The sequence below is a fragment of the Accipiter gentilis genome, chromosome Z (assembly GCF_929443795.1).
Source record: "Accipiter gentilis chromosome Z, bAccGen1.1, whole genome shotgun sequence".
Classification (NCBI taxonomy): domain Eukaryota; kingdom Metazoa; phylum Chordata; class Aves; order Accipitriformes; family Accipitridae; genus Astur; species Astur gentilis.
In genome coordinates this window covers 85,639,865-85,892,604 of record NC_064919.1, presented here as the reverse complement: position 1 = coordinate 85,892,604, position 252,740 = coordinate 85,639,865, and the positions used below count along the sequence as shown (strand labels likewise).

The 252,740-nt window shown below is 46.7% G+C and overlaps 2 protein-coding genes across 10 annotated transcripts; both read left to right on the top strand.

The window, feature by feature from the left end:
- The first annotated feature begins 9,444 nt into the window (after positions 1-9,444).
- ZBTB7C (zinc finger and BTB domain containing 7C) lies at positions 9,445-165,078 on the top strand. 3 transcript variants are annotated; one of them, XM_049794684.1, is made up of 5 exons: positions 9,445-9,492; positions 10,676-10,757; positions 77,952-78,050; positions 157,686-158,882; positions 164,240-165,078. In XM_049794684.1, the coding sequence occupies exons 4-5, from the start codon at positions 157,702-157,704 to the stop codon at positions 164,874-164,876; spliced, it is 1,818 nt and encodes a 605-aa protein (XP_049650641.1). In that variant the 5' UTR covers positions 9,445-9,492; positions 10,676-10,757; positions 77,952-78,050; positions 157,686-157,701; the 3' UTR covers positions 164,877-165,078. The 3 variants fall into 3 exon arrangements, with proteins under 3 accessions (XP_049650641.1, XP_049650642.1, XP_049650643.1); XM_049794685.1 differs by lacking the exons at positions 9,445-9,492; positions 10,676-10,757; positions 77,952-78,050 and adding an exon at positions 122,725-122,808; XM_049794686.1 differs by lacking the exons at positions 9,445-9,492; positions 10,676-10,757; positions 77,952-78,050 and adding an exon at positions 122,741-122,844.
- A 29,850-nt stretch (positions 165,079-194,928) lies between these two features.
- On the top strand, positions 194,929-247,561 carry SMAD2 (SMAD family member 2). 7 transcript variants are annotated; one of them, XM_049796087.1, is made up of 12 exons: positions 194,935-194,994; positions 198,639-198,683; positions 206,673-206,965; positions 231,860-231,949; positions 233,105-233,298; positions 233,785-233,919; positions 237,074-237,148; positions 238,454-238,507; positions 239,609-239,821; positions 241,571-241,708; positions 241,870-242,014; positions 245,636-247,561. In XM_049796087.1, exons 3-12 carry the CDS (start codon positions 206,730-206,732, stop codon positions 245,757-245,759), a joined length of 1,404 nt encoding a protein of 467 aa, XP_049652044.1. In that variant the 5' UTR covers positions 194,935-194,994; positions 198,639-198,683; positions 206,673-206,729; the 3' UTR covers positions 245,760-247,561. The 7 variants fall into 7 exon arrangements, with proteins under 7 accessions (XP_049652045.1, XP_049652044.1, XP_049652048.1 ...); XM_049796088.1 differs by lacking the exon at positions 198,639-198,683 and having other exon boundaries at positions 194,929-194,994; XM_049796091.1 differs by lacking the exon at positions 231,860-231,949.
- Positions 247,562-252,740: the final 5,179 nt, after the last annotated feature.

Sequence of the window (252,740 nt, the reverse complement as noted above, 5' to 3'; positions counted from 1 at the left end):
ACACCCAGTGGAAGCTTTAGATGTCAGAGGCAGGGTGCCGGGAGGAGCAGCCCAGAGCTCTAGTCAGCTTGCCCTGCGTCTCTGCAATGCCGTGCTGCCGGCTGGCAAACGCTCCCATGGACACCTCGGATCAGTCAGCGCATCTCCATCGCATGCCAGCTGAAAGTCCCCTAGACATGCTCCTGAGGCATCTCCGCTTTCCCTCAGAAATTGCCTCTGGGATGACGGCACGGCAACCGAACTGTGAATCTCTTACTGGCATCCCTGTAGCAGCTATGAGAAGAAACTCTCCTTGCATGGGAAGGTTGCTTAGCTCAGGAGGTGACCCAATGCTGAGGGCACCTGCCCTCCCTGTCCCCGCCACCAAGGGGAAGCATTTCTGGAGAAGCAGGGAGAGGGTGCCTGATCCTGTACCCCTCACGGGAGCTTCACCATCATAATTCTTTCCAGGCCAGCTTGTGTTTTCCCTCTCATAAAGAGATCTCCAACTGCGCCTACCCATTGCTGACCCCATCCCAACACCTCCCACGCTCACCTCTGAACCTCTCTGCTCTCCCCAGCTTTCCTCACTTCCCCAGCTCTTATTTCCAGTGCTGGAAGAAGCCATCTCACAGTCAAGCTTTTGCAGCCCTGGGCTGGAGCGTGCCTGCTGCAGATAGTCCTCAGAGAACGGAGTTGTTAATGTGTGACCGGATCTGTTGAGCACATGCAAACCATGATTTGCAGAGCTTATAACTAATTCAAAATTAAACAAACTTTCCTGGAAGTGGCAAATGGCACTTTTTGACAGCAGGACAAAATTTCATGGTCTTTCTTCAATACATGGAGGCTTTTCTCTCTTATAACGGTTTCATGGAATTATTTATTTTCAAAATCTGGGCAAAACACTGTGCTTTCCCCTCGTTCTTGGAAATGGTCAAAATAGTTTGGCTGAAACTTCCCAGAGAACTTCAGCCTAAGGCAGACATCTGGCATGGAAAATTTTTTGCCCAAACAATTACAGTTTGACGAAACCATAAGCTGAATTACCAGTGCCTTAAGTGCTGGGCTCTGTCGTGTCGATAACTTTGGATATGCTGGGGACTTGCACTGGCCATGGGCACGCTCTATAAACACGATGAAGCTTTAGGGTCTTCTGCTCCAGGAAAAAGTAGGGGAGAGCATAACCACGAGAGGGAGTGCAATTCCTTATTCTTACCATGCAACACAGCCCTGCTGCTGCTAACCACGCCAGCCCTCTGGCTACAAGTTGTGCTTCAGCTGTGGATGGGTTCTGGTGCAGGCCCTGTGCTGTGGCGAGCCTCACCCTGTGAGAATTATGAAGAAAAACGATGAAGCATCACGGTATGCTTGTGTCATGTCTAACAAACGGCCCACCCGCAATGCCAGGCTATTTCAACATCAGGCATTTTGTTTCTGAGAGCAAAAGCAGTAGGTGAAAAGTTACAAGGAGAGTCAAAGAGGTCTCAGTGCTGGATCTCAGGAGCTTGGATCTGAACACATGGATGGATCCTAAAGAGGACATGGAGCACAGCATACCTGTCCCATCTCCTTACAGCACCAAAGGAAGAGGAAAGAGCAGGCCCTGATCTTAAATGGCCACTTGATGGCTAGCGGTAGAATTCAATCTGCGAAGATCCTGGCCTCCCTGAAGACACTAGAGAGATGATGGGCTAGCTCAGGGGAACCAGATCCCCACGCCATGGTTCCCAACCTGAGTACCTCTACGTGAACACTGGGCTCCGTCTCATTTTCAAAGTGACCAACTTGGTGAGGTCAGAACCGCAATGGACTTTTTTGCTCCACATGGGGTGTAGAGGATATTGTGCAGGGGACCTATTTGCATCCAAGCAACACTGCAATCGCTGTGTGCTCCAGGCATGTGTTATTCACTCAGGGCGCAGGCCAAACCTGAAAGAAACATGCCATCAAATGTGACCAAGTTATTGTAATATAACAGGTTGTAGCCCATGAGCTGGGCTGCTTATCGTTCCTGTGTGTGCTCATGGCCTGTCCATATGGCGAAGGAAAATGTGTCAGGTGAACTTGCCACAAATGTGGTTTAAACCGTGTTTTATTTCACCGCTGGAGCATGTTAAGAGCTTACACAAGGTCGGCAGCTCCAAGACAGGTTGGTAACTTAGACAGCTGGGGTAACAGTCAACAGGAGAGGTTTGAGCCAATGCACTTTATCTCGCAATTTGGGTTATCTTCTAGTACCCACCAGGACAGTCACAGCAGCTCAGCTGAGGGGCAGCTAACCTATTAAGCCACCATATTTCAGTTGCATTGGTTCAGGCACCTAATGCCACTGAGCCTTGACAGGCACAGGCAGGGAAATTTTGCAGGTGCTGGACTAGCCACAAGAGGGGGATCACAGTGAATGCAAGAGATGCTGAAAACTGTCTGGAAAACATACGGGAGCCCCAGACTTCGGGGGCATGGATCTCCCTGCTCTGGCTGCTTTATCTCCCATTCACAGACCAATTTCCCTAACAACACCTGATACTTTGCTTAAAATTATGGGTGAAGGAAAACTGCGCTTTGTCCAAGGGAAAACCAAGAACATCTCTTTTTATTAAGTATTTCAAATACAGCCTCTGAAAAATACGTATGTTTATATTGGCCAAAGCACACATCTCCTTACCCAGGCTAACTCTCGCGTCTTACAGTCGGGCCAGAAAATGCACTTTATTCTCTTATCCTGTGACTTTTATTACTGATCTACAGTCAAACCCATGAATATCACATATGTGACCACACAGGATTACCGGGAACAGCAGGCACAGCCGTTAGGGCGAGGAGAACAGACTCCTAGGACTCAAGCTATCAAATAATCACCATTAGTTGTTGCGGGTATAGGAAGATGCCGCACAGCCAAGCAGGATCTGTTTTTTTCCCTCTCGAAGGGGTGGCACACAGACACACTAGTCATGTCAATTGTCATCTTGGGTGCAATCAGCTAGGTTTTTAATTGGCTTGCAGATGTTGTGCCCTGGCCATATATATTATTTTCACTTAAGTTTATGTCAGCAGGAACAGGACTCTACTAAATTTATCCCCTGTGCTCAAGACTAACTGCACAGGCCTTGAAGGGTATTTTTAATAGGAGGTAAACCTCATCCACAAACAGTCTCTCATTTCAGGCCTACAAATGAGATATTTTCCAGTCCAGTTTAACTCCAACCCTGCCCCTTCCTTCCACAAGCCCCAAATGACTGTTTTCTCCTGATTCTTTGGTCATTGTGTAAGTGTGATATCCCTTGGCAGAGCCTACAAAAGAGCTGGGGAGGAACATGGTTCCTGCCTATTTGGCTCCTTTTAGGGTTAAAGCCAGGATGGGTTTTGTGCCTAAAGCAACATCCTTCACGTAAATGCCAGTATAACATAAATTGTGCCGGGCTCTGAGGAGAAGCAAATGTCAAAAATTAAGTTATTCTTCTGCTTGACTCACAAATCCAAGTAGCATGCAAATAAAGAGGAGCCATCTGTTCAGTCCCTGGGCCATTTCAAGTTAAGCATCCAGCGCCAGCTTCAGCTCCCAGTTACATCAGGTCAGCCCTGCTGGCTGGCCTCCACAGGACGTGCTCAGCCTTGCCCAGGACCGCCTGTCACGGCACAAGTGTCCGTAACCCTTCACGCTCCTCTTGAGCTCAACTGGCATTTTGTCGCTGAAGCTGCTTTCAGCTGCTCACACTGGGATGCAAGGTTTCCCTACTTCCAGGCATCTTCACAACCAGGATTTCAGGGTTTCTTCTGGTTTAGTTCCTTCACTGCACGTAGCAGGCTAGGTCCCTTGCTGCCCCATGATGCTTCGATGATGCATCAGAGCAGTTGGTGCATTGATCTGAAGTCAGATTTGTCACTGGCTTCAGTGGAGCCTGTGCTACACCCACGGCTGCCTTCCTGCATCTCCAAGGACACTTTATTATCATCAACATTAATGTAGCCTTTGAATAGCACACTGAATATGCAGACCCGTTGGGCTAAACATCGGTGGAGGAAGAGAGGATTACCACCTCATTTGAGAGAGAAGGCAAAGTGAAAGGAGACCTGACCTTACTGCAGATGAGTGCAGAGACGTTTAGTAAGCTGGCTGTGATGCAGTCTTTATGCATTAACTTGAGAGAATCATCACACCAGGGACAGGTCGCCCTGGCAAAGCCTGGCTGCGTAGCTTGAGCTTGTATGTCTTGAAGGATGTTAGGTCCACCAGCTTCACTATCCCAGCTCTCCCTTTCGCTGTGTGAGACATACTCCAGTTGCAGAAATGATGGCCAAAGCTATGCCCACACAGCGCACGCAGTCTGGCACTGAGACCATGTTAGTACTCGAGCAGGTTTTACTTCCACACACCAGGCTGAGGTCTACCAGGCGTTCATCATCACGGTGTAGTGAGAGGACCAGAGCTTTAGTTGCGAGCAGTATTTAGGGCTGCATAAACCTAAGGACAAGGAGGGCTCTAGGTGGGAGATATGGTTAGAAGAGGGTTTGGGGTCTATGCTGGGGGCCAGTAATTAACCACTGAGTAGCAGTCCGGGATACGGTCAACATTTGATCGCTTCTGTCTCACCGCAAACTCAGGCGGGGTAGTTTAGGCCATCTCTGTCTGGAAGTCTCACAAGCCCCAAGTCGGTTGCTGCCTTTCCTCTGTACTGCCTTTCTCCCAGCTGAAGCAGTCTGGTTCCAGTGCCTCTCAACTCCCACCTCTTCTCCAAGGACCCCCCCATTCCACCCAAACTGACAGAAACCCCAGGGTAGCTGCAGGGAAGTGAGTAGAATTAGATTGCTGTCAGTGCAAGGGGAGAACAAGAGGTATCAGTGAAGGAACACTCCCTGCATCCCCAATGTATAAATAAAGCAGGAAAGAATCTTATCTAGCTTTGTCACTTGTTGAACAGGCAGCTCCAGACCAAAATCAATGAGCAGGTTCTTGGAGTAAAGCAAATAATGTTGCAATGATAAGAGAAGGACCATTAGATTTCTTGGTTGAATCCCGCACTTGAGTGGGAGCACTCGAATGGGCAGCACACCTCGTTTAGAAAGGCTGACACTTTAGAAGCAGTGATGTGTATCTGTGATGGACGTGGCGATCTTAATTCAGAGAACACGCTTTCGGTATGCCATCTCCTTCAAACAGGAATGGCCAGACCCTTACATAAACATGATGGAAGCTCGGAGCGAGGTTCCTTTCTCCTGCAAGATGGAGCGCGTTGCCACAACTTGTGCTCCCCGAGCCACGGGTTTACTGTCCATGCTGCTGGCTAATATCTGCAGGTGGACTAAGCTGTATCACACCCTGCCTCATCCAGGCTGGACCTAATCCAGACTGCTTGATCCTGGCAAAAGCCCCACGCATGCTTTGGTGCCATCTCTCCAAAATCTGGGCTTAGGGATTTCCCTAACAGGGCCTTGAAGAATTACAGAGCTGGGATGGAGAACAGACACAGACATGCTGAAGCAACCATGACGCACTTGCTGAGAGGTAGCACCAAGGAGCTAACTGGAGAGTTTTTACAATGTGAGTTACTCGCTGAGCTCCATCTCATGGCATATGAAGCGATATGAATCAAAGACTGAAAATGCAGGGCATGTCTTGCCCTACAAAAACACCATCAACCACTTTACTTTTTAAGTAATGATTTGCTATTGATTATGCGCATGAAGATGAGGTAGCTCCCTACCTCTCCTGCCAATTTCCACACTCTCAATCACATTACAAGCAAATGCCAGAGTTGAGCCTTCTCTAACAGAGCCGAGTTACTGCTCTTAGGAGAGGATAAAGTTGACATGTCAGAAATCTCTGGGCAAATGCCTGAGACTACTTGAGTTGTCCAAAGACCTACATAAATACAAGTGGAACAAACGTGGCAGCAAGGCAGGGGTGGCCACGTCTTCCTGACCCTATAAACCACATGCCAAAGTCTTCACAAGTCCAACAGCTGCAAGAGCTGCCAGACATGCCTTGAGGATCTAGGTAGGGAACATGGTCTAGAAGCAGGATGCTCATGAAACGTAGTTCCCAGGCGCTGTGGTGCATTCAGGTTCAGTGATCCTTCCTGCCAGGGGAAAGTGAGACAAGTGCCGAGGATGGCCACAGCACAGGCGATGTCCTTGCTGGCTGGGATGTAGTCCCACCAGATCTGAAGAGGGCTGGCAGGGCCAGATGCTGGTAAAAAAGGAACTACCAAGAGTCCCAGGCAAGGTGAGGGGATGAACTGGGTCCAGGGTCCACTTGGGAACAGCGGGAGCAGGACTGGAAACAAGGCTACAACATAGGTCTGACACTGATCCAAGACACCGGACCCGAGGCAGGACTACGAACAGGCGCTCCTACAACACAGCTCAGGCAAGGTGGCCAGGCCTGAGCTTAAGTGGAGCCTCTGGACTAATGCGTAGCGGGTGCACGGGCAGAGGTGAGGGTGGTCAGGGTAATTAAGGCCAATTAGTGCGCTCAGGACCCTGACACAACTAGATGCAAAGCGGAGCATGAAAAATTATGTTTCTATTTTATCCATTTCTAATCTCAGGCCAATGTTGTCTTTGGTTTGGTCCCATCTCAAGTTTGCCTGTGGCTGGGCAGGAGGAGAAAATAATCACAAGCAGACACAAGCGGCACTTTCCACCTCGTGACATGCCTTGTCCAAAGCTGCCCTCCCTCGCAGCCTCTCGCCTCCCGTGCCGGTGAGTGTTAGCCAGACGAAGGCGTGCGGGAGTCCTTAGCACACGTCTGTCTTGTGTCACGCACTCTCTCCAAGATGCTTTTGCTGCAGTGGGTTTGGATGCTTGGGAAAGCAATATCCTCTCAGTGGATTTTTGAAGGCAGGATGTGTACTGAGATCAGGGCGTAGCATCACATTGTTCCTGTCAGTGTGTTTTACACGAGCTTGTTATTTTAAAAATAATCAGGTGCTAACTCTGGATCTAGAGAACAAGATAAAACTTGGGTTTTTTCCATAAGGGACAAAAAGGATTTTGCCCAGGGAGGCTGGAAGCCTAGGGAAAATCCCCTCTGTCCCCTATGAAGAGGTTCTGTAGCTGGACCGCATCTTTCCTCTGGATGGAAAAGGGCTGCTGCTCCTTCATGGCTGCCCACTCCCTACATCCTTCCTCTCCAAAACCACGCGATACAGAGGACTCATAGTTTTATCATGCAACAGCTCTCTGCAGCTCTCTGCAGGGTATCCCCAAATCCTGCCTCCGCTTTCTGTTGGGAACACACATTCCTCCATCAGCAGAGAAAAGTCACAGCAGCTCTTCCTACCCTAATTTAAACCTTCCCTTTAAAACTAAAAATGCACCAGTAATGAAGGATTTCCATTGAAATAGGAGAGTTTTGACTAAGTAAGGCATTCGGAGTCAGATCCCAGGCTGGATCAGCAGTTAGCAATGGTTATATTTGGTCTTAGAGCAGAGATCCCCGGCTGAATCGGAGCACCGCTGTGCCAGGGTCCTCCACCTGTAACAGATGGCTGCAGAACAACGTACCCTAAAGGAACAGCTTGAAATGGTGTTTCATTGGAAACATTTTAGGAAAGTTTGCTGCATCTATGACAGAAACCCTGGAAAATAGCGTGCAAATATGCTGGAAATGTTCTAAAGACGCACTGGGAGGACAGTCCTCCCTCCCGTCATCTGGGCCCCCCCCCTCCCAAATAACTGATATTGAAGGTGAAGACTCAGTTGCTTAGAGTTTAAGCTGACAGTGTTCTTCCATGACTCAGCATTGTGCCAATTGCATTCAAGGACCTGGTGGGAAAACATGGAAGCCTGATGATGGGGTAGGCTGCCAGATGAAATAAAACCAAATTGTGCTTTTGGCTAGGTCTGACTTAAAAAATAATAATAATAAAAAAAATCCCAAATACCCAAAACAACAGCCTGCCAAACAAAGCAACTGTCAGAAAAATCTGGTGTTAGGACCTCGATATTTCTTCCTTTGGAATACCAGTTTTGGGACCAAGTTGTCTAAGCATATAAAGGAGGCTTCTTGCTATCTTAATTTCATGGAGTGAGCAGGATTTAGATACATTCTTGGCCTACTTTCTCTGCAAGTCAGATTTTATTCCCCCACAGCCCAACAGTTAAGAGGTTGAGGAGTGATACGGGATCATCCCCAAGTTTTGGCAGGTTGGCTTCAAGGACTATGTTGGTTTAACAAAACACGGGGCAGGTGGCACCCTAAGCTTGTGATCCACCTGAACATGGAAACGTATCCTTTCAGGAAGTTTTATTTTTTCTCAGAAGAAAAACTTTTATCTTGAATCCCCTTAATGCTGGTGGACAGGGGTAATTAGGAGGGGGATGCAGAGAGGATCCAGACGTGCTAGATCTCCGGGAGGGCCGGGGCAATGCCGTTGGACTCTACCCAACTCCACCATGCTCTTGCCTGCGAGTGGGACCCGGGACGATGCCGGAGGAGCCCTGCCGCTCCGTATTTTGGGTTTATTTCCCATCGAAGGGTTTATTTGGCTGGAATCGGCTAATAGTCCAGGACAGGACTGCTCGCTTCAGTTTTTCTCCAGAGGGCATGGCCTTTGGAGGGTCAGCCCTGCAAAACCTCCTCAGCGGCCATGAAGGCCGGTGACCGGTGGGCTCAAGGTGGACGCCGGGGAGCTCTCCCCCTTCCTAACAGCACCAGCTTCCCCAAACTCTGCCCGTTTGCTGTGCCAGGGCCTGCTGCCAGCTACAGGGCAATGTCCCGTGTCCCCCCCGCCCCGCCTTCCCCGCTCCCTCAGGCGCAGCTACGGCGAGGGCTGAGGGGATCGCTCCTCCACTCCCCACCCGTGCCCCGCGGCGACAGCCCCCACTCGTGTCGGTGGCCGTTATTCCCCCTCAGAGAGCCCCCCCCCAAGGGCCGTAAGGGGACGGCGGGCGCCGCTTCGCCCCCTCCCCTGCCCTGAGGCGAAGGGCAGCGGGCGGCGCTCAGACCCCGGGGCGCCGCGGCCACCGCGCTCCCCTCAGGCTGCTGCCGCCGGCCCCGCCCCGCTCCCCCCTTCCCCCCTCCCGATTGGCCGAACCACCCGCCCGTCCACCGCGGTTTGTTTGGTCGCGTGGACCTGTCAAGCCCGCCGCGGGGGGGGGGGAGGGAGGGAAGGAGGGAGGGAGGGAGTAGGGAGGGGCAGCCCCCCCCCCCCGCACCCGCCCCCCCCCCCCCCCGCCAAACCCCGCCGGTCCCACGTGGCAGCGCGCGGCGCCCCGACGGGGCGGGCGGGACGGCGGGACCCCCCCCCCTTCACCCCCCCTCACTCCCCCCCGCCGGTGACACCCCCCCCCCCCCCCCCCGGCGGGGGTGGTGCCGCCCCGGGGCTGTGGCGGCAGCGGCAGCGGCGGTGGCGGCGGTTAAGGGGGGGGGGGGGGGCGGCGAGCGAGCGAGCCGCGCTGAGGGGAGGGAGCGGGTTCCCGACATCCGGGCCCTTCGCTCGCCTCAGCCGCCGCCAGAAGCGGGGTCACCGCCGCCGCCGGACGGGGCGGGCGGCTGCCGGCACGCAGGTGGGTCCGAGTCCCGGTCGTGTTCCGCCACCCCCCCCCCCCCGCTTCACCTCAAACCCGTCCCCAGCCGACACCCCCCTCCCCCGGCCCTGAGGTGCGCGCCGTTGCCGCTGCCCCGTCCCGCCCCGTCCCGCCCCGTCCCGTCCCACCGGCGGGGGCGATGCTCCCCCCCCCCCCCCACACACACCCCCGGCTCCGCGCCGCCGGGGCTCCCTCCCTTTTAATTTCGTTTCAGACGGTAAGTTCTTTTTAAAATTTTTTATTCAATATTTAAAAAAAAAAACACCAAACAATCCCCCTTCCTCCCTCCCTCCCGCGGCTGCATTTTTCTCCCGCTTGGCCCCACTGGAATTCCCGTCCCGGGGGTGGGAGAACTGGGGGGGACCCCCGTCTGCTGCCTTCACCCACGGGGGGGACCGGGGCGGTGCACCGGCGGGACGGGTGTATCCCTCTTCCCCATCACCCAGCGCCCTCCTCCGTGGACCCTTCTGCGTGGGGAGGCGGTGGCTTCCCCTCCTTCTTTCCCTCCTTCCCCGGGACCGGGGGGGGGGGACGACGGTGCCCGGTTCTCCCGGCGGGGTCGCAGCACCGGTGGGTCCCCGAGCTGCGGCAGCATCAGGCAGAGGCAGCACCGCTGTCACCGTCACTCCTGGCTTCCAGGTCTGCTATTCCCCCCCCCCCCCCCCCCCTTCTTTTTTGTTGAATGATTATTACCGTTCTTTTTTTTTTTTTTTTTGATTAATTATTATGATTAATTTTTAAAATATTTTTTTTGTCTATCATGGCAAAACTTTTGCTGGAGTTCCCGCTGCCTGCGGTTGCTCGCGCTGCAGCCGACACGATCCTGAGCGCTGCTGCCAAGCGCATGCTGACTTTAGAGGATCAGCTTTTACTTGTAATTAAGGACAAGGTGCAGGGGTGTCTGGGGGGGTGACCGCATCGCAGCCCGTCCCTTCTCCTCTGCACCTTGCACCGGGGCAGGGACCTGGTGGCTCAGGGCACCCCCCCCCCCCCCCGTGCTGGGGAGTCCTCGGTGGGTTTTTATTCCTGTTATTTATCCGGCTGCTGCCTGAGACCGTGTAAACTCAGAGGCGGTTGTGGTTTGTGCTGGGGTGGCACCTCGGGCGAGGCGTTGTCCCCGCTGATGCTGAAGAGCTTCACGCTGTATCCCCGTGTCACTTAGGTTTGCCTGGCGCAGGATCCCACCTCCCCGGATAACCCCACGTCCTGCTTCCCCGGCAGCAGCACCGAGCCTCGGCGATGCGGTACGTCTGCCGGCGTGTGCTCCCGCTGCGGGCAGGAGCGGGGGGCTGGCTGCCCTCCCAGTGGGTTGCGTGGAGGAGCGGGACCTGGGCGGCTGCCTGTGTGTCCCCAGCCACGGTGCCCGGTGGGCCTGGTGGTGAGCATCCCTGGGACAGGCTCAGCGTGGGGCGAGCATCCCTGGGATGTGCTCAGTCTGGGTATGGGGAGTGTGGGGTGAGCAGACCTGGGACGGGCTCAGCGTGGGGCGAGCATCCCTGGGATGTACTCAGCCTCGGTACGGGGAGCGTGGGATGAGCATCCCAGGCGGCATGGGTGCTTTGCCACCTCCCGCGCTGCTGGCAGCGGTCCTAGCATCCCCAAATATTCCCGCTGTCCCCCCGCCGCACATGCCGTGCGGCAGGAGGGGGAGCTCGTACTGCGTCGGCTAAACAGGACGGGGAGCTGTGCAGGACAGGGGACCCCAGCCTATGTGGGGTCCTGGGAGCCCCCCTCTGCCCCGAGCAAGGGGAACCCCTTCCTCTGAACCCCCCTTTCCGCCAGCCCTCGCCGCAGCTCCGGCACTGAATTTCCTCTGAGCCCTCCTGCCCATATTGTGCTATTGATTGCTGAGCTGAACTTCCTCCCGAAATCATTAAAGCTTAAAAAATTGATGGCACAATAGAGCCCTTTATTAGCAACATAACTTTTCTGGCTTTCTTTTTTTCTTCTTCTTCTTTTTTTTTTTTTTTTAATCAACACAAAAGGGCAGAGCCTGAGCTCAGATTTGTGTCCTGTGTCCCTGCGAGAGCTGGGCAGCGTGCCCTCCTCCACCCCAGCTACCCATCAGCACAGCCGTGCTGGGCTATTTATTAGGAAAAATGGCAAAGAAGGAATCGATGTGTGCAGGTTTTATTCTTTTTTCTTTTAATCTCAGCCTCCTCTCTTTGCAGCCTGCAGATAGGTCTATTTATTTCTGCTCTTATAAATAAAAATATTTGAATGGGGGCTGTAATATTTTATTCCCTGTCATGCCCATCCTTTGGTCTAATGGCAGCTGAGTTCTTGCTCAGTATTAACTTACCATTTTAGTAACAGTTGAGTTTTCCTGAAGGAAATCCCTCCGGGCTGGCCATTACCATGTCATTGTATAACACAGCAGAAAGATGGATTACCTGGATGGATATCCTCCAGCGTGACTTCTCCAAGTGACAGGCTTCAGCTAATTCATCCCCGCTCCCGTTGCAATTGTCGGGATGGGTTTTATAGCTTCTAGGAAATATTTGCAGTATCTCCTGGCGTGTGGTTGTAAATACAGGTGCTGATTTGCCAGGTGGGACTGTTGGCAGCATCCTGCTTCATGTGAAGCCCCAGCTCCTGGAGTCAAGTCAACCCCTACGAGTTCTCCTTTACCAGAGAAATATGAAGTTTTTTCTTTTTCTGGTTATTCAGAGAGGTTTTGAGATGTGCTTGAGTGTGTCTGGATAGAGGAGAAAGAAGGAGGAAAAAAAAAAAAAAAGTACATTTATATGTGTGAGTGTGTATGGGTGTAAAATAAATCACACGATTTTGAAGCCAATATAATATTTTGTTGAAGGATCCCTTAGTGATCCTGTGCCAGAACAGGGACTGAAAGTCATGTAGAGGGGACACTGCCTCGCTGTGTGGCCTTGGGCCAGTCATTTATCTTCTCCGCTGCAGTGTTGGTATCTCAGGAGTGTGGCTGCCTGCACTGCCTGCATTTTCTACTAGCCCTGTCTCAATGCTGCACGCTATGCCCCTCCTCCCCACCATAATTTTCATGTGGCTCTTGCACCCTGTTACTTTTAGGGTGGTGCATCAGGGTGGAAACCCTTGGGTGCAAAGCATCCCCCCTAAATGCTTCCTTCCTAGGGCAGGAGCAATAGGTGGATCCCTCTGTGCTCCCCATTTTTCAGGAGAACATCAGCTTGGTTCTGGGTAATGCTGACCAGCTTGCGTGCCCCCCGTTTGTCATCACTGCAGAATATTGCACGATGCTGCCAAAAATGATGAAGCTATAAAACAAGAATAGCTCTGAGGGGTTTATATTTGCAGATCACACCAAGCTGAGTGGTGTGGCTGACCTGCCTGAGGGATGGGATGCCATCCAGAGAGACCTGGACAAGCTCGAGAATTGGGCCCATGTGAACCTTGTGAGGTTCAACAAGGCCAAGTGCAAGGTCCTGCACGTGTTTTGGGGCAACCCCTGGTATCAATACAGGTCGATCTAGTCCAACTCCCTTGGAATAAGCAGGGACATCTTCCACTAGATCAGGTTGCTCAGAGCCCCGTCCAACCTGACCTGGAACGTTCCCAGGGATGAGGCATCTACCACCTCTCTGGGAAACCTCTCCCAGTGCCTCACCACCCTCATCGTAAAACGTTTCTTCCTTCTATCTAGTCTGAATCTCCCCTCTTTTAGTTTAAAACCATTACCCCTTGTCCTATTGCTACAGGCTCTAATAAAACCTCTATTCCCATCTTTCTTCCAAGCCCCCTTTAAGCATTGAAAGGCCACAATAAGGTCTCCCTGGAGCCTTCTCTTCTCCAGGCTGAACAACCCCAACTCTCTCAGCCTGTCCTCACAGGAGAGGTGCTCCAGCCCCCTGATCATCTTCGTGGCTGTTCTCTGGACCCGCTCCATGTCCTTCTCATGTTGAGGACCCCAGAACTGGATGCAGTACTGCAGGTGGGCACTCACCAGAGCGGGGTGCAGGAGCAATTACATCGTATCGAAAGGATCTGAGTTTGCCTAGACCGGGGCTTTGCAATTACCAGAACCAGGTGCCTGAAGACATATTTAGACAGCTAAATCTATGTGAAACCCTTCTCCTTCCTGGCTCGCCCAGAGCATCCCTGCTGACCCAGCCGCCAGCCCACCGCAGCGGCACACTCTCATCAGCAGTGAGGACTCTCCGTTCTCTTCTCCTGCCATGCTCCAGAAGCTTATACAATTTTTTTGGCGCCTTTCCCCGACGTCATTATTCTGGGTAACATGGTTTGTTTGTTTATGCTTTTTGGTTTTAATCATACTTTTTTTTTTTTTTTTTTTATTGTGTCTGAAAAGCTCCAGGGCTTCCTTTCCCCTCCCCACTCCCAGATGGTTGCCCATAAAAAAAAGGAAATATTAGAATAAAAAAGGAAATAGTTTGGTTCTGTAATGAATGAAGTTTGGCTTTTCCAGAGAGGATGTGGGAGAGAAAAAGTTGGGGAAAAAAAAAGTGGCAGGTGTGTTTGGAGGGAAGGGTGTGCCCTGCCATGTATTTTAAGCTCTGCTGGGTCTGTGCCACTCTTTTTACAGCACTCTGGTGAAAAGGGATCCGGGTCTCGCTCTGTGTTTAATCTCACTGTGACCGGCTCAGAGAAACCACCCTCCCCATTCTTATGAATCTGTTTCATTTATTTAATTAGATCTTAGTTCTCCATTATTGTTGCTGGGAGGGGCTGCGTTGGCTTATTTACCTAATCTGGTTGGTCTGAAAACGTTTGCCTTTTTTTTTTTTTTTTTTTTTTTTTTTTTGGAGGAGGAGGAGGAAGAGGCAGGTGGGTGGGGAGTGGTGGGAATTACCAGGCTGCTGGTTTCCTCTCCAGTGGATCTCCAGGAGCAAAGGGAGTTGCTACAAGAGCAGGGCTTAGAAGAAAGATTTCAAAGGGTGAGATGACACTGCCTGTTACTGGTAGCAAGGAGAAGCAGAAGCCAGCTCTGCCTCTGTTGCAGATGGTGGTACAGTTCCCAGGGAGCAGGACTAGGATCTTGGCAGACCTCCGTGGCTTGGAGGTCCAGCCCATCCTGGTGACACTTTGGCTGCTGTGGCTTGAGGTGGCAGCAGCTCGCTGTCACCTGTAGTCATGGTGGTTGTCTGCACGCATGGTCCTTCATGTGGTGGGACGAACATCTGGCACATGTAGAGGAGATGACACAGTGCCTGGCCACAGATGTGGAGTTAGCCCACATCCCCAAAGGTGCTGATGGGCCATGTCAACCTCCTTCTGGACAGCGTGTTGGTTTCATCAAGGGTGGTGCAGGTCTGCACCTTGCCAGACCAGGGCTGGGATATTGCAAATCCACCCACTGCTTCTGCATTGCTCACCAGTAGCAGGGCTTGCACGCCGCTTCGGGGCACGCTGTAGAGAAGAGGAGCGGTACGGGCTGATAGCATCTCATCCTGTCGGTCCATACAAACCAATGCTGGAGCGTGTGTTGGGTGTGCTTATTGTTCCTGCAGGGTGGTAGGTCTCTGGGGTGGATAAGGATGCTGTCCCAGTTAGGACAGCTTTATCTGGGACTGGTTTTTGCGAGGCATGAGCTGATGGCCTTTAGTTGTTCTTGTCATGGTCCAGGTGTTTGGGCGGGACATGCTTCTCCATATGAAAGGTCTGTCTAAGACTCCTTGTTCTGCCTGTGATGGGGCTTCTGTGGTCCTCTTCTGGTTAAACACTTAGATGGGTGCTCTGTTGATCGGGGTTCTCTCTCTGTTTGTTTTGCTGGGGTTTTCCTTGGGATTTGGGGACATCATCTGGTTTTACTTCCATTCCTCACCAACACTAGCCATGATGCTTTCTATTCTCCTGTGTGGTCTGTAGAGCTGGTGCTGTCTCTTGCTGCTGCTGTCAGGCTGTGTATTGATAGCATGGCCTCAGTCTTGGTTGGCACCTGAATGAATTACTGCAATACAAATAAATAAGAAAAAAATAACAGTATTTGCAAGAGCAACGGGTTGGAGTTCTAACATTTATGCAGAGCCATTCATCAGAAATGACACCCAAATGTTCTATAAACTCTCACATGCACATAAAACGCTGCTCCCAGGCTTCAAGGCAGTGTCAACTGTTTAATAACAAAACTACACAGAGGTTCAGGACCTGAAATGTGGAATTACTGCCTCCACTTGGAGCTGCAGGGAAAATCTGAGTCCACCAATAGGATGAACCCTATTGGAAACTGGACAGGACAACCCCTATGAATGTGACATGGACATTTTATTTATGTCTTCCAGTGGGAAAAACCAGCAGCTCTTTGGCTTAACTGAAAGTTGTCGCTTCTGCCACGGGCACGGGTCCTTTTGGGTTGTGGGGTGAACGATGCTCTAGAAAGTCTTAAGTAACCTTAGAAGGTACTGATTTGCTGAGAAAAGTGGTGTCTCCCAACCTATTGTTGCTACTTCTTGCAGATTTTGGGTCTAGTGCATACAAGATCTACCAGTCTGCAAGATGGCCTTTGCCCTGTAGGACCTCTGTGTCTTTGTTCCTGGTGGAAGGAGCCTTTCCAACACTATCTGAACCTTCTCATTGCATCGTGTTTAACAACATGCAGCAGAGGAGGAGGTTGGGAGGGAGGAGAAAGTTTTACTTCCTGCCCTCTTTTTCCGTTTAATCCCAAAATGATATTTTTATTTATTTATTGGCTCAGGCCCTCTCCTTTCTGCAGGCTTTGCCTAGCGTAAGACCTGAAGATTTGCATGCTTGATCAAATCTGATGGGAGTAACCAAATCAGCGTTAGCTTTTGGTTAATTGGCAGGTGATGAACTCCATGACTGCAATGAAGACGAGCCCTTCTGTAGAGCATGTTGTACCTTGGCACAGGGACATGAGTAAGAAGCCGTTGGCAACTTTTAAATATAAATCCCTTTGGGGGATTTATTTTTAGGTTGTCTTGCTCTGTGATGAACACATGATCAAAGTAAAACCAAAAAAGGGTGGGCAGGAGCATGGTGACCTCAGTTAGGTCAGCAATGAACTTGAGGTTAAAGTCCAGAAGACTCACCAAAATTGGTGGCCGTTTGCATCTTGAGAATTAAGTACCAGAAGTTAATCATGGTGATGCGAGAGAAAACATTCAGGGTATTCATTGTCGCTTTTAAGCATCTTGATTGTCAATTAAACTGGGGAGAAGAGAAACATGACTGATGATAGACACTGAAGTTGCTCAGCGGGGATTTGCAGGCAGCGTTGTTATTGCATTGCCGTCTGCCGGCAGCATTCCACTTGTCAGCCTTGCCTTTATAAATAGTCCTTTTTTTGGATGTTTGCAGCTTGGAGTTTCTTTTCGGGGCTGGAATTTGGTACTGGGGGCCTTGGTCTTGCTTCAACCTAAAGGGACCAGGCATTGGTGCAGACCTGGTTTTGGCTGGTGCCCTGGATTGATTAAATTAATCCCTCATACTCTGTTTTAGAGTCTTTTTCCACACCCCCCCCAAGAAGATAAACACTTCTTGGTCAGTCTGTTGAGAAGCATAGAGATGCCATGTAAAATTGTAAGTGGGGAAAAAAGCAGCAGGGTTTCTTTAACAATCACCGTTTCAAATGATAAGGCTATAAATGAGCCCTTTGATAATGTACAATTAATGTGATGATGCATGAATTTACCAGGTTCATGTTGTAAATTTAAAGTGACCCATAATAATGATGGGCTTCACAAAATAAACATCAACTTGTAAATTAATTTAGTGTCAGTTTACAAACAACTCATTTTATGATTCCCCTTCAAAATATGAAAAAGAGGTTGTTAACCTCATTTTTTGTGATGTTGATGCAACTCGAGTATCCCACTTCAGCAGCTTCATTTGTACGTGTATGTATGTTACTCCTGCAGCACCACCTGTGTTATGTTTTGATGCCTTTTTTTATGTCTTCTATTACGGACTGAGCTTGCAACACTTCCAAGTGTGAGTGATTTTATTCGCCTGGCTAGTCCATTGATTTCAGGAGCAGACCTTCTCCGGGACTGTGCGTGAGGGGTTATTCTAAGCCCGTTATCTTTATCAGGCTTTGAATTGTAAAGAAATGGCCAGCCATGCTTGCAAAATACCTGTTTGTTCTTGTTTTAGGCATGCAATCCCAGCTGAAAGCAAGAGGTAGAAAAACTACCGCATTAAAACACAGCGTGTTTTAAATGTGCATCGGTGCAGGGAGAAGCAGGGAGGAGGAGGATGGTGTCTTCACAGCAGTTGCTGATGTAGCTTTGGAGGTCACCTTATTTGCACCAACAGCTAACTGCAGACCTGAGACTTCTTTAGAGAAAGACGTCGGAGCCTTTAGCAAAGCCCCGGAGCAAAGTGCCATCAGCCCTGGCTATGGATGAGTTTAAGGGTGGTGGCATCTCAGGGCTGGTGATGGTGAGCAGCCTTTCACACTGTGATCCCTATTGGACCTGGACCGCTTCTCCAGGATGTGCCTACCGCGGAGCTGGGAAAAAAACCCATGCAATATTGGAGCTATTTGTCCTGTGGCCAAGCTGAACTTCAGGATTGCTTGGTTTTAGGGAGGGCAGAATAGAGGAAAAAGGCACTTTTGATTTTGAAACATGAGTAATTGGGGAAGATGCTGCTGTGCCAAGCGCTGAGCCTCCCTTCTTTGGGTATCTGCAGATGGGCATGCCATTGGGATGCTCCTTTTCTGGGAGGTGTAGCTCAAAGGCAGGTGAAGGCATTAAAAATAAATAAATAAAACACCCCCCTGCTGCCAAAAAAAAAAAAAAAAAGAGGAGGAAATTAAAGTCACTTTCCAGTCTTGAGTGAGTTTCCTCTGTTTTGGCAAAAGTTGGCACAGTATTAGAGGGGAAATCTGCTGTAACTTTCCATTGTTGCTGCCCTGGGGTGCCGGATAAAAGGGATCGAGGTGTGGGGAGTGAGGATCGGGGATCGGGGCACTGGTGGGAGGATTTTCGGGAAGTAGTGCTCCCCCTCACCCCACCCAACATGGGGTAGTGACGCCTTCCTTGATGGAACGAGCATGGGCATCCTCGCCTTCACGGGTGGTCCTGCTGCGTGAGCATCTTTCATAAGATAGACCTCGGGGGCCTGATTTTGGGTGGAGGAGCAGCCGGTGAGTGCGTGGGGGTTAACCACTGTATGGTGCCACTGCAATTTTGGCCCTGGTCCCTATTGTTTCTTGCAGGTGCCTCCTAGTTGCTTGGCAACCCCAGTGCTGTTAATGGGATGCAGTCATTCCCTGGTGCTCCTGTCCTCCTCCTCCTCCTCCTCCCTAGGAATAGGAAAACGCTGCACAGCCAAGGGGGTCCGGCACAGCCACACTCCCCTGCTGGCCTCTGGGGTCCCCAAAATGGGCTCACAGCTCGCCAGGCTCCTCTCTCTGTGAGGAACTCCAGAACTCCACAGTCACTGGGGGCGAAGAAGCTCTGCCTGGAAGAGTGGCTGCTTGTCACTTGGGTCGCCAGCCCCAGGAGAGAACCTGGGGAAGAGTAAGGAGCAGGATAGACCCCCCTCCCACTCTCTGTTACCCAAATTCATGCAGCCCACCTCGTCCCACTGGGATGGCTTCAAACCAGGCTTGTTGGGAAGCTCTTTTCCTTCGTTATTTCTTCCCTGGCTGGACTCTGCCAGCTTGCATCTAGAGGTGAAAAAGGAGTTTGAAGAAACGTACTGCCTCCAAGTCTGTGGGGATGGCTGGTCCTCCCCGATACTCTCTCAGTCCTCAAAGCACTTGCACTGTGGATGAGTAGTAAAAGCATTTCCATTGCGTCTTTTAACTGGATGTGCCAAATGTTGTATAAACTTCCAGGCAGGCTGCTGACATGCTTGCGTAGGGGTGGAATGGGTTCTTCATCATCTTTAGTTCAGGATCGAGTGTCTTTCTGAAAAAGGTGCTTTAGCTCAAATGTCAGATGTGGGCTTTACGAGGCTCTGCTCTTCGAGTTGAGGTGAGGTTAGGTCATCTCAGAGGTCCCTTATAGATAAAATCCTGTGAATTTATTGAAAGCTGTCTGGGATCAGTGAATGTTTTTAGCCTGTACTTGTGATGGAAGCCCACAAAGGAGCTGGAGGATGATCTTGAGGTTGGGAGCAGAACTTGGAGACAGTCCATTGGCTGGACCACTTATCAAACCAGGAGATTGCCCCATGATGAGGCCTGAATTTAGAAATGGCATACATGCAAGAAGGGAATCTAATTGGCCAATTGCATACTAATTCATAGTAATTACACATGCAAATTAGCTGCATAATTTTGCATTCATTTTGTGCAGGCATTTATGGGCAGCGTTTCCTGCAAAATGCTAGGATGGTTTCATGCCAGCCGTGATCCTGAATGAGGACATGCTGGTGATTCTGGTGACAGGAGAGGTTGAAGGTGTGACATGCTCAGGCATGAGAAGGAATCCATTTTTCCATGGGATTTCCAGAGCTGTGTGCTTTCCTGCCCCTGGAAAACTGCTTCACCTTCAGCTCACTTCTTTTGATGGTTGTGGGGGAGAGCAGACATTCAGGAGAGGCATCCCTGAAACTGTTCTAGGAGATGCTGCTTTTTTTTTTTTTTTTTGGTTGTTGTTCTTTTAGAAAGCACTTAGACTTTTTAATCTCTGCTGAGTGTGTCATGGGCTGGAATCTGCATAGACCTGTGCCTGCTTCATTCCTGCCTGCTTTGCCTGTCTGAAGAAGACACATTAGACACAGTTTGCTGCCTGTGCTATCCAGAACCACCGTTATTGCTTCACGCTCCGGAGCCTGATCTGGGATGTAAATCTCAAATCTCTGTTTTGCCTTTCACTTCACTGCATCCTGAAGCTTGTGCCTTTACAAGGCCTGTCCTAATGATCTCCAAAAATGTTTCCTAATCTCTGTCTGCATCTGTCTACTTAATGGCTATGTGTAGTGATGGTGGGCAATGAAGATGTTTTGATATTCATCTAGCATGCCCAGATTGCCACGTAGGTAGGAACATCGGGGTTTTCTTCTGTAGGTAGTCCCAAATAAACACCAAGAACATTTTTAGCCACATCACATCACCATATATTAGGTATGCGTTGCAGTTTGGTTTATATTTTACCTATATTACAGGTATACCTTGGGAATGCAGGTTGTGCGGTCGTATTTAGAGCGTATCTAGGGGGGCTTCAGGAGGAACAAAGAAGCAATTAATTTGCACCTCCTCTAAAATAATCTAAAAAAGGGGTGCTGTATGTAATACAGCTGAGTTGTGATTTTTTTAGGGTCATCTCTATTGGAGCCTGGTATGCCCGGAAACTATAAAATAAAAAGTAGTCCCAGTTTTCCACGGCTGCAAATCCCCCATGTTCTTTTCACACATTGCAACGATTTGTAATTTAAAGGCACCATTTTAGTAAAGCTTAATATTGCCTTTCGTGCCTTTTAGACTTACATAGTTTTGCAAGAGGTAATTGCCTGTTTGGGAGACAAAAAGCTAATTTTGCCTAGGGCTCTATTCTTTTTCTTGACAAAGTTGATCCTTGTTGGGAAGCATCTTGGAAGTAGTGAGTGTTTGGATGAGTCTGGAGGGAAACGAATGGGTGGACGACATGCAGGTGTGGGTTGTAAAAAAAAAAAAACAACCAACCAACCCAACCATAAACCATTTTTTCTGCTGCACTGGATACCACTGCTGAACACCTTTTCCTTGCATGCTATGCCTCATCTCATGCTCCACCATGAGCTCCTGGGGATGGGGGACATCTTTGTGGGTTTTGGCAACCACTGTGGTGGGTTCAGCAGGGTTGCGCACCCCTAAAATATTTGCAGATGCACTTCTCTTTTGCTTTTAAGCTATTTTTGTTAGTAATAGGGGATGGTTTTATGTGGTTCCAAATATGCAAACGTTCAGACAGTGCAATCTGAAGCAGGCGGCTCCGTGTAGCCTTTCAACGCTTCCCCAGGGCTCCCTGCATCATGCTGGCCCCAGGGCTGGTGGTGCCTTGGGTGGCTGAGGTGGCTAATGAGTGTCTGGTGACTCAGGTCCTGGGGGACACCCAGATGAGTGAGATGACCCAGAGGGCTAAGTCTTCCTCCCTTGCTGTACCCCACGCTCAGGGATATCCTCTCCTGCTCCCCCATCTTGGGCACTTCTCCATCCCATTGGCCTAGTGCTGTGGGTCTTCCCCAAAGTCCATTGCCAGGATGATCCCCTCCCCACCTTCGCAAAGGCTCTCCACCCTCCCCACAGCTGAAGCTCATCACCTAGCTACCTCCAGGTCAGATCCTTCAACAGCTGAGCAAGAGGAGGGTCTGCTGCAGGTACGGCAGGTTGGCTGGCCAGCTATGCCTATAGATTATCGATAATAAGTCATTAGGAACATAAGGAGGAGGTGTATCTGCATGGGGCAGCTTTTCTCCATGGATGAGGAGTGGATGCCGGTGGGAGGATTGCGGTAGGTGGCTTTGCTGTGTGGTTGTGTTTGAGAAGGGGGCTCTGGCAGTGCCTCCACTTGCTTCTGGTTTCTGGAGGGACAATGGTCAGGTTTTGCTTTTCTTTGGAGCTGGAGATGCTCGAGATAAGTCTTTAGGGAGGGCAAAAGGAAAATGGAATCCTCTTTAATCCAGGCTGTGCACTGCAGCACCCTGTGGGGGAGGTTTGCAGCCCCTCTCAGTCAAGATCTGATCCATGTGGAAGTGGCAGATCTTCAGTCTTTACTTGGGGTTCACCTTGCTGAGGTGTACTCGGTAAGGTGACCTTGTGCAAGCTGATGCGATGTCACCTGAGACATCTGCATCATTTCTGACCCTCTTTTGCCTCTAGCTTTGGTTTGCAAAGGGCTGTAGCTCACTGAGGCTCAGTCAGACCTGATAAAGGCACCAAAAGCAGTCCCCAAGCCAGGTTCTTGCTCCCAGCCTACCCTCTGCTTTGCTGGTGGAGGTGGGGGCAGTGGTGGGATTGCACATTAACCCTCTGAAAATCATAGAATTGTAGAATCAAAGGGGAAGCTTTGGGTTTTAGGAGGTGCCTGGTGGAGCCCACACAAGGGTGTCTTGCTCTCCTGCAGGCATCCTCCGTGACTGGAGCAGGTCGCTTGGGCATAGCATTGCTGTAGTTATCACGACTCACGTGGATGTAGTCGAATTAGCTGGTGTCCTGTTAACAGGGAGCTGCCGCCGTGCGAGGCAGCCGTGCGTAGCTGTATGCTTCCCTGGGTTGCTGGGTGGCTCCGAGAGCTGGGGCTAGGGGAAGATGGGGGTGGGACATGGGTCAGTGGGATGCGAGAGGTGCTGTGGTCTCCTCGTCTCTCTTTCCTGCAAGATGGAGGGAGAGCCCCATCCTGCTTTGAGGAGCTGAGATAAAAATGCCTTAAAGAGGAGCAAGCTCTGACATGCAAAAGAAGCAAAATATGACTTACACGTGTCTGCTGCAATTGATAATTTTGACTCTTTGTTTGCAGCTTCTAGCGCTGAGGGCCCCGGCCAGTTGTGCGGTGGGCAGCGGGTTTTATGGCTGGTGCAGGCAGAGGAGCATTGGTGCCTGCAGAGGGAGAGCAGACCCTGAGCTGGGCTCAGCACTGCTTTGGGCTGAAGGGATGCTGTGATGTTTGGCACCAGCTGAAGATGGACTCGGTGGCTTCTTTTCTGTGGCCAGAGCTTGGCAGGGTATGCTCATGGTCTGGGGCAAAGCCTGGGAAGCAGTGATTGGTGCCGTCCTCTAGGTCTGGGCAGCTCTGCTCTGTCCCAGGAGGTTCCATGCATGGGGAAGTTGCTCTGGATGAGGGTGTCCTGTGTCTCCAGGCAAAACCAGGTGGCTGCGGGCAGCTTTTCCTGCACCCTGGTGTCTTTTCTCCACCATAAGGTTTGAGTACTTGGACTGAGACTGGACCAAGCCTTGGATGTACTGGCAACTAAAGCAAGAGACTTTTGAGTCCCTGTGTGATGAGTAGAGATCCAGGGAGTCCTCCTTTGCTCAGCCAAAACCTTTTCACCCTGTTCAGGCTAATCCTCGCTGTCCCTCCAACTCCTCCACTAGTACTGAGGAACATCAGTTGGGGCTGCCTTCCTGACTGACATGGGTGCGTCTCCTGGTAAGTTGGCTTTAGGTTATTGGCTTTTTTTGAAGTCCCACAAGAGTGGATGTGTCCCACAATATGCACTCTTCCCTGACTCCCGCACTCTCCAATTCATCTTTTTATTTAATCTTGCCTGAACCTTTTTGAAGTGCCGGTGTGATGTAGCAGGAGAACTTGTGTCTATGGACAGTTGTTTAGTTGGGGTTCCTCTGGGGTTTTGTTTTAATAAGATATACCATTGATATGTATACATCTGATAGAGATTTTGGGTTCCTTTCAAGGTGGGCTTCTTGCCTTAATTTGTAAGAAGATGGCATTTGTGCCTTGCTTGCTTTCATCATGCCTGAAGAGAGGAGTGAAGGGTGGCTCAGATACGGAGATAGTTTTGGCTGAGGAATAGAGTGTGAGTTCTGGTCCTTTTACAGGGGAGGATGTGATGGGTGAGGTACTGAAACAACAGGAAAAAGAGATATGGAAAAACTGTGTGATACTGTAGGGTGGGGCTTGAAAGGGTGGTTGGGCATTTGGGAGAGGGTTCATGAGCTGCAGGTGAAGGATCTGACCCGGAGGTGGCTGGAGGATGAGCCTCAGCTGTGGGGAGGGAGGAGACAAGCCTGTGGGGAGGGGATCGTCCCAGTGATGGACTCTGGGGAAGCCCCACGGTGTGAGGCTGTTGTGATGATGGAGGGGTGCAGGAGAGGACATGCCTGAGTGTGGGGGGCGCAGCAGAGATAAGAGTGGACCTCGTGGGTGGCAGTGGGGCATTGGAAAACATCATGTTTTTGAGCTTTTCTTTGGCATGATGAGTGCGAAAAGTTTTTAAGATTTTGGTTTTTGGCTGAATGCAGCTGGGACTCTGCTGTAATCATGGCCCTTTGGGAGATGGGGCTTGGGGAGAACCACCAGCGTGGGCACCATGGCTGGTGTGCTTGGTGGCACCTCTTGTGAAGGCAATGTGGGCAGGGCTGGAGGACGCTGCCTGCTCCTCCCTGCCTGCAGTGTTTTGCTGGCAGCTCACCATGAGGAGCAGTGGAGCAGGGCGTTCCTGTGCCCCAGCTTTGCTGGCCAGCCAAACCCAGCGCTGGGTGGCTTTATGGCCATGATTCCTCATTAAAAAGCAAGGAGCAGGGAGAAACCTGGGGAGCATAGGGCTGGTGCTAAACCGAACCAGGTGCTGCTCAGGCCACAGTGCCCTGTGGTCTGCAGGAGCAAGGATGCGGAGGTGGTCGCCAGTAGCTTGCAACGGGGGTAGCGGGGAGAGGAGGGAGTGGTGCAAGCCAGAATAATCCCTTTTTGTTTTGTTTTGGCGCTTTTTTTTTTTCCTGGAGCGTTTTGGTCTCGCCCCTGGACAAAAGCAGGATAGTGCGGTGTGTCATTTCCTCCCCGGCAGCTATTCAGCATGGCACCGTGTGGGCTCTGCCACCCCCTCCCCTGACCCGGGCACAGATTGCTCCTTGTTCCAGTTGTCTGTACCACCCAGGGTTTCCTTTCCAAGTTTTCTCACACCCTTTTATAGCTGTGCAGAAGAAAGCTTTAAAGTCACACAACTGAGAAACCAAGGAGGCAGGAGGAATATCTTTAAAAACCAGGCATGTTTCTCTGCCAAGCTGCAGTGATGAAGATGGGCTGGGTGAGCTCTGGTGATGCCCTGCACGAAGAAGATCAGGTTCAGCCTTTAAATAAGCTCCCATCTCATAGCCAAGAGGGCAGCTGGTCACACATGCTGTGTATCGATGAGTCTTTAAAAAAGACAGCAACTGCATTTTTAGGTCCCAATCCAGGCACAGAGGCAGACTGGGAGGACCGGGTCCTGAGCAGGATGAATCTGAGCTGGAGAGCACTGGTTGCCCTTGCTGGAGAGCTGGCTTGGTGTGGTGGCCCTGATGGTGAAAGCATCAAGTACAGTGGTGTCTCATACATTTTGGAGACAAGGAAGAAATCCAGATTTCCTGATCTGGGCGCAGAATCAGCATTAGGCTGTCCTGCTTTCTTATTTTCTTGAGCTGATCAGCAGTTCATTTTACCAAGGAACCATCCCATGGGCAGGACCTTTTGACCTCACCAGTTTGCTTAGGTGGCAATCAAACAAATGACCTAGAGGCAAGCAGCAATTCATTACAGCCCTCATTTAGCACGCAATAAAATGCACCGTATACCTTGTCTTTCAGTCAATAAGTTGTATTTTACACAGAAGAAGTGCACAAGTCGATGTCTTTACATCAAATGAAGGCTTCTTGCAGACTCCTTTTTTGCTGGAGTCTCTTGGCCTGGATGACAGATCGCTGCTCAAATGATGGAGAGTGATATTGTTAAACAGTAATTGGTTACTGAATTATTTAGCTGCACAATCTCTGTAACAGCAACAACACGGGTGAACGCTTAACTTGCAATTGTCTCAGCTGGGAAACAAATACAGGGCACTGCAAACTCAATGGAGTCCAGAGGCAGAATAATTCTGTAGAGATTGTGCTTTAAAAAAAGGTATATAGTTATTTTGTTGATGACAGCCTCATGCAGTTGAAAGTGTATGCTAATCCCTTATCAGCTGCTGCCTTTTAATTTGTAAGATGAATTCTGCTGCTTTTCTAAGGAAAAGGTAATGTTAATCCATTGTAGGTTCCCCAAATTAAAGGCCAGCATCTCCCTGCGTCTTCTGAATTTAGCAGTGTTCGCTGCAGATACAGTTGAGTTGTAACTCATGGGCTCCTGAGTTGGGTCCCTGAAGAAGACAAGCTAATTCACAAAGCAGCCTGACTTGGCAGGCAGAAACCCAAACCAAAGCAAGTGTTGGTTCAAGATCAGGTGTTGCAGTAGTGATGCTGCTCTTATTGCACTAACCTAGAGCAGAACCTCCTCACCCATGATTCTCTCCCACATTTTCAGCTTGGCCATTGCTGAAGGTCCTCTGCCTTTGAGGTGCACCTAGAAAACCCACCAGCAGATACTGCACCGGCAGAAAACCCACTCTTGGTTATATTTGCCCGCAAGTTGCAGGCAGCAGAGCCAGGCAGGAGGCTTTGCACACTGGTGCCTGTTAGTACCAACTCCACCATGAGTGCAGCCCTTCATTTAGAGCAGTTCCAGTTCCTCCCCTGCCAGGCAGTTTCTTCTGTCCCTTTGGTGTCTGTGTGTGTAGGAGTATCTAAGAACTACCTGGTGACTCTTCAGGGTTTGCTTTGAATTGGTCTGTGATCTGGCAGCTTAAATGTATTTCTTCCATGTAGGTGCTGCCTGTGTTCTCAATGTGGTGCTCGGGAAGGATGGCATGACCCTGATTCAATGTGTTAGATGCTTTTCTCTTTTAATTAAAAGCCCAAAGTGAAATCATTTTGCTCCTGTGGACGGAGGGCAAGTGGGGGCGAAAAAGGAGGTGCAGGCTGTTTGCAGGGGCTCGTTCGCAAGCTGCTTGTCCCAGCAGTGCCTGGTGTTTGCCGTGGGGTGGGCTGTTCCCTCATTGCATCATTATTTGAGTTCGTTTAGTGCTGAGAAATCGGGAGGTTCCCCTAATTTAGGGATGGAGGCTGCAATACCTGCCATGGCACACCCCAGAGCAGCAGTGGGTCTCCATGAGCATCCCCAGGGACCAGCAGCTGAAGCTTTCCCATCCCACTGTATAGGCATGACCACTGGTAGATGCTCAGTTGACTTTTCCAATCACAGTTTGATTATTGCTATTAATCAGTTAATGACTTGCCCTGGTGCCTGGCAGACCCAGCACAGGAGCAGGGCTCTGCTTTGCTACATGGGGCATAAATATTCTGCTGAAATGTCCCAAAGAGCTGATTTTCTATAGCCTTGCTCCTGTCTGGTCCTGTGGCAGGAGGTTTGATGCTTACCAGCCCAGCTTTGCTTTTCCTCATTTTCATGCAACTCTGTTGATGCTGTGTAACCAGCAGCAGGATCCAACCCTGTGATTCAGACCTTCCCATAGATGCATCTTGGGGAAGATTAATCTTCCTAATGGAAGCTGGGCTTGTGACAGCTGTGACTTTCAAACCTCGGTCTGTCTCGGTACCAAATAAACCAGGGAGATCTGGAAGGCTTGTAACTTCCTGAGCAAGTGATGTATAAAGCAAAATAGTTATAATTAACTTCAAAGCATGAAACTGTCTGTCTTTCAAGCAAAAAAAAAAAAAAAAAAAAAAATCCTCCCTAGGCTTGGGTTGAAAATGAGTGGTTTTTTATGTCACATTAGCTGTGCCTTTAAAAAAAAAAGATATTTTTTTTTTTCAAATTCTGAATTGTAATTGGTAACTGATAATGAAGTTCTCCCTTTCATAGGAACAGTGTGGTTCTGTCACTGGGGCAAGCTGCTTGAAGCCCACTGTGTTTGGAAACAGGGTTATTGTTGTGTAAATCAGCTTGCGGTCACTTAATTAAACACAATCCAGGCTTTGTGGGTCTCTGAAGACAGCAGCATCGAGCAATGGCTGGGGCAGAGGGGGCAGCAGGGCTGCTGCTGGTGCAGGGGATGGAGACGGAGTCTTTTGCACAGTCCCTATATCTATATGTGACCTGTCTTGTAGCTGATAGGGGTGAGCATGGTATGCATGGATGGAGAACATGGGAAGGCCATAAGGAGCTTAGACCTTGCCCATCTCCCCATATGGATTTTTGGGGGCACTGCATGGACCCCATGCACATACCCCAAGCTTGAAGGATTTGGCCGTTGCTTTCCAAGCACCATCCAGCAGCTCTGGCTTTCCTGCCCCACGGTCTCCTTCCTGCATGGAAACGCTGGGTGAGGAGTTTCTTCCGAAACAAACCCCACGCTGGCAAGGTGGCCCCGTCTCCGTTTTGTGCGTCCTTGCCTTCGGCATGGGGCCGGAGCTTGCATCCCAGGAAAATAATACGTATCCAGGAGGCCAAGACAAACAGTGTCTGCCTGCTTTTTTTATGACCTCTTGTCGTTCCTCCCAGCCATCAACACTGTTCCCTTAATAAAGGACGTTTTGATCTCTGTAGGGGACTTCCTTACTTCTCATGGTTAAGGCCAAGGCGGTTGGCAAAGGGAAGACCTGGAGAGTGTAGGGGCTTCTGCTCTCTGCAGCCTTTTTTGTGGCAACATTTTGATTTAGATCCTTGTTCCAGTTCAGAACTGGGAACGGTGAGCAGGTTTTGAACTGAAAGAGGGGAGATTTAGATTAGATATTAGGAAGAAATTCTTTACTGTGAGGGCGGTGAGGCACTGGCACAGGCTGCCCAGAGAAGCTGCGAATGCCCCATCCCTGGCAGTGTTCAAGGCCAGGTTGGATGGGGCTTGGAGCAACGTGGCCTAGCAGAAGGTGTCCCTGCCTATGGCAGGGGGGTTGGAACTAGATGATCTTTAAGGTCCCTTCCAACCCAGACCATTCTGTGATCCTGTGAAAAGGACTGTTAGATTTTAGTGGGAAATGCAGGCAGTGGATTTCAATGAAAGATGAAATGCTGCAGCTGATAGCCATCTCCCCCAGGACTAGCCCAGTGGCTGGTCTTATCCTGGTGAATTCAAGCACAGATGGTGGCCCCACCACCCCAAGGCCCTTTGAAAAACCTACCAGGAACATTGGGGAGGTGCAAATAATTCGGCCCAATGCTTCAGCATCAACACTCTACTCGAAGCCCCAACTCCTAGCATCAGGTGCTGATGTGGGTTGTCAGCTTTGGCCGGTGGAGTGAAGTGGAGAGCAGGATGTGCTTCTGCCTCCATGGTTTGGAGGAGAAGCTCAGAAACTTGTCAGCCATGCAGACGTAGAGGCAAAGAAGTAATTTGTTTAAGCCATGGGAATTTTTTTTTTGGAAACTGCCAGAGGGGTTTTGAACCTCCAGGGCCTGCAGTTCCAAGTGCGACAATTAAAAGTTTGGGGTATTTAGTGAACTCTGCATAGCTGTTTTTCCTCTTTCATACTTCCATCATACCTTCTAATTAATTCCCTTTAATTGCTTTTAATTTCCTTTCCTCCTTATTTCTCCCTCCGTATAACTAGTGCTGTCATCCTTTTAGTTTGCCTTTCATGTTGGAGACTCTCTATTTGATTTCGTTTCACCCACGTTGTGTCTTGCAGCTATTTCATTCCTGGAAAGCTCTGGCTCCAGAGATAAAATCTAAGTGGATTCAGAGAACCTAAAAGGATCGCATGCTTCATGGCTTTCTCTTTAGTAATATAGGAGATAAACAGAACGTAATAAAAGATCCATCCTCCTTGGAAAAGGGCCATTTTCCATCACCTGTATTTTTGTGGTACCGTCATGCCATGGATGCTCTTAGTCACTGGTGACAAGATAAAGAGCCTCCTGGTATCTAATGCTGGCGGGTGTCTGAGGCTGAAATGGGCTCTTAGGATGACACACTGTCTCGCTGTATTTTGACATACTTGCCACCGCTGTCCTAACCTGCAGCCCCCCCCAAATTCCCACTGCTGGGACAGCTGGCACAGGGACTGGCACCTTGCTGGGAGCTGTGATCCCTCCCTGGATGGAGGGCATACAGGGAGGGTGGCAGGGCGCTGTTTTTGACCAGATAAGGATCTAGCCTGATATTAAAATTTTGACATTTGTTTCCAATAGCTCTCAGTTTTAATGTGCACTAAAGGGCACGGTGTATTTTGATTGAGGTACTTTCCGGCGCAGAAAATGAATAATAAAAAATAAAAGCAAGCAAAACTGCTGACAAGCACTCAGAAGAGTCCTAGAGACTTGGATCCATCTAGCTGGGTGGCAATCAGCAGAGCTCCATGGAGCTTCACCGATATACACCATCTGAAGAGCTGGCTGAGGAGTGGGAATCATATATTTAAGTTTTCTACACCATTTCCCTTCTCGAGTGAAATTGCGATTGCTTTACCTGATCTAACTTCTTTTCCTGCTGCTCCTCTATTCATAATGGTATTTAAACAGAGTCTACCCCCATGTTTTCCATGGTCCAAAGCTAGCAGGCCTTCAAAACCTCCTTGGCAGCTTTCCTCCCAGCTGCTGAAGGATTTATGTTTCCAGTGCTATCGCTTAATTGCCTCCAAGGACTGCGGGAGTGAGCAATGCTTCGAGTACAGAGCTGCATTTCTACTAGGCTGTGTTGGTACCCAGCACCGGGCTGTCTCCCAAAGGTGTTGGCTGAACAACATCCACCCAACAGAGCTAGGTGGTGGGGGCTTCCTCTCTCCTTTGGAGGAAAAACTGACCAGCAGCATCTAATTCCATCTGGAACTGGCCCAGTTGCCTACTTTATATTGTAATGCTGGTAAAACCCTGGAGGAGTTAAAGCTGGGATCTTTGGTGGTAAGGAAGGTCTTGGTAGGGAGCAGAAAGTAGCATGTCCTGGCTGCTGCAAGTTGCGGATGTGCACCTATGGTAGGGTTGGGTTGTGGGAAAGTGTTTCAGAGGCTGATGGAGGAACTTGTTTGGGCTAATCCAGTTGCTGGAAGGAAAGAAACACTTGAGTTTGGTTGGAAACCATGATAGTGGAGTGAGCAGCGGGAGGAACGTGGGCCTGGGACTTCAAGGTGCCAAGAAGACCAGTGCTAGAGACAAACATATCTTCTGCCACCGAAAGACTGACTCATGCTACCTTGGAAGTTTAGTATGGATTATTATTATTATTCTACTAGTAGTCTGAATAGTAGTAGTAATTTAATCTTGCAGAGTCCTCAGCCAGCCCTCCCTGAGTCAGTAGCCTGTTCTGGTGGGTGGCCGTGACAGTGAGATAGTGGAGCAGAGCGGGTGGGAGATGTTCAGGGCTGGTCTGTGAGCTGTAGGGTCTGTTTTTGGAGATTTTAGCAGCTTGAAGTCCCCTTCTGTAGGGTAGTGTATGGCTGCTAAGGTGGCCTTAATGAACTGTCCCTCTTTGACAGGGGAGAACTGTTATAGCAAATACTGCTCTGTCCAGGTGGGACCAAGCTATGGCCAGGAGTTGGTGGCAGCCAAGTTAGCCCTGGGGCTGTCCCCGCTGTCTAGGAGCCCAGGACCAAAGTGCTTCTGGGCCAGGCAGTCACCAAGATGTAATATTTTGCAACAAGCTGATCTGAGCACTCTGTGCCTTTGCATTTGTGGGTGAATCATCCTGGCGAGAGCTGAGAGCGAGCGAGCGATCTCCAGGGGCAGTGAGATGGCAGCGGTACAGGTTGCTGGCAGCCCCAGGCTGGGTGGCAGTCGCAGAGGAGCCTCCTTGTCCCTGTCCCGTCTGGGCACGTCCTCATGGCTGAAGATGGGGCTGAGATCAGGGAGGCTGAGGGAGGTGAGCTGGATGCAGACTCAGCCCCTGGTCCCGAGAGCAGTATCTTCTTCTTGGGACTTCGGGGAATCATCAAATAATAGAATGGTTTGGGTTGGAAGAGACCTTTAAGGGTCATCTAGTCCAACTCCCTGCCATAAGCAGGGACATCTTCCACTAGATCAGGTTGCTCAGAGCCCCGTCCAACCTGACCTGGAATGTTCCCAGGGATGGGGCATCCACCACCTCTCTGGGCAACCTCTCCCAGTGCCTCATCACCCTTATCGTAAAACATTTCTTCCTTCTCTCCAGTCTGAACCCTCCCCTCTTTTAGTTTAAAACCATTACCCCTTGTCCTCTCGCTACAGGCCTTACCAAAAAGTCTGTCCCTATCTTTCTTCTAAGCCCCCTTTTGGTACTGGAAGGCTGCTATAAGGTGCTGTCGGAGCCTTCTCTTCTCCAGGGTGAACAACCCCAGCTCCCTCAGCCTGTCCTCATAGGAGAGGTATGCCAGCCCTCTGATCATTTTTGTGGCCCTCCTGGAGCTGCTCCAACACGTCCGAGCAGCAGGACCTGGACATCCTTCTCTTGGGTGTGGTGGGGAGATGCACGCCTCCTCTTCAGCGTATTTCTCTCCCCAAAAAAGGGCCACAGGAAAGTTTTGGGGAGCCAGCCTTGGACTATCACCCATCCAAGAGCTTGGCAGACCCTCCATCGCCCCTGAGCGAGACAGGGTGCTTTATTTCCTCCGTAGGAACCAGGTCAGCTTCTCGGCCGAGCATCCCTCGGCGCTGTGCTCCTGACTCTTCCCGCTTCTGTCTTAATAACTGTAAAGATCGGGGTTGCCAAGGTCTTCCCGTTGCTATAGTGAGATTAGATAGGGCAGAGCGCTGCATTCCCTCTGCTGAGGGGAGAAAACACTCCCATCCCTTCCCTGGGCTTCACCAGCGAGCTTTTTTCCCCTCCACCAGCAGCTACTAATTGCACCTGAAAGATATGCTACATATTTCACCAAAATTAATATTTCATAGCCTTTAAAAAAACCCAACCCAAACCCAAATTTAATTATCGAGGCATTTTCTCCTGGAATCAACTTAAGAGACTCTCTGGCTGGAATGAGTTTACAGCGCTAACTGTGAAGTTAAAATATTTATCTTCATAAACATGTCACTCCAGCCATACTCTTCCTCGCAGGCTAATTAGCAAGAGGCACGTTAGTCCAATCAGCAGGTGCCTGGGAGACACAGATTTGCCTTTTGCTTCTGGGCGTGGTGAGGAGATGATTTATTAAATGAATTTGAGAGCTGCGAGTCTGGCCAGACCTCTGAGTCAAACCGCTGTAGGAAAAAAAAAAAACCACCAGCCGGAGCATTTGCAGGCAGAAGATGGGGTGCAGCCGTTTCGATACAGTCGATTATTTGCTGTTGTGGTGGTGTCCTCCCCAAAAACTCCTGAAGACATACAGCAACTGACCCAGGGACTGTCGGATTGCAGGAGGTAGTTTTTATTTTAATTTTCTTAGTTTTTATTTTAATTTTCTTGGTGCACCTGGGGACTCGGGTTGGTTTATATAAGAATTTGAGTGAGATTTCCCCGAATATAGGAGTGCACGGCTTGGGGGATGGCATGTTGTCCCTCCCCTCCGCCTCCTTTTTTGGGCTTAAAATATTATTTTTTAGGCCATAAGGTTTAACCCTTTATAGCCCAGTACCAGATGTGCCCTGGAGAGGCATCTGTGCGATCCGCTCTGGCAGGGGGGGTGGGGGGGGGTGGACGGTTTAGGTAATGGTATGGTTTTTGGACTCAAGGCTGTGTTTTGTGCATGTTGGGTGCTGGTACCCCAGGGTGTGGAGTGGGGTGAAGGGCATAGGTCTTCTGGATGCACTTCCCAAAACTCGTGTTTTTGCTGGGGAGCCAGAGATGTTTGTATCTGTAAACCTCCCTGGTTTTGAGACTTGTGAGGAACATGCAAGGGAATAGCTAGTGGTGGCCCCGTAGCCTAGGAGAAGGTCCTTGGCTGGTGGTGGTGGCAGCCTCGTGAAGATTGTTCAAACTGAAGGTCTGTCGCTGGGTTTTTTCCTCTCTGAAATCCCCTTTTGCTGTTGGGGCCCCCATTAATCATTTATGCAAAGCATACAAGCAATGGCACATGACCTAACTGAGATCATTCCAGGGTCTTGCACCCCAGTCGATGCGCAGGGCTTGGTGTTTGCTGCAGCTTTGGGAAAGCTGGAGTGGGATTTGCAGAAGAGGTGTCTGATGTCTGCCAAGTTTCACGGGTTCAGAGCAGAGACGTGGAAAATGCAAGCGATGCTGGGTTTGTGGCCTGGGAAGGGTCTGGTTTCTCATCCTCTGAGCAGATAGATGTGTTCTTAGCAAAGGTTGAGATACATTATTTTTCCTCTCCAACAGCAAACCTCAAGTTTTAGTGAAATTCTTGAAAACAGATCTCTTGAGCAGCATTGCAAGCTCTCTATGCAAAGAGGGCTGTTGTCAGAGATCCACTTTTCTGTAGGAGATCCAGTTCTTGGAAATCCAGAGATTTTCTGATGGGCTCCAGTTAGTGCTGCTGTTGATGCTTGCTTGCTGTCTACCCTTGTGTCCTCAACTCGCTGTCCTCTGAACTTCCCCAGATGTGCTGAGGCTTACAGGCAGAGGGGGTTGTCTGAAGACCTTTCCCTTAGTTTATTTGCAGGATTTGCTGTAGCAAATGTTGCTTGGTGTTGATTGCCTGGTCTGCTCCGCTCAAGCAAACTCAAATCTTGATGCTCTTCTTGCTCCTGCCGCTGCTCTTCTCCACTCGTGGTCAGGCTGGCAAGCACCGTCTGGTGCTTTCCACATACTGTGTTCACACATTTTTTGTTAGCTCTGTCATGACTTAATCTGATCATCATTCAGCAGTGATGGCTAAATGGCACGGAGTGTGCTCAGCGCTAATCACTTGAAGAAGATGTATTCAAAGGTTACATCCTGGTGGTAAATGTCATGCCCTGTGCAGTTCAATCAGGGTTGATATTTATGTGATCGTGCTCCACTGTGCTGGGTGGAGAGCCCTCCTCCCAGGGAAACCCAGATATTTTGATGGCAGCTGGATCTAACCCCCATTTCTGGGAAGTTTTATTGGTTTCTTTCCTGCCCCTTTCCAGCAGATGGTTTCTGCTGCTGCTTGGGTTGCAGCTGCCACAACCACCCTTGGTCTACAGCGATGGGGACCTTTTAAAGGAGCAGCAGCTTCTCCTTCACCATGGTGTGGCCAAGAAAGCAAAGCATGACATGGTGACATCCCAGTTGGTGCCCCAGATAGGCAGGAGGAGGCTGGACCTGGCCAGGAGGATGGTTTCTGGTCCAAGCCCTGCACTTTTTCGATATAAAACAGATGGGGGGCCTCTCCCATACATGCTCCCAGTCTGGCTCCCATGCCAGTGGAGGAGCTTGGTGCGTGTGGAGGGACTGGGTAGAACCTTGGCCCTGACATGAAACCCACCCACGGGTATCCAGGGGAGGAAATCTCTTTCCTGAAAGCCATGCGAGCTAAAGGGCATGATTGCCCACAGTGGAGTGGCTTTATTATGGGATTCAGGGACAAGAGCGTTCTGGGATTGTGTAAACCACAGTATGAGATGCTCTCAGGGGTTTGCAGAGATGTGCAAAACTTACTGGGATTTTTAGGGAAGGACCAAGGGCTCAGGGAGGGAGGGATCAAGGTGGGCTGGGGAAGAACACGCAAGGGAAAATAAAGAGAAAAGGGGATAAAAGCAGTTTCCCTGGATGTGGGGATAAGGAGGCAGGGTCACAGCTGGGGTGAGGACTAGATCTGATGTCTGGTGTGGTTGCATTGCAGGCTGGAGATCAGGAAACTAGCTGAGATGGTAAAGAGGAGGTTGATTGTGGACTGGCAGTGGGAATGGGAAGGAAAGTAACAGCAACAGGCTGCAAGGGAGCAATTGCATAGGGTGCTCTCAACTACCATGGAGACCTTTAAGTGTGGGGCATGTCATACCTGGAGTACTTAATCGTCCTTACAGCTGATGAACTACTCGGTAAGTGTTTTTCATACCGTACGACAGAGGAGGGATATGTGTGAACAATGTACTCAGCCTTTGTCCATGCTGAGGAGCAGCAGATACCCACCAGTACATACGTACCAGCCACGGTGAAAGCATCCATGTGTCGCTGCTGCATGGGGAGTGTGGAAAAGAGCTGGGATATGGTAGGGGAGCAGGGAGGGAGGGGAGGATACACTCCCAACTGCCTTTGGGATTGTAGGGGATGCTTGAAGCTCTTCTTGGTTATTTGGGTGTCCAATTCTTTGATGTTGTGGCCAGCCCTGCCAGCTGTGGTGCTCATCTTCTGCTTCTCCAGCAATGCCAGAAGACATGCATTATGTATAGCCACTAAAACTCTCACCCTGTTGCTTCTGATTATGGAGAAATTGTGGGTTACTGGGCCAGACTGTACAGCCAGTGACGTCTGTGGGGCTTTGATGCCCCGAGCAGAATTCGGTCAATGATGCATTACTAAGTGCAGGTGCTCAGCAGCAGCCTGACCTCAGCCCCGGAGCTCTTAGTTAGCTGAAGCCCTGATTTCATAGGGAATTTGCAAGCCCTGAGACTTGCCTCAAATTGTTTGCATAATTTTTTTAATATTTTTTTTTTTTTAGTCCTCCAAAGCTTTGGGCAAGGCATGTGTTTCGGGTGCTGTTTCCCGTGACTCAGAGGATAAGTAGCAGTTGGCTGTGCTCACCTGGTTTGCTTGCTAAAAATGAATGGAGAGCAGTTCAGGGGTTTGTTTCGTGGGAAGATGGCTTCTATTTCAGTCAAGTTCGTCTCTGATTACGGGCTGTCAAACCTCAGAAATTCCTAGCTGCCTGTCCACTCTCTAATTTTTTATTTTTAATGGAAGAGAAGAAAAGGAACATAGCCCTCTTTTAGTGGAAAGCCAGAAATATTCATAAGAGCAGGTGGATTTTTCAGGACTCCTTGTACAGCAGATGAGGATGCATGCCCAGGTAGCAATGCAAGCGTGGTGAGCAGCCCATTTTTTTGGCAGTGGACAGTAAGCACTGTGCCCTATCATGGGCACATTCAAAGATTTACATCCAGCTCTGCAGATCTCCCTTGGGTCATTTGTTGTGTTATGCCGTACTGGGAATGTCATGAAGAGGAGGACTGTCTTTCTCTGCTACGTTTAAGACCTACGAAACTGTAATTATAGTCATTATTTCAAGGCTGTTGCCCATTTTGTGGTGCCCAAGTGGAAAGGCAGAAAGGCAGAATCGAGTGATGAAAATGTTGAAGTTAGTTTGGATTTATATCCAGGCAGGGCTGTGCTCAGTGTTGGAGGAGACAGGATGATGCCAGTACAAGTCTTGGAGGAGATGGTTGCCCAACACGACAACAAAGAGGCAAATGGTGTTAGTTTAGGTCTGCAGAGACAGTGCTGCACTGCAGGGAGGAAATAACATTGATGTCGGCGTTAACCTGACGTGTTGACAAAGCAACATCACTGCGGCTCTTTGGAGGTAGGATCGCGTGCTGACATCTGATGTAGGGCTGCCCCGAAGCAGGGGCCGCGAGGTGGTTGCCCTTCCAGCTCCCTGTGAGTGCACACACGAGCGCACACAAGCACACTTGCATGCATTCTTTATATTTTTTCTCTTATATTGGACCATTACCACAGAGCAAAGACCATTATGCGTCCCTCTGCCACATGCCGGAGCTTGCTGATATCAGCTTGGCTTGCAGGGGACTGTAGATAAGATGTTGGTGTGTTCCCCATCCCTTCTACTCAAGGATGTCTTCCTTGTCTGGAAGGACTCCCGTGGATGGCTAGGGGCTGGTGCTGGGCTCCTCTTCGATGTTCTGCCCTGTCCCTGGCACAGGAAGCCTAGAGGTGCTTGGCAGCAGGATCCCTGTTGCTCCACGCACAATATTTGCATCGATTAGTTTGCACAGGACTTTGGGCAACTCAGTGCTTGTTTGCATTGGTCTCGGCAGTGCCTGGCGATGATTAACCCTTGCACAGGTTTTCTTCTGGCAGAGGAGTGGCCTTTGAGGACACGAGCTAAAGGAGTGTTGAGGAAGGCAGGGGTACAAAGAAGGGTGCAGAAGGGAAGCCTGGATGTGAAATTGTCTTTGAAGAAATGGCTTGAGGCTGGGCTTCCTTCTGGAGGTGATGGCAGGGTGGCCCTGGGGTCAGTGGATACACAAGTGTGAGGAATTTCAGTAGCAAAGAACAGGGAAAGCTGGGGAGGGAGAAGGATGGTGAGTGAAGGGTGTGGGAGGGTGGCTGCCTGCAAGCCAGAGCAGGCAGGGAGGAGCAGAGTGCTTGACATTCGTAAGCAAGAGGGTGTTGGGCTTTGGCCATTGCTTCCCTGGCAGCTCTGCGGGGTTCAGTCAAGCCTCGTCATCAGGGAGGCTGCTGCCCTGGGGACATGACCCATTGCTTCCTCAGACTAGGTAGAAGGAAGAAATGTTTTACGATGAGGGTGGCGAGACAGTGGAAGAGGTTGCCCAGAGAGGTGGTAGGTGCCCCATCCCTGGAACATTCAAGGTCAGGTTGGATGGGGCTCTGAGCAACCTGATCTAGTGGAAGATGTCCCTGATCATGGCAGGGGGGTTGGACGAGGTGACCTTTAATGGTCCCTTCCAACCCAGACCATTCTGTGATTCTATGATTCCTCCTGGGTCCTGGCAGTGGTCGGCTGTTGTCTGTAGCTGGGAACCCCTGCTGATCTCCAGGCTTGCTGCAGAACAGGTATCCACAGACAGGTCAACCTGGGGGAGGAAGTAAGGTGAGGATAGGTAGCAAAAAGCTGATGTTGAGGACTGGAATTCATCCCAGGAGGTGGGGTACCCCTGGGGGGGACACCTGGGTGTTTCCCTGGATTGGCCATTACCTGCCTGGTTGACTACAGCAGGTCACTCCAGGTTTTGTGTTTCCACTGCCTTGCCTGTGGAGCATCCTTTTGCTTTTCCAGGGCAAGGACTGTCTTTGATGTTGCAAGTAAAACATTAGTAGCTTGCTTAGCATGATAATATGCCCTCTTGGCTAGGTCTGTGGACCTCTGTGTAATATGGACAGTGAATTGTAAAGATACAGTATTCAGCCAATGCCCAAAGCCAGTAGTTTTGGTTCTTAAGATCTACCTCCTTAAGGAGGGAGACATCAGAAGGTCTGCAGTGAAATGACCCTGATTGGCACTAACTATCCAGACTTTTAGGTTGCTGCCTTGTGAAACTTGCACAAAATACACACAAAGTTCAAAATTAACAGATGGCTTGGATTTTCTTCTTCTCAAATGCAATGGACCCCAAAGTTTGTTATTCTGACCTTTGCAAACTTTATAGAAGGCAGTAACGAATTTGCATGGGTGGGATAGTCATCTGGAAGGGAAGAGGTCAATGAAGGAGTTTTTTGGTAGTAAAAAAGAGATGGGGAGCCTTAGACTGGTGGTCATCCAGTTAACCCAAACTATAGCCAAGGAGTGTCTGTCCCACCAGGATATGGTAGCATCATTGTGTACGATCCAGCTGGTGGTAGATGGGAATGGCTCCAGAAAGAGGGGATGTGGGGTATGGACTGGGCAGCACAAGGGAGGAGCACATAGCTCAGTCCCATCTGCTCAGGCTTGAGCTGAATTTTGTGGTGGTGCTAATTTCTGCTAATGAGCAAAAGGCAAGGCTTGAGATCCAGCTGCTTGGGTGGGTCAATGTTTTAGAGCAGAACAGGCTTGGATTAATGCAAAGTAGTTCAGATCTGAGAGGGAGTGAGTTTTTATTCTCCCTTTTAAAACCTCTGTGGGCTCTTCACAATTCATTTCTTTGTGACTTCCATGGTTTGAGTTCTGCTCAGACTCTGTGTGTGACCTTGGCTAAGTCACTCTAGACCGAGATACACGAACTTGACTTTGATGGCTACCTAAATAAGGGCTGGAAGCCCTGTGGACCTGGTCCTCAGGTGTGAAGCCCATGAGTTGATCCAATGTGGGACTACCTGCGCATGTAGGCTTAGGCAAGTTTATCTGCTAATTGAATTCCCACGCTCTTTTTCCCAGCTGGAGGAGCTGGGAAAGATGACGCTTTTTGCCCAAGCACTGGGAGGTTTATGAGGCACCTGGAAAGATGGGACTGCAACAGCATGGAGCTTCACAGAAAAATATAGGGGAATTTGTCATCTACCTCTTGTGACAGTGATTTGTAAAGCTGATGGATGTCGATGTACTAGTGATTGCAGATCGCTGAGGGTGTATCTTGCAGGTCCCTCTGACGTTCCGGCTCTTTGCTCATCTGTGGCTGGAGTTGGCTGCTCCACAGCATGGGTGGCCGAGCAGGAGGTGAGCTTGTTTCTGCACTGCTGTTGCACATAGCCACTTAAATGCATTTAAACTCCTATCGGAGCAGGTTTTCTGTTGCAGAGAGCAAAACCAGCATGGCTGGTAAATGGTCTGGCAGTAGGATCCAGAGCAGCCCTGTCTCTCTCCTTGCTCTCTTTGCCCTGCCAGGTGGTGTCAGCAGGCAGGCTGTGCTGCTGGATACCCCTTCCCCTTCAGCTCTTTCCAGGCTTGTGCACAAAGGGCTGCAGCAGCCTCCTTTGGGCTCAGAGTCGTGGCCGGCACTTGCTGGGAGAAGCCAAAGCCCTGGCGTTGACTTCCTCGGTCTTCTGAGGGTCGGCATGCAAAGCTCCTGCCTGGGCTCTGATGCAGCAAAGTGGCTGCCAGCTTTGTGTTGGCATTTCAGGGCCCTGAATCCCCAGGAGAGCATCTGAACAAGTTGGTTTTGCTATCATTTTTGCTTTTAGTCAAAAGCCCTCCTGCCTTCCCCTTCAAATCCTTCCTCTGCTCTCCGTTTCCTCCACTGAAATCCTGTTTCCTTCTTCCCACCAGGATTCCCTCCCTACCAAGGAAATCCAAGCTGCATATTTTAATGCTTGAGATAGATATAAAATATGATCAAAGGTCCAGGCACCTCCATTTCAAAATGCCTGCAGTGCCTGTGAAGGTTTCTTCAAATAGCTACTGCGTGCAAATATTGGCCCGGAGCGGGCTGGCATCTTGGAGAAGGGTTTTTTGCAGGAGGTGATTGCATGCTGGGGTTCAGAACATAATTAAATGCAGGCTGGGTGGTTCCCCTCCCATTGATGGGTTTTCCAAGCCCTTATTCCCATCTCCACACAGCTGGGGTTTATCCCAGGTTAAGAGGAAACAGTCTGGAGGAGTCACAGCTCTTGGTACTGCTGGTGTAAGTTATCCTCACCAGGCAGCATCCCTAATTTTGCTCTCATTTACAAGGGTGCAGCTGTGATCGGCACTGCTGGGAGCGTCACCCGTGCATAGTAATGGAGGAGTAGTCAGGGTTTTTAATCACTTATTCCAAGTGTAATTCCCAGGCTGTTCTGAGTCACGTCAAGAACTGCAAAACAAGGCGTCTAGCCTCTGTCCTTCACATTGGCGGCCGATGACATCGTCGCGGTGAGTGGTGATGTAGAGCATGCCCAGCCCTGTGTGCTATGCCCTGGCTTTGCACACACAGCCTGGGAAAAACGAGATGCGCGTCACCCTGGCCAGTAGAGAAAAGAAATGCAAGGGGAAAAACAGGAGCCAAAGGGCAACTTGCAGCAATGGCAGTAAGTACAGCTCTTAAAAATTGTCTCGGAGTTGTGTTGCAGGTCTGCGGCGTAATGTAAAACACACACAAGCAAGAAAAGCCACCTGGCAGTTGGAGAAGATGTTGCATCTCAGGAGATTGCTGTGAAGGCTGTGGTTTAGGAGGCACTGTCTGCTCCCTGCAAAGACAGGTTGCTGTTAGGGAGCGCAGATATATGGCTGTTGGAGAAGAAAGAAGAGGGATGCAATTATGCTCTCTCCTCTGTGCAGCCGTTCACCCTCACTAGCTGATTGGTACATGGAGGTAGAAAGGCTCATGAGGGTATTATACCCTTTAAGCTGTGGTTGCTTAAAGTTTTAGTTGTGCAAGTGGGAAATGAGATGGTGAAACCAGGAGGAGGAGAAGGGGTATAGACCAGAGAGCAAGACCCCAGTGACTTTGCAGTGAGCTGTTAAAATCAGGGTTTTCCTTGCTTTTGGCTGGAATTGTGTGGTGGGGAGGGTAAAGGGGATTAGATTTAGGTTGCTTAGTAGGTATGAGAGAGGCTCCAAGTTCAGAGCACGTCCCCGTCATTGAGATCCGGCACAGTGGGTGACATGTTCATCTAAAGGCTGATCTGCAGGGAGTAATCACTGAATGAGCTACTGCCCACTGATTTCCCACATGGATACTTTGGGTCTGAAGCAAAAATGAAATAGCTTCCAGGATAACCTGGGACTTCAGATTGGAGTAGACCATGTCATGGGCATCCTGCTCCAGGGCTGTCACATGGACGGGTTAATGTGGAATATGTAGTACGCTCCCAAATGATGGTTTGTTGCCTTCCTCAGCTCACCCCTTTGTAAGACACCATATCCAACCCTGAGTCTGTTCCCAGAGGGAAGCAGAACCATTGCTTGATTTGTGTGTGGAGATGGAGTCAGTCCCCAGGTCTTCACTCTCCCTTCTGCATGTTCACTTGCTTGTCTTTCTTACAGCAAATGTCAATCCTTAGACCTTGCTGGGTCAACCTGTGCACCTTCAACCGGATCATCCATCTAAGAGAGGCCCTTTCACCTGGGGGCTCACCAACCTGTGGAGCTCAGCCATGCTGGCTGTCCCTGGGTCAAGGATGTGTTTCTTCTGGCCCAGGGGCGGTTTCTGAAGGAGCCTCCCATCTGTAGGCCAGGCAGGATGGGCCTCCAGTGGTCCTGAGTGAGCTGTGCACCAGACCCTGGCCTGGAGACTCGGCTGGCTGGGATGAGCTCAGATATCGGAGAAGTCTGGTGAAGTCCTCTCATTAAACTGTACCTTGAGGGGGCCTTACCTCATTGAACTGCACGCTCATTAATCCCATGTGAAATTTGGAGCAATAGGAGCAAAAGTGGGATAGAAAACTGGCATGCAGATGGGGACTTGTGCTTAAAATATGATCGCTTCTTTGCAAGATGTTGTGATGTTTGCTGTGCCTGTGGCTCTTGCATGAGCTCAGAGCCCTCCTGGCTTCCTGGTGATTTGGCCCCTGTATCTGTTCCTCCAAGGTGGAAACGTGACGTTTGGTCTAGCGATGCTCTTCGTCCTTGCCGAGGGCGACCTGCCATCCTCTTCCCGTGGCTGAAGTGGTGTTTCTTATGTTCACTGACAAGTGCATCTAGTAGTTGTCAGGGCTGTCACTGAACCATTACAGGATCCCTGCCAGGATCCTCTCTCTGCAGAAGATCTTGTAGGAGGAGGAAGACTGTAGATGGAGCAACATATCAGTATGACTGCTGTCCTCTAGCTGTTGACTAGAAGAGATTGTTGCTGTGAAGTGCTCAGGAAAAGCTACATCTTCTCATCCAGCAAGTGCAGGTGGCGACCTCTGACATTAGCACCTCCAAAAGGCCCCCAGAAATTATCTCAAATCTGCAAACATCTGCCTGGATATTCAAGTCCTGGACCTGGTGTTCAGCTGGTGAGACCTGAGCTTAGGCAGGTATGGGTCCTGCATGAAATGAGCCTTAATAAGGTGCTGAAGCATTTTTTTGCTGTTTATGAGTAGCAGCAATCAGCTTTAATAAAGAAACTACCAAGAAATTCAGAATGTAAATTCATTCATGAGGTCTTAATGGGTTTAGAAAAGAAGACAATCAAGGAAAAATGCACCTAGCGAAGTGAGGCAAAAATATCCCTTTTCTGCTCCTTGGGATCATTCCTGGTGGCAGGAAACCTCCCGTGTGCTGCCCATAGAGCTGTGTCACATCATCCCTGCTTGGTGAGCTTGGCAGTGGTAACTGGAGCCTCTTGATGCCCCACAGCAGGTCCCTCTGTCCCTCTGGGCTGTGGTCAAGCCAGCTGCTGCAGTGTCAGGCTCAATGGTGATGGGCTGCTGAGCTAAACATCCAGCCAGGACTGTTGGTGCCCAGATATGTCCAATGGGGAGAAGCAGCATCCTGGGAGAAGGATGAGGTTTCTGGGAAGGAAACTTCCCATCTCTCTCAACCCAGCAGGCTGGGGGAGATTGGGTTAACATCTCGTTATTGCTGGCCCACTTGGGGCACAAGGCTGTTTTACTTTATTTTGATTTTAAAGACATCCTTTAAAGAAGTGTCAGCTCATAGGTTGTCACTTTTATGATTAAAAAAACTGTAGCTGGTTGCCTGGGGTGTATTTGAGAACAGCAAGGAAGAGACTGTTTTAGATTAATAAGTGAGGGCTTAATTAATTTTCATTATTCGCGTAATAGTGTCCTCTAATTAATAGGTAATGGGCAGCCTCTGAATTAATGCAGGAGTAGGGTCTCCAGCGATGCCATCAGTGAAGGGTTTTATTGCTGGGAAGCGCAGTTTTGCTTTATCTTTCGAGTAAATTTAGTAACCAGGAGAGCCGAAGGTTGTCCATGACAGTATGTGCTATGCCTGGGGTGGGAGGGTCTTCCAGGGACAACATGTATCTTCCCTAAATGCATCAGACCTCAAATGCAACCAGGGTCTTGTTCAAGTCTATTGCTGGTCTGCTGTAGGCAGAGGCCAGCCAAGAAGCTGCCCTTATGTTTTAATCTGTCTTAAGTAGCTTGCAAAGTAGGTGCTTGTATGGTGGCCATGGTTTTTCCCCTCCTTTTTTTTTCCCTTAAAAACCCATCATGGTGTCATTTTGTATGTCCCTTCTTCAACTGGCGGATACCTTACTGCTGGTTTAGAGGCATATGAATGGTACTTGTCTCGGATATGTGCTGGAGGGGGATCTCTCTCTCTCTCTCTCTTTCTCTCTCCTTTTTAATGCTTTGCTTATGCCAACATTTGTGCTAACAGTGGAATGGGATTGCATTGAATGACTTGAGATACAGAGCTTGGTGTGAAGCAGAGGAAACCAGTGTTAAATTTTGGGGTGGGAAGGAGATAGAAAATGGGAGGCCAACCTCTTTACTGGAGATATGTCCTGGCAGTAGCTAGGACTCCAGGCTCTGTGAACTAGGTGCTGTGCAAGGAGGAAAACGCAATCAGCATCCTGAAGAGCTCACCTTATGAGATGAGACAGGGAAATGGATGCAGACATAAAAGAAAGCTGGGGAAGCAATGGGACATAGATCTTGGATAACTGTTTCTTGGTTTTCCTCTTCACCAAACTGCCCTAGGGCTGTTCTAACTTTAATTTTAGTGACTGTTTTGCCCCTTGTCAGTCTAGTGATTAAAGTACTTTTCCCTACATCCTAACATGTGTTCAGTATTTCCCGCAGTGGTAATCCTGCTGCCTTTGGAGAGACGGTGTGGATGTGGCCTTGCCTCTGTGTTGGGATTTGCACCCACTCATATCAGCAGTGAGCTGGGACCTTAGAGCTTATTTATTTTCCTTTCAGTTAATCCACTCCCCCTCCTCAAAGGAAAGCTTCAGATATCTACCCTGGGAGTTTTTCCTCTCACTTTCCACTGAACCCTTGTGAGATAATGTGGGCTTTGAGTGATGGTTATAGGCTCTGACAGATCAGAAGCATCATTCTGACAGACAGCAGGTATTTTGGAAATAAATGACCAAAAAACCCCCAAAACAACAGGTCTTGGAAGTCCAAAATGTGCATATTTTGCATGTGCAGTTATAAACAATCTCTCTTCGCCAATGGCAGCTCTTCAAAGAGGAAGCACAATTTGGCTAAAATTGCTTGAATGAGGTAATAAAAGTATACTCCCATGCAAGGTCCTGTTATTCACAAAGCACATTTGTTTGGATGCAAATTACTGAAGACCTTTCACTGATACAGTGGGGAAAAGAGAGAGTTTTCATCAGCCTCCCACAATTGAGCCGCTGAGTGGATTAATACTAATGTAACAGCCAAATACCCTATTAGAGCCCATTTGTACTCTATTATACTCCAGGGGCTGTCACTCTTTGGATGTAATCTTGAACAGAGCTCATCAGATACTGCTTACAAGAAAGTACATTTATATAATACCTTAAATCTCAAAATATGTATCCAGGAGCCTCTTTCCCAAAGCCTGGAGCTCTTCCTTGCTGTTACTTCTTTGCGTAAGTCACTGCTCAGGCACGGGATGTTTTTGAACGGGGTATTGGTGGGAGAAAATACCAGGATGCAGAGGTTACTCCACTCACCTGGAATGACAGGGAACTTCTATGTGAGGAAAACAGTTACCAAAATTACTAGCTGTGCCAATCAACAAGGCCAGGACTCGTTCTTGCAGAAAAGAGTCAAGGAACCTTTAATGCATCTTGCCTAGAAGAGTTCATGTGCACCAAGTCTTGGAGATGCTACCTTAGTGCATTGGTCCAGTATTAACACGTGCTGGCACGCTAAAGAGTATTTCCTTCACTGCCTTGGTTTTCAGCTGGAGGATTCTTGTTGAAGAAAAGCCCAGATATGACTTAATACCAAGAGGTTTTCAGTTTAGGAGTCTAGAGAAAAGGACCAGCCTTCTTAGGAGTATTCCCAGGAGCTCTGTATTTCCCATAAGGTTGCTTTTTAATTTTTTTTGTTGTTCATAGTTCAGCAGGTGAAGAGCCAACTTCATTTAATAAGGGATGTTGGCCGAGCTTCAGGAATCAGCAGTTCTACAGAAAGGCATGGATTAAATACAGAAATATGTGGAGAGTGGAGAAAAGGCTGAATGTGCAGAGGCTTGTTCTTCTCCTGTTCCTAACCTCAAAAAGAGAAGAGGCAAAGTGATCCAGAGAAAGGACAACAGGAGAGAAAAGGGAAATACAGATCTACATTTCTTTCTATTGCATTAATTCTTTTTTTGCTGCAGCTGTATCATAAAAGCAGTGTTTTGTCATCTTCTGTATTTCATACCTCCCGTGACCGTGCCAGGATACCTGCTTTTATATGGTGGACAATGGGAGTTCAGTTGGCATTGAGCCGAAGCCTGAGCTGTTCTGCACCTCATGTGGATTTGAGTTCAAATAAATAGTTTGACTCACTCAAGGAGTGAATCAAAAGAAGGAACTTGAGCCTCCAGCCTACAAGCACCATGCTGTGCAAGTAAGGCGTATAAACATTCAAGTTATTCTTTAGTGTGCAGTTCAATGCAAAGCTTGCGCTGGAGGAGAGTCAGTATTTCAGACCTCCTGTAGCCCTGTTCAGGGTCTTGATGGAGGGTGGAGGGATATTTTGGGTTAGACCCTTTAGAAATCCAGGAGAGCGGATGCTTGTTGTCTGTCTTAAGCAGGTTGGTTGTCTGTCCCGTTCTCAGCTTTCTTTGGTGCGAAGTGCTTTCAGTCTGAGCAAATTACAGCATTAAAAAGTAAAAAAAAAAGGAAAAACAATCGCCCTGAGCTATCAGAGCAAAATGGGGATAATATGTTCCTAATGGCAGGGGACCCTATATTCAGATTTCTTGCTGTCAGAAGAAGCTGGTACCTTGCTGACGCTGCTTGGGGATGGGCTCTCCTGGCCTTGGCTGACTCAAAAGCACTTTGGTCCATCAGTCACCTAGGGAGGTCACCCTAGAACGGTGACAGATTAAAGCCTGATGGTGCAAATTTTCCTTTAGCTGCTGTCTATCCAAGCTGGCTTGGAACCATTGAGTGTGATTTCTTCTAGAAACATGGTTGTAGGCAGCTCCGCCGTGATAGACAGCCCAAGTTTCTGGTGAGCGTTGCAGTTGGCTCGGGATCTCTGCTGAGTCCCACCACCAGCCTAATGGAAAGCAAGTATGGATGTGACCACTCTTATGTCCCCAAAACCCTTCACCAAGGCCTTTGGTTGATGGATGTGCTTATCTGCATGAGTATTACTCATCTGAAGAAGGGTTATGAGACAATACCCTTGGTTGTCATTGCCGGCTGGTTTTGTCATGCCTCCAAAGCCTTGCAAATCACTCATGGCTTGACATGGTCATCTGTGTATGTGAGGAGAGATCTACTGAGAAATTGTTTTTATTATATGTTAGTGCTAGCAAATAAATAATGTTCCCTCCGTCTTGTGCGTGGGGAGATGGTTTTCTCCTGCGCCTTCAAATCGGGTGATTAATAACAACCATTAATCCCCATGAATGACAGCAGTATATTAGCAGCGAAGCACATGTTAAAATAATTTGAGAGGCTGTTGTTGGGTCATAGGCTAACCCATTCTCTTCATATATAATATTTTCATAAGGTGTAGATATTTCGAGGCTTGAGACGTTGGCTGGAGATCAAGTTTTGGGAATGTACAGAGGCAGATCATCTATAAGGGCATCACAGGGGCTCAGCATCACAGTCTGGACCAAAACCGAACTGAACTTCCAGTGTAAATTAATTCAAAAGTTGAATTTGGGAAAGCCTGGACTATTCATAAGCTTAAGTTGAATTTGGCAACTAGATAAGCTGAAAATCCCCAGGGGGAGTTAATTTATTTTTAATGTCCAGGCATTTCATTTGAAATGTTGAAATGAAATGTGTCATTTCGGAAATGCCAAAACATTTCCTTTTTGACATCTTCTCAATGAAGCTTTTCAACTTTTTGTTTGGAAATGGCAGTAGTTTGCAGTTAGAAGGAGGAAAGGTTAAACAAGACTTGGTAGTGAACGAAGACATTTTGTTTTGATTCGAACAAAATGTGGAGGGGTGGCAAACTCTTTTTTTTTTTCTTTTTTTTTTATGTTGCTGAACCTCTTTCCCTTCCCCCCAAATCTGTTTCTCATTGACTCAAGCCATTTTCCTCCTCCTTTTAGCACAAATAGGAAATGTCACTGGATTAAAAAAAATTATTTGCCCCCTTCCAAGCTCCTAGAGCACCCTGGTTTTGAAGTTGTAAAACCCACTGATGGAAAACCTATGCAGGAATATGCAGAACAGCCCCTTAACATCTGATGATCCTAAATACAGGATTTCATGGTGGGGCTGTAAAGATGCCCACAGTGCCCAATGTAGTATCCCAGCCCATGCTGGCCATCCTGGGTTTCATGGTAAAGCAGGTGAAGCCCTGAATAACCCAGTGGCGAAAGCTATTGTGGGATTGCTGCAGGGCTGGAGGAGGTGACGAAGCACCTTGGGGAGGTGGCACCGTAGCTCGTGGAGCTTTGTCCTAGCTGAGCCCACCAAGCCCAGAGAGGTGGTAGATGCCCCATCCCTGGGAACGTTCCAGGTCAGGTTGGACGGGGCTCTGAGCAACCTGATCTAGTGGAAGATGTCCCTGCTCATGGCAGGGGGGGTGGACGAGATGACCTTCAGAGGTCCCTTCCAACCCAAACCATTCTACGATTTTAAGCTTTTGCGTTGCCTGCCCTCTCTTACCACCATTTTCCTACCTGCCTAAAACCAAACTCCTGTGATTGATTTTTTTTTTTTTTTTCAGGTTGATGCTCCTTTTTATGGAGAGTAGGCTCAGCGGGTGGCTTGGTGATGTAAGACATGTTTTCCTTTGGCAGGGCTCGCCACCATCCATCTGGTGGTGGAGTGAGACCATGCTCACACTGGGGACTGCAGCAAGCCATTCATCTTGATGTACCCTCTTTGCAGGCAATAACGTGTGCTCTTTCCTTAGTGTTTTGAGCAGGAGATGCATCATGTTGCCTGCTGGAGTCCAGGGAGGAGCATCGTCAAAATGAGGGATGTGAGAGGCTTAATTGATCTTTGAGGATCAGCCCCACCAGCTTGCTCCTGTCTTCGGCTCCTTTCTACCATAGTTGTTCCCATCAGTTAGAAGAATCTGTAAGAAAAAACCCCAAGTTTTGCATCTGAGTGAGCCTCTACTAATTTTATTCTGGGTTCTGGAGGAAACTTTGTGATATTCAATAGGCAGGAAACAGATGAGATGGAAAAAAAAGTCACAGGGTTGTTCAGAAATTACTCTGAAAATACTGCTGAATTTCCAAATCAGAGCATGAAATCCTTTCCACTCTTTCCCCACTCCCCTCTTTAAAACATCCTTTGGCAATCTGGGGAGGATGCAGTTCTCTGCTGTTATCTGTCGCTCCGGTGAGGCAGAGAGCAGCCTGTTCTTAAGTACTGGAGGGCTTTTTGCAAGGGCAGCATTCCCAAAGGGAGGAGCTGAGGATGTTGGAGTCCAGGGTTGGACACATTGACTTCCTTTACCCTAATTAACAGGCAAAGCTTCTAAATGTATCCCAAAAGCAAGTTGGAGGAGGCTGGGATGCAGGGAGGGGTGAGCGATCCCACTGGAATCGCTGGAGAATCCCAATGCCCACTGGCGACTCGGAGCTGTCAACGCTGCGACATGCGAGATGGAGGTTGCAAACCTCCAGAGGAACATTTTGCACAGCGTGGGTCTAGTAGCTGTCATCCAAAGCTGAGGTTTGGGAATAACCATGTGCAGGGTGATGGCAGCATCCCCATGGCTTTTGTTTCTTTAATTGTTAACAGCAAGGCATTGCTGTTTGCTGGAGGAGAGGGGGGGTGCTTGAGTTTATATCTTCTCTTCTGCCATTACTTTTACCTGACTTGCTTCAATCTTTGCTGCTGAGCTCTGGTGGATTTTTTGTGCTTTCAAAATAGACTTAACTAGTACCAAAGCAAGATTTTCAAAAAAAACTTTTTTTTTTAAAGCTCATTTAACAGCGAGATGGCAATAGGGAAATGTGACCAAACATTTACTTGGTTCTGCCTACGTGTTGGTGTAGCAGGGCTTTCAGATGTCTGCCCATATGTGGGGAAACACGTTTTCTGTTACTCATACTGGAAACAACTGTGTCTGGAAAAGGCGATTTGTAGCTCTCTGCTGCAGGGTGCAAGACAAAATTCATTTTAGGCAGTGAAGAGGCTTTCTATGGCAGCAGCAAACTTTGGATGGAGTCTAGAAGTGATTTGGGTACCTGATGGTGTAAAAATATACCTGCTCTACATGGCTGTTCTCCTTTTGCTTTAGCTGGTATGGCTCTAAAACTGCAAACACGCTGAATTTTCACCCTGGGGCTGTTTTGTGCAAGTACCTGCTGGACTGGCGTTTGCAAGTGGTTGCTGGTGGAGATGTCTCCACTTTGCACAGTGGGGACAGATACAGAATCATAGAATGGTTTGGAAGGGACCTTTAAAGGTCACCCAGTCCAACCCCCTTGCCGTGAGCAGGGACATCTTCCACTAGATCAGGTTGCTTAGAGCCCCGTCCAACCTGACCTGGAACGTTCCCGGGGATGGGGCATCCACCACCTCTCTGGGAAACCTCTCCCAGTGCCTCACCACCCTCATTGTAAAACATTTCTTCCTTCTGTCTGGTCTGAATCGCCCCTCTTTTAGTTTTCAGCCATTACCCCTTGTCCTATTGCTTCAGGCCTTACTAAAAACTCTGTCCCCGTCTTTCTTCCAAGCCCCCTTTAAGCATTGAAAGGCCACAATAAGGTCTCCCTGGAGCCTTCTCTTCTCCAGGCTGAACAACCCCAACTGTCTCAGCCTGTCCTCACAGGAGAGGTGCTCCAGCCCCCTGAACACCTTCATGGCCTCCTCCAGACCTGCTCCAACAGCTCCATGTCCTTCTCATGTTGGGGACCCCAGAGCTGGATGCAGTCCTGCAGGTGGGGTCTCACCAGAGCGGAGTAGAGGGGGAGAATCCCCTCCCTTGACTTGCCTACAGTATCCCCCCAAATATCATCTGGGGAGGAGCATCTTCCTCCCGCACACCCACGGACAGGTTTGGAGCACTTGTGGATGCTGGGATCTCCCATCCATCAGCTTGGGGACCGAGTCAGTATTTTTGGGGTGGTCACAGCTCTCTCTTGCAAACTGTGTCTTAGTTATCCTTCTCCAAACCCAGCAATATCTGTGCCAAAGGAGTACTAGCTTGTCTGGCTGAAAAAAGCCTCCACCCTCGAGTCTATTCAGGGTGCCTGTGATTTTTTTTTTCTTTTTTTTTTTTTTTTTTCTTCTCTTTATATAGTGCAAATGGGGAGTGCCTGCTTGGTTGTACAAAGCAGAGAGGAAAACATTGCTAAATGCTGATTATTTCTTCATGTGGGCACGGCAGAGTTTCAGAGGTCTGGGGAGAAGGGTGTTCTCTGATACTGGAAATGGCCATCCTGAAAGGAGGTGATTTGAATTTCTCTGGTCCCTAATATCTGTGTATATATCTATATATATATGTGTATCCATCTGAGCCTGGCTAGAGCCAGTGGTGAGGCTTTGGCTCACCCCCCTCTTATTTGTGGGATGCTTCTGTTATCTTTTGAGATGAAAGGTGCCCCAGAAATGTAAACCGCTGATGAGCTGTACTCCTTTTAATGTAAAATAGTAATAATAAATACTATCCTGCTGTTCCACTCATCCCTTGGGGTCACAAAGCACTCCATAAATTGCACTCCAGCCTTTTACATTCCAGCTGTTGCACGTACTGAGATACAGCTGTGTGTGGGAATAGAAGAAATACTATCTTTGGGGCCATTGCTTATGTTACCCACAGGTTAATGCGAGTGGTTCGTATTTCCCTTCACTCCCCCTTATCCCAGTCTCTGATCTGCATTGATTTGGAGGCTGAGTTCAGCCTGCAGCAGCTTATGCCTTTATTTCTACTGAGTCCTTAATACCCAGCACAGAGACCATCTTGCATCCCTCTGGCCGCACAGTGTTGTTGACCTGGTCTTCGCTTACCAGGCAGTGGACTGAGGATCCATGAAATACTGGGTGTTTACCTATCCTATAAATGGGAGAGGGTCACATTTTTTGCCACCCTGCTTCGCTGCCCTTTCCCATCGGTCTAAAACCGGCGCCTGGCCCGATGCAATGCTCAGATTTCCCTTTGGCAGGCTGTGTTCCCCTCCTTCCTTGGCTTGGGTCTTTGCTCATGGAGGAGAGGTCTCAGCCATCACTAAATCATGTTTCTCTTCTGTCAGCCGCACCTCCTTCCCATCCAGCATCCGCTCAGAAGATGAGTGTTTTGGAAGGCGAGACAAGTGTGCCTGAGCTCTGATATTTCTCCATGGGGACCTCGTGGCTACTCAGCATATCCTCCAGCTCCCTGATCGCCCTTTCTTCCTCATCCTCACGCTTTTGGCCAAGGAGGGAACATGAGCCAGTAGAACAGATGCTGTCCTGGCCCACGCACAGCAGCCCAATTTCCCCAAGAGAAATTTATTTTGTAATTTCATCAGACGCCCAAGACCCTTCCTTAGCACTGAACCATCCATTTTAGAATCAGAATGGTTTGGGTTGGAAGGGACCTTTAAAGGTCATCTAGTCCAACCCCCCTGCCATGAGCAGGGACATCTTCCACTAGATCAGGTTGCTCAGAGCCTCATCCAACCTGACCTTGAATGCTTCCACGGATGGGGCATCTACCACCTCTCCAGGGTTTTTTTTGTCCTCTGAAAGCAAAGGGCTAATGATGTAGTTGAGGTTCAGCTGCAAATTGGCCTCCACACTCTTATTTGCTGGGGCTCAGCCAGGAGCAATATCCAAATTATCCAGATTCAGACCGGGCTCCTGTGGGCTGGCAGCAGCCTGGGGGACCACAACCTCCATGGCAAAGGTGCAATCCAGCAGCCTGGGTTATTTTAAAGCAGGCGAGTGGAAGAGCCCACTGAGTTAAACGCTCAGGTAATCACAAGGGTCCAAACTGTGCAACCACCTTATGTCATCAAAGCAATTTGAAAATCAATTTGATGTCTGGCAGGGAGGCAGACACGTCGGGTCCCTTCAGTGTTCATTAGCATTCAGGTGGCAGTGCTCTGCCGAAGCTGCTTTTTCTGGGAAAGCCATTAAAAAAAATAAATTAAAGGAGGGGGGAAAAAAAAAAATTAAAATTGAGCATTAACCATAATTTCCTCTCGTTAAAGGTAACAACAGCCCCAGCGCCAGTCTTGAATGGGGCTGGTTGATGGGTTTCTGAGACGGGGAAGCAGAGTGCACACCACAGAAGTGAAGTGACGATCAAATAAGAAAGCAAATGAGGCTCCCCCCTCATTTTTAACAAAGGCAGGAACGGGGCCAGTGGCAGAGTGGTTTAGCTGAGCAGTTAGAAAATTGGAGGTCAAAGCCTGACATGGCTATTGATGAATCGAAGGTGATGGAAGAAGAGTAGCAGACGTTATGAGTGGGCTTCAGGGACTGAAACATGAAGCAAGATTAAAAGAAGTTAAGTACCTGGAGGTGGTGTGGCTGTGTGGCAGCGAGGCAAACCGTAATTACAGTCGCCGCACACTGCAGACTGGAGAGGGATGGAGGGAGAGAGGATCAGAGTGGGGTAAAATAGGTGTAAGACAGAGGAAGGGGGTGAAATTCAGGCTGTTCTCTCTAGATGCTGTGTTTGGTCAGGTTGTGTGGTGCATCACCTGCTGGTCATCTCTTTTTGGCAATCTCTTCTTGAGTTATTCAGTCTTATACCCTGATGTTTCCAATATAGCTGCAGGTCGTTAATGAAGGGCTGGATTCTGCTCTGCCAACAGAGGATGATCCTGTTTAAGGCAACCTCCAGCGCCTTCTACTGTAAAGCATCATCATGGACATTGGGTTCAAAGCTTGAAGGAGCAAACCCTTTGAAGAGCTGGTCTGCCCTTGGTAGCTCATATTGTGTCGGGCTTACTGGGCAAGGTGTTGGGATGGAGCTGGCTTTTAGGGCTGGTAGCAGCTCTCAGGAAAGTGTTTCTGCTGGGAATGATCAGGTGTCAAGCTCACATTGCAGCTTTTCTTGCAGTGGTGTCACTTACTGGCTCTTGCTCATTTTCATGAAGACTTTATGAGCTTCCTAACTTCCTATCATCATGCCTTCCTTTGAAACTAGAGTGGAGGTTATGCCCTGGGCAGGTGACTTACTGAAAAACATAGACGCAGAGACTTGCACATATTTTAGTAAGCTTGCTTCTTTACAAAGCCAAGCTCCAAATGAAACCCTAACCAAATGAATCCCTTCTGACTGCAGAATTGTCTCTGTGGATCCTTCCTTAGTCTGCAGGTAGCCTGTGATAGTAAAAGAAAGGGTGAACTCCCCTGCCTCTTACCAAATGCTTCGAGGAGTTCAGCTTGGTGGCTTTGCCTTGGTTGGTCTAGACTAACGTTTTCCTGATGATTATTTCAGTGGCCAGAGTGGCAAAGGGGAAGGATTAAGTCTCCCAAAGCCTGCTAACATCATGCTTTTCCACATCTGCATTGACGGCATGTTCAATTGATTGATTGAATCCATGACTGCATGTACCATTTTCTTTTAGCCCAGCTTCCAAGGAAACAAATCTGAGATCTGGCTCTTTCTCTGCCCACATATTTCCCTCCAGTAATTCATGAATGATGTGGTGGCTGAGGGTCAAATTTGATGAAGGGCTAGGAAGAATTTGAAATGCCTAGGTTTCTTGAGAATAAATACCTTGCTAGAGACCCTACTAATGACCTGAGTGAGGAAACACCTGCAGTGGTATGAGACACCAGTGAATCTGGTGATGGTAGTGCCATGTGATGTGGTTGCCACCCAACTGCAGAGGCTTTCTGGGTGGATGCTTTTAACAAATTAATCCTAAGGGTGCCTGTAGTCTTTATACAGCCAGACACTCCTAGGATAACTCCTGGACCTCATTCTGAGCTGTCTGGCATCTCATGTAGTCATTCAGCTTCTGCAGAACAAGGACAAGAAGCAGCCAGACTAATGTTTGACTGCGAGGCACTGAGGGATTGAACCTTTTGCATGTGTCTGAACTGGCCAGACATAAGTCTTGAATCAAATAAAAGAAAACCCAAACAAAACCCAACTTGTTAGTTCATTAGACATGACTGAGGGCTGCTTGGGTTAATGGTAAAGTTGAGCAAAGCTTAATTGTTCCTGCATAAAGAGTGCATGGAGGAGCTATGGAGGCAATCAGAGGTGATGTGTATAAGGTATTACTTGTGTGCTTGTAGGGTTGAAGGGAGTAGGTATGCCAGCATCACTTTGCAAGAGAAAGAAGAATATAAAAATAAACCTGAAAAGCTTTTATTTTGAGGGCTGTTGGTGCCAGAGCAGCTGCAGCTGGGAGCTGGCTGGGATGTTTTGGGTTCAGCTGTGGTCCAGCATTTTTTATCTTTTTTTTTTTTTTTTACACATTTACTTTATATTGGGGGAATTTTTTGCCAAATGAGATACCATTTGCTTGTGGCAATCTCACTGTGTGCCACTCGGGGCTCGGCTGTCCCTCACAGCTGGCATAGAGCCCATCTATAAATGCTAATGGGTGGAAGGGGCATCCATTTGTCTGTGTGCTTTGAAACCCATTTCAGCTTACTGCTGGTGGAGACGTGGACCAAGCCAGGTCTCCCGTGCTGCAGTGGAAGTTGGGCAGTGATACGGAGTGCGTCAGTGCTGGTGACCTCCCTGCAATGATTTCCCAGTGTCTTCTCTGGCCACATGCAGCGACAGAGCAGTAAGGGGCAGCTGCCTTTTCCTGCTGCCCAAAGGTGGGAGGTGAGGGTGGGCAGCCTGCAAGTCTCACACCAAAGCCTCAGCAAGGGTGTCACCTCCTTTCTGCTTCTTCCTCCTCCCTAACCATTCCTCCTGTTGCACGCTAACACAGGTTTTTGCCTCCCTGCTTTCCTCTCCTTTAACTCCTGGTTGCCACAACCAGCCTCACCTCCTTGTTTGTGGATCAGATCAGCAAGTGGTGTGCAACTGCTTGGCTGCTTTTTCATCTACCCGGGAAAGGTGGGAGAGAGGCAAAGGAAGGAGAAGGGGGTGGGAAAGGCAATCGCGATTGTTGGGGTGACTGCTTGGGTCCCTGCCGCTGCCCTGAGGGCAGTGGGGGACACCAGGGTGAGCATGGGAAACCACAACCAGTATCTGTGCAGCACCTTCCATCGCACCGGCGGGGAGTTAAGTAGAGTTTAATAAGTGTTATATCGACACAGAAAAACATACTTGATGCAGAAGCAAACTGACCGTGAGGTGGAATAAAAATTTTATGCGTCATCTCTTCTTTCTCCCTCTTTTACACCTCAGTAACACACACTGGTGTTGTCTGGGTGGGTTTGATCTTGGCACTCGGGTCATTTTATGACTGTTCTTGCTGTTTTCATGGGAGTCAAGTGATTTATGTGCATCTTTGCAGATCTGGGCCTTTAGATAATATCTAAGTGCACACCCACGCATGCCGCTACGGCAACATCTTATAACCCCTGTGTAGAAAAATATTTCCTTTTCATTGTAGCAGTAAAGCTGGAATTTTTGAGAGGACTAATGGCGTGAAGTGCCTAACTCCCACCCAGGTAAATAAGAGCTAGGCATGTTATTCTTTCCGAGACCCTTTTTGGAAAAATCCTTGGTGCGTGTGTAGATTGCAGGGGGAGAGGAAGCAGTTGAAGCTTGGGTAGCTTCCCAGTGGCCATGCTTGCTGGTGGCTTTGAAACATTTAGACACAGCTCTGGAGCTCCTGTGCTGGGAAAAAACAGCTGGCCAGTGCTGTGCAGACAAGGCTGGCTTGTGGTGCTTGATGAGGGGGGATGCTGAGGTCCATCCCTGGCTTTCCTGGGTAACTGGCTCTCCCCAGGCTGGCTGTGGGGCTTGAAGTCCATTTCAGGTAGCTCGGTGCTGAGATGGTAGCTCTGGTTCCCCACCCTGCTGCCTTCAAGGGCTACATCTCCTCTGGAAGAGGTTTGCACCATGGTGGTGATGGTGAGATCCTTTCTGGTCCTAGGCTGGGCTCCTGATCATCAGCAGTCAGGTCCTTGTGCTCAACGTGCTCTGACGGTGCTGGTTTGGTAGCAGAGCTTAAGATTTAGGAGCAGCGTTTGGCCCCAGTGTTGTCTTACCCGGGGTAACGCCGAGGGATGTTACGTGTAGATACCAGGAGGAGATCCTTGAAAATGTTTTGAAGCCAAGAGGGAAGAGGGAGAGAATAAAATAAAAATAAGCGACTGTTTTGTCCCCCCAACCAGCAAAGCGCCGTTAATGAAATTCTGGAGGGCAGAGGGAGGGCAAGCCAGCGCAGTCAGCAAAAAATGAATCCAGATGGCTGTAACATAAATATCGAGGGGGATAGAGGAAGCTGGAGATAGTGCCCTGCCCTGTGCCACGCCGAGCGTTGCGATTCAAGACTGCAACATCCTAGCTAGGAGAGCAGCCGTCCGCAAGTGTGCATGCACGCATGTGCACGCTTATAGAATCACAGAATGGTTTGGGTTGGAAGGGACCTTTAAAGGTCATCTAGTCCAACCCCCCTGCTGTGAGCAGGGACATCTTCCACTAGATCAGGTTGCTCAGAGCCCTGTCCAACCTGTTCTGGAATGTTCCCAGGGATGGGGCATCTACCACAGGTGAAACCTGTGCCTGGTCTGGCCAATGTCTTGCTCTCTCTGATGTCCCAGGATGCCATTTATCCCTCCGTGTCCTCTTTTCCCGCCCACGTGGCCCACCCTCTATTTTGGGAGCCACTGCAGATGCAGTGATGCTATGGCTTTGCCGTGGCTTGGACTTGGAGAGGGATGACTCTTCTTTTTTCACTGCAGCCATCTGGTGTGTAGGGATCACATGTGCAAGCTGTAAAATTTAGAGCCAGATGTGCAGAGGCCCAAAGCTCAGGGACATCTGGATGGAGGGTTTTGGGTTCCACCTTGAACTTCTGATTGGAGAAAACCTTGAGTCCTGGGAGATCCTCTCCCAGGCAGCTGAGGCTCCCAATTAGAAATACACATGATGTCTGAGGACCCCCCAGACTGCCTGGGGCTCTCTTGTTCTTTGGACCATGGCCGTTGAAGGATGATCTGGATCCAAGTGGTGAGAGATGCCATCCCAGCTTGGACTTGTGCTGGGATTCCCTTGCAAATGTAGAGCTTGGGTAAGTCCTAGGGGAATGAAGCCTTCTGGCTCCAGCTTTGCTTTGAGGTTTTGGGGAAGATCAATGTGAAGGCTTAGAGTTGGGTTTGAGGAGAAGGTGACCTGCACCACTATGTCCAAGGCTGTGTGGGCAGAAGGCAGGAGAGAGAAGACCCTTTTTGAGGTGTATGTAGCTGGTGTTAGGTGAGGAAGTGTGGAGGCCAAAAGGGGCTGGGAGGCCAGAAGGTGAGGGGAGGCCGAGAAAGAGTTGAGGCTAAGCAAGGGTGGAGGCCAAAAGGGGGGTGGGAGGCCAAAGAAGAATCTAGAAAATGGGAAAGAAGGAAATGCTCAATTTTCACCGTGGCTACCAGGGGAATCCTACAGGGATGTGCACTAGTACCTGAGCTATTCAACAGATTCATAAATGATCTGGAAACAGGTGACCAGGGAGATGACAATATTTACCAACTTTAGTGAATTATTTCAGGTAGTTAAAACTACAGAGAGGTAGGGAAATACCTCAGCACCACTGTGGATAGTTTTCTGAAATACTAGCTCAAATCTCGGTTGCTGTCAGAAAGGCAAATTGAACATTAGAAGTTGTTAGGATGAAGGTTGAGAAGAAAAGGAGAATGAGACACGTGGCTGGACTTCATGTTGCAGGAACATCTTGGACAATGCGCAGCCCAGCACATGAGGAGTGATGGAGGTAGGAAGAATGGAGCAGTTTCTGAAGGAAGAGAGGTTCAACAGATGAGGCCCCTTAGGACTATAAAAAACCCTGTCCTTGGAGGTTTCATATAGACAGAAATATCAAACTATGACTGGTGTGGAGAAGGGGAGCAGGAAACGGTTTATTCATTGTCTTTTCTAATCCAGAAATGAATGGCTGTGAAATGAAATTATTTGGCAGCAGGTTTAAAGCAAACAAAAGGAAATAGTTTTTCACACAGTGTGTAATTAAATTGGGGAGCTTGTTGGCACCAAGTATTTTGGAGATCAAAGGTATAAAAGGGTTCAAAAAGCAATTAGATGCATTCAAGGCTCAGCGAGGGCTGCTAACTCTAGGATTCAGATGCAACCTCCAGCCTGAGAACCTCTCACAGGGGGATGGATGGTCAGCAGCTGGCAGTTTGAGTGGGAAGGAGGCATCTCCATATGTTCATACCTTTCTGTATATTTCTCCTGCATATCCTATGTCAGCCACTGTTAAAAACAAGATATGGGGCTAGACATCCTTTTCTGAAGGTGTTTCTTCCCATGGTGCAGACCTGAGTTGACGTGTTGTGGTCCCGTGTAGATTACACATCTGTTACACAGTGTCCTGCAGTGGGACTCAGTCCTTCAGGTGGTCCTTTGTGGTGCCCATATTCCTGTAGCTCTGGCAAATGACTCCTAAGTCTCTGAGGCCCACCCTTACAGCTATTTCCAGTCATCTGGTCAGCTTTTTAAACTCCTGGTTGATCTGAGCTTGCTGCTCAGCTCCTCTTATTTCTGCCGGAGAGCACAGCACGCATGGATGAGGAGAAAGAAAGGCTGGCTGACACACGACTGTCTGAGCCTGAATAAAGCTACCGCTGGACCCACCAAGGTGGTTTGCCCATCTCTGGTATTTAGTGCCACGCTGGTCTTTCTGCAAGCTGGAGGCCAGTAAGGGGTTTGACCTTAACAGAGAAGAGATTTCTGAGGGAATTCACCATTGTTCTAGTGCTTTCGTTTTTGTATTTTAAAAAAAAAAAAGCGAAGAGCATTTTGCCAATGTGCATTTGCTATTCCGTTCACTGGAAGCAGAATTAGCTCAACGTTGGCCGTATTTGAAGCTCCTGCCAACCTCAAAGGACCTCATTCAGTATCCACTTTGTTTCAACAATTAGCAAGACGAAAGAGCATCTGGCATGCAAATTGTATGCTAGGACAAATGCCCAACGTGAGGTCCTGGACTGGCAAGCAACAGTTCAAAACAAACAAACAAAAATATCTCTTTCAGTCAAGAGATTTTCTGTTGGGTTGTCTCCAAATGCCTGTACATTGACACAATACGTTTGGTTTTTTTTCTTCTCATGGTGTCCCTCCAGAGCTGGCCTGTGCAGCAAGAAAAGCCACTCTGCTGTGTACATCATTAGTTGATTACCAACTTCTAATCACATCTGGTGTAGCTATCTAACATGCCATGTCTTGGCTGTCATTGTGGCATGGTGCAACCTTGCGCTAAAGCCGAACCTGCTGATTGTTACGGGTTGCCCAGAGAAGCTGTGGCTGCCCTGTCCCTGGCAGTGTTCAAGGCCAGGTTGGATGGGGCTTTGAGCAACCTGGTCCGGTGGAAGATGTCCCTGCCCATGGCAGGGGGGTGGACTAGATGATCTTGAAGGGACCTTCCAACCCAAACCGTTCTAGGATTCTGTGATCCTCCAGCTTGTGCCAAGGAGCTCCTGGAAACAGCTCTGGAGTGCTTTGGAGGGGAAGGGTTGGTGGAAGGTGTGGGACATCATTCCGAAGGCTGATGCTCTTAAGCCCATGATGATGCTCCTTTTTTATTACTGGGTAAATGTCAGGTCTTGTTCCGGGGCCCTGTGCAGGAGAAGGGGAGATCCCAGATCACCATGCAGCTTGAAAACACAGGGTGGAGAGGAAAATGGCTTTTTGCTCCTATCTGCTGACCTGATGTAGGAAATGATGCTGACTGCGGGAAGCCACAGCAGCATGTTGCCTTTCTACAGGGGACCTCCCTGGTGAGAGGTGTGGGAAGGACAGCGGTCCCTACCTGCGGAGAGCGCGCTAAGAAATATTTTCATTATTTTCTTAAAATGCGTGGAAAAAAAATAGGCTTTGGGGTCAATATTGCTGAAGCATAAGCAAAAGGGAGCAGATGTCTTTGCTGGAAAGTGGAGGCAGGCTTTCATGGCAGAGGGTAGGCTTGGTTGATGCTTTCATGTTTTATTTTCTAAGGCAGGGTTGACCCAGCGGTGGTTGCCATTTGGAGTGTGTGGATCCTTGTGGCAGGGGTTGTGGGTTGTCCTGCTCCAAGGTGTTAGGACTGCTGAGGGGATGACCCTTTTGATGGAACAAAGAGAGAATGAGTGGATGAATAACCAAACAAGTTCTGTAGGTACTTGGTTGGCAAGCACATGATTGATTTCTTCTCTGGAGGGTTTTCAGACACCCTTCTGCATTCAGCTTTGCTGGAAGGTTTCAGGGAAAACACTGAGAAAGATGAAATTTCCTATTCAATCCTCTAAGACCTTTCCCTGAAGCTTGTGCAAGGATCTCTGGAGGGTCAGTGGCAGCTTCTGCTATGGCATGATGGACTTGTTCCCCTTTCCCCCACGACGTCCCTGTAGATAACCCCAGCTCCAGACCCTGCTGTCACGGTACAGCTGTGCAAGTGGCAAAGTGCAGATGCTAATTTTTATGGCCTGGCCGAGCCTTCTGCTGTCCCCGCGCTTTGGCAAAGGAGGCTGCAATTCAGCATGCGGCATCTGCCGCGGCGCCCGGGCGCTTGGCGTTGCATGAAAGCAGAAGTGAGTTGCAAGGCCAAGAGGGAGGCGGTGGGGTGGTTAGGACTGGATGCGGCCTCAGGAGGGGTTGGAGGCAGGTCCCCGTCACCTCTCGGTAGCTCCCGTTTTCCCTTCTTCTCCATGTCTGTCTGTGTTGGACATCCCAGCAGATCGTGCCCTCTGCAGATGGGCTTTGACCTTGGCTGCAACCCAGGCTTGCTCTGCTGGGGCAGGTAGAGATAGGAGGAATTCGGAGCCCTTGAGATCAGTAGTCAGCCCTTAAGCATCTTCTAAATATTATGAGGTGTGATTTAAGCCCGATAACTACTTTTTTCCACTGTAAAAAAAAAAAAATTGATAATTCAGGGTTGTGAGAAACTGCACTTACTTTAGCTTGAGGTAACTTCTGCTGAGCTTGTTGATGTCTCTGATTCATCCCCAAACTCCTGAGCTCAGAAAATAAAAATAAAATCGTGATAACAACAATCCCGGTGTGCCCCGTGAGAGACAGAGTGGGGCAAACAGCAAGAGTTTGGGCGTTTTTGATCTTGTAGCTTTGACATGATTCATGGAAAATAAATGTACTACAACTTTAAGGGTTTGCCTGCAGCTAAATATAAGGGTGTGCTGGCTCCACCCTGCCGCTTTGTTAGGGATACAGGCATTTATTTTCTGGGTTGGGTTTTTGCTTTATTTTTTTCCCTTCTATTTTATTTTTTTGGTGAATGTCCACCATGAAATAACCAACGGTTTAAGAGAGTGGTCTTGGAGCATGCAGGAGAGAGATCTCCTAACGTTTTCCCCATGGAAAATTAAAGGATTGGGACTTAACCAGATCCAAATTTCAACTTTCACGTAAGTGCTGCACGCTCTCGTCTGATGGGGAGATGATGACGGCAGGGATGAAGGCTTAAGACAGCAAGTCTATCTTAACCTGACTTTCATGAGCCCCCAGCCTGGTTGATGTTAAGCCAACACCCAGGTTAGCCAGGGGCAGCTTTTCATCCAGCTGTGGGCTTGGGGATGATCAGCCCTGAGCGGATAAGTCTTCTTTTCCTAAATATTTTTTTTAGGTGAAAACTCCGTGTGTTGGTAAAACTCAGAGAGGTGATGGCAGGGTGTGTTTTCAATCAGCGTTTGCTCAGTCTAAACTTTCTGTCTCTGACTTTCTGTTTCTGAAAGAGAAACTGGTTTCATCTCCATTTTCTATAATCATCTGTTTATTTTATTAGCTTTTTCAAAAAAGCTGTATTTCCCTTGATGCCTGGCCACCTGTTTTATATGAGCTGCTGAAGGTCTGAGCTCTTGCTCTGCTTGTGCAGAGCAGATTTCTTTCGACAAGCCAAAAGAAACGACATGACTATATACTAAAAAGGGCAAAAAAACCCACATGCTGTGCTATTTTGGTAGTGGCAAATTACGCGTCCTACAAATTACCATTGGTTATGAACATTGTCCGTCTGTCTGGATGACAGTGTCCTGCTTTCAGACCACCACTAATACAGTTAGAGTTAGGATAATACCCACCGAACTCCAAAGCGTCTCCTCTTTTCTGAGCCCTGATTTATTCCTAATAGCAAATGTCACATGTAAGTAGAAGTTTTATGGCTGTATAATTCACAGACTGTTAGGCATCTTATTAGGAAGGACTTGGACTTTTTAAAAAATGACTTGAGGTTGTTCCTTTAGTATCTGGAAACTATCAGTTCTCTAGATGTTCTTGCTTGCTGGCTTTCTCTTTTCTCCTGCCCCCCCCCCTTTTTATCACCCCCCCTTTTATCACCCCCTTTTTTATCACCTCCCTTTTCTCTCTTGCCCCCCTTTCCTTTCTTCTCTTTATTTTTCCTTTTTTGCCCCTTCCTTCCTTTTTTGCCCCTTCCTTCCTTTTTTGCCCCTTCCTTCCTTTTTATCATCTTTTTTTCTTTCTGTTCTCTTTCATTCTTTCCAGTGAAGCACAAGTTGAACTTTCAATCTTAGCTTCATAAACATCAGGTCTGAAATACCACTCTGAATCCACAGTAAGGATTGTGGTACTGTAAATACATTAAGAGGTAGATTAGATTTGATAATATATAAGAATTTCGTCACCTACAGTATCACAAGCATATTCAGCATTTGATACGTCGCAAACTTCTTGTCAGCTGTAATAAAAAGTGGTAATTTGCACTCCCTCTCCGTTCATGCTTCAGGAAGATGATAAAATCCCAAATATTCCCATTTGTATTCCTGTCTCTCTTGCACACTTATTTGTGGTGGCATGGCAGGCCCACTGTGAACTGCTTTTCAGGCTGCTCTACACTGAGAAGCTCCAGTAGCAGTTTTCTGGCTGATTTTGAGTACGGAGCAGAGGAGCATCACGAGGGGACATCTGCCTATCAGACCGGTGCTCCGTTCACTCCTGCATCCCGCTGCCTGCCCCACAAGTTGTCCTTGCAGAGGCGGTTCATGCCCACATCTTGAGCTATGCTGGTCTTTTTATGCAGAGTTTAGTGAATGCCCTAAGCAGATGTTGCCAGATGTGAGGTCGTGTGGGAGCTCGTGGGCAGAGGTGGGAGCGGGGTGAGGTCCACTGGTCCTCCAGCTCAGCTATGGGGTGTGCATGTGCTGGATGAACCCCAGAGGAGGAAGCCCAGCAGGCAGCTTTCTCCTCTCCTACAAGCCCTCTCTGGACCGGAGTGTCCCTTGCAGCCATAGCAAGGGCAGGTAATGAGCTTCCCAGCTGTGAGGCTCCAGAACAAATGGCATCATCTCCCACTTTCACACCACCTGTGGTTTCCTTCCCAATTTTCTGGAGTCACCTTTTTCACAAATGGGATTGAATGAGAAAGAGAAAGGCATGTCCATGGGGGCAGGTTGGTTTTTGCCTTCCGTGCTGCCTGGCACTTTCGTGTTAGAGTGTCTGGCTGGTGTTTCTGCAGCATCTCTCTCCCATAACACATCCGTGCTTCTCCTCTCCGGGGTCTTCTCCGTGCCTGTTATCTGTGCTAACCAGAAGACAGGAGGTGAGCTGCTTTACTGACTGCCTGGGGAGAAAACAGTACTGTGGCCTCATTTCATACTGGATGGATCTAGGCATTGATCCACTTCCATTAAATATATTAACAATGAATTCAGAGACTTCCTCCCTCCCTCCTCCTTTCCTTCCTTCCTTCCTCCTGCCTTCACCTTCTTTTTCCTCCTCCTTGTCCTTCTCCCTTCTCCTTCCTTCTCTTCTCGCTCCTCCACCTCTAGTCATAGCCATTACTGCATCCCGGTGCTGCAGTGGGACCCAAGGACAGCTAGATCAGGTCCCAGCGTGCCAGATGCACAAATCCAGAGCAACGTTCCCAGCTCCGACTGCCCTATCCATGAGCCTTATCCAATGCCAGAGCTATCTGTCCCCTGTACTGTAAAGGCAGCCTTTGCAGAAGGGAGACCCTACGGCATCTCGGCAGAGGGATGCTGGTGTGGGACTCCTGGGAGCTGTCATGAAGGCTCTGCTCTTCAAGTGCTTGGGGTGTTTGTTGCCATGATCAGTCCCACCATCACCCTCCAGCTGCTGCTGTGGTGTCTCGGGGCTTTGAGTGGCCAAACAGGACAGCAGTGTTGTGCCTGCTGGGTTACACGCACATGGGTGCAAGGAAGGTATGAAGCATCCATCGTTGCAAAGGTGCTTGCAGAGGGCTCTGTGCGTGGGGAGCCATTTTAAACAGGCTTTTATCCATTGCAGTGATGAGGGCAGGATTGGCTGGGCTGCATCCTCAGATGCTCGGGAGCTGCTTTTCCTGGTGTTTCAGGTCATAAAACCAAAGCACTGTGCCTGGAAAGACAGATTGCCGCCACAGCATAAGCAAATCTATTGAATCCAGACAGCTTGCTAATTCACCCTGTGCAACATGCATCTCTCTCCACCCCTTTCCTTCTTTCCTGGCCAGACTGAGAATGGCTGGAGCATTGCTGCCTTCTCAAAGAGACAGGGAAAGAAATTGTGCTTCTAGAGACTAAACCAAGCAGGAGTAATCACTTAGGCCTCTGGACAGTTCCCCATCACGCTCCCAGGTGGGGAATCATGTCCCAAAGCTCTTGTTTTGAGTAAAATAGGAGTGACAGCTGCCATCTGGGTAAGAAGAAAGGCTGGTCCCAGCAGTGATGAAGAACTGGAAGTAACCTGGGCTGATCATTAAGGCTTCAGCCTTAAGACTCTGGGAAATGGGATTGTTTGGGTTTCCAGGGCTCAGAGAAGCAGCCAGGTGATGACAGCATAAGGAGACGTTTGATAGCCACGCTGTGACCCGTGCTGCTGGGGCTGGTGCTCAGCTCCCTGTGCCTTGGGAAGTCCTCTGGGGACCCAACCCTACTTACAGCCACCATGGGACAGAGGGGTGGGATGTTGTTCCCTGGCTTCTCCGTGTGTGACCCCGTGCCTGGAGCGCAGTCACAGATGGAGTGGGTGCTCCATGCCCTGGTGCAGAGATATCGTGCCCGGGGCGAATGTCCCGTGGGATTCCCGTGTGCCCTGGTCCAGTAGATGCCTCGGGTAGGGTTTCTCAGTGCCTGGATGAAATGAGGATGAGGAGAGACAGACCTGGGCAGGTCTTGGCAGCGGAGGAAGCACCACCAACGTGTTTTCAACTGATAGTACCTGGCAGTGTCTGCTCGAGACCGGCCATTTCAAAGCTGCACCAAAGCCCAGCAAGCTGCTGTGGTCAGTGTGAACTTGTTGGGGTCCAGGCAGCGAACAGGGATGCTTTGGGCAGTAGCTATAGAGATGGCAGCAAGTATAAAGGACTCGCCACTAAGGCTACGTAGGAGCTGTTTTGGTAGGACAACGACGGCAAAGGGAATGAGCTCTTAAGGCAGTGCTTTGGTTCAGCATTGGCGTTGCTCCAGCCATGCTGGTGGTAGCTAATGTTTCCCAGAAGGGAGAGCATGGAGGGGAGAAGCCAGCCTAGATCTGAGTGGCTGGAGCCACTGGGAAATGCCCTGCTTGAGCTGGGAAGCTGTACCCATGTGTGGAGGGAGTCCAGAGGGGATGCCCAGGGCTCCCCTTATACCAGGACTCGCTCAGAGTGACTTCATCTTGGTCCAGTCCTGGCAGAAGATGTAGCATCAGAAGAGGGGTGAATTCCAAGGGGTGCTACCAGGCAGCATGGGTGAGCTCCTGTGGCAGGAGCAAGATGATACATATAGATGGGAGATATCGGTTAACTTAAAATGAGCCCTGCATGGATCCCACTGAGGTGGGACTGGTGTGAGATGGCACTGAAGTTTCTTCAGAGCCTTTGTCATTCTGTCTGGGTCAAAGCCCTTGCGTAGGAGTGAGGCCCCTCTCCTCTGGGTGACTTTGGAGGAGCTGCGTAATGATTTCTGGAACATGTATATGTAAATCTTTACCTACGGGTCCCTGAACTTTTGGCAGCGCATAAAAATTAAAGACTGTTTTTGTTTAAGAATTGATGAGCTGCAGCTAATGTTGCTCATTTACGTGTTTTCCATCTCCTAATGGAAAGGATGCAGTGTCCACTGGCAAATTGAACAAATGTTCTATAGAGCACCTACAAAGGGATGTGTGTGTGTGTATGCTGCAGATGGGGAGTGGACATAGACGTGAGTGTTACCATTTCTAAGAAATGGCAATTCTCCTTTGGAAGCCTAAATGAACACCACTTTCTGGGAGTTGCCTAATATAAATCATCTTTGCTCTGTTTTGTCCTATCCGTTATTTTCAGCTGTCACATTAAGTGCCACGAAGACTCTTCAAGAGGCTTCTTTCTGCTTCCCTCTAATAATCCCAGAAACAGACACTGGTCCCTTTGTCCAGGGCTCTCTCTGATGGCTCTCAGTGTTCAATTTACTGGAGAGGAACCACTTTGTGGAACAATAGGACAATCAGCGCTGCAGCGGCTCAAGTGCTGCCATCCTGCCCTTGAAGAGGTAGGAGAGGAGCAAGGTGGAATCATGTTTTGGCCATGGCGGTTAGTGACTTCTAGGAAAAGCTTTGGTGGCAGTTTAACAAAGGTGAACCTGGCTTGCAAAAATAGATGCTTGCATTTCATTTGCTCTGAAATTTGTTGGGGTTTAGTGTGATCCTTGGTGCAAGAAGAACGATAAATTCTGGTGTTCAGGTCTGGATTAGGACTTGGAGTCTGAGTCCAACAGGAGGGTCCAAGCCTTGCATGTCAAGGCCAGGATGAAGTTCAGCAGAGATAAAGTGTTGCCTGACTTTCTTGGCTTGTTGAGGAGTTAGCAGGGTCCAATGATGGGACTTCACATTGAGAGCAGATCCTTGGGGCTTGAAGTACCTCTAAAGAAAAGGCTGGTGAAACACCAGGGACCTGTCAGTGCTGTGGATCCTTGGCAGTCCTGAACTAGACAAGCATCTCCTGTGCATCCTTGGGGATCCTTGTGTGATGGTGCAGCCCCCCGGACCACGTTGCGATGTCAGGATCAGCCAACATCGTGTTCTTGCGCAGTGAGTTGGGACAACCTGGTACTTTCTTATTCTGGCTGTGGTACAGTAAGTCAGGACAATTAGGCAACCCCTAATCACATCTGAAACTCCTGTGACTCAACGGGAGGGTCCTCCTTGCCCTTTATATCCCTTCCATTAGATATAAACTGTTGCCTAAGTCTGGGACTAGGAGTAGATCCAGCTGCATCTAAGTTCCATCAGGAGTTTAGAAAGCAAGGGGGGTTTTCTCAGAACCTCGTGACTCAACAGGAGAGTCTCCCTTTACCTTTTAACATCTCCAATCTTTGTGCAAATCATAAAAAAAATCAATTCTAACTCTATCTTCCTTTGTACATTTCTCCCTTACCCTTTTGTGTCTTTGGTCTCTGTATAAATCATTCTAGTTTGATTGTAACTTGATTTTCTTTGTGCACTTCATCCATGTATTAAGTAATAGAGTGAACCTTGCCATCAAACTTTGTGAAGTCGCACTTTTCTGAATTCTTATTAAATCACTTTCGCTAATACCTTTGGTGGTGATTCTTTAAGTGGTGCAAACCACTCATTCGTGACACCCTGCTTGGGGCCAGAGGTGAATCAGAAGACTTCTTGAGGACTCTTTCAGTACTTTGATTTTGATGCTATAGTTTTTATGTCCTCCTTTGGGGCTGTGTAAGGCATCCTGTGCCTAACTCAGCATAGGCTTGGGGGAACTGGGGGTTTCTTGGGGAGAAAGCACGATCTCCTACTGGAGTGGAGGAACAGCAAATGCTCCCGTTGCCCCAAATATCCCCAAATATCCAACACTCTATGTGACTCCATACTGACTTTGTGCTAAGCTTTTCTTACTCTACTCCAGCTGCTGCCTTTACCTTTACCCATCTGCCCATCTCCTGCCCCTTGTGCCATCAGTTACTGGTCCAGGTCTGCCCTCCCAGTCACACACCAGTCTGCTTTGAAAATTCCCTTTGCCAATCAGCTCACGGCAGCTGAAAGTACCCTAAGTATGGCTGAAAGTACCCTTATGATGCTGCACTGGGCGTTAGAAGACTGTTTCTATCTCTAAGTTAAGAACAGCTCTGCGACAACCCTTTTCTAGAGATATTAAGGGGAAAAGAGGTGTAAAGATGGAGTTTGATGTATTTCTGAGGAACTCCTTCACGCATTGCCTATGATCACTTTCTCGCCCAGCCCTCTGGTCCTGGATGTGATGTGATAGAGGAAGGCACCAAGAATGCATGACAGAAGGAGTCCCTCCTCTCCCAGCTCTGTCCCAGGGATGGCTTGGAAAGCAGGCAAAGAAGGCTGCAGCACGCAGCTTTTCTATACGTACATAAAGAAATAAGCCATTACGGTGGGAACTATTAGTTAATGCTTTAAAATACATAGACAATAAGGAGGAATATAACTTTTCAACTAAGTTTGAAAAGTAGAAGTAAATTTTGGTTTTTTAAATTTGCACTATGCATACAGAAGCACAGGACGATTGCTTCTCAGTCTGTTTAATCCTGAAGCTTGATCCTTACGGTGACCGCTGTCAGAAGTTGTTTTGCATCATTTTTTTTGTTTGCCAGTGCTGTATTTCATCTGCTGTCGCACTGCTTAGTCCCTTTGCCTGTTGCTTGGCTTTCTTTAGTTCTGCTGGAGTTTCTTATGGCTTTTTGTGGCCTTGAAGCCTTATTAAAGTCTTTGCTAAGGCAGCAGCTTTAAGAATGAAAAAGAAGTAAAAAAAATGCTATTAAAAAAAAGATGTTGGTGTAAGGCGATTTTTTGCTCAGTCCCATATGGCTTGGGGTGTCCTGGGCTCATAAAAAAACCACTTAAAGTGTGTTCTGTCTCTGAGGAAATCCCTGTGTAAAATATCCCCTCGCATGTTAGCACAGCTCTTGAATACACCCGGATGCTTTCCATGAAATCCCTGGTCTGGACTTGGGTGGAAAGCTAAAATTCTAAGAACTGTCATGACAAAATCTGGGCTTGTTTAACCCATATGCTTATGGAAAGAAAAGTTGCAAACTGGACCTCTGAGTAATCCCAAACGAAAAGAAAAGAACTCAATGTGTTCACAAGAAAAAAAAGGACCGAGCTCACAGTGGTGAAGGCAATCTCATTGCTCTGGGATGGTCCGAGCAGTCGGTGCTGCAGCCTTTCCTCCTGCCCCCCGGCAGCTCTGGCCGGGGCTGGCAGTAAGCCGAAACAGTGGTGGAGGAGAGAACTCACCCTCCAGCTTTTCTTCGGAGGCAAGGAAGGTGGATTGTTTTCCGGCGATGAGATTTCCTATTCAAAAATTGAATGCTTCCTTCTCATGCTTGTGAATGGGACACCCGGGAAGCGGAGCACACTGGTTCCAATTACCGGCGCAGCGAGGCCAAGTGCTGCAGTTGGGCAGGAATTTATACCTTTTCATACGTACTTGAAAAGAGAAAACCTTTTTTTTTTTCTCCTTCTTTTTTATTTTTTTTGTATATGTAATGAATTCAAAGCAGGAGCCCAGCCAGCCAAGCTGCCTTTGATTTGTTGTCATATTAATATTTTATGTTTGAATATGTGCCTAATCGCTCAAATTAGTCAAACTTGCTACCTCTCTTGGGCAAAAAAAAATGGTCCCTAGGAGTGCAGTCTCACTCCTCGCTCCCCTTCACATCATCTCTAGGAATGGCTTGTTTATGTCTGGGATTTTCCTTGAAGAAGACCTACTTTGTAGCACATCTTCAGGGAGAGCTCAGAGTGGTTAATATTGATCCTAACCCAAGTGGCATCACGAGATCATCAAGAAGGTAAATAGTGTTGTGAGTGCATAAACAGGAGTGTTGCTTCCCTTCAATGATGTGTCCCCCCCACATCGAATGCTGTAGGGTTGAGCACATCTGGGATTTCTGACTACCCCACAGAGTTACTGCTCCTCCATTAATGCCCAATGTTTTCACTTGCTGCCTGGGCAAGATTTCCATGTGGAAGAAGATGTTTCTTGAGATACATCTGTGTATGAGCTACAGGGGAGGCAGTCAGGACCAGTCTCTATCAACCATGAAGGACGGGTGTCAAGAGAAACTGGAAGGGAGCCCAAAAGATCAGGGCTTGATTCCCACCTTGGGCACAGCTTTTCTGTACAGCATGTCTTACATGGCATCTGGGTGACACTCCCCCAGCAGTAAAATACCTCCCATGGTGTGTCTGTCCCACCCATTTGAGGTGGGAACTCTTTTGGTGTATCTCTGTACATCAGAGATGTGCTGTGCTGTGATGGTGCCCTTGCTCGGGGCCATCAGTCACCTGCAAACCAAATACAGTGACAGTGGCAAGAAATTTGTGGTATGAGGCTCTTCCCCTTGATCTACTTGGTCATAAGAAGACCTGTTTCCAGCGACAGGGATTTCCTGATTCCTGTGCATCTGTTTATTAATCCCAGTGGATCATCCAGTCTCTCCTGAAGCCCATGCACACTTGGTCCCGCAAGTCCTTCAGCAAGGAGTTCTGCAGATCCACCATCTGCTGTGGGAAAACCATCTCTGTTGCCTTGTCTTGAACCTCCTGATAGCTTAATTTGGTGGCCCTAGGTGAATGAAGGGAGACTGGCAGTAATCATGGTGGTACAGTTGCCCATTGTAGCAGTTGACCCGGTTGACGGCTTGTTTCGTTGTAAGGCTGTGAAGAACCAGTCTCCTCCAGGCACCCCAGCAGATGGGAACTGGGGGGGAAGCAGAGGCATTGGTCTTAGGGACTCACCTTGAGCAGTGGTCTGTACATGTAGAACATCATGGGAGATAATATTACTGGCTGAGGGTAAAAGAGGCAGGTTCATAAAGGGGGCGAGAGAGGGAGGAGGATGTAACTGTTTAAACAACATGATATATTAAGTGCAATTTTCAATTCCAAGTATTGAAAGAGGGTAGAACTACTAAATCCAGATATCTGGTAGAGCACAAAGACCTCACTGAGGTGGCTGGTTTGACTGCTCTTCCAGGGCACACTTGAGGCAGGTGGTGCTGCTCCAGGACCAGGCTCTTGCATCCCCACGTTCCTCTTGATATGTAAAACGAGAGCATGCGTCTCTATTATTATTTGCATCCCAGTGTCACCTACAGGTCTTCAAGCAGGATCCCCGCTTTGCTACAGGGTTGCACAAAGCCTCAACAGAGCCAAAGCTTGCCGTAAAGAGATGGCCGTCAGACAAGGGGCAGCAGGCAGATGTAACTAGCTGGAGGAGAATGAAAAAATAATGATCCTGAATTGGCCACAGGAGATGCAGAGGTCCCACTACACACAAAGTAGCTTATAGTATATGGAAATGTTGCATATACGTCTATATGGTTGCAAAAGATGCACGTTGTTCAGTTGTGTTATTGAGAAATAGTATACGATCATTAGGAGTAAGCTAGAATGGGAACACCTTGGAGGGGCAGAGTTAAGGGTGATTATGCAGCCCAGCCCTGGCATTTCTTCACTTTGGAGAGCTACATGGCATAATTTCATCATAGATTTATATACAGCTGATCGGCACGTAGTTTGATATGCAAATAAACCCATCGTAAATATCAGAGAAAGCTTTAAAGCTGTGTTTTCCACTGTCATGCTACAATCTTTGCTTTTCTGGTCAGTCTAATCTACTCGATTACTCCTTTCATCATCTTTTGAAGATGTGATATCTCTTTCAAAGAGCATCTGTCAGATATATATTACTTAGTTATTTTTTCTGCATGGAATGAAAAAACAAGGGTGGGGAACCCAGAGCCCTGAGGATCAGATGCGATGTGTGGCCAAGAAATTATTTTGGGGTAACGGGGAGATGTGTCATGTGTGGCCTGCACTTGGTCTATAAAGGCCTCTGTGGCTCTTGGCAAGAAACAGGTTTCCTACCAGAGATATTCAGTTTATGCTAAAGATTGAAGTGAAATTTTCTTTATCTGGGTAATAGAGCATCTGTAGTAGACACCATTGAGATGTCACTTCCAGACTGAGCTTTCTACAGGCAATGGAGCTGAAGGATGTTTTTAATTCAGAAGATTAAGCTTAAGTAGTTTAAGAATGGGAGAAAGTGTGGATAGAGTCAATATTTTTATGTTCAAGGACAAATTGAAAGTATAGACTTGTTTGCTGGTAACATCAAAGGTCACGGCTAGCTTGGGATGCCTGGATGCTTCTCATCTGATTTACCCTGAGAACCAAACTTAGTGGGATTTTTGTGTTGTGATCTTGGGTGAATGTCTTTTACTATCACTGTGATTTTTGAATCAGATACATTTCATGCATAAAACATATTTCTTGGTATTGTGAGGAGACTACGACCGGGTGTGTCATCAATACACACAACAATTTTCTTCCAGTTCAGCTGGAGGAGAGCTTGGTGAGCAGTTTTGGGGCCAAATCCAGGCCTGGCAGCAGTGCAGTGCAGAGGACTGACTTGAAGCAGTAGATGCAGGGCAGGAATTCCCAAAGGGTGTCAGTAGTGGTGGAGCATGTCTCTCTGACAGAGACCTTTGGAAATCTTGCTAAGGCAGGGTCCTCGCTGTCAAATCCTTGCTTGACACCTCCGGTTCCCCGGGCATGAGGTGTCCCCAGGCTCACTGGGCAGTCACCAGCCTGGGTGCCCCATTTCTGACCCCATGTGGGGGAGCTGCCCCTCAACACTGGACAACAAGGGTCTTCCTTTTGGCAATCAATACACGGCAAGGTGCCTTCAGGGGGATGACTTTTGGATTTCTTCAGGTTGCGCCAAAGCTGTGTTTGACTTCTACCATCTGTCTTTACCATCTCTGCCTTTTTTCATGGTTTTTTATTTTTATTTGCTTACAGGCTTCCAGTCCTCCATGTGTTGGGTGTGGGCTACTAACCTATCCCTACAGGAGCAAGCCTACTTCTGTTTTCCTTTCGGAATAAAGATAAGAGAACATCCCTTATCCCTTCTTTTCCCCTTTTTGGTTTCTTCTCTTTTCCATCCTTCTCCTTGGCACCTTTTTTGCCCATGCATTCTCTTGCAGAGCTGAACCCCACTGAAGCACAAGCTCTTCCAGAGGCAGAGGAGCCTGAAGGCTGTAAACCAGTCTCTGAGCGCCGTGTCTTTTCCCAGAGAGGTCCCTGGGGATGGGAGCAGGCCAGGAGGTTGATAGCTGATGTGAACCCTCAAAAGAAATACCTTTTTGTTGTTGTTTTGGATGCTTCTTGTACTGCAACCAGCTCTGGAGTCCCCAGGATGAGAAGGACATGGACCTGTTGGAGCAAGTCCAGAGGAGGGCCGTGAAGATGATCGGAGGGCTGGAGCACCTCTCCTGTGAGGACAGGCTGAGAGAGTTGGGGTTGTTCAGCCTGGAGAAGAGAAGGCTCCAGGGAGACCTTATTGTGGCCTTTCAATGCTTAAAGGGGGCTTAGAAGAAAGATGGGGACAGAGTTTTTAGTAGGGCCTGTAGCAATAGGACAAGGGTAATGGCTGAAAACTAAAAGAGGGGCGATTCAGACCAGACAGAAGGAAGAAATGTTTTATGATGAGGGTGGTGAGGCACTGGGAGAGGTTGCCCAGAGAGGTGGTGGATGCCCCGTCCCTGGGAACGTTCCAGGTCAGGTTGGACGGGGCTCTGAGCAACCTGATCTAGTGGAAGATGTCCCTGCTCATGGCAGGAGGTTGGACTGGGTGACCTTCAAAGGTCCCTTCTAACCCAGACTATTCTGCAATTCATGTAATTAGGCAGTGGACTGCTGGTGGGTACTAAAGATTTCAAAAAATGCATCATTTTCCCCCACCTGCCCAGCCAAATAATCACCAAAGTGTCTCGAGGAGAAAGGGAAAGGATCCTCATCATCAGCTGGCTATCTGGTAAAACACTGTATATCACAAGTTTCACAGTAAAGTCACGACACTGGTAACGCTAGGCTAAGGATTTTTGTTGGGGCTCATGGTTTCTTTGCCTTGCTCGATAAAATAAAACCTGCCAAAGCGCTGATGGTGAGCTCCCATCTCTCTGTCCTCATGCTTCCAGCCACTTCTGCTTGAATTATTCATGTTTGGTAAGTGATCTGCAAACAGCTCCTGTGATCTCCCTGTGATCTGTGTGTATGTGAGACTCACCCCTGCTTAGGTCAGGGCATTTTCTTGTTTCCTTCCTCATGGCAGGGAGTCTGTGGGAATCTCCGGATTGCTCACCGCCTCCTTCTGATGAACCGAGCCATATATTTATTATTTACGCAGTATGATTTGTTCGGCTGTCGCAGGCACGCGGTATTATCACTGGATAAGCGAGAAGACTCCGTGCAAACATCTGCAGCTATTGCTTGACAAATCCTATTGTAGAAATAATATCAAGGAGCTGCAGAGGCACTTGCAGGGCAAATGCCCTTACAAGTGAAGGCAGCTCTGCCAGCTTCTCACCCAGCGTAGGATGCATTTCACCTGAATGTGTGTCTCAATAAAGCTTTACTGGGCTATTATTTTTATATATATATATATATATATGTGTGTGTGTGTGTGTGTGTTTTATGTGTTTGCTTGTTTTCCACAAGCTCTGCTCTGTGTTTATTTTAATTTTTTATAATGTATTCTGATTTGGTCATGGAAAGAGGTTTGTAAAACTAGTGAGAAGGGCAGTTTGTGGTCGGGCAATCGGCAGGTGTCCTGTTTACTCTGCAATCCGTATCATTAGTGAAACAGGCTGTACGCCCACCTCTTCCAGCACACCCACCTCAGGGAGATCTCGGATCTGCCCTTCCAGTGTCATCTACTTCATTCCAGTATACTGCGATAAACCAGTCCGCATTTTGGGATGAGGACTGGAATGCTTCAGGAACGCATTGCCAAGCAGAGCTGGAGCTGATGCTCTAGGCAAGGCAAGGCTCAGCGGAGAGACAGGGGACCCCCAGGTCCCCTTCCCCAGCTGAGGGGGTAGCTTTGGGTGAAAAAAGCTCCATTTAGGGTAAGTGCTTTTATACAGAACCCCTGAGGAGGACCTGTACCTTGCCTAGGATATGCCTCACCTACGACATACCTGGAATACAGTAGCGAGTTTGTTAAAATGTCCTGCCTCTCTGCAATCTGGAAAGAAGATTTTCTGTTAAACCTTAGGGAAATTACTGGCCTTGTTAACTAGCATAGAAGTAATGAACCACAGCAGGGTTACTCGAGAGATTTGGGCCCTGGCTTTGTAAGACTGCATTGTTTCTTTAAATGAGAGAAATAATTTAAGCAAACAAACGAACAAAGAATTTCTGGAAATTAAAGTACGGTATGAATGGGATGATTTGCTCATCTTCTGTTTAATAGGAGCAGTGCAGTGAACAATTGCGTGGTCGACCTCAGAAATCTATCCATGGTAACTAGTCACAGGAGAGAAAAATAGACAGCCTGCCACCAACTTGGTATTAAAGTTATATTTTCCATTTTTTCCACGGTCTTGGGCCAGTCGGGGACTTTCCGTGAGCAATCAGCATGGCAGAAATCCCCTTCTGCTTTGTAGCAACCACCGCCGCTGAGCAATGAAAGGTCTGATGCTGGTTTTGCACTGGTTTTGGCTTTAGTGGGTTTCAGTCCCACTTTCCAGTGGTATCGGCCTGGAGCAGACCGTCCTGCTGAATACATCCGGTTGGACCAGGGCTATGGGTGGGTGATTCCCCCTTGTCCCTTCCACGCCAGGGCCGAGGCTTGCTTGTGATGGGGTCTGGTGGAGGAACCTCACCTTTGGTTTCATCACCTCTACGACGTGCTGGACGTTAAATCCCCGAGTGGATTTGGGGTCTGTGCAAGCCCTGCATGATCCATGCACCTCTGGGCGAGTCCTGCAAGAGCCTGGAGGAAGGACAGAAAGACGCTGCCAGGCTGGAGTTCATCCAAAAATAAAATATAAAAAACCCCAGGGATACTGGGCCTTCGGGCTCAATCGTCTGTTCCTCAAAAGACATTTTTGGAAGGGATCACTGTGCTTTTGTTCTTCCATTAGGCAACTGAGGAGTGAGCATTGTTTTCCTCCCCTCATCCGTTCCCCTTATAGGGGAAGAAGAAGGAGGATTTGGCCACCCTGAGACGAGCATCTCGGGGGACCTCCCAAAACAAAGGGCCGTATGGAGAAAAGTGCCGTCATCCCGTCCCCGTCATCCTCTTCCCTCCCTTCACCCTGTGGTTGGCACGGCCGTGCCTGCTTGGGGCTGGTGTGCCGCACGTCAGTGCCAACCGGCAGGGAGCACGGAGCTGTGATCCTAGGCTTCCTCCCTGGAAACCCGGCAAACTACTTCTTATCTCCAGGTTTATCACTTCCCGTAGACTTGGCAAGGGAACCCTGGAGTTTGTCATCTGCCAGGAAGGTGTGTTAGCTCTGCCACGGTGTTGACAGTGTATGTGTCCACGTCTGATGGTTTGGATAAAGCAGTACTCCTGGGGAACATCATTTTGATGTTCCTAGATGCGGACCGAAGCTCTATGGACACATCCATCCCAGTGTAGTTTCTCTCCCGTGTGCTGCAGGGATCCATCCCTGATCTGCAGAGAATGCCAGTGGCTTGGAGAGCATCTCCCTAGCCACGCTCTGCGTGACCCTTGCATTAGCTCCCCATACAGGAATACGGGGCTGGCGTGGGGAGCTGGGATGGGGTTTTATTAATTATAGGTTGTATAGGGTTTTTTTACAAAAGATTGGACTAAGACCAACCTATCTTGTTTTGCCCAGGCTCCAAGGCTGACCCTGCTGAGAGCCCCTGAGATACTGAACTCTATGGGAGTGGAGACCACTTGACTGCACTCAGCACCTTTCAGGATCAGGCCCTAGGTAATTATTCTAATTCTCTGCCTGGATGATGGGTGAAATTTGATGTTTTTGCTATGCAGACATGCATAGTTGCCCGTCCCATGAATCCGTGGAGGTTTCCCCTGAAGGTTGTCGCTCTCTAGATCAGTGGCTTGACACTACAATAATAACCACTGTTCTCTCAAAAATAAAACAATGTATTTCCTTTGTTTCCAGAGGGGGAATCATAGAATGGTTTGGGTGGGAAGGGACCTTTGAAGGTCATCTCGTCCAACCTCCCTGCCATGAGCAGGGACATCTTCCACTAGATCAGGTTGCTCAGAGCCCCGTCCAACCTGACCTGGAATGTTCCCAGGGATGGGGCATCTCCCACCTCTCTGGGCAATCTGAATTGCTGCATCACTGTTCTGGCAATGGTCACCAGCTCTTCTGCTTGTAAAGTTCTCCTGAAGTTAACTTGCAGAAAGCTGTAAAAACAAACAAACGAACAAAAAATGTTTTTCACTCCCATCAGAAGCAATCAAAGGCTTAAAATTTCAATATTTGTTGGCAAGGATGCTTGTTCAGGTTAGAGTTTTAAGAAGGGCTCAAAACCTACAGCTACAGGAGCCTGCTTTTTAAAATAAATCTAGCAACTAATTTCTGCAGACAGATGAATTGTGAAAATCTTGCTTACCTGGGTTCACAGCAGCTGCATTCTCTCCTCCAAACCTGGCATCCTTGTTGTGCCTTTCAGAAACTTTAAATCTTTACCCCAGGGCCGATAGATGGAAGTCAAAGAGCCTAGGGCCAAGCAGTGCCTTGCTCTGCACCCTTGTGGAGATGCGGTGTCAGCCCAGTGCCTTGCTTGGGAGGGGGGCATAGGCAGGATTTGACCCCAGATTTGTTCTTCCAGCCCAGCAAAGCCAGCTCAAACTCAGAGCGTGAGCTTGAGAAGCGAGGATCTTAGGGGTGAGTTTTAAGAGGAGTAAGAAGGAAGCCAGCAGGATGCTGTGGACGTTACTGTGAAACACTAAGGATGAAGGATTTCCTGTAGGGTTGGCTTCCTGAGCAAGATGATATTCCTTACAGAATTCTCTATGCCGATAAAACCATCGGTCAACAGAGGGTTATAATTTTTTAACCCATCTGTTGGATCTTTTTCCCCCAATAAGTTGGTTAATAAAAACCAGCTTCCCACTGATTTCGGCAGAGGTTAAAGCCCAGCTCTCAAGATGAGGGTGGTGTGAGGGCAGATTGTGTGTGGCTGGCTGCTCTCCCAGAGCATCCTCTCTCCGTGCGGGAACAGAGGGCTATTCTCCATCCCTTGCAGCTCTGTACAGTGACATTTTCAGGACCCAGGCCTGAGGACTTTGACTGGGTTGTTTCCTGTTTTGACAATCTCCATTTCAAATACTCTATACACAGCATTGTGCAGGGAATGAAAAAAAAAACCAACCCGTATCTTTCTCTCTTGAATATTGCGGTGGGTGGTGGGGAGCTAAGCTCACGTTTCCAATGGAGAAGCAGAAGATGTGGCTGGTGTAACAGGCTCAGAAAGTGAAAGAGAGGAAAATGAAGAATGAGAAAGAAGAAATATGTTCACCGTCAGGGCTGTGGTGTGATATTTTTCCCCATCCAGTCTGAATTTGTGGGGATGGGGTGTTTTCTCGGTGCCAAAGCTCGTACACTCTGTGTTTAAACTGCTGCTGTCAAAGCTTGGAGACTAACTAAAACAAAAATGTCACAGGTCAAATGGCTATTTTCCAATTGACCGGAGTGCAACATAAATTCTGGGGAGAGAAATAACCCACCAAACATCTACCAGCCCTGTGTCTGCATCCCCCACCCCTGTGCCGGCTGCTGGTGGCAGGTCCCACCAGAACCTGCAACCCGGTGGCAGAGCCAGGTAGGCAGGCAGCTGCCTGCCTCAGCATCTGGAAACTTTCTGCAAGCAGCATCCTCTCCCCACCAAAATTGTTTTGTGCACATTTAACAGCATCAGATCCAGATTTGATCTAGGTCAGCGATTAGGAGGATCAAGAGGTTGCTTCAGGTGAGCATGGTAGAAGAGAAAACATCTGCCTGTGGAGGAGCCTGGGCTGGAGGCTCATCCTAAGCCCCCTCAACACATCTTCAGCCGAGGGCTGATCTTTGCTGTTCTAAATTCAGAGGATTTGGACAGGCAACGCTCCCAGGGAGCGTCAAGGCAAGCGCCTCTTCTCTGCCGCTTTGTGCCGTCCCTCGCAAAGTTCCCCCTGAGGTTTTGGCGTGGCCGATTGCTCTTCGATGTGTTGTAACCTGAAAATAAGGATAGATAAAGGCAAAGTGTTCTGGGAGCAATGCCAAGTCAAAGGCACTGAATTATTAAGAGATCCGTATCTGGATAACGGATTTATGCTCTTTAACAACTTTTAAGAGAAAAAACAGTGTTTGCAGAATCAGATTGGGATCGTCCTAAGAAATAGTGCTCTCCTTTTTAAATTGTATTGCTTTTATTATTATTATTTTAATAATAATAATATTTCCCTAGTGACGCTGTATATGAGAATATTATTTGTGTAGGAACTGGAAATGAACCTGAAATGATAGGCGTATTTTTTAAAGGCACTTTACAAGTCACTCGGCATTGGAAAAGGTACAACTATCCGTCAAAGCAAGGCTTGGGGATAAAATAATTAGAAATCACACAACCATAGCAAAGGAAGATTAGTGCTAAAATTAGAAGCCATAAAGTTGTTTTTAGATTAGGCTGGAATCCGGGCAGGCTGTTTTATTTTACCATGTTACTTTAAAAAAATGCAAGGTGAGAGGTGTGAATTGCCTGCATTTGGTTGTGTTGCAATGGAAATGCTAATGCTAGGTGGGATGATCTATGAGACGATTTTCAGGGAAATCCGTAGGGAATGGAAGTACAATCCACCGTGAAAGATGACATGCTGCTAAAGGAGCTGGATTCGGTGCTGGGCTACTTCTTCCCACTCCCACGGACGTCCTGTAAGGTTGGTTTGCTCCTAGTTTTGTTTCAGGGTTGTGGCCAAACGCCCACATTGCATCCAGAAACAGTGGTGGGATGGCCGGGTGCGGAAGGGTCTGCACCCACAAGAGGCGCGGGTGCAAGTTGGAGCTGCCGTGGTCCTGGGACCTGAGCTGGCTCTTTGGGGCCAGATAGCAAGGTTAGATGGGGCGTAGCCGATGCAACTTCATCATTTCATCTATCTGCTGGACTTCCTTGTGCGTGAACAGGAATGAATCCTTTAACAGAGGAAGGCCACAAAAATGATCAGAGGACAGGCTGAGAGAGCTGGGGTTGTTCAGCTTGGAGAAGAGAAGGCTCCGGGGAGACCTTATTGTGGCCTTTCAGCACTTAAAGGGGGCTTAGAAGAAAGATGGAGACAGAGTTTTTAGTAGGGCCTGTAGCAATAGGACAAGGGGTAACAGTTTTAAACTAAAAGAGGGGAGGTTCAGACTAGATAGAAGGAAGAAATGTTTTACAATGAGGGTGGTGAGGCACTGGGAGAGGTTGCCCAGAGAGGTGGTGGATGCCCCATCCCTGGGAACATTCCAGGTCAGGTTGGACGGGGCTCCGAGCAACCTGATCTAGTGGAAGATGTCCCTGCTCATGGCAGGATTAGGTGACTTTAAAGGTTCCTGCCAACCCAAACCATTCGATGATTCCGTGATCTGTCATGGAGGCTGTATTATACCTGAAAAGTGTGTAACGTAGTGGGACCCACCTTTACTCTTAGCTGGCATTGGCTTATGGAGGAGGTACATGTCTCCCTAGTGCTGGTCTTCAGCCCCATTACACCATTAGTTTCCAAGGGACCTCCTTTGATTAACACCTGTGCCAATTAAGCCTATTGCAGGTTGTGTTGTGTTTTGGGGACGGAGACATACCCGTTGTGCCTTGGTTCTTGTGCTGGGGACAGGGCATGGCTGGGGATTTGCTTCTCCCTGCGTGGAGGTGCTGGGAGGAACTCCTCCTCACTGTCGTGGGTTGGGATGCAAGCATCTGCCACCATGCTGGGCAGTGGATGGTTTTTGGGGAAAGAAGGAGCCCAAAGTGTGTCCTGTTTGGCGCGCGAGGACTCATGGTGTGACAGGAGTAGGACACAGAGGGGGACAAGGAGGAATGAGATGGGACAGCTTCCCTGTGAAAAGTGGCTGAACAGACTAAGCCCTTCAGTCTGGAGAAGGAGCTGAGGAGGTATCTAAGGGGGGTATATAAGCCCTATGTGGTGTGGAGGTGGATAGGGAAGAGTTATTTGTTGTGTCTCACAGCTGGAGAAAAACAGTGAAACGATTGGGCAGAGGCCTTAAACAGGAGGACGTGCTTTTTTATAAAACATGTAATTAAACTGTGGATCTCCTTGCCACAGGATGTTGCGGATGCCAAAAGTATAAATGGCTTCGAAAACCGATTAGAGAAATTTGTGGATGAAGGGTCGATCAAGGGCTGTTAGCGCAGTGCTGCAGGTACAGCCACCGGATTGGGAAGCATCTTGGCTGCTTGCTAGCCATCAGGAGCATATACCCGGAGAAGTAGTCCATGTCTAGACCCCTTGGTCACCCTCTAGAGCTGGGATCTTGGGCTGCAGGACCTTGGGTACCTGCCCTGGTGTTGAATCTGTTTCACACCGGTGGAGGACAAGGATAGCTGTGGCTGCTGTCCCCCTCATCCTTCCCATGGCAAACGCATACCCATACCTGAAGATCAGACATCGCCAAAGCAGGCCAGCTGGTTATCGTGGGGTGTGATATTCCTGGATATATTGGCAATCCTTCCCCTGCAAGTTGGCTTGCTCCAGCATGCCCAGCCAAGGCAGGAGCACATGTCCAGATGGGTTAAGATCCTCCAGTGAAAATGCCCTACGACCAAATTCCTCCTAAGTCCACGTGAACATCCCAAGAGGGTATGGGGTAGGGAGGAACCAGCATGCCCCATGTATAAATGCCTTCAGGAAAAAATGTCTCGATACTAAGAGGCTTTCTGATACAGTTGGAGAGGTGTAACATGAGCAAGAAGTTGGAGGACAAGGTCGGGAACATCCAGGTGTTCTCATCATGGAAGTGGCCAACTAAAGGTCTCTGTGACCCAGAGAAAGGTGACTTCTTCAGTTCTGGTGCCTTGAAATGGGGACTGGGGGATTTCTGGGAAGGAAACCTGAACTTTGTGGGATGTGCTGCCTAAATATGGATGTGATTGGGCGAAGCCCATCTCCTGGTCCCACCAGAGGTACCAAATGAAAGGGTCTATAGGTTCCCTCCGGGCCGGGAAGCACCAGTCCCCTGTGACCACCCGCAGCATCTTGTCGGCACGTGCGTTTCGCGGTGCCTGCAACGGGAGAGTGGAGTTGAGCAGACTGCCTGCTCCCTCCGAAACGCTCCCTGCCGCGCCTCCAGCTCGGTGAAAGCAGGACAACTTCTCATCCACTCTTTGTAGCCTGAGAACAGAGCCTTGGAAAAGTCCGGCTGCAGGAACTTTACTAATTCCAACTAATGACTCCGAAATACTGACTGAGGGGAACAATTGGGCATCATCAAAAGGCACAGACAAAAGAAATGCACTGTATTGTAATAGCAAACGGAGCTGAATTTGGTCTGATGGAGCACCTTTCATATTCAGAGCATTTCAAAGTGCTTTGCAGAGTAATGAGCTGCATGCTGACGGTGGGGCTGGGGGAGCGGTCTTTATGTGCCCAACAATAGCTGGCACAGCTGGTGGAGGAGGACCTGCTCGTGGTGGGAGAGGGGATGATGGCTGGGATGCTGGGGTTATCCTGCACTTCCCTCTTTTTTCAGTGCTGTTAGATCTCTTAACTAGCATTTGGATGGGCACTGGAGGTGATCAGGCAAGACCTGTTGGCCTTTCAGTACTTAAAGGGGGCTTAGAAGAAAGATGGGGACAGAGTTTTTAGTAGGGTCTGTAGCAATAGGACAAGGGGTAACGGTTTTAAACTAAAAGAGGGGAGGTTCAGACTAGATAGAAGGAAGAAATGTTTTACGATGAGGGTGGTGAGGCACTGGAAGAGGTTGCCCAGAGAGGTGGTGGATGCCCCATCCCTGGGAACATTCCAGGTCAGGTTGGACGGGGCTCTGAGCAACCTGATCTAGTGGAAGATGTCCCTGCTCATGGCAGAGGGGTTGGACTACGTGACCTTCAAAGGTCCCTTCTAACCCAAACCATTCAACGATTCCATGAAGACCTGGCCGTGATTCCTCTGTTGTCCTGATGCTTCTGTGTCTGTAGCTGAGATGGGGCCACTGTGTCTGTCTAGCAGCAGTCCATCAGCACTCTGGGCTGGACATGCTGGGGAAATGTGGGGTAAGTGGGAGTTGGTTTAGAGGGACAGTCTGTGAGATGGGATTAGTCTTTCCTTCTTGAAACTGTACAGAAGTCCCTAGGTTTACCTATGGATCTGCTCCTCTTGGCATCACTTAGAGGGACAGTGAGCTTGGCTACTTTTCCCAGAAGGACTGGGAAACCCTCTCCATGCTCTAGCCTCCAAAAGCAACAGAGCTACTTCATCCTCCCAGGAGTGCAGCAATATTGGTGTCTGGTCCTGCCTGTGGATTTACCTGGTCCTGTGGACCAGTGGGTCCTTCACAGGTAGGTCTGCAGTCTCGGTGGGCTCAGTTTCTCTGCCCTTCTTTTATCTTTGGGGAAACAGAGGTTGAGAAACACGTTGTGACTCATGTGAGAATCCCTTGTCACAGCTGGGAATAGACCTTGGCCTCCCAGGTCACCGTCTGGTCCTCTAATCTTGTGGTTTCTGTGACAGTTTCTTGAAGGCCTACATACAACTTCAGCTCTTTAATTTTAGCTAAGCCAGAATAGCACTGGCGCAGCTGCGTGAGCAGAGCTCTCAGTCCTGAAACCATCTCTGTGGCAGGGACGTTACTTACCCCTTGCAAGGAGAGAAAAAGGTTAATTGCGATTTTTTTTTCCTTTTTTCTTTTTTTTTCTTTCTTGTTTCTGCTTTTTTTTTTTTTTTTTTTTTTTTTGGAAAAGAGGAAATAAATGTACCACCCCACCCTAAGGGGACTGCACAAATCTGTCAGCCCTTGGTGGGTGGGGGCAGGCAGCTGGGCTGCATTAAGGAAATAGCCCTTGGGAGGGAAGGGGTTGGGGGCATGGGTGGGGGGCCTTGGCGGCCTGCCTGGAGCTGCAGGCAGGGAGGGGGATGCTCTACCGGGCTATATTTGGAGAGCCCAGGCTGTAACACTGTCTGCAGAGCCATGGGCGCTTGCGATGAGTTTATCTTACCCAGGGTTGGAATAAAAGATCTGCAGCAAAGCCTGGTTTGGGGTTAGGAAATGAGTTCGGGGGTGAGGAAGGAGATCTCAGACCTTCTCCTGTGTGACCTGGGTCCTTCACTACACCAGCTCCCTGCTAACCAAGATAACCAGATTCCAGCAGTCTCCTGTCTTCGCTGGAGGACCACGCTGGCGTTGGGTTCGTTGCGTCTTCCCCATCCCGGCCGAGAAAGGAGAATGGAAAGCAGACCGAGATGTGTCAGAAGCCTGGAGCCACCTCGCTTCTCCATCTGTGTTTCCGTGCCGCCTGCTCTCCAACTGGGTTGGGCTGATGTCATGGCAAGACTTCCTCTTGCAGGCAGCGGTCTCGCGTGCAGCGGGGATTTGATGGTGTGCAGGCGGCTTTGCTGTTTCCCTTCCCGTCTGTCTCGTGCCGAGGCTGCCCGCCGCTGCTTTCCAAGCAGGGATGGCTCAAAGGGCCAGTTGAGCGGCAGCAGTAGCAGAGGCAGGTTCTCCGTGATGACCCAACCTTGTGGGGGTATTTTGGTACCGCTTCTGAATTAATGCTTAAAGGAATATATAAAGACCCAACATTTTAAGTTTCTTGGGGAGCTGATGGCCATAAAAATATAGTCTTGTGTGGTGAAGCCATAAGGTCAAAGCGAAGAAGCAGGGTTATGTCTTGAAACAACTCAAAGCAACTTTCAAGCTTCTCGTCTTGTTCAGGGCATCTAAATTCAAAGCTGTCGTGCTTATATCACACAGGGTGTGCTGTTTGTACAGAGCCTATCCAAGTCTTTCTCGTTTTGCTTTTATATCAGCAGTGGCTGGTGTGAGTCACCTGTACTCATCTTTTGAGCATAGTAGGAGGCAAGTCAACTCTGGGGGCTTGGAGGAGGACCAGGGCTGAAGATGGAGGTGATGTAGGTCCTGGTGGTGTGTTTGAGGTGGATTTACATCCTCATGCTCTTAGCCAGATGGTTGCTTTGCCTGTGGTTCTCATTTCAGCTGAAGGGTGCAGTAGGGACAGGAGGGAAGATGTTAAAAAGGCGAGAAATAGATTTATAATCCCAAGCCAGCACCGCTTGGTCTAGAAGGGCATCGATGGAGCCCCGCTGGTGTTTTCCAGTAGAGGGACAGACCTGCCGAGCCTGGGCATCCCCGTGGGGGGCTGTGGGAAGATGCGGTGCCTGATGGTGAGGCATAGCCCTGGGGTGGAGGGGGCTCTGGCTGCCCCCTCCAGCACAGCTCTGGGGCGAGGGGCTCATCTGGATTTTGCCAAATAGGTTTCCTTGCCTCCTGTCTGGGATTTGCCATGTGTTTGAGCTTTTAATATCACTTCATTCTCCCTCCCTACATCCCACGCCCCTGTCCCAGATGTATTTGTTTAAGTGGCTTTAATTAACTTACATTTTCCTGTGCGTGACAGCTCCTTGAGGTTTTGGTAGCTGTTTTTTGTCCTTCCACAGTTGTCACTGACATGCAGCACTTTCCCTGCCGGCTGGTCTTCAAGCCTACCATGTTTTTTCCCTGCTCTGTGGAATTATTGTAGCATACTGGAAGGAAATGGTTTCCATGTGAGCCTTGTTACTCACACTCAATTGATTATTAGGTGCGATTTTCCTGATCCCTGCCGGTATCTATGAGGATTTTGAGCGAGGAAGCCGGAGGGGCGTAGGATGATGGTTTAGGTCAGATAGATTTATCTTCACAAGTGACAAGACTGATAACTCTGGAGTGGCATGGCTACAGGTGTTATCATTTGGGTGTCTCCTCAAGAGTGAAGGTTAATGTCTTGCCACTACTGATCCATCACGGTGTTATCTGTAGGATTTATAGGTCTTCTTCTGCCTTTCCAGCAACCGCGGGTTCACTTTTCCGGAGCTAAGACCTATGTACCTGCTCCCTGGTTTCAGCAGCCGTAGCGGTCACATCAGCAAACCCCTGCTCTCCTGGGTTCATTTGTTTTTAAACCCAACGTTAGGAAGTAATCTCTACTTGTTATTGTGTAATTTTGCACTTCCCCAGTGGAGGGAGGTGGGATGGATGGGACAAGCCCAATGTCTGAGTCCTCTCCCAAAGGAAGGCATCAGGCAGATGAAGGCAAGACAAGCCCTGATCCTGCCTTCCCAAGGATCACCCTAAGACATGTGAGCAGGATGATGGTAGGGAGCAAGGAGGGACTCAGATCTTAAAGTAAAATCTCTTAAGAAAAAAAAAGGGCAATAAATCCAACAAATTAAAATAAAAAGGCAACTGACATGAGTGACAATTGTACAGTATCAGATAACACCACATCCTGAATTCCAGTGGGATAGGAAATACGAAGCAAAAATCACTCAGGTGCTTCTAGATAGTGATAAGGAAAGCAATTCCCCTTTACTGGTAGAAATAAAATAAGAGGTCCTGATAAACCCTCCATGACTAGACTGGATTAGGGCTCTAGCTGTGAAAATTCATTACGGGCACGCAAAAGAATGCATATCTCACCGAGCTAAACTGACTACAAACACCATTTATCTAAAGAAGAGCCGATTCACACAGAATAAATAGATTTCTTTCAAAGGGAAGCAGGGTGATCTGTCAGAAATCTGTATCCCTGCCTTGTCATTTATTATGCAAATAAGTCTCACCCCTTTCTAAACCATGAAGGATGAGTTTGTGTTGGAAGAGTGATCTTAAGCTGTTCCAGTGACTCCAGGGCCAGGCTGGGGTCCCTTGCACAAACTGCCAGGAGCTGCTGGTTTCAGAAGGGCTTCTGGTGGTGAGCAGTGCCAGTCCTTGTCAATGAGGGTAATGCACTTTGGTTGGACATTTTCAGAGTTCCCCTAGACAAACCCATTGCTTCACATTATTTTGTATAATTTATTTTATTTTTTCTTATTTGATGTTATTTTATTTGATGCTATTTTATTTTATTTTAGTTGCCCGTTCTCTGTAGGAATGTCTTTGTATCTGGGTCATATGCAGAAGGGAGCCCGTGGCGTATTCTGCTCTGTCCTTGTCTTGAGCTCTCTTCCTTTTGGTGTCAGCGCCGGTTAAAGCTGCATCGCTCTGTTGGGTAGGGCTTAGTGGAACGGGACGCGTCTGAGCTTCAGTCCGTGGTTGACTCTGAGGTGGCTGTAGGTGGCTGCAGAAGCACTTAGCGTGGTGTGCAGGGACTGAAACATGATCTAACACCTTTTGTTCTAGCAATTAAGTATCTCAGGATGCTAATTTTAGAACTAGAATTGTGCTGGTAGAAGCCACAAATAGTGGATGAAACCTTGATGTTCCCTTAGGTGGAGAGAGTGTTGAGTCAATGTTAAATGAATGGAAAAAAAACCCCAAACCCCCAAACAAACAGAAAAAGATCTCTAGAAGGTTTTTCCTGACAAGGAGGTTTTAGGTTTTGGTCCTGTATTTCAGAAAGGCTCCTGATGAATCATGTAGCCCCAATTCAGTACGTTTGAACAAAGCTCCAGAGGTGGAAGCCTGACCCCACAAACCCACCAAGCTCCCAACTCTGAGCCAGACTCTGAGCATGATTTGGGACAAGTGGGTCTCCTCTCTAAGGCAACGTGAAAGTCAGGGGGATGCTCGGAGAGTAGAAGGATCCAGGTGGGACATTGTACATGTTCATAAGCAGATTGTAGGGGACACAGAGAACCTGGGTTATAGAAAAGCACATTCAAAGGACTTTCTTAAATGCTTGATCCCAGATTTCTCAGGCACCTTTTCCATCACAGCCAGTAAAGATATTTGCACTGATTTCTGGCTCTGCTGGTCTTAGGAGACCACATCAGGAGATGGCTTCTGGTGCAGGGGAGAGGGACAGGTCCATCGGTAAGCAGGAGGGACTGACCACCCAGCGTGCGCTGCGGCCGGGGGGAAAGCAAGGCATGTGGATGTTGGCCATCGCATGAATCTGTCTCACTTCTTCAGGGGCATTTTACACTTGTGTTTTGCCCTCAGCATTTCTGCAGCGCTGGGCTGGCTGGGCTCTTGCAGTGCTCTGGAGTGATTCTGCTAATGGGATCTGACCTGATGGCTTTGCATGTTTTAAGTAAATTAAACACAGCTGCTAGGAAAATCCAGTAACCTTAACAGCACCATGACTCCGTTGTCTGCATTGTAATTACAGCGGCAACCGCCTGGAAGTTCTACTTTCTGGTTTATTTTTAAATAACTTCTGAGCTACCCTTTGATCAACTGCTTCATCCCTGAGTCCTGCCTGTCCTTTTCCTTGTTCTGGGTTTAACCCTTGCTGCTTCTTCAAGCATCTGTCTCATTGCAGTTTAAGTCAGTCGCAAATGCAAGCAGCTGATTGCAAAAATGACACTCTTCCCTGAATATATCCTGCGATTTTGAGCTGAGGGTGAATCTGGGCAGAATTTTAAGCCAGAGCTTATGGGGTGCGTGAATACCACAGGCATTCGGAGAGAAGTGTTTTATGGATGCTGGGGAAGTGCATCTTGAAGTATGCAGCTTTTTCTGTTACTTCAACTGAAATCCTTTGTACCTCTTCGGAGAGATGGGCTTTCTGTCACAGTGACAACCCTTTAATCAGAAGCAAAAGGAGTTAGTTTTATGTAGGAAGCAAAACTAGGAGCCTAATTAATTTTCCGTTGTCAACCCATGAGTGGAGCCCATGCCTGCAAGAGCGATCAACTCCCAGCACGGGCATAGCGGCATGCTCCTTCCCTTCATTAAAAGCTCACGTCACCTTCACTGCGGGATCTACATGGGCTTAAATTTCTGGAGGAAACCCAGGTTCAGGGAAATGACTTAGGGTTTTGCAGCAGAGCCTGCAAAAGGGCTCAAAAACCAGCTGAATTTTAAGCGTGTCCCAGTGCAAGGAGGGAGGTCGGCTCAGCATCACGGGAGGCTGGTCCCACCTCGAGGGCACCAGAGCTACAGCTCCCCAACTGCGCTCAAGGTCACATCATATTTGATTATAGAATCATAGAATGGTTTAGGGTGGAAGGAACATTTAAAAGTCATCTAGTCCAACCCCTCTGCGATGAGCAGGGACATCCTCCACTAGGTCAGGTTGCTCAGAGCCCCGTCCAACCTGACCTGGAATGTTCCCAGGGATGGGTACTTCCAACAGAACCATTTGCCAGCTTGTTTTCCAACCTGACTTCTTTTCTTTTCGACCGGGCTGGCCAGAACAGGCAGATCTCTGCTCTGATGCCCTGGTCTGCTTCCCCATCTGCTGTCTGCAGCATGTCGTCGTATATCCGCGTCAGACAGCAAAGTGAGTGCCTATGCGTTTGATCTGGGCGAAAGCACTGAGTGAGTGTGATTTGGGTAGTAAAGTTTATGACGTTCTGTGTTTTATGGTAAATTTTAAATTGACTTTGCAATCAGGGGACATTAGAGTTTGTAAAGAAAAGTCGGTGTGATGTGTTGCAGAACAGAAGGTGGTAATTTCCCCTCTTATAGTGATGCTATCAACAGTAAAGAATGAAGCAGCTGCTTCTCAGAGGATTGTTTTTTTAACGCATTCGATTTATGAAATTTATAGACTATTATTTATTTTGTGGGGGTTTTCCCCCTTCACTGGCTTTCCCTCTCCCTCCATTACTAGAAGAATGCAGCGCCATCTTATCTACCACTTTTCATCTGTAGATTTCAAAGCCCTTTCTAACCACGGCTGATGTCATTGTTTCCATTTTCACACAGGAAGGGGAAAATTGAGGGCTGGAGATGGGAAAGGATGTCAGCCCAAAGATGCAGCCAGGCCACTCCTCCTCCTGAGCACGATCCACGCATTCATTTCTCCCCGAGTTGGGAGGGACGAGCTCTCTCACGGCATTTTTGGCTGGAAGACACAGTCCCTGGCAAGCCCTGGTCCAGCAAGGAGAGCCCTGTGCCACTGCACGGGCACCCCGACATCTACCATGGGTGCTGCCAGCATCCATCCACATGGCCACCACCAGAATCCTATGAGCCAAAGCAGCTTTTATCCACACACAAAAAGGAGTTACCGTTAAAAACGGCAATAATCATCACGCTCTTCTAGGCAATGAAACAACCACATGTGGCAGTGCATGATAGAAGTGCCTTTTCAAAGTACGTTTGCCAGGTGGGATTTTCTGCAGGGACGTGGATGATTTGGTTCCCTTGACTCCAGTGGGCTTCTCTAGGACACTGCCCTGTTTGAGGCAACGCAGACTTTCAGCAAGGCTCAGGCTCTGAAGTTGCTCTGTTAGTTGACAGAAATGGGGTTTTTAGCCGAGCAGAATATTTTCTAGTGAGGTGGGATTCATCTGTCTGCATTCAGATACCTGGGTGGTAGCCACCTCTTCCCTAGTTGCCTGGGCTGCCTTCACCATCGATGGAGAGCAGTAAGCACAATTTCAGCGGTGTGGTTTCTCTTTTCCTAAGGTAGATATCTAGCTGAGATCAGCTGGATCTTGCTGTAGCTTCTCTCCTTTGCTGAGGGACTCTAGGTAACTAGCCCAGTCTAGCTAACTAGCATTTTTCTGCAGGTACATGAGGGGTCTATGACCCTGGGTGTCTCCTTCCCACCACCCATTTCAGTATCTCGACATAAAACTGAATGGCTGGAAGGAGAATTATCCCCAAAAGGCAGCGTGGCATGGGTTTTGCCCACACCATGTCATGTGCTCTGGTGTTGCACCATGGCCCGACATCTTCTTACCTACCTCCATGCAACTCCAGAAGGGATGGGGCCACCCCGGTCTGCCCACCAGACCAGTGAGTATTGCTAAATGCAGCTGTAGCTTTTTTTTTTTTTTTTAGATGGCAAAGGGGCCAGTCTTGTCATTTCATCGCTATTGGGACATCTCAGACGCTCAGGCTGGGATGGGAAGGCAGCACTTCATAGTTTTCTCCTGATCTTCACTGAAGCCAGGGTTCACCCTCATTTCTGTCTGACAACATGGCAGTGTTTGCCTGCAGCTCCGTATTTTGCATGCCGTTATTAAGCCTGCTAGAAAATGGTTCTGGCACCTTCCTGATTCACTAATGTGTCTGGTGAGGTCAAAGGCTCTTGAGAGCATATGAAGGAAATGGGCAGAGTCCTCTGGGAACAGCCTGGGGTCACCCGGGCGTGAGGGGAGATGTGAGATAAGGTCTTCATCAGGCTTAGGCTCATTCATTAAACCTGAATCACAGCAAAGGTGTTTTATGATGTTTGGTTTTCAGATATGCCAAAAAGATGAAAAAAATCTGATTGCAAAAGTCCTGGGCATTTTAAAGTAGTATTTGATGGGGATTTATTGAAGATGCTGTAATACAGCCTGTAGCAGCATCTGCTTTCCAGATTAACAGAGGGCTTGCAAACAGCACTTTGGAAGCAACCTCCAAGATTATTTGAAAACTAGAGAGCAAATTCCATGTGGTGAATGATTCATGACATGGGTTTGCATATCAGTTGTTCCTTCTCCTTTCTTTGTCAAATTTATTCTCTTCACTGATATTATGCAGGAGGCACACAAACACCGGAACCATCCTGGAAGTGTTTATGTGCCAGGACTGTGCCACTCATCACAGCAGGGGCCTGAGAGTGCAGAGCTGGAGGGCATCCTCATCTGATGCAAATGGTTTTTATTTTGGAGCTGTTGAAACTTGAACCAGGAGCTGGAGGTGGGTTGCAGTGGAAGATAAAAATATGAACTTGGTGCCTAGTCTTCTGTTATAGTTGGTGGATGTTTGGTCAGTGGAGTCTGGAGGGTGTTTCACACCCCAAAATAAATACCGATGTTTGAATAACTAAATGGCTCTCCAGGCATCCCAAATCGTGCTGACTGCATCCCCATGGCCTGCGGTAAGAGCTGGGACAGCCACCACACATGTAGGTCATGATAGACACAAGTGTCTAGTTTTACCCTACGACATATTGCTTAGTCTCCAGCTGTCAATCAAGAGGGATGCAGGTCCAGGGTCATATCTGGCAAAGCTACGCACGGGTCTTGGATAGCTTAGGGATGGGAATGGGAACCTGCGTTTAGGCAACTAAATCCAGGATTTATATGTGGGCAACCCAGCTGGCTTGCCTTAATCTGGAGCTGAATCCTACCTGGCATGTCAGAGGCTGGTGCAGATTTATCAGGCTGTCCCCAGCTGTCAGATCAGGGCTACGCTGTGCTTCAGGTGCGCTAAATTCGGGCTGCTGGCTGGTCAGGGCTAAAGCATGTATGGACTCTTTGGAGGATGGTCCATTGGGAGTATGTGAGTGCTTGTTCTGTTGAGGGTAGGGTTGTCCCCAGTGTAGACACCTCAGAGAAGGGCTGTTTCTTCATGTGGGGTTAACCTCAAGAGCAGGACAAGCATGTCCCATCGCCAGGCTGCTTGGGAACCATCCTTCCCAGATCTGCAGCTCACGCCAGCCAGGGGATGGAGAGGTCAGTGTGCTAAAGAGAGGCAGAAACTCCCCTTCTAGAGATGCACGATGAGAGGAACAGACCCACAAGTGAGCTGATGTGGCATGTTAGTGATGTATTCAAGGAGGGTAATTAGAAACCTTAACGTCATATCCAGGAGGGTGTGTTCGATTCATCTAGAAAAACCACCCCAAGAAGCTAAAAGCGACCTTGTGGCTGAGGGGAAAGCCACAGGCAAGCCTGTTTGCTTTATAGCTCTTCATCCCGCATGTGTTTTGGGAATGGGAGAAGAAACCCCGGGCTGCTTTCAGCAATGCCCATCCTATTTTGGAAAATGCTACAAGGGCACCAGAGCATCCTCTCCAGCTCCCTGATAGCTGGCTCAGAGGGTGGACCCCGAGTGCGGTTGTTATAGACACTGTTCTTCAGACCCCTCTTAATGGCAATGGGTTAACGAAACTGTAATTCAGGTGCAGCCTTTGCTTAGCCCAGAAACTCCCATGAGGATTGTCCTGATCCTCAAACAGTGATTTTTTTTTTTAGATGTTGTGTTGCAAGCTGTTGTGTTCCTGAGTTCCCCTTGCCATGGGGAGAAGCTGCAATGCAGGACTATGCCTGTAGAGAGTAAGAGACAACTTTAAGTAGAAGTTAAAGCTGAAGCCCAGCGTCGCTCAAGGGAAATGTGGTGCCAGCCCCTGGCCTGACGCTGGGAGGAGGTTGCGCATCCACCTTAGTAGAGCTGACGAGCTCCGGCATGAAGCCAGGGCACTGCAGGATTTTTGCAGCCTTCCCTGGGAATTTTGCCCAAAATAAAGACGATGGCACTCACCCACGTGGGCATGTTGACAGTGGCCTGCGTTAAGCCCTTTGCCCTCTTGCTGATCACTTTTGGCTGTTGAGCGGCAAACGAGCCATTAGTCCTAGGCGGTTGTGGTTACTCATCAGCTAATGATCTGAACTGGGGCCGGGGCTAAGGAAGGAGGTCGCACTTAAGTGCACGAGGTCGGAGCAGCTGGATGCTCTTGAAAGCAGATGGACTCATTAGCTGCAGAGAAGTCCCCTTCTTGGGGCTGATCATGGCCCTGGAGCTTGGCCAGCCTGCGCGGCTGCAGTCACTGGGCTGGTCTGCAGCTACCGTGTGCTCTACCAGTCACCTGTGCTCCATGCACGGCTTGCTGCCTAAATGTCCTCGTACCGGTGGTCGTAGAAGCACGAAAAGGAAAAATACAGGCTATCACAAAGATTACCTTTTGTGGTTTTTTTCTGTTCCTTGGGCGTGCATGCACAGCTATTATCTTACCAGTTTAATAAAACGGGTAGGGTGGTCAGAGCTCCTTGGTTCCTCGGACCTGGGACAGTCATCCAAGTGTCAACCTGACTTGAAAAATGTTGTTGGCGCTTTCCCGTGAGAGAGAATCCCATGAAGGCTGACACAAGGTCCGTGCCTCTGTCTAAATGCAGGGAGAGGGTGAGAGAGGGTTCCCAGTTGCTTCCCTGTGTCACAGCTAGTGCTGGCGGACCCTGCCGCAGTAAACCCATGCCAAGGGCTGCCTGAAGGAAAGGAGGAGATGCTCAGATGATTGATTGATTCAGTCAGGAACTGCTTGGGGACCCTGGGAATTGGAGGCAGCATCTCCATCTCCAGCTGACCTGTGATAACAAGTGTCTCCTTGCCTTGGTTTCAACCTTGTCATGTAAGATTTACTGAATGGAAATGCACTGCGTTGGCTCTGCCCATGTTAAACGTGGCAAATTCAGAGGCTGCACACAATAAACGGCAGTTTCCTCGCTTTCAGTGACTCCCAGTTGACTGCACACCACTAAGCCTTGGCCGAGAGATCCCTTTTCCTTTGCAGCTTCCACTAGTTGGTGGGAACTCCTTGACCCTGGCCAAAACTCAGGTACAAACCCAGGTTTAAGGACAGGTGTGAGCTGGCGGTGCCGTTTTGGGGAAATACAACAGATCATGAGCTCATCGCTTCTTTTGCATTCAAATACTGCTTCTCCAGCTGGCTGCTGAACTACAGGAGCAATTTCTAGCTATGCACTCCTATAGCATGTATGCCTAGCTGTCCCCAGTCTTGTAACAGCCACGGTGGTCGTCTTCTCTGCCCTTACCCAAGAGAACACCTGGGCAACCACCCCCAGCTGTACTAGGGTGGCCGGGGACCCCGTTAATTTGATGGTTGCCCACTGATGGGAGTCTCACACCTAGAGGTTGTGCTGAAGTGGAGTCAGGTCCCCCAAAGCACGTTCGTCCTGATCTTCTTTATCAGCCCTCTGAGTCCTGCCCACCTCCAACCTAGCTGCTGGCTACCTTGTCCCTCGCCAGCCACCTCATAACCTGTGGTAGCAGCCATCAGCGTGTTCTGTTATCTCCTCCGGCACATGCTGGTGACGGTCCTACTCGCCTAACACCTCCTGCGTGGAGGTGTCAGCTCCCTGTTGGCAAATGCCAGCCCGCTGTCTCCATCATTTGCAAGTGCAAAGTGATGGCTGGAAGCTTCTGTAGAGCTTCGTTTTTCCAGAGTTCTTCCCAAGCTAAGAGGGGCAGAGTTGGGGGGATGCTGGTGGTACGCCTTCCCCCTCTGCACCCTATCAGCTGTGGGACTTGGGTTTGTTGTGGGTGCTACTGTGGGTACCACCAAGGTACCACTGAGCTACGGGTGTAGGAAGACCTGGGAAGTTGATAATCCCAAAGGGACCAAGGCGTAACGTTTAGCTGGGAAGTGGGATGGGTGAAGCAGCCAGTGCTGCTTTGATGGGATCTGTTTCCAGATTGTTCATCTCCCAGCTGTCACAGGAGATGTGATGCAGCGGGAGGATGGGTTGGGTTTGTACCTCCATGGCACGGTGTTGCTAGGTGATTTTGTGATACAGGCATGAGGAAAAGGTGATGAGCAGAGAAACAGCTGAACTGACTGTGGAAACACGGGTGGTAGGAGAGCAGGAGCAGGCCTGGTTCAGTCGTTTCTCATCATCCCAGCAGAAGGTTTCTCCTTCTTAACCAGGAGCTCAGTTCTGGATCTGATGAAGGGGGTTTTTTTGGGGTTGTTTTTTTTTTTTTTTTTCTTTCTCTCTGCTGTTCCTTAGGAAATGATCAGAGGAGCCAAGAGGGCATTGCCGGAGATTTGAAACAAAAACAAGGGTACCGGTGAGTACGCATTCAGGTGTGCTGAGCTGGTGACTCCTCATAAGCAGGATGCGAGTTGAGGAGTACCAAGTGGCTGTCCTGATGTCTTTCTGGGGTCTTGGGGGTCTGATCCTGCCCTTCAGTTACTGGGGACTCCTGCAGGAGAGGCGGTAGTTTGTTGTGTTGATGGATCAGCACAAATCAGCTTTACCACCACCATAATTCTCTGCTATTGTCAACGACCAAACCGCTAATTGCGCTTTCTCTGAATCCGTAGAAGATGCTCTCATAAATATGTGCATTCTCCATGCTGCAGTGCTGGAAAGAGCAGGCGGCAGATACGTTGGCAGCTGCACGGGAGTGCACTGAGCAACAATATTTGTTAATGCTTGGAGTGCTTTTGGCTTTTGTTGTGCTTGGCCCCGTTGCAGACCCAGTCACGGGGCTGCGATCTGGGTGACATTTCAAGGTCCGATCCAGACCTGTTTTCTGCAGCTGTCAAGCAGGAGGCTTGGGTGTTTGCCTAGAGGTCTTGAATAGGAAGAAGGGAGCATCCTTTTTTAATTGTCTAAGCTGGTTCAGATACACCAGAGCCAGATCCTGAGTTGACGTTGCTGAACCGAGTTATCTTGCGTTGCAGCAGGTGGGAGGCCGCTCTTTTTACACCATCTTCTCATGAGCAGCTGCCTGGTTTGCAGTGGCCAAACCCTTAGCAGAGCTGTGCTGGGAGTGCCCACGGATCCCCATCCATCGGGAACCAAATCCCTGTGTCTTCCCTGGTCCCTGCACTGCACGTGTGTTAGGGATGCTGAGGAGCACCTCGGTTCTGGGCTATCATAGAATCACCAAATGGTTTGGGTTGAAAGGAACCTTTAAAGGTCACCTAGTCCAAATCTCCCCCCCCCCCCCCCCCAGTTAGCAAGGACATCTTCCACTAGATCAGGTTGCTCAGAGCCCCGTCCAACCTGACCTGGAATGTTCCCAGGGATGGAGCAACCTCTTTCAGTGTTTCACCACCCTTGTCATAAAAAATTTCTTCCTTATATCTATTCTTGGGTCTGTGCTGTAGCCTGAACTTCATGGACGTGCAGGAGCAGTGGTGGTGGTGGGTGGATTGTGGGGAGATGCGGATTTTAAGACCCACCTCAGCTCCTTTATAGTATAGGTATGAACTTAGATGAAGGGAGAAGGTGACACAGGCAGAGATGAGAAGGGGCTTCAGGAAGGACTCTTCTTCAGACATTGAACAACGTGGAGGCCCTTTATAGTGAGTGAGGGCATTTTTAGCCCATGTTACATCTGATCTAGTTTGGGCATCCACCCTAGGACAAGCTAGAAGCCTCTCCCTCTCCTCTGGCTGAAAGAGCAACCCAGGTGAGGGGACGGTGTGTCTGCAGGGTCAACTCCCAGCAAGGCGGGCAGAGAGGGTGCTGAGCCCCTGCTTCTCCTCAGCACCCCTCCCAGCAGAAGAACCTGAGAAGGGTTGCTTTGTTCCCAGGGTCATTGCTGACTCCAAAGCAGGTGTTAATCAGGGCCCAGAGCAGAGACCAAACTCCCCTCTGGCTCCCACACCTCCCACTCCTTCCCTGCTGCCTCTCTGCAATCAGTTAGAAAATAAATTCAGCCTATCTTCCTAGGAGCAGCAACTCCCTCACCTGTAAACAAGGCAGCCTGGAAGGCCACTGGCTGCAGGGCTGGGTGCAATCGCCAGCCTGGAGGTGTTGGACCATGTCCCCCCACCCCAGGGAGCCCTCGCACCCATCTGCTCCCAAAATCCAGCTGTGTTTCTCCTCCATGCACCCCAGCCCTTGCACGCCTGGCAGAGGCAGCGATAACTGTGGGGACTGGAGTGTATCTGAAGCACCGGCTATTTTATAATGCTGCCTTTCCTGATTTACGCCAGTGGGGGTTTGGTCCCTCGAACTCCTACAATCCCGGAGTGATTCAGCTTATTAAACATCTGTTTGCACTGTCCTTAGCATTAAATAATTGGCTCCTCAGCATATTTGAGTTGGAGGGTATCTAGTAATCCTGTGAACTATCTATCAGGCTCCATTATCGTCTCTGCACTCCTGCGCCGGCTGCCTCATGTCGACTCTGCCTGGGGTTTACAAATAGATTTAGTTTCTCCTGCAGTTTTGCTGCTTTTTTCTTTCTCTCTCTCTCAAAGGAGCAGTTTCGGGCTCCTTACAATTTGCGCAGACGCTCCCGTTGGCTGCGACAGCATCTTTCTGTTGGCTGGTGAGCGATGGGTCCCATCCTTGTCCTGGCTCCGCTTCTGCCAGAGTCCCCAAGCAAAAACTCTCATTTGCCACAAAGGAATAGAATCGTTATCTCGATTGAAAGAATTTCCTTTTCCAACCTACGAACTGATAAACCATCACATTGTTGAAGTTTCCTTATCGGCTCAGAAAATTTGTAGGACACACAATAATGACCTGTCAGCTCCCCTCTTGCAGACCAGCACTGCACCACTCACACGGAGGGCAAAAATCCTGACTGTCTTGATGGTGTTTTAGTAAGGATGCTTAAGAGGGGTCCTAAAAATCCTCCTAACCAGGTGGGTAGTGTGAGAGCTGAGACTTTCTCATGTTATTTTTGGTACCTGGTGCTGCCACCGCCATACCAGCGATGGCAGAGATGCTCAGCATCTCTGGAAATCAGGCTTGTGCTTGCTTCCTCGGGTCTGCAGCACCCTGGAGGAGGTGGATGGGATGGGAGATCATATCCCTGCGGATCAGATTTGCTTTTAGAGCTAATCCCGCTGGAATCGCACACACCAGAGCCAGGGGCTGCAGTTGCACATGTCTCCCTCTTTGCAGGCTCTGGAGCTGCTGCTGGATGTTTTGGCAATGTCAGGAGAGACATATCCAGGTTTTGCTCATGCAAAATCAGCTTTTTCTTTTTTTGTACAGGCTAAGAAACGGTCTTCCTGGTGAAATGTTGTGGTTATCAAGACTCTCATGTATGTTTTCGGCTGACAGGCTGGGATTGCAGGCATACTGGGGTGTAGCACTGAGGCAGGCTAGGGGAGTCATAAAAAAAAGGAGCCATCTCGCTTACAAACATCTCCCTGTATAGTCTGGACACTCCTTTTCTGACTCGTCCTAGAGACATCTTTTGCTCCTAAGGTATAAGACATGCAAGGCAAATTCAAGCAGCTTCAACGCATTTAGGAGCTCTTCAGCACTTACATTGAATTTTACCCCTGCATTTCAAGATTGCCCTTTAAAAAATCTTTTCTAGTTCTAACCTGTCAAGAAGAGATTGATAAGAGGAGATTAATATCCTAAAATAGCAGCCTGGTACTTTTGTAAAAACATGTCAGTGCAATTGTCTAAAGGACAAAAACATTTAATTTTGAACTGAAATGTGTCTGCTTTTGCAAGTGTAAGTTTCACTTTACATCCTTGTCCTGGGTCCTGTATATTACTGGGCGGGAGATGTCTCTAAACTAGCGAGCTTGCAGTATAAACAGAAAAAAACAGGTGAATTATTATGGAACAAGAGCTATTAATTCTGGTTAACACATGGAGGACACTGATGCTGGATGGTGTAAAGTGACACACCAAAGTTCTACCTTTAGCAGAGGCAGAGACCTGGTTATGTGAGATGTTTGCGATGTCTTAAAAGCTACAAATTTTACTTCTCCAGAAGATGCGACAGTGCTTCCATGTAACCGTAAGACAAAAACCTCACTGATTTCTGTGCCTGTGCCCTAATGTCATTACTTTCCCTCTTTTGCAGATCCGCATAATGACATTCATGGTCACACACACACAAAAAATACTTTATATAAAGAAAACGAATCTGGCTTCAACCGGCTCTTGCCTCCTGCTGCGGTTACCTCCAGACCCCAGCTCGCCCAGGGTGAAATGAAAAGGAGAGTTAATGTAGCGGGGTCATTTCTCACTGCTGAATTGGTCAGCCATCTACGGAGCCAATTTCTGCAGCTTTTCAGTGGCGTGGCAGACCCCTGGGTAATATTTGCCTGAATAGCACCATAAGTGTTTAAGCTGTATTCCTAGGAATGGCTGTTTTATCCTATGCATCTGAGATTTCAACCCATCAGACATGAAGCAGGTCAAGACTCTCATGCCATTGTGTGCATTATAGCGAACAGAACAGAATATGCTTGATAAAAGAGAGGACTTAAAAGAAATTCTTCTTTAGACTTGCAACTTTCAAGTCCCACAATGCATCAAAGACCCCTCGTATAGACTTTGAAAGGGGCGAAAGGCATTACCTAATATTTGGAGGAAATGAATAATAAAGCATCCCAAGTGCCTGGAAACTAATTTAGGAGTGTACATTGCACTGTATTGCCTCTGCTGGATTTGCTCCCTGGAAGAGTTGCTAACAAAAGATTTAAAAAAAAAATATAAAAAAATTACATTGGGAGACCAACTTTTCTTCCTTGAAATGCCCCCTTTTTTGTAATGTTTCCTGGTAAGAGTTACTTATGAAAAGATGAAATGCAGCCTGTGCTGCAAACACCAGGTCTCAAATGAAGCTTGGGAGCCTGTAAAGTTTCCCACCGTTCTCCTCCCCACCGCAGCCTTTTGTTCCTTCATGTTGAAAGCATTGCTTGCAGGATGCTTGCATGATGCTGAGGCACTACCTCCTCATGGACCTTAGTGATGTCTCAGTAAAAAAAAAAAAAAAAAAAAAAAAAAAAAAATCAACCTATTTGTGTGGCCTTTGCTTTTGTTCCAGCAAAACCACCTTTGGGTAGAGTCGGGACCGCTCTGTTGATGGCCTGTTGTTCTTTGCAGCAGGAGCTGGGAGCCTGGTGCCATGTTGAAGGTACCAGTTACGTTTCTGGTATCACCATGGATGCTGAAGGTGTTGGATGGAGCCTGAGATACTTTTTGCCACCACTTGGTTTCTTAGATGCAGTGGTTCCTCACGCAGTGGTCTCCACAGCCAGCAAGGCTCCCATGGGACTTGGGAGCTGTAGAGCAGTTGAGTTGTGGGCTCAACTTCTGCTGTGTATCAACGAGATGTGGGGTCAGGTCCAAGCGTGGCCGTGGGGAGGTCTGTCCCGTTGGGACTGGGGGGATTGGAGTGACCTGGGATGGCTCTGGGAATGTGGGACTCAGCAGAAGGGAGGTTTTCCTTGCTGGCGTAACCTGCTCCAGAGCAGGGGTTTCCCCTGAGAATCAAACCCCGGGACATGCCAGATTTCTCCAAATCCCACAAAGTGATGGGAAGTGAGGACAGCTGGGCATCCACGAGGATGTCTGGGCAAGAAGGGCTCTGCTCTCCTCCTCGCCCTGCCCATCCCCACTGCCCACACTTGTCACATCAAACTCTATTTTTACCATCTGCAGAGATTGGTTAAATTTGAGTGCTTTCTTACCTGCTTCTCCCCCAGGCCACGATTAATTGAGGCCAGGAGGGCAGGCAGGAGTGCTCGGGCAATATTTACAAGAAGAAAGGGATGTTAATGGGTCACCGGGGCCGGACAGGGGTGGGGATGGAGATGATGGGCAGTGGGGAGGCTGTGTATCCTCCCCCCGGCCCTGGGGGTGATTAAAATCTCAGCTTTGCATCCAAATGAATCAAAACTGGCCTTCACTCACCCCATTCAACTCCTGGTGCTGTGGCTGCTGTTTCAGTGGGACCTTCTGGGGTGGGAGAGTGGCAGGGTATTGGGATCGGGGAGGATGTCTTTGAGTTATCGGTCTCTGTAAGGCTGGGGGATGGAGAGCTTTTAAGAAAATGGTGTTTTCCCTCATTAGAGCTCAGACCAGCAGTCCTGTTAGGCTGGGCCTAGTTATTTAGCATTTCTCCACTGCATCCTTCATCAAGGTGTGCTCCGTTGCTGGGTCAGGATGCTGATGGTCTCAGCCACAAAGCCCAGTTAGAAGATGAGGCACAAAAAGTGGTGTACAGGGGATGACACACCAGTTCCCAGCCTTTCCGCTGCCTTTTTCCCTAACGCTGGAGAACATCGCCTGCTGGAGAGCCAGGTGATGAAAGCAATCAGAAAAGAGGATAATTTCCTGTGGAAAGGGGATTTGGCAGCACTGCAAGGGGAGGTTCATGCCCTGCCTTAACGATACATCAGCGTCCTGGGACTTTTTAGTCTTGTGCTTGGGTTTTATGATCCATATTACTTCTCTTTTAATTTTTATTGCTTCACTTTAGTTTTTGATACAGTGCTGGAAGCACCTAGGTGGTCAGAGACGGCTCCGCTAGCGCTAACTGTCACCTTGTGGCTTGACCTACATTTAAGCGAGGGGCAGAGAGGAGACGGACGTGGGCTCGCCAGCCCTTTAGCGTGGTGACACCCCTGCCTGCATCAGCATTGGTGCGGGCAGCCTTTGCCTGCCTGCCCACTGCTGCGAGCTGAGAAGTTGGTCTTGCTGATCTCCCATGCCAATGCGGTGGTGCCAAAGGCAGCTACATCTGGCTTGGTGACCCCCCGGACAACCTCTTAAACTTGAGTTTGGGCAAGGAGTCACCCTGAAAGGTGTGCACCAGCAGAGCCGGGAGGAGGAGCTCGGCCTGGGTCTTCTCTTGAGTTGAGGCTACACAAAACTCGTGGCTGTTGGGCTCCTGGTGCTCTTTGCTCCCAGCCCTGTGCTGGGCTGGGCTGTTCTTCCCTAGTCTTCAAGCAGAGCGTGGCAGGACATGATATTTTCCTCTGCAAGACGTTTCATGCAGGGCGTCTCTGGTCCGTGCTTGGGTTCCTAAGACATCGCTAAGCCAGGTAAGCAGGCAGCGATTGCTGCTGGCTGGCCCTGATTTCTTCTTCCCAGAAGATGAGATGATGTTTGCTTCTCTTCTGTGCATGTCATCTTTGCTGTAGTCCTGTTTCTGGTTTGCTACCCATTGCGGAGAGAAATAAAATCTCCTCTAATGTCACCCTGATATATAAAGGTAGTAAAATGTGGAAAACTATGAGGTTCCTCTGGGAAACTTCAACATCTCAGAAGCGTAGGGAGTCATCCACGCTCTTCTGAGCTGGAGCCCAAAAGCCGAGTCCCCACAGGTCTGCTGGTGACTCTTGTCTCAGAATAGCTCTCAGTGAGATGTGCTGTCAGAGGAAGCAAAGGGAAGGGATTTATTAAGCTTGACTGGGAAGCTGACACTTTCTTAGCTGTATGGTCATTGGGTGACTTCTGTTAAGGAGACAGTCAGACTGGACTGGTTGGCACATCAGCGCGAAGGGACACCTGCCCTGGGTGTGTCCTGGGGCTCACTCCACGCCTGCTGATAACCCATGTCATTTAGGAGAGGTTTTGCTCCTTGCTGCTCTGCGTTTTCTGCCCGGTGCTCCGGGGACAGATCCAAACCCCACTGGTGTCAGGAGAGCTTTTTCTCTGACTTCAGCTGGCTTCATCCTCCCAGAAAGAAGATGTGACACAACCTCCATGTAATGGTTTATTCAGGGTGACAAGTGCACCTTCCCCGGTGACCTTTCACACCGCCGAACGGAGGGGACGGGGTGCCGGTCCCCTCCCAGGCAGCCCGAGAGCAGGGCTGTCAGAGCCGGGGAGCTTGCACGCCGTTAAGAGAAATCCTCCCCGCGGTACCCAAGGGACCTGAGTGCTGGTTCAAAAGGTTGCGAAGCACTGTCAGCTCCTGTTTGGGACTGCGGCACTGAAGGGAGATCCTGCCAAGAAGGTCATAGGCTGAAGCAAGCTGAATTTGAAGCGATAGTAGTTTGAAATGATCTTTCAGGTTTGTCAGCTCCGTCAGAATTTAACTCACGTAAGGGCAGCCAAGAGCCTGGGGTGCGTCGGGTTGGGCAACCAGCCACCCGAGGATGGGTGTCCTTGTAGGTGACACAGCTGGGTCCCGTGCTTTCTCCAGTAAGGCGGTGCTCCAGTTTGTCTGCAGCAAGGGAGAAGGTGCGGGCGGCCACAGGAAAAGAAGGAACAAGGAGATCAGCCTCAGCGTTGAGTTTGTCATGGTGTGTGCTGAGGTCCTTCTGGCAGCAGCAGAACAGTAGGGATCCATCCTTTCTTTCATCCATCCATCCCTGTGTCTATCTATCTACTCAGATAGTTTCCAGACCGTGGGCATCCTTCCCTGTGTGTGGGGGTACATCCCTTTCCCCTCTTCTCAACACATCTGACCTTTGCTCATGTCAATGGTAGACCCTCCGTTGACTTTCATGGTGCAGGGTGAAGCTTGCTGTGCTTGTCTTCCAACAGCATTTCATTTCAAATGTAACCAGCTCATGAGTACTCTTGCTCCAGGTTTCTTTATCAGACCACTTTGTAAAGAAAATTAGAATACCAAAAGCAACGGAGCCTGCAAAAAAGGGGGGAATGTTTCTTGGCATGGAAGAATATCCCCAACCAACCAAAAGCCAATTTATTCTGGTGGAGCAAAGACAATCCAACAACCTCCCTTTTGTTTTGCAGTTCACAGATATTGTTATATTTGCACCTGAAATCTTTTACTGAAAATTTAGCATCATTTCTTCCCCTTTTGCCCAGGGAACTGGTAGATTTGAAGTGGCTTCATCCTTTCTGGTTCTATGAGAACTGATTACCGCAGAACAGGTAGCAACAGTGGGTTGGGAACTGCAGCCTGTATTTCATCACCTACCAGCAGTCCCATCCGTCAGTGGGAGCTGAATAGTTCTCCTCTGCTAACAAAATTATTTATTTTGACCTGTCATTAGGGATATTCATGCAGCAGGGTGAAAGGTGGGAATGATTTATGCTTTGTGAGTTTTACAAGCCCATTTTGTATTTGTCTTGGTGGTAGAGGAGCGGTAAAGAGCTCTGTGCTCATGCCTGTTATGATAAGTGAGTTTTGGAAGAGGTTTTCTGTCTGATAGTCCATCTAAAACTGTGGGGAAATGCCATTCTAAAGGCTGTTAAAACACAATTGCTCGCTGATTTACACAGTCAAGGAGTGCCTCTTTAGTAGGAGATATATGCTGAATAAAAGCAGTTCAAGTGGTGCTTTTAATAAATAGATAATGGAATGGCATTTTATCTTCTGCTTTAATCCGTTATGTTAGCGTAAGGTAGCATATCCCTCTGATAGATTTTGAGATAGCAGAAACCGAAAGTCAAACCACTTTCTTTGTATCTCTCTGAAGCCAAATCGCGCGCTGGTGAAGGGCACTGGGTTCGCAGTGCTTGCGAACTGGGATTTTTTTTGCTGTTGAGCAATGATGGATGGGTTTAGTTGGGTCCCACAGGGCTGGTGTGCTGGCACTGATCATAGAATCATAGAATATCTCAAGTTGGAAGGGACCCATAAGGATCATCGAGCCCAACTCCCTGCTCCTGGCAGGACTACCTAAAACTAAATCATATGACATACAGCTTCATTCCATGATGCCTTGGCTTTGGCCATGGGGTTGTCACCTTGCTGGGTGACAGTGCTCATGCTTCACATCCCCAGTGCCATGGGGGATGCCCTCCAGCCCCCGGCTCCCATGGGTTTGTGTGGGAAGGGTGCAGAGCCACGGGGAAGGACGTGGCTCTGCAGAAAGCTCTTCTCCAAGCCCTTGGGCTTCCCTGGAAGCTCCAGGTTGCTGGGGCTGAGTGCCGCGGAGCTCAATGAGCAGTTGGCTGCCAGGTTAGGAAAGAAACAGGACACTTTGGGAGGCAGGAAAAAGGTCATTTAGCCTGTCGCTGCTCGTCCTTGCTAATTCATTGTTTCCGTTGAAAACCCAGCACTTAGCTGTTTCATGAATGAACCTAGTGTTTGTGCCTCCAAAAACAACTTGGTCCGGTGAAAAATAAGAGCTGCTTTCACCTCCTGTCTGGTCTGCTGTGCTTTTTTCCCCCTTGTTTTCTTCTGCTCGCATCCATCCTGCCTGGGTGGCGGTCCGGGTTGTCCCTGTGGAGCGGGGTTGGAACCAGGGGGCTGGAATAATCATCGAATGGTTTGGATTGGAAGGGACTTTTAAAGGTCATCTCATCCAACCCCCCTGCCATGATCAGGGACATCTTCCACTAGATCAGGTTGCTCAGAGCCCCGTCCAACCTGACCTGGAATGTTCCCAGGGATGGGGCACCTACCACCTCTCTGGGCAACCTCTTCCACTGTCTCACCACCCTCTTCGTAAAATATTTCAGCTGGGGGGCTGCTCTGTGAGCACAGAGGACCCCTCTGTGGATAAGGTTTGCTGGGCTGGGACTGCAGAGGCTGTCACAAGCCAAAAGGGGATGGGGAAGCTTGAAGGAGAGGTTTGAAGAGGGCTAAGTGACTCAGTTGCACGGCGGGAAGGACATCAAGGAGGAGGAAGGCTGGGATCGGAGATCCAGATAGAACTGGGAGGCTTTAGGTGAGGGGCAGTGGGGCTTGAGGGTGACCCAGCTGCTGTGATGGGACCGAGAGGTTGCCCAGTCACGGAGGCTCTGGTGAGCAAACCCTCTTCCAGCAATGGCCGGGGTGTGAAAGGGCAGCTGGAGTGGAGGAGCGGTCTCTGCTGAGTGCTAGCTCGTCTCCTAATGCAGTTTAGCAGCTGGGATTGAGGAGAGCTGGCACCACGTCAATAGTGAGCTCTCCGAGGACCATCTGTGAGTGAAGGGCAATGAGAACAATTACCAGCCAGAGGAAAAAATCACCGAGAGAGAGGCTGGAAAAAGCTGGGGGCGAGGCATATAGCCAAGCAGAGGCAGAGAAAAGGGGATCTCTAACCTAATGAGTGGCCAGAGAAAGTAAGTTGGATGTTTCTGATCTCCCTGTCTTGTAACGCAAGGTCTGTTTAAGGAAGCAGCCGTGTCCATGGGAAAATGCTCTCCCATCGGATTGGGTCTGTGAAACTCGCTGGCACAGGATGACTCCAAAGCTGGGAACTTAACACTCAAATAAGGCTTGGATGTTGTTTGGGAATGGCAAAAAACCCAAGAGCTATAAATTAGCAGGAAGACGTGAGATTTGGAAGAGGGATTAGACCTCCTTATTCAGGTTTAAAACAATCTTGAGCTGGTTGGGGTTGAGAGAGCACCTTCCTGGAGGCACAGCTGAGGTTTGATGCATCAGCCTGTCGGTGTTGGGCTGTTTAGGGCAATTGGTGGACCCTGGATTTGACCTAATGCCGTAATGCCAGGTTGCTTGGGCTCTTCAGATTGTTGCTGGCCTTGTCCACAAAGCTTTGCTCCCGGGAATCCTGCCAGCAGGGAGAGCGGCTTTGAAGCTCTTCCCAGGGTAGGGAAGAAACCAAGAAAAGAGTAGATATTTCCTAAGAGTAATCTGGCTGGTCCATTTGGTACTCCCAAAAAGGCTGGTGAGATGGCACAGCACCGAGGAGGGCTGTGAAAGAGGGAAGTGGAGTAATTGAAGTAGAAGGTGATTAAAACCCAAGTAAGATAGCAGCAAGGATGGTCTTAAGGGAGGGAGAAAGTCTGGCAGGGCTCCATAGGGGAGGGTTAGCAAAGGGAGGCTGGAAATTAAAACAGGGCAATAATGAAGGTCAAGCGTATCTCCAAGGCTTTGGGAACTAGGAGTCACACTAACTCTGAGCTGCAGTGGCTGCTGCTCCAGGGAAGGAGGATGGGAGGGAAACGTTGATTTGTTAAATGGGTAGAAATAAATTGGTGTATAAACCTGTGACATTTGTTTGCCCGATCTGAAGGCGAGAACTGCCGATGAGCCTGGTTAGGCTGATGTTAACAAGGTTTGCTGAGGTTTTGCAGTTTTTGAAGCCAGCCAGCCTTTCGGATAGTTCCACTTATGAACTCTCCTTCTCTATAATGTTTCCCAGTGAAATGAAAGGTGGTCTGGAGGGAGGTGCTGCTTTTCTGACCTCTCAGTTGTTTGATGCCTCTTTTCTCCTTCAGCCCTGGAGGGCTGGGGAGGGAGAGGGTATCTGAAAGGGATTAGATAGCACAGCAGAGATGGACCGATTAGGTCACCTTATTCCAGATGATCTCCAGTTCATCAATATCGCCCCAACCCTGACCTGATTTAGGCTGCAAGCTCCCCCCCAGAACCCATTATCCTCCCAGGGCCACCGCGCTGTCCCCACCACGAGCAGGAGCACATGGAGGGATACACGCTGTCCTCACCACCCCATGGGGTTTGGAGGCAGGTGAGGGAAGATGCTGCCCCAGCTTTCGGTTCCCACTCCTCCGCTCAGCTTTCTAGCGTGTTTTCACCGCACCCACCAGCTTTCTAGTTGGAGCAGGCTCCAGGAGTAGGTTGGGTAGGTGCGATTCGGTGTTTGAACAGGTCAGATTTTGTGTTGAAATGGCTTGGAAGTGCCCTCATGCCTGGCTGCGGTTGCGGCTGATGGGGGGGCAGCTCTGGTTCCGTGCAGATTTGCTATGGGATAGGAGCCCTGCTGCCCTTCCCTGGGCACCCACCATGGCCAGGACCACCACCTTAGCCCAGAGCAGCCAATATTTGGGTGCAGGGTGTAACTCCCAGGTAACCTGGCCGAGCCAGCCCACCACCAACATGGTGGTTGCAAGGGCTGAGCTGCCATCTCTTCCACGGCATGCTGAGCGTGACCCAAGTGGAGGAAACCTTAGCAAGTCCAAGCGCTGCAAAATAGCTTTTTGACTGCATCTCTCATGATTACACTCCCCAAAGCGACTTCTTCTCATTTACAGTATCTTGACCTGAAGACTTGTCCCAGCAGGAGAAGATCAGGTGGAAATCATGGTGCTCCCCTGCTTCTGTAAAGCTCCTGATTGCCTTTTTGTTTCTTTGCTGACTTTCTCTTTTCCCATTATCTCATGGTGGGGGAGTTTTTTAAATACGTAGGTTTGGGAACGGCAAGGCCATGGAGATAAAAGCCGTCTCCTGTGCGCAGAGATTCATTACCTGCTCCCGTCTAAGCCAGGAGAGAAGCGATCCTGCTTTTCTTTTTCTTAATAAAAATATGACACTGGGAATTTTTTTAAAATCAAATTAAAGCACAGGAGGACTTGAGAAAGTATGGAGGCTACAAACTAGTGCTGGAGCAAAAAGGACTCATTAAAATACAAATTATTTAGGAGAACAAACTGGAATGCCATTACACAAAGTGTTACCGACTCATTTTCATTTCACTGAGTCCAGCCTGGGGTTTGGCTACACATGATAAATGAGTCCGTCCTACTCCTCCTTCTCCTTTTTTTTTTCTAATATGGGGGGAAATATGCAATTACAATGTCAACCTGTTGAAAAAAATCAGGTCCCACTGGAGCAGTCATAGCCAAATCTTTTGGGAGCGCTTGGGGGGACACAGATCCCTGCCTGCTGGGATTTGGGGTGCAGCTGTAGTGAGCTGGAACCTCATGGGGCCAAATCCTGTCCCTCTTGGGTGAGTGATCTGATTCCACAGCAGCACCCGGGTCTTACACATCTCCCTAAACGTGAAATCTTTGCTCCCACCCATCTGCTTAAAACTGGGCACCTGGGTGAGCACTCGGGGTCCCTGTTGCTGAATTTGGGAGGGTGCTGCAACGGGGTGCCCGGATCAACCCTGACACAGCCCCTGCTTACGCAGCAACACCTGATCGTGGTGCCAACCTGCCCGATGCGCCGGCTGAGTAAGGGTTTTAAGACAAGAAGCCTTTGTCCTCTGCGGTTATTTAATTTTATTTTTTTTTCCCCCCCTCTCTTCTAAATAATTTTCTCTGACTGCGCCATCTCAGGCTCGGCTGGAGCCGCGGGGGGGGGGGGGGGGGGGGGGGATGTTCTGCCTGGTCAAGCGTTAATTGCAGCAGAGGAAAAACACGCCAGCCGAGCAGGGAGCTGGGGTGGAGGCAAGGAGGAAGGTGGGAGTGGAGGTAATATCTTTTTTGGAGGGATGGACTGCTTGTGGTTGCGTTACGCTCCTCGCCCCGGCTGCTCCCGGCTGCGGAGCCAGGGAGGAAGAGGAGGTGGGAGGCAGGCAAGGCAGCGGGCAGCGCAGGGCGTTCCCTGGCAGGGCTCTCACCCACCAAGGACTTTGTGCAAAGCATGGATATTTAAAGGCACACTCGGGAGCGATGCCACAGAGATCCTGCCTCCCCTTTAGTGCAGGAATACGGGAGCAAAGTGCTCGAGAGCAGCCACAGAGATTTGGATGCTGCTGGTTTTGGTGCATCCTTTCTGATAAATGCAGGTGGGAGAGAAGAGGCAACCAAAATCAGTGGCTTTTTGGGGAGATGGGGTCTTCTGCGAGCTGCCAGCAGCTTGGGTGATGGGAGTCGCAACCAGGAAGAGAGATGATCCCGGGTTCAAAGACTGTGGCTGGTACCTGCTGCATCTTCCAGTAGTATTTGCAGATGAGACCCCAGGCTGTCTTTTTTAAACAACACCAAATTTTTACCTTGCATCTGGGCAGCCCAATAAGGTGGCTGCAGCTTCCTTGAAGGTGGCTCCACCATCGATATGGATCTCCTCACCAAAACTGTGTGTGGTGGGATTCGGTGATTTTAAGCCAAACTGCCTTTTTTTTTTTTTTGCCCAAGTTTGAAAGATTTTGTAATGTCTAGCATTATTTAAGACTTTGATTTGATGCCTTATCTCTTGAATTCACCTTCAGCAATAACAATGTATTCTAATCCTCTGTTCAGGTGTTGATGGATGGGGCCTGTTTGGGTTAAACATCTGGGATTTGAATTGTTGACCCCTTTCTGTCCCTGAAGCAAGAGCAGTCGAAGGAGCCCTTGAGGAACGTTGTGAGCAGCAAGTTCTCCTTCACTGGTTAGTGGCAAAGTCAAATGGAAACACGAGGCCAGGGACGTAGGGTACCCTTAGCCAGACTTCATCTCCAGCTCCCATGGTGAACTCTGACGGTTCACATGCAGTGGTAAGAAGCCCTCTGCAAATCCTGGCAGATGGAAAATAATAGGCTGGGGGCTAAATTCTTCCTTGAGTGGGTTTCAGGAGGACAAAAGGACATGAGGACAAAAAAATTCTTGCTTTTCTGTAAGGCTTTTTCCCAGAGACCGTTGCCCACCTCTGCTAGGTTGGTGCCTCTGGAGCTGAGTAAGCCTTTGGGCTTGGCTCAGGCTGGGATTAGGGAGCAAACCTCCCAGGTCACTCTCCAGGGGCCCAGTGGGGTCCTCCCTGGGAGATGCCACAGAATCAGTCCTGCATGAGACCCTCCTCTCCATCCTCGCTGCCCCAAGGACCTGCGCTCTCCCCCTGTGCCAAGGGCTGGGAGAGCAGGGAGAGAGCAGCAGCCCCAGAGACCTCCTTGAGGTCCCATGAGGTTGCCTAAACCTTCATGTGCCTGGTGTGGTCATGAGATTGCTCAGGGCTTTCTTGGTTCTCGAGATAGAGAGGTTTCCCCTCATCTTTTGCATGATTGAGCAGGTCTGGTCCCTTCCAAGGCATCTGCAGAAGCAGCAGGAAGAAGGGCAGATACCAAACTGTCCTTCCAGACCCAGGAGAAGACACAAAGGAAGGTTGGGCAGGGAGCCCTGCTCCTGTGACCTGGCTTGATGTGTCCAAATCACTCAGGGACCTGTTCCTTGCCCTTTGGTACCCTGAAGACAAAAGACATGGACCTACCCTTGGGATCTGAGAGTCAGGAGCGCATAGCAGCCGATGGCCATTCACCCTCCTCTCCCCTGCAGGGCCCTCTTCTGCTCAGAACCTGGAGAAAAGCGGTCTCCCATGAATTTGCTGAGCCCCACATCTTATCTCCAGCGTCCACCCGAGCAAGGGATGGATGTTGGCTGGCTACGCCCAGGATGAGCAGCTCTTCCCACACACCGTGTACCCCTTGCCCTCCTCCTTCACCCGCCTTGCGCAGGCACCTTCGCACCGGCTGCCCATCGCTCAGCCTTCCTCCTCGGTACCACATCAACTGCCTGGTCCATCAGGCAGTGCTGCCTTTGCTGAATTAACTTTTGTTTTTCTAAAAGGGGAGAGTAAAAGTAAAACACAATAAAATTGAAGACATGGTAATGCATGACTTCAGGGGGAGCTGGATGATGCCTCAGAAAAAAGGTGGTACCTGTTCAGGGAGAAAAGAAATGGTGATGCTAAGGGAACGCTAGGGATAGTGTCGTTACTGGTGTAACAGGGATGCAATGAAGCTGCTTCATGTTTAAGCATTTCCATTTTCTCTTGCTAAAGGTTTCTAAAAACCTTTTCTTTCAGCTGCTAGGTCTCTGGTTTTGGAGCAGCGGACAAGACCTAGATGTCCAAGTCTGCGGGGCTGCCCGCAAGGATGCTCACTTCTGTGCCTGGCACCCCTGTGCTTGCCTTCAAGGTGTCGCTGAGGTGTTCGCCCATGCATTAAGTGTTGTGTTTTCCCGAGGGGCAGCTAAGGCTCAGGGATAAGAAAGGCCAGATGGAAGTATTCCTGTTACAAAAAAGCTCGATCAAGGTTTAATTGATTTCCTTGGGGTCACAAAGGTCAGCGTCAGCATTAAGCCCCGCGAGGAGCACAGAAAGGGCTGGTCGGGGTCACGCGTCCTCTCGTAAGCAATGGCCGACTCTGGGTGCTGCAAAATCCTGCAGTATGGAGGCCCCAATTTACCTCCTGATACCCATTCCAAGTATTCTTCCTCAGGGATGTTGGGGTGTGCATAACATCCAACCCTCTGCCCTCCTGCCAGGCCAGGCATCTGCATCTCTCTGCGGGGACGTGCTTCCCCCCCCCCCACCTGCCACGGTGTCACCTCCCAGTTTCTGCATCGATTCTGAGCATCCCACCTCTGTTTTTTTCACTGCCTGTCCCCTTCTTCTCATCCTCTGAGGTGGAGTGATGACCCCAGCCAGATGCTTGGCTGCCAGCATCTCCGCTCTGTTCAGATCGCTTGGCCTCTCCTATTTGTGTAGCACATAGCTGATTTATCAGCAATGATGTTATATTTGCTTCCAGATAAGAAAACGCTGAATATTGGGGCTGGGATTGAGCCTTGTGAAACCCCTCTGGAAACAGTCCAATTCCCCTCTGACAGCAATTTGTTGAGATCAGCTCCGAATCCTCTGCACATGTGCTTTATTCTTATAATACAGCGCTCATTTTTTAATCAGCATGTCATGTCGTAGTAAATCAAATGCCATACAAAAGCCTATGTATATTATCTCTAGGCAATTATCTTTATTAACCAAACTTGTAATCTCCTCAAAGAACAAAATCAGCTTTGTTTGATGTGATGCGTTTGCCACAGAACCTCTCTGATGAGCATTGACTGTATTCCCGTCCTTTAATTCCTCTTCTGGTTGACTCTCAGGAGGGTTCCCATTATTTTACCCATGATTGATGGCAGACAAGGCAACCTGTTCATCAGGCCATCCCACTTGCCCCTTTTGCAGATCAGTGCAGCATTTGCATGCTTCCAGCCGTCTAGATCTTCCCTGGTATTCCAAGATTTATTAAAAATTAACATCAGCGGTCCAGAGAGCTTCTCAGCCAGCTGTTGGAGGGCTCTTGGGAGCAAGTTATCCAGGCCTGCTGATTTAAAATTGTTTATCGCTAGTAGATGCTGTTTAACAACCTCCTTGGTTACTAATGGACTGGAAAGTACTTCATCCTCCTCATGTGATACAAGCATCTCATCCTGCTTCTTTCCAAATGCAGACCAGAAATATTGATTGAACACTTCTGCCTTTTCTGCATCATTACTTTTCTCCCCATCTGAGGCTGCGCTACTGATTTATACAAAGGCATTATAATATTTCCAGGATTACTCGCCGTCCCTTTCCATATGCAGCTGAACATCTTGTTAGCTTTGTGGCTGCGGCTCTGCACAGAGCAGAGGTCTCTGCCGTGCTGTCTCTGTTGCTGGGAGGTCCCTTCCTTGGTTTGACACAATTTAGGACCCTGGAAGGTGCCTGAGGAGCAGAAATTCCTCTCCCTGCCCTGCATCGCTTTGCATTTATTAAGGAGGAGTTATTAATATGCTGCACTCTTGCCCATCCATTTGGGTTGCTGAGCAGTTGGGTCACCCCCAAGAGCTCCAAAACCATCAGAACCCCCCAGCCCTTCCACAAAGGATGAGATTTGCCCCCAAACCCCTCCGATTTTTTTAAGTCATGATCATTCTGCATCTTAACATACCTGTTAGCCCCACCGTCTCCAAGTTGCCATGTTAATCTTAGGTTAGTCTTCCATGGATGTACAAGCCCTCATCTCTCCTTAGCAGTTTGTGACCGTTTGCTCTCTCCCCTGACCTAGAAGAGAGCTGCTGTTTCTTTCTCCCATCTTATCTTTGCCCTTTGCCTTTCCTTCCATTTCCCCAGCTCCCTCCTGCTCCAACCACAGCCTATGTTCATTGATTCCCCTCTGTTTGCCGTTTCGTTCGCACCTTCGAGCAGTTCTGCGAGACGAGGACAACATCAGTTATCCTGTGTGCGGGTTGCATTGGCCGAACCAGAAATGGAGTTCTTCTGCAGCGATGCTCTTATCCCCTTTGTTGCTACTGATTCAGCAAGGTGGGAGGCAATGAGGGGGCTCTGACCTGCGATTACTGCACATACTCTGGGGCAGCACCCGAGGATGCCTGGGTGATGGGACAGCCCATCCACAGCATGGCAACATCATTTGGGGCTGTTAATATTTTTGGCTGATATGAATTTCTTCTTGCGTTGTCCCCGTTCATACCACTCCCGTTAGCAAGTGTGTCGCAGGACCACATGTAGCTGTTATCATTTCATCCGTACTAAAGAGTTTATTGGATAAATACCTTTTCTCCCACTAGGAGTCCAATCTCATGCTCTTCAAAGGGCAATCCAGTTACGGATGGTGGGCTTGAGACAGGAGATTCATGTTTGGGGTTTGATGCGTGGTTTTTTTCCTGGGTCTGCTGTATTTTGCTTTATTCTTGGTTGAGCGTAGGAAGTTGGGGTCTGGTGGTGAAGTCTGGGGGTACGGAGGGTGGGCACGGACAGCGGGTGTGTTTTGTTGCCCTATGTTGTCCTCAGGGCAGGCTCCAGCCTGTTGAGCTGGGAGGATGCTGGGCAGGTGACCTCTTTCTCTCTCCTCCTTAGGAGAAGATGGGGCCGTGCCAACTCCTCCTGAGCATCACTTGCTGCTGGCATTTCCCCCCTCCAGCATGGGAAGAGGGCAAACTCAGGGCTGAGGGGTTCCATGGGTGCGGAGAGACCGCGGGGTCCAGGTTTTAATCTGTGCAAGGCTCCACCCACCTATCCACAGCTTTTTTCCAGAGCAATCTCCATCCCTGGTCGAGCTCTCTGCAACCACATCCATTGCCAGCAGAGGTGTGTAGCACCGCAGTGAGATGCGGTGGAAGGGAGATGTTCACAGCTCTCATCCTTGTTCATGGGATCATAACCTTCAAGTCCCCACTTTGGGAAGAGAGCCACACTGTTTTCTTTAGTGTAGCAGAAAAAGGCTTTGTGTGATGAGGTGCTCGGAAGCTAGAGCTGGGCACGTCCAGGCAAAAAAAAAAAAAAAAAAAAGAAAAACTTGCAATTTTTTTAATACTGAGACTAATCAACTACTAGAAACACTTGCCAAGGATCAGGGCAAAGCCCCCTTGTTTTGAAATCTTTCAGCCAAGATTGCCTCTGCTTCTAAATGCTGGAGGGCTGGTGGGAACTAAGGCCTTGCTGCAGAAATTACCGGGTGAAGTATTTTATTTTGTATGAAGCTGGAGGGCATAATACATGATCATAATGGTCCTTGTTGCTTGAAAATACCGGTATGAAAAAAACCTTTGTTTTGTAGCCTAAATTTCCTATGAATTGTGGTCTGAAATCCATGAATAGAGTTAGCAGGGATGTTAAAATCCTGAATATTACAAGGAATAGGCAAAAAATGTTCTGCTGTAAAGTTTGGGACAGCAAGGGATGAGGATGCTCGGGGAGCAAAGATGCAAGCTGTGAAGGAAAATACTCTTGCACCCACTAAAAGGGAGATTGATCGGTTGTGTTCAATATTGTATGTAGCTCAGGTCCTCCCTCCCAAGTGTGGCGTGAAAGCAGAGGAAATAAAAGCTTGGCTTTTGCTAAGGAAAAGAATGACCCACAATGTCAATTTTTCTGTGGGAAGAACGGCTGAATTCAGTGTTTTCCTTTCTCGCTCCATCCTGCTGCAACGCTTTGCTGTGCGGCTGGGCAGGCCGGCGAGCAGATAATGAATCTGCCGAAATGTGGTTATTGATATAGCTGAGATCATTATACCTAAGGGTCTTGTGAGCTTTCCCATCTACAGGGGCATTTTTCAGAAGGTTGCGGTCATGACATAAACAGTCTCATTTCGTATGAGATCTCAGCTGGCGAAGTCCTCAGCCTGGGAGCATTTTTTAAATACGTTATCAGGAAGGTAAATCAGGTCAGCCACGGGTTTTTTTTCAGCTAGGTGAAGTAAAATGGTTCATTTGCCTCTCACTATTAATGTGATATTCTGCAAGGAGCTGTGGCCTGATCCACAGCTTCTGAAAGCAAATGAGGTTGTTTCCACCTACATCAGGGAGCTTCTGCTAAATTTCTTATTCCTGGGTAAGGGTAACTTTCTAGATTGTGGAAGTGAAAGCAAGTGGTCTGGCCAGAGGGTTATCAACGCCTGGAGGCCGGCACGCTGGTTACAATGGGCAATTTGCTTGGTCATCCTTAGCCCATCCACGGGTGGGACGGTGCGAACAGATCCAGCAAGGAGTCATGGCTCATTTTGTCCAAGAGCAAAGCAAAAATAACCCATTGAGAAATTATGAGGCAGGGAATGCATATCAAAAGCTGCGCGGAGCAATTGCGTTGGAGCCGTGAATTGGGCAAGGAGGTTTAAAGCGATGGCAGTGGAAGTCGGGCTGAAGTCTGCAGCCATCACTAGGGTCTGGGTCTTTGCAAATGCTCTCCACCGCCTCCCTTTCATCCCCCAGCAGACTGTATTTGTGTCACTTCGGGTTTTTACCACCCATCTCAAGTTCGTTCTGGGGTGCTGGGAAGGTTTTTTTGGCATCAGGGGGGTGGTGACGCGCTTAAAGTAGATGTTCAGAAGCCCCATGTGGTCTGGACCTCCCTGGAGGTCTGCATCTCACCCAGCTTCAGCTGCCCTGGGGCAGGACAGGTACGTCCAGTAAAACTGCACCAACCCATCAAGCTCCGCAAAGTGGCTCTTTGATCCACATCTTGCCTTTTATTATTAACATCCATTTGTGTTTAGAATTCATCCTGTGATCATTTATTTTTAGTAGCCCTCGCCCAGTCCCAGCCCTGCACAAACACAAGCTGAAGCGGACTTGAGAATCTTTCCCGATAAAGACAAAGGGAGGACTGAAGCATTAAAACCAAGCAAAGTGACCCGGCTACTGCCTTCAGACATGTGTCATCTAACCAAATAATCAAGCGATACGTCAAGTATTTATATAGGCATGGGTTCAAGGAGGAAGATGTGCGTGCACTGGGGAGCGGGAGCTGGTGTCATTCCCTCCTCGCTGGTGGCTTCAGGGATGAGACGAGGTTCCTGGCCCCTGATCTTCATCTCTGAGAATGGCCATTATCTCAGATGAGCTGGCTACGGCTTCATTTCAGGAGATGGAGGAGGATTTAATGCACTTAGCCTTACAGCACCTCTCCAGTGCCATGCCACCAAGCCTTCCATGTCCTAATCTGTCGCCCTGGGAGATTATCTTTCTCTCCCACCAAGCAAGAGATTGCACAGGCAACAGCTTTGCCCGGCTTCATCTTCTTTCATTAGACTAAGACCCAGTGGAGAAAGGTAAATGTTTCCCAAGCAAAATACTGGTTTAATTCAAAGTTTGTTTTGCCATGTTCTTGCTAATGTGGGATCATTCTCATGCCCCTGTGGCACGGTGAAGCTGCAGGGGAGCAAGAAGGACTGGGAGCTGTAGGGCCAGCTTCACCCAGAGGTGACAGCGCTTCCAGAGCTGGTACCAGTCCCTGCTGGAGCAGATGTACTGGGGGAAGAGGGGAGGTGAGGGTGCAGCTCTTCCTCTGAGAGCTTCCCAGTGAAACCATATGATGTAGCAAAATCCCATCATATAGCTACACATACAGTGTGTATATATATACGTACACCCTGTACACCTATACAATATCATCTTGGCTGCATCCAGCCCTGTTCCCTCCATAGAAATCAAACTGTGTATTCATTTCTTGAGGAAATCTCTGGGTAGCATAAATGACCCTATTTCCATGGAAGACATTGGAGCCTCATTGAGTTCCACCATCCATCCACGTTAGGCAAAGCACTGGAGATCCCTTAGGATCAATCTGGATTATAGCCATTGAAGTTTCAAATATGAAATCACTGCAACTCTGGCTCGATTGTTTTAGCAGAACATTTAATCGACATTGGTTTTCACTGATTTGCTTTAGAGCTTTTGTTTGGGTTTTTTTGGATAAGAATATTGTGACAGCAGCTTTGCGCGTACACATAGCCTGGACCAGTGAATCTGCCCCATCCATGGCATGGGGTAACTGGTAATTCAGCCTCTCACTGGAAACTGCTTCTCGTCTGCAGAGCGTGGGGCTACTAGCAAGGAAATCCCTTTCATGACTCACTCATTCACCCTTTCCCAATGTCCACAACTACCTTTTAAAGATGAAAAACCAGCGGCTCTAACCCAAGCCATGAGCTCAGAGACCTTCTTAAACCAGATGGGTTGTTGCCCCATCACCCTTCCTCCTGACCTGGCGGTACCCCAGCAATAAGGGTGCGCAGCAAGGTTGTGGGCTCACATCTCTTCCTTCCACTTACTCTATCACCTTTAAAATAAGGCCAACATTTGGAAGCACTTAGGCAAGGCTTAACTTTATTGCCTGGAGAGCAGTGTTGAAGTTAACGGGGATATGCACCATAACAAACAGAAACACGTGTGGGTGGGTGGGATAGACACCTTGGAGGAAACTTCATCAGGCTTTTCCAAGTTTCCCATTTGCAAGCAGTTTCTGTGAGATTTGGGGGGGAAAATATGTTGCTGGGTTTTATTTCTTACCAAAATTAACCTGCAAAAAAAAATCCTCTTTTTTTTTACCTACAGGTTTTGGCAGTAAAATAGGGATGTTTGAGGACGAAAATTATTTTTTCTTGAAAAATGTGATTGGTGCAGCAAATCTTGCTGCAGGAAATATTTTCCTCTGGCTCTCAGGGAGCTGGATTCACTGAGGTTGATTATTGGGCTCCAACTAGCCAACTTTTTCAGGACCCCGTGGGTCCTGAAAAACTCAGATTTGAAAGGAAAAATTGCAAAAATTCACAAAACACTTGTGCCAGTTTATTCTCTAAAAAAAAAAGCTGTAGAAAGCAAAACTGTGTCAAAATTAATTTTGCACAGGAAAATCTTTAAATTTGGTGATCATTTATTTTTCTGATTGGACAGGCATCCTTTAAGTACTCTTTTCTGGAAAGCTTGCAATTCAGTGTACCTGTGATTAGAGCTTTACTGACCTGGGATAAGCAATCATTACAACCTTTTCTATTATTTTTTTTAACTAAGTGTTTCCTGTTGTGCTTGTGAACCAAGGTGGGGTCTAGCACAACCCTTTCTTGTCTTCTTGCTCCTGTTATTCTTATTTCACACCCTGTTAGAAGTAGTTTAGCCTCTTTTCCTTTCTAGTCTAGAGACCTGTTCATCCCTCTGTTAACAGCAATCAAAAACTGGGAATCAATTTCACATGGGAAATAGGAAATAATTTCCAGGGTTCAGTGGAGACCTATTGGTCTGCAGTGGTTTCAGACTCAAAGTCATCGCTGAGATGTTTCATTTGTCACTGTCCCCTGCCCCGGGTATTATTCTGTATGAAAATGTTGGGTTTGGATTGCAGGAATTTGGGGATGTTTTTAATCATAGAATCATTTAGGTTGGAAAAGACCTTTAAGATGATGGAGTCCACCTGTTAACCTAGCACTGCCACGTCCACCACTAAACCACGTCCCTAAGCGCCACATCTACACGTCTTTTAGATACCTCCAGGGATGGTGACTCAACCGCTTCCCTGGGCAGCCTGGTCCAACGCTTGACAACCCTTTCAGTGAAGATATTTTTCCTAATATCCCATCTAAACCTCTTCTGGTACAACTTGAGGCCATTTCCTCTCGTCCTATCGCTTGTTACCTGGGAGAAGAGACCAGCACCCACCTTGCTCCAACCTCCTTTCAGGTAGTTGTAGAGGGCAATAAGGTCTCCCCTCAGCCTCCTTTGCTCCAGGCTAAAAAAACCCAGTTCCCTCAACTGCTCTTCAGAAAACTTGTGTTCCAGACCCTTCACCAGCTTTGTTGCCCTTCTCTGGACATGCTCCAGCACCTCAAGGGTACTGGGGACATTTCCATAAAACCAGCTTGGGAAACAGCACCGCGAACAATACACATCATTAGCATGGGATGGAAGTAATTGTTTCTTCAACTGGTTGGCTTTGGTGGATTGATGGGAGCAAGTCATTTTGATAGAAAAAAAAAAAAGGCAATTTTTGTGGGAAATGAAGAGTCGCTTGGTTTTGTGCTTCGGGTGCGTGTGGGTGGTGGATGGGTGCTCTCGTCCCACAGGGGATGCAGGCTGGGGGAGTACCAGGAAAGCAGTGAGTAGCAATTGGTGTTCCTCTCCGCACCAGCTTGGCAGTTGCTGGATACTGCCCAAGTTTTGCTTTACTCTTATCTGGGGCCAGACATATTGTTCACACCGACTTCATTTACTGATTTACCCAGACACTCCTTAGAAACCCAGTAGTCAGAGGAACTGCAGATAGTGGTTTGGGTGTGGGGATGGAAGCAGTATATTTTTTTTTCCTACAGACCAAGAAAGCATGTACTAAAAGTTTCAAAAGTAACCGTGCTCCGAGCACGGAGCTCTTCCAAGCTGTGTCTGGGAGTGCCAGGTTGCCCCGGGCTATCTTACACTTGATTTTGCCTTGTGCTTCAGAAAGATTTCCCTTGTATAAACAATTTTGGTTGTGATTTGGGGTTTTTTTTAATGTGCTTCTTTAAAGGAAAACCAGCAGAAAGGCATGTAACATGGAACTCGGTGTCCAGCTGCTCTCATTGGATTTACTGTATTAAAAAATCTGTATTTCCTTGTTGTCGTAATACCAGTGCCAGAAAGGAACTAGTGTTTTATTAAATACAGTGTTTAACTTAATGCTCGGAGATGTGGCTGCTTAATTTGGGGCAAAATCTCAAGAATGAGCTGATCTCTAGGGCACCCAGTGAGGAGGAGGGACCTGTTACTTATCACTCAACACGATGGCCAACCCTTTGAGGTTGCGCACATGCCGGCAAGCCGGGCTTAGACAGGTTGGGCTCCTCACGGCGGTGGAGGCGGCACTTTCTGCCGAGCGGGGCTCCGGTGGGGTGACTCCTCTGCCGGGGATGTCCTCGTGGATGAGGACCGCAGGAGATGGGTGCTGGATGGGGTTGTTGGCCCCATGGGTCTAGCTGAGGTGGCCAGGAGGTGGCTTCCAAATCTGGCTGCCAGGGGGGCTTTGAAGCCCCCCACTGGGCACTTGGGAAGGGTTTTCAAAGTCACTCACTCATTCTTTGGATTGGGCCCCCAATTTGGGGTCTTGTCAGCTGTGGAACACAGCGACGGGGGACTTGGGTAAGCAAACCTCCCCTTTGAAGATGCTTTGCCTCCATCTTCTTGCTCACGTGGGTCATTCATGCACAGACCTGATTTTTTAGTTAAGTTATATCCAGTTCTTTTTAAAAGAGAAGGTTTTCATCGCCCCCCGCCCCAGATTTACCTTGTCTCAGCCGAATGGGTGCACGGTTTGCAGGGGAAGCAGAGCAGATCAGTAAGAAAGTCACCCACGGCGTTACCTCTGCGGGGGCAAACCAGCACGTGGTCAGGGCTCACCAGTTACACCAGGGAAGGGCTTCACCCACCGAGTGGCTAACAAAAAGAATGCGATAAATCTGCTTCAAGAAAAATGAGGTTTGGAAAAAAACCCCCACCAAAACCCACAACAACCCCCCCAAGTTTTTCTTTCCAAAGAACTTCGTGTGCTTGTTTAAAAAAGAAACATGAAAAGATCCCGGTAAAATCAGCCCATGTCCCGCGTGTTGTTTAGACCTTAATAGTACAGGTGGATGAGGAGGGCTCCGTGCCAAATACTTTTGGTTTAGAGGGAGTGGTGGGAGTGAATTCTCCTAACCGCTCCTAGAAAGGCTTAACTTTCCGCACACAAATCAATGACAATCTCCGCTCGGCTGCAGACACTCGGGGAGCGACGCTGCCGGATTCCCCGGGCAGCCAAGGCTGGCGAGGGGAGGACGAGGGTCGGCACCCGGAGCGGGAAGGTGGGTCGGATGCTGTACTTTCGACTTCCAAACTACGTGGGTTTAAATTTATTTTTTTTTTCCCCCCTTTTAAGGCTTTTGCGGTTTCTTGAGGGGTGGGGGAGGCGCCTGAATTTCATGCTCGGAGGCTAATTGTGTTCGTGTTAGAAATCTTCGGCGCGTCGTAGTGATCCTCTGTACTAATCTATCGCCATTTACGTGCGTTTTTAATTGCTGTTTGAACTCGAACCTGTGATTCTCTGATTTCTTTGCTTGGTATCTTGAATCTTTACCAAGCCTGGAGATTTTGGCTGTGTATCAACACCTGTACGATACAAACTCTCAATTTGAGGGCTGGGTTTTTTTTGTAAGTCCAGCTTAGTTATTTGTTTGTTTGTTTTAGATAGAAAATATCAGTGTGAAAACACATCTGCTAACATCCCCTGCTGGGTAGGCAGAAGGGCTCTGATGAGGCAGATGATTAATTTTGTTCTATTCTATTCTGTTCTGTTCTATTCTATTCTACTCTATTCTGTATTTTTAACACTTAATATTTGTTTTAAAGTCATTTTTGTTTCGGTTGTTCTTTGCAGAAAACTTGCGGAAAAAAACCCACTCTCCTCTTAAATAGTTAAAACGTCTCAGCAGATTTAACACTGGCTGTGCTGGCCGAGCTGCAAGTAGGGATTGCATGGGGAAACCAGAGGTGCTTTTCTGGAAAGCCCCTACCTGGAGTTTGGGTTGAAATCTCAGTCTTCCTCCAGAACTTTTTGCTTCTTTACTAGCAAACGGGACACAGCAGGACAGGATGTTACACCCGGTTAAGCTTTAATATTTTTAACAGCTCCTTCTTGAGATTAAATGCTGTTTCAGCAGCACAAACCCCCTCTCCCGCTCCCCCGGCCCCGCATAGGTAATTCCCAGAGCCGCTCTGCCGATAAAAACAACAGCCGTGGTTTTGTTTAAGGTTGGGCTGAATGAAAACAGGAGGGGAGGAATGTGCTCAGCAGAGGAGGAACCGGCGCTTGGCCATTCTGGCGTTGCTTTCCGGAGCGCGTCGGATGGACGGAAATACTTGGTGCGGTCGTGCGGGGACCTGCAGTTTGTTCTGCCCTCGAAAAGGAGATGTGGCAGTCACCTTCCCGTTCACCCAGGTACAATATTTGGGGGAATGAGACCGAGTGGGACTTTCCCCTCCTTTCTGCTTAGTGGAAGTGGAATCAGATGGAGGTTTCTCCTCCTGGGAGGATTTGGAGGTTGGGAGCAGCAAAGGCAACCGGGTCTGTCTGAGCCTTCAGCATCTCCAACACCCCACACTGGAGAGCAAACCTTTCGCAGGCTTCTCGGGATGTATCCTGGTATATCCACCCCAGGCGAGCCCAGCAAATAACTCCTGGAGAGGTAGATGAGATGCTCTGCTGTCTTTCCCTGTCTTCCAATGCCTTCTATCACTCCCACCACCACAAAAAAGGACATTTCAAACCGGTGCTCTGAAGCAGGCAGCGTTTAACACCCACTTTACGCTTGTGCTTGATGCCCTTTACTTCAGGTGCCAGGCAATGAGGAGTCAAACCTGGCGTGTTTGAGCGCTGAGCAAGCATTAGCCATACAAACTTGGGATTTTCCAGCCAGCCCGGGGCTGTCCAGCACCTAACTCCCTTAGCCTCGCTTTGAAATTCCCCCTCTAATTAATAAATAAGTGGCAAGTTTCACTGACATAATTTCAGAACTATTGCTCTTAATTAAATAGCAAGTTATTAAAATAGTTTCAAAACACTGAAATCTTGCCTCCCCGGTTCATAGTCCTGGTCTTATTCCCATTAAGTGTCACCAGTGGAATGGTTTTATAAACTTGGAAGCAATTAGAAAAGGTGAACGATCTCGGACCGCATCAAAATGTGATATTATCGAGTGTGCGTGGATGATCCTAGCAAAGCAGGCAGCGATGGGAGGGCTTATCCCTGCCCCTGCCCCTGCCCTCCTGGCAGGATGGGGATGGGAAGGCAGCATCACGCCACGTAGAATGTATATATTTATTTATAAATATAATATCTATGTTATAAATGTACATACAGTGTATATATTTGTATAACGTATGTATATTATACACTATGATATTAGCATGTGATGGTGCAGAAGGGGCAGCTGGCACCCAGCTACACCACGCTGCGGGTCAGGTCAACGAGGTAGCTGCACGGTTTATTTTCCTTTGGCTGAGAGCTTTAGCGATGAATAGAGGGAGGGGATCCGGGGCTGGGATGCTTCTGCCAAGAATGATTTGGAGGCCTCTTTATATTAGTCAGAGCTTTTTTATTCCTTACTGGAAGCCTGAGAGGAGCCGCACGCCCGATGGCAACGTTGCTCACAGGTCTGCATAATTTTCAAGTATCGCTCATGTGAGCAGCTTGCCTTAATTATAGATTTATTTCTCGCTGCTGTTGGATTGCTTTGTTCCTCGTCCCTCAAAAAGATGTCCTTGCCCCTAAGGAATGGGTGCGTGGTGGTCGTGAGTGCTTTTTTGGGTTGGGGGGGAAGGATGCCACATCCCAGCCGGTGGTTTTGCAAGGGGCTCGATGTGCTCGGCAGCTGCAGAAGAGGAGGAGGAGGAGGAGGAGGAGATGTCCCACACCGTGAAGGCTCTGCGCCATCTCCGTGTGGGTCCGGGCAGGCACATGGATGTTAGGACCATCAAATGACTTCCACCTCCCGGGGAGTGGGAAGATGCAGCAGCCTGGCGTTGCCGTCCCCCACCCTGCCTTGCCTAGCAGGGAACCAGTTTGGGAAGTGCCTCCGTGTTGCCCGCGGATGAGCCAGCCCAGGAGGAGGTAGGAGACCACTTTGGATTGAGATCCTGGCACCGCTGGGAGGAGGCAGGGTGGAGGGATGGAGACCAGCCAGCTTCCTAACTATGCAAACAACCCACACCCATGTTCGGTGTTTATCCCCGCCGAGCCCGTCACCATGGTATCTGGGCACCTTTTGCCAAGGTGAGTTGAAGCTGATGGAGCAGATCCTCTGCCAAACCCCAGGCTCTCTAGGCATGTGTCTGGGAGGTCTCCTAGATCAGCTCGATCTTTCGGAGTTCCAGCTGCTGGGATAATCCCAATCCCCGCCGCTGCCTGGCCAGCTCCTGTCTGCAATGAGCTCCTCAAAGCGGGTGCATCCTCACCTCTGCCATGGGGTTTCCTTATGCCGTGTCGCACCACGGTGCCGGGCAGGCAGCCGGAGAGGTGGCTTCACAGCCCCCTGTGCTGGGACTGCTGCCTTGATGCAAAATTTGGGCTTTTCTCCCCAACTTGGCTGTGGCTCTGAGTTGCTGGGGAGCGATCCAGAGGCTGGTGGTGCCTCCAGGAACACATGGGGTCTGGGCATATCACTGGGTGACCAGCCGGTGATCTATCACATTCTCCTCACTGTTTGTGTTCTCTGTCACTGTTCCGCTGTGGTTTGGGGCAAGTTGTTCCACCTGCTACCAGCAAAATGGAGGTGAGAAGGTTTGACAGCCTCCTGGGAGGAAATTGGAGAGGAGAGGAGAAAGGAGAGGAGAGGAGAAGAGAGGAGAGGAGAGGCGAGGCTGGAAAAGGAAAACAGCAAAGAGGAATGAAAAGCAAGAGCATATTTTTTCTGCAAGGTATTTGGCTAAAAAAAAAAAAAAAAAAAGCACGTTTTTATTATCAATATTGAGCAGTTTCGAAATGGGAAATTTCCCCTCCTGCCCTACTGGCAAGTCATTGCCCTGGCCACTCACTGGCGGTGTGCAAGAGATGAGTCCCATCAGCTAATCCCTGTGACTCCCGTGTCCCTTGCAGACCTTCTCCCCAGCCTTGCAGGGATGCAGATTTTGGGTGCAGCTGCTTTTCTTGCACAGAAATAATCAGGGGATGAAACTGGAGGCAGCCTCAGATGCATTTGGCAGCTTCTCGTTTCCCAGCGGCTGCCCAGCGATTGCGTTACGGCTGCTTTTATCCTCTGCGCCGAGAGACTGAACGCCGGCTGAAACGGGACTCTGAAAGTCCACCTCAGCCGGGATTAATACCTCTGTGCCACGGCTAGATGCTGGAAATACTAGAAGGGGACAGATTGCAAAAGAAATAGGTCAGATTTGCTTTTCTTTATCACCAGGTCCTTGTGCCGTGAGCGGGTCTCGCTGCCTCTGTCTTTAGGGAGGTGTTGGATGAGACAACCTTCTCCACGGACAGGTCCCAACCCCTTCAAGGTGCTAGGTGGCTTTGGGAGCTGCAAGGGAACATGAGAACTTCTCAGCATCCCAGGGCAGAGAAAAAGGTTGTGATTTACATCCAGGCCCCAAACTTGGTTCATTTCTGGCAACTTCTGCCCTCTTAAATCCTGGCTGAAGAGAAATTAAAGAGATTAGCTCCTCTGTGCCTTAATTTCCCTGGATGTAAAATAAGTCAGTAGTCGTCTTCCGTGGGTCTTGGTCTGGTTTTGAGAGAACTTGGAGATGCTCTGGATGTAGGGTGGTAAAATGAATGCCAAGCCTTATATCAAAAGAGGATCAGAGATTTTACGCTCGTGGCTGCAGAGGAGCAGGCAGGTTGCAATATTCCAGCCTTTCCACCATGCACATGCACTTTCCAGTTTTGTTGCAATTAATTACAGTGTAATTAAAGCAGAACGACAGTGCTAACTAAGGGCAAAATCTTGTGAAACAAATAGTGTTCGGGCTGATTTTGTAATTGCTCCAGGTTCCCCAGATACAAATTACACTGTCAGGGCTCCTGATTTATGGCAGAGCGATATATGCACAGATAACTCAAGGCAAGAGCTGCCTGCCTGGGTTGCAGGTGTGGAGGTCCATGTCCCATCAGTTCTCCTTGCGGGTCACCCATGAAATTTGGGTTCTCCTTGAAGTATCCCATGGCTAGCAGGACACAGGTGGCACTGCCTCTTTCCCTCTGCCCCATCCCCAAGGCTTCTCATGGACGTTTTCTCACCAAGGAGGTGGCAGATGCTGCCCTGGGTGCAACTCCATCCTGGGCAGAGGGACACAGCCGGTGACAAGCCACCGACGGGGACATGGTGGGCAGAGGGATCTCATTCATCCATGCTGGTCCAGGCTGTGGCACGACATGGCTGATGAAGCAATTTAGCCCTTGGCTCCCAAATCTTTCATGCTTGCAGAAAGTCCCCTTGTGGGTGAGCCGGCAAGGCTTGGCTTTGCTAAATCGCAGGCAGATTTTGCTGCCTGATCCTTCTCGGGCTGTCTGGTGGGGCCGTGATAAATCACGCTGGAGCATGGTGACTCAGCTGGGGAAGGTGACCTGCAAAGGGAATACAAAATGTTGTGCCCTCACCTGCTTCTCTGAGGGGGACCGGGCATTTTGTTTTATACATTTGTTTCATCCGCTTCTGTTGCCAGCTGTACTGGGAATATCGTGCTTTGTTTTCGTGCAGGAAGTCCCTTTCCAGATCAGAGAACTGGAGTGGGTGTTTTCTCACCTTTAATTAAAAGGACTGAAGCTGTGACTTTTTAGCAAAGAAATCCTGCCTTGCAAGTGTTTGGAGGTCACTTGAGTTAATGCATTTCAAGAAATGCAAACAAAAACCCCGAAGTACCCAGACACCGTTGCCTGGAGTTTAAAAATAAGTGAGGTACGCTTCTGAAAAAGTCGCAAGATCAAGTGAAAAACAAGGAGATGAGTTAAAAGCATCAATTCTTCCAATTAAACCCCTCTGTGTTCATTTTTTATCACTGAACGCTGGGGTTTGGGCCGTGAGTCACTGTCTGCTGGTGTCCCAGTGCCGACGAGAGCCCGCTCGGTCACACCAAGGGCTCTGTGCAGGATTCAGCCACGGAGGGATAATCTCTCCACCAGCCACCACAAAATCCCATGGTGCTCGTGAACATCCTTTGCTGTGGGTCACGGGTGGCTTCCCGGTGTACCTGGAAAGGTGTGGTGGTTCCCACCACCATCCCAGCTGTGGCTCGGGGTCGAGCATCTTCCCCCGACAGGTTTTGGCGTTGGGTACCAGTGCCCCCTCCCAGCACATCCCACCAGCAGCCGGGCTCCTGCTCTGAATACTAAAACCTGAGACAGAGAGAAGGAGCCCGTACGCTGATTAATTTGAGCCCGTGCTGCTCTTATCCTGGTTTCAAAGTAATTGTCTCTCCTGTCCACAATTTTCTCTCCTTACATTTCACTGCATATTTATTAGGTTTTTGTGAGGCTATCCGCAGCCACATTAAACCAATTTACTCCTTGAAATGTCTGACCTTTGATCTGCCAGCCACTGCCTTTCGGAGCCAGAAAAAGAGCCTTTAATAACGTGTCACATGAAAGGCTCGCCGCAGAGCCTGTCACTTGCACACCCGAACTCCAGTTAATAAAGTATCGGATGAATCAATTATTGCCTAATAATTGTTACCTATATTTTTGTGCTAAACAAGGAGAATATTTTTCCCCTCTTTTCCAGGTCGTTTTATAATCTCCCACTAGAGAAAACTGATAAGGCAAATACATGTACACAGCTATAACTAATATTTCTCAAGCAACATCTTCAACCTTTGTAGCCAGTTCTGATCCTGGCAGACTTGGGGTTTTTTGCAGATGCATTAGACTATCTGAGTGCATCTCATTTTAGGAGTCCCTGCAGCATCCCTGTGCGCTCTGCTGTGTGCTGTGTCTCCTGAGGCCCTCCAGCCGTCCTCCGCAGCAGGCATAGGAAAGGAGAGGGGGGTTAGTAGGTTGCAAAGTGCTTTGCTGGGGATTATTCGGCTGTTTTCCAGGCGAGGGCAGTGAGGCAGGGGGATGCCATGACTTGTCCATCACAGCAAGGTTGGAAGCAGCCACCCCAAGGACCACACGCCTCACCGGCACCTCCCAGCACCCTCGGCACCTCCCGGTGTCCTTGTACATCAGGGCTGGATGCTCCTGTATCATCGCGTTCTGCTCCAGGGGCAATGCCTCACCTCCTAACCCATGGAAAGGACAAAAGTGGGGAGAAGACCCCTTCCAGTGGGCTGCTGGCACTACTGGCACAGCCGGCTCTTCGTGCCATGAGACTGGGCAGCTCATATCACAGTCGTGGCTGCATCCAGCCACGCTGGGTACCTTTTCTTTTACATTCTTATTATGTATTTGAAGTGACCAGTGTGTTATTTCTTACTGCTACGGAGCCATCGAGCTCTCAGGGGTTTGCCGAGAAAAATAGAGGCAGATGTGGCCAAGCTGCTGTTGGAATCAGGACGCAGGGACAGAGCCGGTGGGATGCAGCATAGCTCCCTTGGGGTCTCTGCAGCCTCTGGGCACAAGATGCCACTGCCCTGAACCCCAAGAAGTCACCTGTAGCATCTCTCCCTGGGTCTCAGACCCCTTTTTGTCAGGCTGCTGGCTCTCTGCGCCTGGTCTGGACTGCTTTTGGGGATGATGGAGAACATTGTTCAGATCCTTGTGGAAGCCAGAGCATCCCCGAGGCCCCAGGGGTACAGGATCCTCTGCTCAGGCAGCCGGGCTTTGCTCGTGCTTTGGGGAGAGGTCTCCCTGGCGCTCCCAACCTCTCCCCTGGTAGGAACATCAATCCTGCTTCTGCTGAAATCAGCAGCAAAGCTGGATTTCACGGGGGTGAAATGGGCCGGTGAAGTTTAATCACAGCAATTACAGTTTCTGTCACCTGCAAGGTTCTCCGATGCATCACTCTGAAACAACATCTTGCCCAGGAGCTCCATTTCACTCCCAGTGACATCTCTGCAGGGCAGGAGCAGGCAGCCGTCCGGAGAGGAGCATGCCTGGGTACAGATCCATTCTGGACGTGGCCTTGGCAACACACTTAGGCATTTATGTATTATTTATTTTCCCCAACGCTTTTCATCTCCTACGTAGTTGCTTAACAGCACCAGGCTTTCACAAAGTGAGGGAGAAGGCTGAAAAATGCAGGAGGCAACCCAGGTCTCCTCTCTCTGCTTTAATCTTCCCGGGATGACTTCTCGCTTGCCATATGGGGAGGGACGTGCTCCTGACATCCCTAGCCTGCAAAACACCGCAGCGTCAAGCAGAAGCAAAGTCTCAAGTTTCAAGGGAAGGAGAAACCATCTGCATCGCTCTCTAGCACATCTGTGCTGATTTGGCTCTGTGAGGACTTGGTTGCAAGCCTGTAGGATTCGTCTTCAGAAAGGCTGGTATTAATTGCCGTTGAAATGGGAAGCGTTAAAAGCTGGGTGATGAAGAGGTGAAAAAAAACGGGGAAGCTTGGAAATACTATGGGCTGATAATTCTTTCCGTCACTCTTGGGTGTATTAACAATGTTGATGGTTAAAATTGTTACTGTAGGAGGCCATCTGCTAGGCTTTGCCTACCATGAATTGGGAGGCGAGGTGGAAGTGAACATCGCTGGGGAAGTTTCAAACCAAATCCCAAATTTGAGACAAGATTCAGATGGTCCTGAAGACCTTCATAAACCTGCATTTCTTACCTGCATTAAAACATAAATGTACCAAACCAGATCTCATTCTCTGTATCGTCAACTGCATTTCGGATGGAGGCACCTGATATACCTTCCAGCTTTAATACTGGCTCATGCCTTGTGCCTTCATCTCTGCTTACCCACTGGAAAAAGTCATGATCAGGGGCACATTTCATCCAGGACTGTTTCCAAGTTGAGCTTCAGAGGGGAAGTTAGCCTGGAAGAAGACAGGGATGGGGAGAGGGACCTGTGTGAGTCCTGGCCATGGAAAGCCATACTACCATATTGACCTGGAAGTCCTATCCTGGAAGAGCCCCCCGGAGACTTTCACCTTGTCCTTGGGTTTCTCAGAAATCAGCACTTTGCTTTCACACCTTCCAGCAAGGAGAGCCCTGGCATCATGGGCTGATTTTCCTTAAAAAGATGCTGTCACTTTTACCTTCGTCTTTTGTATTCGACATCCCACAGCACCCAAGCAGGAGCATCCCAGCTGACATGCTCCATGTTATTTTCCAGCCTTAAATCCATGGATGCTCAGCTGGTGGCCCCCGCCATACCCCATCGGTGCGGGCAGGGTGAAATTCAAGCCTTTTTGACCTTCCAGTTTTCCTCCTTGGGAGATGAAATTAATACTCCCTGCCATACATTGCAGGGATGCTGCTGGGATGAATTAGTTAATAGACCAAATCTCACTCGCCTGCCTCCACGAGGGCAATCGCCACGTGGCTGAGTCTAATATTCGCTTTTCTGATGACCACAGGGGACTTTGGGTCAGGACAGCTGGGATTTTGGCACGACTTGGGTGGGACCATCCCGTGGACCCCACCGGGATCCGGCCCTTGGGTGGCAAAGGGCAGAGGCTATTGCAGAGATGCCACAGATGCCTCCCTGCAGCCCTGCACCGCATAATTTCCAGGCTCGCAGTGCTGTCTCTGCAAAGGTAGATTTGGTTTCTATTAATAAGGGGATAATAGCACGGGAAACCTGGCTACAGGATGGCCCGTACCCAATTACTGCGGTCGCTGGGCTACAGCAGCCGCTTTTCCCTGCAATTATCCCACCGCTCGCTGGTGTAGCACAGCCCTCTGCATTTTATTCTTAGTAACAGAGCCCCGGGCAAGGTCAGGGGGGTCCCTGCAGCCAAAAGTCCCTGGCTGAGGGATGCAGGAGCTGAGATAGGGACAGCGGAGCCACCTCGGTATCACCCACCGGTGGAGGGGTCAGTGGGGGCAACGTAGGAGCGATGTCCCCCCAGCCCCGGTGGATGCAGCCACGAGGCTGGCTGCAAGGCAGTGCCCTGTTCTGTCCTTGTCCCAAGCCAAGTGGTGCAGGGGGGTCCTGGTGACCTCTATGGGGCACGTCGGCCACTTTGGGGTCCGTAGCAATCAGCCTCGTTTTTTTGGGGGGCACAAAATCCCCGATCCAGTCAAGACATGGTTAGTGGTGGACTTGGTAGTGTTAGGTTTATGGTTGGACTCGGTGATCTTTGCCAATCTAAATGATTCTGTGAATTAAGACTGGACGTGATGCTTGGTCTTGGTCCCAGTATAAAACAGGTTGTGTGGAAGCTCTGCTGGTTTGCACCCACTGGGATTTGGCCCGTCCAGCTTAGTGAGCCAATGTGGGACTCACAGAGGCAGGAGGAGCAGGGGGTGGTCTGAGGATTGAGATTTGGGGAATCCAGGGTGAGTTTCTTTTCCAGCACATTCCCTAAGCATCTGTAGGAAGCCACTTTGCTTCTTTATCCCTCAGCCGGGTATCCGTAAACACGGATAATAGCCTGACAGAGGGATGCAGCAAGAAGAAATGCATTAGAGTCAGGGAGATCCTCAAAGGCAAGCTACCCAAATCACTCTAAAAACACGGAAGACCCTTCTTAAACCTGTGTTGGTTGTGGGAAAGCGGTGAATGGAAAATATATGTCAAGGATGAAAAGTGATGCTTAAAGGGCAGGAATAAAGCCTTTCTCGTGAGAAAACCCCAGCTCTAGTCTGTGCTGTTTCAAATTGAGTTTTCAGTTTCCTAAAGGCAGCAGACAATGCTTCACTCAATTCTCTCCCCACTGTCATTAAAACTCGAGTGTGTTGTCTGGATATAGTATTTTGCCCTACCTTAAGAGCTCTAATCTTTTTAGGACCATTTCTTGCCGCTATCTGCAGACACTCGAAAGCCTTCTCGACCACGGAGTGAAATACAATCCCTGTCTTGGGGAGCTTTACCTCCCCTTTGTCTTCTGCAAAGACAGAGGGAAAATAACCACTTAACAAATCTGCCAGGTCTGAATTTTCTCCCCCCTTCCATCTCCCCTTTTGCAGCTATCATTTGTCGTGGGTTGCTTTCTCCCAGTGCCACCTGCCTGTTGCAGGGAGATGGCGAGGAGCCTTTTATTGTTTGCTGAACAATTCCCTGCAATTTGCTGTTCGCTATTTCTTTTGGGCTCCTTTAATCCTTTTTTCACTTGCTGCTGCTTATTTTTAGCTTGTGTGCCGTTCTCGTTTCTTCCCCCAAACTGTTTGTGTTTTGAAAAGCCCCACTTTGCTGCTGATGGTACCTTTTTTTTGAGCATCCCTGGCTATCTGCAAAGCCCTCCCTGCTCTCTCCTTCCCCCTGCGCCCTGCCAGGCTGGGTGTCGGATGCAACGAGCTGCCATTCTCCGCTTTCCCAACTTTCCCTGGTTTTCCCTTGGGAGCTCTCCTCCAGCCCTCCCTTGGAAACCCACTTTCCCTTCGTGCCCAAATCCTTTTGCTTTTGTTCAGTGAAAAATCCAGGAATGCCGAGCTCCCAGCGATGCCACCAGCCCAGACCCTGCCACCCCAGCTCCTTTGGGTGATTTACGCTGTCCCGGTACAAACAGAAATCCTCTGGCTTTGCCAGGTGCCAAAAGACTCCCGGTGATGGTGCCACTGACCACGAGGTGTGGGCACGAGGTTCGGCATGTGGCAACCACGTGGCGTGGGAAGCGTCCGTGGTGGCCCCGATGTGGAGCCCCTCTGAGCGTCAGGCTGCCTCTAGTCTTAGGATAAAGCTGAGCCTTAGGCAGGAGCTAGCTCAGGCCGATAGTCTAGCTAAAGGGGTGAGTTGGGATTTGGATGAGCTAACTCCAAATTTTGGCTCTACCGTGGGCTTCCTCCACGGCCTTGGGCAAATCACCACGTCTCCCTGCTCCTTATCTCTGCAAACCAAGTCATCTCTTTTTTTCTCCCACTGTTTATTCGGAGCACAAGCATTTAGGGATGGATTGCTCCTTCTTTCGTCTTGCTTGTACAGTGCCTATAAGGGGATGAGCATCCCCCTTGTAGCTATAAGACACTGGTGCAGTATAAATGGTCACTGCAATTAATAATAGTAAATGATAATAATAATAATAATAAACACTGCACCTTGCACAGTAGAAACTTAGTCTGCTCTGAAGATGCTCCAAGCTTTCATCAGCAAACAGTAGTGGATATTTTTATTTCCTTGCCTGTGTGCTGGTAGGGCTATGCTTCATTCCTATTACTCAGATCTACAGCTGGAGAATTATAATCCATCCCTTCTCCTGCCCACAATCAGGATTCAGAAATTCAAGCAGGACTTTCTTATCCCTACAAACATCTCCCGATCTGCCCAATTGACTGCCCTGAAGGCAAATAGCAATGTCCAGTTATGTTCTTGAGTTATCCAAACTGTCCCCGCTGTGTCAGCCAGGAAGATATATTTCATTTCTCCCTGGCGGTCCTGTCTCCTCCCTCGTTAATATTGCAACAAGCATTCCTCCTTGGGAGCACCGCCTGTCCTTCGGGAAGGCTTTGAGCCTCCCTGTTTCAGGCAGGTATATGGCAACTCTGCTAGCTCCATCTTTCACGTAGACACAAAGCCGGTAGCGTCGGCACTGCCTTTTTCCTGGGATCACCCAGAAGGTAGATTTATCATCATCTTCACCGCTCCTTGCCATTGTGGGTTTGGGTTTTTTTAAATGAACTGGTGAATTTATGTTGGAAAAGCAACTTGAATTTCCTGACCTCAGAAATGATTAGGAATAGGTCTGGAGACACTCTCATTTTGGTGCTTTTTTTGTTTTTCCTCTAAGATATGCTGGCAGCTGGAGGTGCAAGCCCAAAGCTGCATCTTTAATTGCTGTTTTCATGAACATCACGGCAACTGCACTGTGGTTTAGGAAAAAGAAAGTGGGATCTCTGTTAATAACCAACTGGTCTCGCTGCTGCTATCTTGGACCGGCAAAAAAGTTATTTCTGCTATCTCCTAATAACAAACTGATTTTCTCTGTTGTCTTTCAACATCGGATGAGCTCTTGCTCCCATTTCCCTTTAATAAGTGCTATTTTGTTTCCATTATTGCTCAACAGTAAAATCTTTTCCCGGCAACTTTACCAGAAGTAGATTTATGGCTATGAAAATAAACTTGGGCGTGATGAGATCTTGTCATTTTGTTATCTATAAAGCACCTCACAAGACGTTGTAGTTATCAAAATGTAATTATACATTTAGATTTTTCCATCATCTCTGTTTGTTGGGATTTTTTTTTTAAGAGGGAAATGATGAAAACTCCAAAATCCATGCTTAAATATAACTCAAAATATAACCGCTATTGACTTTACTCTGGCTTCTTCCAGAGGAAGGGCAGAAAATAATCACCGTGTGCTGCGAAGGTGCCGATCTGCCCAGAGTGATGTTCATGTTAAGACACATCTTTCGGGGGTTTTTTTAATGCACGCAGAAAAGGTCGACGTTTCCTGGTTTGAGATACGGTATTTACCGATTCTTACGCGGGGCTGGATGTTAATTGTCATCGGAGGCTCTGGGTGTGGGTGAATCATTGTATAATGCCCACACCCTTCGGGTGGCTTAGGGTGCGGTGTTGTCTTTGCCTCACCGTGCAGTTTTCAGATGTATTATTACCCAAAAGTAACACACCCTTCCGTGCTTCGTTGTTTTTATTAGGGATCGCTCTGAACCAGCGCTCCAAGCACCTGGCAAAGCTGCCGTTGGATGTAGAGCTCGTAACTTAGGCTTGCCTGGGCTTCCCGCTGGGATTCCCTGCGGAGGAGCTCTCACCGCTGACGCTTTGCGTTGGGAGCAGGTCAACTGGGGCATCTCAGTGGGCACGTCGGCATGCCAATGTTGGCACGGTTAGAGACCACCAGGGACTTGGGCTGATCTTACCTAGGCTGAGCTCCTAGACGGAGCTTACCTAGATGGAGTTTTCCGTCATGAGTAGCAGCTGGAGATGGAGAGGTGGGAAAAGCAGGTATTTCTGTTGGGACTGGACAGGGCAGGAGAGAATTATCCCTTTGCAGAGGACTTCTAGCCTGACCCCTGTTTTAGGGACTTTGGTTGAACTTGCCCCAAGGGCTTTTGATTTTGTGTGCTGTCCCGCCTCAGTTTCCCACGTCTCTGTGAGATGAGGATCATGATAACTACCCAACTGCTTTTTCCATGTAGTGCAGGCTGCTGATGGTGGCCAATATAACCGACTCTTTCTCCAGATGAAGCCTTTTCTTGCAAACTGTTTAGGAAAGAGATGTCCCATCGAAGAACCCACTTGATACATCTCATATAGCCTTTTGTACAAGCACACCAGATGTCACATCTTCTCCACCCTGGCACAGCCACCGTGGTGGCTCTTCCACCATCTCCACCTGACCAGCCCTCAGGAGCATCCGTGGTGTCAGTGGTGACCTCCCCATCCGTGGTGACCCCTTTGTTCACCTCTAGGTCGCCGCCGCCTTCTCCAACCACCCAGTTCTCCTTCTGTGGAGGGTTTTAATACTTTTTTTTTTTGCCTAAAGTAGGGGGCTGTATTTAAATGAAACACATGCAAGGCAAACTCGCAGAGAAGTCTCACCTTTCCCCGTGCCACATGATTGAATAGGGGGGCAAAGATGCAACCCCCTTATTAGAGTAATATAATTTTCCATCTCAAATAGGAACCAGGGATGTTTTAATGATTGGGCTCATTAGATGGACTTTCCACTTAAAGTGTCTGTCTGGCAATTAAGGCTGGGAAAAGCATGACTGATGACCACACCTTCTGTGACTTAATGGGGAGTCTGAAGGCTGATCTTATTATCACACTGATACAGTCTGTGATAAAAAAGAATTTAAGATACTCTCCAGAGATTTATTTGCCCATTAGGAAGCTGCCAGGAGAAGGTTAAGGGAACTTGTAAGGTCAAAGCTGAACAGAGAAAAGTACTAAATGCTTGGGATCCGGGTGGGCAGAAACCGGAGGACACGGTTTCTGCTCTTTGCTCCGCTACTGACCTGTTACATGGCCTTCACCAAGTCACTTTGTTTCTGGGTTTTTTCGATGTGGCTGGTCATCACCTTGTTGGGCACCGTGGTAGCCCTGCAGACATTTGACGTAACAGCACCATGGCTTTTCCTCGGTGGCACAAGTCCCTGCTGCCATCCGCGGCCAGAGATGCCCGTGGGAAAAAATGGTGTTGAGTGGAAGGAAGCATCTACAGTTGGGAGGAAAATGATGGTGTTTAGAGCAGGGAGCTGACAAAGGGTCCGGCAACATTTCCCTTCTCCTCCAAGAGCATCCTCATGGGTCTTCAGTGATTCCCTAACCTATTCTGTCCGCTTTAAAACGTGACCCGCTGTAATATTTTACTTAAGCTTGGTGTTTAATGGACTGGAACTTATTGTAGAGCTCACTGTGCTGGCTTCAAACCTCCTGTTGGGTACCATTTTACTGACATTAGCTTGCCATAGCTTGTCAGTGATTTTAACTGTGCTGATGGGTTGAACGCCCCAGGATACAGGAGCCGGCTCTTTCAGCTTTGTACTTCGCTTTAGCTTCCTTAAGTACAGCTGGGAGAGATAATTCAGCTAAATATGTTTTAGTACAAAGTGAAGTTTTTGATGACAAAAAAACTACCGTGCATGTGGGTCAAGTTTTGTCAGATTAATGGAGGAATTGTGAAAAACGGAAGCATTTCAGCATCTTCAAAGTGAAAGTCTCGACTTTCACAGGCAGCGTGATTTGTTTGCCTCAGCATTTCCTGTGTTTTTAATTAAACAGATGCCCAGAATTTAGGGAAAACATTTTGTTTCAGGCCGAGCACGTCCTTTTCAACATTTTTCAGTTCCAGAAAGGAGAAGCCCAGCTCACTCGCACTCTCCCCCTCCTGAAAAGCCTCCTCTCCTTTGCTCCGCATCCTTTCCAAGGGGGTAGCAGGGACTCCAGCCCCATCTGGTCCATTAGGAAAGCAAAGAGTCCCAGATTTCTCTCATCGTCCCTCCACTTCGTCTTCCCTTTGTGCCAAATAGAGTGTTGGGAGGTGAAAAAAACTCCATATATTACTTCGATTTGTGTGAAAACTAAATAATTGAATATGAAGACACTGGCTTTATGTCTTTTAAGGAATCCTTTTGAAGTTTGACTCTTTTGACCTTCGAGGCCCTGCATAATTTTTTCTTCTCCTCTCTCCTCCTCTTTGTTGTTCCTTGCACTCCTGTAATCTTCTCTCCTGCCTGCTTCCTTCATCTCCTCCCACCCTGCTCCGCGACTCCACTTATCTGTGCCCCGTGTTTGAAGCGCTCGGTGGCTTGTGCAGCCAGCAGCCTCCTCTCCCCCCGCAAGGAGCCTCTCCTACCCACCCTGTTTTCTCCAGCTGGCGTTTTACCTGCGCTCTTTCTACCCCCTGAATTGCTTTTTTTCCTCCCTTCCATTGGGAAATGTTAAATTAGGGGACCTGCCTTAATCTTCTGGCCAGCCAAGTGCAATATGTCCACCCACAGCTTTCAGCAGGGGATGGGCTCTCTTCCCTCTCTCCAGACAGAAGAAGGACTCCACCCTCCCAGGCTAATAGTGTAATAACTGTGTGAGCTTCCCGAGCTGAATCCACATCATGTCCAACCCCACTGGCTTCTCTGTTGGCCTCGTGGTCTCCCCAGGGGTGGTCATTGGGGATGGATGTTCCTACACCGTCCAGCATGGAGTGGGATCCCAGCATCCCATCAGGAGGCTCTAGCGATGCTCTAAAGTCAGAGTTTGGAATAATTCAATAAAAGAGGTTTCAGCCAGTGAAAAAGATCGTTTAGGTAGTATTTAAAAATTGCTAGAGAGTTTCAGTTTGACCAGTTCAGGAAATGGTTTTCTCTGTTTACCAGGAGTCGTAGCTTCGCTGGGGTGAATGGGAGGACTCAGCTGACTTATCACAAAATCACAGAACGGTTTGGGTCAGAAGGGACCTTTGAAGGTCACCTCGTCCAACCCCCCTGCCACGAGCAGGGACATCTGCCACTAGATCAGGTTGCTCAGAGCCCCGTCCAACCTGACCTGGAATGTTCCCAGGGATGGGGCATCTACCACCTCTCTGGGCAACCTCTTCCAGTGTCTCACCCCTCTTGTCGTAAAACATTTCTTCCTTCTTTCTGACTTCAATGGGACAAGCAGTCTTCTTTGTAAAGATTAAATTTAGCTCTGAATAAAGGATGGGTACACATGCACATGCATGTTTCATGGAGGTATTTAGGCATGAGAGTGCTGGTATTGGAGGGGAAGCAAAACTCTCACCCTGCATTTACCTGGGCAAGGTTTTCATGCTTGTTCCCCGGGAGGGAGAAACATGGATTTGCTCCTGATGCAGGTAAATATTCATAGTGATTTCACAAGGACTTGAATTCCTCCTGCAGCAAATGTGTGAGCTGAGAAAGGGCAGCAGTGGTTAGTTTTATGAAGAACTGCTCTCCTTTCTTGCCAGGGTACAGAGTTCATTTTTCCACTGACGCATCTCTGACAAACACCCAACGAGAGCGTGGCACGGGGAGCCAAGTGATTGTGTTGTCATGGCAAAGACTAGTGAAAGAAGAGCAAGATTTATATCATGGCTGCTCAGAGGGTTGGAGAAAAATGGCCCAAAGCCAGAAGTCATGCAGGCATGGCTGATACAGTCTTCAGTTTTTGCCAAGTGTGGGCTGGTTGGTGGCTTATGTGAAATGGGCTGCATAGTCTTGGTCCAAGTCTTGGTGGGCATGATTCCACATCACAGAAACCAGCCGTACAATTGACACTTTTGCTGACAGTCTTAGCAGAAAGATGAGTTGCTGAATTGGCCCTGAAGATGAAAAAAAAAAAAAAAAAAGAATAATTTTGCAGCTAGAGAAGCACTACCTTCTACCAGGGAAGCAAGAAGAGCAGATGACCCCAGAAAGCCCAGCACACATGCACACGACTACGGTGACATGTTTAATTTACCCAAAAGCAATGAGGGAAGGGCTTTAGGTTGCTTTCTGGAGATGTGGCCTCAGGTGCAGGTCCCCTGCATGCCTGTGGTTGTATTATTTCATCTCCTTTGTGCCTCAGCTCCCTATCTGCAAAACCAGAGCACGGAGTCAGAATGGTTTTGGTGACAGGGACCTTTGGAGGCTCCTGGTTCCACTTGCCACTCTAGGTCAGGCTCATGCCTTTGTGTGGGTGAGTTTTGAGTATCTCCAAGGATACAAATCCCAACGTCTCTTTGGCTTCATGGTTCAAAGCTTGACCAGCCTCTTAGTAAAAAATGTTTTTCTTACATCTGATCTAAACTTCCTTGGCTGCAACTTCTGTCTGTAGCTTCTTATGCTCCGAGAGGAGTCTGACTCCATCTTCTCTGTAGTTATGCATCAGGTAGGTAGATGAAAAAATTAGATTCCCCCTTCATGGCCTCTTCTCTGGGCTGAACAAACCTCTCTTATCTTGTGTGCTCCAGCTCCCTAACCATCTTGGCGCACCTCCACGATGACAATGTCTGTCTGGAGAGCCCAAACTGGACACAGCGCTCCAGCTGTGGTCTCACCAGTGATGAATGGAGAGGAAGGATCACTTCCCTTGACCTATGGGCAGCACTTTTGCTAATGAAACTCAGTGTGTGTCTGGCCATCTTCACTGCAAGGACATGCTGCTGGCTCCTGGGCACCTTGTTGGCCACCAGGACCATCAGGTCTTTTTCTCCAAGGTGGCTTTCTAGCCAAACACAGGTGGTTCTTGCTTCCTACCAAGGTGACATGGACAGGAGGTGTCGGGGTCTTGGCAGAGCAAAAAAGGGTGAGGAACAGACTGTCCCTGGAAATGCACGGTCTGGAGGATCAGAGAGGGTGTGAGCTCGGCCACGTTATGTTGCCGGCTACAGCGATAACCCACCAAGGCTTGACCTTCTTGTTTGAAAGTGTGAAGACTGTTAACAACCGAGAGGTGAGATGGCTGTAGGAGCAGGAAAGCACTATAGAAAGCCTGAGGATACACTGAAGCACCTTTTTTTTTGGTCCCGGGATTGTTCTTGTTCAGAGGAGGTGCGGCTCATGTAGCCGCTGCGGTTGCTGATGCGGTACCTGCCCTGTGAATATAAAAGGAAGTTTTCTGTCTCCACCACTGCCCATCCATCACCTTTCACAAGCCTGGAAGCAAAGGAAGAATAAAAGGAATAACAAGAAAATAAAGAAACATTGCAGCCAGAAAGCTATCCTCTGTGTTTCACAATTCTATAAATTATGCCCTTCCCTTCCTCTTTAATCGCCAGGCATATAAAATATGCTTGCAGCAGAATCATATTCTTCCCATTAAAGTTTCAGAAGAGAAATACAGGTCCCATCTGCCTGTTTAGCAAAGCAGGGCAGTGCACGACTGTTTCTTTTTTTTTTTCTCAAAATCTGCTTTATGGCAGGAGTTTTCTCTTTTAGGACTGGCCATTTATTTCATTTTCTCATGTCAGCGTGTGTTTTCACAAGCAGTATCCTCTTTATTCTCACATGGGGCTTTCTCCAGTGCCTTCAAACTCAAGTGCACCTAAAGAGCAGAGGTACAACCTGCCCTTGCTGAAGGTCGAAGAAAAATGAAGGTCATTTAGGACTTCAGCAGGGTTGCTAGAGGTGGGTGTCTGCTCTACAGACAGGACAGACACTGTCTGAACAGCAAGAGTTGGCAATAATGAGAAATTAATAAACTGGATTCTGGAGGCACCCACGTGCTTCACTGCCATCCATCCATGCTTGCCTCCAAGGATATTTGTATTTATTTGGTGTTGGTCTGGAGTCGGGATGGGCATGAGATCTTAGGGGTGGGTTGCCTGCATGGTGGAGGAGTAAGCGTGGCGTCGTCCCCTGCCATACAGCAACTGTCCCCACGACTCACCCCTGCAAAAGGCAGGGAGGGGAGGCTACATCTGTGTGCATAGTTCCTCGGTCTATAGGATCGGGTGGCAGCGTGGGTGTGTATACGTCCGGGCAGACCTATGCCATCTCTGGTTGTGCATGTGAACAGGGAAGGCTTATAGCTTTTGGAAAGCAGGGATGAAATGAGAATGCACGACAGCCTCCGCTTCTAATTCAGCCCACCAGGTCTTCTTAGAATCATGGAATCACAGAACGGTTTGGGTCGGAAGGGACCTTTGAAGGTCACCTCGTCCAACCCCCCTGCCATGAGCAGGGACATCTTCCACTAGATCAGGTTGCTCAGAGCCCCGTCCAACCTGACCTGGAATGTTCCCAGGGATGGGGCATCCACCGCCTCTCTGGGCAACTTCCAGCATCTTCCAGCATCTCACCACCCTCATTGTAAAACATTTCTTCCTTCCATCTAGTCTGAATCTGCCCTCTTTTAGTTTAAAGCCATTACCCCTTGTCCTATCGCTACAGACCCTACCAAAAACTCTGTCCCCATCTCTCTTCCAAGCCCCCTTTAAGCATTGAAAGGCCACAATAAGGTGTCCCCAGAGCCTTCTCTTCTCCAGGCTGAACAACCCCAACTCTCTCAGCCTGTCCTCACAGGAGAGGCGCTCCATCTTTCCGATCATTTCTGTGGTCTTCTCGATACCTGTTCTGTGGCTTATCACGGGTTACGTGAGGTACGTGCAAAATGGCTTGAATGAATCTATAGTGCTGCGCTCTTAGAAATCCCTCCTATCCAGCAGAAGGACATGTCCCTCTTTTTTACCATAAAGCCTCATTCTTATTCAGCGGCATTCAGAGCAAGAGAATTCAGAGGACCGGGGCTACGCGGCTGCTTTTTCCGTGCCTGGAGATTTACACCCGCGCTCCTGCTGCCGTTAAAGTTGCCCTGCTCTAAGTATAAATCAGACCGTGCTCTATTAGATGCCTTACACGTTTCCGAGAAGTCATGTGTAATGGTAGAGAGGATCCACTGCAAATTTTGCACTGGCTTTTGGGGGCTGAATGGTGCTGGGGGTATACAGCCACAGGGGGGACTTATATTCCCCTTTCCTGATGGGTTCACCACAGAAGAGCCTTTTTTTTTTTTTTTTACCACCTTGGGCAAGAAGCTGTTTGGTTTGATATAGGTTCAAATTTTATTTTTAAGCAAAATATGAGAAATGCAGGAGAGGAAACCACACTGTGTTCCTTAAAATAAATGGAAGAAAAGACAGGGCTAGAAAAATATTCTCTGATGCACGGACTTTGTGAGCATGTACCTTGGCATACTCAGCATCGAGGAGCTCTGGATGTTTAATTGGATTGTATCTTTTCCTCTATAAGGAGCTTTTTATAAGGGCCTGGTTGAGCTCTTGGGCTTGTGAAGTCCTATAGCCCGTCTCTGTGTGTAAAATGCCAGCAAGTCCCATTGAGCTCTGACTCTGGAATACCATTTGGAAGAGGGAGTGGAAACCAAACCTAGCTCATGACCTACCTAAGTGAGCCTGTCACCGAGGCCATGACTCAGGGAAAGGGAAGGGGGCAAGATTTGGGTATTTTGGCCACCCATCTACCCTTAAAAGCCCTTCTGTTGCTCCTAGCCCGGTGAGGCAGAAGTCTCTCCTGGCTTTTTTTTATTCTCCATGCTTTGCATCCCCTATGCACGTGTCCGATTCGGTGCTAAGCCTTCAACAGCCATGGAAGGAGACTTCAAATCCCCACTTTCACCATCCGCAAAGGCTGGAGCCACCAGCATCCACCTGGGCAAGGGGAGCAGTCCCGCTCGTAGCCTCCCGCACCCACATCTGCGCTCCACTGGCGAGCACGCCCACAGCACCATTACCTTATAATTAAGTCTCTTTTTCCCCAACTGGAAGGATTCTGCTATAAACAAGGGTTTTCTCTAACCATAATTGCGCTCGGCGGAGGGCAAAGCTCTGCAATAACTCAGGGCTTTGTTCTGTGTGCAGGGAGCGAGTCCCTCTGCCTATCCTCAGGTATGCCAACAATGCGAGCGTAACTCCCCTCGACCTGACATGAATCTCAGGGCAGGGTTTGCAAATAGAGGCAGTGGTCAAAACGGGGCTTAAGTGCATTTATAAATATTTTGAAGTACCGACTTGGAAAAGGAAAGTCCCCGGCGTGCTGCGGCGCTGGTGTTTCATCGAGCGCTGGTGTGCGGCTTTGAAGTGCGGCGTTGGCAAGCTGCTGGGTTCCTGCCCATTCCTAAGAAGGGCTGAATGGATATGTATCTGTATATAAAAACCCACGTAAAATTTAAGACGCGGTGTTTAGGCTCCTTTTTGGCAAGTGTCTTCACGGGCAAACGGGGAGAAGAAATTCAAATGCTGCAAGGCGTGTTTTGCTAATGTGATGCTTATATGGAACAACGTAATGTGGATTAGAAATGCCAGAGATGGGAGACGAGGTGGGTGGACGGAGAGGTGGATGTTTCCATATGTCTGCTTTTATTGTGGCCCCTTAACTAATGAATTTTCCTCTCCTAGAGAGAATTCACTGTAATACATTTAACCAGAGACTGACGTATTTGTGCTGTGAAAGGACATGCAAAATACAGTGAAATGATGGGGAAAGTGGGGTGAAACGCTGATATTTTCCCACCCAGGACAAAAAGTATGTCCTGAAATAGTGTGAGTGATTCTACGTATCTGCTGGTGCTCTTCAGGACATTCCCCAACACACACAGCCAGAGCATCCTCCAGTCCTTTGCTCAGGAGGTGGATCAAACCTGCACCCCGGTGAGAATACGCAGAAGCAGCCATGTGCTCCCCACGCACGTGTGATGCCCTTCTCCATCACACAGATGCTTGGGATTGCTGTTGTGTTAGATGCCTGTATTTCTTTTTTTGTGTAAGAGAGCAAGAGCAAAGCAGCTCTCTGTAAAATACTCTCTGTCTAGGAGCTGAGAGCCAAAACCTCTGTAGGTATGGTGACCGCGAGGTTGATCTGTAACATCCCATAGGTTTGCCTGGAAGTTGTAGCACTTGAACTAGACTGGCCCGGTTGTACTTGTACCGTTCCCCCTAAGCAGAATATATCAGAGCTGCACAGATGTTGCCTTACGCATCCAGGCGTGCCAATGGGAGATGATGTCTCCCTCCTGGAGGTTCCTGCCTCTATCGCTGTGCTGCTGGAACCATCCAAGTTCCCTTCACCCGGCTGCCCACAGCAGTTGGAAGAAACTTGGTTGCTACTTTTTCCCAGCAGAAATAGGGATTTTCCTAAGAACAGCCTCAAAAGCAGAGCTGTGAGGAGGAGTTACCTCTGGCCTGATAGCGGATGAGGACCTGGGGGTCATTTTTTATGCCTCTGGCACATCTTGGACCAGGAGAGAGAATCTGTGCTCAGTCTTCACGTGCTATATAGGGCCATATGTAGTCCTCCGTGTGAAAGGGAATCAGCCACCTTGATATAAGCTGCTTTTGCCATGCTGTAGCTGTCCCTGTTCTAGCTCTTGGGCCCATGCAGCTCTTTCTGTAAGTCACAAACCAGCTGAAGATCCCATGCCAACGTCCTCATGGTGGCACCACTGTAGGGTGGTGCAATTCCGATCCCTCTGTAAGACTGTCCCGCAGACCGCTGTAACATCCTCGTCCTCTTTGCACTGGTGCGAATCCAGAATAGCATCAGTTAAAACCCTGGAGTCAATCCACAGTTACCCCAGGATAAATAGGAATACGCTTTACTGGGCAAAGCCTGAAAAAAGCGTAAAATCCATCTGTTCAGCTCCAGCAAGGCCAAGTTCTGGCTGTAGCCAGTGCCCTGTAATTCAAAGACTCCTTTGGACATCCCCTTTGAGTCCGGACATGTGAGCAGCTTCCCTTGAAAATGTTTCCTTGTAAAGCCTTTGTGAACTTGTGCATGCATTGATGTTATGGTTATCGCACATGTAATTACATCTGACATTGTAATGACAGCATGGGGAGTTCAAAATGTAACAGTAAATATAGTTGTTAGGGAGAAAAAAAAAAATCCCAGCCCATCATCCTGAATGCCTCTTCACGTCATGGGAGAGATGCAGACAGACTCCAAACACCATCAGCATTTCTGGGTTCCAGTTGGAAACTGCCTGGAGTTCAGGATACGCCAAAACAAACAGGCGAGACTGTCTCTCTTTACATGGCAGGGCTGCATTCTCTCCTCCTTTTCCCTATTTTTTTTCTTTTTGAAGGGTCACCCCTCTAAAATCCCTAAGAGGGGAGAGGCTGGGATTTCTCCCTGCTTGCTTGGGCTGTTTTTGTAGCCGGTGGCGTGATGCACCCCTGATCCTGCACTCACACCCGGCCAAGAGCTGAATCCTGACTCGAGCCCCGGTTATTTTTGAATGCTGTCGGTTTGCAATGCTGTATTGAAGGGTCATTTGCCAATTCCATTATAAGCCTCATTTACAACTCAGCTGTTTTAAATCAAATCAGACTGTGAGTTGGCGTGCCTGTGTAGTCAGCTGGGACGTAGGACTTCCTTGCTTGGGGGCCCGATCCTGCAAACCCCCTCCTCGCTTGCAGAAGCATCGGTTGAAAAATTAATCCTATTGATTTTCAATTTTTTTTTCCATGTATTTGAGCTGAACCATTTAAGCAGGAGATATTTTTCTTTTCCTTCTTCCAGGTTATATCTTGGGGAGAGCTCAGATTTTTTTTTCTGTTGGTCCTCCATCAGCTTTGACTATATTTACCAAGCTGGGCATGGGTGGGCCCCACCAAATCGCACAGATTGCTCGGGCGGGTGAGGCTTTGCAGGATCAGGACTGAGCTGACGACTCAAATACTGTTTAGCTTTCTAGCGGGTTGGCAGAGAAGCCAGGGGCTTCGCTTACAGAAGGAGTTGAGATACAAATGAGATCTGAATCTGACCCCTGATCTTCAATTAAATTGCTCTGTAACCTTGAGAGCTGGATTAAATCGTCCCCTGAAGATGGGGAGTTGCCTCTGGATATTCGCTGCTTGGGCCACACTCTAAGGTTATGCTCATATATTACCTGTGGTCTTCAGAGAGCTCATTAGTTGGTTGGTTTACGTACAAGAAGCCTGGATGAAAGTCTCATCCCCCTTCCCTGAGTGTCCTCCGCCGAAGCCCAGCACTATTTCCTTTAGAAACGCCCAGCTCAGGGGTTAGAGACGTGATGCACCTTGCTGGGGTTTCAGCGTGGTTGGGACGTGCGATTCAGAGAAGTGTTGGCTTGCAGAAAAATGACCATAGAATCATCGAATGGTTTGGGTTGGAAGGGACCTTTAAAGGTCATCTTGTCCAACCCCCCTTGCCATGAGCAGGGACATCTGCCACTAGATCAGGTTGCTCAGAGCCCCGTCCAACCTGACCTGGAATGTTCCCAGGGATGGGGCATCCATGATTCTCCTCCTCAGGTCAGCGAAGGATGGGGAAATGCAATATTCACCCCTCTGCGATGGAGCTGGGGCTGTAGGTGACTCTGAGGAGACACTCATCTGGGTGAAAACTGGGTGCATTGGGTCCCCTCTCTGAAGCCAGGGACTTGAATTTCCATCCTGTGTTGGGGTTGACTGCGGCAGCACGGCCCAAGCCCGGGACTAGACTTCTGCCCGTGGTACAGATGATGGGGTTGTGGTGCTGGAGGGGCCGCGTCTTTGCGGGCTGGATTTTCGTCACAGGACGAGATGCTCTGCAGAGGCATCTTCCATGAACACGTCTCTCCGAAAGCCACTTTATGTCCACGTGGGAGCTATTCTGGCCCGGCTGTAGCAGGGGAGCTCATGTGCTTAGAGCTCCAGGACTTAAATGGCAATTAAAAATGAATGAGGCTGCAAAGGCTCTCGTGAGACCCAAGCAGAAAATAACATTTTGGGTGATGCCGGAGGAAAATAGACCTATATAGCTGAGGTACTGCTCTCGTAAATACCCGTGGGACTGCGAGCCTAAGGAACGCCAGTGCGGTGTAAGCAGCGGAGGGCATGGTCGGAGGTGAAAGGTGAGGCTGAGCTTGCGTTATGGGGCTTGGTCCAAAGCCAGCTGGGTTTTAGAGTCGTGCTAGCTCCTGGGGTTGTCCTTGTGAGAGGTAGGACGAGGCTCCTGCCGCCGCCTTGGCCATGTGCAGCGTCCGGTGGTGGGCACGTCTTGGTCGACGCGTGGGGCTGAGGGCTCCTCCTGGAGGGATGACGTTTGGAGAGGTGGTGGGGGCCAGCAAGAAACTCCCCCAAACAGGGATGTGCACGGCTGGGGATGCCCGGCGATGTGGTGGGGGAGCTCGGGGAGGGTCAGGAGGAGCAGCCCTTCCCGGGCAGGGGACTGAAACGCGGCCGCTGCCAATGCCACCATCAAGCTGAGCCTCCCACCCCGCCGCTTCTGGAGCCTGCCCATACCTGCTTCCAAGCCGATATTAAGCCTGCTCAAACACTGCACCGCCTTCTCCTCGCATTGTTTTCTGTACCCCACACCCAGCACCAAAATAGCGATAACCCCCCCCCCTTCCCCACCCTCCTGCGGTGACTCAGGCTGGCGAGCAGGCACACATCTGCTTCTGATTTAACGTGCTAGCGCTCTGACCCTTTTATTTTTATTCCCAAAGTCCTCCCGTCGGTGGCTTTCTCTCTGGGAGCAAGGGGAAAGAAAAGAAGGGGGAGCTGGATCCCCATCCTTTGCCCCCTGCTTTTTTTGGGGGCACCCAAAAATGTATTTTATTTTATTTTGGAGCCGTGCTTTCATGCAGGCTGGTGACAGCCTTACCCAGATCCGCGTCCAAGTCCCTAGCAATCCTGTCCACTCCGGAGGGACGCCAGCCAAACCAGTTTTCCATGGTTAAGCTGGGCACATTTTTCCGCCGTGTTTTTTTTTTTTTTTTTTTTTTTTTTGTCAGGAAGCAAACCCACCCAGTGTGTGCGCGTTGTTCAATAGGAGCCTTTTTTTAATTTCTTTTCCTTTTTCTGGCTCTGAAGAAGAGCAGAACCGAGAGGGAGCGAAGGGGCCTGCCTGTTCTCCCAGGAGAGTTCAGAAAGGGAGGAAATGGCGCTTTTTTTTTGCTATTTTTAAGGCCGTGCTGGAAGGAGATACCCACCACCGATGGGCTCCTGGCGTTGTAATGTTGTGCGCTCATAGGGATGTATCCTCTCTCTATATATATATCCTATATATCCGGCTATAGCAGTGGCTGAGCATCTTGCACAAGGGGGAAGGTGGTGTTGGAGGAGAGCCGCTACAAAAACATGGGCAGAAATGCCACCACCAGTGTCACATACCTTGTGGACCTTCATCCATGTCATGTCTGAGATGCTCGAGGGACCAGCAACCTGATGTTCAGCTGGACCAGCTCCGGTGGGGGTGCATCTCTGGTGGGGATTTTCCTCTCGCTCTCTTCTTTTTTCGTCTTTTTTTTTTTTTTTTTTTCGCAGAACATGGCGTGGGAGGGGGGAACGCGTCACTTGAAGTGTGAGTGAGTTTCCATGAGAGTGGGGTGGTTGCACAGGATGACTGAAAACTCTTCTGTTTCCCCCCTCCCACAGGATTTCTATGCGCACAGACACACACACACATGTGGATGTATGTATGTGCATATAGATACATAGGAAGGGGAGATACTCGGCAAGGATCATTTCCCGTACCAGTGAAGCCGCATTTAAAAGTCCCCTAAATGCTGGGGCATGGCCAGGAGACCATCAAGGCTAACACGGAGTCGTGTAGAGAGGGACCGCTGAGGGTTTCCAAGAAAAAAATCACCAAAAAACCTAACTGGATATTGAGACCCTCCAGCCTTGCAGCATCTTCCAAAACTTCAGCAGAGAGGAGCAGAAGGGAGCTGATCTCCTCGAGCACCATCTCCTCGAGGTCCGGACCTCCAAGGAGCTGCTTGGAGGAGGGGGTACAAGAAAACACTGTGGTCAGATGTGACCACCCTATGAAATCCCCTCCCACAATACCTGCCTAGACACTGTGATTAATTGATTTGCCCCTGCTTTGTGCGTAGATGTAGCCCTCAAAACACCATCTGGAGCCAGGCTGTGACTTCCATGTAGCTCCACTAATTGTTTATGTTTATTTGACCATTTATCACTGGGATCCCCCTTCGCCAAAACCCGCTCAGCACATCAGATGGGACTTGCCATGCGGCACGCAGACTTAATCAAGCTGCTACCCAGAAGTGACCCAGAGCTCCAGGTTTTGGAGATTTATATAAACTCAGAAATTGGGAAGCGCGCTGGGTAATTTAAAGAAGGCGGAAGGAAGAAACCAAAGTGAAAACGTGGCCCTTCAATTATAGGAGGCATTGAATTCTACTCTGGCCCTGCCAGAGCTCCTGTTTGCATTTCTCTGGGGCCCAAGAACTGGTTTCAAGGAAATAGGAGAGCGATGGGACTTGGTCCTGGTGGTGCGATGGCATCTTCCTAGCATTAGTCCTGCAGCGTGCAGAGCTGTGGGATGCCAGGTCCCTACGGGCTCACCCAGAGGCAACGTGTTGATCCACCAAACTTCCCCCCAGAGTCTGGGAGCTCATTATAAAATGATGCTCAGGTCAGGCCAGGGTGGGAGACCTTGGGGTAGATCTAAGGGGATGCTGGGGCTTTTCGGATAGCTGGTGCCTGCCGTGATGAGTGACGAGGGAGAGAAGAAAGGAGCTCAACCTGTTCATCATCACGTGCCGATGGAGGGGCCAACTTGAGCAACAAACCCATAGAGGAGCTGAGGCCAGGAAAAATGGCCTTAACTTAAATACCCCGTGGACTGGGCTTGGGTGCTGGTGGTCACGGAGCAGCGGCAAATTCCCATTACAAGTAGCACCCGACCATTCAGCTCACTGGGGGAGGATTTGATTCATAATTTGCAATTTCGCCGGATTGTATCTTTACATAAAGTTGTTGAAGTACAGGGTGCCCTGTGTAGGCTCTTGGTAGCTGGAGCTAACCTGCAGGGATAGATTTGTTGAATGATGCATAATATTTGCTGCAATGTATAACTAGCCTTTGAAAGTTCTTGAGGATGGGTTCACAAAGGGCACAGGAGACTCTTGTGTTCTCCAACACCTTTTATTTTGGATACCCTGATGCGACTTCAGGTAAAGATTGCTTTCTAGTGGCCTGCTTAGAGAAAACTAGTAGTTCCAGTCCAAAAAAGTTGGTTTTATATAGTGCGTGTAAATATATGTGGTTCACATGGGCTCAACTTGCCAACCAGATGTTGATAAGGATGAATCCTTGTATGCCCAAGGATTTTGTTCAGAGATTAGTATCAATATTGAAAAGTCCAGTAGGTAATGGAGAAATACCAGGCTGAAGGTCACCTATGTGATCTCAATCCCTGACACGTAACCACTTTAATTATGCAATCAAACCATGCTCGGCTTCCGGGGCTCTTCCTTCGGGTAGGAGCCATCTCATCCTTGGCTCCGCGGAGGCCTGCCAAAAAGGGTTGGGCTGTCCCCCTGGGGCTCCTTGGCCATCCTTCTCCTCCCAGCATCAGTGGGAGGTCTCCATCCGTCTCAGCGTCACTGGGGCTCTTGTTGGCCGCTATAGGCAGCCTTTGCACCCGCGTCCTATGGAGCATCCCCTTAAATTTTACTGACCTGCTCCATTTATGGAGCTGCTCCCTTGCCAGGAGCCACATGGGGTGATGCCACCTCTGTACCCCTATGGGATTTGCTCTCCATCCTTGCTCCAAGTGAGTATCTTCCACGGCGAATGTGACCCTCTTTGCATCCTTCCTTGCCAAAGCATCGCTTTGGAAACCTCTGCCCTTTTCTACTTTGTCCAGATCTAAGCAAAATCCAGGATTGGTTGGGGTTTTTTTGAGTAGGGATCTTCAGGTTTGGGTGGACGAGCTTATTATGTACCTCTCAAAAAACCAAACACCCCCAACTTTCCCAGCTCAACCCCGTACTCCCCAAGCAAGACTGGTCCCAAGGCGAAGGCTGGTCTCAGTTATTAAAGACTGGGACCAGTACCCAGCTCAGCAGTAAACTTCTGGTGTGCTATTGCTAACGAGCCGGTTCCCTCCCACAGTATCATCTTTGGGTCTGCAAAGCGACTCATCTCCTTTAAAAACCCAATGATTTCCTTGCGAGGGAGGCAGGGGTTGGTGTCACCGCGTTTTCCTCATCGTTTCGGGCATCTTGCAGGGAAATGATTGAAAGGCGAGGAGCGCGCTCTGCCCCACCTTCCCGCCGGAGGGGAGAAACGCTAGGTACTGGGGTGGGTGGTTTAATAACACGTTCTTCTGGAGACAAGATGTTCAGAGGGGAGGTGTGCTTAAGGAAATATTTGCCTTTTTTTTAGGTTTTACATTTTCCTTTTTTTTTTTTAATAAAAAAAAAAAATTAAAAAAGCCCACTACACCTCTCTGCCTGCCTTTCACATAGGCTTTGAGGGATCCTAACTCCTTCTTGGTATGAAAGAAGAGGCTTCTTCCAAATTGGAGTCAAGCGCTTGGCCAAGGCAACGGTGTCATCCCCGGGGAGCTGGCTTCGGGTGGGGTGTCAATGTGGGTGGCTCCGCTCAGGGACATTTGCACAAGGGGCTTGCTCAAGGTCATGGAGCAATCAGCAGACGTGGGAACAGAGCCCCAGCATCCCTATACCCCCAAAATAACAACACAGCTACGGAGCGGGACCTATCAATCACTGGTCAGTGTATCCCATAGAAAGTAGCTGTAATATTTTGACAGATTAGGGTAATCTCACATGCACATCTTAATTGCCTCATTATAACGAGGCACAAATAAATCTGGAGAAAAAAAAATCCAAACCACATATATTTATGGGCTGTTGGATGTAGCAGGCAGGTCTACGTACATGGGACCATGGGTAGATGCAGAGGGATTGCAGCCAGCCCACCCTGGGTGCTGCCTCTGCTCCCTCAGCCTGGAGCGGAGATTGGGAAAGAGGAACAGGTAGGAGAGCAGCAGAGCCAAAGCGTCTGTCCCTCGGGGTGCCGAGAGCCCCGGGCAGGGGAGGGTAGGAGTTAGTGGTAGAAAATAAATCAGGATGGGGAAAGCTGTTGAGACCTCCTGCCGAGTCCCTCTCCTGCGGCGGGCAGGAGGCTGGGGTGGCCGGGGATGCTCAGCGCCCCGAATCCAAGTCCAGGCACCTCTGGGATATTTTGCTGGATGACCTTGTGCTTCAGATGTAGAGCTCGAATCCCTCCCGGGGTTTTGTGCCTGCAGGGACCGAGCGTGAGGGATGCTGTGTTGGGGTGGCAGGATCCGGCCAGGGTAGGGAGCGATGGTCGGGGATGCTCAACCCCAAGCTTTGAACCTGAGCTTGCATCCCAAACCCCGCTCTGTGCGCAGGCTGGGTGAAGGGAACAATTGGAGACACCATCGTTTTGCCTGGAAAAATGTCATTTTGACACTGGTAGCGGGCAGAGATCAGCTGGAGCCTCAGGCTCCTTCCTCTGCTGTGCCATATGCAGAATGAGCACGGCCTGGGGGGGGCAACTGCTTTGTGCTCCCCAGCTTACCCCGGGGAACCCCCATATCTTCGGGTTGGCCTTCCTGGGGAGAGGGAATATAGGCACACCGAAAAGAAATGTAGTCAGGAGCCAGCACCTTCCTGTGGGGAAAATCATAACAAAGAGAAGGCCAAGCGATGCACGTTTGAAGAGGAGATGCTCCGAGAATCTCTATACCAAGATCAAAATATAGAAATATAAAAATAAATATATACGTAAAGTATAAAAATATAAATATATAAAATATACAGATATACAAATATAAAAGCATTGTATCTGGGTTGTATCACCCACGTTCAGGCAGGCAGCGAGGTTATAAAGCTCCTGCCTGCATCTGCCTACATCTGCCCACATATCTCCATCGTCCTGGTGCGGCGGCCGTCGCTCTGAGCCGGCAAAGCACCATCCTTCCCAAAACCAGAAGGTTTTTCACCCAAAAAGGGGGCAAAGCTCAGCTCTCCCCAATCGCCCTTTTCTCCTGTTGCAGCCTCAGGTGTGCCCGCGGGCAGCGCGGGCGAAAGCGGTCCTGTATCCGAATAGCATCTCCCAGGATCATTCTTTTATAAATGGGGCTTTTCATGGCAAGAAAGTAATGAATGAGTTTTAAGCATGCCCATAAATGCAATGTTTCGAGACGTCATCTGCAGAATACATTTATTTTCGGTGCCCTCCACCCTCTTCCCCCCCTCCCCGCCACAAACCCCAGTTTATTTTAACAATGCTGTAATTTTCTATCATAAAAAGGGATTTTTTTCTGTTTATCTCCATGCGGGCCGTTCAGCATTTTCATGTGTGTGTGCATGCACTGGTGACATTTGTCACCATCGGATGCTATTTTTAGGCCTGTTATTCTTGAGCACCCCACCCTTGGCTTGGGGAGGGGAAGGGGGGAGCACAGGAGGAGGGAGAGGAGGGAGGGGGAGGAAGGAAAACGTCAGCCTCAGCACACTTCCAGCCTCTGGCCATCAACCTCCCCCGGGGCATGGGAACCATAAGGTCATTTCTCAGGCTCGCTGAGCTCCGGAGCTGTCAAACCACCCTGCGAGTTAAAAAAATGCAAATGTATGCAAATGAATGGGCTGTTTCTCCCACCCCCCCCCCCCCCCATTTAAATGACATGAATCACCTTCAGTTTTGCCAGCATCCTGTTATCGGCTTGCCTAAGTGCTTTGGTTAACAGAATCGCATCTCGAGAGGACCAGGAGGGGAAAAGAACAGAAAAGGAGTCCATTTCCACCAAAAGGAGCTGTACATCATTTTAGTTTACTCCCTGATCTCCTAATTCCGTTTTTTTCTTGCTTTCTCGCTGCTAAGTGAATAATCCACAAATTAGGGAGGATGGAGTTTAGTGTCCGGAAGAAACCTCCATAAAAACAATTGTCAGGGTAGTCTAATATTGTGCTTTGCTGATCTTTTGCACTTTGGGTGATCTGGCAATAAAAGATCAAAATAGATTTGTAGGAAAACACGTTCCTTCGTGCAAGGAGCTCCTTTAACACTAATGCTCCTTCAAAACAAAAATAAATGAGTGCAAGATAAATACAGCAATAGAAATTTAATTGCTCTTGCTTATTATTAAGGATACAAAGCCCTAAAAAGGAAGTTGTCTTTTCCTCCCTGGCTCAGGGGTTATTTATTATCTTACATTCCACTTGAAGAATACATTGGATTTACTTTCATTTATCGGCGATTTTCAAGGAAGATTTGATACGGAGCCGATCGGGCTGGTAGAGGAGCGTAGCTAGTTAACATGGTTAAGCGCAGCACACTGTAATGAATCAATTTGTTTCAGACAACAGACATAATTAGCGTGGAGCTAACGGGCATACCATGGGATGCGGGGCTGGAGCATCATCCCTCGGCCGAAAATGTAGGTGGCTGGAGCTGAGGGGGGGTCGGAGGGGTCTAATTCCTCGTTCCTTTCCCCACCTCTGGACACGGGGAGGTGGCTGGAGAGGGCTTCCCGTGGTGGGGGTTGTCCTCCAGCCCCCCCCCCAAGGTTTCACTAGCTCAGGGATGGCTTGTCCTCCATCCTGGCGTTCCTCCCACCAGGCCGGTGGTCCGTAACCCTTCGGCAGGGTGTTCTCCCTCTGTCTAGGTTGCACCGTCTTCCCAAGGCCTTCGCTCGCTGGCTCCCACGCAGCGAGTGTTCGGCAGCGCTGATTAGGTGTGGGGGAGATATCTGCAAGGTCTCGGCTGGAGATTGACCCAGCGGAGGGAGGAGAAGGGAGACGGCATTCCTTTTCCCATGGGAACGTTTGCTGCGAGTCTGATCCCCTCTACGGCTCCCCAGCCTCCCCCAAGGGTCAACCGAGGTGAAGCAAGGATTTCCCTGGATAACCTCCATCAGACCAGGCTCTTTCCATCCCCAAAAGATGGAGGCGGGTGGTAGGGTGGGAGCTAGCCCTTCACCCTGAGGTAGACCAGGTCCCCACAGCTGGCGGGAAGGAAGTTTGGAATCAGCGCAGCCAGAAACCAAGCAGGGAAGGACACCCTGGACGTGGCCGTGGATCCCGGGAGAGATGTAGAGGTGGTGTGGGGTGGGATTGGGAACCTGCCAGAGGTGCAGAGGGTGGGATTGGGAACCTGCCTGATGGTCTCAGCCTTGCGAAAGGGGCCGGAGTGGGGCTGGAGTTTTATTTACGTGTACCCTGGGCTTTCTCGGAGATTAACGGCTCGGCTGTGAACTGAGTGTCTACCTGTAGCAGTGCCACAAGCTGGGGCTCACGGAGGTGACACTGCATGAACACATGCTCTGTGTCCTGGGAGTTTCCAAGGGGTTAGTGTAGTCAAAGTTATTCTGGCTGTTTGATGTATTCTGTGTGTGATGGGATTAATGTATTCATCGCCTGCTGGAGGAAGTCACTCTCCTTTCCTGGGATTTCTCATGTGGAAGGGCTGCTGGAGCCATGTGAAAGAGGAAACATCTTACAGATAAAAAAAATGGCAAAAAAATCAGGTTTTCCTTTTGGGCGTGGGCTTTTTGCTTCCGAATTTCCCTTTGAAGCTGGAGCTGCTCTAGCAGGGGAAGGTGTCTGCCAGATGAACAGGGCATTTGACACCATGCTAAAAAGTCCAAGCAGGATTGGGAATGGAGCAAACTCAGCTCATGGGTGAAGATAGCAGCCAGCCATCTGCCTCTGGCCAGGCCCTTGCTCCCTGGTTGTCTTTCTCTGAGTGTTCAGGTACGCTGTGACACACAACTCCTCGCTTGCCTCCCCCATTCCCAGATCCCTCGGGAAGACATCCCACATGCTGAGGTGACGTGGGACAGCTTCCAGGCATGAAGTAGCAGGAGGACACAGAACTGGAGACCTCCTGCCCCATAAGGACGGCTCTCCTGCTGGAGCAAACAGCCACGACCAGCAGTCCCTCCTATTTGGGACGTCCAGTTGTACCAGTCCCAAAAACAATTGCGTAGAGGAGATGAGTGCTCCCTGGCTCATCTTCTTTAAGTGGTGTAGGTGCTGGCACTTGGCAGCGTGAAGCAATGTAGCATCACCCTTTCCCCACATAGCTCCTGACAGGGAAAATCCAACGTGGGCCTGGAAAGACGTTGGCTCTGGGAGGATTTGGAAGAAACGTGATGGGGTGGGAGTCGTTACACAAGGTTCCTGGGGGAGGGATGTGAAAGAGAAGAGGGACCTTGTGGTGGTTACGAAAAGGTGAATAGGTAGGAACGGAGAAGAGATGGATGGAGACAAAGAAGGAGACAAAGCGATGTGGAGGGAAGCTGAGGTTAAAGCACAGAGGACCTGGAAGGAGTTAAAGGTGACATGGAGATGCACTGGGGCAGTGCAGAGAGGTCCAAGGGGGATAGGGGGGAGGAGGACATTGAGAGAAGGCAGGGTCATTTTGGTGTTACTGGTTGGGAACTCCCTGCTAATTCTCTACTGTCTGTGTTCTGTCCTAGGGCGCTAAATGAGAATATGGCCAATGGCATTGAGGATCTTATCGGGATCCCATTCCCGAACCACAGCAGTGAAGTCTTATGTGGTTTAAATGAGCAGCGGCATGATGGTCTCCTCTGCGATGTCATCCTCATTGTACAGGACCAGGAGTACCGGACCCATCGGTCCGTCCTTGCTGCCTGCAGCAAGTACTTCAAAAAACTCTTCACTACTGGCACTTTAACAGACCAGCCCTATGTTTACGAGATTGACTTTGTCAAGCCTGAAGCACTTTCTGCCATCCTCGAGTTTGCCTACACCTCAACCCTCACCATCACCACCTCAAATGTCAAGCACATCCTCAGCGCTGCCAAGATGCTGGAGATCCAGTGCATTATCAATGTATGCCTTGAAATCATGGAGCCCGACAGAGAGGCGGAAGAGGAAGATGACAAAGAGGACGAAGATGATGACGAAGACGAAGACGAAGATGAGGAGGAAGAGGAGGAGGAGGAAGAAGTGGAAGATTTTGTCAATCAGGAGAACCTAACCGATGTCCAAGAAGTAAGCTGTCACCAAAGCCCTTCTAAGTCTGATCTTACCGAAGAAGCATATACAGAAGCACCTAAAGACTTCCCAAATCACTACCCAGCCAGTAACTCCTCTGGACACTTGGGCGTGATACGAGACTTCTCCATCGAGTCCTTGCTAAGGGAAAACTTGTACCCTAAGGCGAACATCCCGGAAAGGAGGCCAGCTCTCTCTCCTTTCGCCCCTACCTTCTTCCCCCATCTATGGAACGGCGATTTTAGCTCCTTCTCCCAGCTCGAGGAGCCACAAGTAGACAATGGCCCCTTGGATCTGGTGATCAAAAAGAGGAAGATCAAGGAAGAGGAGGAGAAGGAAGACCTGCCTCCGCCTCCTTTCCCTAATGACTTCTTCAAGGACATGTTTACCAACACCCCAGCAGCTCCCTTAGGGCATATTAAGGCAGAGACTGACTATAGCGCTTATCTCAATTTCCTAAGCGCTACCCAGTTTGGAGGAGTTTTTCCTCCGTGGCCCCTGGAGGAAGAGAGGAAGATAAAGCCCAAGGCATCCCAGCAATGTCCCATCTGTAACAAAGTCATCATGGGAGCCGGCAAACTGCCCAGGCACATGAGGACCCACACGGGAGAGAAGCCGTATATGTGCAATATCTGTGAAGTCCGCTTTACCAGGTGTGCATTGGTTACCTCTGCCATGCGTGGCTGCGTGGGGGAGGGTGGCTGGAGGGACCATGTCGTGACCCATGGCTGATTCCTAAGCTACACGTCTCTTTTTCTCCCCAAAAGTAGCAAAGAAAGCAGGGCAGGATCTCTATCCCTTTGGAAAAAAAAGGGAGGAAGGGAGGGTGGAGGAAGAAAACAAACCTACTGATTTTGGTGGGTTGTGGATCACATCCACAACTCGCTGGATCCATCCCCTCACTGGACAAAAGCTTAAATAAGTAACGGGATATTTTCAACCCCACCATAGTTCACCACAGTTGGACCAGAGGCAGCTGGAAAACAGATGGTCAAACAGCCAAGGAGGCTTCATCTCTAATGTGCTGGGACATGCGTTGAGTTGGGAGGGCCGTTTAGCTGCGGGATGTAATTAGTTTGGGTTTGCACATTTTGGCATCTGTGTAGACCACAACCAAGTTGCACATGTTTAGACATGACAGTGTCTGGGCTTTCTGAGGCTGGAGCGGTCCTAATTATTATAGGTTAGTAGCGAGGTGGGTGTCAGTCCCTTTTCCCAGGTAACAAACGATAGGATGAGAGGGAACGGCCTCAAGTTGCGCCAGGGGAGGTTTAGATTGGATGTTAGGAAAAATTTCTTCACCAAAAAGGTTGTCAACCATTGGACCAGGCTGCCCAGGGAAGTGGTGGAGTCCCCGTCCCTGGAGGTATTTAAGACATGTAGACGTGGCGCTTGAGGGACATGGTTTAGTGGTGGACGTGGCAGCGTTTGGTTAACGGTCGGACTCGATGATCTTAAAGGTCTTTTCCAACCCAAATAATTCTATGATTCATCGCCCCGAATGCTGGCCGCCCAAGAACCTGGCACCTCGACTCCCTCCATGGTCAGTGGAAAGAGATCAGCACCCTCGGAGAGGTAGATGAGAAAGGGGTGAGCGAAGGTGTCATCCCTGACCACAAAGACAACTGACGGGGCTTAGCTAAGGCAATGTAACTTTGAGGTATCTCAAGTTAGGTGAGACAGCCCCAACATGGGCTGCTCCAAGGCAGGCATGACCCGCCAGATCCAGCCCTCGTACCAATTCCCATCCTTTGCACCTTTCTTCACCCCAGCAGACCCCTCAACGGTAATAAATTGGAGCGGGCTACGCAAATCTAATGATACAGCTTGCAACCTTTGTCTGAAAAGCCGGGCAAATTTAATCGGTGAGCAGAGACAAATAGATTCCTGGACCTGCTCTTGCTGGGTATAATTAATATCTAATGAGTACAATCTTTACCATAATAATAAAGCTTTCTGACAAGAGCATGGTATTTCAGCTCCTGGCTGCGTGTGAGGGAGCGAGCCCTATTAGGCTGGAGCGAGGAAACCAGAGGAAAATAATATGCACAGTAGGCAAAGGCGAGCTCCTGACAATGGCCGGACACCTGGGGTGCTCCCGCATTCAGCCTGTCTTTTCTTCTCCCGTCCCTGTGATAATATTCAAGTGGAAGTTATGCAGATGATGAGGATTTGACCTGAAAATAAATTTCCATGCTCCCCTCCATTAACGCAGCAGACACCGTATTATAATGCGGGGAGCATCAAGCCTGGGGCGGGTGTATGTGACGCGAGCTGGCTCACCCTGCGTATTTGCAGGGGAAAGGCCACCGCCTGGTGCTAATTCCTGCTTGCAGGAATTTGGATCCGGCTCCTGCCGGTGCCGCATCCCCAGGTTAGCGCTGGGTCGTCACCTCCGGACGCGCAGGCTCTGCTGGGAGGAGCGGGATGGGTTCAGCCCTGGTGCGTGTGGCTGCATCCCGGGCTGGAGGAACCACCTGGCCAGCCCCATCCTGCGGTCCCCGTTGCTCTCCAGGGTGTGATGCTGCGGATGTTAATTGCTGACGAGGAAATAGCTTGGCTTGACCTGTCATTGGCACCTTCCCTGTCATGGGAATAATAGAGCTGAGCCCTCCCAGAGGGCTCCCAAAGTCCTTTCCAAGCAAGGGCAGCACTGTTGGCTTCGTTTGGGGAAACTGAGGCACGGAAAGATGTTGGTACCGACTCACAGTCATTGCGAGGTCAGCAGGGGGGTTCAGGTGGGAATTCAGGTATCCTGACCCCTAATCCGGACAGGTTAAATCAGCATCCTGGAGATTAAAAGCTCCAGGCAGAGATGGTCTAGCGTGGCCCATTACTAATGCAGGGTTAAACCCAGCAGCTTCTACATCCCCCCCATATGCTCAACAGCTTCTAAATACAAAGCACAGAGGTAGGAGGACTTTAACCCAAGGAAATAATCACAAAGAAAAGTGGGACTAGCCCAGCGGTGCAGTCTCCCATCATCTTTCACAAAAATGAAGCTGTTCGTTTTGGTCACCCTGCACAGAGCAGAAGGCTGGAGAGTTTTTTCCTTCTTTAATACCCTGAGTGAAGTGGAAATTTCAAAACATCGGTTTATTTTTATATGTATTTGGAAGTATTTTGAATAGCATGCTGCTGTTTGTTTTTGTTTGGGGTTTTTTTAGCCGTCTTCAGCATTACTCTAATGTGAGAGCTCTCCTTTAGGGGAAAGTATTTAAGCAAAGTGGAGTGACTGAGATGTAGAAAGAGATTTCTGCCAGGATTTCCTGAACGCTGCCACTCGGATTACGTGTTTTGCTCTTGGGGGGAGTCTCATGCTTCCCAAAAGCATCGGACTCGCGCCCACGGCAGTGAGGGGTGCCTTTGCTGGGGAGATGCAAGCCCAGAGGGTCCCCCCTTGGGGTCCCCTGGGAATGAGGGTGCAGGGAAGCAGAGGTTCCCAAGTAGGATTTCTAAATGAATCAGTCCTTTGCATTATTTCTGCGCTCGAGGAACTGTGGAGGAACGAACTTACTGGGGAAAATAGAGAAAATTTCTTTTCCTGGGGGGGGAGTCCCCCAACCTCCCCATCAGATCCCTTCCCCTTCCCATCAGTGGGATCCCGCATCCCACGGCAAGGACCCCACATCCACCTGGATCTGCCACTCCCGACTCCCACGGACATCTGATCGCAGGAAGCAGGACTTCATTTAATAGCTCATTAATTTTTTCCTTAAACAAAGGCTGCTCAGCTTCTAGTCTGCTGTTTTACCCTGCTAAAATGCTGAAGAAAACTGCAAATACTTCAGCTTTTCCACCAAGACAACCCCGGAGTGCTCAAGGAGAAACTGTTCCAGCCAGAAAGGTTAACATTATTTGTTCCTATTATTTGTGTTGTGACAGCTCGCAGAGCCCTAATCGCTCTCCTAATGCAATTGCATTAAGGTTATTCACACACACGGAGCGCGGTTCTCCTTCGGAGAGCCTGCGAGCCGAGCTCCCATCTCGCAAAGCCTGTGTTTCCCATGCTGCATCCTCCCCTGGGCTCTTCACCGCAGCCGGAGCATCTCACCCGCCCAGCCTCTGAGCTTTTCCAGGTAGAGCCATAAAACCTCTCTTCCATCCCACGGAGATGCTGCCGGGGCAGGGATGATTGAGTTTCTGCCCGTCTGCTGCCGGAGATGGGTAATAGCCTGAAAAAAGCTTTGCCTGTATTTACATTATACAGTCCTGGCACGCTGCATGTTTATTAGGAAAAGCGATCCTGCTAGGTTAAACATTACATATATAGGTTTAAATTATATTATAGGTGGGGCTGGTAGCTCTGCTTTTTATTAACATTTCCCAACACTTGGCATTACGAGCCCCTGCGTTCATCTGCTTACGACTTCGCTGCGCATTATCTGTTTGGGATGAAATTTTCCAAGCTGCTTTCTCTGCTGCTGAGAACTGATTTCAGCCTTTTCGGGGGAAATGCCCCCTTGTTAAAATCATGGGATAACAGCATCTTTGAAGATTGCGGAGTGGGAAGTTGCAATCTGGCCCTGGCCTTGGCACGGAGACCGAGAGATGTGGGGTTTTTTCTGTCTCCCTAAAAATCTGCATGAGTTGTAAACCTCACGCGAGCTCGTTACAGCCTCCGTACGGGCAGGGAGCATCTCCACTGCCTGCGCTGCTGCTGCAGATGCAGGACCAGGCTGGGACCGGTTTCCCAAAGGCAATAAAGCATCATCTGGTGAAGAAGTGATTCTCCTGCCAGGGATACTTCTCTGCATCCTTGATCCCGAGGGAATGGTTTGCAGGGATGCCCATCCCAGGGCTGCACTGCTCGCGGCGCCACTGACACCGGCGTGCTGCCGGTCGTGCCACCGAAAACTATTTCGGGATGCACACAGGCAGGGTGGCAGAAATTAGTGCAAAGGCAGCACCTTGCAAGTTTTGAGGGCTTGACCTGCTAGCAAAAGTAGATTTTTGGCGTGGTTTTTGCTTTTTTTTTTTTTTTTTGGCATGCTCACATATTTTATGACTCTGTATATTCTACATATTCTTCACCACATTACTAACGTCTTGGAGGGATCATACTGAAAGCATTTCAGGAACCAATATGAATTCTCCCACTTTGCTGTTTACTTACTTGAACTCTGCTGGTGCAGCCTAGGCAGTGTGCTTGGCTCAGTTCAGCTACAATCCGCTTTGCTTTCTATAATCGTATGCCTTAGCTGTGATTTTTGTAGACTGCAGAAGGAAACACTTATTTATTGAAGAAAAAAAAAAAAAAAGATTGGACTGCCAGCTTGGGAAAATGTTCTTGGTTTTAGATGTTCCCTTAAAAAAAAACCAAACTGTATTTGTAAATAAGTGCCATTGAGATGGCTATTATGCTATTCCATGGCTGTATTTAAAAACCTTCTCCAAAATGTGTGTGAGGCTGGATGTGTGCTGGCCTTGGAAGACGTGGCAGGGAAGGACAGTGGGTGCAGAGCGCCCAGGCACTGCCTGCACCTCTGCCTGCACCTCTGCCTGCACCTCTGCCTGCCTCACCCTGGGCGATGCTCCCGCTTCAAACGAAAGCTCCTGAGACACCCAGTGGTCAGTGCAAGGATAAAAGGAAAGGAAAATCAGCTCCAAGAGGGACTTTATTTAAGCAGTATTGCCCCACATTGCCAGGTTCTCCAAACTCCACCGATTTCCTTACTTGCAGGCAGGAGTATAGCTGTACTTGTTTAGATATTCCCATACGGTTTTTTGGTTTTATACTGGAGGGTTTTTTCCTCCGATTTAGGCTGGTTTGAACTCTGCGATGGGCTGCAAACTCCTGACGTGGAGGGCTGGGCGTGTGCGATGTTTAGGTGCTGTCGCCCCGGGAAGGAGGAGGCGGATGCAAACGCCACCCTGCGAGAGCATCCATACATTGGGGGAAGCCCCAGGATGAGCTCCCCACCTTCCCATCGCCTTTCCCTCTCCTGATCCAAGGAGCAATCCCAACCGCAATCCCTGCCAGCCTGACCGAGCACCTTTTCTTTTGCAGGCAGGACAAGCTCAAAATCCACATGCGGAAGCACACGGGGGAGCGGCCGTACCTGTGCATCCACTGCAATGCTAAATTTGTGCACAACTATGACCTGAAGAACCACATGCGCATCCATACGGGCGTCCGGCCCTACCAGTGCGAGTTCTGCTACAAGAGCTTCACCCGTTCCGACCACCTCCACCGCCACATCAAACGCCAGAGCTGCCGGATCGCGCGACCCCGGCGAGGACGCAAGCCGGCGGCGTGGAGGGCGGCCGGCTTGCTCTTTGCTCCCGGTGGTCCGCCAGTGGAGAAGAGCTTCGTGATGCCGCCAACGTTGGAGGAGATGAGCGGCCACCTCGGCGGCGCGGCCATGTGCCTTCCCGGCCCCAGCCCCAAGCACTTTTTAAGCGGGGCCAAGACCTCCTTCAGCCTGCAGGAGCTTGAGAGCCAGTTTGAAGAAACCCAGATGAAGCTCTTCAGGCGAGCCCAGCTGGACATGGAGAGGAACGCGGGCATCTTCGCCTTCGCCCTGGGCCATAACGAAAACCTCGCCGCCCAACCCTTCTTCCCCCTTCCCGATCCTTGGAGCACGGGCTTCAGCGGCTTGGCGGGGCTCGGCCACGTGGCTCCCATCTCGGAGGCGAGTAACTAAACCCGTGCCCGGTCCCACTGTGGGTCCGCTCCCTTCCCAACAGGGCGACCGGCTCCCTTGGGGTCCCCGCCTGCCCTTTCGCATCGTCTGGCTCCCAAGAAGCTCTTCGTCCCCTCGCCGCCATGGCCTACCGCGGGGCTTGGGGCACGAGGCCAACCCCGGGGCGAGCGGGTGGGTGGGCAGGGGCTGCGCCCCATGGCCACCGGCACTTTAGACTCTGCGATGCACTTGGCTTTGCGGCCACGAGGCATTTGCTGCCCGATCCAGCCGCCCACCGCTCACGGCTCCGTCTGGGAAGGCCAGGCCAGGACTGCTGCTCTCTTCAGCGCTCCCGAAAATGTCACTTGCCTTAGTCCAGGGCATGGCCATCACCATGAGATGGCTTTTCTGGGGGAGATGTTCCCCATTTTCCACCCGTGGGGCCTGCTGGACACTGAGAAGCTGTCCCGACTTGGTTTTGATATGTTACATTCCTTGGCCCTTTTGGTCAAAAGGACTTTTTTTTTTTTTTTTAATTAATTCCCATGTCTGGCAACAAAATTTATTCTACAGGGGATAAAGAGGAGGGTCAAGCAGCCACGTTGGGAGGGGGAGGATCCTGGCCGTTGCCATTCTCAGCGGTATATCAGATTTGCAGGGCTGGGCAAAGCCCTGCTGTGCAGGATGAGTTGGGACCATAAAAAATTTTTTTAAAAAAGAGATAGAAAATCACCCAAAAGCAAAGCTGGGTGGAAAAGGGTTTTTTTACTTATTTTGGCTCTTTGGCTGTTTCAAAATTTCAGAAGGAGAACCAAAGCCTATTTGGAGTATTTTAACTTCAGTGCTTGAAAAGGTGAAGGAAAATTCTTGGAAAGATAAGAAATGTTTCGATTCTGAGCTTTTATTAAACCTTTGCTTTGCAAAAATAAATCATGTGGGAATTTTGAAATGAAAAAGTCGTTTCAAACCAAAGAGTCAGAATTCACCGCCGCTGACCATTCTGAAATGTCTGGGGTTTTGTCCTTAATTCCCCCTAATTCTTATATATATTTTGATGACAAAAATTCACCAAACACTTGAATGTCCCCGAATCTGCAGTGTCGATGGGAAAAAATTGGGTGTGCAAATATCCCCGCTGCTTTTCTCAAGAGGTCTTTGTGGAAAAGAAATCCACTAAAGATATCTTGCAGATGAGATTGTCTACTTGCAAGCAAGCAAGCAGAAATACTATTTCTTCACCATTTGTTGGTTCAAAAGACAAGGCGGTAACGTATGATGGGATTCTCCAAGCCGAAGGTCACCCATGGTGGCCAACAGGTCTGGGGTCCTCCCCAGCATCCCTGCAGACCCTGGCTTGGCCATCCCTATCTAATATTTCTTTTGAGGCCAAAAAAGTGGCAGATTGGCTGGAATCGCCCCATCAGCCTTCTCCAGCCCCTAAAAACATGAGCTACTCTCAAGGATAAAGGCTTTTGATGGCCATCTGCCTCCAAAAGTTCCTCTTAGACGTGGTGGGACCCCAGTTTCACCATCGACTGAGACGGCTTGTGGTGGGTGCCCCGGGAAGCTGGTTTTACATGAAACCAGCACTTGAAAATGTAAATGTTACAAAATAGGGCTTTTTCTTTCTCTTTTTACTGTTACCTTTCAACGTCAGCAGAATCAAAAGGGAATGAGAGGACAGCGGCTTCATTCATTTTTTGGTTGGCCCATCGATGGTGCCGCTTTGAAGCGGTGGCTGGATGAGGGTCTCTCCACCGGAGCATGGCGGGGACACAAGGGGTCCAGGATCCACAGCCCCCATGAGGGCACGGAGGACTTCTGCTCTGAGACCATCCCTAGCAGAACGATCCCAAGGAACTGCCCAACGCTTCCTTCCTCCTCCAAAAAGAAATCCACAAAGACTCCACATGCAACAAGTCAATGGAGGGGAGAAAAAAAAGAAAGGAAAAAAAAAAGAAAACTTCTTAGAACTGCATCAAACTTTTTTTTTTTTAATCCGTATCAACTTCTTACACAAGCGACGTTTTGCAGATGACTGGTTACTTCAGGTGTTTTTTTGTCTACGATTTGGAGTCATTGTAAAGTATCCAAAGATGCTGAGTACTGTATAATCTACAAGGACTTGAAGCAAGGTGGTTTTTCTGTCTCAATTTGTTTGTTGGGTTGGTTGGGGGTTTTTTTCCTATTTGTCTAGGGGGGAAAAACCTTTGCAATTTTTCTATTTATAACTATTTTTATGTGATTGTTTTATGTACAAAACAATGGAAAAAATCAAAAAAGGAGAGAGAAACACACACACACACACACAAACAAATTTGCCTTAGTTACTCACGGGACAATCACCCTTAACTTTCATTGACGCTAGAAAGTGGATGGAAAAAAAGAGACTAGATCCTTTTATGTATTTATTAAACTATATTAACTGATGCTCTTAAATTATTAGCAGGACTTGGTTCTCTTGCCTGTGCTATGCTGAGAAGGCTAAGCCACTGCAGATGCTGAGCTGCCTCCCTCCTTGGGCCGGCACAGCCGTCCCCGTGGCCTCAGGTCTACGGATGTTTGCCAGACACACAAATTCGGTGCTTTCCAAAAGCACCTTTTGGAAAGCCAAAACAATCACGCATTAATTAAGCATCTAGCTGGTACGGGCTCCAACCCGAGGGGGCCATTGGTGTTGCGATGCTGATGACGATTAACGAGTTAAGGCTGATTTTCCCGCGTTGCACTGGGTTGGGTTGGCCAGAGCCGGGTGCTGGCGGTGATCACATTTTGGGGTGGGGAGGGAGGACTGGAGAAAAACCCTATTTCTTCCCATTTCGATGTTGTGCGGTGACTCCAGGCCACAGGTATCCAACACGGGAGCCCAGCTAAGCGTGGAGGTGCCTTCCCGGGGCTCCGATCCCCTTCCCCAGCTGGGACGGGTGTGATGAGCACCGAGCCTCGGGCTGGAAGGACGCGGGGCTCTCTCCCAGCTCACGGAGTGGTGGCTCCTTGTTCATCTTCTCACCGCGGCTCCTAGGGCTCGGCTGCAGCAGGTACCACTGAGCACGGGGCTGCATCACAAGAAGCGTGACCAGCAGGTGGAGAGAGAGGATTCTGCCCCTCTGCTCTGCTCTGGTGAGACCCCACCTGCAGGACTGCGTCCAACTCTGGGGTCCCCAACGTGAGAAGGACATGGACCTGTTGGAGCGGGTCCAGAAGAGGGACACGAAGGTGATCAGGGGGCTGGAGCACCTCTCCTGTGAGGACAGGCTGAGAGAGTTGGGGTTGTTCAGCCTGGAGAAGAGAAGGCTCCGGGGAGACCTTACAGCAGCCTGCCAGTACCTAAAAGGGGGCTTAGAAGCAAGATGGGACTGAGTTTTTAGTAGGGCCTGTAGTGATTGGGCAAGGAGTAATGGCTTTAAAGTAAAAGAAGGGAGGTTCAGACTAGATAGAAGGAAGAAACATTTTACGATGAGGGTGGTGAGACACTGGAAGAGGTTTCCCAGAGAGGGAGTGGATGCCCCATCCCTGGGAACATTCCAGGTCAGGTTGGACGGGGCTCTGAGCCCCGGATGTCCCTGCTCATGGCAGGGGCTTGGACTAGATGACTCTTAAGGGACCCTTCCAACCCAACCCATTCCATGATTCGATGAACACAGCTGACACAAATGTGAGCCCTGTAATTCATGCTGCCACTATGGAGTTGCAGGATTTCCTTGTTATTTGTGAAAGAGGTGCAAACCCCTGGAAAATGGGTGCCAGGTGTGTATGGTGGGACTCATCCCACATCGTTCAGCCGTTTGGAAGTGAAGTAACAGACACCCTGTGCACATTGAGACACGTACATGTTGACACTTTAATTTGGGGTGTCCTAACCTGCAACGTGATTTCCAGCCTTCCTCTGAAGCCATCCTGGCTCTGGAGGGAGGCAGGTACTACTGGAGGGTGATTCATCCCACCTACGCTGGACCTCCCAAGGGTGGGATGAATCACCTTTGACGGCACCTGTCTATCTACCAGCGTGGTTCGGAAAAACTAGCTCGGACTAAACTGCTTTCCTTTCCGATAGCTGCAGTGAGATAAGGTTAACCACGGGGAGGAATGTTCCCGTCACCGCAGCTCCCGTCCTCTCTGCTCAGCTGATGGGGCAGTCCCTGGCAAAACCCTTCCCAGGAGGATGGGATGCTGGCACAGCCCAGGGACCATTCCCAGCTTGGTCAGCTTAACCTCTTCCCAGTCTGTTTTTACTGGGAATGTGATGGGAAACGATGTCCAGTCCATCCTCCCGAGTCTGGGGACCAGGGACTTGGGCTCGTTGGTCATACGCCCTGATGCAATGCCAGCAAAACATCCCGAGCCCTCACAGCCACCGGTTATTTTCCTTCCCTCACGCTCCCAAGGAGTGCTCAGGTGCTCGGGCAGGGGTCTGGACCTGTGGGCACAGTCCAAAAATGTGGCTGGAGAAGACGGAACTATCAATCCCCCTCCCAGGGCTGGTGGTCAGTTGTTGAGCATCTCATCTATGCTCAGAGCCTGCAGGACCATGGCAGGGTCAGCACATAAACAGTGTGTTTCTGAGCACAAAAAATAGAGAATTAAAATTAAGTGAATTCCTTTTTAGCTATTAAATTCGTTTTCAATTTTTTTTTTTAAATCTTGTGGCTTTTAACCCCATTTTATGCTCATATTCTGGTTTGCTTATCATGCCAAAAAAAAAAAAAAAAAAAAAAGATTTGCAAGGGGAGGGTGAAAAATCTGAAAATTGCTTGGAGGAGCTGTGCGCTAATCAGACACATGGGAATCACAGAAAGAAACCAGCTTCAGTAAATGCTTGTTAGCAGCAACATATGGCTACACTCTTGCTCCTGAACAGCTGCTGTTATCTGCTAGATCGTCCAGACCACAGTGGGGAAAACGGTGCCGGGATGCTGCTGCGCGCACAGCATTTGTTTGCACCAGGTGCTGCTGAAAAAGGAGCATCTCCTGTGGATGAGCGGCATGGAGCTGGACGGGCAACTCCTTGCCCTTGGCTCGATACCCTTTGGTGAGCAGTGCAAGAGCCTCTTCCTCCAGGAGACATGAAATCCCCAAAAAATAACCAAAAAAAAAGAGAAAGAAAGAGCCTGCACTTTGGGAAACGAGAGGCTTTTCCATTTGGCACTTACCTGCAGAAAGGATAGGTTAATAATTTTTTAAAATACCCCCTAAAATGCTTTTGACGTGAATGTGTGGTCCTCAGCAGGTCTCCCAGTGACACCAGTGGGGCTGCGGATGCTGCCCCATCTCTGCTCTGCTCCTGCCCTGCCTGCAGCCCCGAGGGACCTGCTGTGCCCCCCATCCCCGGCATTTTCACACCCATTTTGGAGGGGATTAGTGCTTTATTTACAGTCTCCGTGCCCTGAAGCTGGAAGATTGTGTGGTTGCAGAGGAAAGTTTTAAGAGAGTAAATGAAGCAAGACCCCAACCATCTCGTTTTAAGAAAACGTTGTGTTTTGCAGCAGGTCACTCATGGTTTGGGTTTTAGGGTCTGCTGTCGCCTTTTGGCACCTTTGAGAGCCTGCGCCTCCTTGGTCCGCACGTGACTTTCTTTCCAAGCCAAAAAAAAAAGGGGGGAAGAAATGAGAAAAAGCCCTTCTTGTAGAAGATACACCTGCTCTCCCCGTATAGCCCAAGCAAACGCAGCCCCATCCCACGTCCCAGCCCCGCTCTGGGATCCCCGCCACCCAGACAGCAGAAGAGAAAATACCTGTGGCTTGGAAATGCCTTTTTTTTTTTTTCCCCTTGATTTCCTGTGTTGAACCGATGTTTTACATGACTTGCACTAATTGCTGTAGGGCAGGATACTGTTAGGTTTCTTTGTTTCGGTCTCTTGTTTGGTTGCGACTCCTCTTGGCTACGAAAACGGCAGTCCTATACACGTACCTGCTGCACATTTTACACCTCTGGAGAAAATAAACTATTACCTGAAGCAGTGAGTGGCTCGTGTATCCTTAACGGTGCTGTGGGGCTGGGGGCCGGAGAAGTTACGGCATTAAATGATGGTGAGCTGGGTGATGGGCCACCTCGTGATGGCCCTCCAGGGTGACCGTTCATGTAGTATCTGAGCGTCACCGTGAGGGTGTTTGGGCTGAGGAGCAACCCCTGGCGATGTCCAATACCCCAGCATGAAATCTGTCTGCAGGAAAAAAAAAACCCAAACCCACCCTAAGCACAATTTGGGGTTTTTCTCTTCACTTTTGCTCATTTGCTTTCTGCAGCTCCCTGGCATGCTCAAACTCACACTGCCCTCGTGTGGTGGCCTGGTGACAGCTCTGCCATCAGAACGATGCTGGGGGACACTGGGGGGCCGGTACCAACATCTGAAGGTGTTTTGGGGGACTCTCGGTTACACCAGGGCAGGCACGATCCTCCGTCGCCTCCCGTTGCGCCCAGCCACATCTACCTGCCAAGCAGAGGAAATACGAAGCTCAACCATGCCAAGATGGAGTTTAACGGTTGGACTTGATGATCTTAAGGGTCTTTTCCAACAGAAATGATTCTATGATTCTGAGTCTTCTGCACCCCAATTAACCACAACCAAATAATTAGGCCAGTGAGGCCAGGAACATCCCACCCACAACCGTTGGCGACCTCGTGGGGACCCTAATTTTGAGAAGGTTATTCCCTGCAGCCCAAGGGTGAGCCAGGACTGGACCCTCTGATGCCCAACACGGCCCCCAGCTGATATTTCCCTCTTCCCCTCGTGGTACCACTAATAATATTGCCCAGTTCAGGTGAGCAGAGGGCCAAATGTAAATCTTATGCAATTGTATAAAGCTCATTTCCTTAGGAATTGAGGCTAAAATCATAAATGCAAATACCAAGGAAGAAGCCAAACAGCCGTGCCAAGCTACAACCCCCTTTTATAATTGGAAGTTTTCTTTTCTTTCTTTCTTCCTGCAGAGATGACACCAGCTGAGATGTCACAAATGTGATCGGGCTTCCTAATAGTTCATGCAGCACCTCGAGCCTCAGGGGTCATCTTGAATTCAGGCAGCCAATTTGCAGGCAAGCGATGCAAAGTGCCGGCTTGCTCAGACTAGGCAGGGGCTGAGGTTTTAAGGACAGACACTGGCTGTCAGCTAAACCCCTCCTCTGCTCTCGGGTAACCTCTGGCAAATCCTTATACCGATAGCTGTAAACCTGCCTGCCTTTAAGGCGTAGCTGTTTAACTCAGTTTCCATAGTAAACGGGACAGTGTTTTCTCGGTGGGACCAACTTCTGCAACGTTAGCTGGAGTTTTGAATCCTTTGGGAAATGTTTAAGGCTTCGCCCTTGAGTTCTCAGAACCTGGGTTCTCATTTAAGCAGCTTTTAGGAGATGTTTCTGGCCCTCGCTGTTGCTGGGAGGTTTTGATAATAATCACTGAAAAACAAAGTTCTTCCCAGGTGCTTTGCAGCCCACCAGCATTCGCAACCTTTCTGAGATGTGGTCCTTGGATCTGAAGCGAAGGTGAGCAGTGATTTGCTCTGAGCCTTGCTGCAGGGATGAAGGAGCCGGGCTGTGACGCAGCGAAGTTTGAAGACAAGAGCTGGACGAGGAAAGTGAAGAGTGAGCGGAGGGTCTGCAGGAGATGGAAGATGATGTCCCATGGAGAGATGGTGGAGCTGAGGGCAATCACCGGAGCAGCAGCCCACACGTAGACGTGTTCCTCATCCAGCTGCCCAGTGTCCTGCTCTTTTGTGTTTGATCCATTCAGCCCGTGACAAAGGTTATTGTAGCTCGAAGCACCACGGATGCTTTTTCCCTCGGGCAGAAATAGCCAAGCTGGAAAATATATGTATCTGCTTTAAGATAGATTCAACAACTCTAATTCATGTGTAAATACATACGCAGACCTACATACATATATGTGTTTAACTGTTATGCTCACTAGATCTCAGATAGAAGACAATATTATTTCTGCTTTTTTGGGGGGGAAACTGAGGCACAGGGAGGCACAGAGATTTATTTGTGGTTTCCTTGCAGCACAAAGGTATCTGAGCATGCACTGGCAGCCTACCCCCGACACACGGTCCTTGCACGGGTGCAAATCATGACTGGGGAGTGGTCAACCTTGGCAATGGCTTCATCAGTCTGTTAAATTTAATGCTAGGAGGGAGCATCCCCATGCAGCCCCGTTTCCTTGTCTCCAGCATCCCCGTCTGATACAGCCGGCCGCTGCTCAAATGACTGTGCAGCTGTTGAGAAAAAAATTTGGAGCGAAAGGGAAAAAGAAAATAACCAAGAGAGGACTTTTTTGAAGGAGACAGTGCTAAGATGAGCCGGTGAGAGCCGCAGGAGCCATCAGGGACCTGCGTGGCTGTGGCTGGTTCAGAGGACCACGCTCTGCATTAGGTTTGTCTCCAAGGGTGGAAGGTTCTCCCCCCCCCCAAAAAAAAAAAATAACAGAGTGAGCAACACCAGAGATAAATGTCCACATCCCACCCGGTGACGCTCTGAAGCAACTGGGCAAGAATAAGGGAGAACAAAAGGTGGGGATGACTCCGAATGCCGATGAGGAAGGAAACCCCCTTCCCGATGCCCCTAAACGCAGCATCAGAGTAAACTCCAGCAGCGGGGAGGGGATGCGGCCACCGCCACCAACCCCCCCTCCCCCTTAATCCGGCAGGGATGTCCAAAGCACGGGACGTAGTCACGTCACGCACACGAGTTTCTTATTTGCAGCAAACGCGTGCGCTCGCCGCGCCGAAGCCCGCAACCGCTCCGCGCCAGCTGCTGCATTAACGCCCCATATGCCAGGCCATATGCTCGATCCACGTGGTGGGTGGGGTTTTTTTTGGGGGGGCATGCTTGCACGGGCCGTAAAGGGGAGGAAAAGGGACAGCTGAGCATGTGGGAGCAGGAATGGTTTAGAAAGGCCTTGGGGAGCGGAGATGCGGGTGTCGGGGAGGGATGCTCGGCGGGTGCGAGAGCCCGTGCGGGAGAGCGTGGCCAGCGGCAGCTAAAAAAGGAGCTGGAGGATGTTGCGGAGGTGTCGGAAGGCACCACAGACCCTTTCCAATGTGTTTCTCAGGAAGTCGCATGTGCAAAATTCGTTACGAAAAGGGATTTTTCAAGACGCCAACAAGCTTTGAAAAATATCGTACAGGAAATCCGAAGGTGCTGGGTGTTTCTGCACATTGGGAGCATCTCGTGCCTGGGTAGCAGCAATGGGGTGGATGAAGGAAAGGGATTCTAGCTCATCTAGGTCAGACACCCACAGCGGAGACGCTGCCGTCTCAGCTTGCTGTCTACGCTCTTCCTGTAGTCAAGGGGAGAGCAATCCCTCTCGAGGTAAACATCTGAAATGGGTCAAATAAACCACACTTTTGAAGTGCTGGTCGCTCTCCAGTGGCGGGGGAAGGAGAACGTATGTCCGGGTGTCCCCTCTCGTGCGCTGTCCCTTTGGTTATCAGCCTCCTGCCCCGCACTCTCCACCTGGTACTTTGCACAGAGACTCAGCATGGCTAGAAACTCCGTTGGAAGCTTTCACTAATCACCCGACACATTTAAATGCCCAGGATGGAAGACAGCATGGTACTAAAGGCAAAATTCCTTGTATGGATCAGCACAGCAGCAAGGCAGGAGGCTGTGGGTGTGCTCACAGCTCGTTAGGTGCCAGATGAAGAGCTAACGAGGGCTACGACCAGCTGAAGCTCCACAGGTCCAGCCCAAAGCACTGAAAAAAGGCATTAGGCTCTGCTGAGTTAATCCTAGATCCCCAGGGAAGGGGATGGTGGGATCTGTACCTCCTTCAGCCTTCACCATGGGGTGAACAGGATTTCTCCTGCATCCTTGGTAGCTCAGCCAGGTACAGGTGACAGAGGATACTGCATCATGCAAAAGGTTAGTTAAAATGCTTGAAAAGCCACTTTTTTGGCTTGGAAAATCTGTTAATTTATCTGCATAAACTAGTGTCTTGGCCTCAGACAAAGCGGGGACCTAAGCCAGGTTTAGGGGCCTCCTACTACATTTAATAAACAGCCTACCCCAGGCATGCTGTGATTTCCAGCCCACGGCTGTAACCTGCCCTATCTCCCTGCTTAGAGAGAAACTCATTTCATTTGAGTTCAGGACTGAGCTTTGGGCTCCTCGAGGGAAGGCAGCTAATCTTTCTGCCTTAGCTCCTCTATTTGTAAAATGGAAATGATGACTTTATCCATCTTTGCGGGCTGCGGTGAGGATTACTGCTTAATCTGAGACTCTGCTGTGCCCCGATGAGGGAGCCCAGTGTGAGAGCGCGTATTAGCCGTATTGATTGGGATGCTGCTTCCCTGCTATGGCTGTAATCGCTCCAAGGACGTGGTGGGATTTGAGAATGGAGAAGGGGAGGGAGGGATTTGGGAGCTAATTTCAGTGTCAGGGTGAGCAGGTACATGCTCATCCCTGTTGCCAACTGGGGAGCAGTTTGTTCAGACAGAGATGGGGAAATTTAAGGATAAGGAGAGATAAGTCTTGCTGTGCCTTTAACTCGTGTGCATGTACTGATGCTCTCGTGTGTGGGCCCGCTATCGGCCAAGATGTGGGAAACGTCTCCAAGCGTTGAAAAGCACGAAAAGTGCAAAAGCTGAAACAAGGAGGTGACAAAGAAGCTGTAAGAAAAGGCAATCGCGGAGCTGGTGGGACAGCAGGAGTTACAGGAGCCTGGAAAGGAGAAAAGAGCAGGAGACTAAGGGATGTGCAAAGTGTCCCAGATCCATCTAGAAAGCATAAACTAAGGTGTCCAGAGTCCTCTCTGCCTCCCTGCCAAGTGCTGGGCAGAGAGCTTATGTGGACAGGGATGTGCTTTGGTCTCAGAATGGGGTTTGAGCTGGGACGTAAGCCAGTAGTGTAGGCAAACCCCTAAATTCACTGCACACACCTAAGTTTAATGTCTAAGTTAGTACACAATCTTGTCTCCTGATGTCCCGGAGAAGCCACAGGGGCACCTCCTGGATAGATGTCAAATTCTGGGTGAGCAGAAACCCCTTTGGGAGTTGCTCATTCTTCCCCACCAGAGGCAGCCACGGCAAGTACGGCGCTGGCGTGGGAGGATCAGGTGAGATGGGATGAGTGCAGGTCAGGAGCTTGCCGGGGTATAAATACCACTGAACGTGCCAGACTGACCTGACATCCAATCTTTTCTTCCTATTGCTGACAAAATTTACAACTAAATGATTAAGCTTAAAAAATGGTGTCTTTTCCAACACAGTTGTCATGGGTAACATGGCTGATAATATCCAGAATGCAACCAGTTTAGGTGCCCAGCACCCCGACCGAAGGCTTTTCAGTATTTAAAGTCACCATCAGCTGTTTAGCATTTTTCTTCCAATACCTGCCCTTGCTCCTGTTGCTGTGGCATCTGAGGGAAAAAGCTCAGCCTGCTTCAGGATTGTTAACTGCTAGGAGACATTTAAAATCCCAGTGATGCCATTGTGTACCACTAAGTGAATCCCCCCATACTGGGATTTTTATGGTTTGGAAACCTGGTCAGAAAGAAGGTGTTTTTCTGGTAATGCATTAATCCAAGACGTGTAAAATCTGTGCTGAGTTCTCTGCCCTGCCCAGACTTTCGGCGTGAGCTGGGCTGTGTTGTGTCCACCTATGGCAAACTTTGCGATCTGGCTATGCAGTGTTGGGTTGGATTGACAATGGGGCCAGACCACCTGAGCTCATTGCTGTGGCCTCCCCAGGTAGTCGCTGCAGATAAACAGGCATTTTTTAGGACGTGGTGGTTCTTATCTTTCTTTAAATGTCACAAATGGATCATGTCACAAAGTGCCTGTGGTCCTCCACTGATTCTGAAGGGAGCTCAGAGACTCTTGATCAAACGCAGGTCTCCTTACTAGGATATTTAAAGTTAGGGTTGCTGAATCACACACTCTAGACACCAAAAGTAACTCGGATTTCAGGCAGCGAATCTAGGTGCTGTGGGAAAACAAACAGTCTTTAGTAAAAGAACTTCAGTCCAACCTCAACCCTCTCCTCTGCTTCACCTCAGGAGCCCTCTGAAGGTGTACAAAATGCTCGCTCTGCCCGAGGGGCTGCCATGGGAGCCGTGCAGCTCCGGCACCTTGCATTTTTTGAGCTCGCCCCTTGTAAATTAAGGGATCCAGCTGGGCAATTTTGCCTTGCACATGTGGGCATGGAGGGAGGCAGGGTCCCTGCAGCACTGTGAACGTGTAAGCACCAGTCCTGCCCACGTGAGAGACAAAATCCAGCTGTGTAAGCCTTGAGCTTGGTCAAGGCAACAAGGCAGAACTGCAGTTGTCTCTGCTGGTGCAGGACCAAAGCCTAAAAGGATCTGCATGTGCACGTCGTCCTCCAGTGTCTTCATAATTCATCGTGGTATGTCTGAAATAGCTTCCGGCAATGTGTTTTTGTTACTGCCCTTAAAATAGGATGCAGAAGGGAAGGTTTATGGGAGATAATTCATTTTATTGGCTCTTCTGCACCAGAATTAATTGCAGCCATATTTATTGCTCAGGCAAGTAGAGATGAGGTAGATAAGGGAATGTCTTTGTTTAGGGCAATGAATAATTTATGTCGTAAATTCACCAGAACCTTGAAATTTGAAGGACTGATTTTGCTTCCTTCCATGTCCAAGCAACGAGATTGAGCCTTAACCCTTGTGTGTGACTGATGTTTTATGACTTTACTGTCACTGTGATCATCTGCTCAACCTTCTGTAACACAAAACATAGAATTTCCCTGTGTAGGGTGGCTTGGGCTACCTATAAGGTTGGCAACCAGGCTGCTTTTGTGTGTAGTGGTGAGAGGTGTATCCAAGGAATAACCCATCCTGTCCTATGACAAATACGTAAGGCAGAATAAAACATACAACTGACTACAGAGGGAGTTTTGACAAACAGCTTTGATGGCTAATTTCCCATCTGCTAAGACAGGGGTTAGGTGTCAAAACCATAACTTCTAGTTGATCTGGAAGAGATGGTTTTAGAGAGATACTCTGAAGAACATGGACTAAAAACCTCCCAAACGTTACTAGAAAGTGGCAGTTTCTTTCCTAAAGCGACTTTCCCCCAGGCTGGAGGCTCCTGATGAGTGTTAGGATTTGTGTCCCAGGAAATCCCCGATACCTGCAATATCTATTTTGTTAAAGAGGACAGATCTGTGGTTGAGACCTATTCTGTCCCTGGGGTGGGCGCCGCTACCCACCCACCTCCCTGAGAGCCTGAACCGCTGTGCGGATGGCACATGCCCTGCTTCCCAGGCTGGGAATTGGATGGGTTTTGGAAGCCTTTGCCTTGGAGAGGGAGGGCAAATGTTGGTTTATCAGCCTTGCCTGCTCGTGCTCTGGAGCAGAGCTGGAGGGCTCTTGAGCCGTGCATACATTGATGTCCCTTGGATGATCTCTTACTTCAAAACAAGGGGGGCGGGAGGGAAAGATAGTGAAAGTCAGAAACTGTAACTTCAAAGACAAGCTGGGATGCGAGCCTGTGCCAGCTTATGAGAGGAAAAACAGGGATGGTTTCGATTAGTGAGAAGGTAAACACATGGTTAGACTGAATAACAATGTCCTTTTCATAGCTCTCTTCTAATCAAAGAAAGGACAGTTGTGGGGGACACTGGCATTCTCAGTGGAAACTATTATATCTTGAGAGAAAAAATATCTATTTATTTTAATCAACTGAGAAATAGGTCTATAAATCCTTCTGCCTTGGAGAGACCCTGACAGACCAATGCTAGCCAGACCCTTTATGTGTGACACCAGTGTTGCCACCTCTGCAGAGGAGAGGACTCTGGTATCAAACTGAGGTTAAAAAAGGGGGACTGGGAGGGGAGGAAACCTCTGTGGCCTAATCCTGCCTCCACAGAAGCTAACGTTGCTCTAAAGAAAAAAAACAGTTGCAGCCTGGTTGTCCAGATTTTCCAATCTAAAGGGAGGTCACCAGCAGATCTCAGCTGGACACTGTACCATTCAACATAGGCAGAAGTCCCTTCAGAGCATAAAAAACAGGTGGGCAGGCTTTTGCAGGGAATACGTATTTTTCAGGGTAGCTGAATGCAAAAAAGCAGCAGAGGGCTTATGGTGTAGAGTGAGCAGGCCACAGGATGGCAGAGGAAACTCAGGCTCGATAAACAACAAGTGCTGAACGTGGTGGTGGGGAAATGATGCCACTGCAGTGACTTGGGTGGTTGGGCTGGAGTCTGACAGATGATGACGAACATCAGCAGTGGCTGAAAATGGGTATTCAGGGCTTGGATTTTGGATATGGACATGTAAAATGGGATTCAGCTGCCTGATTTGGCAGTGATTCATCAAGAGCTCCCCTAGTTGCTCTAAGTGTGGCCCCTGTAATGCCAGCTTGGTAACTCAGGCTCCTGTGTCTCCCTTGCTCTGGTCAAGTCTGAATTATGTCCTGAAGCCCTCAACGGTCCCTGCTTCTAATAGCCATCTTCACATCCAAGATACAGCTGAGGAGAAAAAGGATCTCGCTGTTTTCCAATTTTTTTTAAAGTAAAATCTTGCAGGTCTTGCTTTTTCCTTCCTTGCAGGAGCAAGGAGGGCACAAGCCTTTCCCTTCTCCTTGCCTGCCCTGCCTCTAATTTGCAGGTCAGCATTCAGCCAGCAGTTGAATTTTCAGCTGTCACAGAGGCAGAGAGGAGGAAAAAAAGTCTGATAACTAAAAAGCCACCTGTGGATCATTCAGAAGCAGACAGCCAGAGATGGAGGCTCCTGGGTGAGTAATTTTCACTGGCAGAAGTGACCAAACAGTAGGCAGCACTTTCCCTTGCTCGGTGTTGAGAGTTGTCAGACAGCTGGTGAGATGTCTAGCTTGTGCTGGAAACTTCTGGGACAGGAGAGGTCATTCATCAACTGCTGAAGTGTGTTAGCCCTCAGCTTCTCTTGCCTTCCTGGACGTGGCCTTGAAACTCATCTTCTGCGGATGTGAAGACTTAAAATACCTGGGCACTGGCTCCTCCAGGGTATGCTGCTGTCCTGGTGAAGCAGCTCTGAGGCAAGAGTTCAGCATGTGTCAGGGCCTGAAGACCAAACTCTTTTAACTGTTCATCTCCCAAATCTGCTATCCTTATCCATGCTGTTTGCCTTCCCTTCTCCTTCCCTGCCTCAGTTTTTTTCCTTCAGTATTTTTAAATCCCATTTACCCTAGTCTTCAAACCAATAATTACCCCTCCTTGGTTATAAGAGCAGTCAAGACTGGGTTATGCTGGTTAGAAAACGGTAGATCACAACTTTTTGAGCCAGCTGGGAGATGTGGAAACTGGAGAAAGGTCTGGGCAGTGTTTGACATAACTGTGCTCTGATAGGCCCCGAGCTAGTGCTGGAGCTGGGCAGCAAAGTTTTACCCCTGCCTGCAGCTGGGGAAGGAGCAGGTTGGAGGGCATGCATCACGGGTAAAAGGGTGAATATCTCTGTTTACCTTCTCTCAGCAGACAGTGGTTTACACAGAGGCTTGAGGCTAGCAGGAGGATGAGCATGCCAGCTTACCGCAGGGTTAGATTTTGGTGTGGGGGGACATTCCCCAGCAGGTGTTGGCCATAGGAGGCATCATGCCACAGGCGCACCCCTTGAGTCACCACTCCTTGGGGTTACGATTCTTTTTGTTTTTTCTTCCCCAAGCCTGAAATCACCTACAAGGCAAATCGTTACATCTACTCCATTCTGGTACATGCTGACTCGGGCTCATGTGTTCCTGTTTCTCCCCAATCACTGCCTCTCTCTGCCCGCTCAGCCATGGATTAGGTCCACAAAGGCTCCCACTTGCTCGCATCCATCCGATGCTCTTCAAGCTTGTGTAGGGGAGAGGGCTGAGCCCATGTGTGCTGTAGGACTGCACTGAGCAAGAGGAGAGCTGCAGCCTCTGCCACCGACGGCCAACAAGGTGGCCACATCGTGCTGCGTGACATCTTGTCTGGTGGGCTGCAACATAACCCTAAGGTTACTGCAGGCACTGAGTAAAAATTGGGAGTTGCAGTTATGTTGTATGGCAACAGGCACTTTGTATTCATTCACAGCCAAGTGTCTAATTTTGGTCCAGTCACTTTGCACAGCTTGGACTCGGGGCCAAAAAAATGGACCAAGTCCAGCCAGGTCATATGAACTTTGGGTCCATCTTGAGATATGCCCTGATTCCCCTCCTCCTGATGACTCTGAAACTTAGTATAGGTTTGCACCCAAGCATAAGCAAGCTTCGTCTCGTGCTTGAGCGCTAGCATAGCATCTCCTAGCTTTTATTGTGTTGTATTGCTCCTCAGCTGGATTTCCTGCCTCGCTAGAACTGCTTTAACGGTATCTCTGGACTAAGATTTAGAACAAACTTTGAGGTATCCATCAGAAAGGTGGCTGGCTACAGCCTCTACCACAACCCATCCTGTCTGTCTGCTTCAATACTTAGTACCTGGAACTCTCTGAAGTAGCCAAGGTGGTAAATTCACCGACAGAGGTCTGGTAAGGAAGCAGCTGGGGTTACATTAGCACCAGGCTGCACAATGGGGTTTTTTTCAACACTGAAAACTAAAAAGAGAGACCAAGTTTGGTTGTGATCAGCCAAGAGAACAGATATTCAAAATTCAATAGTTAAAATCATTGCAATTTAAAGTAATGCTCCAATGAAAGTTAATGGAAGATAAACTTATTCTGAATAATTCAAAGGGAAAAAAAGGGAGTAATTACTTAGCTAAGCTATAATTTCATTCACTGTTATTAGGTGGATTTAGATTACTTGCTCGCTCGAGATTAGAGATTTGAAGTACACGGCTGAAATCCTCTTTTAGCCCAGAATTGCTAACTCCTTGGGTATTTCTCCATTATCATGCTTTGATTTGCATCTGTGTTCATGTTCAGGACATAATTTCAGTTCTCTGCCAAATATTTGTTCCTTTCCTTTCCCCTAAACATAGTCCCCTGTTTTCTTGATCGCAAACACTGTAGACAAACCAACAGCACCAACTCTTCCCAGGTTCCCCAAGGCTCCCAACCCTTCGTACCTCAGCAGAGTGCTATAATTACAAATTTCAAAGCAAATGAAAATTAGTTTTATTTAAACAAAAGATGCCAACAATATGAAACCACTTGAAAAAGTGATTTTTTTTTAATTTTTTTTTTTTTTTTTAACTTTAACAAATATGTACACAGATTTGACAAACCTTCTTGTTTGGATTGCTGCTACCAGAAATGAAATCTAACCCCTGTGCTCTACTGCTTGGTTCCTTTTGCCCTCCCTGGCCGAGAGCTGTGGCTGGGAGTGTGGATGTGACAAAGGAAGGAGGGAGCAGATGGACCTGGTACTCCAAGTAATAGGAGCTAAGCCTCAGCTGGTCAACTAGGGTGGCCTTGATGGTGTCAACAGAGTTATGCCAACTCGTGGCAGGGAAGGACTTGGTCCTTCATTTTTTGGAAGAGGGTTTCTAGACACTGTTCCTACTGGTTCTCATATTAACCCATTTCCCTTGGTGGTACAGGTAGCTGGGGATCTCCCCAAGGTGCTGCCTGTCTGTCCTAGTCTTTGTTAGGGGAAGAGATGAATTATGTCTGGGTGCCTGTGTGAAGTGAACACTAGATAAGATGGAGTAGCTGGTGATTTCAGTTTGCGCAGTCAAGGGAAAAAACATCACGTCCCCCAATTCTGCTCACTGATGTTCAACCCATGGACTACTTCGGGTTAGCGAGATGTCACTTCATGTTCATTGCCACATCCTAGGAACTGAATCTCGCGTTGAGACAGGGAGCAAGGAGTTAATGAAGTCTTGTGCTCGGAGACCAGTTGTGGGGGACGGGTGTTTAGGCAGCTCTTGAACTGTGGCACTCACTAACCTGCCCATTAGTGTTGCTGGAAAAGGCATCCATATTTTCCTATGTAAAGTAAAATAAAAACTAGAATTGTATGGGGGGAAAAAAACCACGCAAATTTAGTCTGCAAAAAAACAGTCTGGTGGAGATCTACCTCTAGTCCTGTTGGTTTTTCATCTGTTTAAATGGTCAGGGTGCAAAGGGAGTGGTTGGGTGCTGCTCAGAGTCATAACCACACTGGTTAATGTTTCAGTGCTCAGTCACGTCTGGTTTCTAGCTGTTACCTGCTCTCACTCAACTGATTTTTAACTCACTTGGCATTTTCCGTGCGTGCGAGATGTTTGATTAGATCCCTTATGCTGCGTGTGTGGAAATAAAAGGCCAGCTAAGAACAGACAAGCGATTAGGCATTAGGTGAGGTATAATCCTCCCTAATCACATTTCTAAACCTGGTAGTTGGAGGTAGGATTAGAGTTATTAACATGCGGACACTAAATCATATAAATTATTTAACAATTACTGGCTCTTTGGGGGGGTATACACAAGGTGCAACCACACACCAGCTCCTCCATCTCATGCAGGATGAAGCTGCTGCCAGTGACAGAGCTAGCAGATACGGCTTGCTGCCCACTGGCACAAAGGGCAGCAAAATAGGGGTTACCTTGGATATAAGCAGAAGCAAGTCTGAAATCCCCTTGCAGGATACCTATGCAGTCCTATAGGAGCATACCTGACATCTAGATATTAAGCTGCTTAAATACAAACAAGTGAAATATCATAGGGTAAAAAAATTTAGTGAGTGTTTCTTAGTCTTCTCTTCCTGAACACACTGTGATACAAATGTACAGTAGTTTAAAAAGCTGGAACTTGTAGGATGAAGAGCAGGAGGCAAAGGCAACAACTGGCAAGTAGTGATGTTGTGCAAGAGCAGCAGAGAAGGGAATTCCAGGGCTCCTGGATCAAACCCTGTCCTGAGCTTGTCATACAGTTTTCCCAGCTCAGCTGGACACTATGGCATTACACCAGAAATTTACATGCCAAATAGACATCCTGTAGTCAACAGATTTGTATTTTAATTCTTCAGCCTATCATGCTGATGTACCTGTCTGCCTTTGGAGAATTGAGGTTTGATTGTGATTGTGCTGAGGATGCCAAAGCCTGGGGGCAGCTCAGTCTGATCCCAGGACCATGCAGATGGGAAGTCCCAGCGAAAGCCCAACACACACAACTCCCTTGCCCGTGCTCTTTGGTTGCCACAGTCCCTGGTAAAGGCTTGGCCCTGGGCCAGTTGCACTCTTCCAGACAAGTCTTAGGCATGGTTTGGGATTTAGGTCAGGCCAGGGACCATTTGCAATAACATTTTTCATGTGCCCGCCCTGTTTTGAAAGCTGAAAGTCTAGTACTCTGGGCGTTGCTCATTCCACGCCAGTCGGCATCTCTGGCTGCGGCCAGTTGGTGCGGTACATACACCGCGTGCTGCTCTGCAGTGGTATACCAGATGTGCTCGTGATGCTGCATGAAAAAGAAAATGATACTGCTATGGTCAGGTTTAGACCAGGTTCCAGGTTTAAACCTTGCAGGCTCTGCTGGTTGCCTGGGGACAGGCGTGCAGATTGGAAGCATCCTGAAGTATCTAAAAATTAAGAGGGTCCCTTTATAGTCAGTGCAGAGTAATAGGAACTCCAGGGGGTTATTCACTCCACCCTAAAAAAAGCTCTAAAGTAGACCAGATGAACTGTCCTCTAGACAGGCCTCTTTTCCTGCTGACTGTAGAAAGTTTGGAGTGACTAACTTAGACTTTGACATCTAACTTCTAACATTTGGTGAAGTGCATCCAAACATCTGTCTGCAGGGATAAGGGGCTGGTGTTGGAGGTAGCCTCAAGGCACCCCTCAAAAGACTCTACAGATCTAGCCTGTAAATCCCACAAATGCATTTGCTTGTGTACATTATAGAGCAAAACTGTGTTCCAAATGGTCTTTTCTGGGACTGTAAGTATATCAGCATGGCCAGAGAGGTTGGCCCCGTTTCTCTGATCTCCCTTCTCTAGGCTTTGTTCTTGCCCCAGACAGTGGCCATGCGATGAAGCTTCTGGCTTGGAGCACGGAGATCTTTCAGGTAATGCCTTTTATGAGTGACCTGACAGCCTTGCCGTTTCCAGCCGAGACTGTAATCGGGCCATGTCACAGACTTGAGTCGTATCAGCCTCTGTTAAGTCATTGAGCTCAAAAAAGGGCAAAAAGTCAGGAGAGGGGAATGGCAGGATCCTTTCATGGCCACAATCTTATCTGTCTGGAATTGTAAATGGTGCTGGGATGATTCTCTTGCTCTTCTCCACTCATCACCCTTTTGCTGAGAAGCAGCCTAAGAAGAGAAACTGATGATCTGTTTCAAAATAGATGTTTTTTTCCAAGCCACTAGCCTTCATTTTTAAATTTATGCCAAGTGTAAAACGCCATGACTTTTCTTCTGTCTTTTTCTAGCAGCAGGGAACCATTATCTACTGACATTACCTGTTAAATAAGTGCAAACTACCTGTAACTGCAGCATTGTATCTGCTTGGGGAATTTATGTAAGCCGGAGCTGCTATCAGAGACGGACTTTGGAAAAAAAATCTAGAATGTCTTAAAGAGGCAGAGTTGATTAATCAAATCATGTCTTCATCTGAAAATGTTGTACCTGCCACTGACACAACCTCCGAGACGATGATTGAAAGAGGATTCACGGGGAAAATATTCTCCCCTATCATTTTGTTAACTTTGTGCATTTGACAGCACATCACTGCGTCTAGACAGTTTCACGGGTAGGCTGACAATCAGCTGTCTGGCACTGACACGTGGTAGGTGAGATGCTACATACGCTTTTCCTCCGGATCAACTAGAGGAGAAATAACAGGAACATCAGCTGAAGGATGAGAAGATAGCAGCTAGGAACAGATAATCAGAAAGAAGCCCAAGCACACCGGCTGTCATTTCTCCGAGCGTTGCCAGGAGAGGGCAATTCATACATGGAGCATTGTAGTTACCAGTCCCCATCAGCAGAGTCATTAGGGTTTGTGCTGGGCACTTTTCTTGGGCAGAATGACTCCTAGACTCAAAGCCTGCTCAAGGCATGTCTCCGCTGTGTTTCTTAAGGGTAAACAGAGTTCAGACTGACATTCCCCGACTCTCTTCCTCCCCAGACAGTGCAGTCACCTGTAATGTCAAGTTTGGTGCATTGCAAAATCCACCCAGGACCTGGGTGAGCAGCCAGCCCTGAATTCTGTGTTGCTCTGGTTACAGCACTCGCAAACCCTGGGCTATTGAGTTCAATCAAGAGGTTTTCAACTCTGATTAAATTATAGACACATCCTGGAAAGTGCTTTCCAGACGATTCTTCTGTCTCCTCTGGCTTTTTTTTCCTCACTGGTGGGCCAGAGGCAAGCTGAGCTTCATACACAAAATTTAACAGTAATAATTGCACCCAATTCAAGGTCCTTCAAGGCTTTGCATTACGATAAAGTCACCCATCAGGACCACTTGGGGCTTCACAGGGCCAAAATTATCAGTCTCTGCCCTGCAAAAGCACAAACATCTATCAACTGTGTTAGCTCAGGAGAAGCCTATGGTTACACTCAACACACTTAAGGTCAAAATTGCATGCAGAGGGCAGCTGTGTCCTTTGATTCCAAAAATAACTGCCAAAACTTGCCTCAGATCCTTACCATCAGATTTAGCTTTTATGTTCGCGTAAGATACTTGCATTCATCATGCAAAGGAAGACACAATGTCCTTGGAACATCTCTAACATCACGTCTTGCCAGTGCTTGAGGTGCAAACTATCTTTTTTTTTCTTTAATGTTCAAGCCAGTGGATGGGGAGCAAGATGTTGCTTCTGAGGGTTGTTACTGTTTGTCCTCGGTTGCTGTAGATTACAAACTGCTGCAGATTACTGTTTGTATACACTTGGAAAGCGATTTATCTTGGAATGAACACATACAACACTATTATTGGACATTAGCCCCTTTCATTTGTCTCTTGCTCTTTGTAGACAACTGCTTCTATTTCAGTTGCTGCTTCTGTTTATTTGTACATGGCATGTATCTTCCATGTTTTCTGAGGCTTTCATCTTTTGTAGCACTTTCTTGCCCTCTTCCTTGCTGTGACACACATCAACAGGCTGATTAAGTTCTGAATCTGACTTTTGCAGCCCGTGTGCTCTGCTTTCCTTATCTCTGGTGCTTAAAACTATATGATCTGTAATATGTTTGCCTGCAGTCTTGTCAAACTTGCATGAAGAAGCTAACTCAGCTAGACTGCAGTTTCAGATTTTGTTTGGTCGCGTCTATCGGAAGACATACCTCTCTATTTCCATTTTCACTAGCAATACTACTCTAAACCATTTAAGATCTCATTATTGTCTGACCTTTCTTCACCTGTAAATGCTAAGGTCTGAAAAATCAGAAGCCGTCCTTGCCTGTGGCTGTAAGCTGGGAGTCTTTTCCTGCTGCCATGTTTCATAAATATTGACAAATTACTTTTATAGAGCGATCTGCACAGTGCAGTAAATGTAGTCACTCAGATTGGTGGTTTTAAGACAGCTGTCTCAAGGAATCAAGGCTGCACATCTCAAATTCAAGAGTGGGGACTGCATTTTGGAAAGCAGTGACTTTAAAATGGATTTACAGGTCACTGTTGAAGACACCGTGAGTATATATTCCCAGTTTTACATAGTACCCAAGAGAGGAAATGGGGCCTTTGAACGCATAAATAGAAGACAACTGAATAAAGGCAGAGAGGTGTTATAACACTGTAAATGTACTAAAGGACTGTCCATGGTTTCAGTGTCCATACTTCAAAAAGGAAGTTGTAGAGGTACAGAGGATTTGGGGAAAATGTGGAAGTTTGGAAACACTCCTTGTGGTGAAAGACCAAAGAAACACCATTTAGTTTGTTTAAGAAAAACGCTGAGGTGCAACTCTCTCCCAGTTGCCAGATACTTATATGCAATAAAGTTTTCTATGTAAAGGCATCAGTCTAGCAAAACAAAACCAACAAAAAGGTATAATGAGATCTAATGGCATGAAGTTGAAGCTAAACAGATCCCTTACAGATAAAAGAGAAAGGCTCTCATTTTCACCATACCAACTTAGCAGGCAGTTGGTGGATCCCTCCCACCCCAGGTTTGTAATCGGAGTTGAGCTGCCTTTTCTGTGGCTGATATCCAATAGCTCAGAGCTGCAAAGGTGACGGGCTCAAAAAAAGGATTCTGGTGGGGAAATTATTTGAAATGAATAACATAGAGTAGATGGTTGTAATGGTCCATCTTAGTAATAAATTTGAAGGCTCTGGTAAAATGCTGATTCTTAACCTCTCAGTACCTTAAATCCTGCAGCCAGAACATGGCATCAGGACACTATCCTCCCACTTATTGGTGAGAAGCTGCTCTGTATTGCCAGACAGGGGATTCCTAAGTACAACAGGGCAAAACTTACTTTTGCAGAGAGAGAAAACTTGCTTTGCTGAGAGAGGACATGTGCCTAGCACCAACTTCTTGCACCAGCTTGACCCTAAACTGGGGAAGGACAAAACTAGCAGATTCTTCTTACACCAAACAGCAGAGGCAGGGATGACTCCTTGAGTTCTCCCCAACATCCTCTGTAAATATGATGGCTGTCACAGTGTCACACCAGGGCTGTCCAGAGCGAAGAGCTCCTTCTTCTGTCACCCCAGTCGAAGAAATCAGCCTGCCTCCTTGGTAACGCAGAGTGCCAGGGATGGAGGCTCTAATGCAGACTTCCCTGTGGATTACACAGAAAAAGCTATCAGTTGGCTTCAAGCGTTGTTAGAAGGGTAGAGATTTTTTTTGCATCGGTTATTCATCATGATAAATGCCAAGAGCTGAAATAAACAACATGACAGTTTTGTAATGATAAAGTCCCAGTATATTTTTAAGGCCTAATTTTTTATTATGGCAACATTTTTATTTGGTGATAGCTTCACCTGCATAACAGTAATATATGTTTTATATCTCTAAATAAAACTAAGCAAGAAAGGATTTTTCAGGTTCTTTGAATTCTTGCTTGATCTATTCTGTCCATCAGAATACCAATAACTTTTAAAATGATATTGTCGTAAATCACTAGTTTTTGAAAGTACAAAGAGAATGTTAAAAATCTGTAACTAAAGCTTTGCAAGAACAATAACATAAAGAAAACTTTTACCCCAAAGGATTCTAAAAACTTCATCAACTAATATAGACAATATATACAGAGATCACTTCCAACTCGGCTACCAATCTTGCACAGATGGTGTAGAAAACTGGGGTAAATCTCATTGAGACTAATCTATACAAACATATGCTTAATTAGCATAGTGCATCTTACACAGTGTAAAACAGAAACAGACTGTATTGCAATAACTGATCACAGCATAAATTGGTTTATTTTGATCCTTCCTAGGGAGGCACAAACGATTTTTTTTTTATTATTTTATTTTGCAGATTTCACTGTAATGAATTAATTTCAGCTTGCTGGAAAAAGCAAACAGAAGAAGGAAATAAGGATGATAGAAAAATTAATCATACCAAGGTTTGCATTTATGCTGAATTTTGTTCCTATGACTGATCCCACTGCCTTCAGCTGGCTTATTCACGGCATAGATTTAAACACATACACAAATCCTTGCTGGACCAGGGCCTACCATTAATTCAGACAGAAAGCTATTGTCCCCCAGGCCTGCTCACAAATTACTCTTGTTTATTTAAGTCAATAAAGATAAACTTGTGTAAATCTCTTTGTAAACAAGGCTATTTCACTTTAATGACGGCTTATTTGGGGTTAGCATAAATGTGTTTCTAATCAACTTCAACTAATCCAAAATAAAGGATGTAGGCAGATGAATGGTGCGGTATTTGGAATAATAAGAAAGGACAGAGGGATAACCCGAGAAAAAAAAACAGAAATGCTGACAACATGAAATGTTTCTAATCTATAAAAATCAGGAAAACAGCGGAAAGAAAAGCCAGTTTCAGTGACTACTGATGACTGGAAGTCGATATCGCCTAGCTAGCTGCGAGTGGAGGGGGTATGTCCAAATGGGTCCTCAGGGAGCTCATGTGGGGAGCCCCTGCCCCTCCTTATCTCAGGGGGGGAGCAGCGAAGTGCTGCTGGACCCGAGGGAGGTCCTGCAAAACCACCTCGGAGGCTCCGCAGTCTGCTTAACTGCAACCTCCGCTGCCAGCCAAGCAGAATTAAGAAGTGTTTCGAGTTCAAGCAGTGTAAGACGTTAGTGCGTCCTTGGCGGTGGCTGACCACACCTAAAGTAAAACCGAGGCTTTGATGCCAGGAGACTAGTACGAAATTGAGTCCACCGAGGTTATGTATAACATCCGTGATTGCACCTGGGCTACCAGGCTCCCTATATGGATGCAGGCCTTCAGGATTTTCCTGTAGAAAGATCTTGCTGCCCAATTGCATGAAAGTCCCTGATCCATTTCAGACCAAAGTCAAGCAAGTTAACACAGCAAAAGAATTCAAAATTCAAGTGTTTGTCTGACTATGCCAAAGTTGTCTCTCTCAATGTACTCTGCTTTTGGTTACTCAGGGCAACCGGGTTTATGTGCAAATCGGCTCTAGGCATTGAGATAAGTTAAGGTAGTTAACTCATTTACTCATCAGAATTATACAGTGTGAATGAGGAATGTGAGCAGATACATAGATCTTCTCATTGTGCTATGAATTTCTTACAGGAGATGTCACTTACGAGGATTACTGTCTAACTCCATTCCATCTGATAAATGTAATGTATTTCATAACACAAACACCAACCAGTTTGTACTGTGATAATGCTTTTACCACATTATTTTGAAAACTAGTTATTTCCTCAGTCCACTTTGACAAAGGTATAGGACAGACACAGCAGGCTTACATCAAGGGCTGTCAATTTTTTTTGCACTGTGGGACTGTTTCCCTTTTTTTTTTTTTTGCTTTGCTTTGCTTTGCTTTGAAATCTCCTAACAGCCCAGTCTGAAATGACAGCGATTTATGTAATATTGGAAACATACTTCTGCATTTCAGAAGAGGTAGTGAACAGATTTGAGTTTCAACATTTCGGAGAAATTTCATTACTGAGAAGATAAATAGAAGAGCAGAAATATGACATGCCTTTTTATGTATTTTGCTGTTACTTCCAGCCTTAAGTTGCAATGTTTTTTAAAGTTTGAGGAGTCCTTGGCCCTTTGCACATATTTTATCTACTATATGCTGGTATGACTGAGTAGAATTTCCTATTAATTTTGGAGATTTTCATGCCTCATGCAACAGATTTCTTTTCATTTATGATGTTAAAGCTCTTCTCTAGTTACTTTAATGTAATGCCTGTTTGGACAGCATGCCAGCAGTTAGTCGTCTTGAAAATCAACCGGCATGCTTCTCATTATGTGATGGGAAAAGCACAGTGTGGTGTCCTCTTTAACCCTCTTCATGCTGCCACAAGAAGTGACACAGTGTGAAGCTGCTTACAAACATCATGCGATGTAAGAAGTGGTTTAAGCCCGCATTTAACCCTCTGAGGCTGAGGGAGACACAATCTCGATCCTAGAGGAGTTTTTTCATGCCGTTACGTACTCGGGGGGTAAGTTTTTGTAAGTGTTGCCCCGTTCACCCCTGTGGCAGGCAGTCCTGCAATGACATGGAAAGGCTGCTTTCAGGCCATTTGGCCATGAAGTAATGCGGCATGAAAGGGAATCTGTCCCTTTCACAGTTTCCAGACCCAGCTTCTCCGTGCGCCATCCTCTCTTTTCATAATCTTTTGCAGATTTGTGGAAGATGAAAGCTACCTTCACATAAGTTTAGAGAGAAAATAACATGCTCAAATGGCATTTACAGTAAGCGGGGAAGCAGCGCTGCAGTCGCTGATGTAAGAGACAAAGCACTTACTGAAGTATATGCTAGTGCTTCAATAGGATGAGCTAAGAAATCTGGGAGCATTTAGCAGTAGTTCTCCATGGATTTATGGTCATTTCTGTCATACGTTATTTCCTGTCTCGAACATGCTGGCTGATCTTTTTGTATCGCAACTCTGTTCAAAGCTCTTCCTTTTTTTTTTTTTTTTTTTCCCCGTCAGTTTAACAGATCATTTTGACATATTGGTAATAATGACCTCAACACAAAAACTATCTGCTCTGCCTCCAAGCCCTGCCTTCCTGGCATTGCACTTCACACTTGTCTCTACCTTCACGTAGCAATATCTGATAGTGTCGGGTCATTTAGAAATCCTAGGTGTCTTTGAAGTTATCTGATTTGTGTTGTATTTCTTTTACCTCTTAGGGGATTTGGTCACAGCCTTTGGGAAGTCAACATGTATTCTCTGTAGCATCATGTTTTCTTTAGATCTTAGATTATTTCCCTTGTTCTTTCTAGCAGACAGGTGACTGTGAAATACCACTGTGCTGTTTCAGTCTCTCTGTACAAGAACGCTGTTTGTGAGGATGTTGATCCCTCTGACACACGCTAGCATACCTTGTGAGAGATGTTGATGCTCTTCTGCTGCAGGTCCAAATCCAAATGGGACTGTCAACCATCCATACCTAACCGCTAATGTTGAAAACGTGCTTAGCTACATGGCTTAGTTAATAGGACCTAGCAATATCCAGCTTTTGTGTCAGGGACCAAGTTTTGCTCTTTCTTTTTACCAAATCAAGTACTGTTTCTGCAGTTGCAGGTGTGTGGCTGGGAGCCCTTTCTAGAGCAGTGTTTAAGTTGCAGATGTACATATTGCCTGGCTTCTCCACGGCAACCATGGTTCTTGGGTAACTTCTGGGCTCTCTGATTTGCAGCCCCAATGCAGCCTTCTTCCATTTGCTTTATTTCTCCTGCCACTTGCAATTTGCTTTCCTAAACAAGAGGTTTATGCAGACATTGGGTTTTTTGTGTCTGAGTGTCCCAATATAAGCTTGTCAGCCTTCTGACCTATTTCAACCAAACCTGAGAAACAGAGATGCAGAGCTTTTGGAAATACAAGGTCTATCAAGTTTCATGGCAAACAGTGGCTGTGTTAGAAAAGAAAAACCTTGTTAGTGCTTGGCCCAGGAGAAAGGCTGAGAAAGCGCAGCTCTTATCAGCACTGTTTGGCTTCCTTGGCAGTAGAGAAACTGTGGGCAGCTGGCCAGCCAGTGCACGCATAGCCCTGAACCAGCCATAGCATGTGCTGCTCCGTGCCCAGACGGCAAGCCAATAAAAGTAGGTTGGGGACATAGAAGGGAGCTTTGGATATATCAGAAGTCAGCCTTGGGGATAGAAGAGGAGAGGGAGCTGTGGATTTATTGCAGCGGGGAGGTGAAGGGAATGTCTGACACAAATCCATAGAAAAACTGAGCTTAATTAAGTTGCTGTTCATAGAAGAGAAATCTCTCCGAGTGCCATGAAACCTCTACAAAGCAAGTGCTGTGCTGGCTGAATAGCCTGTATCTGTTTCCAGGTACAACATGCCTGGAACACCTCCTTATCTTCCAAAAACATGATGGTAATCTGTTAGCAGCTCTGCATTGTCTGCCGCGGGTATCTTCTCTGTTTTACTTTTGCGTTTACTTCATGACCATCTTGAATCTCAAACTGATGGAACTGGGGGAAAAAAATACAACAAAGCAACTGAGTAAGGTACATGTCTGCTTCAAGCTGGGAAAATCCAAGCACAGACGAGGCAAGAGGGTGATTTCTGCGAGTCCGCATCTATCATTCTGTCAGAAGGGCTAAATGATGGGAGAGGTGCCTCACCTGGCTCCTGAGAATACCAAGCCTGTTGAGATGGGATACGTGCCCAAGACGCTGAATCATAACACCTACGTCATCAAGCACAGAAACCGTTTCAGTCTGAAAAGGAGCGTGTCTCTGGAAAGCAAGCTGTTATGTTGGCGAGATGCGACCTCAGGTATAAGAGAAGTGGCCCACAGTTGAGATATATAGAGGGGGTAATAAGGAAAAGTATCAAAAAGCAGAAGCAGAAAACCCAGAGCCCCTCCAACAGTCTTACAGCAAAGCATGAACAGACCTTTTCGCCCAAAGAAACCCCATTGAACTCCCATCTTGTGGCTTCCCACTCATGCTTCGGGGAACCCGCTGGGCATCACCGCAAGGACCTCTGCAGACAAAGCAGCGATGGGTTTCGCATGCCGACGGGTCCCTGGCTGCAAAGTTGCAGGCAGCAGGCTCTAATTTACTTGTGGTGAGCTTGGGCATTTACTTAGGTGCAGGAATTCAGTTATATTACATCATTACCACACCACAGGTGGTTAAAGCTGTGAAGAGTTTACTAAAGGCGGTCGCTGAAAAAAAAAACCCAAACCAAACCAACAACCTCACAAGGGGAAAACCGCTCTTAAGAGCCACCGAATTCGAGGGGGGCAGCCCCCACACCATGCAGTGATGCCAGCAACCCCGATGCAAAAGGAGGTCGGGCAGCCTTCAGGGTGGCCTTATCTCTGCGTCACACCTCGGGGACCGTCAGGACGGCAGCACCCATCCTAGCCTGGAGCTCTTAGGCCGTCACAGATGGAGCCTTGGGCGGTTTAAAACCGTTTTGGGATGAGATCAGGGAAACGGGGCCTGGTGAGAGGCTGGGGAGCAGGGCCGTGCCGCCCTCACGATGGCTGCGGGGACGGAGCGGCGACGTGCCCGCTGAGGGGCCGCCATGGCTCCTGCTCCGCGCTGGCCCTCTGAGGGAAGACGTTTTGCCCTCCCTTGTCCAAGGAGCATTGAAATTTCGATTGAAGTTACGGCTTTACTGGCCGATCGAGGGCAGGAGGCCCGGGGGTACCGCCGCGCCGGGCCCGCCGCGGTCCCTGAGGTAATTTTTGGCGGGAAGGAGCGCACTACTTTTTCTCAGCTCCCACCCGCGTCCTGCGCGGAAGGTTACGTCCGCCGGCAGTGCGGATGCGCGCCTGCGGGTCACTCAAACCTCCGCTCCGTTCTCCTTTCCCGATCAACCGCCCCTAGCGGGCGCGCCGGGCCAGGAGTGACAGCCGGCGCGGCCAATGAGCGGCACCGCCCCGCCCCCGCCGCGCGGGGCACGCCGCCCCGCCCACCCATCTCCGTCTCCCTTCGCCTCGCGTGTTTTTTTTTTTTGTTGGGTTTTTTTTTTTTTTTTTCCATTTCTCTTCCGCCGCCGGCACTCGATTGGCGGCCCAATCCGCCAATCGGCGGCTCGAGCCGGTCCTCGTCGCCTTGTACCCAATCATCGCCTGTCGTTTCTCAAGTGACGGGCAAAGGAACCAATAACTCCTCTCCCCGCCCACCGCCGGGGGGCGGGTAGAGGCGGGAACCAATGAGCGAGGGGAGGGCGGGCGCGCAGGGGGGAAAGGCAGCTCTGAGGGAGGAGGGCGGCCGCGCAGCTCGCCGAGGAAGAGGTTGGTCCCGGGGCGGTTTCGGCGGGCGGCCCGGCCGCGCCGCGGGAGAGGGGACCGCCGGGCTGCCGCTCCTCGGGAACGGGGTGCCCCGCCGGCTGTGTACGGGGCTGGGGCTGGGAAATGGGACGGGCCTGGTCCCGGCGACGGCGGAGGGAGGAGGGGGGGGGGGGTGATGGACGGGGGGACGGGACACGGGGGGGCGCCTCCCCACGCCCTCCCTCCCTCTTTGTTGTGGTGGGACGCGGCGGTGGGCCACGGAGGCGGCTGGGGGTTTGGGTTTGGGGGGGGGGGTTGCGTGTCCCGGCGGGAAGAAATGGCCGGAGTGGGCGTGGGGGTGTGTGTGTGTGTGGGGTGCTGCCGGCCGTTCGCTGGGAAAGCGGGGGGGGGGGGTGTATGTGTGGGGAGGGGGTGGTTGTCACACACACATTCCCACCCCGGCCGCCCACAGGGCGGAATAGCCCCCCGATTCGGGGAGGTGAAGGGTGGGAAGGGCTGGCTTGTGTGCCCGATGTTTGTGTGTGGAGGGGTGAGCGAGGGGGAGTTAAAAAAACCCAACCAAACAAAACCCCCCAAAGTTCTGTTTCTCCTCCTTCTCCCCGTCCCTCTCTGCCCGGTGTTTTGTTTTTTTCTTGCAGAGATCAGGTGTGTAAAACTTCGTGCCGGGGTGGTGGAGAAAGTTAGGAGCAAGTTGCAAAAGAGTGTTTAGGATTGCAAGGCTTCGCTTCGGCCGGTGCCCTTTTGTCTGTTCCTCAGCTAGTGCAGAGCCGTGGATGTGAAGTACCCACTGCCTACATGAGACATGTACACGAGAACTGAGATTAGTGGTTTTCTTCATGGCACTAGCTTTAATGCTGTAGTTATCTATGCATTGTAAGATGTAAACAAACATAATCTGTTAAGTGTTTCATCTGCCTAGATAAGCACATGGGAGAAGTCATGTTGTGATAAATGCAAGTAGTTGGTGTTACTGCAGAGTTGTAGAGTTCCTATTTGTAGTTTTTTTGTGGGGAGCGGAGGGGAAGAGAAGAAGTGTGACGCAGTACAGTCTTTTAGTCTTCACTCTGGGGAAATAAAAGAAGGAAAAAAAGTGGGTGAGTGAAGAGCCCTTGTGATAGTCTTGGAGAGCTGTTGAATTGAACAGCTGGGATTCAGACCGCAGCCAAGTCTCATGGCTTTTTGGTTGTCCATCACAGGTTTTGACTTAAAAAAACACAACACCCAACACATGTGTGTTGTGCTCTTTTCAAATACTTTACAAACAAGTGAATAGCATTAAGAAAAAGTTTTACCAGACAAGCATTTCTGAAAATGCTGCTAGTGAATGCTGCAGCCTGTGTATATTGCATGCAGAGCTCCTGTTATCACAGTTCATGGTTGTAAACGAGTCAGATTCCATCTGTAGCAAGAATGACAGCTTATTAGGAGACCGCACATAACAGCAGGTTTGTCGGTTCTTAAGTGTTCCTTTCTTAGCCTGGAGAGCTGTACTTTCATACTGATTCATGACATTATTTCTGTGGGGGCTGGACTCTGTAGTGAGAGGCTGATTAGTCTTTGCTCTGTTCTCCAGACCGACCCCCCACCCCACCTTGTTGTTAAGGTGAAAGGCTTTTCTTAGCAGAACAAGGTTGCTGTTTAGACTTTCCTGTGCTTTATCACAGTGTTGGAGCCTGCATGGTGCGTGAGTAGATTATTTGTGTGTGTGTTTGTTCTGAGGTGTAGCTCTAAAACTTCAACGTTTTCAAACTGTGGTGAATTAGAGGGGCATGCAAATGTAAGTAAAGGGGAGGTTTTTGAAGCCCCTTCCCCCTGTTTGCTTAGCACTGTCATGATGAAAGATAGCATTAGTTACAAATGCCTTTAAAAAGAGGAAGGGGAGGATCTCATTTAAGGTGGTTTAAACTTAAAGTTAGTCCAAGCGCATATTTAACAATATATTGGGCTGTTTAATAGAGTAACTTGGTAGTTGATTGTTGTTCTTCAGCTGTGTGGGTCAGACTTGGACTATACTGACAGTCACTGAAACAAACAAAAGCATTCGAAGATACAGTTTTCTTTATGGAAGAAACTGGGCGTCTATAATATAATCTTGGAGAAGCATTTGTCAGCTTTCCTGAGGTTCTGTTTGATGATAAAAAGGAGAACACAATTGAAAAAATGAGGTTAAAAAAATTGGTCTCTTAACTGATCTCTTCTTTTCCTCCACCCAGAAGCTAGATTCACGAACAAAATCAAATAAGCTTAAATTACACTGTGAATCTCCAAATGAAAGGCCCTCCTGGGTCCTCCTCCATCTTCCTGTTCCACTTGATCTTTCTGAAGTGTTGAACACCAGTTGATATAATTGAGTTTATTGGAGCTCAAAAAAATCTCAGCTACTGAGAGCAACTTTAAAAAACAAAACTTGTTTCCATCTGTCTAATCCCTTTCCCACAAAAGTACTGGGAGAACAGGCTTTGTAGTAGGTTCTGGATAACGATGAATCTTATGCTCTGCTTGAGACCGAAGAGAATTCCTAAGTTTTGTTTATATAAAGAACAGTACGCAAAGTTTTAATTATTATAAAAAGTATTCTAGAGTTTTCAAACGTATTCAACACTGCCTTAATGATTGTGCATGTAAATGCCCTGTAATTGAAAGCATCCATTTATGGGCCTGACTTGCTAAGTGAGCTGTAAATTCTGCTTTTCAGATTGGATTTAATGACTTTTATCATAAAGCCACAAACTGGTTGTGAACTGTGCCGAGAGGCAAACAATACCTAAGCTTACTTTGCCAAAATATTTGTAATTGTTGATTTGTTAAACTGAATTGCTGCAGGTCATGCGATGGGATTAGTTTTTTGTAATAGAATGGAGAGTACAGGCAGCTCTGTGTTCAATACTCTCTGGGCTAGAAGAAATTGGCTACTGCGGAAAACCTTCCTAAACATTGCTCTCCAGTTCCAGTAGAGAAACTGTTACAAACAGTAAGGCCTCGTTCCAGATGACATTTTATTATGATTATGTGTGTTTGACAGCCATAGTGTGAACCAAGACCAAGAAGAGACTGTCAGAGAGCAGTTCCTGGGTCTCCTATCAGTTTAGTCTGGGGCTCAAGCTTGATTTAATTACACTGGAGCCATACGAGCTTAACATAAGACACTCTTCAGTGCAGGGTGAACTGTGCTTATCAAGGAGGTGGGGGGGGCTGACCTGTTTGAAGAACACTTAGTTCAGGCCTGTATTGAAAGTGAACTTTCATTAACTAATTGTTAAATGCAATTGTTTGTGGTTTAACAAAGTGGAGAAGCTGCTAAGCTATACAGATGAAAACTGAAACAGGTACCTAGGTACCTGATAATCCTGAATATTCCTGTCAAATTTAGCCCAGGAGTATTTATTTTCTAAAATAATGAAACTGGCACTTGCCTGCTTCACATGGAAAATTTTAGTCAAAACAAATGAGGTGAGAAGGGCTTGAACTGCTGTGGTTTGGAAGGCTCATACAGTGCTTTTGTGGGGCCATTAAGGTCTTTTAGTTTTAAGGAGCAATACTGTGAGGCTGTTCATAATACTAAATAAGTGGAAGGAGTTTGCTGCTTTGCAGAGACAGGTGGATTGGCCGACTGCAGTTGTGGTAATTTTCCTCTTTTGTAATTCTAGGAGAGTTGCTAAAATACATCGGTCCTATTAGTAGTTTAATCAAAGGTCAGTAAAATTAACATCTCTTGTTCTTTCTCATGTCTCCAGTTGTGTGCAGTTTTAGTATACTATGGATGCATGTGTTACATACAGTGTGCAATTTACTAATAGCAATATAGCTTTTCATTACTACATTTGTCTGTAACTTACAGCAGTCCTTAGTAATTGAAGAAAAATCCAGCTTCTGAAGCTTTCATAACATCATGATCACGCTTATTTTAGCTTTGTGTATGAGAAATGAGTTTTTTCGCATTCGATTCATAATCAAACTTCATGAAATGAGTGAGAGGAAAAGTCTAGTTTCAAAGTAGGTGGGCAATTCTGTTTTCAATGAGCTGTATAAGGATGATACAGTTATGCAGAGTTTCAAGATGCGTTGCAATACTAGAGCAAAATAAACCTAAAAATTAATGTGTAAATTGATTCTATATATAGGCATGTTACAAAATCCTCATTCTAAAGCTGACCCAGAGGAAGAATTTTCTTTGCTCCTGCCCCCCAGATCACATGCAGTCCATCCTGAAGTTCATCGGCTCGTGTCAAAGCTGAACCAGGACCTTGTCTTTTTATGTCTTGAAGCTTTGGCCTGTGAGCTGGCCAGATGGAGCTGCAGGCCAGATGGAGCCCCTTGGGAGGGAGCTCTTTAGAGCCACTCCCCACTGCTGGCCTAATTGGCTGAAAAGCTGAACTGGGGGGGTGGATCTGAGGGCATTGCTTGGTAGAGCTGGATTCCCCTTCCCCCAGCTTGCCACGCCCACCTTCCCCAAAGCAAAAAACCCCAAAGACTTAAAAAACAGTAAGGGAATACTTGAAGCTGTCCCACTCTGACCTGAATACGAGGAGAGAAGGATGGGTACCATCTCAGTTTCTCGTGTTCTTCAGAAAAGTGTGTATGTGGCAGCGGGTTTGAGCTTCTCAAGTATGACAAAACCAGTTGTCTTTTAATATGCATTTGTAGGGGAAGAAGAAAGAATTAGTCCTTCTGGAATCCCAAACGGCAGTTTTTTGAGGGGTTGTGGGTGCAACGGAAGTAGTGAAATGTCTTCTCTTGTCTGTTCCACTGAGTGCTTTAGCTAAAGTGTATTCTCTCTGAAAGGTAAAAGACTGGCTTTGATTTTAGTTTGAACTTCATACAAAATTCAGGTTTCCTGCAAGTTGGGATCATTAACATTGGGGAGAACTTTCCCAGATTCCGCTGAGAATAAACTGTCTCCTTGTTTGGACTAACACGACCTAAAGGATCCAGAAGCAGGTCATAAAAGAGTTTTGTTTTGCTTCTGTTCAATGCAAGATGCAATACTTGCTTTATTGTTTCTCTAAGTCTTAATGACTTTGGATTAATATAGGAGACATATGCAGTACTGCATAAACTATGCCCTTTAAAACTTCAACTCTCAATATTGCTTAGCCTAGTGTAAGGTCTTGATACCACCTTAAATAGACTGTGCTTCAATTAATGTTACCTTATCGTTAAGCCAGTAATATCACAGGGGTACATCTGAAGGGAAAGGGTGGATATTCCCTCACCTTCTGAAAGATCTGAAATATTGTGCACGTGGTGAAATTGATAAAGAATCTTGTCCAAATTCCAGGATTAATGAAAAAAACATTGCCTTTTAAAAAATCACAAAAATGGGACTAAAGTGGGGAGGAAATGGGCTTGTAGACTCTCTCTCAAATACTGCAAATTATTTTCCTCGATCTTCTTTCCTCAGGAGCTTAACTTCTGTCGTCTTTATTCCAGAAGAGCTCTCGCAAATGAAATTCCTCTAAGCCAGAATACTTCTAGTAAAACCAGGAGAGATCAGATTTCTTTATTTCACGTTAAGATGAATAAGCAGACTGATATGAAATATGTTGCATAAGGCTTTAGAATAAATTAGCCAGAAATCACTTGATATTTTTGGTAGCACCAGTGTGTTTATAGTATGTTCCAGACACTCAGGAAAGGAAAATTTCCCTTGAAGATTTTAGTCTGCTAGCATGCTGCCCTTAAGGTTTTCTTCATCTTTTATGCTTAGTTATTGCTGGGATCATGGGCTTAATATTTAATACTTGTTCCAGAGAACCGCAGTAGAATGGAATAATAGCAGACATGACTCAAACTGTGACTTTAAAAGTTGCCAACTATGACAGTGTTTGACCAACTATAGAAACGTGTGCATCAGGAAGCAGAGAGATACTACGGGGGCAGAGATGAAACAAATACCACCAATGTTAGGCAATTTGTAAATTTTCCAGTATTAATCTGTTGGGAATAACAGCACGTGCTCCCTATGTTCCAGCAATCTAAAGAAACGCTTGTACCTCTCTGGGCAACAGAGTGAGTTCTCCTTGAGTATTCAAAGCTGCAATTTTAAGGCCCAATCCAGAGAACATGGAAAGGGATACAATAGTGGAAGTTTGCTGCTATGTATTGCACTGCTGCCTTGATACTAATAGCTCAACAGTAGTTGAGCTTAGAAAGGGGTTTTGAAGAATCTCCCTGCAGTTATTCACAGAGTCCCAGTGTGTTGGTGTGTTGTAGTGGGAATAGTATACAGGAAGGTAAAAGATCAGATTTGGGCTATGTTGTTGGGCCTTGATAGAAAAGAGTGAGCAAAGGGGAGATGGCACAAAGAATAGTCAATGGCAAAGCACATTTAAGGTCCTTAAAAGCAAAGGCCATAAACTAGTACGCAGTTTTTGGAGATGGTTGGCTTGGACTACAAGGAAAAAAACTATATCGCAAGGAGGAAGGGATATTACATATTTAGTATTTATTGAATCTGCGGCCATTTTAGCAATGTGGAAATGTTTCTTGCAGTATCGGCAAATGTTGTTTTCTGGATGCATTTGGTGAAAAAGCATTTTATATTTTTTTGTGGCTGAAGAAAGTGTACAAGGAAAAAGACCAAAGGAATGTTTTTAGCAAAAGGCTAGTGTCAGCAGTGACAGTCTATGAGAAGATGATTTGTTAGGAACAATGATCAAAAATACTAATATTACTGTGTCAATTTGAATGCAAGTTACAGGTGATGAATGGAAATGGGATTTGCTGGTCAAAAAAGAGCTGCAACAGTGACTCCTAAAACCATTAGTATAAACATGGTGTAGGAGACTGTCTAGGTGGGTACAGTTAGAACCCAATGCAAATGTAGGGCTCCTCATTTTTATTTGAGCTCCTGCCAGATGTTCAGCAGTAGATAACTTGCTGTCTGCCTTCTATCTCCAGATTCCTCATGAGGTGTAGATTTATGTCTTTGTACTTTTAATTATAATGTTGAGAGCTTTAGGATAGCATGACCAAAAAGATAAGTGGAAAGATAACCTTAGACTGATACAATTTTTCTGTGGTCTTTAGATCAGTCCTTATGCAATGTCTTCAAGTACTTGTAATTTAGTTGTAGTAGTAAAGCTCTCAGGCTTGGCATCTGTCCAGAGTAGCTTCCCAAACTGTATGAGCTGTGTTCAGATACTTTCTTTGTGACAAAAGGCTGATAGTCCTCTATTTGAGGGAGGGACGTGATTCAAATGTACAGAATTGTGAAGCTTGCGGACGAGATGAATACGAACAGTTCTTCAGCGAAGCTTGCAGTGGTAGAACAAGAGGCACTTACTGAAACTAGGAAGAGAATGAATTAAAATAGCTAAAAGTACTTCTTTAAATAGTGGGCAGTTAAATTCTGGTGCTGTCTGCCACAAGAGGTTGTGGAGGCAGATTGAAAAAGTGGTTAGATGAATTTGTGGACAACAGGTCCATAAATGGCTGCTAAAGGGAATAGGTAGGAATGTAGTTTTTAATTTCCTGCCGTAACCGTTCAAGATGATGGAGAATTATGAGGAGAATGAGCTAAATAAAATAACCACTTTCATATGCTTTCCTTGAGTAGCATGTCCTTTTGCCACCTTTGGAGATGGACCACTAAGCTAGATGCACCACTCCTCTGACCCAGTAGGGAGTTTCTTGCTAATTTCTTTATTGCTGCTTTATCCTTGCATAATTTGCATTTATCCAAATTGCTCATAATTCAGCCTAACCATGCCTTGCACTTTGCAGGGCCTCCTCTATGCTTGGAGCAGAGTGCCACTTTTGCATAAATTAAGCTGGCTGAAGTATTCTCCTATGAGTACTCATCACAATCAGCTGAAGTATTAGGCTGAATGAAGTCCTGTCCTACTTGTGTCACATTCTCTCTGCTCAGCCTTTGAAAGATAGAGGGCCACTACCAGAATAACTTAGTGAAGTTCTTATTGATACTCCTGGTAAATCCCTGACATGGCAAAACAATAGCTAGAAGGAAGAAGTTTAAGCCTCCCAGACTCTTAGTCTGCAGCTGTGGTATATGTTGTGGTTTGGGTTTGTTTTTGTTTTTTTTAAATAGCTGCTAAGCTGCAATAATCATTGTATTAAAGGGCTCTTTAAGCATGTTCCTTTGTGTTTTGTTTGTGTTTTTTTTTTTTTTAAAGAAAGCTTATTTTCACAGGGGTAGCTGATCAACCTGTGCTTTCTGACAGCTGCTACAGAAGCTGGATGAGCACACATCTGTAAGGGAACTGGTTAAAACTAAGTATAATATCTGGAAACTTCTGATTAGTTAGGTCTGACCTTACAGTCTTTTGGAAATGGGAAAAGGAAGATTTTACTTTTTGCTTCTGAGTATGTCAAAGTAGTATGAGAGTTCAAATATAAACTGAAATGTATAGGGTTTCTAAATTCTTTCCTGCTGCAAGACTTAAATCACTCAATGTGCATCTGAAGCAGAAAGACAATTCTTAGTTTAAAAAAAAAAAAAGAGCACTAGAGAATACAGAAAATGCTATATAGATCAGTGTTATGTCTTAAGGGAGAGAATACTGTAAAATTGGACACCTCATCACAAGGAGTATTGTAAAGCTGAAAAACTAGATAAAAGCATTGAGAATGTTTAGAGGGCCTGGCAGAATAGGCAATTTACCTTGGTGGTAAATGAGACCCTGCTGAAGTGTGTGTTTTATAAGGCTGACAATCAAAGGAGTATTCTGGGGCACTGAAAGGTGTCAAATTTGAAGTTAAAGAACAGGAAATACGTATATTATGTGTCAGTGAGCTCCATAAACGGGAGAAGAATTGGTGTGTGGATAAGCCATGATAGTGGTACTTGGTTGCCTGTATCTGTCAGCACTGAATTTAATGTTCAGATATTACACCATCAATTGCTAGTGTTTAAAATGTGATCTTGAAGCAAAATAGCTTTGGTTTCATCTTTTTCAATTTCTTGCGTATGCCTCTGAAGCATCTAATGTTGGCCTTGCTCAAAAGTTGAAGTCTTTTTATAAAAGCTCAGAGTGACTGCAGTTCCCTGTTTCAGAAACCTAGTGTGTTTCTTAAAACAGCAGAGGCCATGCAAGCCTCCTGTTTCATCTCTGGAGCTACTCAGTGTACTGCATTAGGGGTCTAATGTGTTTCACTCCCAGGCCTGCAAAGAGTTCCAAACATGTGGAAAAGGGAGTAAGGCTTCTTAATTTGGCTTTGCCACCAAAATAAATGATCTAAATTAAAGTACATGCCCGGGTTGCATTTCCAGCGATGCAGTCAATGCTAAAACTGCTGTTGAAGGCTGGGGCTGGAGTCCTCCATCCACACTCCTGTAACTTACCTGACAACAGCTCGAGTACTTACAGTACAGTGTGTGAGCTGGTGCAACTTGTTAACCTGAAAGAGAACCAACTCAGCAAAAAACCACCCTTGATCAGTTTTCACTTGGTTATCTAGCCGAGTCTGTGTGGAAAGGTATTAGCACTGGTGCTGAGGTGGTGGTGCCGCCACAGGAAGGAAAGGAAGACCTGGGCTTCCCGTGGCAGGAACTTGTTGCATTGGCTTGGCTCCCTATGCAACTGTACCCTGAGTGTCCTAGTCAGTGTTTAATTTGAAAATGTTGGATACTGAGTTTATTTTTCTTGTGTTTGCTGCAGCCAGGGCTCCAGTGCAATGCTTTTGCAGTCTGAAAAACCTGCAGTCTGAAATAGTGGAGACAATTCTGTAATAATTCAACATTATTGAAAGAATAAAAGTTCTTTTCATATTAGTTTTGTGTGAAAATGAATGCTTTGATTTTTTACCAAGGCCTCTACTGACAGGACAAGGAGCAACAATTTTAGACTGTATGAGAGTAGATTTAGATTGGATACAAGGAAGAAGTTTTTTTACAATGAGGGTGGTGAGGCACTGGAACAGGTTGCTCAGAGAAGTTGTGGATGCCCCATCATTGGAAGTGTTGAAGGTCAGCCTGGATGGGACTTTGAGCAACCTGATCTAGTGAAAGATGTCCCTGCCCATGGCAGAGGGTTGGATTAGATGATTTTTAAAGGTCCCCTTCCAACCCAAACCGTTCTATGTTTCTGTGATTTAGGATGGATTATTTTGAATGACTTGCATAAAGTTACCAGTGTTAATCTTGAGTCCATTAATTGGAACCTCTGTCTCCTTGACCCCAGAAAACCACAATTCTTGCTTCAGTTGTAATCTCAGGTGCTCTCAGAAGCTGGTTTATGGAGGTGTAATTTAGTTGAAACTGAAATGTCATTCCTACTGAATGTTCTGTTTTGTGGAAGCTGAAAAGTTATGATTTAAAGTTACCTGTAGAATATAATCTAGTGTTTGAGTTGTTGGTCCTCACTGAAACTGCAAAGACATGACAAGGCATAAATTAGCCATGAACACTGTAGCCTGAAGTATGCCAAATCAACCATGCTGTTTTGTAGATGGGAAGTTTCAGTAAGATGAAGTTGGTATATTTTGGATAGAAGTGAAGAGTGTTCCTGTACAGGATGGAGAGGCATGTAAGCTGACTTGAAAGCTCAAATTGAGTAGCCTGAAGGTAGTGTTAGCTCTTAGCTAAAACAAGGTATTTTCAGCTAACTGAACTAACTTACACAGTTTGGAAATAAGGTAACTTTCTGGAGTTCAAATACCCGTTTGTTGCCTGGAAATAAGGTTGGTTTTGACTTCAATGCCATACTTCTATCCATAGGACCATTATGTCCTCAAGCAATTTCTAACAGCTGTCTGCCTGAAATAATATGGTTGACTTGGGGCTTATGTTTTAGTATGTAAAACTAGCATAATAGAAGCTGCAAAAACAAGATATTTTTTTTTAAACTGTTATCATTTCTCTTTTAAATGATTTGAAGTGCAAATTGCAGTGAATGCTAAACATCGCCCAAATTTTGGCAACCCTTCTAACTTTCTTTTTACATAAACATCCTGATCAGGTAGTTGATACTGAAGAAAGGCTATCAAAATTGAAAACAGACAGTTTTTCTACTCCAATGCCTGCAAACTAAGATTTTAAAAATCCTTTAATGAATTTGGAAGACTTGTCAGTTGAGAAGATTCATTATCTGTAGGCCATTGAACTCTAGATTGAAAGATGGGAATAAGCTTATTACCAAATTTATAAGTGAATTTGAAATCGGTGTCCCCAGAGGAACAAAAATGGGTAGTTATTTAAAACATGAGAAACAAAATGAGAAAAGGCTTGTGAAATGGCTGACTGTTGGAAGACTTCTGTCAAGCTGTAATGACTACATGACATTCCAAACACAATTTTGCTTGCTAAATTAATTTGGAGACGGGCAGAACATGCATATATATGTGTATGCAATTTGTCAATCACTTGTGGAAAATATTAATAAATTACTAAAACCAGCCAGCCTAGGTGCAAAGCTAGACTCAAGTTAACTTCTTTATTTTTCTGGAGTTGACTTTAGCTAGGAAAGACTTGAGGAAAAAACTAAGTGTCTAATCCAACAGTAACCTTAGTCTGTGCTAACTGTTGAAGAGTCTGCAGCAAACTTGCATTTGAACTTTATTGATGAAGTACCTAACCATGATCCAGACTACTTCTGAACTATTATCTGACTTGTTTGGGGATGCAGTGTCCTATGGCATTTGGTAACAAAAGGTCCTAAGCAAGGTGTTTTTTCCATGTGAAACCTCAGTGCTAACGTGTCTGTTTTGGTTTGTGTTTTTAGGGATCAGACGGGAGTCTCTAATTTATTGCTTGCTGAGTGTTCTGTCTGGTGAAAGTCATGTCATCCATATTGCCATTCACTCCACCAGTTGTGAAGAGACTTCTGGGGTGGAAAAAATCTGCTGGTGGCTCTGGAGGGGCTGGTGGCGGTGAGCAGAATGGTCAGGAGGAAAAGTGGTGTGAAAAAGCAGTGAAAAGCTTGGTCAAGAAGCTAAAGAAAACAGGACAGCTGGATGAGCTTGAGAAGGCAATTACCACTCAGAATTGCAATACAAAATGTGTGACGATACCAAGGTAAGTGCTGTTGTGTTTGAAGTTGTTACAGCCAGTTAAGAAATGACTCAATGGATGTTTAGGCTGTCCTGCAAACAAATTGCCAAAAAATCAGCTGCATGCTTTTGATTCTTTAAAAAATTGTTTAAAACCTGTTTTGGTTTTATATAGTGCTTGCCTACAACTGAATCACATGCTTTTGTAAAATCACAATTTCTAATAATAACTTTACATTTCAATTTTCATTACTATGTAGATTCCAATTTGTATGTATTCTGGTGGTGCCTAGCACAGCTCTTAGTTTGTAGCACTGCCTTATGCTTTTATGTAATAACCCTGTCTATAATCGGAGGGGCTTACTTGAATCTACACTTCCACTTTAAAAAAGGAAAAAAAAAAAAAAAAGACTAGTTTTTCCTTGGTCAACACTTCAGTCACCTAATTATTTTCAATTGTATATGGTAGTTTCATTTAAGTTGTACAAGCTGCATCCATTCTCCCTTTTGAAGGGAAATTTTGTCTTTGGAGGCAGGTTGTCTGAAGACCAGTTTATTTACTGCATTTATTATTTGTTATTGGTTAATGAAAGTGCTTTTTATTTAATAACTTGAGTATTTCTAGAACTGCTCTTCTGCTCCTGATACGTATATACATTTAGGTGAACAACTTACATTCTACCCCTTTGACTTTCTCAACTTAATTCATAGCAACTGCTGTGCAAGAGGCAAGGGTTATGTTTGTAAGTATAATGCAGTGTGCTCTCAATTCGTGGTGTACAGAGTTCCCACTAAGGTGCATGTGTAAGCTCATTATGTGAGACATAAGTATCCAATCACTTTCACAAGGTGTGTTTTTCTATGAAAAAGTTAGAGGATCTGGTGGCACAGGACTATTCTGGGCGCTTAGCCCCTTGACACTTAAACTAATTTCTAGGGAAGAGAAACTGCATCTGGTTTACGACTCTAATTTCTGTATTTGCGGATTAATCCTAGCTACTTTTAAACTTTGTATCAATCATAGTGCAGACTAGATGGTATCAGCAATGATTTCCATATATCAAATGTGTATCTGATAATGGTTTTGGCATTTTCTTTTAGATTTGACACAGTTTTCCTGGAAAAATCATGAGTATGCTCTGAACGAATGCCTACTTTAATTCTGTTCTCTCTCTATTTCTATTCCACCTTTCGTTCCTAATGCTGCCCTCTGCTTGTATTTTATTCCCTAGAGCAGTCCCAAAATTCTCTAGGTTTGCCTTCTGCTTTCTTCCTTTTGCCACCTGGAAAACAATCAGAAATAAAATATTAGAGCTTTTTTGTCTTAGCATGTATCAGTGGACTAAGATTGGAACCTGTAGGGTTCCAATATTTCTTGACTTGACATGAGATGATTGTATGTATTTAGCAAGTCTTTACCATGATGAAGACTAAATGCTTAATTGGAAGGTGTTTCATATGACGGAAGCTAATATGCCATACAGAGATTCACTTGATACAAAATGTGTATCTAACTTTTAGAGCTCTTTTAGAGCTCTTGGACTTCTTGGAGCTCTCCTGGAGGGGTACTGGGGCGGTAAATATTGCTATTTCAGATGAGTAGTTGTCTAAATTTAATTTTGAAGTTGATGTTAGAAGATACAAACAGTATACTAATACACAATTTTTTTCCTAGTCTACTTTGAGTATGTCCTCCTGCTTTCATGACCTTTTCTGTTAAAGTAGACATAGTAAGTAATTCTTTAAAACAGAATATGAAGTACTCTGTATAGCCTCCATGGTATGACCAGCAGTTTTTGCTGCGCTGTGACAAAACTGTTTTCATCTATCTTCCAGTTAGCTGTAAAAGACTGGACCTATGTTTTACTTGACTACATTAGCAGTAAGCTGGTAGCTAGAGAGCTCTTCAAGTGATGTTGGCTATTATACAAGGTTTAATTTTAAACTAAGAAATGGCTTTGGTATTAAGGGGCGAGATGATATCAGGGTTGCCAGCAGCGCTGTGCAGAATTCTTGAGTTTCATAGTTGGCTTTTGGACTGTTGATGTTATTTCACTTTGACGGCGGTAGTCTGGGTTCCCAAGAAAGAACAAATGTCAACTCAGTACTGTAATGACTTCTGGCGATTTCTTGTTCTTGGATTTAGTAAGTTAATGAAACCGCTGCTTGAGACTCACTTTAATGAATGTCTTAAAGATCTGCAGATCAGCAGGGATAAATAATAAAATGCTGAATTTGAAAGTTTTTTTTCTTCCTAGTCAGCAGGAAGTTTGAGGTGCTGAGATGCAGTTCTGATGTGACAGCTGGGCTAACTTTCCAAATGTTGTTCTGCTTAGGGAGGGTTTTCGTGTTTGGTTTTGTGTGTGGGAGGGGGGTTTAACTAGCTTTAGATTTACTCACTAACACTCTTCAACTCAGCGTAGTTATTGACAAGTGTTGTAGGATGCTTCTGCTTGCCACTGTTGCATTATTCCCTCAACAGAGGTTTTAGTTGTGGTTTCACAAGTTTCTGGTCCCCTTGGAGATTTCCAGAGAGCTTGATACAGTACTTAACTCCAGTATAGTTTTTCATTCTTGAAACCTGAAGCAACTAAACACCTACAAGCTTTTCTCAAAACTGAGAGCAGCTTGGACAACAGTTGAATTAAATTGCCTCTTCAGAAATCTGCATATGCTTACGGTATGTCATTGATAATCCTGGTGTGATTAGGATTGTTCTGTTTCAGCGCTGTTTGTCAAGGTGACCACATACTAAGTGAGGCTGATACTGTGTGTACTATGCAAAAGCTGCTCATGTGGTAATTAATGCAAGTTCTTACCCAGACTAATAGAGGTTCTGAGAAAGCAGAAGCAAACAGATGGAGTGGGTGTTGGCATCGCGCAGCAGGGGTGCTTAGCTCTTCATAAGTGGGTCAGTAATCTAGAGCAGAGGCTAAATAAGTACAGAGGTCCTTTTGACACTAGCCCTTTAAGTAATTTGTCGTTATCTTGCTGAATCCTCCGAGCAAGCCAGTGGGATTCTAATCGTATAATCCCTGTGTATCCTGAAACTAAATGTTGGCATGTGAGTTCACTTTTCTAAAATATGTAGTGAATTTGGTAGAATTTAGGATCTGTCTTTATGCTCTCCCTTGCAGTTTTGACTCAAATGGAGCACAAGAAGCAGTCAGTGAAGAAACAGAGCGTGAGCATCCATTTATATGTCATCTTCCAATGGAACAGTTTCTTCCTTGTTAGCATGGATTGTTCTGTTGAAATAAATACTTTGTAACTAGTGATAGCTAAAATCCAAGCCTTTAACAAACCAAACCATGCCACGTAGTGAATAGTCAACTGGCATATTCATAGTCTATCTTCATTATTTAAAAAGCCGTTTCAGTACTAAGAGTTCAGAGTGTTGGAATCCAAGGTAGGGAAACACAAGTCACTAGTTTCAGTGTCCCAGTATTTTGGTGTGATCAGCTGTGTGTTTTTTCTGTCTTAAAAAGAGTATAGATACGCTTCATGCTTTCTTCTTGCTTCTTTTAAATAAGACTTGCCAAAATGCAGTTGCTATTGTAAAATGCCTGATATAACTGGTAACAGTTTAGCTGGGGCAGGTTTGGGATAATGTTGACCTGCGTTGCCTGTATTTTTAAAATTTAAAAAAAGCTGTGGGAAGGGAAGTGTTGAGTTTAGGACTCCTTTGTGATGTCTTATGCTCCTCTAGAGTACACATATCTGAAAACTAATGCAGAACTGACTGTGTCCATCCTGAGCTGTAACTGGGTACATCCATATCACATGTTGAATTCTGCTTCCATGCCAACATTTGGGTAATGCGACAACTGTAATAGGGTCTTATCTTGCTTGAAGGATTAGTAGTAATGGAGATCACCTGCCTACATGGAGTAGTCCCCAGGTATCACTGTAGTCCTCATTTGTTGCATGTCGTAACCCATTCGTTCTTCCCCAGAAGATTCCATCTTGCACTGTGCTTTTGCTTACCTGTTGTTGAACCCACAGAGCACTGCTGTATCTCATCTTCTTGCTGGCAGTTTCCCTGTTCTACTGCTGACATGGTCTGCACCATGCAATGCTGAACTGAGGCATATGAGATCACTCAGCGTTTGGGTGCACTTTTTTTTCCCCAGTATATGTGAGAGGAGAAAGAAGAGATAGGTGCCTCCCATCAGTCTCAGCAGCTCTAGCTTTCATTCATTTTAGCTTTGCATAGTGAATATAGCTTTCACGTGTGCCCTGACAAAGGCTGTTTGTAGTTGGGAGGAAGGGGACAGCTAAGAGATGCATCTCTAACAGTATACCTCTATTTTCTCTTTTGAGATTTTTGTATGTTCATCTCAGTACTGTAGAAGGGTTTGATACAGCATCAGACAACTTCCTGATTGATAACTTATTTTCTTCTTGAATGAGAATTTTTTTTGTTGACATTAATAGTAGTGGTTATATTATTGTTATTATGTAAACTTGCTTTTGATACTATGTGTGAAACAGTACTTAACACTTGTATCATAGCTTTAATGGGAGGTCCTGAGTTTCTGCAGAGGAAGTACATTTTATCACTGCTTTATGTTAGAGGAAACAATAGCGCACAACCAAAGCCGTGTTGAATGTTGATGAAAAGTGATCTGGCAGATTACTGGCTGAAGTAAGGTTTTAAGACCAACTTCCTGAAGTCCTGATTCAGAGATTCTTTGCTGGGGTGCTAGTACCATGCAAGTGCTTTAGAGTCTTAGGAGAAATGCAGCAGTTGCTTCCAGTGCAGAGAGAAGGCTCATGCCCCTGTCAACCCTTGCTTTCCAGCCTGCTGTGCCATTGGAGTTTTAGAAGGTATTATCTGAAAAATGTTTTTTCTTGCTTAATGGTTCAGTAATTATGTAGAAAACGTAGTCTTACATGTGCCCTCTGTCCTTCTTGCTTCACATGAAGATAGCATCCCTGTGCTATGTTTCCTGGTTTTCAGAAGCTTATTTTTGCTTTGTTTTCTGCAGCCTCCCAATTCTGACTTAAGTGAGAGAGATAGCGAGAGGGGCTCAAATCCTGACATTGTTTTTTGAAGAAAGTAGCTGATTTGTGGAATTTACAGTCAACAATAAGACTTCTGAAGCACCTAGCTTTTGCTTCACATATGAGATGAATTCTGAATTTTTGTACCATCCAGAGGCAAAGAAAGGCTGCAGTGGATTCTATGGGTTTGGGAGTATGGAAGATTGTGAGGGAGTGTTGGGAATGTAAAACAGCTGCAAGTGAAGTGGTCAGGTGGCATTGAAATTAGGAGCCACTTACTGACCAACTTCACTAACACTGGTGTTTCTTTGAGCTTGTTAGGATGAAATAGTAATATTTTAAAGCCATACCTGTTGCATATCTTTCACTTGAGCCAATGGTGAAGGTTGGTTAACTTTTTAAACTGCTATCATGGAACCAATCACACCCTGATTCTCCTGAGGAAATAGCATGGTGGTGGTATTTAAGCATTGTGTTCAGAATACCTTCTTAATATTTTTTTCCTTAAGAAAGTAAAAATGTAGTAGTATATATTGACTGCTTCTGAAGGCTGTAATGTGTTGTGGGTTTTTTTGTGAAGCAAAAATCTACGTATCCACGAGTTTCTTTTCTGTGTGACTTCTGAGCCTGAAAGGCTGCTCTTGATGTTAAAGTGACTAATGCTATTGACACTTGACTACTTATATTTGCTTACAGTGTCCAGGAAATAAATCCAGTACACCTTAATTTTGTTGTATTTCTGATGTATCCTACAAGGATTCAGATATTTAAAACTGCAGAATCTGGTGAAAGTTCATCAAACATGTGAAGGCAGGACCATTTGACATAGTCGAAATTCTCTAAAGCAACTATGAATTTCTCTATTATGCTAGTGTTATTCCTTCGCTTGCTTGTCCTGCAGCCCTTTCTTCATTCCCTGCAGTGAGTTAGCACTATGGATAAGACAAGCAGCCTGGGCATAGCTTACGGCACATGTTAAAATTTCTTTTTCAAGGCTGGCTCTTCTTATTAGTTAATATGAGCCTCCATACATGGAACTTATTAGTGCTGATCAAAGTGTCTACAGAGGAGTTACCAGCAGAAGTAAACTGGGCAGGGAAGAGACCTGTTTAAAGATGGGACAACTGGCTTGGAACTGGTGTTTGAAAGCAAACAAGTTTTTCAAAATTATGACATTTTGATGCCTTTTTCTTCACATAACTGAGTAAAAAGTAATTTCTAATTTAGGTGTAAAGGACACCTTTACATGCAAACTGGTAGCACAGGTTATATTCAAGAAAAAAATATAAACTGTGTTTTTCTTGAATATAACCTGTGCTACCAGTTAGCATGTTTTTTTAATTCCTTGGGAATATTTCTCAGGAAAGTGATCACATAGCTGCATGCAGTAACCTAGTTTTGAGGATGCTTTTGATCACTAGTAGAGCAGAGTTGTCAAGCTAATGTGGCTTCTAGAATAGATTGTTTTCAAGCTTTAAGATCTTTCCCCAAAGTAGGTTACTTTAGAGGACAGCGATACAGAAATTCCTTTGTTCCTCCTCAGGTTAAAGCCATAGGAGATGCGTGATTGCAACAATTACACTGGGGGGTGGGGAAGGTTCCTCTGGAAACTGTTTTAGGAGAGTTCCCAACATCTGCTGCTAAGCTATGAGCAAGACAGCTAAGAGGACAACAGCAGGCAGTTGGATTGGCACACTAGATCCTAAAATAATATTGCTATCCAGACAGAGGTGAAGTCTGTTTTCCCAGAAACAGAACTTGGCACTGTCCGTTTGTAGCAGAGCTGGGATAATTCATTATTCAAGATGGGGATGGACATTGATTCTTAATCATAGCTCACAAGTTGAGAACTGCTATGTATAAAGAACGTCCTCAGACCATATACCGTGTTTCAGTCTGGATGCATTCACTTAAATGTAAATTGGTTCTGTAAGTGTTTGAAGACTATAGCTGAACATCATAAGCTTTCTAAAATAGGTATAGATATTTAAGACAGTACATCAGAATACACTAAAGTACCACTTTTATTGCTGAGATTACAGGAAGAGCATGCTTGTAAATTGTTTGTTGATAAGCTGACTCCTTTTTCTCATGACAGGATTACTGAGGATGAAGCAGAGTCCCCCTCTGCTTTTTTCTGGTTGGAATTTCAATAAAAATAATGCTTTAGAAGAAAGCCAAAGAGATCTTTTCTGGACGTGTGGCAAGAGATGGCTGAGATTTTGGGGAGTGTTGGCTGTGATTAGCTTCAAAATCCCCTGATCCTCCTTGTAATAGCTGGTGCTGTGAAGACTTTGGATGTGTTCACTGGAAAGGTGTAGCAGGAGGATGAAATTGCCCTTGTTCTTCTCAGTCGCATAATTATGGAGGGACTTGAATGTTGCCTCTATATTCTCGGTAAAAGACTAAAGGAAGTTCTTGGTGCTTTCTAAGTGTGTTGCACAAGGCTCTGGCCTCCGCAGGGCAGTAAGGGCAGAATGATGGTGTGCTTTGCAGTGGCTTCCTGTTGTGTGTGACATCTCTTCACGTTGGAGTTGGCCCCATGCATACGTACTCCTCCAGCAGCTTGCTGTGTAGCTTCTTGACTTCCTCTAAACAGTGTTCTGCGGCCTGAATTTCAAACCTAGAAAACAGCCAGGCAGCTGCTTGCCAGGTGAATAGAGTCCACCTGCATAGCCTGAACATAAAATGTGGAAAGATCATCCTGCAGGAAAAACAATCTGTTGCGAAAGTGGTGAGTGCAAAGCAGTTGAGTTTAGAGGTGTTTTTCTGATGTTTTGCAGTTTTCTAATCTGTGTTGAGAGGTTTTTTCAGTAGTTTTATGATGGCAGCTTTCAACTGGTCCATGTTCTGTGGTGCTGTATTGTGCAGTCTGGATTAGTGTGTAGAGAGAGAACAAAAGTGGTCTGAGAGATTGCACTAATTTCCTTGGAGCCCTTCTCAGAGCTGGGGTGGCAGAAGCTGGCACCTGGTTTTCCAAGACCATCTCCTCCCCAAAGATAAATGGGTCCAGTTCTTGGTTTCTAAATGTTCAGGGTGGTGTGATTGTAGATAAAAGGATGCTGGCCCTAATTACATATGTATAAAATGACATGTTCACACTCTAGGTTGCAGAACACCTTTAGATGCTGCATGGACATATGATGGGAAATAAAAATTCATGTGAAGTTCGACTTCAAGTCTCTGTGAAGCTTATCTTCTAAACTTCAGGTTGGCAATCAGTAAGGCAATGTTGGTGGTATTACCTGCATCTGTTTGAAAACTACTCTTACACATTTCCTTTAACTACAAAACTAAACTTAAAAATAAGATAACTGGTGGTCACTCACAAATTTCTCAATTTCTTTTAAGCTGGTGAAAGAAAAATAAGTCTGTTCAGACAAACTAACCATATGGAAATATCAGCTTGTCTGGCATTAGTATTCCTGAATTATATATATATATATTTTAAATGCTTACTCAGGGAAGGAGCTGGATAACTGTACAACTTCTGTTGTGCTTGTCTTCAGAAGCTGACTTTAAATGCCTTTTTGAAGCTTGGCTCTGAAGACAGTGCTTGGAGCATTTCTTACTCAGAATGCTTTGTGAACTGGTCAACACTGTCTTGAGGTCTTGTTTATTGAGAGGAGCCATCATGGATGGGGGTGTGGCAGAGTGCACTGAATGGTCAAAGCGGAGTAAGCCAAGAAGTTAAATATTGTCATCCCCTCTTTCCTTAACCCTTTCTATGTAACTTCCACATTATAGCCCAAAGTTAAATTTTGTTTGCTTTTTCCTATTCGATTCATAGCATCGGTGTATTTGATCGGTAGGGTAGGATGCAGGATTAATATGAGCATAAGATATTGAGCTTTTTTTCTGATAGCATATTTTTTTCCTCTACCAACACTTTGTACTTGAATGGCCACTTGGCAGCAAGACCTTATTCCTGATACCTGTATACAGAAGAAAACATTTGCATCAGTAAGGCGTAGCCCAGACACAGCGTTATTACAGCAGTTGGGGCCTTGCTGTAGTGTAGGTAGGTTATTCTTTAGAAGGTGAATTTGAAATCTTAAGTTTTCTAGCCTTCTAACACAGTGTTGATTGAAATTAAGAGTAGCGATTGTGTTCAAGTGTAATTGAGGGTTTTTTTTAAAATTACTAAAACGTAACCGTTAACTTGGTTTATTGCGTTGCTGTGGCTGATGTTGAGGACTCAATTGCTGTAACTAAGGTTAAGCTTTAGTGTAGACATAGTTCAGGTTACAGCATCTTACAATATTGATGTCATCCTGAAAAAGGAAGTCTTAGAGTATTAAACAAAGATACTTAGGGCTGCCCGTTTTAAGCTCGTGCAATTCAGGAAGCCACGTGACTTACCCACATAATTTGTTACAGAGTTGGTATGCCAGGCAGAAAGTATTGGTATGTCATTTGAGGTAGGTCAACATGTAAAAATATAAATATGCAAGATACTTAGCCAATAGCAAAATGCTGCATAACTCAAAGGAGCTTGCCTCTCGAGTCAGGAGGAAAAATTGTTGAATTTTGGGGACTGTATTGCATGCAAACTGGAGCACTGGATAAAGGCTTGGGGGATGTGGATTCTGGCATTGGCTCTGCTGCTTTTTCCCAGGTAACCTTATAAGTTTTTAATTTGCTGTCATTTTTCAGTCTATAAATGGAGATGAATTTTTGTAAGGCATGTGATAATGCCACTTCTTCACCTCACTGATATAAGCTGTATTATTTAGTTAGGGAGTGTAAGTTTAAGGCATTGTTCCCACTGGAGTGTCAGTGATGTGGAAAGCAAATTTGGGGGTGATGAGTTGTTGGAATTTTTGGAAGTTCTTTATCTTCAAGTTACTGTTGCTTCTCATTAGGATTGCCTTAATGGTAAGAAGCAGGAAGAGTCAGAATCAAAAATAAGTGTTAAAACTTGCTTGATTTTTATCTGCCATTAGTTGTTTGTTAGGTTAACAACTAATACTGGAGCTGTTGAATTTTAAGCAAATGAAAAATAGCTACTTGTGGTTACTTTAGTGACTTACCTGCTCAGTGGATACCAGTACAAAGCTCTAACTAGGAAGAATAATATCTGTATCTGACACTACATGCTACCATTAAGAAGACATGTTGGTCGCTCAAGAAAAATATGTTGACTGTGCTTTGTCAATATTGAGCCCTAAATTATCTCATAAATAGTACTTATTTTTCCTCCAATAAAGGAATCTGGGCTTTAGTCAGCTCAAGTCAATGCTAAATTATTCTCTGGCTTACCTTGGTGATTAGTGTCTTTATATCAGGCCAGCTATTCAGTGTGGCAGAGATTCCTCTCCTCATTATATTCTTTTGTAGAAGTCAGCCAATTTAGTTTTCTTGGTACTGTAACAAAACACCTGAGTGCTCTTTTTACTAGTGTGAATGTTTTATGACAACCAGAGCAATTTTACAGGAAAAACTTCCCAATTGCGTAGCTCAGCCTGTTTGTCTAGGAAGAATTTATAGGGTAAACAACAGTTCTTTTACTGCTGCAGCTTTGAACACAAATAGCCAGTTAACGGGCTCCCTACTGATTTAATCCTGCTTGTAATCTACACCTGCTAATTTAATAAAAGTAATTTCCTATGTCTTGTTTACTACTTGTTTCTGTTCGCTTACTCTGGCTTGGTTGCAGTGCTGATTGGTGGAAAGCTTCTAAAATTTACTGTATACAATGCCGTAGTCTCATCATGAACAGCTTTCGCTGGCTTCTGTCATGCTGCATTGTTTAAAGCAGACCGGCAGGATACAAGAGAACAATCGAGAGCTGGAATAAGTTCACATCTCGCTGCATATGCTTCAAAATTGGCAGAAGAACAATGAGATTGGGGAAATCCCCTTGGACAACTGCTGCACAGTAATCTGACTTCAGCATTTGTTCAGAAAAGATCCCCCAAATTGTGGCTTTTTTTTTTTCTGAAACATACAAGCAAGTTTCAATAGGTTAAGAATGGAAAGCTTTCATTTGGAGCATTTGCCTGTAAAGGTCAGCTCAGGTAAACTGACCATTTCCTTGGGTGTTTTGGTTATCTTTTCTTAGGTACTGGATAGAGAAAAGCCTGATGCAAAAGAAGCAAACTGAGTTTTGCTTAATTGTAGAATTTCAAAGTTACTGTTAATTGGTGAGTTACATCCCAGAACTGGTCTTCACTTCCTCTTAGTTTTGTGGGAGACTTCAAGTCAAGTTCCTCTGTTGATATTTGAAATAATTTTAACTCGTGCTGTAGTTTTGAAATTTTGAACACAAAGAAAGGCTCATATCAACTGATGTGGAATCTTGCAGCTTTGTGGCAGGGGAAGTTGTTTGAAACGGTGTTTGAGACTGGGGTGTTTGGTTGAAAAAGTCTTTTCTCTGTAGTAGATAACTCAAATGTTAGTTTCATGGACTCCAAATACATTTTCCAAGACTGCCTTCTGAACCTTGCTGTGTTTGTGTAAGCCTACAGCAGCGCAGCCTCCAATTACCAAAGCTTATTGATAGTTCTTTACTGTCTTTCTGTAATAAATCTCCCCTTCTGTTATAGCGGGGGGAATTTGAATATAAACTTAATGTCTATATCACGGAAAGAATTCAGTTGTCTCCATTGCAATGAATTCCACAAAGCTAGTATGAACATACCTTTTTAGTTCCTTTGTATATTCTGCATATTTCTGCATATTTCCCATGTACCTGTCTTGCAGACTGATGCCTTGTCTAAGCACAGTTAGTAACCAAAAATCAATGTTTTGCTGTCCCCTGTATGCCTCAATTAGATGCATATAGTAGGAGGACAGAAGGCCTACTAAAGTGATTGTGCCTGTTGCAAGCTGCATTGGTGGTAGCCATTTTAAAAATGCTGTAATAGTGTGTTGAACGATAGGAAGACATTTTTACTGGAGCCCAGTGTCAGCGTGTTCGTTAATCATGTGGGAACCCTTCAGTGTTTTGGCCTATAACCACAGACATTCCAAGAAGGATTTAAGCAGCTCTCCTTGCGGTGAGAAGCCACGTAACCGTTTACTTGAATGCTAATGTTCCTCAAGCCTTTGAAACTCTCATCTTTATGGCTGCAATAGGACAGGGAGCGAGCAGGGCAACTGCCACGTCAGCAGAGGGCAGATGGTGGTAGATCAGGGTTGACTCGTGTTAGGTGGAGTGAGGAAAGGAAACTGTTGAATGTCCTGGGAAAGTGCTTTAACTGTTAAGCAATTACATGTGAGGCAAGAGCGCTTGTGGGCATCGTCTTCACATGCGTGTTCTGGGTGTGGATCGTGAGCAAGATGCCGAAGACTTCAGGACTTGTCTGTGATCTTAACACGTCATTTCTGTCTAGCTCTAGGCAGCGATGCTCAGATTTTTATTCTTGTTCTAAGGGTGTCCCCTGCATACTCAGAATGTTCTGTCAATAGTATCTAATACGGGGTCCTGTATTCTGTTCTGGGCCTGAGGAAAGCAGAGGCCTGTAGTTAGGCACCTTGGCTATTAAGTTGCTTTCTTGATTTTGCCTTTGCTAAGCACATAAGGCAATATAATCTCTCGGCAAACACACCAAGTTAATTTTAAAAATAAAATGCTGCTTTCTTGTATCTGAACAATGAAACTCTTCAAGCCTTTATATGGCTTCCTTGCTAATTGTGAATTTTCTTTAACACTTCTCAAAATATGGACTTAATTTTTGTATTTACTTATTTAGCAAAATGATACAACAGTCACAGCACAAGTACCATTCAGTTCTCTTCGCCAGTACGTTGCTTGGGGAAGCTTCCTCTATGGCTCAAACCTTAACTTTGTTTGAAACATGTTATAGGAAACTGTCATGGTTTAGCCCCAGCCAGTAACTAAGCACCCCGCAGCCGCTCGCTCACTGCCCCCCACCCAGGACAGAATCACTGCATGCCTTAGTTATATAATACTTGATGTTTCTTTGAATTTTCATATTCCTCGTCTTTAGAGATAGTCTCTTGTTTGGGATGTGGATCAGGTTCAGTGTATTCTCTGTTTCACCAATTTTCTGCTAGATATATATACATGGCTTGGGCTGCAACAGGGGTCATTCTGGCTTTAGTGGCTTCCCTGCATTGAGGACTTTACTTTATATATCCTGTGTTCATTAGTCTTCCTGGGTTTCTCGAGATGGGTGTGTAATTCATAGGGGAAAGCTGTCCAGAGACAGCTTCAGTTTGAAATGAGATATTAAAAGATCCTGTAACTGTTGTTCTAAGAGTAATCTTTTTGCCAAGTTCGCATATTTTTCAAGGAACGTGGACAAGATAAATGTCTTGCAAAGCTAATCCCTCCCCCTCACTACCCCAAATACCCACTAGTTTGAGAAGGTTAATCAAAATGTCACATCTTTTTTCAGCTGTCCATCAGTTGCAAAACAGCCCACTCATGCAGTAGCATCAGCCGCTCACCCACTTGGAGGATGACGGACTACTTGAGAAAAATTATTTGACTTAGCCCTTGATAGCTGTACCTCTTAGCTTGTGGGAAAAGCTTTTACCGTATCTACTATGACTAATAGTGGTTAGAGAACTTGAGATAAAGGTCATTTTTTAATGTCTGTCTGGTGCTAGTCCTGAAATGTGTATGCTGAGCTCTGTTTATGTCTTTTGAAAGTATGATTGCTATCAGCTGTTAACAAACCAATTTGTTGTGGATAGATCAGCCAGTATTGTGATGGATATGTCTTCCTATAAAGGTACTTTGTCGTTTAATACTTCTGATTCTGTTTAGGTCTGTTAAGGATGATGCAGAGTGTTAATCTGTGAAATTGCATTTGGTGTCATCTTAACCCACTGCATGATATTGCTTACTAATACAAAACAGAAAAAAGACAAAGTAACCATGTGTGGTGTGAAGTGAAATTGAGATGAATCTGTTGGGTTCTTCAATTCCTTATGTAACTTGTAAGTAAAAGAAAGGTATTTAACAGCTTGATATTGTTGCTAGTCTGGAAGACTGTGCTGGTCATCTGTCTATTTAGTTGGAGCATTTTAGTGGTAATTTAAATATTAGGAAGGAATTACTTGATCAAGTGTTTTCATAGGCATGGTATAATGAGAGTGGAGGACAGATGGTGATTTCTCAGCTAGACTGAGTTGCTGAACATACTTGCTTCATATCTGCTTCCTACATGATGTGGTGCAACATCTCACTAGCTACACAGAGCTCTGATTCTTTTCCTAAATGACGTTTTTGGAGCATGTGTTCCTGGTTATGCTTCCTTTACTCCGATAATTGTGTTTTGATCCTTTATTTCTTTCAGGAGGTGGTGGTCTTGTGTCCTCTGGAAAGCTTTTGTCAGAAAGTCTGAAGACATTTTCCGGTGTGGTATTCTCAGATGAAATACAGATAACTTCTCTTCAATATTAATTTGCTCAGATGTGTAATGAACATGGTACTTTCAGCTGTGGGAGTTTCAAACTTGGAAACTTCTATCCCAGTTGCAGTGCTGTATTTATATTTCTAAAGATACTGTGAGAAACTACAAAAAAACACAGCAATCGGAAAACCTTTATTGGATAGAATAGTGTAACAAATGAAAGCAGTGTAGGAATTCCAAGTTATTTCAAGAATGCCATCTTAAAGTACAAACATCCACATCCTCAGAGCTTGTGGGTCCACATGATCATCTTTTTTTTTCTTTGTTGTTGTTGGTTTGGGGTTTTTTTGTCAGTCTTCCCCCCCTGCCCCGCCCTGCCTGGTTAGTCTCTGGGGAGCTGGCATTGTGAATGCTGTTGTACGCTTGTCATCCTCACTAGATGCAGGGTATCTAAAAGTCACTGGTTTTGATGGCTTTTTTTGAACATATGATTGGGGGGGAGTAAATCTGTGTTGCGGTTCATCCTATCTCCATTAAGACTGCTTCAGAGTTTGTGAGATACAAATTGCAGCTGCTGAAAGCTGTGATGTTATGTTGAGAGTAGGGAACCGTAGGGCAAGTTTCCCAGTAAAGCTGTTAGCTCACGATTTCCATAGGCTGCTTTTGCATGCTCCCTGTGTTCGGTCTCTGAGCGTAAGACTTGTGGCCAGCTCCCTGCTGACTCTTGAGTGAGGCTGAGCTGTATTGCATGCCTTTTATTTCTCAGTCCTGAACGCCATCTCTGCGCTGCTTGACCTTGCTATTTAGAAGCTTACAAGTTTGCAGGCTGCTCTCCACCTGACTTTGAACAGAGAGTAAAGACTCCTTGATAGGATCTGCATCTGAACAGACCATATGGACAACAAGAAAAGCAATAAATATTTTACTTCTGCTTGGTTTCCATGGCATCCTGGAAAAATTGCTCTTGAACTTTGAGGTGCTATCCTTCCAGCATCTCCTAGCATCAAAAGAAAAATAAAGGTAACGCTGTTGTTGGCTGTACTATTTTGTCTGACAGCATGGGGCAGCATGTCAGGATTTGGGTGAAGCGGGGAGGATAAAGTGCTTTGAAGAGGCCTGCCTTAAATCTGTATTTTTGCCTTTGTAGGCAGTTTGTTGCACATGTGACCAGGAAGAAGTGTGCCTTTAGAAAAGGCAACAGAAGCATATACTGTTCATCAAGATGACTTGTTGGCCTGGCACTCTGCAAAACTGGAAGAAACTAGCTGCTGGCCCTGAAATGAGCAATGGGCGGCTCGGATGTTAGGCTATAACAGAGTATCTTTTGTACCTCACGTTCCACTTTTGCGTCCCCTGTGGACATCCTTAACGTTTAAGCTGAAGTAAATGGGAGCTGTTCAATGACTTTTTTCTTTTCCCACAGTGTTAGAGAGGTTAATTGTATCCTGTGCCTCCTGCTTTTCTGGCTATTTTGATGTGTTAATTTTTTAGCATACATCCATTTATAAGGAAGGTTACTTAAGTCATTTTCCTCAGTTCAGATGCTGCATTTTGTATTTGATGTAGTGATTCTGAATGTACTGTGTAAAATTCTATGTAAACTTTATTCGTAAAAGGGTTTTGATTCTGAGAAGTTGTGTAATGGTTGCTGGTGTATATTCCACTAAATATGCACATACATAAAGATTTCTTCCTTGGATGTAGTATGTCCTGAATGCGTATGTGGGGAGGAGGGAGGTAGGGAGAGAAGGTACAGTTACTGTTCTGAGCAAGTAATCTTTGTGTTGCATAGGCTTGAAGAAAAAAGGTCTGCTTTTGGATTCTGGAGGATAGGGAAGACCAAGCTTTTTTTGTTATGTATATAATACCAATTGCTTAAATAAAAGTAAATCTAAGGGGTTGGAGACACTTGGGGAACCACTTACAATTGTGGGAGCTGAGTGCCTCAGCTGCCAGTTTTACTATTGTTCTGTTGAGATTGTGCTGAGAGAAACCTGTGCTTTCAGTTCTGTAGGAGCTTTATTTTCTGGAGTCCAGGGCTCTCTTAGACATTTCTTAATATCCTTTTCCTAGACTTAACAGTCTCTGCTTCTCCTTTGAAGAATGGGAGAATCCATTAGCAAACTAACTGCCCACCTGTACTTATAACACGTAAATATCTGTTTAATATCAATTTACTCTGGTTGCTAATACTACCCTTTAACAGAACTTTTGTAAGGGTCTGCTTTTCTACCCCAGTGTCTATCACGGAATGGTCTTCATGGAAGAATCTTGTCCAGCTCCACTTAAGGATGAATGCCACTGCAGATCTGTGTAAATAATTTTTAAGAAGAATTCACACTTGTGCTTTGTATTCAGCATCGGTTAAGATACTAGCTCATCCTCTAGCAGCTGCTTGGAAGAAAAATCATTATTTCATACTGAATTACTGAATCTTTACATTTTCTGTTGCAAGAAAATGAGATCAGGACCTCTGTGTTACTTGACATCATTCACAAGCAGGAATGAACTGCTGTAGCTTTGAGTCATGCCATTTGATGAATGTGTATGCCTGGTTATGTACATTTTAGTGAGTAGATGACATTTTGTCACCGTAATACGGGATGATGGAGATGCAAGTAAAAAGATTGGTCAGTTCTGCAGGGATACAAAATGATGTAAGATTTGAAGAGAAGTAGGGTTGATATCTCATGAAACTTAACATTTGCATTGTTATTGCAGATCTCTAATGTTTTCTAAGTGAGCATAGTGCAAATAACCTTTTCCCTGCTAGCCCCAGTGTGGAGAAAAGAAACCATGAGCAACACGCATTCAGTAGTTGAGACACTTAGAGGCTAGCCAAGCTACATTCTACAGTAAGCTTTTGTTCAGACAACTGGCTATACAGCTAGCTGAGGTGCTGTTTGCAGAGACAGGTAATATAATTAGCATTGCTACTGGCTGGCACATAGACATTTTAGGCCGTAATAAGGAGAAATGCTAATTGCAAGTATATAGAAAGGACTGTCAAGTCAGAATATAAAAACATCTACACGTATTTTCATTTGAAATCCAGGGTTAAGGAATCCATGATCAGGCAGATTTGGTAGGAACTGTCACCTGTGCTGAATACAATACTGTATGTAAGCCAGTGAACTTTTTTAATTGCTGACTTTGTTTCATCTATATTACACCTAAGCCTTTCAAATCAGTCTTTCCTATTACTGTTGTCTTTAAGACCCTCTCTGAGTTAGTTCCAAAGGTTTCGTATATCTCCCTCCCAGCTGTTCTTGATCCGCAGTTGCATCAGGAAGAAGATAATTGGTATGAGAGGAAAGATTCTGTTCTTTCATCCATCAATTAATTGATCTTTTTCTCAAAGTTACTATCAGTGGAGTGTAATGGACAGTGTCTTCACAGGAATGCAACTTCAATCTAGCTATACCAGTGATGTACCAGAGCCTAAGTGAATATAGCAGTGTTCCTGCCTTGGTTTCCTGCTCAGTATGTTGCTACGTGGAGTCTTGGCTCCAAGATCTTACATAGCAAGATTTTACAAAAAAAACCACCCAAAACCAAACCCCTCCAAAAAACCTAGTATGCAAGGTACAGATCTTCAATCTGCAGACTTTAACCTGTTTTCTCAGACAAATTTTACAGAAGCAGTCATGAGCAATGTTAAAGCAATGGCATTTGCCTGGTTGTTATGAGAAAATGGGATTCCATAAATCTAGTGGCCATTTCTTACTTCTCTAACTACGTTTTGGATAGCTTCGTGTAGCTCTTGAAGTAAATTCTGCACCCTCGACAAAATATCAGTGAAGGTAGTGAGTCCTAGAAATGTTAGGCTGGTATAAAGATGTTTGTGTGTCTGTGCCAAGTTACTTCTCTAGCTCAAGTGAAAACCTCACCATCTTTTCTATTGTTTTTGCATTTTTCTTTAGTCTTTGAGTGAAGACATGAGTAAAAACAAATGTCAGGCTCACATCTGTAGGGAAGACTTTGCATGAGAATTCTAGAGTTTGAAAACTAACTTTCATTTTCCTCTCCCACTTCAAAATGGGTAGATGGGGTACTATCACAGTTTACTGAAATTATTTTTCATTTCAGTGACAGCTCCAGGACTAAAAATGCCTCAGAAAACATAGAGGCAGACAAATTAGATTCAGTGGAAGAAAGGCCTGTGATTATAAGATGCAGGAGAAAGACAAACGGAGAAGGTTGCCTTGAACATGGACTTGCAAACTTGTTAGTGGCTGTAGATTCTGAAGGATACGAAAGATTCGGGAAAAATGTTAGCGGTTCAGTGTAATACTTTGCAAATAAGCAAGTTAAATGTCCAAGACCATTCCATAATGATTCCTGTATAATATGGGCTTTGACTAGTATGATGCTATTTGCATTTCAGGTTTTATTTGTTGTCTTTCTAGTGCTACCACTTCAGGTAAAGAGGAGGCTGTCAGCTGAACTTTGTGCCTTTTAGTTCCTTTAGAGCAGTTCCACTTTGCAAGACTTTGAAGAAGAAAGTGGAATTGCAGTTATGTATGAATTGTGACAATATTTAACAACTTCTGTATAGTTTCTGGTACTTCATATGTAAATATCTTTGAAGTGGTTCTGCCTGCTTTCATCTGATGTACTTGTTGCGAGCACTTCATTTGGTACAAAAAGTACCTGGAGCATGCAGCATTGGCAATACTGTAAATAGTGTTATGGTAGGATAGTTGCTTTGTTCATTCTGTCTCAGTAAAAACTGGTAATAAATTCATAGTGGCAACAACCTGTAATTTACAGATACCAGCCTAAGCATGTGTGTGTGACAGTTTTGGTGCACATAGGGTACTGTTTAAAACTGCTGTCTTTGGGTTCTTTCAACTATAGCTTCAAATAAAACAGCATCTCTATAAAACTGAGTATTGACGAGACCTACCACCTTTATCCCTGGTTATATCTTCTATTTTGCAAATGCACTTGGAATGTCTTGGAGTGTGTGCAGCGCAGTGCCCTGCATAGGCACCAGCTTGTTTCATGCTGTGGTCATGACTGTTTGGACACTGCTTGCACATACTTGCTTGGATCTGCAAATTGGTACATCACGCTTTTAACTGGGCTGAGAAACCGAACTTAATTAAGCAGCCTAGGTTGAGTACCAACCTGAGGTGGCTTTATTAGTTGGCATCTGGATGTCAGTGAAGGGATTGTGGATTGTTCTGTGTAGCTGCATCTCTAGCTACCTAAGTTTCTAATTCGGAATTACTGCCACTGCAAGCCAGGATGCAAATGGCTTTCTATATTCACTAAGATGAGGTTCTACTGTCGCAGGCTAATATTAATATGCTGGTTGGCAATGGTCATCTTATGCTGTTCAGCTTTATGCTGTTCCTTTTTTCACCTAGATGGGTCAGTGTTCTTTACCACCTAATCATATTGCAAATACAAGAATCTATTTTTGGGCAGTGTGTTCTAGTTGAGATGATGTCCATCTGTATTTGTGGACTCTTGAATGTGACTATAGCTTGTTACTTTAGACTGTTTCATCCCATGTAGTTCATATCTGGTTATTACAGGTTTTGGTAGGGACTTTGGTTCTTCCAGTAGGGATATAATACATTAAAGCAAGCAATCTCATTGCTTACTTATGAGTGTGGCACAAACCATGTTTGTCCATGTCCATTCTTCGTGGGCAGATCAGTAATTCATCTGTATTTGAACTGGGACTTGATAGACCAATTTTGTGTTAGACTTACAAATACTATTCTTCCACTAAGGTAGTTTGCACTGTTGGTGCTGATGGGGAACATCATCTGTGATATGTAGACTAGGCAATACAAATACTTTTGGTCATCTTTGATACTTGGGTTTTTCCTGTGTCCACATTTTTCTTGTGTGTGTCAGTATTTTCTGTGTTACTAAAGAAAGGCAGTTTTGGCACTTTGTCTCAAAATTGTGAAGCATTGCTACAGCTCTTTGCTGTTTAGGTGATTTCTTGCCCAGAGCAGGGTTTTTTTGGAACTCAGATTTTCCTGTTAAAGGAAATGATGAAATGGAAGAAGTGAAGGCATACTGTGTGCTGTTGGATGCTGATAGCCACATTAAAGATTCTTCTTGCCAGAATTGTACAATATCATCTGAGATGCTGCTCCTTATAAGCAGATGAAAAGTCAGGTTGAAACGCCAACTCTTGCAACCCTTTCCACTTAGAGAAAGGCTCTGATGGAAGTAGCTTTGATTCCACCCAGTAATAATTTGTCTGACCCTTTATTCACCACATCAATCCTCTGGTCAGTCCCAAGATAGGAATTGTGGGACTGAGTTGTCCCAGGCTTAGTGTGTAGCAGCTTATTAACCAGATGTCTGCTAGACTTTGAGTTTTCGGATCTCAAAGAGTAGTTGTTATTCCTTGCAAGTATCCTTTGAGCATTTCTCCTTTCTCTGGGAAATAGTTTTCTTTTGTTAGAACTTCAAAACACCTGGGAAACTGAGCCAATTTGATGCTTTATATCCCTGAAGTCCTTTATAATAAATTCACTTATTTTGTGGGGTCTGCAAAAGCAGCAATCTAGTATTCAAGCAAGCTTGCTCTGGGAGTGCTAGAGGCCACAGAACATGGTGATTTGCTAATCTAAGCTAGTGTTGAAAAGATAAAAATATTAGCTTTTGTATCGTTGACCTCGTTTCTGTCAACAGACAAATTGTTTTGAGAACAGCAGTGAAACTGCTCCTTGGAATGAAAGTGTCTGCTCTGTTGAGAGGAAGTATATTAGCTTTAAGCTTGTATTTTGGAGTATACTTAAGTGCTGTCTACATGGGAAAGATTTAAGTACAGCTTGGATGCAGGAGCCAAATTATATTTTGGAAACAATGATGGCTTACCAGTGCTGCAATGTACAGTGATTTCAAAACCAAAAACCCCTGTTTGGTAAAACATGAAGCCCAAAGTGTGCTTCTAGACTTCAGTTTGAGGGCAGTCTGCTTACTAAAGGTGTAATGGTGATATGTTTTGGCTGCCTCCCTCCTAATAAATTAAACGTGCCTCGGAATGTTCCCAGGCACTGTGGCCAACTGGCTCAGGACTGCCTTGTCCATACTCTTAAACTCTTAGCTACCAGGGCAGGGTGGCTGCATCTGAACTGCCCACTGAGAGTGGTCCCGATGGCATGTGGCTCACAAACCTGGGAATTGTGTGGGAGAACAGTAATTGGCACAGCCTAGTGCTGGGGAATGTCCTAGCCGCTTTCTAGCATACATGATAATGTTCCAGGGCCTGGGAATGTTTCCAGACAAGACTTAACTTATGAGTACAGATGTTAGTCCTTGATTCTTCTAAATTCTTTATGAAGTAAGGCATAGAAGGACTCCTCACATCACGAGCATGTGAGAAAGGTGGGTTTAGGGGAGTGCCTCCTGTTTATTTTGGGGCAGTAATTCTGTGCTACTAAAAAGTGTGTACCGCCTGTCTCTTTTAGATGGTTTTAATGGTTGTTTAAAGCCTTTCAGAATGCAGTCACCTTCTTTCTAGCTACCACCTTTCTGGGATGAGTAGGCGTGTCTGCCCTCCATCAGGCTATTGCTTGCGTATGAATGAACATACTGTGACCTTTCTTGGAAGTGCTGTGTATGAAGTACGCTTTTTTTATGGTTGTGAGGAAATTCATTCTGGTACGGCGTGCGTGTGTGTGAATATTAAGAGCCCTAGTTTACTGTCTGGGTGACTTGGGGGGGTGGGGGAAGGGAGGTCTTGCATCTTTTAGGCAGTGGATCTTTTATGTGAGCAGGAGAGTGGTGACACCACTTTATTTCCTCAGGTATTTCTTCCAGTGAACAGTGAAAGCTGTGTTGAGCTGACTTTATTGATCATACAGGATGATTTCCTGCAGGCTCTTCAGTGTTTGATTCTGGATTATTGGAGTTGGAGTATAGTCCTAGTGTACATGAGCCAGTAAAACATTGATATTAATCCCAGCTCTAAGCAGACATAGATCCTGGAAGACAGCATATCATGTAAGCTGCTGAATATTGGAGCAGTTTTGCTCTAATCAGAGCTTAGTTGCTCTTAGTTTTGCTCTAACGGATGCCTTTTTCTGTACCTCCTGGCCTACCCTTCCTCCATGGTGTCCTGAGTTTCATTGCAACCTATGGCTCCGTCACACAGTCACTTCAGAGTGCTCTTGTCTTTCTGTAGGTTATGGAATATGCTGTCAGCTTTGATAGTTTGAATATTTATAGAGAGAAGAGGTTAGCAATATAAAATACTGTTCCTATTCATCATGCTTTGTAAAGGGCTGTGAAATTTTACTTTTGTATGTTCTGTCTTTAAAAGTCTTGTGAAGCAAATGCTTACACGAGTGATGCACCCCACAATTTTGGGAACATGTAATCTGTATGACAGCGTCAGCTTTGGAGCACTGCTTTGTATAAAGGATCCATTGCTCAAAGGTAGTAAGCCGTCAGAGCTGACTGTGTCAATTAATATGCAGCAGGCTTTGTGTCTGCTGATTGTTCTTCTAATTTAATGTGCGTGATGATCTGTCTTACCAGCAGTAGTGGTGTGTATTTAAGGACACAGTACAGTGCAGGGATGCTCCCTGGTGTCCCACAAGCAGCCTGTGTGTCTTCAGGGCAACTATTTCAATCCTTACACAGCTTCTGGAAGCCCACTGTCCTGGAGGTGTCTTAGGAATATGAAAAAGAGAGGTTGCAGGCTGTACTGATGCAGTGATGGTCAGCATCCCTCTTTGGCCCACTCTTTCTGGAGAGCTGCGACGCTGCCTGTGTCTGAGATGGATGTAACTTGTTCAGGACAATCGGCTCTTTTAAAGAGCTGGATGTATGTCAGAGAATGGGCCTTTGCGTGTGGCTCTCTGCTGCTCTCTACTAGACAAAAAGTCATCTAGTACAAGATTCTACTTGCATCCATAATCAGTAAAATGCCGAAGGCCATATTTTATTTAACATTTTTATTTGTGATAAATGTAGGCAGCTGCCCAAAGTTACCCTCTTGCTCTTCCTTTGTAGTGCTTGTATAGTTCCACAGTGAACAGAAGATCTGGCTGAAAAGTAACTCTCAAAACATAAATTTTCAGCCACGTATGTTCTGTGGTCAGATAGCCAGTTCATTGATTTGGGTTGCCACTCAATTGCATGGACATTTCAGCCTCCCTGGGATGACATTAGAAATGAGGCGTGTGGGACAGGCAAGAAAGGGACAAGAACCATTCATTCCCTTCATCGGTAGCCCACACTTATGTTTTATTAAAGTCACCGTGGAATTGAGGGAGCTGTCAGCCCTGAGAGTGGTTTTAAGTACAGTGCTGTGCTCTCTGCTCTTTAGTTTCATAACACTGATAAATTTTCCCTGTGTAGGGAGAAGAAATAAAAATACCTACCTCGCTTCCTTTTCCTTAAGCACTTAATACAAACTTGTGACTGTATCAGCTAAGCTTGATAGTTTAAATTTAAATTGCAGTACCTATATTTAAAACCAGGAGTTTGGTGAACTTGGATTCTTTTTCTTCTGTAACTTTTCAGAGGCTATGAATTTTAAAGGTAATGTAGCAGGCAGTCAAACTTTAGGCTTTGTAATTAGGAAGTGGAGATGTAAGTTGCTTGTGAACCAAATTCTTTTCATTTCTGAGGTGCAAAGTCTAGTGGTGTGTTACTTATATAAAACAAACTGTCAGTTTTCAGTGGCCACAGAGCAAGTCTATGATAGAGCTGAGATTGATTTATGCTTCTGAAAGTCTGCTGCCAGTTTACAAGCCCATGCTGTTTTCTTGCTTTGCTTAAATCTGCCACTGCTTTTAGTTTGTGCCTGTGACTGAAGGCTCCTTTTTCTTTACTGTTGTGATCTTGTCATTGAACCAGTTTGGTAAAGAATTAGTTGTCTCTCCTTTCCTCCTGCTTGATTTAGCAATTAAAGTTTTGTTATTCTATAGTTAAGTCTTAAAATACTATACTGTAAAGCTGTGTTAAACATTCTGTGTTTTGTATGCAGTGGAAAAGAATATTCGGTTGTTTAATCAAGGAGAGTACAGAAAACAGTGAGCCGTATCAGCTACAATGTGCTTCTCTTCAGAATCTGAAATTTCCTGTTTTGGGAAAAGCAGCAAATTCATATGTGCATGGAGAATGAGATTAATGCTTAAGTTGATGGTACCTGAAAGTTAGATTGTGATGTTAAGTTTCAGATACACATGGCCTTTGTTTGAAGTCTTAGGCAAGCTTATGTTTAAAAACAAACAAAAACAAAAAACCCAACCCAGAAACTACCCTTTAAAATTGAATTTTGTTAAGAGCTAGGCTGAGGAAGTTTTGCCTGTTTTAAGGAACATTACAACTGTATTGACTACTTAAAACCAGAGAACTTGTTCACCTTTTAAAAACATTATCATTTACCGTGAATCACGTGTTCCATTTTGATAGCCTCCTTCATATAGAAAATATAGCATGAGATGTCAGTTTAAATGCAAGTCTAGCAATGCTCTATCTTCTATGTGAAAGGAAGTATTCTGTACATTTTTTCCATGTTTGACATCATGGTGTTTTGAATAACCATGTTCCATATTCATATCAATTTTTTGTTTTTGTTTTCAATTTATGCACAGCACTTGCTCTGAAATTTGGGGACTGAGTACACCAAACACGATAGATCAGTGGGATACAACAGGCCTTTACAGCTTCTCTGAACAAACCAGGTGAATATTCTGCCCTCTCTCGCATCATAGAAATCTTGTGGGAGGGATTGGCTTTGGAGGGTCTGTAATGGGATGCTTTAGCTGTAAAATAGACTAAGATGCTTCCTAGGCCTCTCATGGTACAGCATTTTAAAATACTTGCTTGCCAGTGTAGAAATCCGAGTGTTCTCAGCTGATGTTTTGACCAATGAAACTCTAATTCTGGAATATTCCTTTTTCACGCCAGTGCTATTGAAAGAATGGGAAGACTTGTTAAATGCAAGCTCTACTGTGATTTGGTATTTATATTAACAAAGTTGGGAAACTTAATTCTTTAGACCTAATCTTACAAAGTGTTTAAACTGCTTTGTATGCCACAAGCTTTCAGTTAAATCTTGCTAATTGGCTCAGATACGAGCTACGAAAGAATTGTTTGTAAATTCTTCAGTAGTTAATGGTGGGCAAATTCTAAACAGGGTCTTTATTTTTTTCATGTCACATTACTTGATTTGTGTATTGAGGTTTGTCTCCCATCCCATAACTATCATAAACATCTGCATTTGTGTAAGCATATGCAGTCTGTCTTAAAACTAGCAAAACATTTTCAGCTGGTAGCAAGGCAGATGAAGTCAAGAAGATAAACTGTACAGCCCTTACAAGATGTGCATTCATGCTTTTTGCGTTACAGTTATACTGCCATGTGGATCACTTGGGCAGCTGACTGCTTATAGGCTTATTTGCAGTCCTGTGGGAATTCTTATGCTTAAAGCCATAAAGCATCCATGCCACAGCAAAGCCTTGAGGTTTAGCAGCGGAAGGGACTATTAAGTGTGTGATTTTATTATTTTTTTTTTTAACAACTGTCTTCTGCATTTAAAAAAAAGTATATGAAGCAGTCATCCTAAATACTTGGTTGGAGGTAAAGTGGCTTTTGATGAACTCTATATTCACTGGCAATAATTTGAGCAGCTCAAAAATAAGTTAAGGCACTGCTTGATACCATCATTTTTATCACATTTGAAGCCTTTTAACAAGAGTATAAATGTCACTAACGGTGTCAGTCCACTGAATTCTGAGAATAAATAAACTACCCATCCGATGTGTGTACACTGTTGCTTGAGTGATTAAGAGACAGCATGCAGTCTGTAAATACTTCTCAACATCTTTCCCATATAGATCTCTCGATGGCCGTCTACAGGTATCTCATCGTAAAGGATTACCGCATGTTATTTACTGTCGTTTGTGGCGCTGGCCAGACCTCCACAGTCACCATGAACTTAAAGCAATCGAAAACTGTGAATATGCTTTTAATCTTAAAAAGGATGAAGTATGTGTAAACCCTTACCACTACCAGAGAGTGGAGACACCAGGTAGGAAGACTGCTTCTGACTTTCTATAGCAACATCTGTATGTACTTGTTCAGTATAATGTTTTAAATTAAAAAAAAAGAGAAAGATGATGCTTTCTCTTGCCAGAAGTACAAGACTCTCTCTTACGAGACAGCTTTTGAGAATGCCATCCCCTGGAAGTTCTTAGTAGTAAAGATACTGAAAAATCTTTACAAATGTACTTCAGTACTGCTAGCAGTTTCCAGCTGGCTAAGTATGGTACGGACTGAAAAGGAAAATAGAGATGACTTACCTTTGCTAATGTGGAATAGTCTTCTCTAGAGGCACCTTGGGAATCTGATTCTTCTGTTAACTAGCAGTACAAATGCAGTATTAGCAGTATTGAGAGAAAACTTCAAAACATATTAAGAAATTGTTATATGTTTTAGATATTTTTTTGTTTCCTTTTAGCTCACAGAAGTATGTATTTTGAGGGTATTACTAATGCTTTGAATTTTGCTTTTCCAGTCTTGCCTCCCGTACTAGTGCCGCGGCACACTGAGATTTTAACGGAGCTTCCACCTCTCGATGACTATACTCATTCCATTCCTGAAAACACTAACTTTCCAGCTGGAATTGAACCACAGAGCAATTACATACCAGGTATTTTTTAACTCCTACCGCAAACAGTATACTTAACATTGTGCCGCTGGAACAGGGATGGTAATTTCATCCTCCTAAGTGATCAAATTAATTGAAAGGTGCACCATTAAACTAAATCTAGTTGATTTTATGTATTAATTCCAGTGGAAATACCTGAACGCTGTTGTTTGCAGAACATGAGCCTGTGTGAAACCACATTGCTGTGGTTTTGCAATAGCTTACTTGGTTTCAATAGCTTATTTAAGATTCAGAATGCTAATGAGTACAAAGTAGACTTTCACTTTATGCTTTAAGCCTGTTTTACCTATAGGGGTTGCCAAATGCTGTGTATAGGAGATTGAGTAGTAAACGGCTGCTCAATCTTGACATGTGTAGTATATGGAGAAATCTTTTAAGTTGCAAACCAGTGACTTAAAAAGTGTTTTGATCTGTAGTTTGCAATCGATCAAGGTCTGCTTTGTGTATTTGTTACTGTTGTGTGTGTACAGTTTTGTTGTCTTAGTATGGAAGAACAACCTAACAATATTGAACTCTTAAAAATTCCTCCTCCCCCTCTGCCTCTTCCCCACCCCAAAACAAGTAACCAAGACTAATCTGCTACAGTGCACCCAAAAGCCTGTACCCTTATTGAAACACAAAATCAGTGACCTTTGTTTCCTGCCCCAACTTCCTGTTTCCTATCTCTTCAGGAAGTTGCCTGGAGTTTAAAACCAAGCAAAGCTGAAGTTTTCTCATAAATGTTTAGCAGCTATGTTAGGAACAAGCTGTAAATCCAGATCTGGACTCTCTTGAAGAATGAGATGACTGCCTTAAAACTCATATATGTGCAATGTACAAATTGTATCCTCATGTCTTAAACAAGATGTTGCTTGTGTTTTCTTTAAATGTATCCAAGAATTGAAATGGCACCAAAAAATTTTAAATTACTTTGATCTCATCTGTTTAATTTGTGCCAGATTTGTTTCCTCCTATGGACAGCAGATCTTTAAAGAGCAATTTAAAGTGCTAGAAGTTGGTATTGCGATCTTAATTTACGTATACTTTTTTGACTCAATCTGAGGGCTTTTGATAGCATTTGTAAACAACTTACTGGAAAGCCACCATTTGAAAATCTAGTGCTATGGAAATGAGCTGAAGCAACTCTAGGTAGTTTTTTGCAGGAAGTCTGTTCAAGGTGACTGTGGGTATTCACATGATATTCAAATGTATATGCTGCTAACCATACCTTGCCGCCTTCTCTTTGTCACTGACACTCTCCCGTTGAAGTCATATCATGGTATCTTACTTTATTGGGCCTTGCTAACTTAATCTTGAATACTTAGCTAGGTTCTGGTAGGTCTTGTGTGTCTTGACAGCCTACTTCAGAGAACCGTTTCCTTTAGCGGTAGGCCAGAGTAACAGCTGTGGTAGTTTTGCACCACGATACTGTGTCAGTACTTGGTCTATGGAGAGGTTGTTTTCACTTACAGCTGGGAAGGTGGCATTCGTGAAGGTGCAGGATGGCCTTTGGGGCTGTATGTTCCTTTTCAAGTTGTGGATGCGCTGAGCTGCATTGTCCAAACTTCTGGCAGTATTCAAGCTCTGATAAAAATTTGTAATGCCGCTCTTGAGCTTTTATTTCCAGCTGTGGTGGTGTTCAACCTCTGACCCTAAACCAGTATTAATAGTACTCGGTGGAGGAAATCTTCTCTGTTCAGACAGGGACTAGATGCGGAAAATAATCTGTGCCAAAGAGCCTAGATTAGCAACTGGAAATAGGAGGCGTGGGTTGGATTGGAAATGGTTATTGACCTTTTACCATGGCTGTGGGCTTAACTACCATGAATGATTTGGAGATGGGTGGAGTCCGCTTCATCACAATGAATTCTGTAAAAATGTTCAAAACAAGTATGATTTTTATCATACTTTTTGCTAGTAAAGGTTTCCCTTAGTTGTCCCTTTAAATTCTCATTTGAATTTTGTCACATTGATATTTAGCACACTAGTTCTACAGAATGAACCAAATATACAGTCCTTTTGGTTCATTTTTATTTAATCAACTGACTTAATCTAGTTTCCTCTTGCTGACTTCCTTCTGATCGTACTATATTGCTGTAAATCTCAGGCATGATATTTATATAATCTAATTTTAATTCTTAAGCAAAAGGCTTTATCTTTAAATTTCTGCTGTTTGGTAATAATGTAATTAAATGTGTTTAATCCCTCATATGTCTTGGAGACAATTCTAAGGTGATAGTAGAGATAGTTCGCTTCAAACACTTTCACTAAAGAAATCCAGGTTTTGCCTTTAATATATAGGAAAAGACACTTGCCCAGTTCAAAGAAAATTATTTCCTGAAAGGCAGTTGGTTAACTCATTATCTGGATTACAAAGTACGTTTTGAATGGCAAAAAGGAACAACTATGCTCTCCTGGGTTTTGAAGATATTTCTGTGGAATTAGACACAGTTTCTAATATCAGAATGCTTCAAACTTGTTACTGAGTTTACTTTGGTCTGTGAAACTCCATCTTTAAAGAAAGCTAGTTAAAAGAATAGGTGATCATTTTAATAGAGCTTGGAAGTAATAATAATAATAGAGCTTATGCAGTGTAATTAGTTAGGTAATGTAGCTATTAATGGGTGAAGTCAACTGTTGGGTATTGAAGAAAAATGGATTTGGGGACTGAACTGAAAAATAACCTTTAAATCTAGCAACTCCTATAAAGCGTGGGAGGGCATCTGATCTGATGGTTATACTACATAAAGACAGCTCACTTTTTTTTTTTTGGTAGAAGTCACCAGATGGTTTTTTCATTTGTAATTCTACTAAATGTGAAAGCTGTTGATCACAATTGCAAAATTGTTACTCACTGTAGTGAAAGTATCTTGTCTTAAATGGAACAAACAAGGATTATCTGTTAATTATATAACATATTTGAGCAATTGACTGGCATACAAGAGATGATACATTTTACATAGACAATAAGGCAAGTAATGGGTTTGAAGTCCTACTGGAAGGAAAAAGGGACAGCAAAATGAAATTCTAATTCAATGTTCAGTTATCACATGGAGCTCATGAAGACTTGAGGACAAAACCCTCAAGTCCTACATCTTAGAAATTTCCCCTGTCACTGAACCAATAGGTGGATTTTATGTTTGGGTTTTTTTGACAGAAACACCACCTCCAGGATACATCAGTGAAGATGGAGAAACGAGTGACCAGCAGTTGAACCAAAGCATGGATACAGGTAAAATTTATTTTTTTCACTACTCTGAAGACTTGGGATTACTAGTTGTGATCCCTCTGCATAGCAGCTTGAATTCAGCCTGAATGATGACAGCAGTGGCCCTCTGTACAACCTGGTGTTTTCGGTTTAAAATATCACTTTCAGTCAATTGCAAACAAAATAGGTTTTTGCTAGGGGAATGCTTTCAAAACATTCCATGCTATATTAAGTACATTTCAGTTGTTTCATAACAAAAGCATACAGGTCTAATTAAGTCTTCATCAGAAAGCCTTAAAATAGATTTTTTTAATAGCTGACTGGTTTCAACCTACCTCTAACTTTACCTTCTGGAAACAGGTTCATTGAAGCAAAATGTCTGTTGGCCTAAACAAGTTACAGAAACGCTGCATTTTGAGAACCTGTCTCTGAACTGTGACAACCTTATCCCTTCTGCTGTGTTTCAAATTAATTCTTGTATCGAAGGCTCTATTGAAAGAGTAGTAGAAACATAAAGCATTTGTGCCTTTGTATGAAAGGGTTTTTAGATAATCTGGTTGGCCTTGGACTTGGACAAAGCACAGTTAATGTGCTGGATAAGAACCTCCTGCTGTGTGCTGGCAGAGTTGAGTGTGTGTTTGGTTAGCTAATGTTAGCAACCTTTTTCAGTTAATTGGAATCAACTGTACTAGTTTCTGTAAGAACTGCAATATTTTCCCACTATGTGACAATAGGTACCTTAATTAAAAAAGTTTGACATCAGTCCTTGTAGGAATGTTTCTGTGCAAAACCTCTCTGTATTTTGCCTACTAGTGCACGAATTGTGTTGGAGACTGCATGTTTTTCTGAGTTTTTTACTTCCTCTTTCCAGGAAAGAATAATTTCCTCAAATGAGGAAATCCAGCTTGTTCTTTTCTAGAGATAAACCCTCTCCTTTGAGAAGAGAGAGGGAATATCTTGATTGTCTTGTCCACTTTTTCTTAGCTTTTTTCCCACTGAACTTGGAAGAAGTCACTACCTTCTCACTGGAGAAGTGCACAAATAGTTATGTTCACAGAGTGTGCGTGAAGTGAGAGCTTTGTCAAATGGAACAACTAAGATGTTAATTGAGTCTTTACAAGAAGGGGTAGGTTCCCAGGAGTCTGGAAAATTAAATGTAATCTTAATTCAGAATAAGCATGTGACATGCTGGAAAACTGGTTGTAGGATTTCTGAGGTTTCTTATTCTAAAGAATTTTAATGTAAAAGTATATCTAGATAGTGGTCATACCTACCCGTCTGAAATAACAAGAATCATTTGCTCTGAAACAATCTGTATTGCCTCAACAGGATCTCCAGCAGAGCTGTCTCCTAGTACTCTCTCCCCAGTTAATCATAGCTTGGGTAAGCTGGAAATACTTTTAATTGTTTCTGTGTGTGTGATGACTCTTCTTTATATATATAATTACGTTAAAAATGAAAATGTACTTTTAAAAAGATCTGTATTAGAAGGAGACTATTAGGTTGGCTTCCTGATGATAAACATAATAGGGCTGGGTTAATAACTTGTTAATAACTACTCTATTTCTCTAACTGTTGAGCTTCTAGCAAAGAGAAGGAATAACGTGGTTGTGTGTGTGCAGGGAATAGCTTTTATAAAATAAATAGTTTAAAGGACATTAGCCTATCCATAGTGCTGCCCAGACTTGCTGTCTCCTGTGTATGTGTTCTGCTGCTCTTCTCATGTACTGTTCCACCTGTGACCACAACATAATAGTTGCTCCTGCATTAGTTGCCCACCTGCTTTGATCAGGTGCCACTGCTGTGTGTCTGTATAAATGCCTCAGGAAGATCAGGTTCCCTTGGGTTTGTTTAAGAAATGGTGACATGATGTGACAGGAAAATGCTGTTCAGAATGCTGAGTAAGTAATTAGGGTAGGTAAAAAGGGGAAGCAGCGCAGGAAAAGCTGAAGATGCACAGGGAAGATAACTGAGCTCTAGTAAGAGAGAGTAAAAGGAGCTAAGAGCTGCCTTTAGATAAAGAGACAGTATAAGATCTAGTGTAATACAAAGGAACAACATTTTCATATTAATTTTTTTTCCTTTGTGTGATTCAGTCTTTGATAGCTTAATCTTTTTTTTAATGTTGCCAAAATGTTTGCAAGTTATAGAAAGGTAACAGAAATGTCTCAACATCTGGCACTCACAGTAACATTAGCTTAACCATTTTGCTGAGCAAAATGCAAGTACTGAACTACATGAGCAATGGTCAGATTAGATCACCCCTTCTCCCCCTCCTCCTTCCCTTGTGTGGAATATTGAATTCCATTTTGTTTACCGGGGTAGGTAAAAATGACAGCAAGCACAATAATTTGAGTAGTTTGAGAAGAACACCGCTGTTGTTGCTGGAAGAGATGAATAGCAGGGCACATACATTTCTTTTCAGCCTCAAATTCTGTGTTAAGCTTATCTTTAAAAAAATTTTTTTTTTTTTTTTTTTTTTAGATTTGCAACCAGTTACTTACTCGGAGCCTGCGTTTTGGTGTTCAATAGCTTATTATGAATTGAATCAAAGAGTGGGAGAAACCTTTCATGCATCACAGCCTTCCCTGACCGTAGATGGCTTTACAGATCCATCAAATTCAGAACGATTTTGTCTAGGTTTGCTTTCCAATGTAAACAGAAATGCTACAGTGGAAATGACAAGGCGACACATAGGTAAATATCTCTGATCTTTTAACTATTTAATTTCATTTTAGCCATGAAATTATCTGGAATGATCTGGGTAGGATGGGCAGATCTGTGTGTTGGGATCCTTTCACCCTTGCGCAGCAGCCATTGAACTTCTCTCTTCAGGCTTGTCAAGGAGAGCTTGGTCTCTCTTGCTAAGGGCAAAAGCGGAAAGACACAGAGGTCACCACTTCTGAAATCAGGGAGAAATGTAGCAGCCAGTTGCAGTTGGGAAGAGATATAGTGATGGCTGGAGCTGAAAGGAGCTGCCTTTCCTCAATCAGTAGTCACCGAGTCGGTGGCAGCAGCGGTCAGGCTGAGAATGACACAGGAGGAAGCCACTCAGCTTGATTTCTGTTGCTTACGATGCTGTTCTCTGCCTTCTGGAAAAAGACGATGCACCAAAGCATCCCGAGGGGTGAGGGTTCTCCTCATTGGACCACTCTGCCCTGGGTAGCATTTATATTCAGAGTTGTTTATAATTGAAGTTTAAGCTTTAATTACAAAATATTAACATGTCGCTTAGTTGATTCTAATTTATAAAATACAGAATGAACATTGGTAGTACTTCTTGAATTCTTTTCTGAAATGAGAAAAGCTGCCCTTGAGATAACACGCTGTTTTGACATGATTAAGATTTTCTTTGTAATGGTTAGTGAAGAATGTTGTTTTCCCACAATGCAGCATCTTGGCTTTAAGTTCTTCAATAAACTACTTTTTTTTTTTTTTTTCCTGGATTCTTTTATTTAGCAGCATTCATGAGATTTTTTCCTTTTTTCTTACTTTTTTAGTAGAAGTTCAACCTCTTTAGTAGAACTTTCTGACTTCCTCTGTGCCAAGTGCTTGTCTAATAAAATTTTAGAAATGCAGAAACCCAGGCTATGCCTATGCTGACTGATCAAAATGGTCAATGATGAGGAAAAGCAAAAATGTAAGGAGCTCTCACTTTTTTATTACAGAGCAGCTCGCATTTCGTTTGAAAAATATTTTTTAAAGAAAAAGGGGAAGAGAATCTATGGCCTTCAAAGGATCTGTTAATTATAAATAGTTTTCATTGGGAGATCAGTTGTACATTACTTATCTTAGTTCTGATAGAAATAACCCATACAGATTTTTTTTCCACTCGGAGAGAGAAAGCACAAGATCACAATTTGAAAGTGAACAATAGGATTTCTTACAGTTTGGGTTTTTTGTAATAGGGCTAAATGGAAGTCCTGTTGTTTTTGTCGAAGTATTACAGAGAAGGGGTATGCAGTGGGTTGTGAAATAGTGTGGATGCATGTAAGTGGAGAGTGTTAACGTGGTATACTTGTGTTTTCATTTTTTTCATAGTGGCCTGTGCCACTTCACATACAACACTTTAATATTGGCACAAGTTTTAATTCTGCTGAATCTAATCTTTTTATTTCAATTTTGGTATTTCTTTAAGTGAAAAAGTTATTTAGTAATGAACACTGCTTCCTAACTTGGATTACATGGCTAGAAAATTCTGTCTCGCTCTTGACCAAAACTTTTTCTGTTCCTCCTTCAAATACTGTGTGTCGTGGGAGAAAAATGCAAGTTAATTGTGTTCTCCTCCTGCTACAGCTGTCAGCCCAGCAGTGTGGTCCTGTAGATAATTGATTTCTGTTTCTCTTGTAAAGAAAAACCTCGGCCTTCTCTGAAACAAAATACTCCCTTGTTTGTTAATCTGCTTGGGTCATAACATAACGAGAGTTCCTTTGAATTTTGCTACAGGAAGGGGAGTACGTCTCTATTACATTGGCGGAGAAGTTTTTGCTGAGTGCCTAAGCGATAGCGCGATTTTTGTTCAGAGCCCCAACTGTAATCAAAGATATGGCTGGCATCCTGCAACTGTGTGCAAAATTCCACCAGGTTAGTAGCCTACCAAAGGTCTCACATAAAAATATCCAGTGAATGTATTCACTGGATGACCTTTGCTTTCCTTTTGACAGTTCCTTCGTAGTTTTGGGCTTCTGTGTAGCAAACACAAGTATTCATCGATTGTACCCTTTAGACTTTTTTTTTCTTTATAGGATGCAATCTAAAAATCTTTAATAACCAAGAATTTGCTGCTCTTCTGGCTCAATCTGTGAATCAGGGGTTTGAAGCAGTTTACCAGCTTACTAGAATGTGTACCATAAGAATGAGTTTTGTTAAAGGATGGGGAGCTGAATACAGGTAAGAAAAAAAACCCTTTGCTTTTAAATTTAGACTTAATTTTTCTTCTTTCACTAATACACTATTTCTGTCTGGCTTGAAAGCCATACATACAGGCTTCTTACTGCTATTGTAGATGTGCTGTCTGCAAGTTGAGGACATATTTTCCTCTTTCTCCCCCTCAGCTGTGGAGGTCCTAAGTCATAAAGAGGAGTAAACTGATTTTGGTATTGCACTGAAGTCAGCTGTTGAGCAAGGAATGTTGTCAAAGTTCCATTTCCTTGCTCAGTCCTGCTTGCTTGCTTATTGTGGTGAAATCACTGACAACATCTAGGAAGTTTCACAGATTGTGCTCTGAGATTGTTTGCTGGTTTAGACACACAGTCATTTTGGTCTCTGTTCTGTTCTATATGGAGTATAATGAGTTTGTTAGGTTGTGTTGCGGGATGCAGTTGGTAGTACCCAATGGAAAGAATTGGAATCACTTGGAGTGTGTTCTGCAGAATAAAACAGCTGGAGAGCACACATTTAAGGGATGGCAAATATTTTGGAACTTGTAGTGGGAAAAACTTTGCAGGAGTAAGATGACTGAGTGTTTATGTAGTAAAACTGCTAAAAACAGATTTTTGAGTGGAAAAAAGTCTTTTATCTGCTTTTTGAATAGATTCCAATTGTATTCTCTATTAGCGCAAACTAAGAGCTATAGTTGAGGACAGTGCCTGTTTTCAATGTAGTATGGGAATTTGGGAAGGAAAGGAATTGACTTTTAACTGAGCAGTATTAAAGATTTCATTGTTTTGGAAAGCTAGGGATGTGGTTTTAAACAAATCCCTTAAACCTCTCTAGAAATTGTCCACTGAAAAAATGAAGTCTGACATATCAATATCCTATTGCAATACATAATGGCTTTTTTAAATCCATATAATTTCTGAAGTTGAATAATGGCATGTATGTTCCACTGTGAATCCTGGGGTTTTGATTCTTTTATCTGCTCTTGAAATATATACATGTAAATAGCAGTGTCAGTACGTGGGGGAGGCTTCTTAGCTAAATGAAGCCAATTTTGTAAAAGCCTAATTAGATGAAATGAGAAATTTGAGTAATGGAATAAATTGGTACCTCTTTGTTAGCAAGAGGTACACAAGAAAGAATCTGGCTCAAGTTTAAAGAACTGCTGGATTTGGCTCAAAAGGAGTATGTATACACTCTACGCATAATTAAATAAAACATTCAAATCGGAACAGAAGAAAGGCTTAATCAGTCAGATTATATGGAGACAACTTGAAGTGAATGGAGTGTAAGTGCTGGGTTAAAACAGTGGGGAGGCTTTCGGTAAAGTTACTTCTCAGGAAGGAGAATGTTGGTTGTTAGTAGTCTACAAACCCTTCAGAGATCATAGGATTGAAAAAGCTGCAGTGAAAACGCTGCCAGAACAGCACAGAAACTGATTACTGACATAATGCTGAACTAGTTTCTTTGCATCTCTGTTTAAGATGATGCTAATAAATTATTGATGCACAAAACTTGTAAGTTATGCTGCAGTTGTGATTAAAGCAAGAAGAGGTTGCTCCTGCAAACACAACCTTGAATTTAAATGAATGTAGTCCAAATTGTCAAAATAGACGAATTTAAATTAATGTAGTCCAAATTGTCAAAATAGACCAGGAAGCACTGTAAAATCCATCATTCTTGTTAAAACTTCCATGCTTCATTATTATGTCAAGAATGTTTCTCATAGAACAGGTTTTGGCAAAGCCAAAGCATTACTTACATTTTAGGCATATGGTATATGTGCATAAACGTGCAGATATGGCAAGGTGGTAGATTTTATGAGCTTGGTAGACAAAATAGTTTATAGCTTTTTGCTCGCTACACGTTGGCTTGAATTGAGGATGGTGGTAGAAGTTCAGATCAGCAGACAAGTGTTCATATTAACACAGGAACTATCCCTGTCTAGGGTCATCTTCTGAAGAAAGTTAAGTAGAGGTAATTACAACAGAGACCTAGTGATATGTGAGCTGGAAATCCATAGGTAAAAGAGGCTGAGTTTTAGCTTTGAGATGGCTGCTGAGTGACTGTCACTATTTTATCAGCTTTTGCCAGTGGTGCAAAGCCAGGGTTGTTGAACAGAACCAGTTATAAAATTTTGAGGAAGTGTGTTGTGGAACATATTGTAGGGGAGTTGACAGCGGTGGAATAATGAACTTCCTTCTTTGGGAGAGGATTCGAGACTAAATGGAATTGTTTCCTGTGGTTTAGATTGTTCTCCTATTGGATCACTTTGTTGTGGCATAGGCATTCGGGGCTAAGATAACAATGTTTTTTAAAGTGCTGAGAGAGCAGAGACCCCATTTGCTTTCTTCTCCTAGAAAATGTGAAACCACAGACAGCTTTTGAAATCCATCCTCTCAGTGGCTTAGTCTTTCTGCCTTTTCAGTTCCTCTGTTTATATAAACAGATTTCCTTAAAGCGAAGGGTTGCAGTGCTGACAGTAAAAATGAAGGGGCTGGGTTTGCCTGACTAATCTGCTGCCTTTGAATCTTAATGCCTCCTTGCTTTGACTTTGGGATAGCTAGAATTACTAGGAAAAACTGGCTTAGCAACAGTAGTCTTGCCAGTCTAGTTTGAGAAAACTCCCATGCCTGGAGTGGGTACAGTGAAATAACAGGATTTCTCAGGCAGAGTATGTCCAATACTGATTTCTGTACTTTGGAGATGAGGAGGAAGATTTTTGACAAACAGGTCTCTGAAACAGGAATATATGGGAGAGTGAATGAAGCTCTTATGGTTGTCACTCCTTCAGCTTTACTGAGGCTTTCTACATGGTCTTTAATTAAGGGCTTCTATTGTGGAAAATTACAGGCAAGTTTATGTAGAAGAGAAGGGAAACACAATTTTTACTTAAATTGTTTGTGTGAGGATGTTACGGTACAAAACACATGTAGAAGTATAAGATTACAGGAAATCGGAGACGAAGTTTGGTGTTCCTTTGAGATAGCATCAGTTAGTGCACTATAACCACACACTGTGTTTTGACGTAGTGTTTCTGACAACATCTAGCAGTTTCCTTGTACGTTTACCTTGTCAGTTACTCCAAAAAGCCAGACCTTATGATCGCCATAGCATTGTGCTGTTTGACCATGCTGACAGTGCAGAGCCAAGTGTTTCTATTCCATATTTCTCAGTAATTGTCTACAAAATTCGAACCCAGTTATGCATGCAGACCCTTTGAAGGTTAAGATAGAGCTGCACACAGCTATCTGTGATGTGAACACCACATTGGTTGGACAATCTTCAGTTTTGAATTTCTTTTTAGAAGCAAGGCTCTTCATGTGGCACTTGAAGCAAATGCTGCAGTTCTTATCTTATTCTCCAGAGCAAAATATTCTTGATGTACTGCAGATAAGCATGTAATTATTGATGTATCTTATAGATGTGGGGTGTTTGGGGTTTTCTTTGGTTTGTTGTTTTTTTTGTTTGTTTGTTTTTTTTCCTTCAAGGGTTGTCTGAAAAAAGCTTAGTAATAGTTATGGTTGCAGTTTTTTACCTTTCTGTGGATGGAAACATATTTGATCGTATGATGGAGAACTTTATGGCAGCCAAAGCTGCTTTCTAACTTTCCTGTTATTCTTTATTTTCTAGGCGGCAAACAGTAACAAGCACTCCTTGCTGGATTGAACTTCATCTGAATGGACCTCTACAATGGTTGGACAAAGTATTGACTCAGATGGGCTCCCCTTCAGTACGCTGCTCCAGCATGTCGTAAACTCCTTCCTCCGTTACCAGTGGGCTAAATATCGAGTCCAATCAACAGACTTAGTATAACAGCTCGTCTGTCGTAGTATTTGTGTGTGGTCCCCATGAACTGTTTACTATCCAAAAAGGTTTTTAAAAAAACAAAAAAAAAAAAAAAGAAAAACAGCACTTGAGGTCTCATCAATTAAAGCACCTTGTGGATTCTGTTTCCTATACTCTGATACTAGATGAAAATTTAGTGTATAGAAATGCCTTCTTCAGAAAGAAGAAGGGACAGTTCTAAAGACTCTTAATGGTGTTTTTATTGGGTATATAATTGAGTGTCCTAATGGTTTATCAATAACATGAATAGCTAAGTATATGTACAGGTAATGTATCATGATCTCAAATATCACGTTATTGTGCTGTTCTACATTTTAGTTCCCATAAATAGTTGTTTGTTTTTTTTGATTGGGGCAGATCTCTCATGAAATTCCAAGACTCTACTCCTTTATTCTTTTATATTTTTTTATATAAGCAGGTTTTCGAGTTGTCCTAAACATAAAAAGCAGACTTTCCTTGTAGAAAAGCTTAACTTTTTGCTGCCTTCTTAAAGAAAAAGAAAATCCCTCCATTGGAAGGGAAAGAAATGTCTTGAGATTCATCTGTGAAATCTTAAGACACTTTATATGCTTAATGGGGCCTAAAATGAATTCATACTATAAATTCCAAGTATCCATCACACTAGGAGTCTACTTTTCCCTACCCATCTGAGTTGATGCATCTGTTAGCAGCAGTATTGCTGGCACTGATGTAATTTGGGACTTTTTTGTACCTTGAATCATTGAAATTAGTGGTTTTTCTCATGGAATGAGAATTTACTATAGCATTGGATACTGGATTAAGTACACAAGGTTATTGGCTTACCCCTTACATCTGTATTTTTTCATTAAACAGATGTCACTAAAAATCATGGGTTTTAGGTTTTGGAGCCAAATACCTTGAAAAATCGTTTCCCAGGGTAAACTAGACTCTTTCGTATAGGTTTTAAATAGATGCAGCTTCTTAACATATTTCAGTAACGGAGTTTAAATTTCTGATCTGAGTGGCTTTCTATAGCTTACTTACATACCAGATCATACGCATTCATTATGTCATAATGGGCCTTGTTATTAAAAGTAGTTGCTTCTGCAAAACCTCTAGGATAGTGGTTGCTGAGGTATGACCAGCGAAGGAGGACTTCTAGGTTCTTCGTGACAGTGCATGTTATTGTGAACCCTTGGACACTACAGCTGCACCATATTAAAAATATTCTGAAATATATTCTACAAATAAGTCTGGGTTGGGGAAGGGTTGGGAAACTGTATAGAAGGGTTATTCTGACTTGAAAAATATACATCTTACTAACAATCTTGTGATCTAGCTGTCTGTCATTCTTTTGTTATTGTGGCAGTAGCGGGATTGCCTTTGTCTGTTTTTCCCATTGTTTCATTCATTACACTAGTACTGTACTTTGTAAGTACAGCTAGTGATAATTTAGCTTTGAGAACAAAAATGTGGCCAGTGTTACAGCTTTTAATCAGTTGACTGAATTGATGATAGTGATGGATATTTTTATGCCATAATGACTAGGGCATAGAAGCAATACCAAAAATCAAGCCTTGAAAAAGTGGGCCAGACACCTTTTAAAAAAATTGGCAAAGCAGTTACCAGTTTGTGCTAGTTTTACCAGTAGACTAATGTATTGGTAGAACTTGTGAACCTAAGAAATAAGCTTCATGCGTGTTGCATTTGCCTAATATGTGAATACACTAATAAAAGTTTTAATTCTCATGGTGGTTGGGTTTTTTTATTAATTGCTGTATGTATTTTCTCTGGAAGGTTAGAAATCATTCTACCCACCCAAATAAATGGCAGAAGTGCCCCGCACATTGTGGCTAGAAAGGTATAGTTTAGATGTTAGAATCACATCTTATACAGCTGTCGTGGAGGTTCTGGATCTGTGTGTGTTTAGTGATACAGACTTCTACTCCAGATCAAGTTTATTAAAGCAGTTGCTTTTTTCTGCTTGATCAAATTACATCGTACTAGCTCAGATGTTTACTTTCACCTGTGAAACAGTTAGATAAGAGCGACTTGTCTGGGTGAAAGATTCCATTGCATTTATGAGCAGGTTGCAGCTTGAATCAGTTGGGTGACCTAATTCTGTAGTCTCTTTACTGTGGATTTCTGTATGTGTTCTTTCAGTTACGCTGATATTACTTGCTTTGCCTTGAACATTGTAATAACCTTGGCTGTACCCTTTTTTGGTGCAGACTTCCAAGTCATGTGCAAGGACACTGCAGGCGTTATCTGTGGACCTGTGGTGCTGTCTGCATGCAAGGCCATCTCAGTCTGTGTAGAAGTCACTTTTTTTGACTTCTGTTAGTACCGCTAAAATATTCTGCCATTACTGTTTCAGCCACCGCTTAGTGGAACAAGGGAGCTTATCTGCATTCAAAATGTTTGCTTGCCTGTATTTCATGTAAATGCCTTTGGCAGTTCTTGAGTAACTTTAACCTACTCCTGTTTCTTAATCCAGTGCCTTTCTGACTTACCCCACTGCTGTTCTGCTCTTCCTCAAAATCTGACCAGTGCCTTCTCAACCATCTTAATGTGGAATGCCTGTGGTACGTAAGGAATGTGACTTCATCCCTCTTCTCTTCTGCCAGTCAAAGTATCAATGTCCAAAGTACAAATGAAAAGTGACTTATTTTCTTTGATGAGGCTGTTTTGTTAAATAAAATACTTGCCAAGCAGGGAGTACTCGTAACTGGAGATACTTTTAAGTGTAGGTAGCCAGCTGCTTACCTATATCGTGAAGCTGGAAAAACTATGAGTGTAACTGTTGCCTTAAGTTTGGACTGGGGTTCTGTCTGCCTGGGTTCTGATCTCTCTCTTGTCACTACCCCTGTCTGAGCTTGATTTTTCATAGTACTGCCAAAGCTAAGTAATCAAAAATTAGGTAGTTGATGTAAATACCTGACCCTAAAAATTATTTTTGAGATGCCTTTTAGCAGCTTGGATGCACTGAGCTGACATTTCAGAACCCTTCCCCCTCCCAAGAAAAACCCAGTTTCATTTAGATGTTCCAGGGCTGAAGCTTTGAGAACAATGTCAGAAGCCTGGACTCTTGCACCTTTAAACTGTGAGAATTGATAGTAGAGCATCATCTCTGCGTATTTCCCTCTTCCTTTTGTGCATGTTTCCTATCTAGGTGGTAAGGTCTCTGCAACAGGAATTCTCTGCTGTTTTCTTTAGTGTCTTGCATGGAGTCCTTTGGCTTGCAGTTGCTGTTACACAAATCTAGAACATGGTGAGAGCTGTGGTGTTTTCTGGTTCTTACTCAGGATGTTGTGCTTAATCAGAACTTAACTTCCTTGAGACTGATTGCAGGGAAGCAGCGTAAATAGTTTAACTTCAGACTCCCTGTATGAGCAGCAGGGAGAGGTAAAGTCTGAATTGCTCTCTGGTAGAGAGCCTAGGCTGTTGGCTGAGGTGCCTGATTTAAATGTATAAAATAAGTATGACTATCTGCCTTAAAAGGTTCTTGGGTGCTATCAAAGTAGTCAGCTTAGGTGTTTAGGAATAATAGCTTTAAGCTAATTTACACAGTGAAGGCTAAAAATCACAACTACCATACTTTACCAAGCTTTTTATTTTCATGTGTCCAACTTGACTTTTCATGTTGAAGTGTGAGAGTGTGAAGTTTGGGGGTTTGATAATCATCTGCAGCTCTAAATTGTTGGCACAGTGAACTGTGTTTTGTTTTAACCTTCAAACTTGTCATGCTTCGTTGTGGTTACAGCTTTTTTTTTTTTAGCATTGCAAACTGAAATTTTACTGCAGCTGGGTTTTGAGTTAAAATATTGTGAAATACAGGATTTCACTATACTCCACCCACACAGTGTTTTCCGTGAGTATGAAGCAGTGTTCTTTTTACTAAAACAAGTTTGACTATAACCTAATTTTGGGGACATTGAAGCTTTAATACTAGCTCTTAAAAGTCAGTGAGGTACTGTCTTTGTTAGAAGAATTACACTTACAGCGAGTAGCATGCTTGCTGAAAGTGCTTCTGAAAAGACCTGCTCAGGGAATTAAGTTGCAACTGCTCTGAAAGTTTATTACTATTAAGAAAATATTAATGAAATGTGTTGTTTTCTAACCACTTAAGCTTGGCTAATAAATAGCCATCATAAACTGTGTTAAAGGAGGCAGTTTAAAAATAACCATCTGTCATGTTGGTCCTCTTTTCCATCTCTCTCTCTCGGGTAAAAACATCTCTAAGGTTGCTGTTTCTTCTCTTGGGAAAGCACAGTTTGTGGAGTAAGTTTCTAGTACTAGACTGTCACGGCTACAAAAACTAGAATCAAGGCTTCAAAGCTGAGAACAGTCTTTGATGTTACATTAGCTGTTGTTTCATTAACTGTAATCAGGATTAAATCTAGTTAGTTGGCGGAAGAAAAATGAATGACAAATAATGGATATGTAAAGATGTCAGACCTCCATGCTCTTGATCCCTTTCCTCCATGTAGAAGATCTAGTCAGAATGGGTTCAGTAAAGCCCGGCTGCTTGTCCTGTTCCTTTTGGAATAGGATCCAAAATGGCAATGGGCATAGATGCTCCAGCCCTACTGTTTTTTGCTTTTAATTTGCAACTGGGGAAGTTGAAACAAAGCTTCTGTTGCTCTTGATTTTTCTGTTAACAGCATCTAGCTATTTGCTCATCTAAAGCTGTAGTAAGGTATCGTAGAAGATTGACCTATGCCTCGTGAATTAATCGAGCTGATGAGCAATGTGTACCTGAGGCTGCAAATTCTGTTTGATTTTAAACCTTTGCTTTAACGTCTTTCTTACTTGCCTTTTCATCGAAGTAAAATTTCAAGAACAGCTGTTGCGGTGCCAAGTGTAGAAGATTATTAAACTTAGGTTGCCAGCAGTTGCTGTATATCTTTGGATAAATAGATGGGTGCTGTCCATCAGTTCTTATTTAATCTTTGAGAAGAGTTGTCTAGGTGGTTGGTCACCTTTGGTCAAGGAGTAACTATGCAGGGAGGCTGGAGCCTTCAGCATGCAGCCATTTTACAAGGAAGCTGGAGGAGAGGCAGTTCAAGCTGTAGAGCCATACTGTGGACCAGGGAATTGCAGACTCCCAAGGGTTTTCTGCCATACGCTCCGAACTCTTCAGAGATACAAAACAGTTGGATGGGGAATAGTATACAGGTAAGCTTCAGTTGTCTAGATGCCTGAATTACTTGGAAATAAAACTAATGCATAATGAATTTAGAAACACTTCAGAAGTCCCGTCTCTTCTGTTTGTGTTGCATGTCCTTGAAGACTTGATCTGTAGAATTCACAAAGTGAAGCTGAGAAAAAGTTGTGCTTAAGCAGTTGAGATTTGGGTGGAGGTTATTCAGAATGGATTCCCCAGGGCTTTTACAGCTGGGTGTTGGTGTATTTTTTTTTTTTCCTGTGGAATCAGTGATGGAGCCTGTGGTTAAGAAACAACAACAAAAAAACCCCAAACAAACAAAAAAAAACCAACAAAAAAAAAACCAACAAAAAAACCAAAAAAGCCGTAGGCAGCAGAGGCAGGCTTCTCGGGAGAGGAGCAAGATTTGAGCCTATTGAAGCTCCAAGAAGAGCAAATTTATCTTGCCACAAAACAGTGGCAGGCAGTGCTGAGATTTGTAAACTGGAGGAAATCTGAGTAACACCATGCATAGAGGACTGTGTACTATCAGAGGGGATGTTAGTTCAGGTATGGGTCCTAGTAAAATTTCTTACAGATCTGAGCCAAGTCGTGTACAGATAAGAGTTGGGCTTGTCTCTGCTGCCAGTGGGTAAAAGCTGAACTGGGTCCACTTGAGGGTTGACTGGATGCTCACTACCCAGACCGCCGTCTGAGAGTGGAGAAGGGGCTTCAGAATTAGTTGTCGTGTATTTTTTGTAAGTGATCTGCTGAATAGCAAAGAGCATTGACTTTGGTAGAAGAGGATCTGGAAATAACTAGATTTGTAGTGGGCAATAAATGAAACTGTCTTTTGGACAAAGACTGTCATGCACCTGAGGAGCTAAGCAGTCTCGGAAGTATGGAAGAACTATTGAGCACTGAGGCAGGCTCTGTAGAGCATCCACCTCCAGACTGGACATACCTAACAGGATCCTGGTTTGCAGAAGAGATGCGTATACAGCACTGGAGGTGTACATTCATATGCCAACATAAACCTTCTCTCCTCTTTTTGTAGTTAAGCCTTGGAAATGATAACATTAATTTAGGAACAATAATCTCCTAGACAAGTACACTATCTTTTCTTTTACAGCTTCAGAACTCTGAGAGTCCAATGGCAGGAAAAACCACAGCTATTAGCAACGCTGATGTTAGTACTGATGTGAGGGAAAACATCTTCATAATATACTCAGACGTTGAGGTTTGTGCAGCGTATGAAATTAAAATGGGCAAAGAGCCAGGGCTGAGAAATACTGAGGTTTAGTAGAACAGGAAAAGTGGTGGAGCTGAAAAGAAATGAGAGAGTAGCTGATGCTCAGCTTCAGCAGCGCTATGCAGTCAGAAAAGCACCCTTACCAGTTATCTGAACGCTCTTGATACGTATCTGCTAGTTAAAGATCTCAAAGCTAGTTTTCCTTTTGTTATAGCACTGAAAGAGCTGTTGGAGCACAGGAGCAGGCTTAATGGAAATTGGGCTGAGGGGAGCACAAATCTGGTTTTGCATCTCCTTTGTTAAAGCTAAGACTCAGTGTAGTCCCTGTGTAGAAGCAACTTGAGCTCAAGACTGAAGAACTGACACAACTTGTCCTGCAGCCTGGCGCTGGGTGGAAGAGACTGTTACCTGACTGCAAGGACGAAGCTGTCTTACAAATAAATAAATAGTAAAATAAAATACAAGCAAATAAATAGTAATAAAAAGCCCAAAACCTCTGTGGGAAAGAGGTTTGCTGTAATATTTACATG

Coding starts and splice junctions, on each gene's coding strand:
- ZBTB7C (XM_049794684.1), top strand. CDS start 157,702: ATGGCCAATGGCATTGAGGATCTTATCGGGATCCCATTCCCGAACCAC. Junction 158,883..164,239: donor TGTGAAGTCCGCTTTACCAG/GTGTGCATTGGT, acceptor TTTCTTTTGCAG/GCAGGACAAGCTCAAAATCC.
- SMAD2 (XM_049796088.1), top strand. CDS start 206,730: ATGTCATCCATATTGCCATTCACTCCACCAGTTGTGAAGAGACTTCTG. Junction 233,920..237,073: donor ACAGAGCAATTACATACCAG/GTATTTTTTAAC, acceptor TTTTTTTGACAG/AAACACCACCTCCAGGATAC. Junction 242,015..245,635: donor GGATGGGGAGCTGAATACAG/GTAAGAAAAAAA, acceptor TTTATTTTCTAG/GCGGCAAACAGTAACAAGCA.